The 288,358-nt window shown below is 42.3% G+C and overlaps 1 protein-coding gene across 1 annotated transcript; it reads left to right on the top strand.

Annotated features, from left to right (window-relative positions):
* Positions 1-47,401: 47,401 nt before the first annotated feature.
* On the top strand, positions 47,402-281,294 carry Sntb1 (syntrophin beta 1). Its single transcript, XM_038341200.2, has 7 exons — positions 47,402-48,308; positions 155,235-155,451; positions 198,751-198,958; positions 257,996-258,135; positions 273,217-273,413; positions 276,924-277,114; positions 278,350-281,294. The coding sequence occupies exons 1-7, from the start codon at positions 47,741-47,743 to the stop codon at positions 278,440-278,442; spliced, it is 1,614 nt and encodes a 537-aa protein (XP_038197128.1). The 5' UTR covers positions 47,402-47,740; the 3' UTR covers positions 278,443-281,294.
* The last annotated feature ends 7,064 nt before the right edge of the window (positions 281,295-288,358 follow it).

Below are 288,358 nucleotides of genomic sequence, written 5' to 3'. Positions count from 1 at the left end.
TCTGCATTCTTGGTGGTCTTTCCAGCCCTGGCAAGAGGGGAAAGAAAATCTCTACTTTCACACAACTCACACTCCGAAGAGTTCCTGGCCTTCACTTGAGTCACGCATTGTTGCAGACTTTCCTGCAATAAATACTTGTCTGAATGCATACTAATTTGAGGGGGGTTCCCTTTGTTTAATAAAATGTGCTCCTCTTCCTGTCACCAAAGACCACAGATAATCTGCCCTTCTTTTTGTCATGATTCTCTGTCAATCTTGCTCTTTCTAGCCTTCCCCCCCACCCAATGCTCTTTTATCCCCCAAATAAAAACTGCATAGCTTCACTTGTAAGTCTGACAGATGATCTCACATGCTCTATTCAAAGGTTTCAGATGCCCGAATGCCAGCAGCTGCTCTTGGGAAACCTGAGCCAGGAGCCTTTCAAGTGGACTGGTCCATCAATGCCTCTCTCCACTAGCAACTGGTTCAGGATGGCCCTGGGTGGAACAGGCAGCCTGACTTGAGCTTGGCCTTCATTTAGGATACGTGACTGGGAGGTTGTTCCTTATTGCAAAATATCATAGCTTCACCCAGAATGAATGCAATCCAGATGGGCCTTCTTAGGTTTTTTTTAAGAATGAAATCCTTTTGAAAAGAAACCCTTTGGGCGGGATTTTAGATCCACTCCACAGGCTGAAGCTCATATGTGTTCCTGAAAACCTGACCAATTGCCCACGACAAGGGAGGTTCTATGGCCTACGGGAGAATCTATTAGTGCTAATTTGCTAAATGGGCATGCCTTCAAACTGTCTTCTAATCTGAATGCTTATCCTTATACCCATAAATAGGTGCTATTCTCACCTCATGGGAAAATGAATTATTGCAGTGGACAGTGGTTAACACAGAGACTCACAATTAATCAAAGTATAAAGGATAGCTGACTATAGATGCTCAGTTCTAACTAGACATGTATATCACACACACACACACACACACACACACACACACACACACACACACACAGCACCCAAGGCTTAGGAAACATTGAGAAAGAAAGAGCATAAAGATGGCAAGAGCCAGAGGTTGGGAAGGAGTAGAGCAAAAGAGTATTTCTGGATATGGCTGTTATCAAAGAAGTTATGGATGCCTCATAAGACTAAGCCAGTTAGTATCCCAACATGAATGGAGAAGGGCATTACCAAGCCTTACCCCTAGCTGACAGCACTTGACAACTGATGGTACCTGGTGGAGAGAGATTCAGGTTTCTTCGGGGATGTAGCCTGAAGGTTGTCCATGCTTCAATGGATGGCCTACGTCTATAGACATATGGGCAGAGCTAATTGAATACAATAGGTTACGAAATAAATATGATGAGGATATGAAATGGAGTAGGGAGTTGCGAAGGGAATCTGGGAGAAGCTGGAAGAAGGGATGGATATAAACAAAATACATTATATACATGTGTGAAATTCTCAAAGAAAATAGGTAGATTAAGATTAAAATTTTCTAAAGTAACGCACCATGCACCTCCACCCCTGGAACTGTCGCTGGCCAAATGGCTCAGGTATGGGAGGTTATTCCAGGGTATTCAACAACAAAAGGCAAAAACAGCCATTTCTTTAGGGCTTATGATACTTGTCTTCAAATTATGGTAAAAACTGGAGCGTGCAACTCCACAAAAGAAGAGAAAGCCTACGAGGAGGAGTTTTGTGGATGGAACAATGGTTAAGCAGTAGGCTGTAGCATCCTTACCTACCAGAGCCGTGAGGACTATTCGTGGGCACAGGCTTCATTCTTCCCTCAGTCTGCTGCCTGTGTCTATTTCCCTCTGCCCTCGACTGTAGATGCGCAAGGTCCTGGCTTAACTTTCTCTCAGTGATGGACTAACTGGATGTAACCCACTGTAAGGCAAATGCACCCTTTCTCTCCAAAGTTACTTTTGCTAGGTGATGTCCCTGAAACAGGTGTGAAATAAGAACATGGGTGGAGTGTGGAGCGGAACAAGAGTCTAGCTCACTAATCCTACCGACCTCCCTGGAAGGCTGGGTTAAGAGACTAAGGCAGGCTTGGGAAAAGTGTATTTCCCCATCCTCTGGGACAGCCAGTTTTGATCCAGCATCATTCCTAAACCAGACTGCTAGGAGTCAACTATATTTTAGGAGTAAACCTTAAGCCAACAAGCAAAGTATATTCTACCTTGCTTGAAAAATGTATCTTCAGAATTTGAAAGTATATTTGAAAGTTTTTTGAAAAATTGTCCAATTCTTTCTATTGTAAAAGACTGGAAGTCAGTGGAAAGCTAAACAAAACTTAGTTAAACTAAGTTATATTGTACAGTTCAGAAGTAGTCAACGTTAGAATGTATTCTAAGGATATACTTAATAAATTGACAAATATTTCTCCTATGAAAATATTTTCTTAGAGCTTGGAAGATGGGTCTGTGGAAAAAGAGCACTTGCTCTTGCAAGCATTCAACCTGAGTTTGAATCCCAGCACCCACAGAAAAAGTTGGGCATGGCTCCACATACCTGTGACTCCAACATGAGGAGAGATAGGAAGAACCAGAGAGCTAGCCCACAAAATACAAGCTTCTCATTTAGTGAAAGATTCTGTCTCATGGCAATAAAGCTACAGAGGGCTACAGAAGACACCAAATGTCCGCTCTGGCCTATGCTGGTGATCACACAGGAGTGGATCTACCCATTCATTCACATGCAGTGCATACACATGCACACACACTTTGAAGTACATATTTTTTCTTATCTTTATTTAATTATGTCCCTGATGCTAAAGATTTTTACATAATTTGGTGTTCTACTGACAGAAAAGCCAAACTAAAAGAATTTTTCTTGAATTATTGTAATTCTTAGTATATTTAATTAATTAAAATTCAGGAAAAAAATGTGTCTCTTTTGAGACAGCAGCAATTGAAATTGTCAAAGAACGCTTTGAATAATATTTAAATCCAGAAATTCATCATTATCTTATGTCATGTTGAAATATTTTAATGTGATCACATGCAATAAATTATCATGAAAGATGCTATCCAGTATCTCAATTTTATCAGAGAAGGCACAAGAACATTGTCATTGTGTCATTTCTGTTTGAATTAATAAATCATATAATATTTGGGGTGCTATTTTATTTCTTTTCTTTTCACTGGAAATAGATTCCTTTCTCACATAATACATCTTGATTAAAGTTTGCATTCTTTCCGGTTCTTCCTCATCTCCCCTCCCATCTGCATCCACTCCATTTCTGTCTCTCATTAGAAAAGAACAGGCTTCTAAGAGATGACAATAAAATATGACAAGATTAAACAAAACTAGCACACTGCTATTAGACAAGAAAAACCAATATAAAGGAAAAGAGCCCAAGAGAAGGCCTAAGAATCAGAGACCCACTATTTGCACACTCAGGAATCCGATTAGGAACACTGAACTGCCTTGGCGGTGGTGGCTTACTCCTTTATTCCCAGCACTTGGGAGGCAGAGACAGGCAGATCTCTGTGAGTTCGAGGCCAGCCTGGTCTACAAGAGCTAGCTCTAGGATAGGCTCCAAAGCTACAGAGAAACCCTGTCTCAAAAACAAAACAAAAACAAACACTAAACTGGAATCTGTAATGTATACACAGACCTATGCAGGCCCTGTGCTTGCTGCTTTAGTCTTTTTTAGGGCCAACTTTTCAGAGGTCTCTTATTTTCAGTATAATGTCTGGCTGTGGGTCTCTGTATTTTTTCTCCTCTGTTGCAGAAGGAAGCACCTTTAATGGTGGCTGAACAAGGCACTGATCGATGAGTATAGCAGAATGTCATTAGGTACGTTTTATCACTACATTTTGCTCTTCTTTGTTCAGACTAGCATTATTTAGTCTTACCCACAGTTGCTGGGATATCTATTCTCTGATTCTTCCTCACCGGGGCAGTGTCAGGTGGGGGCTCCATCTCACAGAGTAGGCCTTAAGTCAAATTATGTATTGGTTGGTTATGCCCACAAACTTTGTGCCACCAGTGCCCTAGCATAACTTTCAGTCAGGGGCACCACTATGGGTCAAAGGATTTGTGTCTGGCGTGGCAGCATGCAGAGTACTTGCCTGTACCAAAGATACTAAAATGCAGGGGTGATGGCTCTATGGGGGGTTGCATCAGCTGGATTTCTCCATATTACATGAATTGTATAGGTATTGTCTTCAGCAATGGGGTCTTGCTTGTCAGTTTGTGGGGAGCAACCTATTGTCTTGGCAACAGCCTGGGTTGTTTAGGGTTTCCTAAAGGACTCATTTGACCAATAACTCAATTACATGTAACCCAATCCTAAGTATAGGAAGGAAGCTTCGTTTGGTGACAAAAGATGACTAAATGGGGCACTGTCTCCCCGCTAATATTTAGTGATTTCATTTATATAGTCTTCACATAGGTATATATTTTAGGATGCGTCTACTGTATTAGGTTTTCACACTACCCTTCCAATGCCCCTGATTTTTAGCCATCTCTCTGCTTGTTTGGTCCCTCTCACAACTTCATCCTCCCATTTCAGCATCCCCATCCATCCGTAATCATCCATCCCAAACCATCCATTTGATTGTCCTTCCCTAACAAAACCTATGCATCCTCTAGTCCCTTTCTCTATACCAAACCTCTATAGTTCTATGTATTGTAGTTTATCATTAATATCTACTTTTAAGTGAATACATACCATATTTCCATATTTTTCTCTCTGGGTCTGGAATACCTCAGTCAGGATGACTTTCTTTCCTAGTTCCATCCATTTGCCTGCAAATTTCATAATGTCATTTCTTAATGGTTGAGAAATACATCTTTGTGTAAATGTACCACATTTTCTTTATCTAGTCTTCTGTGGAGGTACATCTAGGTTGTTTCCAATTTCTGGCTATTATAAATACAGTGGCAGTGAGCATGGTTGAACAAGTGTCTTTGTGGTAGGATGCATTGTTCTTTGGTTATATGCCCTACAGTGGTATAGCTGGAGTTTGAGGTAGATTAATTCCCATCTGCAGAAGAAACTGTGCACTCATTTGCATAATTGCTGCACAAGTTGGATTCCCATCAGCAATATTTCTTAAGACTGTGTTTGACTTCACTCTTCTATTGAATTTCATGTCTTGTTTACATTTAATTTAGTCCCTTCAACAGCATTTTGTCAGTATCTCCAGCCCATAAATGAAGGGCTGAAGCATCAAACTTAAGTGGTTCATCAAGATACCCTCATTTGGCCAGGCGGTGCTGGCGCACGCCTTTAATCTCCGCACTTGGGAGGCGGAGGCAGGCGGATCTCTGAGTTCGAGGCCAGCCTAGTCTACAAGAGCTAGTTCCAGGACAGGCTTCAAAGCCTTGAAAAGCAAAACAAAAATGTAGGAGAAGGGAGCTGCTTATTGATTCCCAGCTGCTTAGCCCCAAAATAATCACACAGAAACTGTATTAATGAAATTACTGGTTGCCCCAATCCCCTCCTTTTTCTGTCTCCATTCAGGAAAGGGTAGGTCTCACACAGCATCATAAAATATAGCACATCAAGTTGCAGTAAGACTAAGTACTTCCCATGTACTAAGACTGGGAAAGGTGACCCAATATGAGAAGCAGGGCCCCAAAAGTCAGTAAGAAAAAGTCAGAGACAGTCCCTGTTCCCACTGTTAGGAGTCCCATAAAGAGGATCATGCTACACGACTGTGACACATATGCAGAGTGCCCAAGTCAGTCATATGTGGGCTCCCTGGTTGTCTGTTCAGTTTCTGTGAGCTGCTATGAGCCCTGGTTATTTGACTGTCTGAGCCTTCATGGGGTTTCCTTGACTCTTCTGGCTCCTGCAGTGCTTCTCCTCTGCAGCAGATTCCTGAACTCTGCCTCATGTTTGTCTCTGGATCTCTTCATCTGCTTCCATCAGTCGCTGGATGGCACCTTTCTAATGAAAACTGGGTCAGGCACCAATCTGGTCAGAGGAGAAGGCCAGTTCCGCCATTGCTTGGAATCTAAGCTGGAGTCATCCTGGTTGACTCCTGGGAGATTTCCCCAGGTATGGTATTATACTTTCAACCTTCAGACTTTCCCGTCTCCCATCCCACGAAAGCCTTGTGCAGTCTAAGGAAAGAAGATGTCAGTATAGCCTGAAGAAGTTACTTTCATCCATATTATTATCCAGTTATTGACTTCTAGCGCTGGGAACTGTGGGAGGACAAACATCTGTGGCTTTAAGTCTGTGGTCATTAATTGCATCTGATCTAGTTAATATATTACCTCTGATTCCAAGGTTCTCACTTGGGGCAGCAGAAGGGATAGTAGGACAGTCAACTTGACATAGGGCCAGCCGGAGAAACTTTGAGATTATTCCAGTGTTGGTCCAACTCCAAACTTTAGACATTGTCATCTAGGAGGATGCCCAGATGTCACATCCCTGTGCGGCTAGAAGGAGCAGTCAGGCTTGGAATTGTTTCAGTGACATTGTCTGGCCTTTCTCAAGTCTAATGCATAAAATATTTGAATATAGGGGAATTGAGGGAAAATAATAATCTGCCCAGGAAAAACTGAGCGCTCTGTGAGAGTCTGAAGATTACAAGGTAGACACTAGCAGAGCACCTGGTCCAAAGGCCTTGTTTTCCAGGCCTTGCAAAATCATCACCTCTACAGGAAGGAACACTCTGGAAATGTGTGATTTGGGGAACTATTATATCAAATGGCAGGCCAGTTTACCTCTGCGCTCTGGCAGAATAAAAAATCAAAAAGGCCAGCAGGAATTCAAAGGGTCCCCTTCCTACAAAATTCATCCTGGCATCCATGAAATGTTTATTGGGTAATTTCTTTTAGGCCATTCAACAGGCAGTCACTCTACAAACACAGATGGAGTACATGTCGCTTACCAGGCATCTTGCTAGAAATTTGAAATCCACTAGTAAGCTGAATCGAGTGTCATATTGTCTTTCATGGGGTGTTGGAAGGAGACACTCTGTAATGAGAAATAGATCAGACATATGGTAAGAGATGTGGAGGTGGGACAATAGTATGTGTGCTTGGACAGGGAAAGCCTTGCTGAAAATAAATTTAAGCAAAGCCTCCAGTGGGGAAAGCAAGGACGATGGGCGTAAGCTTAATAAGCTTCCAGTCAAAGGCGGCATGCATCAGAGCAATGGCCACATCAGTCAGTGAATCTAGTTCATCCCTCCCTCCCAGAACGCTACCATCTGATTACAGGACCAATGCCCTAGTTCATACTCAGTTCGGAGTGGAAAACAGCCTGTGTCTGTGAAACTCCAGTGTTTCGAGGAACCGCGGGGTCTATCGACAAGACCCTTTACCCTTTTTTAGCAGCGGAGAGAGCAAAGGGAGTCTTTTCTAGGCAAGCACCCCAGAGTCAAAATTGAACCATTCTAAGACTTTTACAGACCAAAGGGCGCATTCCTCAGTGAGCAGCTCAAGGGAGGAACAGGACCAGGGCAGCAAAAGCCACTGAGCTCCTTTGCAAATTGTGATGCGATTATCCCTTTTATCACTTTTGGACCAGTCCCCTTTCCAATTAGGGATCACAGCTGCTAAGAATAAAGTGGTGTCTGTTCAGCTGGCAGAAGGCACAATGGCCCACTCACGCCATCAATGGCAGTCATTGTTCAGAAAATATTGCCATTGAGATTTTTACATGCTAATGGAATTAATTTCTCTTTCAGAGTTGATTGTCACCCAGCTTCTTCTTGTTTGGAAAAAAAAAAAAAAAGAACATGGGAGGAGGGGTTTTATTTTCACTGAGTAAGACCAAAAACATCGTACAAAAAAATACAGACTCAGAATTTTAAAACCACCAAGAACTTTTGATATTATTTATTTACCCATCTCACTGGTAGAGGGAATGCAGACCCCTAAAGGCTGAGTCTCTTAGCATCGTAAACACTGTGATTTTCATGGTACAGTCAGAGCCAATCCCTTCCATTCCCACCCAGCATTGTTTCTGGAGGGCTGTACCAACAGAAATGCTTCTGCTTGAGAGATCTATAATCCACTAGATTTCCTTTACCATGAATGGGTGTCAAATGAGTAGCACCCCTGAGCTATTGTTTTCTTGAGGGCTCAACTGAAAGACTCAGATATGCTTCAGGTAGCTTTCATCTGGTCGAATCAGTGTTACCTTTCTACACTCCAAGGAAGATCTTTAAACACTGGACAGTCTGGGGCTAGCGAAGACCAGCATGTCTTTTGGCTCTGTAGACTTTGTATCTCAAGAGGCAAAGATTCATGGCCTCATCTCCTTTGGGCTGCTCGTATGCAGTCCAATAGAGAGGGTGACAAAAAAAATAACATTTATTTCTCATGGTTGGCCACAGGGAATTGTCTTTTTGTACAAAGAGAGAAAAAGTTCCATTATCAAGGTGGAAGTCAGTTTGTGCCTGGGTGAAGGCCCTCTTCAATTCCAGTTCATTCGCATGCTCTTATTTAATAGGAAGAGGGAGACTATTATTATGAGACTACTAATCCCATCTTGGTGACACTGCACACATGACCTCATCTAAACCTCATTGCTCTCAAAGGCTCCAGGCTCCATCACTAAACATGAGCACATTGGGAAAGACTTCAGTGTGTGTGTGTGTGTGTGTGTGTGTGTGTGTGTGTGTGTGTGTGTGTGTGTGTGGTATATGTATGTATGTGGAATCGACCACACCCATCTGCATGCATACAAAGGCCAGAAGAGGACATTGGGTACCCCCTCTTGCTCTCTGCCTTATTCCACTGGCAAGGGCTCTCTCACTGGGAGTAGCATGGGCACAGAATTTTAGGGGGTGTCTTTGCATTTGATTAAGGTCTTTCCTCTCACCTCAGGTGGTCTTAGATTTGGGGTGAGTAGGATATTGGAAAACCTAACAGCTCCCAATGCATCCTTAAGCTTGTGGTCTTTGTATTCCTGTCTTTTGAAGTCAAAGAATAGGATTTACAGACCACAGAGGCTGGGTTATAGGGAGACGTTTATTAGAGATTCATAGGAGCTATGGTAAGAGAGAAGGCAGAGTTTCTGTAAAGCAGGAGTAAGCCTCTGTGGACAAAGTTCCTTTGAGTGGCTACCAGGGGGCCTTTTTAAAGGAATTATGTCAGAAACTGGGGTGAGGTATGAGGAGGAAGGAGATAAGCTGGCTAGTCCAGCAGCCCAACCATAAGATGTCTTGATTTCAGCCACACTCTCAATTAAAGCATTCAGGCAAGAGATAAGAAACCAGGAAACTCTCTTCTGGCATTCCTGGCCTCCAGCAAGAGCATTCTGAGATCTGCTGTGTTGGGATCCCTGACCCACCTGAGTAGTTTCTGTCCTCAGCTCCCATCAACATAACATAGTTCTGAACAGGTAGGACCATTTGCTCATTCTAGAATCGTTCTAAGTATTCAAGATCATTTCCTCAGAAATAGCAGTAACTGAGCCACAGGAAAGCAACCCCAGTGTCTGAGGCCAGGAGGAGAGGGCTTGAGGGTTTGGGGTTTAAGCCATCTCTGCTAATTGTGAAAGCTCTGGTCCGAAGACCACATATGGATGAACTCAAGTGAGTTGCGTGGACGAGGCAGAAATAACTACACCCCGGCTTATAGGAGTCCATACACTTACAGTGATGTCCATCTTCCGTCCTCAGCAATAGAAATTGTCTCTTAAGGCAGGACACCTTATCTCCTGCCACAAATTCCAGAAGCATCAAAAGCAATAATTGAAATCATATCACCGGGTCAATCAGCCTGTGAATTTGACAACTTAATCAAGAGATACATGGTCTCCACTATCATTTTTTTGTCTAGGGCCAAGCAATTTCAGGATGATAAACTCAGATACATGAAGTCTACCTGAGGCTCATGGGAAGAATCCCAGGGACTGACCCTCTTTCACACTTAAACAGTTTCCTTCCTGTTGTGTAGATTGCAAGTGAACATAAAAAAGGAAAGAAAAAAATAAAAGGCTGAAAACCTAACCCAAAAAAAACCCCTTTCTAATTCAATAAATTCTCTATAACATCATCTATCTCGGTGGAAACTGCAGGAGTCCAGGTTTCCTGGATTTATTCTTGTCTTCCCTTGAAGGTGATACTGGGGCCTTAAATGCAAACACAGACTGAAATTAACCTCCCAGGCAGCTGTGACTTCAGTTACTGAGATGTTTGCTTCAGCCCGTGCCTGACAAATTTACAGCCGCACTCCCATTCCCAGGTAATAACCCCAATCCTACCCCATGGCGACCTTGAAATGTTAGTTTGATTACGTCTTAGGCAGAAGAGGTGTGCTCTGGGAGACGAATCAACCCTCACATGTGATTTTATGGGAACTGGCTTTCTCTGGGAGCCTGCAGTAAGACCATCAAGTGAGGAAGGTCTTAAATGAAAAGAGGAAAAATCTAACAAGAGCTGAAGCCAGAGGCCAAGGTCAGAAAGTGATCAATATAGTTGAATTTCTTTTCAATTAACTGCCTGGAAAACCAAAGTTTAGCATCAACCTCTCTCAAATATGAAAGAGTATTCCTGAGCATTCATTAAAGCAATTCAATGTTATTTTTCATTGTATTGTTTTGTGTGCCGGTGTGTGTAGTTTATGCACATGTGTGTGACTGATCACATCCATATGTATGCACACAATGGCAAGTAGGGGAGATTGGGTGTGTTTTATCACTCGCTGCTGCCTTATTCCCTTGAGACAGGCAAGGTTTCTCACTGAACCCAGAAGTCACCATTTTGGCTAGGCTGACCAGCCACTGAACTCTCAAATTCTCCCGACCATGCTTCCAAACATTAAAGATCACAAATGTGACCCTACCTAGAATTCATATGATTACTAGGCATTCAAATTAAGCCCTCATACTTGCACTTATTGAGTCGTCTCCCTAACCTCTCGTTCTATTTGTCAAGGTTTCTTTTCTGTTGTTTTATGTAGGCCATCTGCCTAAGAACGTGGAGTGGGGTCTACGGGGCATGAACACTCATGTGGCCCACACATAGGCAGCATATGTATCATGTTTATCATACCACAGCGCAGAGTTACATGTTCATTTCTTTATCACCAGGCTGCAAAACAGCAGGGTCTGTATTCCTTTTTACTCAACTCAAGCTCCTCCATGTCTCCTTCTTTTAGCCATACCCTAGAATGTAGCTGGAAAGATCATATCCCATTTAGAAGCAAGATAACGAATACCCCACAAGTTACATTATTTGCATTATATATTAGTTAATTTTTGTACCTGTGATTGTAACACCTGACTTAAACAAACTGGAAGGAGGAAGGATTTATCTGAGCTCACAGCTTCATAGGCTTCAGACAATGGCTGCTTATCCCCCACTAGACCAGTTGGAAGATCATAGTGGTCTGACTGACTGTGGAGTAGACACCTCTTCCCTAGCAGCAGAGTATGGGGTTGCCCACACTGAGCTGACTTTTCTCCTTTTCTCTACTTCATTTCATTGGGGCCCCAGACACTATCACATCCTGTCTGGGAAAATAATTATAGACACCCCGGCAGTGTGCTTTGCTAACCTCGTAGGTGCATCTAAATGCAATCAAGTTGAGAGATTAACCATCACATACGATGAATGCAAACATACACAATGCAATGCTATAGGCCAAACACACCTTATACTCAACAGCTTTTACTTTCTTCCACTTTCCCTTCCCTCTCTTATTTCCCCTAGTAGTCAATAACTATTAAACTCATTCAATTAGCTCAAGCTGACAGTAGAATCACTCACTAATCTGTGCCCACACTCCTGTTTCAGTAATCCTAAAGTAATAATTTCACAACCTTCTCAAAAACACATTATCTTAACTAACAGAGATATCTTTTGTTGGTCTTATTCAGAGTGAGTCTTAAGTCCAGTTAGATAACTATTGGTTACTCCAAAGATTTGAGTGCCACTATTGCCCACTGTGGATATGTTGCCATTCCAGTCATTGTTTCGGTTTATAGGGTTTACAGCGAGACAGGTACACCAGTTGCTTCTCCACCTTGGCAACTTGCATAGCACCATCAGATACTGTGATGGCCCATCCTCAAGAAAAGGTCACCCAGGCAGGTCAATTCCCTCTTGAACCCTTAAAGTCTTACGTTCAAAGTTTGTAGTGTCTTTAGCAATAATCTCTTAACTTTAAATTCTAGGAAGAAACCAAGTGTTAACAGAGGTTTCTGTCCCACCAATTCCCACATCTGTTTAGTCTCAAAGAATCACACAAAAGTCTACATCAATTTTAAACTGATAGGCCCATTATCTCAGGCTCTTCTTATTAACTAATTCTTATAACTTATATTAGCCCATAATTCTTGTCTATGTTGGCCACGTGGCTTTGTACCTTTTTCCACATGGCAGTCACATCTTGTTTCCTCTGCTGCTGGGTCACAACTGGAGACTGAGCTTCCCTCTTCCCAGAATTCTTGTTGCCCCGCCTCTACTTCCTAATTGGTCATCCCACCTATACTTCCTGCCTGACTACTGTCCAATCAGCATTTTATTAAACAAGTAAAGAAAGAAATCTTTACAGGGTAAAACTATTGTCCCACAGCACTGAAGGGCAATAGAAATACTCTATAGTGTCTTAAGAGTCTCTTAGATTCCTCTCATCACCAGCTGAAAGGAAAGTTACCCATGACTGACACTGGGGTCTCTTAAAATAAACTATAGTTCTTGGGGAAAATATTATCACTCCACATGGTATAACTTCATCAAAATTATTGACATGTGCATATACATACATGTATATAATATATATTAAGTAGACATAAAATAATATACTTTCCTATGCTTTTTCTTGGTGATCTTTATCCTTCCTTTCTTCTTCTCCCTTAGTCTTTCCATCCCTCCTCCCCCTCCAGATAAAGTATTCCCCTATTTTTCCAAATTTTTTGAGTCTGTTGTGGGTCACATAATTATTTTTCTGTCTGCTAGTACCTCAAAGAACAATGATGTATAGAAGAAAAGTGGGTTAAGTAAAAACCTGAACATGGTTGCATATAGAACAGCTCACTGGGGCCTTTGAAGAGGCAGGGCCAGAAATGGTGGCATAGGACTAAGTTTATAGTATTAAAGAGTCAGAAACAGAAAGCTTATTCAAGGCATGCCTGGTCTATACATAGAGTCCAGACCAGCCAGTGGTACATAGCAAGACCATGCTTCAAATAACAAGAGGAAAAAAAGAGGCAGGAGATTCACTCTTTTTCTTCAGCGAGCCCATCATTCCCACAATACGGCTGTTGTTTTTTGCTTAAAGTAAAAATGAAGTCTTAACTCTAGTCCTTAAATACGTGACCCCAAGCAAGTTTCTGACCTCTCCACTGAGGAAATAAAGATGCATACCCAGCCAGCTGCTATATTGTAAGATTTGAATGGGTCTTGTGTCTGAAGGCAACAGGAATTTGGGGATTAATGTTATTAGATTAGCAAGGGCCAGAAGTCTGCAGACATGGAGGAGAGAATGGAGCAGGAGGAGAAGAAAGGGGAAGCCACATCGCTTAGGAAACATCAAACAGGTAGTTAGAAGTCAGGTACTAATTTTGATATTTTGTTCTTTCCGTTAGGTAGAAACATTGTCTTCTGCAGAGCATGCAGAAGGCCAAAGCTTCTTTTTGCAGGATGTTAACCGTGTCGTGTGAAAGAGAAAAGGAGAGACAAAGAGAGATAGAAAGATACAGACAGGCAGAGAGCAACAGAAAAGAAGGAAGGAAGTGAGTTAGGTAGAAGGATGACTGACAGGTTGACTGTGGTCAATACCAGCCAAATAAAATGCGAAGATTTCAACATTTATAAACAATAATATGAGTGGTTATTAGGCTAAATGAATAAAAATAAGCTGGACTTACTGAATGCATGTGATTGCAGAAACATTTCAGCCCAGAGGGAAACATCTCTCACTCACACAGAGACAAAAAGAAATAGATAATTTTTTGCAGAAAAAATAATAGATTATGAGAAAAATTTTTCCACAATTGCTGTCACAAGATGATCCATGGAGCAGTTTTCTCAGATACATCCTTAAAATCCTCCAGGAAGAAAAAAAATGTAGCTGAATTTTTCATTATCACTTACTAAGTAACAGAGCATTAAATACTTTACCAGAACACATGCATCCGGTTCTGTTCAGTCTCATGGTCCCTTGCGGCTTTGCTCGTTTCTTGTTTGTTTCCCTTAAGACAAGGCCTTACGTAGTCCAGGCTGACATAGAACTCACAATCCTCCCACTGCATCCCTGCAGCGGGCTTTCTTCTGGACCACCAACCAGCTCCTAAATCATGACTTAGAGACGCTGTTAATTATGAATTCTCTGCCTTATCTTATGCTTGTCCCACTAGTTTTTATAACCTGATTTAATCTGTTTCTCTTTATCGATGTTTTGCCTTTTGCCTTTCTTTCCTTCTGTATGTCCTACTCCAAGTTTCCCTGCTTGGCAGCTGCCTGGCTGGGTAACCCCAAGTGTCTCTTTCTCTCTCCTCTCCTTGCCCCCCAACACTCACATGTACCTAGATTCCTCCTCCTACTTATTCTCTCTGCCCACCAGCCCTACCTGTCCCTCTACTGCCTAGCTAGCCATAGGCCGTTCAGCATTTTATTAGACCAATCAGGTGCCTTGGCAGGCAAAGCAACACAGCTTTACATTGTTAAACAAATGCAGCGGGACCAAATGCAGAGACTCTTTGCCTAGTTAAACAAATGCAGCACACCTTTACATAGTTAAAATAATATTTCACAATGCAGCCTGATGCTGGGGTTGAGCTACACACCTAGATTGCCCCTCGACTATTATCTAATTTCTTATGTTCCCAGTTAAAGTAATTCCTGGGGACCTGGGTAATGGACAAAGCTTTCTCGATGTCCATCCAGTTGTCCCATGCTCTTCCCTTCTGGTTCATCTCCCTTTTTTCTGAAGGGGCTACAGAGATGCTGAGAGGAAAGGTACCTTTGTCTTCCTGGACTTGGGTCAGATCCAGCGTATTTTTTTTTTTTTTTGTCTTCCCATAGGATCCTAAACTGGGCTATGCTGTGAGTTCCTCCAGTATTCAGACAACTGATGTTTACAGAATGTGAAACAGACTTGGAAATGCTGGAGGAAAAAACAACAACCCAAGACACTCTTTAAAGAAAACGATTGTATATTTTTAAGAAAGGAAAAAAAAAGGAGAAAAAAACCCAAAACTTTAAGGAGGAAAGAAAGAAAGAAAGAAAGAAAGAAAGAAAGAAAGAAAGAAAGAAAGAAAGAAAGAAAGAAAGAGGGAAGGAAGGGAAGTAGAGGGAAAGAGAGGGAGGGAGGGACGGAGGGAGGGAGGGAGGGAGGGAGGGACGGAGGGAGGGTGGGAGGGAGGTGAGCATGGTGACACTTTTAATCCCAGCACTCGGGAGGTGAGTCAGGCAGATCTCTGTTAGTTCAAGGCCAGCCTTGTTTACAGAGGAGTTCCAGGACACTCTGGGCTATAAAGAAACTGAAAGTGTATCCTGAAAGAGAAGAAAAAAAAAAGGAAAAGAAAAAAATTAACATTTTAGTTTCTTCCTGCTTCTGGGCAAGATAGAGATGAAGAAGTTCTCTTCCGCTAGTTTGTTGGCTACTATTGGCCTCTGATTTACCAGATTATGGACAAAATAGATAAATAATAATTATCTGGTAACCTTGGCAGCATTTTTACTACTATTAATTTTTGCTCCTCAGAACACCTTTTTGTTGGAGAATCCTGTGCTCCCTCCCTCATGATCTATATAGAGGAAAATTGTGGAACATCATTTGCCCTGCTCATGGGAAATACAGGCCCAGCAAATTCTATCCTTGGCTTAAAGGGATCAGTTGAGGAATAGCTATGATGCCAGGGGTCAATGAGATGCTGACCCTCAGAAAGTGGGACTTTCTTCTCTCTGGGTGTGAGCAGCAGCTCTTTAGGTGATGTATGCTGAGGAGTTCTAGTGACCATGCCAACCACCGTCCTTCTGGAAATGAAACAAACACTGGGGAATTTAGGGCCACAAGAGAGAGATTAGAAAATGCTACCATAGCTGCATTCACCTTGCTGGATCTGACTTCCAGAAGCCATGAACCCTATGTGTGTCAGAAGGAGCGCTGTTTTGTTCTAGGAGTCTGAGCTAAGGCAGGCGAACTTATCATTTCATTAGTTCACTCTCGCCCAGCTGATGATACGTGAGAGTCAGGGATTTAAACACTGGCCTCTTTGTGAGTTTTTGGATTATGTGAGTCCATTTTCTTCCTACCCAGTGGTGCACCAAACACCGTATATGTATAAGACAGGAAATACGCCGCGCAGATGCACATACAGAGAGAGAGACACACACAGACATACACACAGTCACACAGACACAGATAGACAGACACACAGATACAAACAGACACACACACACAGATCCAGACCCACACAGATACACCCACAGACACAAAGACACACAGACACGCACACACAGACACAGACACACAGACAGACACACACACGCACACACGCACATACACGTTGCACACACAGTTTTCTCTGGACCACCACATCCATTCACGGTCTCACTGCCCCTAGCACACTCTTCTTCTGCCCCTTGAAAACAAAGATGTACTTACTTCAACTAGCACTGACAGTGTTTTTTTTAAAGAGATTTTCAAATTGCCTATTCCAGCCAGGTTCCTAGTAAAATAAAGCTTTAAGAAGCATTTTAAAAATACACTTTCCACAGTAACATGCAAGTTATCTTCATCCTGGCACAAACAACTCTTAAACATCTGTACTGTAAGTGGCATTACAACTGACAAACGACACACACAATTTTCCAGTTGACCGTTCCATCCCCCCCTACCAGAATACTTCTGTTCAAAAGTCTAAGAACAGAGAGTATATTTTTGCTTGAGCCTTCTGAGTCATATTAATTAGTCAATGTTTTTAAAGTGCTTTTTGAGATGAAATCATTATTCATCAGCAAACCCAAGTTGGTGGGGTTTTTGTTGTTGTTGTTATCATAATGATGGCTCCTTTTAAAGATGCTAATTGACCCACCTGCCATGAAAGAGCAACTTCACCTTTGCATTAATGACTAGCAACAACATACGCAGGTCTCCTATTTATTAATCCACAATTAAAACTTCCTGGACAAGAGCTATATGCTCTTCCTGTCACGACGGCACTGAAAACGCTCTGCAGTAGGAAAAGCCTATTCTGGCAGATCTGAGAGCCTCCTGCAAATAGCATGGTGCTTGTGTGGGTGCCAAAAGTTAGCACCATTGTTTCCACACCATTGTCCCTGTACGTGAGAAAGGTTTTCATATTTATTAACATAGACCTTATTGAAATAATGCATTCTCAACACCTGTCTTATGAATGTTATTTTATGCTATTTCTCTTTGGTTTCTATGGAATAAGAATTAATTATTAAATTACATGTTTAGTATTCAATAAAAATTGGCTTTGAAAAGCCTATGTTGGGAAAGACTATCAAAAGACAAGACATGTCTCAGATTCTTTTCTGACATTAAAGAGAATATTATGGTCTCTATAATGTTATCCAAATAGTACTTGGCTTTTTAAAAATTATATCCATGCAATGTTACACTGGATATTAGATATTTGATATGGCATTTGAAGTGACTTATTTTTTTCCCCTGTGACTAAAGTGAATTCTTAAAAATCTTCGCTACAGAATCAAAGATGTTTGGAAAGGGACACTAATAGCCTTCTCATCCCAGAAGACAGAGGATATAAAAATCTAGCGGAGAGCCAAGTACAGTACGGCTCTTTTACCTTAAGTCTAAAAATAAACTGTTTCATGACACTTGTTTGAAAAGAGTTCGTCCAAAAAGAATATTCTAGAAATAAATTTAATCCAACTATCTCTTTTTTAAAAAGTTGCCCCTGAAGCCTTTGGTCTATAATAAAACAGCCTATATGGGAGTCATTTGCTAGTGGCAGACATTTGCAGACATCGGGTTGTCTCTTTCCTAACCATGGTGTTCTCACAGGGTGGAAGGACTCATTTGTTAAAATGGCATCCCAAGGTCAAACAGCGGAGGGAGCATTAAAAATCACCTAAATTATTGTCAACAACCAAACTGTTCTGCGATAGTCTATCTGGTTCATTTCTACAGTAAAACCTGCTGAATATTTTGAAAAATCTGATAATCCATAAGGTTGAGAGTTTGTTTCTGGATAACAGTGATATTTTTTGTTTGTTTCAAGTTGGCTTATTTTATTTGTAATGGCATGCTTGTGTGAGGGTTTGTACAGGTGAAGACAGTCACCCAAGAAGTCCAGAAGTAGGTGCTCGATCTCCAGAAGCTGGAGTTAAAGGAAGTTTTGAGTTTCCTAGTGTGGGTGCTGGGAACTGCACTTGGGTCCTCCATAAGAACAGTGAACAATCTCAATTGCTGAGCCATCTCACTAAGCCCATAGAAGTCTGGTTTGCTTTCAGATATTAACTATCTGGATTTTTATACTATCCAAACTCCTCTCTATCATGCCTCTTCTACATCAAAGTTAGGATTTAAAGTAAGTGGGCAATGGACTCTCTGACATCAAGAAAGTTCATTAGATGTGATTAAGGGCTGTAACTTATTAAGACTTGGAGATTCATGTGTTTATGTATTTTATTAGTCATGAGAGATGAATGGGATATACCTGCTTCTCTTAGCAGTCCTAAGACAGAAAATAAGCTGCTATATAAATCTTCAGTTAGAGAAGTTAAATACTGTGATAGAAGACTTTTCTCAGAGCCTTGCTGACAAAAAGGGAAACAATAATCAGCTCAAAGAAAGCGGCCAGAGAAGTTGATTCCTTCCTTCCTTCCTTCCTTTCTTCCTTCCTTCCTTCCTTCCTTCTTCTTTCTTTCCTTCCTTCCTTCCTTCCTTCCTTCCTTCCTTCCTTCCTTCTTAGTGTATTTTCTTATTGCCAGGCTAAAGTACTCTAACAAAAGCAACTTAAGGCAGAAGGATTTACCTCAGCTCACAGTTTATCATGGTGGTGAAGTCAAGGCAGCTGGACCATCACATCCACAATCAGGAAAGCTGAGAACAATGAATACATGTTGATGCTCTGTGCTCTGTATTCTCTTAAAGCGAGAATGGGCATCTTAAAGAGTGTCTTGCCACCTCACCATAATCAAGGAAATCCCCCCATGGGTAAGCCTGGAGGCCCAGATTGCAAGCAATTCCAGATTTCTGCCAAGTTGGTAATTAACCAAACCATCGTGGTTCCTTTCTTTCCTCTACTATACCCTGCCCCCAGGGTTTCATGTAGCCCAGTCTGGTTAGAATTCCTGATCCTCCTGCCTCAGCCTCTTGAGTGCTGGGATTTTGGACGGCAGCACCACACCCAGCTGGAGCAGTTGTTCTCAATAAGATTGACAGACAAGGAGGGCTCCTCGGACACACGAAGAGGATGAAGGGTGTCCCAACAGAGGCTTGAAACACTATGTCGGTGCTGGAAAACAGTGGATGCTACCCCTGACTGGAGCACTGAGAGCACCCGGAGGACAGTGAGGATTGAGGATCCAAGGACATATGTACACATACATGCACACACAGAGACACATTTTAATATTTCAGTCTTTAAGCACATGCATTTGAAGATCAAATTATGTTAAGAAGGGTATATGATTTGAAAAAATGCTACACACTTAATACCTGAAAACAACATAAAGTTTTTATCTCACTTATTCCGAGGCATGAAAGACTGGGCACACCTTAGCTGGAGCCTCTGCTCCGGGTCTCACAACAAATCAGGGTGCTGGCTTTCTTTGCTGTTATTTGGAGGCTTACCTGAGAAAGAACTTACTTCCAGGCTTCTCCTCTTGGATAGAATAAATGATGTTCCTGTGGTTATGTGAATGACAGTCTCCGGTTTCTGATGTCTTTTTGCTAGATAAATACTTACTTCTTAAATACTACCCACAATTCCTTCCCCCAGGGTTTTCTGCTTAGACCGTTGACAATATGGCGGACTTCTCTTTTCAAAGCCAGAAGAATCTCTCTAGTCTGGAAAGGTAAGAACTTAGACCTGGTAGATCAACCAAGGAAGCAGCATCCCATTGGTTACTAACGACTTTTGGTTAAGAGAAAGTTACAAATTTTGTCTCTAGTCAGGGGAAAGGAATTGTGTAGGAACGTGACTCACTGGTGAGAAAGGGGTAAGTGCATGTGAACTTGGCCTCAGAAGGATATGAGAGCTCTCCATGTAACCAAATAGGTGTATGCGAAGGATATGCTCAATAGTCACTTTTCAGCTTTTAATTTTCTGATTGCTTATGTTAAATAATTGGAGACAAATTCTTTCTAAGATGCTTGATCTTACAATATAATTCCGTAACTCATAAATTATAGCAAACATCAACAAATCCAAACAATAAAGAGCTAAGGATCTTGGTTTTTTGTTGTTGTTTTTCATTGACCTATAGAAAATACCCAGTTTTCCCGGCACCAGTTGTTGAAGATGCTGTCTCTAGTGTATAAATTATATTTGATCTTTGACAAAGATTAGATGGCTATAATCACATGGTATTCTGTCTGAGTCTTCTAGTCCACTGATTTAAATGTTCATTTATTTCAAAAAAATATCTACTCTCTGCTAATTTCATCCATGTATATAATACATTTTGGTCAAACCAATCCCTCTGCTGGCTCTTATCTTCATCTACTGGTCCAAGCCTTGTCATCATCCTCCAACAAAGTATCCATTCCACCTTCACATCTTTGAGTTTGTTTTGCTTTGCCACCCACTGAGATTAACCAGGGCCACTTGCATGGGCATGGGAGCAAAGCTACCCATCAGAGCATGAAACTCAAGTAGCAGCTACATCACTGAAGAAAATGACTTCCTCTCCCCTCCCCGCCCCTCCTCCCCCACAACCTTCCACAACCTTTAGTTTCCCTAGGCAGGATGCCGTGGGCCTTTCCAATATCTATGACTGGATGTTTACTGGCTCAGTCTTGCACAGGCACTGTGTAGGCAATGACAGCTGCTGTGGGTTTGTGAAGGTCATGGCCGTGGAGTGCCCAAATACAGCATTTCTTGGACCTCCTCCATACTGGTTGCCTCCCACATTCTTTCTGCGCCCCTCTTCGCTGATATTCTCTTATGCTTGGAGGGGATAATGCGAGGGGACAGGTTTGGTTTTGTGCCGGTGTACCATTGTATTTGTTACTGTAGCTCTGTAGTCCAACTTGAAAACAAATCATTCATGACAGCATTATTCCTTTTTTGCTTGGGGTTATTTTGGCTATCCAAAGTTTTCCCATGCTTCCACATAAATTTTAATATTTTTGCTATTTCTTTGAATAAAAACAATGAAATTTTGGATGGGATAACATTCAAAATAGATGGCCTTTATGCTTACACTCAGAGACTGCTGTCTCAACTGTGGGCTTCTTGTTTTTGGATCTTTGAGCCTACAAAGTTGCCTATTCATAACATACACAACTTCCACCAGAAAGTGGTAGAAACAGATATGTCAGCTAATGCCTCTCCTAACTGTATAATAGTTTTTGAAATTTGTAGACTTGTGGTCTGGTTATTTTTGGTGGGCAATGTTTTAATTTGTTTGCAAGGTCTTAACTTAGTCAAGTTTATAAAATAAAAATATATACTTTTTATCCAAATGCTGGCATTCTTAGAACTTGATTTTGGTGATCAACTAGCTAAGCATAGAAATCTGGTCTCTTCTCTGTTTTAGGGAAAGAAGAGCCAAATGAAAGAAATTTCTAAGTATTTCTGCTCATGTGTTTTTCATAAACATTTGATAATTTTTTTTTCTTTTGTCCTAAAAACTAAATTAAAGAACAAGTTAGTGTATAGGTGTAAACACTGAAACTCATACCTGCCCACCAAGCACTGAGAACCTCCACGAACAGCTCTCTACATCTCTCTGCAATTTGTTTGCCCACTTCTCCCAGCTCAGCCCAATTTCTTCTCGACTTCTGACCTCTGGTTGTAGGCCTTGTTTTGGGTTCTCTCCTGTCCTTTGGACAGGAGTCAATATTTGTCTTTGCTGACCTTAACGTTTCATGGTGTTCCAGCTTTGCTTCTGTCTTTCCCATTTGGCCTTGAGCAGAGGAAGCATGGCCCAGTTTTGTCCTGTTAGCTTTTCCGGATAATTCTAGAGTGTAACCATATATACACATGAGTTATTAGACTAATAGACCTTCTGAACTGAGCTTGTCATTCTTGAGTAGAAGATATCATTCTGAATAAGACAGCATCAGTCACATAGTTCACTTGATACCAGAGGTGAAAATGTTATACTCCCCTCACAAAGAAGACCCATTTATACCCATAAATCCATGGAGGTTGGGTACTTTGGAAGCTACTAAAAAATAGCTTCATCACATCAAAATAGAGGGATGCTAAGAAATAAAATTTGTATAAGGTGGAACACACAAACTAAATGTTATGCAGAAATAGCAGGTTCTTTGTACGCCTCTGTCTAATCCTGACAGGCTGGCAAAATATTCAGCCACTGGCATGATCAGGGACTCTTCTTATTTAGGACGACATTAGAGTATGGGATAGTTAAGAACTATCGGAAGATAGAACAAAAAGAAAAAACAACCAGATAGCCTTCTAACATTCAGATGATCACCAGTGTCTCAGCCTTGGAATCCAAGCCCGCAGTAATCCTTTTGTCCTCTGGCATTGTAGGTTTGTTATCATCTTACCACTGATGAACTGGTGAGCTCTGGAGTCTTCCTAAGACCAGGAACCTTTTCCTAAGATTAGGAAACTTCATGATATAGCTCCCCCCATCATGAACTCTGAACTTCAACATGCGTGTCCTTCCTTAAGGAGAGCGCCAAAGCAGGAACTAGCAAACACAAACATCTTTTGATCTAGAGGCACAAAAATATCTCTCTCCTTTCACCTATGTTGGGGATCCTCTTCTTTGCCATTCAAGCTTTTCTCCTTGGAAATCAATTTTTAAAAACAGAAAGAGTCAATGTCTTGAGGGTGATTTTTCCTAAGGTTGGGGCTCCTGCCAGGTACAGAAGGGAAAATTTGATCCTAGAGAGAAGAATGGGAAATACAGAAAGTAAAAACACAAATGGCACCAATACTGTGAAACTAAGCAATTTAGTGACTTCCTAAGTGTTTTCAGTAGTACTAGAGTAATGAGCAGGAAGTGTATATTATAAAAATGAATTAATGGATGGATGAATGAATGAAGGCATACTCAAGAAATTTTCATTGAACTCTACATTTGTAAAACGTTTTTGAATTTGCAGGTTCTCCATTTATCCTTTTCTCAGGATACCTATATAAATTGATATGTCAATGTAAATGAATCCCCAGTTTGTTAGCAGAATATCAGACCTGCAAGACATAAACCATGACACTGAAAACTTCATTTTAGCAAGGGTATTGGCTTGGTTTTTCTCAACTTGATACAAGGTACGGTTAGCTGATAAGAGGAAAACACAAGTGAGAAAATACCTCCATTAGCTTGACATGTAGGCAAGCCTGTTGTTTTCTTAATTAATGTTTGATATGGGAAGACTCAGCCCACTGTGGGTGGTGCCACCCCTGAGCTTGTTGTCCTGGGATGTATATGAAAACAGATTGAGCAAACCATGAGGAGCAAGCCAAGCACGTAGCACATCTCTGTGGTTTCTGCTTCAGTCTCTGTGTCCAGGTTCCTGCACTGAGTACCCGCTATTGTTTCCCTCGGTGATAGACATATGAACTACATGATAAAAAATAAACCATTTCCTCCCCCAAGTTGCTTTGGTGTTTGATCACAGCAATGGAAACTCCGTTTAAGCCAGCAAGCAAGAAGCCACAGGCCTGTCTTCTTTCCATCTCTTCATGAGGAACTTGTGCAGCAGGACACCTAAGTTACCCGCTGATTCTAATGTTGAAAGAAACCATGAATTACTGGAAGGGCAAGACTTGCTGGCCAATCAGCATCCACCTAAATAAAAGTCAATGAAAAGACCATAATGACTTTAGTCAAGGATCTGACACCTTTATCGTGTCGCCTGGACGACAGAACTTGCTTTGCCCTGGGAATAATTATCTGTGCCATTGCTGTTATTCCTCCCTTTAAGCTTTCTTCAGCATAAGAAAGTACATTTTTGAAAGTACATTCCTCTAAATGTAGTTGGGATCTGTATTGATCAGGTTGGCTTTAACAGCAAACTTCAAAATCTTAACTTTAAATATGTACTCCTGGACCGGTACCATGGGTCAGGGAGGTAAAGGTGCTTGCTGCCAATCCTGACATCCTGAGTTTGATCCCTTGGACACATTTGGCTGAATGAGAGAATGGACCTCTGACCTCCAGATGTGCAATGAGGAGCATGCACACACACATAAACGTACACACACACTCAAACACATGAATAAATAAATATGATAAGCATGTAGTTCTCAGTCACATTATAAATCAGTGGGAGGCGGCATATGCAGCTAGATCCAGGTTACAGTTGTTTCACAGGCTTTCTCATTTCAGGAGGGCTATGGGAAAAGGGAAGAAGAAGAGAGCTGATGCTGTCTGTCAGCTCCAAACAAATTCTCTTGTCTAAGACATGGCAAGTCATCAGACCTAAAGCCAGCAGGATGGACATATGTGCTACTTTACATGGAGGAGCAAGGGGTCATTCTTTTCATGAGAATACAGTTTACCATAGATCCTCATCATAAATCCTTCATATCCCCCAACATCTTCTGCATTAACAAAACATCTTATCCTACAAATATATCTTCACTCCAAATTACTCCACTTTGCCCCAAGATAGAAGAGATACCCACACTACCGTCTCTATTCCTTCTTCAACATCCCACATTGTGACATTTCCCACTCTACTGACAAAACTTTGACAAGGTTGTTGCCAAGGTTACCAATCTCCATCTAGTTGCTAAGTGCAACAAGAACTTTTTCAGTCTTCATCTTCCTTGACCTCTGTGTCAAGACAGAACACTGCTAACCACCATGCAGGCTGTCTTGTTGAAGGAGAGAGCTGCTTGTTGGTTCCCAGCCCATTTAGCCCCGAAATAATCACACAGAAACTGTATTAGTTAAATCACTGTTTTGCTCATTAGCTGTAGCTTATTGGATAACTCTTACTTATTAATTTAACCCATCTCCACTAATATGTGCATCGTCACATGGCTGTAGCTTACCAGCTAAAGTTCAAGCGTCTGTCTCTGGTGGGACTACATGGCTTCTCTCTAGCTCCTCCACATTTTTCCCAGCATTCTGTTTAGTTTTCCATAAATAGTTCTGTTCCCCTATAGCTCTGCTATAGGCCCAAATAAGTTCCTCTATTAACCAATGATATTCACAGCATACAGAGAGGAATCCCACATCACTGTCTGTCACTCCACTTAGTAACTCTAATATATGCTTGTCTGCTTGCTTCCTCCTCTGCAGATGCCAACTCTGCGTATCTCTTTGACTTACAGATGTTTGACCTGTGTTCTCCTATGACCCTTGCCTTATATGCACACTTGTTTGGTTTCTCGTTCTCCTCTAGTAGGACATATAGAACTAAGGCACTCCCTATCACTCTCAACTTTTAACGCGAAGATACTACTCTGTTGGGTCTTTGTTTACCCACAGACCATAGTTTGCTTATAGAACTACCAGGGAAAGTCTGTTCTGATAAAGAAAAGAGTCTTCCCTTCTCTTCCAGATGCACTAAGTGACTTTTGTACAGTAGGGCATATGTTGTCAGTGGGTGCCTCATTATTTTCTGAGTACCCCAAGACAGCAAACAAGCTTACATGAATGTGTAAGAGAGGTGGCAGATGTCAACACAGAACATGGCAGATCCATAGCTGTGACCTACTATAGGGAACATCAGAAAATCTGAATGATATTGGGCAGACAGCTGATGTGGGATTCCTCTCTGGATGCTGTGGTTACCACTCATTAATAAAGAAACTGCTTTGGGCCTATAGCAGGGCAGAACAGAGGTAGTTGGGGAAAATTAAACAGGATGCTGGGAGAAAGAAGGCAGAGTCAGGAGAAGCCATGGAGCCGCCAGAGGAGAAAGACGTGAGCCGCCAGCTGGAATCTTGCCTGTAAGTCACAAAGCTTGTGGCAACGTATAAAATATTAGAACTAGGTTAACGAAAAATATAAGAGCTATCTAATAAGAAGCTAGAGCTAATAGGCCAAGCAGTAATTTAAATTATATAGTTTCTGTATGATGATTTCAGGAGTCTGGGCAACCAGGAATGGACAAGGGGTCTCCTCCTATAACAGAGAGCCTGGAGTACAACAGAAATGTGAATGGCCGTCCTGAGCAGGCACTCTGGTCTTAATGTGACTGCTTCAGCCATATTTGCAATGATATCCCTCAAAAGTCAAACAGAAATGACATATGAACATCTGCCTTCCTACTTCTCTTCCTCTAGCCCAGTTTCCCTGAGAGATGACTGCCACCCCAGGGCATGCTAACTGTAATGCTCATAATTCACTGCATAGGGTCCCACATCCATGCGATTGGTGCTCTCCTTTGCAAAAAAAACTGTGCTTCCCTATGTTATCCCATGATTACTGCACCTAATTTCACCTTCAGTAATCTACTTACATAGCATATGTTATTGGATTCCTTTCCTGAGTCTCCCTAAATTTATTCTTTACTTCGGATGTGAATTTCCATCCCCCTCCTTCTGCCCTCTGGTGACTCCTTCTATAAACAGGGAGTCCACATGGAATCATCTCTCTGAAAAACAATTGCTCTTACCTCTACCTGTTCTAGTTAGAGGTCAGCCCTTACACCGTAGCAGCATTTCCAGTAAGGATTGGCTGATAAAAATGGGCAAGGATTAAAAGGATTAAACACAAGAACTTTATGGGGTTTTCTTTTTCCATTTTTAACATGTTCTAAAAGTTGTTTTTAACTAAATTGAAAACTAAAGTAAGAATTTAGAGAACACACATATCCAAATATACCCCTTGCTGCTATATATCAATAAATGCCTTGTAGAGTATAAAAAAATAATTTTTTTTTGTTTTTTCGAGACAGGGTTTCTCTGTAGCTTTGGAGCCTGTCCTGGAACTAGCTCTTGTAGACCAGGCTGGCCTCGAACTCACAGAGATCCGCCTGCCTCTGCCTCCCGAGTGCTGGGATTAAAGGCGTGCGCCACCGCCGCCCAGCATAAAAAATAATTTAAGTTGAGATGTGTTACAACCCACATGCCAAACATCCCAGCTCGGTGACACAGCACACTGCAGAATGTCAGTACTTTTCCTTCCATGTTTACATGATTGATTGGGAACTGTGGCTTGCCGACACCCTCCAGCATCCCTAGGGTATCACACCACATGCTGCTAGCTCAGGAAAAGAGCGAAACCCAAAGGGGAACTGTGATTCCTACTGAACACACATTGCTTTTCAATCATTGCCCTGAGTCCCTAAGTCAAGAATATTTGTGTCTGTGGTGTGTGTAGCCGTGGTAATACAGAATGTTTTAACAACGTGTGTGTGTGTGTGTGTGTGTGTGTGTGTGTGTGTGTGTGTGTGTTTGCACACCCATTATATGTAGGATCTGGAATTTGAAAAGATAAATGTCAGTATGCTTTGAGGAACAGGAAGACCTTCCCAATACTCCCCATAAACTTTGAGGCTTAGATAACTAAAGACACCTCTGGTTTTCATATGACTCAGAGCCATGCCCTATGAGAAGCGTTTATGTGATGCTTGTATCAGTAGGGCCCATGGACTGAAGGAGACTGTCATCCACAGTGGTTCTGTGTTTCCATCTGGAGGTACTCCACTAGACTCTCACTTCTTTCTTCACCCTCTTATCCCTGGAGAAAAGGGATTTTTATACGGATTTGGAGAAAAAGGTTAGCTCAGCAGTATCCCTTAAGAGTCCAAGGTAAACTGCCTATTAAAGGGGAGGCTTGTCTTTGTCAATAATCCCAATGATAGAGTACAAAAATGAATCTGGTTTTAGAGTAAGTATTAGGATGTAATACCCTCCAACGCAGCAACGGGCTCTCTAAAACCCTCACACTACTATGGTTTGCTCCCTGATAAACACTATAAATGTAGCTATCAGTGCCATTGCCCTTCCTTTCAAGAAAATCATGAGTCATAGTAGAAACCAGAAACAAAAAAAAAAACTTGGATAAAATATCATATGGCAAGTAGGTAAAGACTGGGTTAAACTCTCGGTGCTAGTTCGAAACAGCAGACTGACATTTCCTTAAACTTGAGAAGTTTAAGAGAGGCAGAAACAGCAAGGTCGGTGTTAAACGGCACAGTCTGGAAGACAAAACAGTAAACAATAGTTAACCATTCATTGATGAACTGTGCTCCAGGATTTGTGATAGGTGGTTTACATCAGTAATCCTTCTTAATGATAGTCTGAGAAGCGCATTACTGTTTGCACTGGACAACGAAGAAGGGGAGACTCAAGACTCAAAGATTGTGCTTGCAGACTTCATAAATTTTTAAATATGAGGAGGAGGCATTTTATTTAATTAGATTTTAATCAAGCACATGAAATAAGGATTCGGCAACACATTTTTTTTTTTTATAAAGAGCTGGGTAAGTGTTTGGGGCTTTATGAAGCCCATGCTTCAGTCGGAACTACTTTTAGCAGAGATGTGTGATATGCAGAACTCAGTGACCAAAGCTGTGTGTTTCAATAACACTTCATGAACAAACAATGAAATTTGAATTTTGCTTTATTATCTTGAGTCATGAAACTTTTCTGTTTTGATTCTATCTCAATCATGTGAAAATGTGAAGAGGGCTTGGGACATAGCTCAGTGGTGATACATGTTTTCCTAGCACAAGGTTCTACTTTCCAGTCCGAGAGAGAAGGGGGGGAGAGGGGGGGGGGGAGGGAGAGAGAGAGAGAGAGAGAGAGAGAGAGAGAGAGGAAGTGGAGACTCAAAAATTGTGCTTGTAGACTTCATAAATTTTTAAATATGAGGAGGAGGCATTTTATTTAATTAGATTTTAATCAAGCACATGGGTACAAAAAGAGCCTGTATGCAAATAGGTGACTCAAGCAGGTGGTTGACCCCATTGGTCCCATGGACCAATAGCCAACCCCTGTTTTTCAGTCATGTTACCTGCAAACTCCTGATTCTTTCTTAAAGTTTTCTACTGTGAGGCCCTGTCTTAGCTGGCTCTATTTTGTTTTATTAAAGTCCAAGTTGCTGGCTATTCCTTGACATTTTCTAAGGTAGACAAAATTTCTCACCTTCTCAGATTGCCACTGAACTGACAGGAAGAACACTGCAGGACTTAAAGGGGGTGCCAATTGGAACCCAGGACAGTCTCTCTGCTCTTTGGAAACTCAAAACTGTTTGATGGAAATTTATTTCTTTTTTCGTTCAGCCATAAACTCTGGTTACTTTTCATTTTGGTATTCCCTTGCTGCCCTCTGGCATGTCTCTGAATTAAGGAGTTCATTCCATTCTAAATCTAGATTAGAAAACTGGTAATAAGCAAACTGATTGCTTCAGAAGCTTCAGTTGTTTACGCATGGAGGGACAAGGTGTGTGCTAGAATATTCTTTCTTCATGAATGTGAGAAGATAGCAGCTCTTGCAGAAATTATATTGTAAAAGCCTGCTTGTACACAGGCTCTAACAAGATCGCCAGCACTCACATCTGACCCTTGTAAAAATGGTGACAAGTGTGATTATTTCCTGGGCTTTTCCATCCTTTCTTGAGTCCTTTATGCCTGCTGAGCATCTAAGTACCTGCCTTGGACCCTTAGGCACCCGCAGTCCTCAGATGTTCTTTGTCAACTATTTGGATCAAAGCTCCAGCTAAAATGACCTTCAACATTGCACGTCTGTAGAATGAGAACTCTTTCCTTTACCACCCCCCAGGACTGGATAATGGTTTTGGATAGCTGCTCCTTGCATACTCTAAAACCCATGTTCCCCATTTTCCTTCGTAATGGAACATTAAATCATTACCCAGGCCAATGAGCGTCTAAAGACAATTTCCCCAACTTTCTCCCTTGCCAGTACCCGTTGCTGTAAGTGAACGGTGATACCTAAAGGGGTATGGAGATGACCACGGAGCAGCTTTCTTTCATTATGTTTAAAGATGGTTTCGTGTGACCCAGCTGGCCTCATTAGGTAGCTTAATTAAGTGAGCCTTGAACTCATGATTCTGCACCTCTGCATTTTGTGACTAACAGCTTGTACCACCATGCCAGGCTTAAGTAGTTCAAAGAAGCATGCTTAAGTACCAAGAACTTAAACACTCTTGCCCCTCTCTTTGCCCAGGTCTCTTTGAAATGAGGATATTCTACCCAGAGCTCCAATGGTTGCCCCAACCATGAAGATGAAGACCACACAGAAGGAATGAGTTGGAAGGATTACTGGTCCATGGTTTCATGCAGTCCAAATTAGCTTGTCAATATTTCTAGATTTTTTTTGGCATGAGCGAAAATGCATTTATCTTAAAGTATTATCTGAATCCCTATGATACAGCTCCCATAACTCTTTTGTTTTTGTTTTGTTTTGTTTTGTTTTGGAGACAGGGTTTCTCTATAGCTTTGGAGCCTGTCCTGGAACTAGCTCTTGTAGACCAGGCTGTCCTCGAACTCACAGAGATCTGCCTATCTTTGCCTCCCAAATGCGGGGATTAAAGGCGTGCACCACCACTGCCCATCTCTCTCCAGAACTCTTGACTAAGACACTCATAAAGTTAGTCAAAATCATGTGGGGAAAACTGTTGCCTTTCTTCCTTTCAGGGCAGCTCCATTCAGATAACCACCAGATATGCTGTGCTTGGCAAGTGTTACACAGGGACATCCAGGGCTGTGATGGCAATTCACCGGCTCGGAGCTGAAGCGTCCAGATCAGTTCTCATTCCACCTCTGATTTTGCAGCCTTCTACCTCCCTTTTAGAGATGAGGTAGGATGGAGGTCAAGCGCAGAAGTCTTAACCCTCACCTAAACAGACATAACCAGCTCTGTCTTAGAAAAAGTTGACCTCTGAGTCACAGAGCCTAAAATTAAGGTGGTTGTGTAAACAGTAACCACCTGGCATAGTTACTTTCAGAATCAAATAACTTACTGTATGGAACATGAATATAACTTGTTTAGCACGAGGAAAGGCCATACAGGTGTCTACTATTTATTATTGTTAAGGATATTGCTGGGACCATGGATTCTTAAAGTCTGTTGCTAATAGCAGTTCCTAGTATCAGGTTTGTTTTTGGTCTTTTTTTTTATTTAACTCAATATTGCCAGTATTCTTGATATTTAGAATTCATGTTGATAGCACTTCCTAGCATGGAGCTGTTTTTGTTCATTTAACTCACTTATTAGTTAATTTAAATATTTTAGGGTCTAAAGAGACAGCTCGGTTGGGGAAGAACTTCCTGAGTTCAATTGTCATACCCTATTTTTTTAAAAAAATACAACAAAACTGGGCATAGTAGCCAGCACACACAGTTTCATTGGTGAGACAGCAGAGGCAGGTCAAACCCTGGGGCTCGCTGGCTAATCAGTCTACTTGGTCGGTGAAAGACTATCTCAAAGAAAAGGCAGACAGTACCTCAAGAGTCACACCCTCAATTGTCCACTGGCATTTTCACTACTGAAAAACTTCAGATTCTAAGTCAGCAAAGTGAAAAAGCCAAAATTCAGCCGGGCGGTGGTGGCGCACGCCTTTAATCCCAGCACTCGGGAGGCAGAGGCAGGCGGATCTCTGTGAGTTCGAGGCCAGCCTGGTCTACAAGAGCTAGTTCCAGGACAGGCTCTAAAAAAGCTGCAGAGAAACCCTGTCTCAAAAAACCAAAAAAAGAAAAAAGAAAAAAAAAGCCAAAATTCCTTCCCCATACTGCATAGGCATCCCTTGAGGAATTTCATATGTGAAAACACATATAGAGGCAAATGAATAGACACACATTCACATACATGAATGCCTGTATCATCTGTTATGCAAAAAATCTCTTACAACTTCTAAACTTCATCTGCTTAGTTTTTGCTAATTATTATCTGGTACATATTAATATATGCTAGGTATTATTTCCTTATGTATGCAACACACTTGATAGGATATGTCATTAATTATTGTTGTGGAAGAGGGTTTGTGATTTAATTTTTTCATATACAACTTAAAAGTCTTTGTCTGATCTTTCCTATCATCGATACATAAATTGTTTCCAGGTTTTTATTACTATAGAAAATCACGAAGAATTTCCTTGCCTAGTATCTTTGCGCATTTGTGTGAGTACATCTATCATCAAAACTCCCCAAAATAGAATAGCAAGGTCAAAGTGTATTTGCATTACAGATGTGGCTGACAAGTTCTTTCATGTGTGGTCCACTGATAGGAATGGGAATCCTATCTTTCCCCATTATCTGCAGGATTAGGTGTTATGAAACCTCCCAGGGATATTAAAAATAATGCTTTATTGTTTTAATTTTGAGTATGAGTGAAGCTGAGACCCATTTGGAAATTTATCAGGCCTTTTTATTTCTTTTTCAGTGGGTTGTCTTTGGTTTATGTCTTTTCCATATTTGAATCTTGCCGTTTGTCTGGGGATTCTAGATTGCTTTGCCCTGGCCTGCCTCACCTCCTGCTGTAATCCATTTCCCTCCTGACACCAACCATTTCTGATATGAACCTTTCTGTTATCATCAAGGCCTGTGTGTATTCAGCTCTAGAGGCGCATTCTAAGGAGCTGTAGCATGGAGGGCTAAGCACACACATCCAGACACAACCCTGCTTTTACTGCCCAAGGATTCCAGATGAGGCAGGGCAATTGCTCATCCCACTGGCATGGGACCCCACCAGAGACCCACATATTTGCAACAGTATAATATGCTCCAGTCAGATTTCAACTGGTACCATGTATTGTTCACAAGACTAACTCTGTTTCCCCAGAGCTCCTATCAACATGTCCCAGCCTAAACTGCAGCTTGTGTGTGCAGAAGAAATGAGAGAGGAAGTGGAGTCCAGAAAGGTGTGTTCTAAGTCCAACTCCACCATCTCATAGTGTCAGACCTTGGACTTAAACCTTAAATTTTCCATTTCTGCATATATGAAACCAAGGAAGGACAAATCTTTTGTAATTATCAGAGTTACTATGATGGCCCAATGACACAGTATGTCATGAAATACTTTATAAACTGTGAAGTGTTGACCAACTGGTAGCACATGGTAATAACATTCCTGCCGATAGCAATAGCTATTTTTGTTATTTGTAGTACTAAGGATTGAATCTAGGGTCTTCTAAGCAGTCACTCTACCACTGTGAATGTTCCCAGGCTTCCAATTTTATGATGAGATACAGCCTTACTAAATCGTACTAGTTGGTCCTTGAACTTGTTAGATAGCCCAGAAAAGACTCCAATTTGTAAACTTCCTGCCTCAGATTTCTGAGTAGAAAGATTACCGCATTCAGTTGAAACACTGTTATCTTATACATACATACACAAACATTCACCCTCACATAAATATTGTATGTATGTTATGAATATCCATGATATACATACACACACACACACACACACACACACACACACACACATATATATATATATAATTACCCAGGATTTGAGTCAGTGCCTTTCCTAAATAACAAGTTTTTCATGTTATCACACACACACGCACGCACACACATGCATGCACACACATATACATATGAATGAATATTCATTATATATACACATATGTATATATAAGAACAATGTTTCTTTGCTTTCCTTCATTGACGTTCATGGAGGCACCTCTAAAATACATTTAAAATAGAACAATTAGAGTTTCCCTTTAGATCCTGTTTTTGGAGCAAGGAAAGAACATCAGCCCCCACATTGCTTTGCAAAGAGTAGCAAAGAATGCATGGGCCAATTTCAAAGGCTAACTTGGACCACATACAAAGGAGCAGGTCAGATGGAGCTGAAAGCACCTATGAAGAAAACAACATTTTAGATGAAAGTGTCCCATAGCACCTGGTTCCAATTATGATGTGCCTGTCAAGTTGCCTTCTAAATAACTATATTTAGGCACACAGGATGTGGCTCTCCGCTTTGTTCAAAGAAGATTCTTTTAGCAGTGGCCGGTGGTGACTACAGAAGCTTATAATTAGTCAATAAATGACAGTGGAACTTGCACCATTGGGACGTCTATAACATCCACTCTAAGGCTCAGGGAGCATCACAAAAGAGTTAGTGGAAGTGGTCGGGGGTGGTATGGACCGTTGACTTCCAGGCACAGCATGGCTGTTGCACACTTGAACTTGCAGCAGCTATGAGACTTGCATGAGAGTGCATCTATTAACACCCTGTCATGGTAGCAGCAGAATCTCATCAGCATCCACACCTTTAGCAGATTAACAGTTGATAGGAAGCATAGAGACGTTTTCTCCAGTGGTGTAACAACTAGCAATGCGTACACAATCTTGTAAACAAACTCCCACTCACGTTCCCATAAAATACCCCAAAAAGAAACACATAGAGTCTCTCACATATGGGGTGGGGTGGGGCAGAGACATAAAAGTAGAAGGGGGCTGGTTAGAAATGAGAGGTTTTCAGGAGCCTAAGGACAACAGATAAGGCAATGGAGGCGGCAGAAACTGATCAAAATAGCCCTGTTAAAAATAAGTCCGTTGATAAGAAATTTTTGTTCCTTTATTCTGCCTCATGCCTCAGTTTTCTAGTCTAAAGTGTGGGGAGGATACCCATCACTCATCCTCATGAAGTCACTTGAGAATGAAGGAAGGTTTTACTCTGTGCATCCCTGAAGCATCCTTAACAGGCATTGTTGGTCTGGGAACTGGAGACTCAGCCTTGCTTACATCTGATTAGTTTCTTACCCTCCCCCACCCCAAAGAAACCAGAAGATAGATTTTAGGTAAGATCTCTCTGTTTTTTAAATACATTCATCGAATAAAATCTCGTTGGTAACAAGATTCCGATTTCTTTTTCAAGAGCATGTGCGAAGCCCTGTTCTGAAACAAGCGTGTCTAACACCCCAACCGACTGAGACGCCTTTCATCTACTGATGTTGCAACATCTTGATTTTCATCAATCCCAGGGAGTAACCAAGAGCAGGCACCCGGGAAACATGGCAAAAGCAATAAATTCTCCTTCGGAACGAAGAAACCCAGTTCTAAATATAGCTCCCAGAGCATTGTGCATGCTGGCTAGCATGTCTGCAGCTGCACACGATTTTGCTTGACCTCTCAGAGTACCTTGACCTCTCAGAGTACCTTGACCTCTCAGAGTACCTTGACCTCTCAGAGTACCTTGGCTTTCCCACAGCATTAACCAATCAGTGCGCCATTACACACGCCAGTCCCACCCAGCCCATCCTCCTTAAAAATCAGCCAGTCTGCACCAACCCAATCCAACCGTTTCGTCAAGTTCTAACTCAACTCCTCACATCTCTGACCCTGCCTTTGGACAGACTCCACACTTCCCTATTTTCTGCATATTCAGGGGGCTCAGTCTCCACCACAGTGAGCCCCTGTGTATGCTTAGTGATCCAGATGGCTCAGGGAAACTACAGGACTTTGACATCTGGCAGAAGTCAGGTTGAATTCCAGCTCTGTCATTAGCAAGTTGTGACCTTGGGCAAGTTATTCAATAATTTCCTCCAGTGTGGAGGGAATAACCACATTGCCTTGGAGAGTGGTTGGAAAGACTAAATCATGTAAGCACAGCACTCGGCTCTGTGTTTGACACATGCTATGAGACCTATTATTCTTCGTTTTCCTTCTACTTTCTGGGGGTTGTACATAATTCTTCTCTTATAAAATCCAAATTACACATCCCCGGAGAACAGAAACTGAGTTCTATGGGTTTTCTAATCTCATAAAAGCGTCTAGCCCGGGCTGCTTACATATTAGTCAATAGTGGTTACCGAAATTATCGGAATGTTTACATAACGCCAAGGGCAAAGGTGAGAGGGACACAAGAGTCAGAATTAAGAGTTGAACGGACACAGCATCCTGCAAAGCCGCAAATCTTTAAACACTCACATCTGACTCTGAAACCATGCGTTATGGTAGCCACGGTAAATTCCCACCACCTTTCCGGGCATCCTCTTGCCAACACCTGACCCACAGACCCAGAGTATTCCAAGGGTCAATGACCAAAATCATCATGTTACTGTTAGACTGAGAGCATCTTCCAGAGTTGACATGATGTAAAATCACAGGACCCGAGACAGGCTGCATGATTTGAATGTCTTTAGTCATACCCAGGAAAGGGAAAAAAAAGGAGGCTGTTTCTCTTGGAAACTGCCCAATGCCAGAGCAGTGTAATGGTTAGAAGCCTTGGGAGAGTTTAACTCCTTATCCTCTCTGAGATGACCAAGTGATGACTGAGGGTCAAACTTTACTTCCCAAGGCTGTTCAGAGCCAAGGTTCCATAGTCTCTAAATGTACAAATCCACCCTGTGGCCAAGTAAAATACTTAAACTAGCACAAGCATTTACAGTACCCAAAGTCTAGGCACTTACCCAGAAATACTCTGCCCTGGATTGCCTACATCACAGGAAATAAAAAGCACAGAGAACTCAAAATCCTTATAGACTTGAGGAACACCAAGCTTTATGTCTCGTAAACCCCATATTTGAAGCTGTTTAATAAAGTCACGTTCGTTTATTTTGTTTGCACTTACTGCTGGCTTGAGGAAGTACTTAGCTCTCGACAACTGGGAGTCAGGAAACTGCAAAGAGCTTTCTCCTAAGAGTTTTTATAAAAGAACTTGGTGTATCTGAGCTCCTTTGTCTAAACAGTTTACTTCTATCAAATGTACAGTCATGGTGTAGACTGAAACACCATACCATGGAGAAGGCCAGAAGGCCAGCTTGCAAACTCCCCAAAGCAAACCTTTCAGGTGTGCTGATTGTGTGAGGAGGGTGGGCAGGCCTTAAAGCTCAGCAATATTGTCCTATCAGAACCCAAACTTGGATCATAGCGCCAAAGAGCAACTTACCTTATACCAGCTGCTGAAGTCTAGATGGCAACTCGGTTACTTACATTTGTGTAGAAATCCGCCAGCTAGTAGCAAAACCGTCTGCAGTAGTCTTTTACAGCACGCATGTCCTTGGTTTTATTTGTAGGATTACATGACGGTTATCAAATTTGCCTTTCTGATTTGAACAAAATTTCCAGCTCTGGCTCTGTGCTTCCCTGAATGGCAACCCTATTGAAAGACTTTCAGGAGTGCTGTCCCTTACACAGCTGTGCATTCCAGCTGTGCACATCTCTCACCATCCCGGCCTATTACCCAACACGGTAGTTGTTAATTATCATGCAGCTCACATTAGTTTCTATTGCAAGCGGAGACATACCTTCTCTAGTTATGTCTCAACCAACCAAGAATGAATACAAAGCTACGAGATAGATCACGTCAAGAGAGTTAAAGATTCTTCCTTTTGAGATGAAAACTGAATAGTATACAATTACAAATGGAGTCTATGGGTATTTATCTAACCCATATGTATACATAAATATAATGTAAAGCTCCCAGTTAGTCTGTCAGTCTATCATCATTATCCTTCATCACCAGCTTCTCAAAGAAAAATTAAAATGACATTAAATTTGACAGAATTTCAAAATTCACTGATTAACGGAGTTCTGTAACAGAATCTAAGTGGACAATTCTATTGGTCAAGCAAAACACTCTCTTTAAAAAAGAAAAAATGAAAGATGTGAAGGAAGAAATATGGAAGGGAAAAAGGGAGGGAGGGAGAAAACATCCAACACAAAAATACAAATTTGTCTGTAACTAGACTTCCTGGAACAAAAATAAAAGGCAGTAAAGGGCTTTTGCATTCTTACTAGGAATGTACCTGAAATCTAAGGTTGTTTTTGCTTGTGTGAACTAATGCCATCAATGCAGAGAGAAGCAACCACAGTTTGTAATCTTTCAGCAGGCCTAGGGGACAGGGGACAAATGAATATGTGAATTGTGTGACTGAGTTACAGTAAAGCTTTATGGTGGGTGATCAGACAGTGGGTCTAAGGGACATAGTTTGCCAATTCTTTTTATTTTTTTTTATTTATTTATTTAATTTTTTTTTTTTTTTTTTTTTTTGGTTTTTCGAGACAGGGTTTCTCTGCAGCTTTTTAGAGCCTGTCCTGGAACTAGCTCTTGTAGACCAGGCTGGTCTCGAACTCACAGAGATCCGCCTGCCTCTGCCTCCCAAGTGCTGGGATTAAAGGTGTGCGCCACCACCGCCCGGCTAATTCTTTTTATTTTTAAAGGTGTTTTTGAAGTTTTAAGTTTATTTTTTAAAATGTTTATGTTAATCCGGCCTTTCTTTGATGTGCTAATTTTGTTGGTAAACTTTGCATTTCCATGATCTTCCTGTGAACAGAATCATTTAAAGCTTTTGAGTGAGTCTCATATTTCTGTATTATCCTCAGCTATGTTTGGAGAAATATAATAAGCCTACAGAATGTTGGAAGATATATTTACATTTTATTAGATTTTCCTGTTGCTCATTCTACCACAATGGCTGTGTGGCTGTCTCTTGCTCTTTCTTCTTCTGTCTGCATTTGAAAGTCAGGTCTTCGTTTGGCACATTTTCATGATAGTTCTCTTTTTTATTTAAAAGTCACTTATAGATATCATGGAACCCCTGAAAATATCAACGAACATTTTATAAAAACAAAGACTTCCATGAACACAACATCTATTATCACATCTAAGGAATTTAATGAATTTATATGCAATTATATTATCAAAATATAGCCTATATTTAAGTTTTTAATGTGCAAATACACCAGTGTAAAAACTTTGAGATTTCTTTGTGATGACCAAAGATTTGGAATTTTATTTGGGCTTTGTGTTTTCTAAAATATAGACCAATTCTAGCTTGCTTTTTGCTTTCCAAGACAACACACTGAAAGAAGTCAATGCCTCTGGCTTGATAGAATTGTCTCACAATCTGAATCTGTCTTTGCACCCAGATTAGGATAGCAGCTAGATCAAGACTGCCTTTAGGACACTCCACACACTTTGGATTTGCTCTTTCCTATAAACAACACACATTGCAAAGGTATTTTGAACTTTCCTAGTAGTTTTTTGTTGTTTTGTTGCTGTTGCTGTTGGAAAAGTAATTTTAATAATGTTTTTTATTCTGTAGATTAAGGAAGATGATAAATTGGTTAACATGTTGAAATACATGTCTTGCATATTGGGGGATACAGATATGATTAAGGAAAGATAAAGATGTGTCTTGTGTTGCTGCTTTAAACAGATCTCCTTCTGCTGTTCAACGTATTTCTATCAGGGCTGACAGGAAATGGAATTTGCCTTGGATTTTTTTTTCTGATAACGGACTTTCGTTTTTTCTAATTTGCTTTGCCCCTTCTCCAGCAGGTGAGGTTTCCAGGCAGTACACACTGTTTATAAAAAAAAAAAAAAAAAAAAAAACAATGTCCTGTGATACATCAGGGAGCCTTGATTTTCATTTCATACACATTTGACCTTTATCTTTAAATGTGTCCCCTGCCTCTAGGTGACCATAGTTGACAGTCACCTGGAGATAGTTCCCTACAATGCTAGTTCAATTATGGTTAGAAGCAACGAAAAACTAAGCATATCATTGAAAGTTTCTCTCCCCTCATTTTGGTTTGATGTCATGTGCTACTAAAGATACTTTTCAAACGTCTTCTTTTGAGTTTGGTTCCCCTTTCACCACTACCCAGGAAGTGTTATTGTTAGTGGGTTTTCTGCCATGGTCATGCTTGACTCTAAACAAGAGATATTTTCTTAATCCGGACAGCTATGCCACTTGCTTAGAGTCTATGCCCATGCAAAGGTAATTTGTAAAGAACAAATTTGTTTTTCACAATTCTCGAGACTGGGAAGTCCAAGAGTGAGGATCTGGCACGTTTCCAAGATAGTTCCTTGGTGTTGAGTTCTCCGACCAGGACAATGTCCCTAGAGGGGGAAAAAAAAAAAAAACCTTTGTAATTCCCTCCAGCCTTTTTGTAAGTTTGCACACTATATTCATAAAGGCTTCACCCCATTTTCCCAAACTTGTGTCTTTCTCACACACAAACTACATTCATGCCATAAGGTTATCTCCCCAAATTTGAACTCCCTTCAGCGTTTTCAAAAACCTCATCTGAATTTGGTATGAGTGACACTCAGCATGTGTTTCCGACTACAGCAATTGGTCTCCAGCTGAGGATGTGTGAGATCCAATGTTTGCTCCCAAATGGAATGATGGACCACACATATGACAGGCACTCACGTCCCAAAGGGAAAGCTAGAGAAGAAAACAGTGGTGCAAGGCCCCAAGGGTGTCTAGAACCTAACAGAGCACACTTTTAACCTCAAGCCTTTAGCATAACCACGCTTCAGAAATGCTAAGATGGTTTTTTTAATATTGAAGGCTCCAGAGACCCTCATTCCCACCCATGCCTACCCAAGGCTTAGCCTTGGCAGCTCTCTGGGATTGGAGTCCCATCTGCAGTTATCCCAGGCTGGAGCTGCACATTCGTCCATAGTCCTGGCTGTCCTGGAACTCACTATGTAAACCAGGCCTGTCTGGAACTCACAGACATCCTCCTGCCTCTGCCTCCCAAGTGTGGGGATTAAAGGCGTGCACCACCACCAGCCGTGTTATAGAACCCTCGGTTTTGGATATTAGAAAATAGGACACCAAGGAGCTGAGAGCATTAGCTGCTGTTGAAGTCTTCACCTCCCCAAGAGAGCTTGTGCTGGGTCCTTCAGAGAAAAGAAACACTATATCCTGGCCTGACAGAAGAAACAGAGAGATGAACACTCTGTTATCACTCAGGAAAGAGATGAAAGATTCCATCCTAGAAACTGAGATGACATCTTCAGGACAGATATCAAACCTGCCGATGACTTCACACTGGACTAGTTTGTCTACTAATAAGGTTACTGGTCCTATTGTGAGGCCTCCACCCATTTCTGAAAGGCCCTAGCTCTTAAGCCTGCCACATTGGATCATAAATTCTAGCATATCAATTTTGGAGAGACACAAACATTCAACTCATAGCAAATAACTAAATGCCCTTATGCAGGCCCTCAAAAATCTAAATGCTTCTTTGTCACCACCAATTGCAAATTCCATTGTTCCCTAAAACATGACTGAGCTAAAGTAAGCCTCACTACCTACTGGCAAATTCCATCGCCATTTGGAACACCTATGCCCATTAGCATATTGCAGACTTTATGAGCACAAATTTTGAAAGGGAAACAAATGTAGAAACTAGACCTATGTTTGAACATTTGAACACCTCTTCAAATACTTGCAAGACTTGTAACTCAGGAGAGTTCAACAATCTTGTCTGTAATATGGGAATAATATTGCTTATTCATATAGTAACTGCCTAGAATAAATAATATATATTTTTAATAAATAGTATATATTGTCTACGCAAAGTTCAGTCATGTCAAGATTTAATAAATGGTAATTAAACTTTCATTGGACTCTTCTCTACCAGGTTCTTTGTCCAATCAACTATCACAGACTGCTCAAACTGTTTAATTTTTCTCTTTTCCTTTCATACACATGCTCGTTCTTAGCTCTTCTACCTGGACTGTGCAAGAGTCTCAAGTACAGTCTTATCACTTCACTCCATATTTGTTTCCCTATTTGGGTTTCTATTATATGCAGGAAATCACAAGAAAGTCCTTCAGCCTTTCGGGGTCACTCATGTTTTTATCACCTGTTTGTTTGCCTCACCTGTTCCCTTGAGTTCCAGAAGTGAATGGCTTCCCAGAACTTAGATAGGTTCTGCAGTGGGCTCCCAATCTTTCTATGGTGAATGGTTAACATCTGGGTTATCTGAGTCTTCTGGGAATTTCCATTAACGTTTCCAGACTGAGGTGTGTTGTAGGCAATCAACCAGGGAGAGCAAGAAGGTAGATCGAATGGTAGACGATGGAAGGAGGAGAGGAGGAATCCCAAAGATGTTTCGTGTAGAGCCACAGTGATGGGCTCAGGGCTCAGCACTGGGAGAGAAGGCACTGCACCCATAGTCAGGGTGAGGGACTCTGAGCTCAGCATTGAGTTAACAGTGGGATGTTGTCTGGGAGGAAACCGTGCAGGAAGGAGTGCCTTGGTGAGCTATAAATAGAAATAGGCGATCAGGCTGGGAGGCAGAGTGAGGAAGGAAGTTTGCTGTTTCTTATGGACTGAGGGCGGGGTATACAGAAATGTCTCCATAAAGAAAGTGAAGATGATGGAGAAAGAAGTCAGACACAGGTCCCTCTCATGCAGAAACACCTCCTTCCCCCAGTGCCAAGTTTGCTCTTGTAATATAATAACCAACTTAGAACATGAGGGAGGGTTTAGAAGCACCCTGAAATAATTACTTCAAATTTTATCTCCTGTTACTTTAAAGATGAATGTGATAGGGCTTGGATTTCTTACTCTTCCTGCTCCTCTCATAGTTACTTACTTAATATTGTTGAAGTTTCTATTATGTGTTGCAATCTGATGCCTCTCAGGGTTTTATACATCCATGGTTTTACCGCTGTGCTCAAGGGTCTTTAAAATGAAATCTAATGTCATCATTCTACAGATGACAAAGAAGATAATTTACAAAGAAGATAAGAGGTACAACTATTAAGGAAAGGTGGATTTCATTAAAATGAAACACAAATTAAAATATTAATCGGAAGTGTGTTTTAATTATTCATTGTTACAGACAAGAAAGAAAAAAACAGAATTCAATAAGAGAAAAACAGATGAATACCAAGGTACCTTGTAATGGTGCCTTGGGTGGTCGTGGGAAAAGATAGAAACACTAGGAGCAATCAAATAGCTCTCACTTGATTGACTGGTTGGCCGAGGGTCTGGGGAGTGGACTTTCTAGTTTGCGCAGGACCTGCCCAGGTATATGCAGACATACGCAAGGAATGGGTGTCTTCAGATGCCTTTTAGATGATGAAGAACCTATTAGCTAACTGGGACACGCCAGAGGAGAAGCTGCCCTGCCTCCTGCTTATGCACCATTGCTGTCTTCATACTTCATCTTTGAAATGTGCATCACTAACCCAGACGGAAAATTGGAATTGGGAAGCTGGCTGTTTTCACGCTAATTCACCACAGCAACCTGTTCTGTTCTCCCCATGTGCTGCATGCGTATGTCTTCCTGTCTTAATCATCTGTGCATCCCTGGGTGTGCTTGCCTCCATCACCTGCCTTACATCTTCACAAAAGCTGGTACCCAGTGCTTAGTCGATATGCGTTTGGCAGGCTGGCTCACTTCAGGGGGGATGCATTTTGAAACCCCCGTTCCTCTTTCATCCTTTTCCCTAATACGACCTCGTAAATCAAAGTGCTTTGCTATTCTTTCACTGTGTACCCTGTATCTGCTCTCTGTTCATTGGGAAATACATACAAAAAAAAAAAGGAAAAGGAAAAGAAAAGGAAGAAAGATCCTAAAAAATTCTCAGTGCTATTCTTTACAAAATGATGTCAAAAGTATAGACTTTTTCCAATTCCAAACACTGGAATATTGTTTTCTGACAAGTAGACATTTAAGTAATAAGAAACTAATGTAACATTTGAAATCAGGACTGCTTGCTACTTCATTTGAAAACACATCATTGTTCATAAATGACAAGGAAGGTAGCCTGTACTGCAATCCTCCTTGGTCCTCTAGAATCTGGTTCATCTTCTCCTTTCTTGTCTCTCTTTCTCGGTTGAGCAGTCACAGCCATGCTGCTCACCTTTGGTCACTGGAACTAGACAAGCCTGGCTTTCCCTCAGTCACCCTATACTAACCGTTGCTTCTCCCAGTCAACCTCCTTCAGATCTTTGCCAGCTCGAGGCTCCCCTTTCCTCATTCCCTTCCTCTCACCCTCTCTGTTTTCATACGTTATCTCTGAAAGGTAAATCTCTAACCCAGCCCTGAGACTCGGAACCTGAAGGCCAGATGCTTTCACACTCATTCACTCTCAGCACCATGGCAAACCTGTTCTCTGTCCAAATCTCACCTTCTCCCCAAGGACCTCGGTGATAGCCTTCATCTTATCTCCACAGACCTTTGCCCCAGACGCTCTTTACTTTCCTACCTTGCTTCTCCTCCTGCCTTACCTCTATGTGGAATTCATGTTCAGAGTCTGTCCCTACACCTACTGGGTCACTCACTACCATGAAAGTTTCCTAGGGCTGGCCTTTGCCAATTATATCCCTCCTATATCCATGCACCACAACAGCACCTGGGACAGTGTAGGTGCACTCAAATCTGTGCAATCAACAGATGACCACGGCTTACTGGCCACATGCTGATGCTCTGTCATGCATCCTGCATCTTTGGAACAGAGGACCATGTGACTCACTCTGGCAGTTCTACAGCCACTCATCCTCTAGATCAATGCACATCCCAAGGGAAACAGGAACTGAGAAACCACCCTTCGGGCAGGATGGAAAACGGAAATCAGTCTATAGGAGAGAAAGAATAAACAGAACAGAGGAGAGTATAGTGTGAATGAAGTCTTCTTTTTCAGGGATAAGGGCAGGCTTCAGGTGCCTTTTGAAGAATAATGACCAATATTATTGAGGACCAATAATTAGACTCAGCTTTGCTACACACTCGCTCTACAGCCTTGTGCCTCAAATGCCGAACCTATAAGTTGGCCTTTCCAGTGGCCATTGTTTTGAAAAGGGAGTAACCTCTAGGGGTCTGATTTAATCTAGATCTAGAATGTCTGATGCTTTAAAGCCTTAGTTCCAAACGTCTTCCTATGGGAATCTTTGAGGGTCACTCACTGTACTGAGAGGTCATCAAGCCATTCTGTCTAGTCCTTGAAGGGGACAGTGAGCCCCAGACTGTTTTTGCTGCTCTTGGTTCATATGTCCAGCCTCTTCAAAAAAGCGAAGCAACAGAGTCAAAACTGTGAAGTGTGACCTCAGAGCCACGAGTCAAAATTAGCCTTGTCATCTAAGAAGCTGATTGAACTCAGGTGTTTGCTACAACAATAGAAAGTTAACACAGGTGCCATGGGGAAAGGGATTTTCTGCCCCAGTTATGAAGACTATAAAATTCCACTTGACCCTTCCCACTGAAAAATATCAAGATAGATAAGACTTTGAGAATCAACACTGATAAGAAGTCAGATGTGTGGCATTGTCTGAGTGATAGTCAGGCTTCTCAGCTAGCAAGACCACAGATGGTGGCTATTTTCAAGTATCGCAATGTATAAAAAAAAAAAAACTTTTATCAACTGGAGATAGGCAAGGTGCTCTCTAAGCTTGCGAAGAAAGAAATGTCGGAAGGAAATGCCAGTTCTGTCTCCTAGCAAAGGGCAGGGCCTTCACCTGAGAGCTGTCCTTCCCTGGTGGAAAAAAAAAAAAAAAAGGCTGCCTTCAGATGAGCGCTGGGGGTATAGCTGCTAGGCTATATTTTGAACAGAGGTAAGACAATGGTTAAATTTCAAGTCCTGCCTGCCATGTACTAATTACATGAGCCAGGTCGGTTAGTAAACCTGGGCCTCCACTTCTTCACCTGTAATAGGAGGGATCATTACCAAAATGGCCCTCAAGTAGTGCCCGGAGGATTGGGTTAATATGTGCAAAGTACTTAGGACAGGGACTGTAATTAGAATCCCACTAGCAAAGCCACATGCATGCCTCGGGCCTCACGCTATTCAATTTTTGTCTCCTTCCATTCTGATACAACTTTCAACCAGGACCGGATTTTCTTTCCATGTAAATCTGCTCACACAGAAGAAAACGTGCTCAGCATAGAGAGCCGCAGGAGTGTCCATCCCACGGCCTGCCATGTCTAATGGGTAATAGGTCAATGACTTTGGGGTGTGGCTGGCATTTCTCCACAGCTGGGGAGCAGAGACAAGGCACTGGTGTGCTGGCTGGAGGATTTCTGGTCCAGAGACTGGTTAGTTTTGTTTTGCCATCTGTACACTGCATTCCGGTGCCTCACTCAACCTTAGGTTTGGTGTTGTTGTTGTTGTTGTTGTTGTTGTTTGGGTTTTGTTTTTGTTTGTGTTTTTGCAATTGAAAAGTAAACACTTAGTGATCATGGGCCTGAGATCTCAGTCTCCAAAGCAGAAGGCCAGATCACTCTCTGCTAGATTTCTTCCCAATAGTGGTATACTCTAGGTTAGTTCCCTCTCTGTCCCAATCTAACTGGAAGGACGGAAGAACCCCCAGCTGCTGTCTCTGTGTCCCTGTTGTGGGCAGACTTGCATGAAAACATTAAAACACCTCTTGGAATATGGCAGGTTTAAACTTATAGGAGCAAGAGAGTTGAAAGGATCCATTCAAGGGCCGTCAGTGAGCCTCAGCAACTTGAATTCACGTTCTCAAGAAAGTCTCTTAACTATTTTCCCTGAGTTCTGTGCCCCTGCCTAGGACTCCATAGGGAATCCTGTGAATTTTTAAGTGGCACTCTGGAAGGGGCTGGAGCTGTTTGCTGCTGATACCCCTCGGTGTGGTGAAGACATATATGCTCCCAAAGACCCCTTCCCTCTGGCATCTTGTTGGGTAAACTTCACTTTCCAGAATTGGCAGACTTATATATTTTTAATGCTTATGATATCATATTTTACTTTATTCTTAGTTATTTAATTGATTTTTCTCCAGACCAATCACAGATTTATAATTTCCTTTTGTTTTCCAGAGAACAGAGAGCGAGCAGGGGGAAGACAAGTAGGTACAAAACTTAACACACCTTAAATGAGTTATGGGACCCGCTTAAGGTAGGGGAAGTACTTAAGAAGTTCCTTAGTAAAGGAACTTTGCGATGTCCCTCTATGGCTTGGGTTATAGTTATGGCAGCATTTCCTTGTTGGCCTAGGAAGAGAACCAAGAACTACAACGCTGTCACCTTGGGAACGTGCAGTTTAAGAGACAGGCAAGCAATTTTCGGGGAACTTGAAGATGCCACCAACCCATTCTGAGTTTCTAAAGAAGACACTTTCTGTATGGCATCTAAGAAAGAACGAGGGAGCCTCAACAAGCTTTGGGCTGGCACAGAAGGTTGAGATAGACCCTTGTCCTGGAGATGAGAACCCCTGTCACAAGCGCTCTGTCTTCAGATTCCGTCTTTGCATTGACTAATAGGACAGGGGTATGCAGGCTTAATGTGACTTCATGCTGTATTCCTGTGACAGCTTTCCCCTGGCTTCTGGCCCAGCCTAGAACCTCTCTCCGCAGTTTCCTTCCTCCCCAGGGTCCTGCAGGAAAGGAGAAATAAGCAAGAATTGAGTTGAGACTAGGAAGCTTCGGTTTGAGGAAGACTTGGGTCTGTCAGCAGCTGAGTGAGGACGGAGGCAAGTTGGCTCAAGAGAATTGAGTGAGGGTACAGAGGCAGAACGCACACCTCGTAAAGGTTGAGTGTGGGGACTGACTCATCGAGAAAGGCTGGTTCAGAAGAAAGGGCTCAGGGGCGGGGTGGGTGCAGCGATACAGGACCTGGTAGGTTTTGGGGAGCTGCGGTAAGGTATTACAGAGAACTGAGGCACCCGGGTCTGAGCCAGCACGACGTGCGAGTGTGACGCTGCCGTGGCTGGCCGAACAGGTGAGCGGCCCGGGCCCCGGGTCCCCGCCCTTGCCTCCTCCTACCGATTCTCCACCGCACTTGGCGGCTCCGCGGCTCCTCTCCGGTTGGGGTTTGGCAACTAGCAGCTGGCTTTTTTCCCTCCTCCCCTGTCGAGGGCTCTCCTTCTTCTTTTAGGTTGCTCCACCCCGCCCAGGATCAGGCGAGGGGGAACCAGTTCAGCAGCTGCCAAGTGGCGCACATCGCGGCCGCGAACACGGGAAGTGGAGTCCTGGGAGCGCGCTGCCGGGCGTTTGCTTCTCCCGCGCCCCAGCGACCTGCGTCCTCCCACTCGCACCCCTTCTCCACTTTTCCCCCCGTTTGCAATCACATGGCATTTTAAGAATGCTGGAAAGATGGCGGTAGCGGCGGCGGCTGTGGCTGCGCCGGCTGGCGGGGGAGGCGGCCGGGCGCAGCGGAGCGGACTGCTGGAAGTTTTGGTGCGGGATCGTTGGCATAAAGTTCTGGTGAACTTGAGCGAGGACGCCCTGGTGTTGAGCTGCGAGGAGGGCGCTGCGGCGTACAACGGCATAGGGACTGCCACCAATGGCTCGTTCTGCAGGGGCTCCGGGACAGGGCACCCGGCTACTGGTGTCACTCAACCCCCGGACTCTCCCGCCGGGGTCCGCACAGCCTTCACCGACCTTCCGGAGCAGGTGCCTGAGTCCATCTCGAACCAGAAGAGGGGCGTGAAGGTGCTGAAGCAAGAGCTGGGCGGGCTGGGCATCAGCATCAAAGGGGGCAAGGAAAATAAGATGCCCATACTCATCAGCAAGATCTTCAAGGGGCTGGCAGCGGATCAGACCCAGGCTCTGTATGTGGGCGATGCTATCCTGTCGGTGAACGGAGCAGATTTGCGGGACGCCACCCACGATGAAGCCGTGCAGGCGCTGAAGCGCGCAGGCAAGGAAGTACTGCTGGAAGGTAAGGGGTTAACGCTGTGTGGGCCTTACCCCGCAGCATGAACCTTCTTCAACCCACCCTTACACTCACACACTTGCCAGTAGTGCCTATGTTTTGCCAAAGCAGTGGCAGGCATGGACTTTTGACAACTTTTACCACCTGGGGGCAACTCATCTCTACCCTGTCTCTGCCCCGGGTGCTGTACTAAAAGTCTAGACTGCCTGGGTTTTCTTGGCTTGAATGGTGTGCTTTCGTACATGGTGTTGGAAGCTTCGTACATATCGGTGCACGTGGTTTCAATTTTTTTTTTAAAATCTGCGGACAACCCAAGTGGCAGTGTAGAGTCTGGGGAGTGGAACTGGAAATGGAGTGTTAGACGGGAATTTGCATCTGCCCACAAGGTAAAGCAAGGCCACTGACTCATGGCATCTCTGGTACTTTTCTACTTCGGCAAAATTTTCGCAGCCAGGGCAATCCAGTCGTGCAGATTCGAAAGGTAAAGAAACCAGAGAGAGGTGGCAGTATTTGAATGCTAACCTCAACCATCCTTCTCCACTTCCCTCCCCTCCGGCTCGAGAGTCCATCCGCGAGGCTGTGCAGTTTTGAGTAGTGCCAAAGGCTGGGAAAGATGTTGCAGATTTAGGCACAAGTTCACTTCCCCAGCGGGGTGTTCAGCCGGTCAGTCCGGATTCCAGGTTCCTCTGGGTGGAGAGCTGGTGTAGTGGGTTTTTTTTTTTTTTATTTTTTGTTTTGTTTTGTTTTTCTGCTTGTGCCTCCCAGAGTAGTGTGGAATTGACTCTGCGTTTGTAAGCAGTAGCCCCTGCTCATGAACGCGAAGAACCTTAGAAACTATATCTGAAGATCTAGGGTCTTCACGCTCTAATCATCCAATAGACCAGAATAGGAAGTACCTGTTTCCCTGCTTGTGGCAATATGGGGGAAGAAGGAACTCTGCAGCCTCCCTCTCCCCAGAGCTCGGTTCCTCTGTCTCTGGAGCTCCCTTCCATACTTTCACCTGCCCTAACATTGTGGAACAATTTTATCAATTTTTCTCAGTTTCATTTTAACTACAGTCTGAGCTGTTTGGAGGTCTTTTACTTATATAGAGGGCTCTCCAGAGCTTGGAGTGTCCAGTGGCATTCATGCAGGAAGAGTTAATAAGCATACTCAGCGATTGAGACAGTCTTCCAACCTAGACTTTATAATACCGTGATTGACTTCAACCCTTAAACTAAGATGTAATGGTTCCCTGTTCACCCAGCTGCGGTGCTGGCGCGTGACACTGGGGAACCAATGGCAGCTGGTACAGCTTCAAAGTGATGTGGTGGTCTGCCTCCTGGCCTGGAAGAGCAAAAGGCTTTTGTTGTTTGCTTGTTTGTTTGCCTGGAGCATTTGTGATGTCTTCCTATTTAATTGCCACCTCCGATTCCAGAAAGTAGAAGGCTGTTTGGTTTGGCTTGATGATTAACATAAGCAAACAGGAAAAAGAATTTCTTGTTCAAGTGTGTATTGGTTTGGGTGACAAGGGACAGGTAGGATCTAGGGAGAGTGTAGTTTAGACTATAAGCTTCTGGTCACCTGTTTAGTTTGTGATCCTTACTGACAATATGGAGAGAGGAGGTGACAGAGACAGCTCGCATTTTACATCAGGCACCGCCCCTGAGTCCATCCTGTATTCCTGTCTTTGATTTCAATTTAATGAATAATAATGTGTCAAGGAGGTTAGAAGTGACTCTTTTGCCAAAAGAGGAAGAAAAAGTGACTCCTGGAGTTGAAAATAAACTTAGAAAAAAGTGTGTGTGTGTGTGTGTGTGTGTGTGTATGTGTTTGTGTATGTATACAGGTATGTATTGTGTGTGTATGTATGTGTATGTGTGTATGCATGTGTATGTGTGTATGTGTGTACCTGTGTGTATGTGTGTACATGTGTATGTGGGTCTACACATGACATGTATGTATGTATATGTATGTGTGTATATGTATATATATGTCTGTATGTGTCTATGCATGCATGTGTGTTATGTGTATGCATGTGTGCATATGTGTGTATATGTGTGTATTGTGTATGTGTGTGCATGTGTATGTGTGTCTGTGTGTCTATGTGTGTGTATGTGTGTGCATGTTTGTGTGTGTGAAAGGGTTGTGTACTTGTTAAAGACAACTGGAAAATGAGTTCTGTAAAAAGCTCTCCAGTGACATTCTAAAGATCACTGCATCATGTGTTGCAGTCAGAACACCTAGGTGAGACTTGGGGTTTCCTGGGCAACGCTAGTCCAACTCTTCAGTACTTGGCAGCAAGTGAGAGATGTCCATGGAAGAGGTATGAGTTAAAACAACGCCCTCTCTTACCCTCACTTCTTACTTCTTCCCTCCTTCCCACCTCACCCGGCTAGACCTGGAGCCTTGTCACCTGCACGCCCTAGGCTAGCATTCTACTACTGAGCTTCACCCTCAGCCTCCACACACAGTGCGTTTTATTTGAAGCCAAATGTTTGTTGTCTTCCAGGGTCCTCACTGAGGCCATAGTGAGCCCATACTATCAACCCAAGCAGCCTAGCCCTCCCTTTGTCATTTGGTGCCAAGCAAGGGTTCCCAGTGAAGAGGCTTATTAAAACCGCCTCCAGAACTTTCTACATTCCCATAACCTAACAGAGTTTCTGTGTCTTCTTGTGCAAAGAGAAAGCAAGGCAACTGTCAGCTCTTTACTTCATAGGGTGACGCTGTATAACAATGAGAACATAAGGCATGCAAATATTCTCTCTGTATTTGTACAGTTTAAATAAAATGCAGATGAAATGCCCATTCAAAATTGGGGATTCATTCTTCTAACTTATTGGAGTTATTTCTTAATTTGATTTTTTAGGAAAAGAATTATTTTGGCTCTTAATTTCTGATATCTAATCTCTATCAATCAATCCATCTATCTGTCAGTCTGCCTGTCTGCTTATCTGTCTGTCTACCTATCTACCTACCTATCTATCTGCATCTAAACTCTAATACTGAGAGACCATTTCCTCCAGAGCCACAGGAGTTAAACATAACCTGGGGAAAGAGGCTTACAATAGCTCACATTTCTTGAGCTCATTCCGTTTGTGCCAAGGTCTACTTTCATCTGCTTGGCGACTCCACGAGGCCGATACTATTGTTGTTCACTTTCCTAAAGAAACTAAAGTCTTATGGTATCTACCTAAAGCAGCAATAACTTAGCTAGGATGTATCCAAGTCTATCTGATTTCCAGGCTCACATAATACCTAGGTAAGGATTATGGCCTGAACTTCACCAGGGAACCATGCACGTGAACCAGTTGAAGTCACTGGGCTCCTGGCATGTTCTCCATTTCTTACATATGGTGAAGTGGTTGACGGTACCTTGAGCAGGAAACAGCCATTATGCATCAGACGGGATGGACATGGAGAAGGATGGGGTGTTATAAATGCACCAAGCATCTGACTATCAAAAGAAAACTACTATGAGACAATAGAACTCTACAAGATGAAGTTGAACACGTGGCTAACCAGGAGTTCAAGCCCCAATTCTAAATTAAATTATAAATCAGCCATAGCAAGTAAACCAATATGTTAACCAAATGATCATTAAAATTAAGATCAGAAAATTTTTCAGCATGAACTTATTTCTCATTTTAAGGAGAGGAAGCAGATATCCCATATGAAGTCATGTAAGGTAGAGCCGTAAATCTCAAAGGGCATCATTCACATAGACTACAACATGACCAAAACCCTGTGTTGCTGGGCAGAAGGTACCTACATAGACATCCTGGGCAGTTCTGGATGCAAGGGAATCCCTAAATTGTGTTTGGTTATATTGTGTGCGTACATATACACGTGCAGCATCTATGTGCCATGTGTCTGTGTGCATGTGTGTAAGCAAGAGTTCAACATCAGTTCTGTTCCTCGGAGACTCTCCACCATAGTTCTCAAGACAGGGTCTCATCTCTGAACCTTAACTGCCTGGTTTTCCATGGCTGGCTAACCAGTGTCTTCCAAGGACCCTCCCATCTCTGCCTTCTCAGCGCAGGGATTGCAGAAGTGTTCTGCCATCCCCAGGTTTTTACCTGGGCACTGGGAAACTGAACTCAGGATAACATGTTTACAGGCAAGCAGTTTTCCTGCTGAACTGCCTCCTTCCCAGCCTTTGTATTTCATGTATGCGTGAAATAGTAATGAAACTGGTCAGCATTTTTGTAGCAGAAGTAACCATCAAATTAAGTCATCCACAATTTTGTCAAGATAGAGGACACAAGTTTCTGGAAGTTTTGTGCTAACGTATGGAGGTAGGGGTGGACAGAAACACCACTTGTTGAAAAGGTCCCTGTATCGTTGGACCAGGAACATGAGAAACTCAGAGGAAAAAGCCAAGGACTGTTCTTGACAAGAACTGGGCCCAGAGGCTTCTCTATCGGCTGTGTCCAGGAGTGACTGAATATGGAGCTCATTCGGGAAGTCGCTCTGTAATCCCTTTCTCTGGTGATGGGAATAAGGACAGTGGGGCAAGAAGACGGGGATTCCACAAATAGGTGGTGCTTTTTCTGGGAGGATTGGAAAGAATCCAAACATTAAGAATTTTGCTTTGTTAAGTGTGACGGTTTGAATGAGAATGGTACCCATAGGGCTCATGTATCTAAATGTTTGGTGAAACTGTTTTGGGGAAGGATGAAGAGATGTGGTATTCTTAGGGGAGGTGTGCCACTAGGGGCATAATTTGGGCTTTTAAAACTGCACTTCATTTCCAGTTAATTCTCCCTCAGCCTCACGCTTATGGATACAATGTAAGCTCTTAGATACTGCCCCAGTTCCATGCCTGCCTCCTGCCATGCTCCCTACCATGATACTCAGGGACTCATCCTCTGAAACCGTAAACAAGCCTCCAAATAAAATGCTTCCTTTGATAAGTTCCTTAGTCATTGTATCTCTTCACACCAATTAGCTTGGCTCTTTCTTATCTGTGAACACTTTACGGGTATACTATAGTTCATTGGATATCATTGGTTTTTTTTTTTTTATTTTGTTTTGTTTCGTTTCATGTCCATTGAATCCATTTTGTCAAATCCACAATTGAGGATGGAGAGGCCTGTATGGTATCATTCAGGATCTAGAAAAGTCTTTCCCTGTGAAAGACTACCCAGGCCATCTGCGATCCTTGGTTTCTGTAACGTAACACCAGTCATGTGGTACTTAATCCAAAAATGCCTCTGTGTATTTCTGACTGCGGCTAGACTGGGTCCATGGGCCATCCTCTTCCTTGAGAATCAGTGTTCTTTAACAGGGCCCTTACCATCTTATCAGAGAATACGAATCAACCTTTCTGAAAGTCCTCTGCCCATGCAGCAATAGCTAACATGTACGTGGCAAGATGCCACATTCCCTTCTTAGCCCTTACTACTGAGATCCCTGGTTTACACAATGAGTTAGTGCTGAACTGCAGTCGAGCAAGGCTTTACAGCCTTTGATCTCATCAACAGCCTTAGGAAATAAGCAGATTAGGGATAATTGCCCCCCTACACCAAAAAAACTCGTTGATTAGGAGAGTGAAGTTGCGAGAGGCAAGAGGATGATTTTAATTAGGTCTTCCACTTTCTTATCTGCTAGCTCGTAGCTAATACGTTATGAGAAACCTTGGTCAATAAAAGGGCACAAAGTAATAATATTAGTACATTTAAAAAAGTGGTTTTTTGTTTCTCTGTGTTTCTACATGCCACTGCTCATGGATAGAGGTCAGAAGACGTCTTTCTGGAGTCTGTTCTGTTCTTTCAACATGTGTTTCTCCGAGACTGAAATCAGGTTATTAGCTCGGACTCTAGTACCTTGACCAGCTGAACCATCCTGCCAACCCCAAATTTCTCATCTTACAATTTTTAAAAAGATATTCATGTTTATTTTATGTATGTGCACATGTAGCCTGCATGTATGGGTGATTGACCTGCATGTATGTACATGGACCATGATTGTGCCTGGCGTAGAGTCTAGAAGGTGTTGGATCTCCTGGAACTCGAGTTATAGATTGCTGTGAGCTGTCACATGGGTGCTAGGAACTAAACCAAGTCTCTACAAAAAACAGCACACACTCTTAACCCTCTCTCTAGTCCCTAATTTTTATCATCTTTTTAAGTCAGAAATCTGGCATGGGTCTTTAGTAGCTAAAACCAGTTAAGCCTGCTTGCTTTCCCCCTTTCTGAAGACTCTCAGAGCAAATCTGTTTCCTTGCCATCCGAGAGACTGCCTATAAACCTTGGCTTCTGATCTCTCCTTTTCCTTAAAGCCTCTGAGGGCCAGCTGAGCTTCTTACTTCATTTCCATCCCTTTTCTGCCTTCTTCCACTTCAAGGACACTTGTGTTTATCTGGTTACACCGAGATGATTCATAAAGAGCTCTCTGTTTTAAGGTCAACTGTTAGCAACCATAATTCCATCTTCAACCTTCATTCCCCCTTGTCATGTCTGGGAACTTGCTCACAGGCCCTGGAGACGAGGGAGGAGGCATATTTGAGGAGGGGCATTATTTTTCTGGTCAAACCAATTTGCTGAAGTTGCACTGTGGGAGAATATCCAAATAGCCCTTTGAGAATGTCCTCCACTTCTGTAAATAATCCTTCTCTCCATCACTGCAACAGAGATTTGCATTCATTTGCATATTTATCCCTACCAACTAGTTGACTAGTACCAGATACAGACAACGTTGATTCTTCCAGGCTTTGCTGTGTTTGAGCCATCATGATATGCTACGGTCCCTCATGAGAAGATCACCTAGGCTATCTTTCGGGAGGGCTGCCCAAGGCAAATACTTAGAGAAAATCCCCAAAGAGGGTGTGCAGCAGCTGCAGCTCATTAAGGCTAAATTCAGAGTACGACCTGCAGACCTTAGAGACAGAGATAGGGAATTTTAGAGAACTGAAGAGACCTCACCCTGGCGTTAAATGTCACACTCAGTTTTGCACCTCAAGAGGAAGACCCGGACACATGCTTCAAGAATGAGTTTGTCAAGCTTTTAGAGGACTGAACCGGCTTGGAAGCACTGAAGCTCAGCTTCCCACCTTAAACACAGCTAGGCGCATTTTCCAAGCTGGGCCTAGGTCAGAAAAGTAGCTTTGCTCCCACTATGACTTTATGATCGAGTTAACCTCCAAAGAATACTTGGGCTGACATTAGAAGTCCCTTTGGTTCCTTAGGGAGAAGTAGAAATGCTGGAGAGAGGTGGCTTAACTCATGTTATCTTGTGAAGTGACGGTGTTTCCGATTTGATTTTCTGATAGTTTCTGAGCGCACCCTGGTGCACGCCAAACAAGCTCAAGAAATTATTCTCTGGCAGAAGAAAGCTAGGGAGATGTCAGCCTGAATCCTGATGCCAGGGATCTAAAGCAATCAAGGTTTCAAAGGTTGACTGTGGTGTGATTGAACCTAGCAACAGCAAACTGGCCTGAATTTGTATAAAAAACCCACATGACTCCAGAATCATGCCCGGCACACATTAGGCTATTAAAATAGGTTTGAGAGAAAATAACAGCAGCGGGGATGCGTAGAAAGTAAGAGAAAGAAGAAATGGAAGGAGAAGAGGGAAAGTGGGGGAGGGGGAGAAAGGGAGACAGGGGTAGGGGGTGGGAGAACTGGTTGGTTTTAGTTAACCCTTCACTATGAATCCCTTCAGCCAGCACTCCCACTACTACCTTACCGTGAATAACACTCTACCTGGCTCCATCTCCCATGAAGAAGGGCCTTTATAGGCCGGAAAACTTATTCAACACAGTCCAGTCTCTACAGACGGCTGACGACTGTCAAACCAGATATGATCTTCAGCGTTGCAGGGAAATGTAATTAATCTCTTAATGTGTTAGTTATCACCGCTTTTCTCCACCTCCCCTCTTGTGGGGCCCACACGTCTGACTATGTAAGAATGCTTCTGACCTGGGGAGATGAAGCGTCTGCCTAGATATTTTAGCTGCTTCTTTTTTTAAGCTTCTGTGCCAGCCTGAGGAGTCAGACCCTACTCCTTTATGAAGCTGACTGGAGCAGCCCTTCCATCCCTGACTTCTGCAACCATGTGTAATGTTCTTCCCGTTCAGCTATGTGTTTTAGCAGTCGCCCATGGAGTTCGTGTTGAGAATAACTCCCTGCACACAGCACTATGTCTGGGGAAGGTACCTTGCCGAAGCTTCCAGTGGTCTGCTCAGCTTATGCCCCAACAGCTACTGGCCTACTAAGCATTCTATTTTAAATGATGCATCTCAAGGCTGTTAATGTTAAAGAAAAGCCAGAAGTTCCCTTGCATTTATACCAAGCGTTTTATATACCAAACCTCATTACCCACTTCACTGGCCTTGATCTATAATAGCACTTGCCTTTAGCTCTGGCCCGCAGAGTGAGACCTAAGCGGAAATATATATGACTCACTGCGACATCCAAGTCCTAACAGACCCATGCAAATGAGCCTCTCAAAACGGCCTAGATGGATGGAAAAGTTCCAGATTCAGAGAATTTGTAATGGAAAATAAAGTGATGACCCATGCTTAATCTCAGTATTTTTTTTTTAAAGCTACTGATCATCCTGGGGCTTTAAGAGTCATTCTAGCATTCTGATAAGTGTGGGAAGATTTCTCGAAAACTTGGCTGGTTGCTGAGTGCTGCTGTCTTGAAATCCAGTTTACTTGGGTCTCTTTTTCTCCCTCACCGTCTTTTTCCCCCTCTGCAGTCAGTGGTTTGGAGAGTGGGCCTTGAATTTATTCCGCCTAGGCTTAACTTTGTATCCTATCGCTTTCAGCTGTGCGAGCCTGCTCAAGTTACTTAACAATGAGTCTCAGTTTCCCAGGGTGTAAAATTTTACTCTTTGGTTTGTCATGAAGGGTAAAGGGAGTCTATATAGACACCAGTTAATCCATTGCCTGGGGCTTAACAAGGAGCAGATGATCGCCAACTGAACGTCAGGTCCCAGGTTTATCCGAGTCTTAGTTTCAGATAGAGTTCAACCATCTAAGCTAAAGAGTTTAGTTACATGCTGGGTAAATTCTGTTTACCCAGTTCTACAAGCACAAGGTACCAATGGCTGGTGTCACAGATGCCCAGTGAGTTTCACACTTTGAAGTGACCCAAGTGATGACCTCATGCAAGCTCGTGTGGCTGATGAGTTTTAGTAAACCCCAGTTCTCTACCATCCAACCAGTCCACAGTGTAGGCTGCTGCGGTCTCGAGCGGGAAACTGTGGATCAGCGGTAGAATGCTGGTTTACAGCATGGCTCGGAAACACGTAGAGAGTTTCGCAAAGAGAAAGCCAACAGGATTTACCCTCCAGAGCAAAATTCAGACTTCAAAAAATTATAGAAACAGGAATATTTTATTACCAAAGAGAAACCCAAAGTTTATTTTACTGATACTTACAATGCAAGTAGCTGTTTCAAGCAAATTCAACATAAATGTATTTCTATAACTGCTATTAAACCAGTGTTTATATTTCTGTTTTTTATTCTGCTAGCTACTATTGTATTTTATGGAATCCAATAGGTCACCCAATAGAACATGTGTCACATTTGTGTTTCTATAAGAAAGAAAGAATTGCCTAAAACGAGTTCCGTAGGGTAACTGACTGCTTAAAATCTGGACACCAAAGGGCATTTCTTTTCCTGTTGGGTAAGAAGGAAAAGCAACCCATGCCATAGAGAGGGATGACAAGGAAACTTGTCAAATTCAAACTTGGCACTTGTAAAAGACTATCGCCTTCGAGGCTTTGAATGACAGATCAGTTCTAATACATATTTAGATTTGAATTTACAGCGTCAATGCTGCTGTGTGCTTAGAAAATATTCAGACAGATAATGTAAAATGGCCTCAGAGTGGGGAGCTGTATCTGGGTGACAGAAGTAGTTGTAACTAGTTTCCGGGAGAGCTAAGTTCCCACACAAACATCTGGTGACTTGAAGACACCAAAGATGGGTGCTAAGGTACATTCTCAAAGCCAGCGACAACAGGAAAAGAGCCATTATGAAATATGGGAGTGTAGTCAATAGTCCACAGCAAGAAAATAATGACATGTTATTCAGTCTTTTCTTGGGCTGGAGGTGTTTGTGTTGTTTAAAATTAATTTTGCATTTTTAAGCATTGAAAATAGCTTTCCACTCTGTCATCTTCATGCATATTTATTGCTGTCTTTTGCTCACATTACCACACCATTCTTTCCTGTTCCTCCGCCCCCTCCTGCCAGTTTCTACCCTCCCCCCAAATACACCCTCTCTGCTTTCATGTCATATGTATGTATGCATGAGTGAACGCATGGATGCATTCATGCACACATGGATGGCTGCATCAACAGATTGCGTGTATGAGAAGCAACGTGTGATGTTTTACTTTCTGAGTCCCACTTGTTTTACTTAGAGTGATGCGCTCGAGTTATATGAGATGACGTTTCACTCACCTTTATTGACTAATAATATCCCATTGTGCATATATACTATATTTTCCTCATCCTTTTAGTTGCTCACAAGCTTCTAGGCTGTTTGTTTTTTTTTAAGATGCCACCTTTCTGGTAGAATGACTGAAGTTGTGTACTGTTTTTCTAAAGCAGAGCATTCCAGAAGGGAGATCAGCATAGAGAGTTTCTTTTTTTTTTTTTAAACAGAAATCACATATGTATCTTATAAAATAATAGCTTAAAACTAGAGGAGAGTGTCACCACATCATTTACATAATGACCAAACAAAGTATTAAGGCTATCAGAAGACAAAAGGAACACATCAGAGATGAGGCGATAGCAATGCTACAAGACAGAGGAGCAAAGGAAGATAAAAACAGCAATAAATTGCCTGGCGCGTTGGTGCCTTGCATCTCAAACACTGCCGTCTCAAACGCTCTTTCATCTGTGATGGAAATCCAGGTTAATGATTTTTCTCTTTTGTTCGCAAGATTCTTATACCTCCTTTCTGTTCTCTGCTTCACCTTTTTAAAAACTTCTAAATTAAAACAATTCATGCTACTAGCATATCCCTTCATCTGTACTTCCCCACACCCCTTCTTACCTAGAATGCAGTGGAATGTTAGTATCTACCCCATGCTTCCAGAACACTAAACCCAGAAAGTTAAAATGCAGTAACAGTCAGGGTTTGGTATAAACACATTTGCTTTCATATCCCAAATAAACTGTCCTTTCTTTCTTTCTTTCTTTCTTTCTTTCTTTCTTTCTTTCTTTCTTTCTTTCTTTCTGTCTGTCTGTCTGTCTGTCTGTCTGTCTGTCTGTCTGTCTGTCTGTCTGTCTTTCTTTCTCCTCCTCCTCCTCCTCCTCCTCCTCCTCCTCCTCCTCCTCCTCCTCCTCCTCCTCCTCCTCCTCCTCCTCCTCCTTCTTTTGGAAAGGCTTTATTTCACCTTACAGTGAAGCAGTGAAGTCAGGGCAGGAACTCAAGGCAGGAACTAGAAACAGGAGCTGTTGTTGAGGCCATGGATCATCTTTCCTCCCTCCCTCCATCTCTCCTCCCTCCTTTTCTTCCTTTTTTCTTTTTTTATTTTCACTCTTTTATTAATTTTTTAAAGTTTTTTTTTCATTTTATATACCAACTGTAGTTTCCCCTCCCTCCCCTCCTCCTGCTCCCCCCACCTTTCCTCTGCTCAATGTCCGCCCCCCCCCCCCAATCCACTCCTTTGAAAGGGTAAAGCCTCCCATGAGGAGTCTATAAAGTCTGGCATAACAAATTGAGGCATGACCAAGCCCCTCTCCTCTGTATCAAGGCTGAGCAAGGTATCCTTCCATAGGGAATGGGCTCCAAAAAGCCAGTTCATACACTGGGGATAAATCCCGGTCCAACTCCCAGTGACCCTACAGACTGCTCAAGCCACAGAACTGTCACTCACATTCAAAGGGTCTAGTTCAGTCCTATACAGATTCCACAGCTATCAGTTCAGAATCAATCAGCTCCAACTAGCTCAGGTCAGCTGTCTCTGTGGGTTTCCCCATCATGATCTTGACCCCTTTGCTCATATAATGCCTCCTCCCTCTCTTCGACTGGACTCTAGGAACTCAGTCCAGTGCTTAGTTATGGATCTCTGCATCTGCTTCCATCAGATGAAGGATGAAGGTTCTCTAATGACAATGAAGTTGATCATCAATCTGATTACAGGGGAAGGTGAGTTCAGACACCCTCTCCACTATTGCTAGGATAGACTGTCATTTCTTGATGCACTCATCTTAAGAACTAAAGACCAAATCAAGCAACATTTACAAGATTCTGATCATGCCAGTATTGTTCAATTTTTCCCTGGGGCCCTGCCTCTCTGGCTTGTCCCTTCTTGGCTTGGTGCATGCGCATCCATCCTGCCAGACTGCCCTTGTCTTTGCCTTGTGTCTGTCCCTAGACACACTGCACAGTCACACAAACACTTGGTTAACTCCTTCGCTTTGCTACAGTGTATTTCTGCAGTTCTTCCTGGAGAAGATGTTAGAGACAATGTCCAAAATGTTTTTGAAGTAATATGGATAGGATAAGAAGTTAGCGATGTTTTAAGTAATTTCTCTCTCTCTCTCTCTCTCTCTCTCTCTCTCTCTCTCTCTCTCTCTCTCTCTCTCTCTCTCTCTCTCTCTCTCTCTCTCTCTCTCTCTCTCTCTCTCTCTTTTGTTTTTCGAGACAGAGTTTCTCTGTAGCTTTAGAGCCTGTCCTGGAACTAACTCTTATAGACCAGGCTGGCCTCGAACTCACAGAGATCTGCCTGCCTCTGCCTCCCGAGTGCTGGGATTAAAAGCATGCACCACCACTGCCAGGCCTTAAATAGTTTAGATGCCATTTTTACTTTAATGTTTCCAATTATGATATTTTCTCTTTTCCTAAAATGTTTAATAGCTTATGTCACTGATACTCTAAACTTTATGCAATGTTTACTTTGCTCTGGAGATTCTGATCATCAATTTTCCAAGCCATATATGAGAGCTAAATCCATTCATAGGCAGGTGCCCTAACGTCTAGCTGCTGCTGCTGCTGCTGCTGCTGCTGCTGCTGCTGCTACTTCTTGGTTTGTTATGACAGGGTTTCTCAGTTTAGCTCTGGCTGTCCTGGAACTCACCCTGTAGACCAGGGTGACCTCAGATTCACAGAGATCCTCCTGCCTCTGCCTCCTGAGGGCTGGGATTAAAAGTGTGCACTACCCCTGTCTGGCTAGGTCCAACTTCTTAAGCTGCGGGTCACAATTTTCTCTGGCAGTCATTCCATTGAATGTGGGTGCTGTGAAAATCTGCTGTCTGTGAACGGTTTCTGAATGCACAACAGTCAAAAATGAGTGAAACCCAACACGTGAAGAATCTGGGGTGTTCCTTCAAGGCTCGCCATCTTTCACCACGGAATTTTATTGCACCGTCGGTCTGACCCACAGAGCATGCGCAATTTGCACTGCATGTGCCGTCACCCCTTGCAAAGCCAGGTGATGCTGCATAGAACGTGTCCGCTCCGATTGGAGACTATTGTATATTATAAATTGAAACATTTCACCAGATGCAGTTTTCTGCTTTTACAGAAATGTCGTGGTTGAATTACAGGAAATAAAGATTTGAGCATTTTCCTGCCGCCTATTCCTCAGCATGAGCGTTTCAAATTAGGGCATCTTTGCATCGTGTTGAGTAAAATTGTTTGATTTTTAAAATTGAGCTGCTGACCTAAGTTTCATAGTAAGTCTTAAATGAATTTTGCCTTGAGACTGGGACAGGATCTTAACAATTTCTGAAATGACTCTAAAAGTGCTCCTGCAGTTTTGCGCTATGTATTTATGCAAATCAGCATTTTCAGCATTGATGATTATAAAGTGAAAATGTGTGAAAGACGGTGAAGATGCTCTAGGTCCTGCAGTATCAAATGTTCGGGAAAAATCTCATTCTTTAAGTAGAAATAAACACATATACCTCAATAGAATGTGAATTTGATTCCATCCTCAATAAGTGGTAAAGTTGCAGTATTCCAAATAGTTGTCTTATTTTCAAGACTTTATTTCACTTTTATTTGTGTGTGTGTACACGTGCACATGTACGACATGTTTCTGCAGAGCTGAGAAGAGAGCGTCATATCCCCTGAATTTGGAGTGACAGGTGGCTACAAGGTGCCCAGTATGAAGTATGAGAACTAAACTCAGGTCTTCTGAAAGAGCAGCCATTGCTCTTAACTGATAAGCCACATTTTGTGTGAACAATAAATTTCCTTATACTTTTTATTAGTGAATGTTTGACTCATACTTTTTTTATAAGTATATATCTGGGCAAAGTCGTATAGTCAACGTGCAATAGTGTCATGGAGTATTTTAGAATTTTAAGGGAAATACAGTAACGTCTCATTAGATACCACCCAAATTCCTAGTCTGGCTCTCCAACATTAGTTTCTCACATTCCTCTGTGATGTGCGATCTCGGCAAAGCAGGGTCTCTCTGCGGCATCTGTGAGAGACAGCTCCACATGTGGGGTGGAAGGCATAGAAACCACTGCTGAACCCAAGGAGCCAGCACCCAACACAGTTCCAAGGTCTGAAAAATTGGGTGGTGTAGAGAAGGTGCTAAGATTTCAGGACCTTTCATGCTTACGCTTGGGGGACGGGGTTAGATCCCAAGTAGTAAACCAAACTGGTAACATTTTAGGGAGGTGCAGGGAGAATTAAGTATTTTTGTTGAAATAAAAAAAAAACAAGAAGGAAGCCCAGACATCAGGACACCATTTATAAAAATATCACTGCCGCCAAGCTACACCTCAGCTCCAGAGAAGGTTCCTGTGATTTCCTGTAATCTCCATTTGCTTTGCTCTCTAAGTGTGGAAATCTGTTTAGTTGAATGTTGGGCCCTCTGCATTGACTCTCCTCTCTCTCTCTCTCTCTCTCTCTCTCTCTCTCTCTCTCTCTCTCTCTCTCTCTCTCTCACACACACACACACACAAACCACCTGACTTTTGTCATCATCGTACTCTTCTTGTCCCTCTGATACCCCTGCTCCGATTCTCATTTGCCACTTCCCCTAGGAGTATTTGCTATAATCTTACCTACCGCTCTTATAGCGATTTATTTTCAACTGTAATCTGTAGTTCTACATTTCAAAGCAATTTTCCTGCTCTCTGGCTACTTCCTATATAGCATCTCTTGTTCTGTGAGTGCCATAACTTCGCTTGACTCTCGGAGAATGTTAATACATTTTCAAAGATATTTTTTTGAACTAATATTCACTTAGTTATCTTGAAATTCTTTTCTATCTTCGCAACCTTGAGTGTGCTGTGTCTGCCTGATGATTGCAATATCTGAAATAGGTTCCATCTTTGTGAACCCCAAGAGTTAGACTCTGAGATCAGAACGGAAGTCTAAGAGCGTTTTCTTTGATAAAATCATCGAGAGTAATAAAAGTATAGCAGGACATGAGACCATGGAGGGAATGAACACATGATGGCCACACGGACGCAATCAGGCCCCTGAAGCTCAGCATAGTCAGACTGGGGACCTATACTTCTTAGACAATATTAACTTTCTGATATTCCTGGTTAGTGTCACTGCGAAGGCCCTGTGCATTCTCAACAAAAAGATGCCCTCAGGCACAGCACTGCAGGTATTCCCAGCCAGGTTCCTTTTGCTGAATGCAGAGATGGCAGCGCACGAACTCCGGGGAGGGAGGGGCTACATCTTTCTCATTTCCTAATCTAAACGTGTTCAGACGAAATCATGATGAAGGAGCTATTGTGCACATCCCTAAGCACATTTGAATTCTCATCTAAAGTATTTTATAAAAGGCAGATGTAGACCAGGACTGATTATACGATCATTGGGAAGCCTTGCAAGGCAATATTCTATACTAGCTTTCGAATTTATCTGAACACGTAGCCATCAGGGAATCTTTCAGATGTAGTTAGTAGTTGATTGTACAGTACCTGGGAGTTGATGATAAAGAAGCTGGTTGGGCTGGACTGAAAGGGGAGGTACTGAGCTCAGCCATGGCAGCACTAGTTATGTTTTGGGCAAATAGGTTTTGATTGAGGGGTGTCATTTAGGGATTATTAGATATTTATTAGCATCCTGGTTTTCAGCTGCGAGTACCATTCTTTTCGACTAGTTCTAATAAACTGAAATGCCTCCCAGTGTTGCCACGTATCCTCTGGAGGGCAAAAGAAACCTCCCCTTGGGAGACACTAGACTTGATTACTAGCCCTGGCTTGCAGAGCCAACCAACATCTTGACAAGTTCTGGGTAGCTTTAAAATCCCTCTTGACCAGGTCATTCCCAAAGAGATCCAATTTGTAGTTAGTCTGGGGGCTCATCAGGAGGTTTAAAAGTTCCCCACGTGGTGGTGGTGGTGGTGGTGGTGGTGGTGGTGGTGGTGGTGGTGGTGGTGTTGGTGGTGATGTTGTGTTTAAGGGTTGAGAAACGCTGTCCAAAACTGTCCACCCATGAACTAGAAAGTTGTGAAGCAATGTATAAGACAATTGGGAATGCTGGGGTGTCTAATAAAAGGAAGTGACAAACTCTCGTATGAGCTGAACAGCCTAAGTTACTTTCAGCTATGTGGACAAGTTCACCCTTTCTTTTGTTTGGCATTCTGACTCCTGTGGATTGGGTGGTTTTGCTCTGTTTGTGTTTGAGAGCATTCGAGGTATACCTCTCTATCTCTAGTACTGTATTAGGACTATGAAGGAATGACTGAGTCACAGAATGGCAGCAAAAACTAAGCATGAAGCACAGTAGACACGATGGCTTGGTGACCTTGTGAAACTGGCTCACTGTCCAAGCTCTATTTTTCTCCCTGGTAACACAGGGGCAGTGATGCTACTTCATTAGACAGGATGAAAATGAATCCGTTAATATAGAACTCAGAACCACGTCTGACATGTGCGGTCCAAATTGAGTTGGTATCACTGTGACTTGCTTGACTTTTTTCACTCATCAAGGGACAAAGGACAAAGGACAAATTTGTAATCCATCCTAACATTTCGATGAAATGAATTATTATTGCCTGTTGCTTGTTGGAGACTGGGTGGAAGAAGATTTGGGCATAAGTAAGAAACACGTGTTCTTAGTTACTGGAATTTAGAATCTGATACAGAAGAAATGAAATGAGTAGCGTGTGACTTCTTGCAGTATTTCTGTTTGCGGGTGTCTAATGATGACACTCGTCATTGCTGAATACTCAGATATAAATTCCCTCACTACCTCTAGCTGGGTGGTCAGTATAGAGTGATCTGGGCATAAAGTTTGTTCAGGTTGGTTGTATTCAGGAGATAGGTGGGGACCAGCTCACATTGCCTACTTATAATACTAGCGCGCAACCTTCACGCCTGCCACCTGTCTTGGTTGATTTTTGTCAGTTCAACACTAACTAGAATCAGCTGGGCAAGGGGTTGAGGGACTGCAGCCAGCGGGCTGACCTGTGGGCATTCTGCAGCACATTTTCTTGATTGGAGGGCCTGGTACACTGTTGGTGGTGCCATTTCTGGCGCCCCCAGTACCGATTCGTATAGTGAAGCTGAGCGAGCCTCTCTGGTCTCTGCTTCAGTTCCTGCCTCCAGGTTCCTGCTCTGGTTCCTTCTCTGGGTTGCCTTGATGATAGACTCTAACCGATAAAACCAAATAAAATCCTTCCTCCCACAAGTTGCTTTACGTCACAACATTTATCGCAGCAACAGCAAGCAAGCCGAACACCAACCTTGTGAATGCTGGTACCCAGCCAGGTAACTTGTCTATTGTGCCAATGAGAATTTGTAATGAGCCTTAGGAATTCATTCAATTGAACTCATTAGTAGGTTTCCCTAAATCATCAGGTGTATGGTTACTCGATAGAGTTATTTGCTATAAAGAAATGAACAGCATTACTTCAGCTGAAATTTCACCAAGAGACATACTCAGGCTGACAAATTTGCTGTTTTCCTGTAAGTAAAATGGAACTGCATTTTCATTTACTATGTCTGGAAACTTCCGCCAGTCAATGCAATAAGTAAGCAGTCACTCAAGACACCAGTAGTTTTTAAATGGCCCTTTGGGGAAAGCCATGAGAAGCATCAGGTAAGAGTGCGGCTTTCTCTAAAGCCTTAGCTACTCAGAATCTTAAAGAGACCAGACCAGAGAGGAACAGAACAGAAACAGGGGCCACAGCTAAGAATGATAGTATATCTACAATTCGCCCTAACTAAATCAGCAATAAAACGATAGTGTTACCCACAAAGCCTAGTGTACCTATTAACCTGAAAAACCATGAATTGGCATATTGATGCTGTAGTTCTAAAACTAGCAAGATTGCCAGTAATATGAATCCTTCTGTACATCTCTACCATAATCTCTTTCTAGCATATCACAGCACATACTTTTATTATATAGAATGTGTGTGAAGATATACAAGAATATACTGTCAGTCTTGCCTGGTCACAGCTATTTTCCTTAAGACTTGTGCCTAGAATTCAGTGTGCATTCAATATGTGTTAAGTAAAAGGATAAATGGACTCTTTAAGTAGCTTAAGGCTTTTTAGAAAGTGCTACAATTGAAAGAAAGAACTTACACTCTGAATTTCCTGCCTACTGATTTTTCTATTCTATGAATTGTTTGTTTGAAAATTTGAGAAAAGCCAACTGTTATAAATTAGTCAACTAGTGGCATCTGGGAATGGTGGGGGGTGGGTAAAGGAAATGGTCATTTTTCCAAACCCTTCAGCATTCTCTCATAAATCCTTGACTTATGTGACACTTTCGGACATGATATGGTCTAAAGGATGTCTTGATTGTCTTTACAGTGTTCTGCTGAGCAGCCATAAAATTCACCTTCCTAATACCAGATTCACCAGTGCATCTTTCCTTCTTCCAGTTTGATTCCCACAGGGAAAGAAAGCCATGTGGAAAGATAGCTTCACTCACTGGACCTCGCCCTATTGCTGCTGTAACTAAACAAATTTCAAGGGCCTTTTCCCTTTTAGAGCATAAAATATTATCATGCTTGACCTAGATTAGAATGTTGAAGCATATATTTAACAATAAGAAAAACACTGTGAGTTAGTGATACTTATAAAAAAATTTCTTTCATGTGGTTCAAGAAAAATATGAAGTTTTTTTACAGTAACGATTTTGTTGTTGTTATTGATGCATTAAAAATTCAGCATTAAAATTCAGATTAATTCTTGGGCTGTTAATGTGTTCTAGAATCTTGTAAGTAGGATTTTTTTTTTTTTACATCAATGGTTTCGGGCTAGTTAAAAATGTAGGGTTTGAAGTTAAGTTGGCTGGGTTTCAATTGCACAGCTCCTTGGACCCCAATTACCCAAATATTTATAATTGCAGTTCCAAGAGGCTCAAGACACTGGAAGGGAATGCTTTTGAGCTGGAGTTAGTCCCCTGAGTGGAACACTTACTAGCTAGAATCCTGCGAGATTCTGTTAGAAAGCAGTGTTTCTTCATGGGCAGCTCTTGTCCTGCCTCTTAGATTGCCGCAGCTCATCTATTATTGGAATAGCAAGATTACAAGTGGTTACAGCAGTTGCTGTGGAAAACCCCACTGGGAGTTTATCATATTTAGTGTTTCAGAAACCTGGCCTTGGAAGATGATAACCAACCGTATTTCTTAATCAGGTGCCATTGGGCAAGCACAGGTGTGTTGCTTATCACTGGATCTCTTTCCTGAGGACATAATGTTGTTCTTTGAAAAAAAATTTGGCTCTCTCCGCACCTTTCCTTCCTCCCACCTTCTCCTTAAGCCAAAAAAGTAACATTTCCCAGCCTTCCCTTTCATAGCCAGTAAGGTAATTCTTTCAGATATCCTTGGTGCTTTTCTTTTCCTTTTGAAGCCATCATGCCCTGATTACTTTGCTAAAATTATGGTGCATGTTTTTCCTGTGCACATGCTTTCTGGATATTTCTGGAATACATAATAAGGCTGACTGAGAACCTTCTAAGAAGGAGGGAGTGGATGCAGAAATATAAGCATATTAGTAAAATTACATATCTAGCTGGAAAAATAAACCTACAGGGAGGCTCTTCTCCTCCCGTAAAGTTTTTCCCCCTTTAGAGTGAGGGAGAACTGTGGTGTAACAGTCAGTTCAGTCGAGTAACAAAAGGAGTGGAAGACAGGCTGCTTTCAGTCTGTGCTGCTCTCAGTCAACGTGCTCATCTTGAAAGAATAGTGATAGAAAGCAGAGGTCTTTTGTTAAGGTACATTCTGGAAAACCTTCTAATACTAATTTTTTTGAAGTTATAATATAATTGCATTATTTTTCCTTTCCCTTTCCTCCTTCCAACCTCTCTGGTAAACCTTCTTGCTGCCTCTCAAATTATGGCATCTTTTCCTTCAACTGATTCTCTCTCTCTCTCTCTCTCTCTCTCTCTCTCTCTCTCTCTCTCTCTCTCTCTCTGTGTGTGTGTGTGTGTGTGTGTGTGTGTCTGTCTGTCTGTCTGTCTGTCTCTCTCTCTCTCTGTGTGTATGTGTGCATGTGTGCGTGGGTGTGTGCGTACGTGTGTGTGTGTGTGTGTGTGTTTTCTTAAAAACATAAATAACTCCCTGGTCAGGCTATATAATGTTACTTGTATGTATATGATCTCAGGACTGACTACTTGGTATTGGATAACCAACTGGGCGGAGGAGCACTTCTCTGGAGAAGACCCCACCCCACCTCCAGCTTTCACCAGTTGCCTACAGTTCTTTGTCTAGGCTTGGGACCCTATGAACTTTTCTTTTCCATGTTAGCTTCTTCATTGATGCAGAGAGCCTTTTCACCTTAGCTTTAAGATAAAGCCGAAACCGTCGGCTTGCCATCAGGTACACGCTACAGTTATATCTTCCATCTACTTCCCCATCTTCCCGTGTGTACATCTTCCTTCAGCTCAGTTGTTCTGCTCACCTTCTAAACTACTACCCTGTAAGACCTGCCAGAAGTGCTCCGGCAGCAGCAGGCAATAAGTTACCTTTAGGGAAAGGTGAAAGAATGCACCAATGTGTGTACTCTTATTCGAGAGACATTTTAAACACTCCCCTCCATTCCATTCTATACCCAGAGTACCCCAATTCCAAAGTCTTCCAAGAGATTTGATTGGTCTGCCTACGGTTGGGGTCTTGCCTTTACCCTTATTGCTATTTGGGGGAAGTCAGGCCCCATGGCCACATGGCCACTCAGCCAGAACTTCCAGCATTCTCTCTTAGAAATGCTCATAGATATGGCTTGCCAGTTCTTGGAGTAGCTTATGGGGCAGAATTAATATTGAGGCTGTGGAGAATCAAGTCTCTAGCCTACCCACGTGGTATCAAAGTGTTGGCTAATAGTTTGCCTTTGCCCTTGAAACTGGTAACAAATTAAGCCTGTTTCCAAAAGTTATGAAATGCTATTTTTAGGGGAAATCCAGGCCTCTGTCAGGGCAAGTAGAAGGAAGAAGAAATATTTGAAAACAGATAAGCAAGAAGGAGTGTTTTTTTTTTTTCAAAAGAAGACGATTGTTTTATTATGTATTTTGGTTATGCGTTTATATCATTATGATTTAATATGAACTGACTATAAACAGAGTGGGACCACTCAGGAATGTTGCTTTTATTTTAAACAACACATCCCTATTTCCAAACAGCATTTTAAGGAAAGAGACTCACGTTTAGGTTGGAATTTGCCTTTAATTGTCGAAGGCCTCAGTGAACCGTGAGTGAATAAAGCCAGCCACTGAAAATGGACCCATGAAGACCTAGAATCAGATGCACCTGGGAAACTTAGCTTTAAATAATTTGATGAGAAATTCTATACTTGATGAGATAAATGATCAGTTGTCGATTATAAACCCATTAATTAGCCCCAGAAAGAGGAAATTTTGTCCCTCTTAAACACGGTGTGCCCGTATTCTAGAGACCTGCACGCTGAGATCTGAGCCAAAGGCAAAGGGCACCTGTTGCCCTTGATTTTCTTTATAGGTGAAAAGCAAATGGTAAATACCATAGTAGAATGAAAGGAGAAACGGCATTTTAAATTTTTATGTTCGTTTTCCCAAGTGAGGAGTTCAGACTTGTTGAGCTCTACAGCTAAAATAGAGGAGACGCCTAAAATGTCTACTTGAGGCTTCAACTTTTTGAAGCCATTGAGTATTGTCATATTGTTGCATGAGGAGTCTGCTAAATAACATTTTTTTCTGTTTGTAATATGACTTTTATGCATGATATGTTTCAGTATTATAGATGCATAAGAATAGATGCATTCATATTTATTTACAACTTAAATTATTATTATTGCATCCTTTTATCCTAGAACATTCTAGAGAGCACATTCATTTAAATAAGATAAAGCTATAATTAGCATTATCCAGTTCATTTAACAGATGATTTAAAAATAAGAAATGAGTTTCTAAGAAATAAATCTTAGTATCCACTTAATTTTAACTTTCACTGGGATATAGTCCCAGCAAAATATATATATATATATATATATATATATATTTTCTGTCATCCCTGTAAATATTTAGGTGCAGCATTTCAAGGATTCGGTTATCTCTAAGTATTATGTGCTGAGTCAGGCCATCTCCCAATTAATGCACTGAACTCTGATCCCTAGTCCCTCAAAAGTTAAGCTTAATTGGATGAAGCGTTGCTGTGAATGTCATTAGTTAAGATAACATCTTTCTGGAGTAGAGTAAGCCCTTGTTCCAATATTGCTGCTATCCTTATATAAAGTAGCTATTTGGATATGTAGACCTCCATGGAAGGACACCATATGATGTGGCTAAGGGGAGGGGTGAGTCCCAAGCTAGCTGTGTGAAGACTTCAGGATCATGCCCTGTTCCTCCACCATGGAACTAGCCCAGTTGGCAACCTGCTTTGTGTTTCTACCCAGCAGAACCATGAACGTATGCATTTCTGTTGAGCCAGACTCTGGTTTGTGTTACTTTAACATCAAAATTATAGAAAACAGATACCCCTGGCCAAGTCACCACACCAAGGAATGGAGCAGTCATGCCTAGGATCGGATCCTCCAACCTCCACCTCCTTGAAACTGACTTTCACTTCGGAAGCGTCAAGCCCACGCCCAGCTACTGGTTCTTCCCTTGTTCATTCTTCGCATTGGACTTTCATATGGTCTAGGGAGACGTGGCTGGAACATAGAAATTTTCCAGAAGGGCCTTTAGAACTGATTGAACATCCCTGCATGAAAACACATGCAGACTTTGATCGGCGAGGTTCAGAAAAGCAGACTTGGATGGGAACAACCACAAACCTAGTAGAGCTGCTGCATTGGGGCTTTAGTACCCTGCCCCATGTCTTTGGGCAGTTCCCTTAACTGATCCCTCAGCCTTTCGATTTGGAAAAATTGAAGAGATCCTATGATTCGTGATACTGTGATTCTCAATTCAAAACGTAGCAACAGATATCAAGGTAAGCATATACCTATTAAGAACATTTAGTCCTTGCTCTTTCTTTACCGCTGTTACGTGGTCTGCCAGGACATTTATAACCCAAGCGTGGCCAGCAGCCCCGGCCATCATGTCTCATCTTCCCGCCTCCGTCTCTAGTTCACATCCCAAAGGAAACCACTTGGAGCAGTTTCCATATTTAGCTCTTCCTGTGGTTACCATCCTCACTTTAATAATGTGCTTATGCTACATTTCCTTGATCAACCCTAGACATTATCTCGTCGCTCTCCACCACGTACTACTTTGAAAGGGAAGAACCACTGATTCAGCAGACATTGCTGATAGCCTGCGGGTCAACAGGCCTCATTCACTGTGGATCTGGTTTGAAGGAAAAGCTTTGGCTTCAAAGGAAAGCCGGGGATTAAATATTTCCACAGGGCACAACACTGGGCAGGAAGAAATTTGCTTTAATTAGTCGGGCTCAAATTGGACCTACATAGTTATGTCTTTGCCTTTGCTTCTCTCTCTCTCTCTCTCTCTCTCTCTCTCTCTCTTTCTCTCTCTCTCTCTCTGTGTCTCTCTCCCTAGATATAAATGTATGTGTGTGTATATATATATATATACTATATATAATATATATATTGTGTGTGTTTATGTGTGTGTGTTCATATTTATTTTAATGAATGTTAGAAAAAATCAGAACTTAAAACATGGTATGTTTTATGTTTACATTTATAAAAAGGAAATACATTGGTCTGGTAGCTCATCACTTTCCAAAATCCATATATTGAACGTTGATTAACAGGAAGGTTCTTTATTCTTTAGTCTTGGTTATTAACCAAATGCAGTGAAGAGGTTAAGCAATCAATGTTCATTGGATGCCTGTCTTCTTCCAGAATCCTCCTGTTGGGTACCCAGTGTGAGGGAAAACAAGAAAACATTTGTTTCTTGAAAACCCAGCCCTCTGTGGTTCTGATAATTCTGGAAATGCAGTTGCATAAGCAACTTTGACTAATAGCTTAGAAGAACTCCTTTGCATTCTATGATGTCAATCGAATACATTCTACCAGAGTTGATGCACTGCCCACCCCAGCTTCCTTTGAGGCCTCTCACAACCTGATACACATCTGCTTCCCAGGGCCAAGGCTAGCAGAGTTTCACATTTGACTCTTCTGTAAGAAGCAGGCACAGGTAAAACTTAAAGGTCTCCTCAAATGAGATAGGAAAAGCTGAGTCTGCATATAAAATAAGCAGATTTGGTAATGGGGGGAAAGCAGAGGCAGAGGGGGTTATGTTGGGAGCATGCTTGCCTGCTCAACAGCCCTTCCTGGATGCTTGCTCACTGTGTCGGTGGCACTCTGTCACACTCTCTGTCCCTGTGATGTCATCTACATCATCTCCCTTGTGTCTCCAGTAGGTGTTTGAGGAGATTTGATCTGGAATCTTTCTACCTCTACAGGTTCGATTCTCCACATGTGTGAAGGGCTTTTGGTCATCTTTCTTTCCTTTGCCCTGCACTTCGGGTATACCACTGAACCCTCCTGAAGGTGTGAGCCAGACATTTTTTTAATCTTTCATTCTCCAAACCCAAACCATCCTTCACTCTCCTGACACACTTTCCTCCTCTCCCTGCCTCAACAACTGGCATCTCCTCCCTCTCCTAAGCTAGGGAGGCACTTTAATCTGCCTCTGGCCATCTCTCAAAGATTCTTTCACCTGACCGTGGTTCTCAAATCTACAGCTATTTTTCCACACCCAAGCCCATGTCATATCCAGATTTTATCTGTCATTAGCTTTGTGTGTGTGTGTGTGTGTGTGTGTGTGTGTGTGTGTTTTATGGAGATCAGAGGTCAACCTTGAATGTCATTCCTCTGGAATCTTTCACCTTGTTTTTTGAGACAGGATCTCTTTTTGCTGTAACTTGGAGCTTGCTATTTAGACCAGACTGGCTGACCAGAGAATTCCAGAGTCTCCATGCCTCTCCCTTCCTGCAGTTTCAAGAGTGTGCCCCTACAACTGACTTCACACACTGGTTCTGGGAATCTAACTCAAGTCTTCATGCTTATTTGGCAAGACCCTCCCAACCCATGTTTTAACCCTCTTATTTTGATTGTTTCTATTTGGCCAAGACTTATTTTATTTACTAGAGGTTGTGATCATGACATTTGTTTGCCTTCAGATTTCTTGGGTAGAAATCCTCATGACTACCTGGACTCAACCCAAGCCTAAAATCCTCCCATCTACCATTTTTTTCAATGGTTCCCAGGGTTCCCTTGGTTCACAGTATATCCAGAGTCCTCATGGAGAGTGACACGCGCAGAAACTTGAGAAATAAATGAGCTGGGGAAGGGATGGACGAACCAGCGTCTTACCAGGTGCTGAGCCTGCCAGACGTGCGAATGTCTCATCCCGCCAAAAAAGCTATTTTCTTCCTTCTTAATGAATAAAACCCTATTCTATATGTCATTTTTGTTAAGGTTCTCATGTGACACTCAGGATCAATCAGTTTCTCCTCAATTTATAATTCATTATTCACCTGCAACTGTAGCCATTCGTACGCCGTGTGGTTACTCATGAGTGTGCTGGGTGTTAACCAAGATGGAGACATTTGACTAGGAGGACTTGGTACCTCACTTCATGTCTAGCACACATAAGAAACAGTGTCTTATTCCAGTTCCCACCACTACTAATTTTATTCTGCGTTGCATTGTACCGTCCCTGGGTGTCTACAATAGTTTGCAAGGACATGCACCGCCTCCGTTTGTCCACCTAAATACCTGATCTTCGTAGCCCTGTCAGATGAGTCCTTTTAATTCTGAGAATTGGAGAGATTTGCCAACATGCAAGAATACTGATGAAATTAGCAATCAGGACTCCTCGATCGAGGGTCACTAACCTCAAGAAGTGGCTGGCATGTTGTCACATACCTATAGTCCCAACATTTTGGAAACTAAGGTGTAGGATTGCAAGTCCACAGTCAACCTAGGATACATGGCAGTAACTTATCAGAATTACAATAATAACGCCCCCTGAATCCTCCCCACTTTTGCCTTCCTAATTCTTCAGAGTTCCTGACACCCTAGGTTGTAAAATAGAATATTATTTTGTTGGGTAGGAGAGCTCATTTCATACACTTTTAGCTACCTGGCTATTTCAAATTATTCGTTTTTTTAAGAGTAAATAATATATAGTCAAGATGAAATGTGCCAGAGAACAGGAAGGAGTCGTGTCTAAACCTAAAGAGAACTTAATAATTCTATTTCCCCTGCTGGCAGAAGTCTCACACTCTGCCCGAACTGTACCAAATAAATATCATTATTTCTATTTCACTGGGTTATATTCATGGTACATGAAGTCTGGATGTGGCCAGATTCAGGAGACATTCACAGAACTGTGTTTTGCAAAACAACTGAGTAAGTTTAGACTTTAGAGGAAGTTAGCTGAGAGAAACCGAAGTCTAAGCCAAGCATTTCTGCTCCCGCTGTTAAGGCTACTGCTGATTGATTGCATGCCTTACTTCAATAGCGCATGGGGGATGCTGTTACCTTTCACATTCTCTAAGCCTGTCCCAATCACCAGTGACTGGACAAATGACACAGACCATTTTAACAAGCACCCTATTGCCTGAGAACAGGTATTCTGTTTCCTGGATGAGAAGTAGGCCGTTCTCCCGGGACTTATCCTTCTGTTCAAAGCTGGAACCACTTTGGTAGGGAAAATGTGGTCTTAATAATGTTTGTAGTCACCCGTGGCTTGCAAAGTAGCTAATGCTTATTAACTCATTAATCCTCTTCATGAATGGTGCGAGGAAGGTAGGTATCAAGCTACATTGACTTCTCTCCAAAGACTGGAGGTCCGCAGCACAGGCTGGCGCAGGCTGTGTGGGACACACATCCATGACAAATCTCAGGAAGCGACTCTCGTTCTGCGGGGTATGAAGTCATATTTAACAGCTCATCCTTTTCTTCTTTCTTCACTTTGCTTTTGCTTTAACACCAAGGACACTGCACCTAGTGGAAGGCCATGGATGAACGGGAAAGTATGGGCGGGTGAAGTGGCTCAGGGAGTAAAGGTACTTGCCACCAAACCTGCCACTCTGACGTCAACTCCCAGGACCTGCGTGGTGGACAGAGAAATATAACTGATTCCCACAAGTTGTCCTTTGACCTCTATATGTGAGCGGGGCCGTACACGCAAGTACACACACACACATACAAATTAACATAATTAAAAAATATAACCCAAGGGCAATGACACACTTTTCAGTTGGGTGAAGAATGGCTACTTTAATCATCAGCACCGTGATGCATCCTCTGGTATTATTCAAAACCCTACACCTAACAATGTTTGAAATTCCTACTTATCTATCAGGCAAATAGATTTATTAAAGCTCCTCATCTCCTCAGAAACACCTACAAAGCACGCAACGGAAGATATAATCAACAGAAGACACTCTTTCAAAACCCCTGAGCTCTGGCCTCTGGCAAGTCGAGATTTTCTTCATTCTATATCCAGGGAGTGGAAACGTGTCCTTGTTGAGAACCAGCACCAGCTACTTAGGGTGGGAACCGGAAGATTAATCCTGTTCTTGTTAAGTTCTATGTCTTTCCCTTAGATCTGTTAGTGGGAGATGGTTTCTGGGGATCTCTCCAGCCAGCCGGCCTGATCTGAACCCGCATGTTTCTCAGAGAACATATCGCCACCTTATTATTTTCATAATGAACTATGCAGAGCCCAAGGACATGGAGGCTGTTTATCCATCCGTGTCTGCATTTATTCATTTAGCAAATACTTTCTCATTATCTGCCATGTGTCGAACGATGTGCTACCCTCCTGGGGATGCTGAAATGACGGGGCTGATGAGGAGAAGCAGGTGGGCTGGTCAGCGCAAAGCTTCACTTTTATAAACGGGCACTAACTGAGGCTGCTCGTTGTTCTTAAATGTATTTCTATTTTGGTCATAAGGAAGGTAATCTGTGAAATATAAGCATTTATGTATTTATGAAAGTTGGGTAATTCTGCATCTGCATTTTTAACTTCACAATCTACAAGCTGCTTCTGCGGTGGACATGGTGGGCACAGCCTGAGCCCTAAGATTTGCAGGAATGGGTCGAATGCCCTCCCTGTGTCTCCTCACTCTGTAATAACTGAGATGTCCTTCTCCTCCAGGAATAAAGGAGGTGGTCTGACGGGGCAAGAAAGCATCTCTTGGGAACAGCCATGGCGTCGGTTAGGTTAGACAGCGGTGACGATGACGATTGCTCAGGGAATGTCTAGTGGTACATGTCAGTTTTAGGGAATAGGACTGAAGAGGCAGGGCTATTCTCAGGCCCTACAAGCTGTTCACGAGATAGAGACCAGAATGGAGATGTCCTGCTCCTTCCCCGTAGCACAGGCCCTCAGTGCGTGAAAGACACCAGCACTGTGCTTCTTGCTCTGTGAATCCTTGTGTTGTTCCTGGGGTATTCGGCTTGCCTTCCTTTCTCCCTTTCTCTCTTCCTTCCTTCCTCTTTCTTTTTTTTTTTTTTTTTTTTTTTTTTTTTTTGGTTTTTCGAGTCTGGGTTTCTCTTTCGCTTTGGAGCCTATCCTGGAACTAGCTCTTGTAAACCAGGCTGGCCTCGAACTCAGAGATCCGCCTGCCTCTGCCTCCCGAGTGCTGGGATTAAAGGCGTGTGCCACCACCGCCCGGCTCCTTCCTCTTTCTTATTTCTTCCTTTCTTCCTTCCTTTCTTTCCCCCTTCTCTTCATTCTTTTATCAGACATTCTGTTTGTTTATTCTCTCTGTCTACCATGTTTTCATCTAGCTTCTCTCTCTCTCTCTCTCTCTCTCTCTCTCTCTCTCTCTCTCTCTCTCTCTGTCTCTCTCTCTCCCCACCCCCCCTTCTCTCTACTCTTTTTCCCTTCTGTCTTCCTGGTTTTGCCTTCATTGTCCTTGTATTTTCACTAAATGCCTCCATTATTCACGATTCCCACCAACAGGAGAAGTTGTCTCGCCCCACATCAAAAGCAGGAAGTTTGTTTTTAATCAGAACCATATTTGCATTGTGAGCTTTGATCTTGCCTTCACACGCCTCGGGCCAGAGCGGGACTCACCACAACAGAGAGCTCCAAAGCTCACACTTTGTCCGGAGCCAGGGTCAATGGGATGTGGTTAGTTGTTACAGAATTAGGATCACTTAGATTAAGATTGGGGGGATGGGTGTAGATTTCAAATACACAAGGAAGGAGACGAGGCGGTAGACGCGAAAAGGCAGGTAACTACCTTATCCGCCACTGAACAAAATCAACAATGAAGAAAAACGGACCGAATAGTCATGTGCCTGCCTTCCCTTGTGCATATTGTTTCTTGGAGTATTAAACAAGTGTAGAGTGACAAATATTCCACATCATATTTCTCCCAAATTTCCAGAATTATCTGTGAACTATCCCATATAAAGTTTCTTTTGGTACCAAAGCCTTTTCAAACTCAACATGCCAAGGTTTAACTTAATATTTCTTCCCAGAAAATTGCTATTTCTCTTCCATTTTTTTTTTTTTTTTTTTTTTTGTAATCTCGAAGCAGGTTCCCAAACCAGAAACCTTGGATTCATCCTGCACTCCTTTCTCTCATTCACCGGGGTTCTGTCAATTCTCCCGCCTCAAGGAATCCAATTATTGCCTCCCCTTCACTCCGTATGTCATAGGGCTGCCAGGGAGATCTGTCTAAATGCAAATAAGACTGAACCATTCTCCCGTCATAAACAGCTCCTAGTGTCCCCTAGACTCAGAGGATCACATTCATATCCTTCAGCATGGAAGAGCCTTGCTGTCCATCAGACCCATAACAGCATCCCAAGGCAGCCCTGTGACTCCCCATGGGATAACCGCACAACATCTTTGACTGTCTGCTTGCGAGCCGCTGTACATCTTTCCTCCGACTCCTTATACACCTAGAATATTCTCTCCTCCTTTAGAGCAGCTGCACTGTTTCTCCTTCTATTCCATTCAGTTCATCTTTCTCTGTGTTCCTTGAGTTGTCTGAGACCTCTCAGGCAATTGGTTGCTTCATCTTTCCCATCCCTCTGATTAACTGGAAGGAAGATGGGATTCAGCATGAGACAGGCAGATCTGAAGAAGCTTGCCTGTAACTCCATTGCTCCACACATAGCGCAAGCACACATCAACCTCGGGGGAAATTAATCTAGCACCGAGTTTTCAGCAAATATTAAAGCTTCTCCTGCAGAAAATCATATGCAACCATCCATTCCATGGGTAAAGAGTGTGACCTCAAGTCCTGAGGATGGGACCTTGATGGGAGCTCAGCCCCCTCTACACTCTTGTTGAGGGGCCTGAGCAATTACTTCTGAATGAGTAAATTACTATCCTTGCTGTGCCTTTATCTATTACAGAGAAACATGCTTCTCTGAGTGCTTGTGAATATCATGTTAGGAGAGAGAAAGTCCCTGTTGGGTGCAGGAACCATACAGGGGTTACTGGCTACAATCATTTTCTACTGCTCTGGTCTTCCTCGGTCATAATTGTTTTTCCACAAGCTTTTCCTTTATGAGCTTAAAAGTTCTTAAAGGGGCCGGACAAGATTGTATCCTTAACTACTACCAAAAGACATTCTGCAAGGTTTCGGAATAGTTTCTTCAAATGGTTGAAACCTAGGTAGTCCATCAGAAGTTTCAGTTCTGGACTGTGGCTTCCAGCACATTATAAGTTTCTTCCAGCATGGTTCTCTTTCTCATGTATGTATCGGTTATTCCAAGACCCGTTCTACACTTCCGAGGAACGTTTTCCCTAAAACTCCCCATGTCCATTTAGATCTTAGATCTCAGCGAACACTGCTCGGTTGCTCTTTTTAAAAGTCATTATTTCACACAAGTGTCCTTGGTAGCTTGTTAGATGTCGGAATGGCAGGGCTGTCTTATTCTCGCAGTTCTTGAAAGATCTTGACACCACCAACATCTGACGCTTGGTGAAGGTTCCTCGAGTGAATGATATCGCCTGGTTATGAGGCCTCCCCTGGTGTTCTTGTCGCCCATTCACTTCCCTTCTCTGCTTCCTGTTCTCTTCAAAGGACTTCTCCAGCGTAGGATACTCAGTGTTCTTCAATGAGAGCTTCAATTGAAGAGTTTTCTCCTCCTTCCTTTCTGCAGGCGATGACACACAGAATTTGAGCTCTTTTCAGCTTTATGTCACCTCTCTATTTAGGGTATTCTTCATCTTTATGTCACCTTTATTGACCCCAGAGTTATTAGATGTCAAGAGATGCTTATTTCAGCATGTTTAAGAATGCAAACACACATACACTTTTTAAAGTGTGCCCCTAGTTCTTATCCAAGAGTCTATCCAGATGACAGGACAGATGGAGGAGAGAGAGAAAACATGTGATAAGATGCTGCTCAGCAGAACTGAAAGCAGCATGTTTTAGAAGGTTTCACTTAGTAGGACCACACCCCGGTATAAAAGATGCTCAGAGAGCTTAATGTAAATTTAATACTTTGGTTCAGTTACAATGGAGATAACACATCATTTTGTTCTACTGAAAGCACATTTTTTTCTTTGCTTTCAAGTCAGGGCCCAGAATTGAAAAATTATTCTTGCCTAGGAACAATTTAGAAACCAAAAGGGTTCCTTTAAACCCCTTTGTTTTATCTTAAACAAACTGACTGGCAGCTGGACTGGAAGACCAAGAAATTCCACTGAACTCTATGCAACCTGAGCTGCATTTGTTTGCATAGCCAAGGAATGCAAACCTTTGTAAGACGAGGAAGAAAAATACTTTACGTGCTTTCTTGTTAGTCTGTTCTTGTGTTTGTACAAAACTAGATTTTTCCAAAAGAACAATGGTTACTCCACTCTTCAGATAACAGAAACTGTCACAAAGTAAGAGAGAGACATACCCCACTTCAAATTCAATGAATCCATATCTCATGCCTGGATTTTCATATTCTAATTATTGACTGGGTCTCTTCACCTTTTTTGTTTTCCCAAGTCTTGTCCACCTTCCTCTTGGACAGAGCAGTTTCCTTTCTGTGTATGCTGAGTTTTGGGCTCTAATCTACTGAAGACAAATCTGGTGTCACTGTATCCAAGGTGGCTCTGACCGCCCATGTGTTATCTTCTCCACCCCTTTACTGAGTAATCAAGTTCTCCATTATGATGTTGCAGTACGGCAGTACACAATCCAAAGTAGCTCTGGCCCCGGTCATCCCAAGATCATGTGTCTGTACCTCTCCCAGTCTTTCTCATTCCCTAACTGCTGAACTGAAATGTTAGCCCATTCTGGGCTCAAGCAGTAATTTCAAGTTAATAATAATAATTTAGTCTAGAACATTGATCAGGTTCTAAATCCCAACAACAAAGGTAAAAAACATATACAAATAAGAATTACTAACAAGAAGGAAATTTGTAGGAAAGCAAGGATGGTACTCTTAAATTAGAGGATGGTAGGTACATGGTAGATTGATAGACACCAAAAATATATGATAGATTTATAAGTACATAATTAATGGAAAAGTCATTGGTTGATGGATGATGACTTAAAGATAAATGAGTCCATACTTAAACATCTAAATTTTAAGATATAGATCGATAAATAGATAGATTGCAGATTTTAAACTCTCCTTTTATAATATTAAAAGCCATGTTATTATAACATTTTTCAGTTAAGCACTGGAAAGAAGTCAAAGAAATACTCATTATTAGGCCTGGCTCTTATCATAAATATAAGGCAGACCTAGCCTGTAAGGAAGGACTGGACATGTAGAGGGCACAGTTGTTGATTTTCTTGGCTATTTGTCAATAGTTCTACCAGAATCGTGTTCTGGTTAGTTTTTATTGTCAACTTAGATGACCTACAGTCATCTAAGAAGTGAATATCAAATAATGAATTGATTCCATCATATCGGCCTATGGGCATGTCTGTTCATTGATACAGAAAAGCCCAGTCCGCTGTGGGTAGTACCATCACTAGGTGCGTGGGACTAGGTTGTAGAAGAACATGACCCAGTGAGCAAGTCAGCGAGTGAACCAAAAGGCAGCTGTTGGTTCCTACCTTCCGGTCCTAGCCTTGAGGTCTGACCCAGTCTTCTTTCAATGATGGACTGTGACCTAGAGGTTTAAGATGGAATAAAAACCCTAAGTAGCTTTTGGTCAGAGTGTTTTATCTCAGCAATGGAAGGAAACTAGATCAGTTCAGTATGCTTCTGGGGAGCAAAAGCTACTCAGCAGCAGAAGATTAATGTGTTGGAGAAGGCATCGCACGAGTGACTGCGGTGGGCTCAGAGGTTGATGCATTGCCTGGTAGAGTGGACTTTTTCTATATATTCCTTCTTAACACATCACACCGATGTGCCCTCCTGATGCCATGAAAATGAACAGTAAAATGCAGAGAAGGAACAAAGTTCCCTTGATTTGATAAGAAATATGTTACAGTACAATATTCCCATTTTGTCTAATAGCATTCATTGTTGAGTGCTAACTAGAAGGGATTAAGTTTAGTGTTTAGTGTTAAATATGAGGACTGAGTAGTGAGTTGTACTCTGTGTCATCTTTAAAATGTTTCCTTGGTGAAGCCATGATGGTGCAACTACCGTGTACCAATACCTCCCAATTTCAGGGTCCTGGCTATAAGTTACAGAGATTCGCACTGAGCTGCTGGAACTCCGTAGGCAAGGACAATGGACTCCACAGAAACTTGTGCTGCCTTAAGCATGTGACAGGTGGGAGAGGGCCTGCCCCTGGTCATGTGGTTCTGGCTTTGCTGCTGTTTTCTGTGGCCATGTTCCCAGACAAAAACACCTAACTTTTTTTCTAGCACTGCACATAGAACATGAACGCAATTGTGTGGCTTTTGAGTAGATTGTTAAGCCCATTGGGCAGAGTCACAGTAAAACAACCTGGTCTGTGGAGAGGAGCCCTGCATGGCTGGGTAGTCTTTAGCCAGGCTGTCTACTCAAAGTCATCCCTGCAAGACATTGGGGGTAAGGAGCAGAGTGTTGTGTCTTCCCCCATACACCAGAATCACCTTTGGGGATTCATAAAGTGTTATACCGTTAAGTTCAGAAAAATACATATGTCAGCGATCAGTCTATTATTAAAATGCTGCTTAGAGAAGCTTCCAGATAGCAGAAACTTTGTTAAGGCTTTTGACCTTTTCCTGCAGAGGCTCTACACATTTCATACATTTAGGCAGAAAACGATCTTCTAAATACCTACTAGCCTTGTTTCAGAGAGGAGACTGGGCCCCAGATAAGCTAAGGAAGTCATCAGAGATCACACAGCGTCACACAGCACCTTTGAACCAAAGCAGACTGAGTGTAAGATCTAAGTTCTGTATAACTGCACCCTGAAACCCACTCAGTTGTATTGCTAGTATTTTTAGGGTTCCAGGAGTGTTTGTGCACATTAAGGAATGCACCTCACATGCAGGCTCTTTGGATTGCTGGTAACACATCCACGAGGCGTAGCATGAACGCTGCCTATACACTGCCTGCAGCTGTAAAGGACATTCCAGTGGGAAGGGACTGTAGAAACAGTTTTAGAAACAGTGGCAGGCTCTCCAGAGAATTGCAGTCCAGCTTCACTTGAACTTTAAGGTCAGGTGAATAAAATACTAAAGGGTCAGCAGAACAGCTGATGCTGATAATTGCCATCACCATGGCAACAAAGTACAACACAAAGGACCAAAAAATAAAAAAATAAAATAAAAAAAAGAGTGTTCATAAAAGAGAATGCTTTAAAAGAAGACACTCAGCCCATAAGGCAATGAGCAGGCTTGAGAACCTAAATAAATCACCAAATTCTGGGGAACGAGGCGGGAAAAGTGGAGCGAGAACGCTAAACGCAGTGTTTCTTACTGTCCATAAGACAGTCAGACATATTTTGTTTGTCCATTTGCTTTTATTAGAGAAATAAGATCTCTGTGTTTGTGAAGCAGCTTTATCATAAATATTCAGACAGATGAAATAGGAAACACTTTTAAAAAATAAAAGTGGGGTTCCCGATGACCACCATGGGAGCAGAAGCAGGATGCTGTCTGGAGACATGGCATTTCCTTGAGCTGTTCTATCCGATATTCAACCTCTAAGAGATGGCATTTAGAGGACAGGAAAGTTGTGGTGGCTGTGAATTTTATTCATTTATTTCTTTATCGATTTATTTATTTATGGATTTTTTAACTTAAGGTCACACTCTATAATCCAGGTCTTCTGGATCTTGTTAAGCAGCCCGGGTTCACCCCCAAACTCATGCTGTTCCCACCTTAGCCCATCTACTTTTTAGTGTGTACACCACACCCAGCTTCTAGTTTAAGTAAATGAGACCTAGCAGACACATTTCCTGAGCGTTTGTTATCCCTGACAGTGTTTCTGGGCTATCTTTCCACAGCATGGTTAGAATTTAACAGCTGCCTGGTTATCACTGCCTGGATGTCCTGTTTTAATTATCTCGATGAGTCTGTGTATATCCTAATTTAATTGACTAGACTTGTTTTGATGGACAGTTGATAGAATCCAATATGTTGCTATTTTAAACTAGATAATGAGGATGCTTGAAGAGGGATCAGTTTTGTCTGTGTGCAAGTGCCCCCGGAAATGAAATTTGCTTTGCATAGGAGCGTATATATTGTTAGAACTTTGAGAACATCACCGGTCATGCGCTCACCGTGAGCACCGCCCTAGGATTTGCCCGGCTAGCAATGTCCACAAATTTATTTCCCTCATTTCTTTGTTTTTTTTTTTAATTAAAAAAAGCTAATTTACTTTATGTGTACCAGTATAATTTACATTCTAAAGAGAACTACCTGATACAGTTTTAACCAAAAGAAAATATTTGTGGTTAAAAGCTCTGCCTCCAAGCAAGTTTTCAAAATCACGTTTTCTGCGTGGGTGAAGGTGACCGCTGTATTTAGTCGCGTCCAAATCTTATTGCACTCACCCCTGGTCAGTAAGGTTGAAAGCATGCCCAACTTTCGCAGTTATTGCCTCAAAGCAGTGAGATAGTCTGGCTTCTTCTGGAATGCAAAAATATTGCCCGATTTGCCGAAATACAGAAATCCGAATTCACATACCCCATGAAAGAAAGGGAAGAAAAAAAAAACTCTTCAGCAGAGTTAAAACTAGGGAAAATGGCTTGGTATCTTCTCACGTGACTCGTACACTCCTTTGCCTACAACCCATCTTCCTTACCACCTCATCTACCCCTTCCCCCATACAGTAGTAGGGATCCAACTCATGGCTTACTGCTTGAGTTCAGCCCCACTCCTGACTTCTTTTCCCTAGTTATATTCTGTGTTTGTTTCCCCTTGGGTTGGCTCTTGCAGATACATCCTCTATAGTTTAAGGAAACCAGCCTGGAATCAGTGCAATTACACTTTCCATTTGTCTTTTGGCCTTGTTTACAGTCTTTGTTTCATGCAGAAAAAATATAAAACTTTATAAAGTCAGGTGTATTGGTTTTAAAATGATGATCGAGTTCAGTGTCTTGTGTGGAAAGGCCTACTCACCTCCAGATGGTTTAAACAAGGCATCTTCCTTTTGGTTTTTGTTCGTACTGTGATCCCTCTGAAACTTTTTTTTTTTCTGCTTAATCTTGTTGTAGTTGCATTTTTAAGTGACCTACAAATACCATGTGCTAAAAATAAATGATGCTCTTGGTTTCCATGCTTCTGGTATATAAACAGATACCCACACAACTCCCAGAGATCAACTACGTGGTTATGAAAAAAGTTATTTCTGTCTTCTGCCCCCTGGCCCTGAGGGCAGGACAGAGACCAGCTAACTAGGAATACAAGGAAGCCAAATTCAGCTCCTCCAGGAAGAACAGTTTGAATCCCAGGATGGAACTAGCCACTTAGCTGCCATTTTCTTGGAGGCTTAGTGAGCTAACCATTTCCCAGAGTCCTCCAGGAAGGTTCCATCCTTATTCTGCAATCCTCTTCAAGTGTTTTACAAAGAGCTATCGCTGGCACATGTAGTGATGAGTTGTGCCAATCTCACAAGGTCTAAATATCAGAAGAAGCTACAGGCCATTGAATTGTAGGTACTAACACACCAAAGCCGCTGAGCTTGGTCAGTGTCATGGGGAGAGATAGCGCTTTAGAGGCTGGTTCAGTCCCACCTGTGAACTTACCTGTGGACCCATCATCTAGTTTTCTCGCCTACTAATACTGTTGTTAATATTAATTCTCCGCATAGAGATTGTTGGTAGGCATTCTTCAAAGCTCAAATATTTTATGTAGTTATTTTATAAAGAATTGTTCAATAAATGTTATCAGCCTTTTATTATTATCCTATTAATATAAAATTCTATTGCTCAGTGCTTTGTTTTGTTTCCATCAAGCACAAGTGGTCACCATGGACAAAACACATGGACCATAAATGTGGTGCAGAAACACAGAAAATCATCAAGGCCGTAGCCTGAGCTGTACCAAAGCACGGAGCGAACGATTAATGCAATCGTCTGAGATAATAAAGCTAAAAGCAGTATGCGTTGTAATCTGAACCAGGGGATAGATGAAGCATGTGGCAGGTGGTTCCGGCCACCTACAGACGAGCCTGTGGGGGAACAGCAGCTGGATTGGAAAGTCAAGAAGCTTGTGCAGTCCTCAAACCCAAACAATCCCCTTCTTTCATGCAGGTAACAAGAGGTGACAGCACAGGATCAGCCCGAATGCACAGCCTTTCACCGTCTGCCGTCCCTCTTTTCTTCTTGATGTGAGGATAAAGGAAGCGGGTTTCCTGCCTGGTTCCATCCCAGCAATTGTTTTGCCGGCTTTGCAGCAGCACTGCCAGCCTAGCGAAGTACTCTGTGCCGGACCTGCAATGGGTTGGAAACAGCAGGGCTTTTGTTAGCGAACAGAGCGGTGGCGACAGGAAGGACATTCACAGAAACACTGTGCCCCATGCCAGCTCCTGTTCTCATGTCCTAGGCCAACTTCTGCTCTGAGTGCTCCTTTATGTACCTCTTGGAATCCAGTTTTTAACCTATAAAATAAAGCCAGGGCACACAGAGTACCCAAATTTTATTCTTTGGGATCCATAGTCATGGTGGCTTTGAAACATGGGTGTTGTTTCCCTGGCAGTAGGAAGCTTCTGGGAAGTTAAGGGAGACAAGTTTTTTTTTTTTTTTTGAAAATGTATCAGAGATATTTTTGGTAAAGAATCATGTCAAATCATTTCCAGTGGCTTTACTTTTATTGAGAAGCAGCAACCCATGAGCTAAAAGCACATGGATTGCTGGAAGCCAGTCTTGATGTGATTCGTGATCTGAGTTACTGTGTTGATAAAATGAAAGCCTCCTATTGCAGGTCTCTGGCTGCTCCGCCGCGCATCCTGCACCTATTCAAAACTACAGTCATAACAGCTCAGAGCAACGGGGAAAGGTGTCTGGGAAGCAATGACTTGGAAAAAGCCAGCCTTGCAGCCTTGTGTCTACTATATGATTGTCACACTATGGATATGGATGGATCTAAAGGAGGCCTCTCCAGTTAAAAATACTGATCTGTTTGACTGTTAGAGAAAATGTTCACAGGTTGGAAGGATAGCTCAGTCAGAAATGCTTGCTGATCAAGTGTGAGGACCTGAATTCTGGTTTCAGAGCCCACAGAAAATATCAACCTTGGTGGTGCATGACGCTAATCCCAGCATTAGGGAGGCAGAGACAGGCTGACTAGCATAGCCTAATTTTGCAAGTCCCAGACTGGTGAGAGAGTCTATCCAAAAAAAAAAAAAAAAAAAAAAACGTAGACAGCACCTGAGGAATGAAACTGAAGGTTGGTCTCTGACCTCCACACATACGTGTGTGTGTCTGTGTGTGTCTGTGTGTGTGTCTCTGTGTGTGTATGTATGTATGTATGTATACCCCCACACATATACCCCTACCTCACACATGCCCCTCACACACACACACACACATAAATGAAGTGTTGTATTTTTCTTTTTCCTGTGTAAATTTTGTGTGTTGTTCTAAATGATTGGAACGAGGACCGTGATTACGTCTGTCTCCAGGCCCTATCTCCCTCTGTAGGCCAGGCCTTGTATCCACCTTCTTGTATGAAATATAGTTTCCTTTCTGCTCCTGTGGGGAAAGGAATGGAATGCTGGTGCTGCTGGGACCCAGTTGGGACAATTGTGACGGTGCTGGGACAACTCAGAGTTAACTGTTGGTTGAGCAGCACTTCTAAGCCACCGCCTGTGCCCTGCTCTCTACCTGTGGTTGGGCCGTGCTTATTGCTTGTTATAACTATAGGAGTGAGAAGCTAACATTTCTCCATTTGTCCTTGCTTTTTTCTTGTCTTCTCTACTGTCTTGGGTTCCCCAAGAGTCTGTCTTAGAAATAAAAACTGAGCTTGGCGGTGGTGGTGCACACCTTTAATCCCAGTACTCGGGAGGCAGAGGCAGAGGCAAGCAGATCTCTGTGAGTTCGAGGCCAACCTGGTCTACAAGAGTTGATTCCAGGATAGGCTCCAAAGCTACAGAGAAACACTCTCTTGGGAAAAAAAAAAAAACACAAACAAAACAAAACAAAACAAAAAACCCTGAGTCTTGGAGTTCTTTCCAGCTATACTCTGCTGCTCACTGGAATTCTGCCACAGTGGGGGTATGTGAAGGAAGAGGGGTAGATCAGAAGCACCCCAAAGTCCTGTTTGTAAGTCCCTTCGTGGAGAGTCTGCTTCAGGACAGATCTGATGTCTAGTTTGCGCTCTTCATTCATTTTTCTGTTTGCTGAACTAAATTTTAGGGCGATTCTTCGTGGTTTAAGGAAATCATCTTCCTATCCACTCAAATGGATCTCTTAGATCACTTGTGTCTCTTGCTACTGTAACAGAATATCTGAAAGAGGAACTTAAGAAGGGAAGGGTTTGTTTGTCTCATAGCTCAAAGTTACAGTCCATCATGGCCGGGAAGGCACGATGGATGGCAGGGGGGCATTGCAGCCTCCGTCAAGAAACCAAGAGAGATGAGTGCTCAAACACCCAGACTTATTCCTCCTTTTAATCTGGGCTAGGACCCTCAGATTTAAGGTGCGTCTTCTCAACTCAGTTGGTCCCATCTAGAAACCCCCTCCTGCACAAGCTCCAAGGTCTGTTTCCATGGTGACTCATTCATTCTAAATCCCATCAAGATGGCAATCAAGAATAACCGGCGTGTTTCCCATGTGCCTTTTTACTTTGCCATGAAAGTTTTATATGCAAAATGTAAATATTAATACACTTGCCTTCTAAAAACTTCCTGTGTGTTCCAAGATAGTCTTCACCCTAGTTGATACAGGAAGGATGGTGAGGCTAAGCTGGGAGTTTCCTTCTTCATGCCGTTTGGTTCTTATAAACCTTGGAGACTAAGTGATGATAAAATTGTTTCCATTGAAAGAAAGCTGTGTTAAGAACAGAAAACTTTGGGTGCCATTAGCAATGCTAACTTTCCTTCCTGACTGCTGTAAGCTTTAGAGGAGTCTTCTTGAATGCAGGCAGATATGTGGGGGCCCCAGAAGACGGTTTTCATGAGTACCACAGGAGTTTCTGAACTCCACCCACAACCATGAGATATGAGTGCTCTGGATCATGGTTTGTTTGCTGTGACTTTACTTCTCTGAGGAATCCAACAGTGGCTGGATTTCAGTTCTCGGTTTCTGTCGTTAAAGGGGAAGAGCGATAATGTGTAAGGTCTTTACAAAGGAAACGGAACGCTAGACTCCATCATCTACTTTGTATGGCTTGCGAGCAACGAATGGCTTTACCTTATTAAACTGATGACAAATGATAATTTTGTGACATATAGAATTACACCACATTCAAACTTCAGTATCCACATGTAAAATTCTCCCTCAATGCTAGAGCCTGTGTGTAAATTGCTCATATCAAATGGCTAGTAAACCTTAAAAGATTTACCTTCTGACTATACACAGAAAGTTTGCCCACCTCTGGTTCAGTACCCTCTAGACACAGGTTGAATTTAAAACCCTTGACACAATGCCAAACATCAAGGTTATTGAGCACTCTTAGATGCTGAAGAATCTTGACTTTCAAAGATGAGTGAAGGCACAGTGTGCCCTCGAGTACCTTCTAGGTGTGTGAGGCACATGGAAGGGTCAACCAAACGAGCATTTACAGAACTGGTCCAGAATGAAAGATGTGGCAGAGTTACAGTTGGACCATACTCATTGCAGTTCAAACTATTTGTAGAACAGTAAGCACTTGTGGGTGGGCCAAACGCTGGAGTGGCATGGGGGAGGGGCAGTGGAGTGCTGCACTTTCTGCCTAAGCTGTCGTCTTTCTAACCCTGATGGGCATCAAGAGACCACTGTGGAAGCCGCAGGATGCTAATGCCGACTCAAAGATGCGGGCTGCATTCACTGTAATGTTCAACGCTTCCGTTAACCAAGAAGTATTCTTTTCAGGGGAGGAAGGAGGTTCGTTTGTTTGAAAAGTTTCCGAAGAAACCCATCAGCCTAACGTAGCTGGGAAATTATTGGCACTGGAGCACACCTGAAACATTTGTAACGTGGCAGAAATGTTCGCACGTGGTTTCTGAGTTGGATGTTTCCTCTGATGCTGCTGTTCCACTGCTCTCAGAGCTCTGATGCCTCTTTTGAATGTTACAAAAAAAGAAGCTAAACCAAAAACTGCTTAGTGCATGTGAATCTTGTAAACATGCATAGTGTGAACCTTGAGAAAAATCAAAGCTTTACGAAATATTGACTGTGACCTCTGTGTAAGTTCTTTTGATCCCCATTGTGGACACAACTGGAAGATGTCAGAAATTCTTCCTCACCTCGAGCTGATGCTGAGGAGGCTCCATGCTGGGATTTTATGGTAGGATGGGAATCAGCAAGCAGACATAGGATGTGGATTTTCTTATCCCTTAAAGAACTTTCCTAAACTGAGGCTAGCTCGGCAGTAGCGCACTTCTCTGGCATGTGTAAAACCAAGACCACGGGATCAGTCATGAATAACAAAGAAGGAAAAGATGAGGATTTCTTTCTTTTTCTTTTTTTGGCTTTTCAAGACAGGGTTTTTCTGTGTAACAACTCTAGCTGTTTTGGACTAGCTCTTGTAGACAAGTGGCCTCGAACTCTTGGAAATCTTCCTGCCTCTGCCTCCTGAGTGCTGGGATTAAAGGCGTGCCCCACCCCAGCCCAGCCTGAGAAGGATTTCTTACACATACAGAGCCATTATATAAGCAATCACTTTGTTGCATCTTTGGGGACACAGTATGAAGGTTAGCTTGGTTCATAATGGAGAAGTGGCATTGAGTCTTTTTTGGCAATGTTCCCAAACTGCAACTTTCATTGTATACTAATTATACAGTGGTTTGGCTTGGGAAAAAGGTATGCCCTCTTGCTGCCTTCCTATTTTCTTAATGAGAGTGGTTGTGAAATCCACCCAGGAGGTCTTGTAAGTGAGCCATCAACAGATCACATCGTGAGTTAATAGAGTTGGGGAAATACGGAAGCAAATGGCCCGTGGAGAGGTAACTGAGGCACAAGTGGAAAGCCATCTTCTCTTTTGTCTAGTGGGCTCTTCTAGAATTTAGGTGTGATCAGAACCCCCAACCATTTCAATAAAGCTAGTCATATTGGCATCATCCATATCCTTCTGAAATATATCTCTAACGGTGAAAAATCCCTTTCTTCTCTTTGGTACGCATTAGAATTTACTAATGCTACTGTGCCACACTAGGTTCCTGCAGCTGCAAGGGACAGAATCCAACTCAAACTTGTGTAAGCGAAACAACAATATTTATTAGTTCGCCTGAGAAGGCTTAGCTCCAGGGTCCCACATAAACGACATCGAATGTTGTACATCCATCTTTTCGTTGAGCTTCCTCCCTTGCCTATTTTCCCCTTCCCTTCCCATCTCTGTTTGTCTCTGTATTTTTGCCTGCTTATCCTATTCATCGTTCTTTCAGAATGACCGCTCCACTTACTGACAAACGCGGCTGCCAGTGGCTTCGCAGGTTCACCTATCCCTGCTTCCCAGTCAGAAACAGAAACCGTTTGGAATTGGGCCTTTCCGTTTCCATCTTCCTCTGGGGGGGAAAGATCAGATTAGTTTTGTTTTCATCTGTTTGGTCACAGTCACCATGGCTAGAAAGAAAAGGATAACCCCACCAGAATGCTCATCTTAAAGTAGGAGGACCAATGTGGGGAGAGTATATGGCTGAGGGAATTAGTGATACAGTTAGGCACACTTCAGGGGGTCAAGATTGAGGTCACAAATTCACATCAAGTGGTTTTGCCTCTGGATTTGCTGTCTGGAAGCACAAAGTAAATCCATTCTCTTCTGGGCACCTTTCAGATATTTAAACACAGCTGTATGTCTGAGCTTGTCGCTTGTTTCTACATTCCCCTGCCCCGGGTGGCCAGGCCAGGCTCCGGGGTACCTTTCATTCTGTGTTTTGCTTCTAATAGGACCCTCTCAAATGCCATTCTGAATTCTCCTTGTCTCTGCTCTCCTTGACCCAGGCTATCCCATCTCAAGTCTGCTTCAACCTTAGGGAGATGCTCTCAACCATGGTTCAGCTGTCCTGGAAGCTAAAGCCCAGCCCCCTCTAGCCACATGTAGGAATATAGTCTTTTCCCAACGGAACAGGTTGGGAATGCTGAGAGAAGTGTTTCGATTCCTGTGTCTTTCTCTCTCACTGGTCAAAGCATCACCTTAATAAGTTGACTGAGCCTTTCCCCTGTTGTTCAAAGGATTAGGAATGAGTTAAGCAGTGTGCCTAGCCCAAGGCCTGCACATGGTAAATGTATAATGCACTCTCACTGCGGTGATGTTATCTTTTCTCTCAGTGACATCACACAGGAAAGGACTCTGTGGCTACTGACACCTTGGCACATCCTGTTGCCCACACAAAGTAGAGAACAGGCTCCCCCAAGGCCAAGAAAGCCAGCGTGAGAGGTAGCTTGACCACTAAGGCAGAAGAACCTGGGCCTTTTAGGCTTCTGTTTCACCTAGGATGCTATAAACGTAGCACTTGCTTTTATTTGTTTTCCACCTCACCGTTTAAGCCAATTGTCTTGAGGCAAATAAAAGTCCCATTATCCCAAGCCAGGGAATTGGGCGGAATGTGAATTCCATCCAGATCAACTATTAAAGGCCCTACAGGTGGAAGTGATTCTACCCTGGGGCATTATCGGGAGGGCTAGCTCAACCCTTTCAATTGCCTGAAGACAGGTGGTTTTTATGTTATTTCTCAGGCTAAATGTCTTGGCTTTGGGGACTCTGCAGGGGTTGGTTATAGCCTGCTTTATGGGTCCTAACTCCCCTCTCTCCTTTCACCATCTAAGCACCCTGTCTGCTCTGTTGACAGTTCCCCAGGGCTGCTGGGGGAATGGGCTCTTCAGAACATCTGACCCCAGTGAGAGCCTCTACCCGCCCTCTCCTACTGTCTTAGCCATCACCCACTCCTTCAGACCCCTCTAGTCATCACACAAAGTTGTTGGTGTAGGCGCTGAGGATGCAGACATAAAAAAGGCCAATGATCTGGCCTTATGGAGTTCACACACAGGTTTAAGAGACAGGAAGCAAGCATATAAGTCAACATGGTAATGAAGTTTTAAAGCAAAAGGCAAGGGAATCTAGTAGTGGCTGCAGGCAAGGCTCAGCCGCCTACGGAAAATCAGAATGGTAGACAGGAGGACATCAGTGTGGCACGCTGGGGAGAAGACGGGGGTCCATATACCTCCAGATCTATTTTCAAGACACCTGATATGAACCGTGGACTTAAATAGAGAAAAATTGGAACAAGGGCTATGTACAATTAAGAAGTCTTGGTCAAAATGTGGCTGCAGTTCTGGTGTAATAATAGGTGGGTAGAAGTCTTTATTGCTTGAGGGGGACAATCTGGTCCCCTTAAGCTGATTGCCCCTGGTTGTCTGGTGATCTTATCATGGGATGATAGGTCTGGGAGGCTCTGTTGTTCCTGGAATCCAGTAGGATTGTAAGTCTACTGGAGACCTTTGGGTACTTGAGCAGGACCATTGGAATAGCTGATTGTGAGGCATTTTAACCTTGGACCTTGATGGGGGTTGAGACAGATGATATATCCTGGTTTTGGAACAAACGCCCCTTGAATGAATCATATACCCATGTGCAGAGTTAGGCACGTGGCTGATTCAAAAGTAAGGGGGGCTTACAAAGTAAAGGCAGAGATTCCAGGCTTTAATCCTGCCTGGATTTAATTCCTTGTAGCCCCAGTTGAAGAGTTAATGCTTTTAGCAAAAAACGGTGTCTAAGTACCCATTATAGTGCTCACCTACCAGGTGTGTTAGGCACCAGACTGAGAATTTAAAGCAAAGTGAGGGAATAGAAGAAAGTAGACTGGCAGAGAGAAAGGACTTGGGTATGTGAAGCACATTCATTGCTATTGACAGAAATTTCCTAATTAGGAAGGCTAGGAAAGGAAAGAATACCCCTAATGTAGCCAATTCTTTCAGGTTGTTACCTTTCGCAAGATAACAATCCTCAAACTTGACACAGCATTGTTCTTAAGAGCCAAACAGCCAGCTTATCTTGGCTTTGGGTCTCAGTGCCATCATTTACTACCTATGTGACCTTTCTAGCATATTTACCACTTCAGCAACCTTATATCCCTCGTCTGTAATGTGGCTGTTAAAATTAAGCCTCTTCCCAGGGTCGTTGTGAGGGTTAAGTGAAATCATAGCTATAAAGACCTTACAGCAGAACTTGGGGTAGAGTAATTGTTCATCGTGTGCTACCCATGTTTACTACCACCCTGGGTTATCAAGGACCGTACATGGGACAACGAGCCTGGCGTGCTTGCTGCTCTCATCATCACAGCTATGCTGTTATTATTTTTATTTCATCGTTATCTAAGGACTGAAGACTTCCAGCACAGAAAGTTCATTCTCTTCTAAGTAAGTTCCCTTTTTGGATCGCCTGCCTGTTCACGGAACATACCCCTTTCCTGCTGAATCCACATGTCTTTTATAGGAACTTTTAGATCAAATCCTCTTCTTTACCTTCAGATCCTAGCAGGCAGAGCTCAGATGGTACAGTGTGAACTCTCTGCCTAGCACGCTCTGGCTCACACCGTCTTCCTCTGAACTCTTCAAGTCGATTCTGTTAAACTTACACTGACCACTCGCCACTTCCTGCTCTGCTAGCAAATGTCTTCTGATGTTACTATGGAACTGAAGCTGCACCCAGGACACAGTGCTTTCAGTAGGGATATTCCGACATTGTCCTATCTTTCTTTCTAAATCACCCTTTGAGAGGATCTCCCCTCCCCTTACCATGTGTGTGTGTGTGTGTGTGTGTGTGTGTGTGTGTGTGTGTATAGTTTGTCATCTGTCTCTGTCTGTCTCTCTTCATCTCTCTCTGGGTGTCCCCATCCTCTCTTTCTCTGTATCCCCCCACCCATCACAGAGTAGGATAAACATGTTTCCACAGGACATTATAGAGTCTACTCAAGGCCCTTGACCAGACTAGGCAGCTGGGAACCAGACTTGATGCTCAGACCTAATCACGACTTGTGTTTTTCTAGAGCATCTGTTTTTAGGCCAGTTTCCTCCACGTGCAAGGCAAAATTGTGCCCTTGTTTTTCTCCCCCTTTAATTACCGCTGACTCATAGTCTTGCTTCTCGTGTGTTTCCCTTCATTTGCCATTCCACAGTCCAAAATATATTAAATAATGCAATCATCTGACCTAATATTGGGAAAGGAAAGGAATGGTTAATGTCCCCTCTCAGGCCGTCCATACTCTATTCTTATGGCGTTGTCTCTGCCTGGCCACAGATGGTATAGTGAATAACATCCCAGCTTGGTTACTCAACTGTTCTCCAAAGCACCCTGGTGAGTTTCACTTCCCTGCCATTCCTTTGTCTTCATCCACGCTCTACACCTGTGCTTTATATGCATTAGGTCATTTAATCTCCTAGACACTTTATAATTTTGGAACAATCTTTATTCGTACTTTAGGGATAAGAAAATGGACACTTAGCTGGGTGGTGGTAACATATGCCTTTAAGCAGAGATAGGTGGATTTCAGGAGGCAGAGATAGGTGGATTTCTGAGTTGGAGGCCAGCATGGTCTACAAAGCGTGTTCCAGGACAGCCAGGGCTATTACACAGAGAAATCATGTCATGAGAGAGAAAGATAAGAGAGAGAGAGAGAGAGAGAGAGAGAGAGAGAGAGAGAAGTGACACCTAAAAAGATTAATAACCTCAACCTCAAACTAAGTCTTTGACTGTTTTTTGAGTTAAGTCCATAGGACCCATATCCTTTTGTCATTTATACATTTAAAATTTCAAATATGCACTTAATCACTGTAAGCAGGTTAGACATAAAAGACATTAGGAAAATTCTTTTAGATGTGTCAATTTACAGATTTGAATTTTACATGTACCTGCTACAAGTAAGCATCATACTCTCAAGAAGAGGCCCCCTGGGACAAATTGGTATGAATATGTTTCCTCTTACAAGATAAGCTGCAGTGTTTCCTTAGTCCAGCATGTTTCCCCTAGGTTTTGATAGTTGAGTTTTATTTATAAAACTTAATAGTATGCCTTAAATTCTTAGGTAGATTGTTTTTGTTGAAAGTAAGATTCATGGGCTGTCACAGTTAAGATGTTGGGTGTTGACTCTTTTCATGGCTGAAATTCCTCTCATGTAACAGTCTGATACTTGTGTTGATATTCACCCGCCTATTCCCGCTTGACCCAACCTGACACTCTACATTTATCCGATGCTACTCTGTCCCACTTACTCTTCACAACTCAATGGACATGTGCAGCTGTTTACAGGGATGCGGTCCCTCCCACGGACAGAGGTTCACTTTCTCCCTATGTAGGTGTCTGACTAAGTCAGGCACAATGAATTGTTAGATGGCAACTGATGGCCGCAGTTCTTCCGAACAGAAGGGTGGTACTGAAAGGGAAGCCGAGTCGGTCCAGAAGAGAAAGGATGTGAATGGTTGGGGTCCAAAGAGGTGTAAAGCTGCATAGTCTTACCCTAAGAACTAAGCTGGTGTGCCAAGCTGTGCTGAAGGCATCAAGGAACTGGGCATATGGTGAGGCTGGTCTACAGTATGAGCTGATTCTCTTTTGATAAATAGGAGGCAGAGTGCAGAAGGGAAGTATATGTGGGTCTTCTAGGATCTACAGCAGCCTTCAATTCTCATATCTCATAGCCACCAATGACCCAAATGTGCTATGAATGAAGGGCTCTGAAACACCCATGTGTGATCAGACTTCATAACCCTAAAAATGATTCTTGGAAGGGAACATACTACTTTATTTCTTTTCCTATGTTGAGAACAACTCTTATAAAAAATGGCTAGGGTACTTTCAACTTACCAGGGAGGAAATCAACAATCATATGTATAAAAGGGTGTCACTATTAAATTTATGTTTATAATCATGTGCAGAAAACATATAAATTATATACATGCAAGCACATATAAGCACACCACACATGTACGTACACATACGTGTGTGTGTGTGTGTGTGTGTGTGTGTGTGTGTTAATGAACTAACTCCAGTGATTCTGGAAGCTTTAACCTAGCCAAGGTGCTCGACCCAAGAGCGAATTGGTTTTCTCATTATCATTAGGTCTAATGAACCATTTAAACCTGTCCCCTTCTTTTAGTCTTGCCGTCTGCTAATTATCTGTTCCAGCTTGATTGTCTCCCCTTCTTACTGTGTATGTTACTTTTAATGAGATAAATCCGTTCGTAAGGGAGCTTTATGGGCACCAAGAACTGGTGGCAGGCTGCAAGACCAAGATTGCTGGTGTCGTGTTTAATTCAAGGGGGTACATGCAAAGCTGTGCCATTATGGATACTTTGAGATATAATAAGGTGAGTGAAAGAGAACAGCTTGGAGAAGCTACCCAGACTCAATGTCTGATGTTCATTGGGTACCCATTGAGTGCAGACACGGCACCCGGCTGTTCTGTGAGCTATTTTTTTTCTCTTAGTCCTCCTATTGTTATTATTTCCATGTTATGAAAAAAAGAAGCGGAAGCTTTAGAGGTTAAAAGGTGACTCCGGGTGCTGTAACGAGCAGTTGATGGAGCTGCTAGCTGGGGAATTGGTTTTGTTTCCTCTTTTTATATAATTGTTAATTGGAAAGAAGCCTTGAATCATGAGACAAATGCGCAGAGATAAAGATAAAATTGGGGCCAGCTGTAAGACCAGACGTTTTCTCCCAATGCCAAGGCCAATGCTGTTACCGTGACAGGTGCAGCCACAATCACAGAGACAGGCTTCTTGCACATACGCTGCATCTTGGAAATTTTAAGTCATGAGGATATCAGTATATGCTGCAAGAAAAAGAAGTGGAAACAGGCACAGAAAAGAAAATGACTCCAGAGGTTTTTATGGAAGCCCGCCTGTGTCAAATGACCTCCTGTCCCCAGCTGTCATGTCATGGACTCATTCATTACTACCTGACACCTTCACATAGGTCTCCTGGATGCCATCCCAATGTGGGCAACACATTCTTGGCCTGGATGCATTCATCAAACTTCATAGGTTTTTCGTTACTATTGTTGTTCCCAAATTATATCCCCCCGACACACACACATACATATTTCCTCCGTGGTGTAACTGAAGCCCTTCACTTGGCCTTTTGCTGGTACATGAAGCCTCCCTGCATTATCTTGCCTCATTGAAACTCCTCCATCCTGTGCCATCACTCTGTCCTAGCCAACCTGTTCTCTCGGCACTAGTAGGCGGGTAACTTGACCAAATCCAGAGTCATAGGTTCCTCTCCTTGGGAACCTGCTGTCACATTTAAGCTGCGTGCTGATTCTATGAGTTTTCAACACCGGCGGCGTAGCATATTAGAGCGGAGGCTCCAGGATGAAGGGTTCATTTATATTCGCCAGGAGCCCTTCCCATACTTAAATCAGAATTCCCTTTGTTCATGCACAAACCTGGTTCTGCTCGGAAGATGGAAGCCTGACTTTCATTCTCCACCTGACATTTCGTGACAGATGGAAACGTCCTCTCTTCTTCTCCCCCTCACGTTTCAGTATCTTTCCCCGAACAAAGGAGCATTCGTGACCCTTACGTAATCAATTTCGTTTAAACCGAAGGCCAGACACACCCCCAGTGTATCCAATTATTTTTTAATCAATCCCCCTTTCTATGGCAGCTCCCTTCAGAGAGTCAGACACCATTTTACAAATTGTACTGGCAGCATTTTTACAAGTTGGAGCAAAGTAGCCTGCCTCTGAGGACAAAAAATTTAGAAGGAGTGAATACGAAATTCCATTTTGATGAATGGTTGATAAGCATTTTTGCCTGTTATCTGAGTTTCGCAACACTTAGAAAAACCGGCTTGACAAATAAATCACTGAGGAAGGAATTTCAAAGCAAGCCAGGAGTTGTGAGGCACTGAGGAGCCCACCGAATTATTTCACCTTATAGGCACCATCTGGCTCCACTGAATGATTACTTGGAAAAATGCATGCGTTTGGAACATTTGTTGTGTTCTTGCTACGTGACAGCACCTGGACTCAGGTCTGTGGATGGGAAGGTTTTAGGGAGTTGCTCTATAATACAAAGGAGTGGTGAACAGACCCTAGGACTTGCCTTCAAGCAGCTGCCAAAAAGACACTGGAAAATAGACATCGTAAATGATTAGGTCACTGTGGGACAAGTATAAACAGGAAGAAGCAATCTACAGAGCAGAGGTTATTACCTAGCATATTTGTGGTGGCTTTCACAGAGAGATTTTTAGGTTTGTTTTTGATGTTTTTTGAGGGGCTGGAGAGGGATAGCTTAGCTCACAGCCATCTATAATGTCACTCCAGGTCATCCCATCCAGGGTTCAATTCTGACCTCCCCTGCACCAGCATACCCACATCCCCCATTCCCACCATCCCACCCCCGATTACAAATACATCTTTCTATTTTGAGGGAATATTTTTGGAGATTATATGTACATATACATGCATGCACGTGCACACATGCGTACACACCCCTTAGAATTTGAAATCTCTTTGAAAAGTTCAAACCTGTTGGTTCTCTAGTTCCCATTGGAACATACACTTGAGGCTGAGGAGTCATTTAGATGGTGCTTTCAGCCTGCAGCTAGTCACACCTCCCATCATGCTTTGAAAACACTTTTACTGGCTTCCAAGTTATTTTGTAACTGCTCCCCTGGCTCTCAGTATCTGAGGTTGAAAACGCTATGGAAGAGTACAGCGAGGAATGGCAAAGGGAGGAGGAGAGGAGCAGGGAGGAAGGAGGAGCAGTGCTATCATGAGAGGTGTCGGAAGGGAAGTGACCCCTGGGTGCCGTTAAAAGTTGAAGTGTAAATGAGGTGGGATGAAAAGCTGGGGGCGGGGATAGGGGTGGACACGCTCTGCAGAGAGGTTGGAAAGAAAGGTAAGCAGGTGCATGGCGGGAGAGCTCAGAGTTCTTTTATGGAAGCACAGCTTTGGAGAAGGATTGGGAGAGATGGGGAAAGCCAGACTATGGCTTATAGCATTAACAGCTTCTTTCCCATGCAATTCTATTTCCCCAAAGGCATTAACCTAGTGAACTAAAAGGCTAATATGATAGAAAACAAAATCACTTAGTTACTAGAGCTAGAGCGCTGGTCCATCCTTGACCATCTGTCTACATCAAGTGATTCCTGTTCATCTTCTAAGTATTCCTTGATTGACATGTCCCCTCCAACCCTTCTGCTCCATCCATCTAAGCCTTCGTCACAGTTTCCTAGGTGTGTTTCTTTCTGCAAGCTCTCTTTCTACCTTGGTCTTCATTCCCGCAGGCAAGCTCTTGCTTAGGCTTCTGGTCGCCAAGCCAGGGTCTGTAGCCTTGACCTAGCCCTACTGCCCATTTCTTCTGAGACAACGCTGGGCTCCCTCATATGATACCCACACCATTCTTACCTTCTCCTCCATAGAAAATGTTAACAGGTTGAATTCTCGGGTAGCCCTATCAATCACTCTCTTGATCATCCCACCACAAACTCCAACAAAGCTGAGATGTTCTTACCGCTGCATTAGGCAACCTGCCCAGGAAGCAGAGGCAGGAGGATTGCCTTGAGCTCAAGGGCAGCCTGATCTTCATAGAAAGTTAATAGCTGGCCATTGCTTCCTAGTAAGATTCTATCTCAAATAAAAAAGTAATACATTATAATATTGTACCCATGGAATGGGACTTATAAAAATAATTTACTTCCAAACAATAATACTTTTCATATTAGAGATATAGAGTAATAATTCTGCCATATTATTAGTGAAAAGTAAGAAAAAACAATGAGATGTTATGTATTCATTTATTTATATGAGCTCCATGGTAGGTAAAGGGTTGTTTTAGGAGCTAGTTTCTGTTTTTTTTTTTTTATGAAACATATGCTGATGAATAAATTACAGAGTCTAGAATGGATGGTCGGTAAAGAGGAAAGAAAGAATGAAGGGAAGGAGGAAGGAAGAGAGAAGAGAAGGGAGGGTTATTAGACTTAGAAATGAACTAATCTGTATTTGGTATGGATAGCTTGCCTTGCTACCACAGAGGAGCTTTCTTAGTACTTAGCAATTAGAATGATCAAGGACAGAAAGCTTTAAGGTGACTGCTTGCTTCATAAACCCTGATGTCTAGAGGCTCACAAAGTAAAAACTTGGGAAGAACCATGTGATTTCTTTGACTCAAATACTCAGACGGTCCGTTCCCCCAAAACAAAAACAGAATCAAAATTTATGAGGACCTGGGTCAGGTCATAGCAACCATGTAGCAGACTAGAGCTGAGCGGTTGCTGAGCCACACCCAGACACAATGTGCAACTCTAAACCCAAGACAGATTGTTGATCCTAACTGCCTCTTAGCCTATTTCAGTTTCCTTCTTTGCAAATCTTGATCAACATTTATACACAGAATTTCATAACAACCCAACGATGCAACAGGCAGCTACAAGAAAAAAACCTCTTCCCTGTACATAGGCAACCACAGGACATGACCAGCAACTTAGAATACACTTCAGTTCTGTATATAGTGGGTATATAGAGGAGCTGCTGTCGTACACGTTAAGTATATTGATTGAGCACTGAGACATGAGAAAATCGATACATTTAAGTAGACGTCTTCAGAATGAGAAAATTCTTCAGTAAGTTGACTGCTAGCATCCAATGAAAGAGGAAGTTTAAAACTCAGTCTCAGTCACAACTAGACCTGAAACAAACAGTATAAAGACTGTCCTCCTTGCTACTTACTGTTTATGTTTGCCCAAAAGCTCATTTTAAAAGTTGTGGGGAAAAAAAAAAAACAGGTTGTTAAAAGAACTAGCCAGAAATAGGGTATTGCTCAGACTTCCTACTTAATCCCTGGAAGACTCCAGGCTAATTTTTTCAAGACCTGCCACTGATTCAGTGTTTGAAAAGCCAGACAAATTAAAAGATGATGATGATAACCGATGTTAAAAACACTGATTTTTGTTTATATCATGTGACTTGTATTTGCAGTGTATTGTGCATTTATATTAGCAGCTGGACTGTATTATTCCATATGGAGCACCAGGTACCACACTACTTGATAGAGACATTATTCCTAGCAAGAGCAAAAGTCACATTAATGTTGCTAGTGTTCTCTTGCATGCTGAAAAGAAAATGTAAGCTCTGATAGGTTCTTGCTACTCAGATCCAACAGCTGTGAAGGCGCATGGCCGGGAATACAGATGCCTGCGTCTGTCTGCCTCTTGCACTTCCATCCTCCCCTGTTTAATGAAACCAGATCGCTGTAGATCACAGTGACAAAACTGGGTGGCATCAGGTGCCTCTCATCACCATGATTTGCTGGGTACCGAAAGATTAACCACTTTGCTCCTGGAAGGAATTTCTAGGTTTTTAGTTTCTGCGGGAACTCTCTGCACTGAGATGAAGGGTAAATTGAAGATCTAATGTGTTTCACTTTCCACAAGCCACTGCCAACCTGATCCAGAAAGAGAACTCCTGAAGCCTGAGGCTGCTTTCCCAGACAGCTAATCACTTGACCGCCCAGTCTCCACCATTACCGCACATGCCGGATACTTTCGCAGATAGAAGCTTCAGGCTCAGTCTGCAGACCACAGAAGGAAGAGGGGCACATCTTTTTGTTGTTGTTATAGTCCGTCATTTCTATTTATGGGGCTAGATGTATTTTTAGAATAGGTTTTAAAAGAAGTGGGGGAAAGCCCATCCCAAAAGACTTCCTGATCTAATACAGAGGACGCAGGAGCCGTCACATCGGCAGACTGAACAGGATGTTTGGCAGTTGCTACCACAGAACTTGTTTCAGGAGTAGGCTGTAGTTTATCTGAGGGGATGTCTGACTGCATGAGGAAAAGGGAGTGAATGGTTCGAGTTGTTTAGAGAATCCCAAAGATACGCTCTAACGGGCACCACGGATTTCCAACGCCGATAAGAGTGTCTATTCTAGAGTTCACCGAACACAAAGTCGTCAATAATGTGTTAACTGGTTTCCTATAGGAAAAGAACAGAGGAAGAAAGAGGAAAATAATTATTTTTTTATCTCTCTCTACTCAAAGACAAATAGAACACTCTTCTGGATTATTCCATTTGGATGTGTACATATCTGTGCATAAGTATATTCTGTGTACATATATGTCTAGGTATATGTACATATATTTGCTCACATATGTGTGCTACATACAACTTCTGGTTTTTGAATGAAAACTAAGACCTTACCTATAAACCCTACATGCTCGCCTGACTACATTTCACTTGAAAATATACCAGAAACAGCTTTCTGTGGGAGAAATAAATAAATAAATAAATAAAAGCCCACTGCTTCAAAAAAACACCTGACTCTGAGCTGTCGGCTGTCTGGATTGTTTTGTCCTAACGACGTGTAAGTAACTCAAGTTTTGTTCAATAGCACTCATTGCCACAGAATACGTGGATAAAGCAGGTTTTAATGGACTACAGGCCCTGTACATCTTCCAAGAGATAGACCCTACAGAGAAAGTGACTTGGGTAGACAGTTTAAATATAGAAAGCACTATTTCTCTAATGTTTACTGATATGGAAAGCGTATTGCACTCAATAGTATAAACAAACCATTATTTTAAAAGCTGGCCATGTAATCCACCTTACTATGGTGATAACGGACACTATTAGTCTTACAGAAAGAACGTGCCTTTTCTTTAGAAAAGCACCTGGTTGGCTTGTTGTTGTTGTTGTTGTTGTTGTTGTTGTTGTTGTTGTTGTGAAAGAGTAGAGTGGGGGATAGTAATGTCTTTCTGCCAAGAGCCTGATAGCCAAGTACTTCTGATTTTGTGGGCTCTAAGATCTATGTTATAACTGTTATACTTCGAAGTGGCAAGAAACAGCTGTAGATAAAAAGACATGTCTGTGTTGCAATAAAAATGTCTTGAAACCCAGTGGATTTGACGGATGAGCAATGGGCAACCTCTGACATAGACCCTTGGGCGTGCCTTTAGAGTTAAGATCGAGCAAACATGAAGCAATGGTGCCCTGCATCACGGAAGAACTTAGAACAGTACTTTGAGGAACTAAAATGAAGGAGCGGGGAGGAAGTGTGGACAAGCGTTTGGAGAGGTGTAGTACGGTGACCTTGCGTGGGACTCAAGGAAAACCTGAAATTCCCCGGAGTGTGGGTGACTTAGGAATTGCATCACATCTAAAATTACCTTTAACTTGTTTAACTTGTTTCCTGTCCTGCTCTAAACAGCAACTCTTCTGCAACAGTCACTCATTCCTTAAGCAAAGCTCACTTGGTAGCCTGCTCTGCAGAAGTGAGGGAAGGGGTACAGTCCCCATAGACGGAGGAAGTACAAACAAGACCCAATCCCCTGGCTGCGCGATGTAGCTTCATGTAGCTCAGTGGGCAAAGTGCTTGCCTTACGTGCATTAAGTCATGAGTTCTGTCCCTATTGCTCCCTAAATCTGTGAATGCTGATGACAGTCCTGTAATCCCAGCACTGGGGACATAAAGGCAGGAGGACCACAACTTCAGGGCCATCTTTAGCTACCTGACATGTTGAAGACAGGTGAGGTACAACCACAGAGGGTCCTGTGGTGACTGAGAAATTGGGGAGAGGCAAAGCCTGATAAGAGAATATAGTTCTGTCACCTGAATCTTCTGAAGGCCCAGGAAAATGCTGGCCTTTTCTGGCGTGTGGCTGTACAAGGCCATGTCCTGACAGGAAACAGATGTACCTATGTATGCCGCATCAAAACCCAGGCTGTCCAGGCTGGACAGAAAGCACTAATCAAGATGGTGGGGAGCCCAACCATAAGTCATGGACATCAGAGGCCTGGAGACCAATTCAGAGGGGGAAAGCTCTGTCACCAAGAGCCACTGGAGCCATAGAAGAAGGGGCCATTGCTAGCTCTTATAGTTCTGCGCAGGTGGAGTCAGAAAGTGTGTCTAGGTAGGCAAGACTGTTGAAATATTAGCTATGCTCTTTGTTTCTATCTGCCTGTGGGCTCAAAGTACCCAGACAGCATGGAACTCAGAGAGCAAAAGGGCCAGGGTAATGGAGTTCATAAAAGTCAGCCAGCTAAAATACCAAGGACAGAATGGACCTGGGAACTGTGGTGCTGTGATGGAGACCAGCCAGCCGCTTTATTTGCATAGCCAAAGAAAGGATATTACCAGAAATCTGGTGAGCTTGAGATACCGGTATTGCAGAACTCTGCCAAATCAGTTCACGAAAAGTGGTATTGTGTTACTTCAGTTGTTTGCTTTAAACATGGCAACGACACTGGGAGCTTTGGCCATCGCTACTCGGAGCTTGCCCTTGCTGCTTGCTTTTGTTTGGTTTTTAAGAGTCTGCTAAATCCACTAAGTTAATCTCCATGGGCATCTCTGCATGATTTCCTTTTTTTAAAATTCTCCCCAGGGTGGAAAAAAGAAAAAAATAACTACCAACACTATGTAAACGAAAGTATTGAAATGGAAAGAAAACATGTGCCCACCTTCTGGGTTCCTCAACATTTACAGCAGTAATGGTAAAATGGCGTTGAGCTCAGACCACATCAAACACACCAAGAGTAATTGCAAAGGTTTGGTTCTGAGTGTGTGTGTTCTGAGGGAGCAGGAAAAGATTTGTCCTCTGCAGGTGAGTCAGCTTCCAGGGCTGGAATAAGAGCGAAGAGATGTGTCTCCCTGTGTAGACATGTTTTCTGTCTTGAAGAATTGCAAGGCCACCAGTGATTTTTATTTGCTGAAATAAAGCCATTGGCTTCTTGAGGCACATGCAGATGCTTCTCCTCTAATTTAATTTTTGGTAGAATGAGTCCACCTGTACTATCCTCAAAAATTAAGTTAATCAGATTTATATCCTAATAAAATTAAGAGGAGAGAAATAGAAACAAATACATAAATTTTTCCATTTCCTCAAACAGAAAAATTTCCTGTTTGAGGGATTCTCTGGTCGGAAAAATAATATATTTTCCTTATAAAAAATTCTATTTAGAGTCAAGTGTGTTGGCTTTTTGTTTCAGCACTTGAGAAACAGAGGCAGAGAGATCTCAGAGTTGAGGCCAGCCTGTTCTACAGAACGAGTTCCAGGCTGTCTAGTCTAGCCAAGTTGGTGTATCCTTAGTTCAGCAAGGGACCCTGGCTTGAAAAGTGAGGTAGAAGACAGTTCAGGAAGACACCCACAATCAACCTCTAACATCTCCACATATACAGTGTACATACCTGCCTGCCTGTCAACACACATGTACTTATGTATGTGACACTGTATATACAGAGACATGACACTTTTCATATTAGATTCTAAGATGCAAAAAAAAATGCCCTCTAGATTGTCTAAGTCACTGCTTAGCAGCAAACAGTTTTAGGAAGCTTCATATCATCTGTCAATATAGCAGCTGGAACTGGAATGCACAAGGATGACCTCCTCATCTCAGAGAACCTCAGACGTCAGACTAGATGTTGTATGTTCAATGCTTTAATCCATAAATTTAAGGGGGTCATGCCTTGTCAAAGGAGATATGCTACTCATACGTTAGCAGTTGCTACCAATCAAATTCCACTTGCTAGGTTTCCAGCCTGCTTTGTTGACATCCAATCCATCTACCCCAGGTTTTCTCATTGGCCCCACCCCCATCAGCCTTTCATTCACGTTGCTGTTTACTCCTGTCTACAATATTGGCATCACTTAAGAAAGATGATGCTGGTCAAGTATCAGGTGCACTTGTCAGGAAGCCAAGAGATGGGTGTTGATCTTGTTTTTGTAATTAACTCAATGTTCTATGCAATTACGAGGCTCCAGACGATGACGAAGCACAGCCAGTCTGTGTTTAAGATGTGTGTCCTACAACCTAGCTTCACTGGGACTACCTAACATGATTTTTCTCTACTCATCACAGGTTTCCTGGTGGAACAGCTGAGTAGAAATATTCAGAAAGAACTTCTACTTCCTTGATATAGTCACCGGTTTATACCTCAAGAATGTCAGAGGAAGCTTATCATTCAATGAGGAAAATACACCTCTTAATTTGTATTATGGTTTTTAGTAATGCACGAGCCAGAAATATCCAACTGACAAACAGAGATATTAGGAACATTGTAGACATCACTTGTCTTGTAAGTACAGCTAGGGCAACAATAGTTACCTAAAGAAGACTGTGCAGACAGCTGCTTGTGGAATCTTCCTTTTTCTTTCTTTTAAATCTATTGTTCTCAGGACTGGGATGTACATAAGGATTTAGAGATTTAAATACGCAAAACTATACAAGATGCTTTGAGAAGTCTCTCAGGAGCAGTGACAGCCCTTCATAGATTCGTCTCATACTTTAGAGCAAAAAGCCAGCTCCCACCAGATGTCTAAGATGGGTCTTTGTCCTTATCGGTAAAACAATTCTGTGGTTTATTTTCATAGACTCTTGAAGGTCTCCAAAACCCTGATCAGTGATCACTGACTATGAAACAAGAGTAATCCTGAGAAGCCTATTAGTCATTTCATTTTGAACCACTTGTGTGTGTGTGTGTGTGTGTGTGTGTGTGTGTGTGTATGCACATGTATGTGTCATGTAACAGACAAGTAAGAGACAGGAGACTAAAACTGGAACACGCTGTTTGCTGGACTCAGCTTTCTCCCAGCTTGGGTGGAGTGTGAGGCCGCAGCACCGCTCCTCCACCCTGCTCTTCCGTGGCTGAGGTAGATGCAACGTCCCTTCTCTGTAGTCATGGCCTTCCCCCAGTGCACGGCTCTGCCCCTGTTCTCAGGGAAGTGGAGGCCTCTTTGATGACTTCCGCAGGGCCTCAGCAGAACTTCCTGTTGTCTACCCCCATCCCATCCCTCCTGACACTGCTTTGACTTCCTTCTGAACACTGGGGGATTTCTGTGCATGCTCTCTTCCTGGGCGTCTTTTTCTGAAGATAGGGATTGGGATTTGCATTTGGCCGAGCCTTGCACCTCCTTCCTGGCACCTCCAAAGTGTTGCTCACTTTGTCCCCTCTGCAAGGTCCACAGAGGGCTGTCGCTTAGTGTTCAGAAATTGGGGCTGTGCTAGAAGCTGCCACCAACACTTTCATGGGGTTTTCTATGTCTTAGTATAAGAAACAAATCTATTATTCTAGACTGTAAGGATACCATATGAAGCTCCCACATGGAAAAGATTGATGAAATGCTACCTATGGGGCTTGAAAGAATTAATCAGTAGCTTAAAGTCAGAGAATGTCTGTTCTTTGTGGTAGAAAGGGGTTCAATATAGGAACTGTGTAGCTGAAGTAGGAAATCTTAGGGGTACAGTTTCTCACTCAATCACCCTGCATTCTGCAAGAAAAATAAATGACCTCAGATCAGCGTGATACATACACTTAACAGACTGTCTCCTCTAGATTCTAGCCCGAGTGATCTAAGGACCTCCCACAGTAACTTGCTCTGTATTTTACAAGCCTGGATTGATTCACTTGCCATGCCATTTCATGAAAATCTGGTTTGATTGCTTTTCAAGCCAATGGAACACAAAGCCCCAGAGATACAGTAAACTACTCCCAACAGGGACTGTTTTCTACCCACAGACTGAGGCGCTTAAAGCCAGGGGCCAAACATTGTAGCTGGTGGAAGTAAAGGGCGAAGGTGCTCAGGGCTTCGTGTGTGTGTGTGTGTGTGTGTGTGTGTGTGTGTGTGTGTGTGTGTGTTAAGCAGGGCACACTTCCTCCCCTCTAGCTTTCCCCGTGCCACTTAAAGAACTTAAGCACCCTGCCTGTAGCAAAACAGATTAGAGAAAGGAAGCCGGCAGCTGCCTTCCTGTTGGATTTCTCTTAGGGCCATTGGCTGACTTCCCCTGGGAAAAGACTGGTTACAGTAGGCGTCTGGGGGTTGTGTACACTGTATCGTGCTTACTCCAGCCAGCTCTGACTCCCTGTTGATGCTGCAGTTTGAATAGGTCACATGGCGTTTATGATCTCCCCCTCCCCTCCCCATTAAACAGGAGTGATAGCAACACTTCTCCATCTGGGCAGAAGGCAAATGGTTTTTTTTTTTTTAAAAAAAAAAAAAAAAAAAAAAAAAGAATTAAGAAGCACTCTGCAAGCCCAAGTGCTTTGTAAATATTTAATACTTAGTAGCTGAGGTAAATGTCAGGAGGGTGTGGAGCTCAGCATTAGTCGTCTTGTTATGACAACTTTTTAGATGTGTTCCGCTCCCCAAGCCAAACACTGGGGACCCAGAACTTGCCTGATGCATTGTCCTCTTGTTTTTCTGTTTTTCACTGGGCCCAAAGAGTTCCCATCCAACATCAAAGTCCACTCTACCTCCTCCACAAATAGTAGATTCCGCTCCTTAGGGTCCCCAGTGTGCTGCTAAAGAATCCACACGTGCCTCTGCCTGCACAGGGAAACTCAAGCTTCTTGGGGAAAACCCTTTTTAAATAAAGGGACATCTTTGTGTTTAAGTTGGTCTGTATGATTTTGTTCCAGGAAACCACCCCTCTGTCTCCTTTCCCCCACGACCCTAGCTTGCAGGGAGCCCTTCCTTTTTTTTTTTTTTTTTTTTTTTTATTAAGGGGGATCATGTTCAACAGGTGGGCTTATGTAATTCCCTTTCCACTTCACACCCCTGTGGGTGCTCGTAATCAACTGCATTCTCCATCTGCTACCAGGAGTAAGATTGGAGATGGAAGGAAGGGGAAGGAGAGACTGAGTGTAGAAATAGGCGAAAAGGAGATTATTTCAAAAGCACTTTGATATCATATATGGAATTCTCCAAATATTGTATCAAAGCTTTAAGTTCTGTTCTTTCTCTTGGTATTGCAAAAGCTTTCCAATAGCAATTGCCTGGCTATGGTCTCACAGGGTAGACCTGGCGGGTAGAGGGACTACCCTGCCCCCCTTGTTCATGGCTCTTCCATTGTCCCACACACCTCAGCAGCCTAACAGAAGAGTCATTCTTATGAAGCAAGACTGGCTTCACAGCTTTAGTTTGCTGCTAAGCGGCTGGAACAGAACAGAGACTCGATTCTGGAATTCTTGAGATGCCATGTGTTGGGAGAAAATAAATATAAATATGTACTGTGCCTTTTCATAATTTAATAGAGAGTTTATTGGTGACGGGCGCAGCTCTCTGAGACCGGCATGTGTTTGTCTTGAGCTTTGCAAATTATATGGGACTTCCGTGTGCATCATCCTCTCACACTGCTCTGAAGCTTCCATTTGATGTCTGGTGAGGATGTTAAAGAGCAGAGGAAGGGTGAATGATTGGTCGTCATGGAGAAATAGTCGTGTTACATTAAGAAAAAAGAGCTGGGCAGTGATATAGTGGTGGCACACGCCTTTAACTGCAGCATTTAGGAGGCAGAGGCAGCTGGATCTCTGTGAGTTTGAGGCCAGCCTGGTCTACAGAGCTACACAGAGAGACCCTGTCTCCAAAAAACAACAACAACAACAACAACAACAAAAGAAAGGAAGGAAGGAAGGAAGGAAGGAAGGAAGGAAGGAAGGAAGAAAGAAAGAAAGAGAGAAAGAGAAAAAGAGAAAGAAAAGAGAAAAGAAAAGAAAAGAAAAGAAAAGAAAAGAAAAGAAAAGAAAAGAAAAGAAAAAAGGAAAAAGCTAGATGAAGGGGGAAAGACAGTTACTTAGCCTCGAGGGTTTGTTTTCTGTAACAAAAAAGTAACTTGTTTTCCCTTTTTAAATAATGAAGACAATATACATTTCCTTTAAAAAGTTTTTTTGAAACAAAGTTTCTTTGTGTAACCTTGGCTGGCCTGAAACTCAGTAGGCCAGGCTGGCCTCAAGCTCAGAGATCCACCTGCCTCTGTCTCCTGAGTGCTGGGATTAAAGGCATGTGCCGCCACGCCCTACTAACAATGTAAATCTTATGCCATTTGTCTACTTCCATTTCATTCCAAAGACACTACTTCCATTTCATTCAAAACCTCTTTTGAAGTGTGGCTTTTCTAGTGGGCATTGTTGTTTACACTTTCCTGGGTCCTGAGAAATCGGGGTGCTAGTCTATTTGCATTGCTTCTGACTCTTATGCAATAAGTAGTTGTCTCAGTTCGGGAGACTGAGAAGTCCATGCCCATGATGTGAAGGGCTCTTTTCCTGGTGTGCAGGCGGTGCCTTTGTCTGGACCTTCACACAAGTCAGGGTTTCGGGGCTCTTGTAGAGGTTTAGTTCCATCATGATAGGTCCATCCATATAGTCCAAGAGCTTCTCGGAAGTTCTTCCCTCCCGATTCCTGACACCATCACCTTGGGTGTTAGGATTTCAATACATGGATAGAGAGGAAGACATAAGCGTTCCTACCCTGCCATTGGTTTGCCTGGTTGTTTCATTAGCCAGCCTACTATGTACTATGTAGTTCCCACTTATTGACAGTAACACTGTAACTCCCTGGCGTCTACATCAGCTGGATTGGTTTGGTCACATGCATGATGCTTTCTTGGGAGACTTGGAATTAAGTCTGAATTAAGAACTAATTGGATTACAAATAATAAAATGCATTTGTGATCAATGAGAAAGAGGTTGAGAAAATTCTGAATCAGGGAGGAAATGGAAAGAAAGGTTGAGAGCCAGGCTTCATGAGGTCCTCCTGCAACATACTGGCCCTAAACCTTCCCTTAGTCATGGAAGTCAATGCTTTAAGCCATTGACCCCTTAAGTGACTTCTGAACTTTACTATTCCCCAATTGAGTCTGCTTGAGTTTGCTTCCATTTAGATTCTTCTGTTAAAAACTGATCATTTTACAGTGTCAGATTTGGATACAAATTTTGTCCCCTCCTTTCTTAGAAAAACCCAGTAGAATGTACATATACTACACGAGTCATGGATTTTTTTTTAACTGAAAACCATGTGTAGCCAACTACCAGTTATTTGATGTTTTTTCAGATATTAGGCACTAAATAGGTCTCCACAGCACTGTGGGGTTGGATGAAGGTAATAATACCCATTACTTACCAAGACTGAGACGGCAAAAGGAGGTAGCATGTGTGAAGGACTTTACATTCCATCTGGCCTTCAGAGACTCACTTTGAAGGCTTATACTTTGTATCTGAAGTAAGAAAATCAGAAATCAGATGGTATGTGATATGTGGAAGGTCCCCGAACAAGTCAGTTTTAGAGTGAGCACAGGACTAGCTAGCTAGCATCATTCCACCATGCTAACTGACATGTGCGTGAACAGTCAAACCACGTAATACTAAAGTTTCAGGTCACAGATAACTGAGAAAATTTTAAGGTTTAAAAATGTCAGTGCATTAAGACACAGGTGAGAGATAATGAATCCCTCATGCAGGTGTCCTTAAGATATGTAAAAGTTACATGTGCCTATGGCCTAGGTATGGCTGTGTAATCACCATGGCTTATGGGAATCAAATGCTTTTAATTTTGCTCCAGCTTCTAAGTCTTCCTTATTTCCATATTGCTTTAGCATATTCGTAAGTAGTTAGCGAGCCTTGGAGTACCCAGCATGAGACAGAAAGGTCCTGCATAATAAAAATGTATGCCGGTGGAGTTAAGTAACTTGTGGGGCCCGTTCATATGCCCTATGCATCCTCACCTCCCAATGTAATATCATGGAAATGTTTTTATCAGAGAAAGTTGCCATCTTAAGAAAAGCCAGGTCTTTATAGCATTTAGAGGTGAACTTTAAGTTGCTGGCTCTTGACTTTTCTTGATAGATCCAGGATAGTTTGGGGTTGCCTTCTCTGATATTTGCTTGTTGTAAAGTCTTATGATTATGGAAAGCCTTCTGAATATTTATCAACTTTTGTCTTGGGCTTTTATCATTATCTCCAACCCATTATGACTCACCCATCAAGGGGCTACTATCAAAGGAGCATCCTCCACAAGAACACTATTAGAATATGCTGAGAAGGACCTTGGAACTGCTAATGTGATGTGATCATGTTACCTCTCCTTGACCCCTTCCACTCCTCCCTCCCTCCCGGAAGAACCTCCGGATGACTCATGTGTTCCCTTGTGCATGGTGTGCTTTGCTGAGGCTACCATACCAACACTCCCCAGACTGAGTGCCTTAATCAGCAGGAAATCCTGGTGGTTGCATAGGTTGGAAATCCAAGATAAAGGCATTGTCCAGAATGTGTTCTCCTGAGACCACTCTCCACGCTCTGCAGATGAACATCTCTTTGTGTCTCCACAGTCTTCCTGTAGAGTGTATCTCTTATGTGTGTCCTGATGTCATCTGCTGATAAGGACACTAACCACTGTTATGGACCAGAGTCTACCCTAATGGCCTTGTCTCAATGTGGTTTTAGATGGTAATGCAAGTTATGATGGAAAGTAAGTTAGGTACAGGACTTTGGACTCACCAAGATAAGATAGATAATGGAGAATTATCTCTGAATTTGTCAAATGCAGATGAACTAGCCATTATTGATGTACTTATTGCCTGTATATATCATATATAATTATTATACTTATTGTATATAGTTTTTCTTATATTAGTTATAGCCTTCTTTTTATTTTAGATGAAAAAAGAGGAACTATAGTGACATTTTATTTGTGTTTTGATAAATAAAGCTTGCCTTAATGATTTTACCTTCAAAAAGTCTTGTTTTGAGATAATAGGGCGGGAGCTTAAACATACGAATTTTTGAAAAGGGCACAATTCTGTCGCAAGTCTGATGTCAATCATTAAATCTCCAGGATTTGTTGCCTTGGTTATCAGCTTCTGTTGTGCTGTTGCTTCCGATCTTCTGGCTTCCCTCCTGGTTCTAGGGATTGTCTCTAGATGTTCCTTGATTTGTGCTCCAAGCACTGATTTCCTAGCTGACTCTGGGGTTTGGGACACATTTGTGGCAAGGAAGATACATTATCATATTGTCCAAATTGCAGAGTGAAATCACAGCTCTCCTCCACCAGGGTAAAGACTATTTCCTTAAGGCACAGATTCTGTACTCTTTCAAACTTAATGCCCCTAACTATTGTGATCACTTCACCTAACTGACTCTATTTTGTGTCCTCTCCTTTGAACATCACAAATTCTTTCCCAGGCTGGACAGGAAAACAGTTGAGATGTGCTCAGATCCCAAGCTCCCCTATTACCATGTAACCCATGATTTTTCAATCACCTGGAAGCTCTCAGAAATCTTCACACTAGGATTTTTTGTTTTTATTATTGTTTGTTTGTTATTTTTCCTCCACAAGGCTTCCCAAGCAACTAAAAAATAAAACTACATTGCTTACTATATTGCTCACCATATGGTCTGAATTATCCAGGCAGGCCCTGCTGTTCCAAGTTCCACTAACCTATCCATTACTGAATCATAGGAGTCATTCCTCTTGCTCAAGGATTAATCTGGTTTAAACCTAGAACTGCCATTTGCTTCTTTGATGATCAGGGGTTTGATTCCCCAAAAGTTTTAGCATCTTCATCAGTAAGGATGTAATGATGAGAGTAACTAGTGTCATTGTCATAGGCATTAGATAGAGTTATATAAAGCTTGGGACCCAGCAAGTACTAGGTACCTGTCAGTATCCCTGAGCAAATTAAACTTGAAGACAGGCTTGAATTTGAGTTACCAACTTTCTTCTTCCTTCTCTTCCTCTGCTGTTTGCATTCAACAAAATCTTTTTTGAGTATCTGTTACGTTCTCAACAATGGGCTACGTTCTTTACATCCATTGATCTTGCTTAATCCTTTGCAACAAACCTCAAGGTTGTTATTATTCTGAGAACTTTACTGTCATGGAGTTGTAGCCTTAAGGAAGACAGGTATGGTACCTTCCTGCCAGATCTTACAGTGCAATAAGAAATTCAGATGTTAAACTAGTAATCTCAATAAAGTAATTATACCACCCTACTCCTCCCTGAGGCAGTGCCTGTTTCGCCACAGTGACTACCAAACCCTATAGCTTAAGCAAAGTCTGCCATTGCTAAGTACTGTGGGTTGTCATATTATGTCACCAACTTCTCATGGCCCCGAGGGCTCTTATCAATAAGAATCCTAGAAGAGAGATGGGAGAAAATGGACACTATATGGTTATTTCTATTGTTAGGTTATAGCTAATAATTTGTGAGCAGTATCCATGCTCCAGTCCGTCTTCAGAAGGGATCAAATGTTTGCAAAGAACAGCAACAATCTTAGGAAGGCAGGGGAAGAAAGAGAAACAGGATGAGGTTGGCTTGGTGGGAGCCTAGGAAGGACCTGTTGCTGGAGCGCATGACTTGGGAGGGTAAACCCTGCAGCTCTATGGGGCAATGTTGAACAGAAGGCTGAGGTTTTATAGAGGCAAATGACGCTGACACCTGTGCATATGGCATCTTCTACCAGCCAAGCATCTGCTGCCCGCCCTGGATGGGAAGGCTCAGCCAGATTTCGAACACTGATTAGACAGTCTTCTTCATGCAAAGTGATCCCCGGAGTGCACTGACTCACTCTAGCAAGAGGAAAACAGCAGGCCACATGATGATCCGGAAATCAATTTTAGCATCACTTACTTATTTATCTAGCTATTGTGTGTGTTTCTGATACTTTGGATACATGTAATTGTATTCCCAGTCGGGGCCTGTTAGATAAAATTATTCCCTTCTGCCATCTCTGGCATTTTGGATCCTGTCTGATGGCTACAGTACAGAACAGCGGGTTCTATTCACAAGGCACCTCCCTGAAGATACAAGCAGACAGTGGATTTATGTCTGTCAAGTCAGATACCATACCCTACCAGCCAGCAAGTGTCTCTAAAAGATATCTTGTGTGCTACCTACTGCCAGGGTCTTCCTTTGTTCAAATTTTTTTAAAAAAAATCAACAAGGAGATGAAGTCAATGGTATAATGAAATGACCTGAAGAACTGGAAAGGAAAACCATTCATGCCTTACCCTCAAAATGAGGATCTTACCTTTTGTCCTCAAATACAAGGAATATCCAGAAACCTCCTTTCCACCGTGAGCTCTGCCAGAGACAGCAAACTTCACTTTGCTTCTTTTTTTTTAATTTTAATTTAATTTTTTTGCTGCTGTTGTTGTTGTTAAATATCAAGACTATGATAGTTCCAGTCTTCCTCTCAATGGCCCGAGGTCACAGAAAGGAGTGAGTTAGCGTGCAAGCCGCAGGAAAGCATTTGATAAGCACAGGAGAGCTGAGAAAGCGAGTTGATTTTCCCACGAGCCATGTCATCGTTGTGAAGAAAGAAGACAGTCTCGGCGGCCTATTAAGTGTCAGCAGTAAAACTCCTGAAAGGTTGCAAGCTTTCCAACTTTTAATTTTCCTACCCTCATGGAGCGATAAGCATCCTCACTGCAGCCAAATAGCTTCTGGGGCTGTCAAAGGATGCTCTTGTTTTGAAGCACTGTTCTCTGCCTCCAAAGTCCCCATTTCTATGAACTAAAATCACATATTCCCCTTTACAGAAATTATCCAGCACTAGGGAATGCTGGGTGTTCTCAGATAGAGTTCGTTTTAGAGCAAGTTAAACATTTCAATGAGTCATAATCATAACCCAGATCTAAGCCGATGGTATCCAATAGCGGCTGGGGTTGATGGATGTCAGAGAAAAGAATTGTGCCCTGAACATCTGCAAGTATGGATTCTTCTTCTGGACCTGGTCCACACTGACTGAGTGGTCCAGGACCAGGCTGCTTTCAATGGGCCCCAATTTCCTACCTTTGCTTCATCCCTGTGTTTCCCATCTACACGACCACCTAGGTCAACGGTTTTCAGCCTGTGGTCACAACTTCTGTGGAGTTCAAATGATCCTCTCACAGAGGGCACGTATCAGATATCCTGCATGTCATATATTTATATTATGATTCATAACAGTAGTAAAATTACAGTTATGAAGTAGCAACCAAAATAATTTTATGGTTGGGATCACCACAATGTGAGGAACCGTAGTAAAGTGTAGCAGTGTTAGGAAGACTGAAAACCACTGGCCTAGGTCCTTCTGTGCACCAACTTTCTCTGACTCTGCCTGAAAAGAGAGCTAATCTTTCCTAAAGAAGACATAACAACCAGGTTTCATCATCCTAGAACTTTTCTCTTCAAAACCCAGCCTACCCATTTTCCTAACCTGCCTCAGAGTGAGGGGATTGGTACCATTCATCCTATTTCTAAGCCTTTGCCCTTGACTACATTGTGTTATTTCTTAGTTTTTATGGAAGATGTGTGGCTACCGTGTACAAGAACTGTGTTGGGTTTGTTGTTGTTGTTAACTTGTAAAAGAGGATAACAAATGAAGAATTGAGCCTTCTTTTTCAAATTTTCCTCTTGAGCAACCTAAAATGGGCAGGGTGTAATTTAAGATGGATTATGAAACCAAAGTTTACTCAGTTAGCTGGAAATATTGATACTTTTTCTTCTGAGCTATTCTTTATCAATCGAACCCAAGGTAGGCACAGTGCTAAGTGCTCTCTCATGCATACCTAGTCTCTCAGACTCTCTGGCTTTCTTGCTTTCCCGCCCTTTCTTGGTTTATTATTTAAACCTCTAAGTCCCCATAAAAGTTGGAGACTTATTCCCACTTCCCAAGATAAAACTGAAGTACAAAGATATCAAGGGTCCTGTTTTTAGGGTTACCTTGACTCGTCCTAGTGACAAAAAACATAACAGGCCAGTATAGTGAAGAAATTCAAGAGCTAAGTTTTCCATTTGCAAAACTAAACGCACCGTGAGACCCCTCTTAAGGCCACAATTCAGATGATTAGGATCTATTAGAATGTGTTCCATGGTGCAGTAGGCACTCAGTTTGGGTGAACAGATTTCCAAGTGTATGAAGACGATAGTTTACATAGGAAACATCCTCTGGTGTGGTTGATGGACTGTGTGTTTGCTATGTGTTAAAAGGATGGCTTTTATAGTCTCTGTATTTGTGCTTTTACCTGATGTCATGGTGTCCCAGGAGCAGAAGCTACGGTATTCAGAGTCCTGTCAAAAATATATTGGTGGGAAGAATAGATGTAACAAAGCAGGTTTGGCCTTCGACACATCGTCCGTGGTCCACCTGTCCTGTGAGCTGATGATGACCTGGCCATGCTCTCTGTCCTGCTCCTGCAGCTTTACTTGGAAAGCAGCAAGACTTCCATTTCAGGCTCTTTGGGCGATATTAACTATGCTTATAGCTACATGAAAATGATCTAAAATTAGGCTTAAGTAATTGATGTGTGCACAGGGTACATAATTCAAAGGTTCCAAGTCTTAGCCCTGGCTTTAATTATCTCTTATTCACCCCATTTCCCATCTAGAACCAGCCTCAATTACCAGTTTCTTCCAGGCCCTTTCTAAACTACTATAAGTACTTACATATGTATGCATTCGTTTTCCATGCTGAGTAACATATTTTGTGTTAGTCTATTCCTTGAACTTTAAAAAGTATAATTTAAAAAAAGTACTATTCAACACACTGGGATCAATTAGTAAACTTAATTTTACTTAACAAATTAATTCACAAAGGCAACTGACAGGTGAGACAGACAGAAGAATGCCTATGTTCCTGGTAATACCATCCCAATGTAATGTTCAGAAAGATTTGCCCCAGGCATGAAGACTCTACTCCGCCGTAGCGCCTCTGTGACCAGATGATACGACAGAGAGAACGCAGGGCCTGGAGTCAAACTCGCATGAAGTAGGCCGGCTCCTGGATGGCCTGGTGATCGACGAACCAAGAACTGTGATGGGGATTTGCTCGGTGCAGTGTTGAGAACTCAGCGAGTTTGACTCGGGAAGGTCAAAACAGTGGCTATCTCCTGAATCTGGACTGTAATCGTAAGTGTCTCCTGCAACCCAGCCTAGGTCTTGTTGCAGGACTTCGGATACTGTTGGGGACGTGTACCCAGCAAGCACTCAGCTCTCTGAAAGCAGTGGCAAGCATTGACTGCACACTGTCGCTGCCTGAGCCCTGAATGTGATTATAGCTCAGCATTCAGACCAGCTCTGCATGGAGTTGCCATGAGGGTCATTATTTTAAGGTGAGAAACTGGTCAGAAAAAATAATCTGGACAGTAAAATAAGTTGCTCTCGGTCATCTTTCAGGTAAAGGGCAGGCGACAATGTGTGCCGAAACCACTTGCCTGTTCCTCACACTCCCAGCCGGCCTCCTGTGTGCAGTAGATGTTTTTAGTCTCTGTCAGCACAGCCCATGGATGCCATAGAAAAGAAATGAACTCAGGACCATCAGCCTGGTTCTGGTGCTGGTCCCATACTTTTTGGTCAGGTTTTAAATGTATGGTAATTAAAATGACGAGAGGAGTCTGACTTTGACCCACAGACTATATATTACTCATCGCTGAGCTGGCCAGCAAGTGGGAGTTCTTGCTGGGTGGGATTTCTGTTCTCTCCTGATCCACCCTCCCAAGCCGCTCTCCAGGAGAACCTCCGTGCCTCCCAATCTCTGAGTCACAGCAGGCTCCACACCGCTCCTTCAGTAGAATGCCTAATAAAGAGCAAAAAGTGTTGACTGAGAATTCTGGCAAATGTTATTTAAGCTGAAGAGGACCACTACAGATTGACTATTAGACCATCAGCGCTGGTAATGCCAGGCCATGAGCCTGTCAGCCCTCCAGCTTCAGATTGTTATGACTGTTTAATTACCAGCTGTATCCCACATCGCCGGAATGCGCCTCTCCAAACCCCTACTGGAAGTGCACTATCGATTCCAATCAGCTCCATACGCTCCTACTTTGTGGCTCTTTAATAGCTTTCATCCCGCCGCACGACAGCAACTCCCCGGATAATGGCTCTAATTCCTATGAAAACTCACGCTTTTGCTTATTTGCGGCAGAAAAACAAACTCTGACACAATCAGTTTCCTTGTGCCAATTTCCCTTTCAACAACTGTTTGAAGAGGGTCTACTTCAAAATACTTCGTCCTCATGTATTCTTGAGCTCCATTCATAATTTCATTTAGCTATTTGAAGAAACGCAGGCATTGTATACCTAAAAGGGATGTGAAATTGAAAGACAAGTTTAATTCACACAGTGTATTTTTATCATATTGTGCCAGAAGTAGAAATTTCTTGAACTTTTGTGAAAGCAAATAGTTTCCTGACCCAGAAAAGTGTCCACTCCCTGGTCAACGATACCTCTTACAATGGCTAGGAAACTAGAGGTGATAACCACAGCATTGAAATAGCATCATGTGTTTAAGTGGCAGGTTTAAGTCCAGAATAGACTTTTTGAGGCTATGTGAAACACGCAGTCCCTATACAATGGTATGCATGATAGCGCTTACTCCTAGAGCACCAACGAACAGAGAGGGTATGTGTTCCTGTTAAATGCATGGGGAGCTCTTCTGAGGGAAGAAGGAGGAGAGTGGAGCATTCAATATGATGAGCACTGCCCTCTCAAACATCTTCCCACTTCCCATCATCTCAGAGGGAAGAGCTGAATTTATTACCAGTCCACAGTCCTAGCTCTTGTACCTTTTTTTCTTTTTAGAATATAAAACTCACTTTATTGGAATGAACTCACTCCCAAATAAAACATTCCGAGGCTAAGGCGACCACTCAAACACTCTCCTGGCCCCAGATTCTGTGTATCCCAATGAACTTTTCTACGGTTGGCATAGCATGCTGAAGGTTGGAGCTTCACTTAAGACTTAACAATTTCTCTATCAGTTACATTTCTTATGCAGTTATTCACTATAAAAAAAAGGAAAAAAATGACAGAGTTAAAACTACAAAAGTAATTACATCCCCTTTCATGAATCATGTGTCCTTTGCCCGAATCCCATTCCTCCTCATCGCGTCCTATTACCCTTTCTTGTTTTCCCTTCTAAGTATTATTCTATAGTAAGTATGTGTGTGTGTGTGTGTGTGTGTGTGTGTGTGTGTGTGTATGCCACTCCTGTGCATATACTCAGGCAGTTATCTTAGAGATATTTGGTTATTGCTACTTTATTATAGTAATAAATTAGCTATAGTAGCAAGGAAATTGAAACATCCTCTATGGCCATTAATAGAAAAATAAATAATGAAAATCTGACATATATAAAAATGGAACATATTAAACTTTAAAGAAAACCAAAAACACAAAATACACATGAAAATAAACAGACTTATAATGCCCAATACTATGTGGGTTCACCCCACCCCAGAAAGGACAAAGCCCACTATGTCCTCACTTGCATGTAGGTTCTTAACCTATAATGTAAACAGTAATAACATTTTATATTATTGGGACAATGGTTTAATTTATTAGCCGTGTTGGTGGACATTAGCTTACTGATGTTGAGCAATTATCTTATGGAAACATTTAAGAAAGGCCCTGCTGTCTGAGATGATGAAGTAACTGCCTTAGGATGAGAGAATGACATTTAGAGATACTGTTCTGCCCTATCGTGCTCTAAAGTCCCGAATGCTGTAGAACCTTCCCACCGATGTCTTCTCTTCTTCTTCTGTGGCTACTGCTGCCATCAAGTGACTTCCTTTGATTTTCCCCTCTGAGGGCTTCTCAAAAAGCAGAGTTTGTCTGGAGAAGAGGATTAAGGTGCAGGTGGTTTAGCAGGACTTCAGCTCAAAGGTAGGGAATTGACACAGGGCTTCCTGGCTGGTTCTTGAAGTGTAGTCATGGACAACTGGGACTGAGGAGTACAAGTGTTCAGAATATAACTAATTACAGCCTCTAACGGGTCTGAAGGCGAGGGTCTAGCCAGTGATACCTCACATCACCCAGCTCCCTCGCTACCTCTCCAACCTCCCATGGTCTCCTCCATGATTGACCTAGTGGGTGGAGATGAGAAACCCAAAACAGGAGAGCTCTTGACACCTGAGGCAACTGTGTACCCCAAATGCAGCTGAAGTCAGAAGGGGTTCATGCATTGCCAGGGCTACCCAAGCAGCCCATTAGCGGAGGCCGTGTAGTCTAACTGCCCTTTACTCCTTGCTCTTCCTCTCCTTCTAATGACGTCACTATAGCTCCCTCTGCGCCCTGTGTTCCCCAGCCCCATGCCTCAGTGGTCCCCCACTGACTCTCTGCTTTTCTCCTTATGTGTATCCCCATCCCTATCCCCTAAATCCTTTCCTAACACAGCTATGTAGCTCTGTCATTCCACATCTGTCCATCTTCACTAACGTCATCCCTTTTAGGTATCTTTTATCCATTTTATCTGTTTTCCGTTTCATAAAAACAAAAAACAAAACAACAACAACAAAAAAAAAAACCAGAATGTCATTTCCAAAGCTCAAAAGGCTCCTGGAGCATTATGAGCAGGTTACCTGTCCTGCAGCTGACTCTTTAAAATCCAGCACCTCCCTCCCTTCACATCACTCAAGCCGCTTCTTTCCGTACCCCACTTTCCCTAGAAGGGAACCTCAGCTAAAAATAGCTCTCTGAGTTCTACATCTGCAAAGTGGCCTGGGCTAAAGAGCTCAGCTCCTTGCAAAGGGAGAGAGAAAGAGATGGCCTGAGAACTGTAAGAAACAGGTACTCTTTCCTAGCAGCTGACACAAGGAAACAGGACCCGTGTGCTGCCCCAGTAGACATATGGAAGAAAGTTCACTAATGCAGGCCGGCCTGGGCCCATGGGGTTACTTTTCTCATAGTCTTCTGAACCCTGTCAAAGCACAGCAGAGCTCTAACTGGCTTTGTGTCCTGAATGTTGTTCAAGGTCCCTTGAAGAATTCCCAGACTGAGCCTAGAGTCGCGAGGGTCACAGAGTTCCAAAGTCATTTCCTCACTGCTCCTTGTCATGGGTTTCTTTTCCAGTTTCAGGAACCCAGATTTTGTAGGAGCATGAAGTGACCTCTTTCCTTCATGGTGAATGAATGCAAGTTACAATTTCAGATTCCCCACCAAGCCATGGTTCTAGGAAGCTCGTCTCTTGTGAGTTTCTCTACCCTTCTGTAGCAGAGATAGCTACATTATGATATGCACTTATCTGTTTGTATGTGTGCCACCTTCCCAACTTGCTGACAATATGCTGTAGCAAAACCTCTTTCCTAGAAGGGAAAATTGTCACTTAGAAGATATTTAATATGTGCTAGACATGACTCTAGGTTTCTGTGTTAGTAAGGCTTCTATTACTATAATACTGGACTTGAGTTAATGAATGTATGAAGGGAAAAGGTTTGTTCTGGCTCACAGTTTTGGAAGCTCTAGTCCACAATAAATTAATTCTACTATTTGGAGCCTTTAATAAAGCACACCAGCATGATAGGAACAAGTGGAGAAAGCATTACTCACCTCCAGGCCAGGATTCAGAAAGTTTGGGGTCCCGGTTCCCTTCAGTTGCACCTCCAGAAACAACCTAGCTACCTTATCATTGCCCCCATCTCTCAAAGGTTCTCTCATCTTCTAATATTGCAATTCTGGGGACTAAACCTTTAACACCCGAACCTTAAGGGACATTTGTGAACCAAACAATGGCAGGTTATGTATGTTGGTTTGTTGATTGTCTGGTTGTTTATTTGTTTGATTCTTGGAGGATCTCTTGTGTAGCCCTAGCTGTCCTGGAACTTGCTCTGTGGACTAAGCTTGCTTCTAACTCAGAGATCTGAGGGCTCAAATTTTATTTTTTTGTGATGATTTTACTAGATATATTCGGTAGTGTTTAGTGGATGAGAAAATTTGAAACTGAGAAGTCAATTATTCTCAGTGACATGCAACTCTGAGGGACAGAATTGAAAATAGAATCCAGTCGCCTATATCTGAACCAGTGCATATAACAGGTGAGGTGTGTGTCACCTCATTGCTTATGTATGCACGACTTTTGCAAGCAGCCATCTGAGAATGAGCAGAGAAATAGAAAAGTCTTAGCAAATTCCAGATTCATCAAACACATTCATGTACTTTCTTGTATTTGAAAGTTGTTTTGGTTTGAATAAGAATGGCCACCATAGTTCATGTATTTGAATACTTGGTCCCTGATTAGTGCAGCTGTTGTTTGGGAAGGGTTAGAAGGTGTGGAGGTGTGGCCTTGTTTGGGGAGGTCTATTACTGAATTCTCTCTCTCTCTCTCTCTCTCTCTCTCTCTCTCTCTCTCTCTCTCTCTCTCTCTCTCTCTCTCTCCCTCATGCTTCTGAATAAAATGTAAGCTCCCAGATACTGTATGCCTACCTACCTTCCTACTACCACACTTCCCTCCAAAATGGTCATGGACCTTAACCCTCTAGAACCTGGAGTCCCAAATTAAACACTTACTTTTTGTAAATTGCCTTGGTCATGTGTTCTGTCACAACAATAGGAAAGTAAAACAGGAGGGATTCAAATCATTGAGGAAATGTCATTTAATTTTTGCTTTCTAAAAATACTTTCAATTGACACTTTTGTATAGATTAAATTATAGCTTTGGTGGGCGTATTTTCTATCATTTTAAAATATAAATAATATTTAACACATACTACATTTGGCTCTCTACATCCAATGATTTACAATTCATTAAATCAAATCACAGTTTTAAAGGATTGTTTCTGGGTACTGAAGAAATGGCTCAGACAATAAAGTGCTTGCTACACAAACATGAGCATTCAAGTTTGGATGCCTAGTTCTCCTGTAGAAACTGGGTATGGCAGTCCTGGTTGTAATTCCAGAACTGGAGAGAAAGAAACAAGAGGATCCCTGGAGCTTCCTTGTCAGCTAGACTAACTGAATCAGAAAGCTCCAGGTTTATTTGAGACGCTGTCTCAGAAAATAAAGTGGGAGTAGGGGAGGCCTCAAAGTCAGAGGGGACTTATTGAGCAGAAGAATTTCAATGGGGAGAAGGAGGGTAAGAAATTTGGTGAAATGACCAAAATTTGCTATGTATAAAATGGTTAAAACACTAATAATAAATAAAAATAAAGTGGAAAGCAACTGGGGAAGATAGCAGATAATTGATAATTTCTTGTCATTATTCCCTAAATAAAACACTAAGAAATAGTTACATTATGTTAGGTATTATGAGTCATATAAAAATAAATTGAAATACCCACGGGAGGACACATAGAAGTTGCATACAAATGCTACATTTTCTAGAAGGAACGTAACCCACAGATATTGATCTTGGAATCAAATCTTCATAGATACCAAGGACAACTAACTGTGTGTAATAATATTTAAAATACCATGCTATGTGGAAGTCAAATGAACTTACTTTGTTCATTTAGTAGCAATATAACACTGTGCATATTCTTTCATTTGAAAATATCATTTTTATGAGCAGTTGGAACAGGTACAATAAAATCATCAGCTTGAAAAAGAGTTTTGAGGTCACTGTCCACCTTTACGTTAACAGGGTAGTCTTATAGCTTGTTTAAGCATGATATACTCTAAGAGAGATCTATATTAGGCATCAACAAATACCATATATGTTGGGAGCAGTGAGACCCCAGATCCTGAATTTCTTGTAATCCCCTGATCTGAGTGCCTACAGCTGCTCTGAGCACGAAACCTTCAGGAGTTCCTGATAGGAGGAGAGTGGTTTCTGGTGGGTTTGGCTGGGGCGTGGCTACCTCTATATAATCTGCCCCTGAACACAATAAAGGGGGCATTCTTGGGGAATTCAAGGATGACCCATGTCTCTGTCTCTCTGTCTGTGTGTGCCTGTGTATTTTAACCTCCAGCCCCTTGCCCGAAGCTCGCTCACTGGGTAATAGCGCACAGAGCGCAGACACGGGGGCACAGTGCGCGGAACATATAAAAAAATTGCACTGAAGTTATATTTAAATAATGTCTTTCTAAGTGCAGCTGTGTCACACACATTAAAAAGTAGCCATTCAGAGTATAAGGATTTTTCAGCAAGGCAAGAATTTTAATTGAAACTTACAGATGATGGCTGAAATCTTATGTGAGTCTCCACATCTTGTTTGGATTGTCTAGAAGTAGAAAAATCATAGCCCAAATACTAGTAAGTATTTGCAGGTGGTCAATATGATTTAACCAATGCCACTGCAATTAGCTAAATATAGGTTGTAGAAGTTTAATTTCTAGGTCTCTATAAAAATGAAAACTACACCCACATTCCAAAAAAAAATGGATTATGGATGTTTGCCTTTGTTTAGAATGTTGGTTACAAGTTGTTATGGATAATGGTCAGTAGAAAAGCTAAACAAAGGAGATTCGATTCAGAGTTCTTGTTTTAAAAAATGGGGGAGGGGAGTGCTGTGGGACAATGGTCTGTACCCTGTCACTTGTATTTTAAATAAACGCTGAGTTGCCAGTAGTCAGGCAGTAAGTATAGGCAGGGCAACGAGAATTCTGGGAAGAGGGAAGTTTCAGTCTGCAGTCATCACCCAGACAGAGAGAAAGCCAGACACAGAGCAAGCAAGATGTGACTGCCTCACCAAAATAGGTACCAAGCCACATGGCTAACACAGACAAGAATTATGGGCTAATACAAGTTATAAGAGTTAATAAGAAACCTGAGATACTAGACCAATCAACTTATAATTTTAAAAAAATGAATTAACCTTGGAGTAAGAGCCTAGACCTTGTTCTCCAGTGTTTCTGGTTTAATGTGAGAACTGTGATAATGTATTTTATTGCCTTTTAAAAATGTTCAAAAGTAAATTTTAATTCAATGTAATCTTTTAAATAATATTTTATTTATTCCTTAAGAATCCATACATACTTACACTGTATTTTCAGCATACTTATCCCAGACTCCTTCACTTCAACCCTCCCTGCACCTACAACATGTCTCCCTCTCAATTTCATGTCTTTTTTTCCTTATACAAGCGACTGAGTCCAGTTAGCACTGACCATGAAGTCTGGGTATGGGGTCGTGAACTGGTAGACTCTTAACCAGGTATTTGCATAATCCTTTAAAGCATATTTAAAGGAACGTAGAGTTCCACGACTTTCTGGTGTTTTCTGGAATTTACTAGGAAACCAGCAATCCAGAGCGTCTAAACTGCCAAACACATTCCTAAGAGCTTTGAAGCAGAAGGGTTACTAAGACTGCCTCTGGAATACACCTAAGTATTTAAATCCCCTAATTATGGTTGGAAAATTCTTCCTCATGCCATCCGTGAGTCCCTTAATCTGCTACTTAAGCTGAACACAGTCTGTAGAAGGCTCTTGTAAAATACTTGATGATTGGTAGACTGAGACCCCTCTGGAAGGAATGACAGTCAGTCATCCTCCTTCTCAACAAATAAATAAGCTCTCGTCTCCCATCCACTGGCCATTGTGATTACCGTGATTACACAGCAGCATCTTTTGATTAGCCAAGTGTCCGACTGAAGCAGAAATGACTTTCACAAATCTCCCCTGCATAGCAGACGTTTGGCACAAGGTATTTTCAGAGTTTGAGTTTATAATAGAAACCGCACGATTCCCTTCATAGTACTTATGTGGGTTTCTAATGCTTGTTATAACCCGTATTGGAATAGAAGTCATTGTGATGGGTCAGGTGGAATAAACAAAAACAAAACAGTAATTTGACCTGCCCGCTTGAGCCCATAATGAACTGTTTGGTGGTGGTTTGGAGAGTTGGATTCATCTGCAGCAAATAGAAGCAGGGTGGCAGTAGCTCTAAGGAAAAAAACAAAGACCAGACCAGGTTATTAGAATAGGAACGGGTCACAAGGTCAAAGAGTTGGAGAACTTGATAGTGGCTGTTACTCTAAGGTTGCTTAAATCTGTCTTCTGTTTCCGTGTAAGAATCTGGAAGACTATGCACCCTTATAGGGGACCAAGTAGAGAGCTGTGTTAGGGAGGAAAGCTCCAAGTTTGGATGTTGGGAACAGTCAAAACCATGCAGCATATGGGAGTTTGTCCCACAGTCCTCCTAACCCATCTGGATCTGCCCCTGTGTAAACAGTCCTGGGGTGATGTTATTTTTATAGTGACCTCCTTATGTTGCTCCTTGCCTTTGAATTCTTCCACATTGCTACACTACTCAGCTCTGGAAGGCTTGATGGTAGTCCAGGCATCTATGAGAATTTAGAAACGATGCTTTATTCTAAGAGTAAATATGGCTTTGTTTCTAAGATACAAAGTATGCAGTTGTTTGAAGAGGGGGAGGGAATAGCTTTTGGCTTTTAGAGCCTTGGAAACTACCTGTATAATTTGGTTTCTATGTGAGCAAGCAAGAAAGGGTTGATGAGAGTCAAAACGAAACTGGGTGCATGAGTGAGCACTGTAAGAATCTAGTAGACGGCAGACCCCTGGGGTTGTCATAAAACTGCATTTATGAAGGAGACCACCCCGCACACACACACATAGATGCACAGTCTGTTGAAAATTTCACAGCTTTAGAAGAGGATTACATGAAACCATGAATGACAGCAGGAACATTAGTCAGAGCAGTCATCTCAACATGGAAAATAATAAGGGGTTGTTGTCCATGCAGCCTAGAAGCTAGGAGAGGAGCTAGAACACAGCCTTGGGCAGCGGGAAGGCAGGGGCAACATAGAAGAGTGGACGGATGCCTGGCCTTGGAAGACTTTGACACCCAGCTAACAAGTTTCTTCTCCGTTCAGTCCTCCTGTTAGACAAGCCACTCTGTAAGTGTGCTGTTTGTTTCTGTGGTCACGGGGGAGTTGTGGTCTGAAGCAGACATTCATCCGACCGGAGCTTACTTTCCTTGTCGCCATAGCAAGTTCTTCTGAAACCACAAGCGCCAGGTAGAAGAGAACATCTTGTAATGTCTGGTGTCGCACGAATAATAAAAGCCCAGAGACAGATAATGGAATCCAAGCTGAAAGATCAGAGAAGCAAAGCAGCCAACCACTAGAGAGTTCTTATCTCTATGAAATCTTCAGACTAAAAAAAAAAAGAGTGAGTTCCTGTCTTATGCCCTTATAGTTTTCTCTGGTGCTGGTATTAAAGGCATGCATCACCACCACGCGGCCTCTATGACTGACCAGCATGGCTGCTGGGACTAAATGTGTGTGCCACCACTGCCTGGCCTGACACAGTTGACTAAGTGGCTAGCTTTGCACTCTGATCTTCATGAAAGCTTTATTTGTTAGCTCATAAATAAAATATCACTATAGTCTGGAGTTTATGTTGAACAACAGGGGCAAAATGTTTGTCTTTCTCGTGTCTTCAGTTTTTCTTATCACCTTGATTGGCTCTAGAAGTTTCAGCCTACTACCTCAGAGGAACCCCGCCTAGACCTCCAACACCTACCTCACTTGCCACTGTCCAAATCTGGATAAGTAATGGCTAAGTGCTTTTCCTCTCTTCCACTCCCAGAAAGAGTTAATGAGCAGTAGTGTGAACACAAATAGGCTTTCAATATTTTCATGGCTCACTCAAGACATCAGAACCAATGGAGATTCAAGACATCAGAACCAATGGAGACTCAAGACATCAGAACCAATGGAGGCTCATGACATCAGAACCAATGGAGACTCATGAGGCTTAATCAAGCTGATAATACCAACACACATACCAATAATAGTGCAAAATACATTTGGCTGACTCTTGATGGGTCACACCAATAATCCTGAGGTGCCTTGACATTCTGGCTCTGGAGATGGAATGGAGAAAAAGAAGATGGACTACCAAGGGGCAAAGTGACCCTCAACTGAAGCCTATCCCTTCCTCTTTTCCCAAACCTGCACCATCAACACAGTGACTGACTTCTTGCTCACATCTGAGGATATTTCAGAGGACACATGCTCTTGTCGTTACCTGCCCAAGTGAACGAACATACATCCCTTTCCCTTTTGGAGTTTAGACTTTGACACAGTGACCCACATGAGAACAAACAGGGATGAAAAATGCTGACATGCCCTGCCCCTGGCTTTGAGCACAATTAAAAAGACAAGTTCAGGGTGCTACAGGGGAAGTAAGACTCTAATCATGCATACTCACTTGCCCTGGATGACAGCTCATTCCCTTAGAAGGGTTGTGGACCACACAGAGCCCTTAAACATCTGGCCTACTTTGGGAGGCCTGCTCAAGGATAATGGACAGAACACATCTAATACATCTTTCTCTCCATGTTACTGACTTTTGTCAGCCCCTAAAATGTTCTGTTCTTTGAGTCATTTACATAAAAAGAACCTGTTTTCTATCTCATTTTTTTTTTTAACTTTGAAAAACTCGGAATGGACCTGCAGAGATGGCTTAGCTATGAAGAGCACTGGTTGTTTCTTCCAGGGTACCTGAGTTTGGGTCCTAGCACTCCCATGGAGGCTTACAACTCTCTGGACCTCTGGCTGCAGGGGGTCGGGTTGGGGCCTCTGTGGGAGCCGCATGTACATGGCCCACAGACAGACATACATTCAAGCAAAACACCCATATATGTAAAAGACAAAAATTAAAAAGAAGGAGGAGGAGGAGGAGGAGGAGGAAGAGGAAGAGGAAGAGAAAGAAGAAGAAGAAGAAGAAGAAGAAGAAGAAGAAGAAGAAGAAGAAGAAGAAGAAGAAGAAGAAGAAGAAGAAGAAGAAGAAGAAGAAGAAGAAGAAGAAGAAGAAGAAATCTATCAGAAAGATATGGGAACTGAAAAAGCAATCCCTGGCGCTGTGTCTGTGTCAGGATCTGTGTAACTAAAAGTCTATGTCCACCTGGCTCCCTTCTGCTCTGCCCACTCTTCTTGGCTGTTTGCCATCTGTGTCAAGAGAAGGCTGGTCTGACACGTGAGTCAGTTACCTAGACCTTTAAGGCTGGAAATGTCCTCATGGTGAAGAAGGGCAGCATCGGTGCTCTGCAGCCTCAGCATTGTTTGCAAGCCGAGGATGTCTTTCAGCAAAACTGAAATCATAGATGTGCCGTGGCAAAGTGAGAACAAAGAAGCAACTGATAACCAGAAGTTTCTGTCAATTCCCCAGGCCCTTGGCGTTATCCGAGCACTCCTTGGCTCAGGTCACTTCTCTGCAAGGGCTCTGGGTTTTATCTCTCAACTGGTGCAGGGGAACTGTCCTAATAGATAGTAGCCCATTTGACTGGGGTTCAATGGGCTGCATCCTAGGCTTGGTGTAAGCAGGTAATATTTCATATCGTCTAGGTTGAAGTGAAAGGAACGTTAAGCCGCATTTCCATTACCAGTGAAGTCCTCAGTGGTCCGAGGAGCAGAATCCTAACATTCTAATCAACCTGCCTCATTTTTTTTTCCAGGGTAGCCTCCTGCAGGCCTTTTGACTGTCTTGCATTGGGAATCTGATGCACCCTTCTTAGGGGAAACAGGTATCTCTCCAATGATGCCTGAAGAGTGATGAGCCAGAGAAAGACTTGCACCTGCGGTCATTTGGGAGCCCTAAAGATCGCTTTCTTGACTGCTGCTGTGGTTTAGGAGAGTATATCATGAACTCTGTGTGCTAAACACTTGATCCCCAGGGTGGCTCTATTGTAGTCTGGCGGAACCCAGGAGAGGTGGACCTGCTTAGATCCTGTCATTGGGAGCGTGCTACGGAAGGAGATTGGGAAGCCCATCCTCTTTCTCTGTCTTTCCTTCTTGGCCATGGGAAAGGGCATTTTGCTTGCACCACACACTATTAGCTGTGGATTAGAAAGTTAAAAGCTGTAAACAAAAAGACACATTTTCTCTTTCTAAGCAAATCCTCTCCAGAGCTTTGTCAGAGCAATGGTAAGTTGACTAAGAGATGGCAGATTCAACCCTTGCAAGCTTCAGCGATGTAGTCAGTAGGAAATTACTATTGAACGAAGCCCAGACTCGGGTCTTGCTGCCCTTTGTCCTTGTGTGAATGATTTAGCAGTCCCCAGACCACTTAATAATTCGAGAAAACTCTTCTGTCTATCATGGGGGGAAAATGTTTCTTCAATATTTAGGTTGAAAGTGAAGGTCAAGGGCATCTAAACTGAGCGTTAGACTCAAGCTCAGCTCTTCCAGCAGGTGCTGCCCAGCTGACTTCCAGGCTCTGCAGGGCTCCTCTGATGAGCGGGAGCCCATGCTGCCAGCTCTGGACAGTTCTGATTGTTACAGTCTCATAGGATCCTTCAAAACCCTGAATACTAACTATCCCGAACCATAGACCTATGTGCCCAGCCTACAGTCCCCTCCGCACATTTGAAAAGGTCTGCATCCGGAGAGGGGGCATGAAAAACTACAACCTTCGCTAAAATAGGGTATCTGCCTATTTCTGATTCCTTGTGCAATAAGTTATCTCTTATACAAACATGTAGACAAAGTGACATTTTTATCATACGAATATTTTTAATGGCAATAAAAATTGAAGGACGCTAATGCACGAAAACATTTTGAAGCAGATTTCAGTCGAGAATGGTTCATGCTCATCACAGTAATAAGAGATTCTGCACAGGGTATGTTTCTCATCTGCGGCAGTCAGTCTGTGGAAGATGAGCTTATGGTGGAAAATAGATTCCTGTATTCATTCATTTATTTATCTGTACATTCATCAAATATTCATTGAGTAACAACTGTGAACTCAGCCCTAGGAAAGAACAAGAAATGAAAGGCCAGTTTCCTTCCCTGAAGAAGAATCTCAGAGCCCAGTGCGTGAGGGGGTGATGCAAACCACCATTATGACTCACTGGGAGAGGGTGCCTGGGTGCTGCTGGGATAAGGTAGGGATCTCCCAAAGTCAAGGAGCCATCACAGATCAATAGCAGCTGCTTTCTCTTTGTTTTGGTCTAAGGTCCTTAGTTCCTGCGTGAGTCAGAGATTTTTTTTTTTTTAAATTAACCTAGATTCTGATAACTATCTGAAGGCATATCTTTCACGGCTTTGCAAACGGTAAATTAAGACAAATAAAGACAAGTAATAATTAAAAGATCAGAAGAGGGACAGAAAGGAGAGGGCTGCCTCCCTTATCTGTTACTTCAGTCTGGGACAACTGGATTCTGTGGTCTATGTGTCAGGAATCTTGAACTCGATGCTTGGCATCATGTGACATCTTGCATGGAAATTTGAGTCTTTGTTTGGTACACCTACACATAGTTTTTTGTTTATCAGTCCGTTAAAAGGGACGTCTTTAGCACACACACACACACACACACACACACACGAGTGCACATGTATCTTTTAGTACACATACAAATGTGTATCTTTCTCTCTCTTTTTTGAGACAGAATATCTCACTGAGCCTAGAGCTCACTGGATAGATTAGTCTGGCTAGCCAGTAAGTCCCAGAGCTCCCACTGTGTCTTACTTTCCCAACACTGGAATTGCTAGTTCAAATCACCCCTGTGCCCAGCTTTAAAGGAGATGCCCTAAATTGTAAGATATTCTAATCTCCCTCAAATACTTCAGGCATGCATGCCCCTTGTGAGGAAAACTGATTTGGAATAACAACGTCTGTGTTTTTTGGTTTGGGTTTTCAGTTTTGGCTTGGAATTTTTGATGTGTTTGTTTGTTTGTATGTTGTTATTACTCTTGTTTGACAAGGCTGGCCTAGAACCCTACGTAGAAAAGGCTGGCCTTGAATTTACAGATATCCACTTGCCTCTGCTTCCTGGGTGATGAGATTGAACATTTCCACCACCATGAGCAGCTTCAGCTTCACTTTTTTTATAAGAACCCAGAGAATTAATCATCTGATAAAAAAAAATAAACTGCAAACCACCCTTATATATATGCAATGTATCCTTCATTAACGGTTAGGATGATGAACCAAATTCCGTTTCTCCCCCAAGGATTGGTGAGCTTAATGAGACCAAACACACGCTTTGACTTTCTTGCATTCATGCTGACTTGGTTTTAGAGGAGTGAAGTACTTAAAGTGGAGGCTTCATGACCTTGCATGCAGCTTATGAACAGAAATAGAATAACCGAAGTAGAAGAAAATGAAGTAGAGAGAGGAGAGTAAGTTAAAGCTGAGAAATATATTTTTACAACATCTAAGATCATGCATTGAAAAAGAATTCAACAGCGGTGGTGATTTATGTTTCAGAAACATTAATTTTCTCCAATTTGCACTACTATGTGGCTTATCTTTCTGTAGAAACCCAGGCCCACTGACAGATCAAGAGCTTTAACATGCCCGAGCCTTTCTGCATTCTGCAAAGGCGGCCACTATCAGAGGTGGCTTCGCTGCACGAAAGAGCAGGTGCTGCTTCTGCAGGAAGCAGGGTGGAAACTGATGCCCAGAGGCTCCCAGTCACTTTGGGAAGATTTCCTTGTACGCCTTGCTCTAAATGTGCCTTGAAAGTCACTGGGATGGTTTAATAAACTGCACCTCTCGGTATTTCCTTGAAGGGTGTCAGTCTTGGCTGAGAAGCTACCTGCAAGAGAAATCGTTTCTGTTAGAGGCTTCTGAACTCTTTGCTTGAGGGCATGAAATTTATACTGATGCCTCATCCTTTCAGGGTAGTGCTAGGGAATAATCTTCAGGAATGATGTCTGGATTCGAGGACTGGGTTTTGAATGCAAAATGCCTCTGTCACAAAGAAAGGACTCGAATAACGAATCCTAATGATTCTGTTTTCTTCTGAAATATGCATTTGTATACGGAGGCCAACTCGCCCTCTGTGAGATGTGATGTTAGAATCCTAGCTATGCGCTGTGCAGGCCATGCTGCTGTTCTCTTGGAAAAACTGAACTACACGTGACATCTTGCGTGGGAACTTGAGTCTTACCACGTTCTCCATACGGTCTTTGTTTATCAACCACCCCATTAAAAGGGACACCTTTATTGGGTGTGGGTGTGTGCGCATGCGTGTGTGCGCACACGTGCATGCACGTACTCCCAGTTGTACTCTGGCATTGTTGAGGCTCTCTCTCTTGTCTCCGTCGTGGGCAAAATGGTGTCTCTGGAAAGCAAGAGAAGTGGTTTGGGCTATGGTAGGCTAAATTCAACTGAATTTGACAAAGTGACAGGTTTTCATGATTAATCTGTCAAATGACCTTCAGCATAAAGATTATAATGTGATAGTAGATACGAGCCTCTTCATCCAAACACACTGTAGCTTGAGACCCATTTTGATATTCTTCCTCCTTTGAGGCCCTAGCTCTGTCCTGTCCCAGGGTCACCTTTTTTTTTTAATAATAGCCCTTCTTTTATGGAGTAGTTTACAGGTAATAAAGACCTAAGGTACTTACTTCATTGACTTTAAAAATACTATTCCTGTGGGGATTCACTCACATGAGGCAACACTGAATATTCAGGAAGACTGTGCTCTTAGTTTTCCGTGGATGAAAAATAACTCAGCTTATTGGAACTATGGAGTCTAGGATTCTCCACTCCCAAGCAGTTCCTAGAAATGGCAGTGTGTATCTTACTCCATTGGCCTTTACAGATGTTTTTCTTCCTGGGAATAGAGCTGGGTTTCTGAAACAGCATGAGTGGGTACTCGAAAGAAGAAAGAGCAGCCGTGCCGTAAAGCCAGTCTGTGTGACAAGTAATGGCTAATGCTGGGTTAGAGAGTTAGAGGTTCAAATCCTCATTCCACAGCTTAATATGCATAGGAAGTCTTGCAGGTAACCCTGCCTGAGATTCAACCTCCTTCTTCTATCATAAAGCATGGTGGGGTATCCATGCGTTCATTGGAGACCTGAGCCATTCATGGATGTCTGCTTTAACTAGTCTTCACTGATTCTGTTAAAGGAAAACGAATGGCGGTGGTTACGCGTGTATCTTATGTCTCATAATGTGGAATATTTCTTTGCTACTGTTGTTTGCCAAGTGGGTACATAGTTTTGTGTCATTGTATTAAAGAAATGTGTGCAAGTTCTGCATGGCAGATGGAATATTGAGGCAGAAGGATAGCTACTTTGAAGCAAGCCGGGGTGGCGTAGTGACTTCCAAGCCACTCAGGGCTACATAGTTAAGACACTGCCTCCAAAAAGATGGTGGTGGGGAACAGATTCGGTGAGGGACAGTGGTGGTCACCTGAGGCCTCGGCAGGTCCCCTGGCGGGTGGCCTGGGGCCTTGGTGGAAGAGCCATGCAGAGAGAGAGAGTTTGAGTGTAGAGTTTATTTAGTGGGTTATGGAGGGGAAAGGGAAGGGAGAAGGGGGGGGGAGAAGGAGAGGGAGAAGCGCTCTAGAAGAAGGGCAGAGAGAAAGATTGAAAGACAAAGAGAAGGAGAGAGAGAAGAGAGAGAAAGAGAGGAGAGAGAGAGAGAGAGAGGAGAGAGAGAGAGAGAGAAGACGAGGAGTAGGAGAGAGAGAGAGAAGAGAGAGGAGAGAGAGAGAGAGGGAGAAAGGAGGAGAGAAGAGAGAGCAAAGAGAAGAGAGAGAAAGAGAGAGAGAGAGAGAGAGAGAGAGATAGAGAGAGAGAGAGAGAGGGAGAGCTGGAGAGGAGGATTTGGGAACAGTGGCGGGCCTTGTACCTCTAAACGGACAGGGTACCCACGGTGACAGACTAGGCCAAGCAGCAGATTACAACATTAGGAAAATGGGCCAGCAAGAGGGGGGGAAAGGAAGGAAGGTAGGGGGAAAAAGGCAGGGAGGGAGGAAGGAAAGAGAAACAGATATTAAAGTAAAGTTGAGACACCCTAGTGTTCTTCTGACTTTTGTTTGGCAATAGAAATAATTGAAAGTTTCAGGATTGCATGTATCTCATTCACTGTATGAATAATGTCACATATTTCTAAGCTCTGAGATAAAATTCATTTTATGTATGAATCACTCACAGTGTTACAATTCCATGAACTCCATATATGATTCACTGATGTATGTTTTAATGTGTGGAAATGATAGCAGAGCTGGGAGAAACCGTTTCTAGGAAGTAATTAGAATATTATCTTATATAATCTTATATAAAGCCGAGATTCCATTTAAAGAGTATTTGGATGTTACCCAAGATTTAAAAAAAAAAAGGGCTAAGTAGATATACCAGTGGACAAATGGCTTACATTCAAACACACTCATGTGTGCGTGCACACACATACATATACACACACATACACACAAATACACACATATACACACACAGAAGAGTTTTTCCTAATATACTAAAAAACAGAATCAATTCATTTGGTGATAAAAGTTTGCTTTGGCGGTTCTGTCTCAGCTATGATACTATGGCAGATGGTGTTTGGTTATGTATCAGAGCCCTGTTAAGCTAGGGCAGGTCACAAGTCCTGTGTGGCTTATACAGGATGTGGTTTCAGATGTACATTATGTGCTAAACAGAATGGAAGAAAGAGTGAAGGGTCTGGACCCTGATCGAAAAGAAACTCCAGTTTTTTTCACAAGTGCCGTGAACTTTTTGGTGCAAACCGTTTTGTTAGGGTGGAAACTACTTATCCCAGGACCAGTTTGCATGAAGGGAAGGCTAGAGGCCCAGGACAGGATGTCTAAATCTTAACCACACTGCCTATTTAGTAATTTTTAAGCTGTGGTCTAATGAGGTATGCAGTGTTAGGATATTTGGCTAGCTTTACCTTATAGTAAGAGAATTTAGGATCATAAAGAAACCCTTCAATGGCTTTCCGGCTTGTAATAGCTCATGGCCCAGGAGTTAAGAGTGCTGGCTATGCTTGCGGAGGACTGGACTTTGGTTCCCAGCACCTTTGTCAGGAAGTTCGCAAAACTGCCGGTGTCACTCCAGCTCCAGGAGTCCCGACACAGTCTTCTGGTCCTCCTCATCCATCCACACACCCCATGCCTGTGTGTTCCTTGCAGGAGGCAACGTGTTTCCTTCGGATTCTTCTCTGAGAGTAAACTGGCATGTTTTTGAGTGTTCCTGATGGTTGTTTCAAAATTTGCATTTATATTTCAGTGAAGTTGCCTTCCAGAACATTCCTGAATGCCTACTATTATCCAATTTCCTATTTACAGCCAGGACATGAGCCATGTTGTTCTGCTGTGGCGGACACTCGGGCTTAGAGAGTCCAGAAATCTTTCCACTTCTGGAGCACCCAGGGGCTTGAAGCAGACTGGTAAGATTCAAAACCTGTGATCCACCAGTTAGACTGCACTGGGTCTTCAATAAGCTTCCGGTTGTTTAGTTTGAGGTCCCTTCCCAACATCCACACTCTCCTCCCTCTTCTCCCCTTCTCCAAGATTAGATCAGAGAACACAGATAGTGGTTTAGAAAACGAGGAAGGCTTTAAGTCCTCTGTTCAGCTCCGAAGCTATTCCCTTTGCAATTTTGATCCTATCTTTGGCCCTTTGACCGCCTCTGGCCTCTGGGCTGGCTACAGGATGGTGGGGTGTGGAAAACTTGGAATATAAGAAAGTAAGACTAGGATTGGAATGCTCTCAGTGTGACACAATTGGCATCCCCCTTTGTCCTTATTCTCCATTTCTGGGATGTTTGCCTTGAGAGGAAAGAGCCAAGGAAGCTACCATGATAGTGTTTCTGTCTTTCTCTATGTCAGGCAATGTCCATGTATCTTCTGGCTTAATGTAACAATGCCGTGGTGTTGATGTGGTTTTCATCCTTTGTGAGAGAAGAGATTTCTGGCACAGGGAGCTTTGCAATTTGACCAAGATCCCATGACTCTTGAGGGAAAAGGATAGTAAGTCGGATCTGATACCAGAAAGGCAGATTGACACAACAAAGAAGGGACAAGAAGGGCTTTGGAGGCACACCCAGGCTTGCCTCAAACAGTACAATTTTGACGCTATTGGGTCTTAGGGAACAACTAGTCCTCATATGTAAAGTGTGATGAACAGGTTGCATGGGAATTTAAAGGTACTGCCCATGCTAATCCCTCAACATGGACTTCACACTCAGTAATCCCAACCAGCATGACCATTACCTTGCATTATCTTTCTACTGGGACCACAGGAAAGCTCTGACCACTGCCCAGAGCAACTGTGAGGACTCCAGGCCTGTTTACATAGCCTCTCTGAGGGCGCGCTATCCGCATCGCAAACTCTGCATGCCCAGCGCTCAAATGGTTTCGTGTCATCCACAAGTTCATGCTTGTCCTCTTGGTTTCGATGACATCGTTATCTTCTTAATTAAACAAGATTATAGAAAGGCCTAACTTTATAGGTAAGGTAACAAGAATTTTAGAGGATATAAATGATTTTCTAACAACAAGTTTGAATATTAGGATGTCAACCACAGTGAAAAATATACTGAGTTTTCTTGTCTCGGTGTGTGTGTGTGTGTGTGTATGTGTGTGTGTGTGTGTGTGTGTGTGTGTGTGTGTGTAAGAGAGGTAGGGCAAGAGGGAGATAGCAGCCTCACGTTTGTGAAAAGTGAGAAAATTTAATTTATGTTGCTCTTTTCCGTAGGATCCGTTAGCATCCACTATTTGAAAGAGGTTAGTGAGTTCATACACAACAGGTCAGAGGGCAACCTCAGGCGTCAGCGCTTCCGTCTATCGTCTTTGAGACGGGGTCTTTTATTGTTGCTCACTACTTTGGCCATCATCTTTTGGTTACTGAGGCTCCACCTCTCATCTCACCATAGGAGTATTGGGATTACAGCCGTGCTCACCGTGCTCCACTTGACCTGGGCTCCAGGGATCCGAACCCAGGTCTTCGTGCTCACACGACCTGTGCTTCCACTAACTGAGCCGTTTCCCCAGCCTAGCTCAATGAGTTCAACGGATGCTCAGTCCCAGCTTCCCTCCCTAACTCCTTGCTGTTCTTCCTCTTATTCCTTGCTCCTTCTTTCCTTCCTTCCTTCTCATTTACCTTTTCATGTATTCAGTGATTTACTCTTTTTGACCTTTCGATCCTTAGGCCACAAGTGCTCTTTCTGATCTCTGTCACCTAGGAATTTAGTGTACATGGAGTCATAGCAGAGGGTGGCTTTACTGCAGAGTAAAGATTCGTAGATGCATCTTCAGTATTCTCCATTTTGTTATTGTCGTTTCTCAGAATTTTTCTATTTTTTCCCAATAGTTCCTCGCTAGCAGACCAACGCAGTTACCTTCTGCTTCTAGTTTTCTCGGGGATTTTAGTTTGTTAACATGCTAAGTTGTAACTATACACTTTCTAATACTCAGCGATCTTGCATTCTGACTATTTTGCAAACTTGGTTTTGCTGGACTAGCACCTATATAACTGCTAGACTCAGTTGCTGATAACTTTCAGCTTTTTTTGAGCTTATATTTTTCAGTGAAGTTGACTGGCCATTGTTTATTTTGAATTTTCCCCATCTTGATTTTAATATAAAATCCATACTGCATTTATAAAGCAACTGGAAATGTTCTTTCTTTTCCTACCTTCTGAAATAATTTAAGATTTCAGTGCACTGTTTAGGAACTGGGTGAAACTTACTAATGTATGTAGTTCTGGTATGTTCTGATAGTTAGTGATGACTTTCAGTCTGATGGACTCTAGATCACCTAGCAGGTGAACCTGAGCATATTGATGAGGATTATCTATATTGAGTTGGGTGGACACATCCTAAGAGGGAGTGGAACCATTTCCTGGGCTCCAGTCTTGGACTGCAAAAGACAGACGGAAAGACCACTGCCTGAGCATAAGCCTGCACTCCTCTTCCTTCTTCCGGCCTGGCAACTCAGTTCCATAAACTGCCGAGAGCTCCTGATGCCTTCAGTCTCTGCCACAGCAGACTGCACTCCTGACATATGAACCGAAATAAACCTTCCCTTCCCTCAGTTGCTTTTCTCAGAGTATTTTATCCCAACAACAGGAAGAGTAACTAAGACACTATCCCTTTAAGAATTGTGAGCTTATCAAGAGTAGTGGTACATGCCTGCAACCCTAGCACAATAGAGACTGAGTCAGGAGGTACATGAGTTCAAGGCCAGCCTGAGATATGTAGCAAGACACACACACATACATACATATATTATATATTTAAATATATTATATATAAATGTGTGTATATTAAGTATATATTTGTATGTGTAGATATATATACATATACATATACACATTTAGGTCAATTGTGATGATTTTTTTTCTCTTGGAATCTGTTTTTGGTTTCTTCATTTATTTGTTTTTTTGAGACAGGGCTCCTCTGTGTCACAGCCCTGGCTGGCTGTCCTGGAACTTGCTTTGTAGACCGACTGACCTCAAACTCACAGATGCACCTGAGGATTAAAGGTGTGCCCCACCATGCCTGCTCCTTCCCTAGGAATTTGCATGCCCAAGCAGAAGTTTCCATCATGATGTTATCAGAAGTATTGTTTTCTTAGGTATTAATGGTTTTGATCTCTGTGATGTCTGTTTTCTGCCTTATGATATAGATTTTTCTCCACATTTTATTCTATTTCGTATCACAGAGAGATTTCTGCCCTCCTTTCGTAACCTTTAGGGTCTTCCCATGTGATATGTAGACAACTTGGATAATTCACATTCTAATGCAAATGGTATAGGATAAGTTTATTACTTTATTATGACACATTTATCCATATTTTTTTCTATGCAAAGCAGTAGCTCGTTGCTCATAGAACCCATGCCCCATGGTACTTGAACTATTTGTGCAGTGACCTTAATAAAAGGGACTTACAAAGTAGATTATGAGATGTGGCATCAAATTCCAGTTCTGAGACTTATGAGGCATTGAAGCTTCGGAAGCCTGGTTTGTCTTTTTAACTGTTAATTGGAATATGCGCTGATTGGTTGTTACGGGTTATAACTGTTTATTAGTGCTCACTGTGGTTTGTGTTCTTTGAGCAAAAGAAGTCTCTCCTACTGTATCTGATCAGTGTCATAAGCCTTCTGGAGATTTAGAGTTTCATAGTCTCTCTCCCTCTCTCCCTCTCTTCCCTCCCTCTCTCTCTCTTTCATCACCAAATCCCAGAGAGCTACTTAGGCCTTTCCTCTACCATCCCAATCTAATTCTTAGAAATGAGTCTCGTGAGAGAATTAGGCAAGACCAGGCTGAGTTTGACCTTTAGAAAAAAACAAAACCCAGTGCCAATGGCCAGTGAGGTCAGTTCTGGAGAGTCCCACAAGGCCTCGGCTCTGTGACTGTGCTGATGTGTTGAGGTGGTTTGGGGAGGAAGTGTGACTCGTTTGGGGAGTTGTTAGAGTCTTACTTCCTGGGACATGGAAGTCTCAAATGGTCTGGTCAGATCCTGAAAGGTCTTGTGCTCATGTCGGATGGGAGTGGTCATGTCCATGAAATGAAACCGTGGGCATTGAAGAACAGCAGCTTTCACAATATTGTCTGGTTTGATGAGCCCTCATATGTGCTACCCTCTCCGGGCACTTGGCTGTCAGTGGTCCCTAGGATCCCCTTGAATGCCCAGCATGCCTAGTCGAGGATGAATAAAACCCTTTTTGACATGACCTGTATTTCTCTTTGTTATGATGCTTTATGAGCTTAACATGTATTTTTAATTGATATCTCATCTCATAACAACTATTATGCTAATAACCATAATACTAATATTTAAATTTGAGTGTTAAGTATGTTTTAGGCGCTGTTTCATATTCAACCCTGAGGGTAATCCGGTGAGATAATCCAGGTGCTGCTATGGCCCATGAGGAAACTGAGATACAGAGTGTCAGCCCATCATCAAAGAGGCCCCTCACGTCATAGGACAACTTGAGATTTAAGCCCAGATCTTTTGACGGGAGACTCATATATGGAATGACTACATTGTAATGCCTACCTTAAGGAACACATTGTTTCCCTCATTTTATAGATGGGGATTCTAAGACTGGACTTACTGAGCTGCCCGGATGTTACATAGCTAATTACATGAGAGTGAAGAACCACACAGCCTGAATCTTTGTTCGATGCACTGCAAACTGACCTCTCTATCGGAGGCTTTGGGTTAGTAGCTTGATTAACTACATTCCACAAGGAGTCATAGGAGTCACAGCATAGCATGTGACAGCTTAAAGGATTTGAGGAATAATCAACTCTTCTACAAAGCAGGAGTCTCTGCAACATGACGGGGAGATATGACAACCAGTTTCAGCTTAAATGTCACTAGCAATGGGGCTGTCACCACCTCAGCGTATCTCTTCTCTATTAAGCCCAGATCCGACCTCTGTCATCTCTGTTCCCTCATCAAGACTCTATTTCCTCTACAAAACAAGAAAAAAAAAAGGTAATGTTAACCCAGCACACAGATATCTATGTCTCCTAAACCTTTTCTGTTTAACAGAGATAACTCCTTATAGTGGTGAATGACACATACCTTCTTAGTTTATTTAATTTTCTAATAGCCCTGTGAGACACATAATAAGTAACAGAAGGGAGCACTCAAGTGAGTTTCTCAGGACCATGTAGGGTGCAAAAAGAAGAGTTAGCAATTGAACCCCAACACTCATGGTCTTCACTATAGTGCCTTTATCCCTACTATTTAATACACGGCATCCTTGTTTGTGGCTATTCAATAGCCTGACTATCCTTTTGTCCTCATGTACCCCTTGTTTAGTCTTATGGCTTCATGTATGGGTTACAGGATACTGAGGGACCAAAGCTGCACTGACTCAACCTTCTTTGCCCGGCCTTGTGAAGTCACATCGGTATACTTATTGATAGGTTACTGAGCCTGGGACATTATTGGCAGGACAGATCATTGTATCAAGCATGATTTCTAAAGCCTTTTGTGACTAGAAAAATAGAGTTGTGTGGGAAGCAGCATCAATGTATGTGTAGGAGGAAGGGACGCCTGGAGTCCTTAGGAGTGGGGACCTTGGAGGAAGACTGCCCCAGTTCATCCTCCTGGACCCCAGTCATGCCTGCCAAGAATATGCAAGGAACCTCCATACTTTTCCTTGCTTGTCTGTCAGAATGGTGGGCTTTGCTTCATAGAACTGCTCTTAATGAGCTGATATTCTTCCCGTGTTTAGACCAGGACCCACAACATGATAAGCAGTGAATTACTGCCGGTTACTGTGTTGTAGTCAGAGTTGGTAAATGACAGCCTGTGAGTCAAATCCAGGCTATTGTTTGCAGCTACACCAATGCCCATAACCTCTCTGTGGTACTGTGGCAAGACACTGTTGTGACAGAAGCTCTGTGGCCATACAATCAAAAAAAAAAAATTCCTATCTGGCTCTTTGCAGAAAAGTCTTGCCATCTGCTCTTCTGTATGACACAATTCTTCAGTCTCTGACCTTTGTCTTTTACTCTTGGGCCTTGCACCCTTCAAGGAGTGACTGATAATCTCTGTCCTCTGTCCTCTGCTACTTTGCCTGCAAAAAAGATCAGGTGTATTCTTCCTTCTACAGAATAAATCTGTGAGAAAAAAATGTGTCTTGGAGATACAACTTGCTATGCATTTACTGAGTAATTCCATGCTGTGTACCCAGACTTTTGTGACCATTGCTATGGCACAGACGTAAGGAGACAGCTCACTGAGTTAGAGTTCTCAAACTCTGATGATTACTTACCATTGTCCTACACACAATCCTAAGTTCTTGGACGTGCTAGCAAGCCACATAACAGCTCTCTGGGGTAAGCATTACTTTTACTCTTAACATTGCAGAGAGACAGAAGCATGACAATATTAAAGAAAGTTCCCCAAGCTCATGTAGTCGGGAGACAGCAGAGCTGGAATGCGTAACTATATAGTCTGGATCCAGAGTCTAAAGATGTGATTTCCACCATAAACACACAACATCTAGGATATCTGTAACACAGTTGGACCATCAGTTGCAATGAGCCATTGCTCTGAGACACCATCCAGAAGCTGTGAGTCTGGAGGTTGCCGCTAAGATGTGTCTGGAGGAGTCTGACCACTTCACAAAAGGAAGTCTAACCTAAACTGAGGCTTAGTGGAAATTGAGAGTTTTCCCCAAATATATAGCGGCCTAGGCAAAGAGCAGAGACGGACAAGTGTTTGACACATTCAGAGAATTAGGCAGGTCTTTACCGCATGCATGTGAACTACGGGGGCCACATGGGGCAGGACAAGGTTGGGAAACAAGTAAGAGCCAGAGGTGAACAACTCCGTATAATCTAAAAAAAACCAGCAAAACCTTCTAGTCATGTCTTATACTTTCAGAGGGACCCCTATGGTTCTTTGTTGTCTGATACTCTTCTCCACCCCACACACGGGTTCCACCAGGGCCAGCAGCCAGCCTACCTCATTCACTGTGACAACTCAAATACTCAATCTTCCCTAAAGCGAGAGCCCAGTGATGACTAAGCCACCAATAGGTTCTTAGTGACCACAGGGCTGTCCTGGAATAGGATACTTTCTTTGTGCCCCTGGTTTACTCTGGGGCAACAATCTTGTTTTATTGAAGAATAAAGGCAGGTTTTTTAGCATGATGTCAGGGCTAGGAATATATCTCAGTGGCAAGGCGGTCAAACCAGGGGCCCAGTGACTTGAGCAAATGACCTCAGCATAAGCTCAGCTTGTGATGTGTCAGGGGACTGTGGGGGCTCCCAGAGTCAGAAGATGCACTGCATGGGCCCTAGCCCTGGAGCTAGAAGTTGGTACATAATGGAGCAGGATTATTTGTGGATGATATAAATAATGAGTTGAAGTTGTACTAATGTTTTCTTTCTGTCTTCCCGTGTGTGTGTGTGTGTGTGTGTGTGTGTGTGTGTTTGCAAACATGAGTATGCATATGTGTGTGGAAATCACGGGTTAACCTCTGCTGTCATTCTGCAGGAACCAGCCCTCTTGGTTTTGAAGTCAGAGGTTCTTATTAGGACCTAGAACTCTGGTTTCGCTAGACTGGCTGGACAGTAAGTCCTAAGGATGCTTCTGTCTCCACCTCGCAAGCACTGAGTTTCTAAGCATGCATTACCACTCCTGGTGTTAGGCTTGAATGCTGTGGACCAAAACTCAGGTCCATGTTTATGCAGCACGCTCTTTCCAGACCATGCCATCTCCCCAGCTCCCCGACGTATTTTGTGTGTGTGTGTGTGTGTGTGTGTGTGTGTGTGTGTGTGTGTGTGTATTTTCAGAGGAGACAGCGTCTCAAGGAATCACACAATGTTTAAAAGGTAGAGACCTCATTTTCTCCCTTGGCAGGTGAGGAAAATGAGATCGGGGAGGTGAAGTGACTTGCTCGGGGCTGGGAAGCTAGTTAGTGCCAGATCTGGAACTGTAATCCAGGTCCCTGACTCCCAGGGCCAATTCTCTTTCCTCTATGCTATCAGCCTACTGAGAAATTAGCTGCAGTCGGAGAGAAAGTCAGATTGCCTCTTTCATCACTCCTAGGTCTTCTTGGAAATATAAACGACTTCCTCTTGCATCTTATGTAAGGTGACCTACAAACACATCGTGAAGGGAATGTCTGAAATGGCACCTTATCAGCATAATCCACACCCAACAGCCTGGGTTCAGCTTGACTGATTCACAGACGGTCTGAATCCTTGAGTTTCTCAATATCAGCTGATCTCCTTCTCCTGTCAATCACGTTAGAAAGTTCACATTTTTTGAGCTCGCACTCCCTGGGGCCGTAAAATATTTCTTTTCCTTCCAGTAACCTGAATCTCATTTGTTGTTGTTGTTCTGAAAAAGAAAACTTGAACATATCAAACACACTTTCCTGGCTCCTTAGAAACAAGCCTGGTAGGAGAGTTGATTAGACTTGCCTGAAGCATTTCCTCCTGCGTGGCAGTGTCTGCCTTTGCTTTCAAATGTCATCTGGCCCTTCCAACAAAGATTTCTTTGTGGCAACTTAGGGCCCCAACAAACTTGGGCTTTCCTGAATGTGCTTTTGAGAGTCTCCCCACTGCTTGTCCTTCAGATGAAAAACTACCACCATATTGGGAGAAACTTGGTGCGGCACCAAAGACGGCTTCTCACAGCCTGCCTCCCGCTTCTTTCTTTTTCTTGCAACTCAAGATTGGAATCTTAATTGCTCAACCACAGATTTTAATTCATGATGCCCAGAAAGGCCGTGGTTTATTAATTAGTTCTGATTATTAGGTGCCCCGAACTGGGCCTGACTGCTCCTTGATTGGTTTCAACAGCTCTTTGCCTGAAATTAGTGTCTGTAAGCACACGGAGGTATAATTACGCAGACACTAGCTGTTCAGTTCTTCTGGGTTAAACCCTCTATTATGAATATATATTTTGTGTCTTCAAAGGTGCTTCTTGAGCTTCTTGAAATGCCACAGTTTAATAGTTCAGGCTTACAAAATCAAACTCTCTTATGTTACAGGAAACAGCCTGTTAATTGGTTGTTTTCTCCAGGGACAGGAAAACATTGACTTACATACACACACACACACACACACACACACACACACACACACACCAGTTTCTAAAGAAATATGAGAAATAGTATAGTTTAGGCTTAAAAGTAAGGACTTGAGACAGTATTAAATTTACCGAGTCCTTGTGCCAACTTCTAGCACTGGAAACTACAGAATGTGACTTAACTCCCCCCTCTAGTGCTGTGTCATTGATAAAACAGGGTTGACTATATGCTTGTACCACAGGGGTTGTAGCGTCTGTAGAAGTTAGTGACCATGAAATACCCAGCAGAGACTTCAGTCTTTGCAGTTCAGGCTAAGCCTTCTATCTATACAATGTAAACTCAGAAAGAATCACAACATATCCATGTGGTAAATCCCAAGAGTTAGGAGGAAGCTATAACCTGGCCTCCCTTTTCTTCTTCTGCTTCCACAGTAATGGCCTCCCTCCACAGCGATTCTCAGCTGAGTGTCTAGAGCTATTCAGAATAAGGAATTTCCTTCCCATCTAGACGTGATCATATGACTAAGCTTTGGCCAGTGAGCTGTAAACAAAAATGGCTCGTCAGTGTCAGGAAGGTGGAATTGAAGGAAGGAGGCCTGGTATGATGGTTTGTTTCTGTTAACACAGTTGGCATCACCAGAGAAGGGAATGAGGAACTGTCTGGAATCGGTGGCCTGGAGGCCTGCCTGGAAGGGGTTTTCCTAGTTCTGCACACCACAGCAAGACGAGCCGCCAGGAAATATGGGTGTCATGGGTTAGGCCCAACACTGAAGGAAAGGAGAGACCCAGTTGCACTTTGGCGTGCTTGCATTCACTTACGTTCTCTTCCTGTGGGTATCATGTGACCAGCTGGTTCATGGCCCCACTGCCTTAACTCACCTGCAACCCTGAGCAGAAGAACTTTTGTAAGTGGAATTGCCAGGTTGGGCCTTCACACGAACAGAAAACAAAACGGAGACACGTGGTACTCTTCTAAGTTTTACCTTTGTCTTCATGGGGTTTGGGTCATGATGGGCGGAACTCAGCCCTTTGGGGTTATCAGGTGCTCAGGTAAGAATGTGATGGGGAGGATAGCAGAAGCCAGAGTTCCTGGCCCTTTGGGAAGCAGAGTAGCCCTACTAGGACTATTTCCTTCTGAACTTGCTAAATTAATAACACGTGTCTTTATTCAGTGCCCTCATTTGGGGTACCTGCCCCAGACAACCTCAGACATAGGTAACACTTTCCTTTTTCTATATGACACCGCCTTTACTTGGTTGTGTATCACTGTTTAGAATACCAGCCGTGAGGAACCAGGGAAAGCTTGACCATACTCTTTGTCCTCCTCAGGGACACTACTTTATCTCCCCCAAAAGTATCTGTATCATTCTTACTCTCTGCACGAGGGTCCTGAGCCTCAGGTCTCGATCAGGGATTGAAGAGGACTCAAATGCTTAGCCACCTTGTAGAAATTCTGTGGACTCTAACTAAGCTAAACGGGCCTTGTGATGACTCTTACTTCCTCTGGTAAGAAATCAGGGCCTAGCTGGGCGGTGGTGGCGCACGCCTTTAATCCCAGCACTTGGGAGGCAGAGGCAGGCGGATCTCTGTGAGTTCGAGACCAGCCTGGTCTACAAGAGCTAGTTCCAGGACAGGCTCCAAAGCCACAGAGAAACCCTGTCTCGAAAAACCAAAAAAAAAAAAAAAAAAAAAAAAAAAAAAGAAAGAAATCAGGGCCTGCTGGAGAAATCCAGGGACCATTCCTTTTTCTTTGTTTTACAAAAGAACACATAGCTCGGTAGGAGACCCTGGGTAAGAATCCTAGCACAGAAGAAAATAATGAAATGTCATTTTTTAAAAATCAGGACTTCTAAACAAAGGCTCTGTCTCTCTCTGTCTCTGTCTGTCTGTCTGTCTGTCTCTCTTTCTCTCTCTCTCTGTGTGTGTGTGTGTGTGTGTGTGTGTCTGTGTGTCTGTGTGCGCACGTGCTTGGCCAGGCTCAAGCACTTGAGTCTCTGAGAATATGAGTGTGTGAAGGTCAGTGAACAGCTTTGGGTATTGGTCTTACCTTCCGCCTTGTTTGAGGCAGGGTCTCTAGTTATCTCTAGTTATTTGGCATTACGTTATACCCAGCTAACTGGCCCTGCAACTTTCAGGGATTCTCTCTACCTCTCATCTCACCATTGCAGCACCAAGATTATAGGTGCTCTCTGTCTCGCCAAGCTTTGCATGGGTTGTGGAGACTTGAATGCAGGCCCCTGTTCATACTGGCGCAGCAAGTGTTTTCCAAGAAACTGTCTCTCCAGCCCTGGACCAGGAGCTATAAGCACGGACATGTTGCTCATTCTCATTCGCAGCATGTGTGGGAAGACACCCCATGAGCCTAGCTGTCCCTCAGAAGCAGTAGTGGTTACCATCCACTATTTCCTTGATTTGGAAAATTGTTTTTAGTTATGATTTCTATTGCCGTGATGATACACGATGACCACACCAATTCTTACAAAGGAAAATATTTAATTAGGGATGACTTACAGTTCAGAGGTTTAGTCCATTGTTGTCATGGCGGGAAACATGGCAGCAAGCAGGAAGACATGGTGTTGGAGAAGGAGCTGAGAATTTTATATCTGGATCTGCAGGCAGCAGGAGGACACTGTGTGTCACACTGGGCGTCACTTAAGTGTGCGAGACCTCAAAGCCCACCTCCACAGTGACAGGCTTCCTCCAACAAAGCCACACCTCCTAATAGTGCCACGCCCTATGGGCCAAGCATTCAGACACACCGTCTGTGGAGGCCATACCTATGCCAAGCACCGCATGTTTTCTCCCAGAAATCTCAGGATTCATTTTGGAATTTTGCTGAGACATCCTTACAATGCTAGAAAATCCAGAGGTGCAAGCTGAAGGGTTGAGGTGAGGCAAGCACTCTGAGGGAGAAGCAAACTGTTAAGCCAACTCAAAATATAAAGAATAGATTGTACATTATTTCTGTTCAGCTTAATATTGAAGCCTGCCTGTCTCATTCAGCAAAGACCAAGTCTGATCCATAAACCTGTGCATCTGCACAACTGCAGTTGGGAAACTCTTGTTCTCTGCCACGTTTTTTCCTGCCTCTTAATATTTAAACCATATTTGCTGTCAGTTTTGGAATTTAGTGCTACGTTGTTTGTAATTTTTTTAATTTTTTTTTTAAAAATTGTGTATATGCACATGTGTCTGTGTAGGGGTATGGGTACGTGAGTCCACATAGCTGTGGAGGACCACGGTATCTGACCACCCTGGAGCTGGAGCTCTGGACAGTTGTGAGAAGCCAAGCGCGGGTACTAGGAGTGGAACTTAGGTCCCCTGTAAGAACAGTGTGACACTCTCGGTCTCTGAGCCATTTTCTCTGGGCAGTTTCTTCTAATTCATTATTCACTAATTTCTCCTTCTGACATATCTTTCTAATGAAGCTTTAATTTGAGAATTACTTGCTAATTTTGCTATTGTGGTTCTTATTATATTACTAGATATGTTGTTTGTTTTTTAACTAGTTGGTTAGGTCACTTCTTTAAATAGTCTCTGGAAGATTCTCTCAAATTTTTGTTTCTTTCAACTACCCTCTTACGGTTTTTAAGTACATATGCCTGCTGCTACATCAGTTGCTTTTCTTCATAGTACCTTGTTTCCTAGTAGGCAATGTTTTCTTTAATTTTTTATGCCAGCTCATTGCCTTTGGAAATGGTTCTCAGCAGTCTTGCAGCCTAGGATGAAATTGTTTGCTTCTGTAAAGAATAATAATTTGGTTCGGTGGGGCTGCTAGAGATCAGTATATTGTGGCATCTCCTTAAACCAGGCTTGAAGTTTAACACAAGCTTTCACGTCTCCTAGGCTTCCCACACCCCTGCCACCTGCTTCCTCTCTGCTAGACTTGACTATCTTTTAATCAGGCGTGACTTCTCAGCATTCACAGGCTGCACAATCCTTTGCCAGTAAAAATAAATTGATACTTGTTGGTGAATGAACAAAATTTTAGTTGGTCGCATTAGTGTATCCTCTCTTCATTCTGTTGGCTTGTTAAGAGCACCATCCTATATTAGATATTATCCCCAATAAGGCCAACTTTCAAGACATTGCTATGCCATCTCTTCTGTGCAAATTACTCAAATCCCGTGTCACAAAGGAAGTGGGTATTTTGCAAATAATTGCTTCTCAGATAAGACTTTTGTATGCTTATCAGTTCTGTTCACAAGTGGACCAAGCCACATATTTCTAGAATTCTTCATGTTTAAGCAGGACATTTAGAATATTGCTTGGGTTACCACTGGCGATAATGCTTTGTGGCCCTGGAACTCCAATGTCTACTATCTTCTCCCTTAGGTTATCCCAGTCCACTTTCCAGGAATTCACTCTACAACTGGCTAGTGACTGTGCTTTGATATTGCTCACTGGAAACCTGATGGAGGAGTGTCTATGTGTTACTTTCATTGGTTAATAAAGAAACTGCCTTGGCCCCTTTAATAGGACAGAAAATTAGGTAGGCAGAGTAGACAGAACAGAATTCTGGGAGAGAGAAGGCGGACGCTTCAGGTAGTCGCCATAGGCAGTCGCCACGCTTCTCCTCTCCAAGACAGACGCAGGTTAAGATCTCTCCTGGTAAGCAACCACCTCGTGGTGCTACACAGATTACTAATTATGGGTTAAAGTAAGATGTGAGAATCAACCAATAAGAGGCTGAAACTAATGGGCCAGGCAATGTTTAAAAGAATACAGTTTCTATGTAATTATTTCAAATGTAAAAGCTAGCCGGGTGGCGGGATGCAGCCCCGCTGCTCCATCTACAGAAACCATCACTGTCACTATCTAAACCAAAATCCAAACTTATCAACTTTTATGCATCTTCCACCTAAGTGGCATAGCCAGGTTTCATGGACGGGCATCTCTGAACAAGGTAACTAGGGCTCTGTTGCTTACCAGCCGTGTGAGCCCTTACATGACAAACTGCTGATCATCAGTGACATGATGGGTATAAGAACGCTGACTGCAAGGATAACCTACGTGTTTGGCAGAATTAGAATAGCTCTACAAAGCTTTTTTTTTGAAAAGAATAGCAATATACTTTTATATTTATTGCCTGTGGGTACATGGACTCAATGGATGAAGGATAATAACTCCCATGTTTCTTCTATAGACCCTGGTTTCCCTACCAAATATAAAGTGAGTCCTTAAATAGTTGTAAAGCTCAACTATGGGACAAACATAAACAACCTGGTTCAATACTGGACCCATGATTAAGAGAATTACAACTGTGTTTCTCATCCCTCTTGTAAGCTGAGATTGAATTTTTCTTTCCTATGAAACTACAGTCAGGGTTGCAAATCAGAGTGCATTATGTAAAAGAACACTCATTATCCTTCTGTTTCTTAAAGCTACATTTTAAGGCTAAGTTCAAATACCACTTCCTCACTTAGCATCCTTAAGTCTCAGTCTGAAACACTCGTTCTCAGCTCCTGCCAGACAGGTGAGAACGAGTTCTGAGAAAAATCTTCCTCTCATCTCAGTTACTGCCTGAATTTCTATACAACAGTGAGTATTTTCTATATACACAAACACTTTTTACTGTCTGCAAGAACAGGAAGGCTGCCATATTTTATTTCCTAAATTAGCATTCAGGGTATTAGATATCATTGTGATATTTTTGAGCCAAGACTGTTTTGGTAGCTGCTTCTTCTCCCTCGTTTCCCCATCTTTTTATGATCCCTGGTCCTCCCTTGTAAGGCTTCCATCTCCTTTTCTCTCTAATATTTTATTTCCCTAGTCACTGCCACCCTCCATCAGCACATTTTTTTCCCTTTTCTTCATCACTTTTCTGGTTTTTTAACTTTATCTACATTTATACACACACACACAATTATAGAAGATTAAAAATACAATATTTTTAAAGAATCTCATTCCTTTCAACTTTGTGTAGCTAAAGTCAGTCTCCATGAGGTTTTTAAATTTGTTCTGAGCCATGTCTGTGCTCCTTTTTAAGTAGAATGCTCGGTAATAATGCATTCCTTAAAATGCATGTTTGTGAGTGATCTCACTCCTCCTTTAACTGTAGTCTTTGCTGATGGGGTGGAAAAGAGGACCATGGGTCTCTGGATCCCTACTAAATCCTGGCTTCGTGCCTACAGGTTCTTTCTACGTTCTTTTTTCCTATTATAAATCTTAGATAACTCCACTCCATGTCATGGCTTCTGTACTTCCTCAGTGGTATTTCCTGGAAGCAGATATCCTGTGTGAGGTCAGCAACTCTGCAGCTTCCCAGGCTCTGCAGCCTCTCTTATGCCCAGAGCTGGTCTGTGGAGCAGGGGAACGGTGATATGCTGCAGCCAATTCACAGCAAGTAGGATGTAGGACAAGGATCCAGATAGGGTACGATAAGCATCTCCTAGAGTCATCTTCATGTTATAGCTCTTGAGTATGGAAACTACATGCCGCTCTCCTTAGCACAGAAGCAATAGCTCGTGAACTGACTTGTTCAAGTTCTGATGAAGCAATCCCCAAATCTTCATTCATTTGAATCCATTGTCATTGGTAGTAATGGATACTTGTATTTGCCTTAGCTATAATCTCTCTTCACTATGTAATAGAGAACTAGAGTATGGGGCTAACAGAAAAAAAAGATGGAGAACTCCATACTGCTTGTTCCTGAAAACTTGGTTGCCCTGCCAACCCAAAAGATGTCTAAGAATGTTTAAATTTAGGAGAGACAAATTACTGTGAAATATCATGGCAAACAAGAGAAAGGGAAGAACTTCTGTGTGCTCTATTAAGTCTTATTATTCTTTTTAATCTTACAATAGAAATATATGAATATGGTTAAACCAAAAAAATGCACAAATAAATAGCAAAAGTCTATTTCTACCATGTTGGCTTTTCATTCCATTCCCTGAAACAAACCTACTATCAGTAGTTTCTGGAGTTCATATCAAAAAATAATTGCAGTTATATATATAAATATGCATATGTTTTAGTATATAGTATATATAAGTATATTTAAAATCACAGATTGATATATATATATATCATTTTATACACAAAGATATTGTAGTATACAGAGTCCTGTCTACTTTGTGTTTCCACTAATCATAGATCTTGCAAATCTTTTTCCATCAACATGTCTATATCTACCTTATTTTAATACCTATAGAGATTACAATGTATTTAACCTGTTATTTTTCAAGCTCTCAGTCTTGAAAAATAATGACTCTGCTACTTCAGATTTTGCCACTAGAATATAGACATTCATATTCATGTCTTTGTGTACATGGTTTTAGTACCATTATGTTGAAAAGTGCACCTTGCTTCTGAGCATAGCAAGGTTATCCCAGGCAGGGGTATGGCTATTGGATTCCTTACACCTGCACTGAATCATATGTCTTTCAGCCAAGGCCACACCCCACATCACCTGTACACTTGTTTTCAGTCTTTCATCCAGAATTTGACTTATAATCTGAAAAGACAGACTTTGTCACAACTAAAAAAAAGCCACATGCAATTTCCAACTGAAGAACACTGTAATAGCAAGTTCTAAGATTGACGTTGATACATAATTTAAATAATAGGATAATTATGTTGAAAGGAACAGAAAACCTAAATCTTGTTCAGAATTTAAGAGACTTGGTGCTAACAGCATGTTTAATTTGAGTTTCTTTCAGAGACAGAAATTCTTCAGAAATGTAACTTGCTATTCTTTTTTTTCTTGAGAATTCCATATATGAATACAGTGTATTGACGTCATTCACATCTCTCCCTCTCCCATGTCCAACTTGCCTGTGTTCTTTTAACTACCTCCTCCCAAATTCTAGACTTATTATTGTCTCACACATACACACACACACACACACACACACACACACACACACACTCAAAATGTACTGAGTCCTATTTAAGTACATGTGTTCAGAGCTGGCCACTAAGATTGGGAAACCTACTGGGGACTACCCCTAGAGAGAGCTGGTTCTCCCTCCCCCAGAAGCCATTGTTACCGATAGCAATTGCCCCTTGATCCTAGCGGTAAGACCTTGTGGAATTTTGCCCATCTGTCTTGATGTTTCAGCTGGTATTGTCTTGAGAAGACATTCACATTGTAGTTTGCCACGTACAGTTAACACTAGCTGGTGTTGTCCTGGTCCTGTGGCTTTTACAGTAACTCTATTCCTTCTTTGCTGGCGCATGAGCCTTAGGTTAGGGGTTCTGTTGCAGATGGCCCAACTGGAAATGGAACCTGCTTATTCTCTGCATTTTGACAAGCTGTAGATCTCTGTAGTGGCCTTCTGTAATAACAGCAAAGGAGAGCATCCTTGATGAAGAATGAAAACTACACTACTTAATAGGTACAGAGATAAGCTTGTTAGCTGCTTCCTGCCGGGTTTACAGTACCAGTCATGTGTTCCCTCCTGGTGAGTGAACCTAAAATCCAATTAGATAGTTGCTGATGATCCCCCAACACATATGTTACTTATATGTTGTACGTGTGCTGTACCAACCCCAGTATTCCTAAAAGTGCCTCTTGTGCTCTCGTTTACAGTGAAGTACATGAGAGAAGCCACGCCTTATGTGAAGAAAGGATCCCCTGTCTCTGAGATTGGATGGGAAACGCCGCCACCTGAGTCCCCTAGATTAGGGGGCAGCTCCGCAGATCCTCTGTCATCCCAGTCCTTCTCCTTCCATAGAGACCGGAAAAGCATCCCCCTCAAGATGTGTTATGTCACCCGAAGCATGACCTTGGCTGACCCTGAAAACAGGTAATGAGGCAAACTTCCATGACCTCCTGAGGTGATGACAGCATTTGCCAGGTTGTTTTCATGTCTGGAAAGACTCCGTGGTTCTCATGAGTAGATTAGAAGGTCCTCCCACCCTCCAAGCATGGGGAAGGTACATATTGTAAGGGGGAGATTGTTCTCCACCCAGGGCTCCTCCCATTTTAGAATTCTCTGTCATCAGGAGGTAAATGCGCATGACCCAATTTCTAGGTAGAATGGGAGAACTGGAATCAGCATCAGCATCCCAGTGTCTTTCCTTGTTCATCATGAGTCTATGAGATTTTAGGTAAGCTCCTCAAACTACCAAAGTTTGGTTTTGTCATCTATAAGATGGGGAAACTTGAAATAGATAAAAGCCTGTGAGGGCTCAGTGACGAAAGCCTATGAAGTGCTTAGCACTGGAATGAGTGTGCTCTGAAATGGCATGTGTTAGTCATGTTAGTAAAAGATAAATATCTACCTGCCTGAGCCCCAGCACCCTCAGTGGTGGCCTAGGAGGGTCAGATGGCAGAAGGCTCAAAATTCTTCTCTCCCATAAGGGGATAAGAAATTGCATCACTCCGAGACTGTTGGGCACTTTTCCAAAATCCATAAGTGACTCTGAACATCACAGGACAGACATTCCACCTAATCCAGGGCACTCTGGAGGACAGCAAAGGTGGAGTAAAAGTTTACGGGTCTCTTTTTACTCTGAAGGTACACGACCGCACAATACGCAAGTTGTAGGAAAAGATATCAAAGAAGAAAACTAGGAAGAAAGAAGGAGGAGGGAAAGAGAAAGAGACTGCGCAGTGAGCCAGCAAATGTGGACGCTTGGTGACCTTTGCATTCACATGAAAGTGCTAAAAATAGAAGCAGCTCTTCTTGTCATTCTTTACACCATGTGTGGGACAGCTGCGACTCCCACAACTGGGAAGTACTTGGCTAGTTTCACCGTTCCTGAGGGGGAAAAGCCAAGATGGTTGGGGCATGGAGGAAACTGACTCTTTGCCTCCTTACTCCATGTGGGTTTTAGTTCTCAACCCAAGAAGTTCACGCTAAGAAAACTACTAGGGGTCTTCTGGCTCCAACCACCTGACATACCCCACTGCCCTCCTCCCCAGCACCCTTCCCAGTGACCTCATAGCAGCACGGGGACGGGCTGCTCATAAGAGAAGGCAGGAAGAAGTACTGAGAGAGGAGTCAGGACAGGTGGAACGGGGAGATGGTCTTTTTCTGATGACTCTTCTCCTCCCTGTTCTATTTTGTTCTCCCTCTATCTCCACGGGTTCCCTGGAAGTTGATTTCCTGACTGTTCAGAATTTCCTCCTCCCTTGGGTCCTACCCGCCTCATCAAATAAGTCCATTGTTCCCAAAATCTAATGTCAAGGTTTCAGATTCAATGAATTCACAATCTGTGGTGTGTTCATCTTGTACTAAATGTTTATGTAGTCCAGCGATTGCAAAGTCGCAACTTACAGGTATACTCGTTCATACATGTTTCTTTTAATGATCTAACCACCATTTTAAATAAATTCAATGTCATATTAAATATTGTGAAATTTTACATTTTAAAGATAGGTTTTTACATTGCTGAAAAGAAAAAAAAGCTAGTGGCTACTGTTGGACACATGCTACTTACTGCAGGCAGGGTTCTAAGTAGCTGGGCCCAGAAGCAGTCTATCCTTTGACAAGGGGAAGGACGCTCTTTCTCATTCCTCCTGTTCATACCTAGGGGCTTCACAGAATTTCTTGCCATACCTGTCATATTACCTGCTTAATGTGCAACATTTTAATTCATGATAGTCCTCCTAACAGCTATCTGTAATGTTACTATTGTCCTTATTCTATGAGAAAAAATAGAGGAAGATATAGAAATTTCCAGAAACATCATAGAAGTCATTAATACCTTCAAGAAAAAGTTCATCAAGTTTTTTTTTCTGTTGTTCCTTTTAGCAGTAGACTTATAGGCTATAACATGTATGACCTATGAACGACATGAGGTCAGTCAATTATCAAGACTATTTTGAGAAACCTCGGGCTTTAATAATACTGGAAATTCCCTTATGTGTGTCTATCCAGAGAGGAGAATAGATTTTTAAAGCTTAATACCACTGCTGTTTAAGTCTACCAATGATGAGTTATCTGCACGGCATCCTGGGTGGGAGAGGCAGAGCCTGCCCTGCTGGGATATGAGAAACAACAGGGTGGAATTAAAAACGAGGGTCCAGCTGAGGGAGATGGCGCAGGCAGGGACATCAGGTCCAGATAGGGTCCTGAACTGCCACCACGCAAGAGATAAGAGTGAGACTTGCCCCGAGTAAAGGAAAGAAAGGAAGAGGAAAGCGATGTTTGATGGGACTGTGTTTACATGCTGGGAAGAATATAACATTGTCAGTCAGAAAGGTAATTCTGGCAAACCACAACTCTGCTGAGTACAAGAAACTCCTAATACAGAGTGATTTCAGAGGGGCAAGATGCGCTGCCTGGCAGGAGCCCACAAACCTAACACAAAGGAAGAGCGACAGAAAGCGCCCGTTTCAGTCTTGATCTACGACAGGGTAAAAAGCAGACTGAAGAGCAGAAGGCAGAACAAAGAAGGGCTGGGTTATGCTGAGGACCAAAATTCACGAGAAGCGTTTGAGAGATTTAAACACAAGCAATTGACAATACAGCAGTAGCATGGCCAGCAGACTCTACAGAAAGAACTCTACGAAACAGGCGTGTGATAGGGTAAGGTAACTTATATATGTCACTCTCAATCCAAGATGAGTCACGTGGAAGGCAAAGGATGAATAAGAACACAGAAGACCTGACTAGCACAATAATACGCTCCTGGATGTATCCTACAATTTGTGTCTTACTGTTAGAGAATGGACTTTCATTTTAGATGCACATGGAATCCACAATCATGACACCATGACACTTGCGATCCCATATGACCTTAAATACACACAGAATGTGCACGCAATTGGGCATAGAGTACACCACAAAGAGAATATAGTAGGTCCCATAAGGTAGAAACAATGTCGTAGGGGGCTGAAGCAAGAACATTAATAATAAAATCAAACCTAAAATACCCTCCTTTTTTCTTTATCTTTTTTTCTTTTTTTCCTTTTTCTTTTTCTTTTTTTCACACTCTCCATGAGTAACCCTTGAACTATGAAAGAAATTCACACTGAAAATCTAGCCAATCATTAAAAGATAATAGTGGAATCTAGTACATAGGGTTAACATAAAAGAGGGAAGAGGAGCGAAGAGCGTGGGCCTTGTGTCTAGCCACAGGCATGGAGAGGTCTTGGTTCAGGCACACCTTCATCAAGTTAGGAAAGAACTCAGCACTGAACCCAACATCCTCTGCGCACTCCATCACCATTTTATGAGCTCTGCCGAGGATTCGGAGTTAAAACCAGCAGAAGAGCTGGCTTTTTCGCCCAGCCTTGGCTGATACCAAACCAGTTTCTGGATCATTACCTCCATGGTCCCCGACCTCGACACCTGACAGAACAGTCCACCTGAACTGTCAGCCAGGAGTTAATGGCCTCCTAAGTGCCAGAACATGAGAGCGAATTGACAAATGCCACGGACATCTCAGGGGCTGATGCCCTCAGTGGGTGACACACAGTTGCTAACAGTTTGCATTAAAACCTTTAATGCTCAATTTCTCAAACAGAAACAGTCGTAGAACAGCAGGCAAGATTGCCGCTCTTACTATGAAAAAGGTCACCCAGCAGGCACAAATCCACAAGAATTTCACTGCTGGTGGCTATCAGTGAGAACAACACAGTCTTTTCAAAGGCTACCTTTTCGTAAGGCCCCCTACTTTCCATATTTAACTCTTGGCCTTCACATCCAGCATCCTCTTCCTGGCCACATCTTCAGTCCCCCAGAGCATTTGGAGCCACATCCTTTCGGATGCTTTGTTTTCCAGCCCCCATCCTCCTAGTCAGTGGAATAAGACACCCTGCATTATCCATTTGTTCAAACAGGTTCCGTCTCCCCTGCATAATAATATCTCTATCCTTCAGTATTTCATAAAAACCCCAGTAAGCTTTGTATCCTCCCTAATTGCCCAGCACCGGCCCCTACACCTCCAGCTTTTGAGCTCCAGCAATCTGTGGAAGGCTGGCAATCACTTCCCTGTCATCTTCTCGGTGGCCCTTGGTTAAGCCCCAGCAGAAGTGACCCTTCCTGGGCATCACTCTGGCTACGCCTTCCATGCAGCTCTGCCTTCTCATTGCAACCTCCTGACTGACAACTTTTTCTTACATACCCACCTGTCATTCCTGAACACCACCGTTCTTGAAACGGGAGGCATTCAACGTTTCATTTCATTTTTCTGTCCTAGCTTTCAGGAACTTCGATCAGTACAAAGTAGCTATTCCAGAGTGTTCTCACTAATATATGATAAACAGCATACTTATCGGTCCATTTGGGGCAGTCTTACATCTTCAAATTGTTCTTTTGAAGACATCTTTTCCCCAGACAGCCTTAAATCTGAGAGAATAGATTAAAGCAACATTCTGTCCCCACACATAGAAAATTCGGTGAAAATAGGGTAATGCCTTAAGGAGCCTGCTAGTGGGCATGCGCAGCTGCGTCAGCACAGGAGCCTGCTAGTGGGCATGCGCAGCTGCGTCAGCACAGGCCATGTTATGAGGTGTCAGTCACCACTCTGTGAAGTACACCGCAGAACCCACTGTATATTTCACGGGTAAAGTACAAGGAAATAACACTCAGCCTGCTCTGGAAAACACTGTGTATTTCTGTGCACGGCGCTCAGGTGAGAAATGCGCCAAGGTGCTGTTCAGGATTCAAGGGGAAATGTCAACTTGGCACAGTGACTCAGAGACGTAGGATCTGGGGAGTCCTGTAGGACACGCTTGGAATTATTTCCACCAAGCGCCATCCGTGATGTCACCATCCATCAGAGGCTGAACTCCAGCCACAAAGAGTCAAAAAGTTGACTTAGAGGCCTGCAAGAATGGATTCATCAGTGAAAGGTCCGCTCACATTAACCTAACAGCCAGAATCCACTTAAGTGATCAATGCAGCTGTCGAGCGAACAGGCTTGATTGCAGGGGAGGATCTTGATGTACTTTTACTGTGGACAGGCTGAGTAGGAAGCCACATGTAAATATAAGCAGGACTATCAGAACGCCAAGGTACTCCAACATTGCTAACGTCCGAGGCAACTAAAGCATGCGTTTTTTTCTATGTGGACTAGCAACATGAGAAATTCAGGTACCACAGTAGTTATATGATGAGTTTAAAACCAACAATAAGATGGGCTAATACATCTGAAGTGCTTCAAGCAAAAAGGACAAAGCTGGTCTTCCCAGCATAGGAAGAGCCTTTTCAAGGAAGCCATTTTGTAATATTTTCCCTTGCCAACTCCCTCTCCTCTGGGCTGTACATAAATAACTTGTGGTTTCCCTGCATGGTTCCCTCATCCTTTCATGGCTAATTAAACCTCTTTATTTTCCATGATTTTTTTTTTTCTGGTAAGAGTCAGAACGGAGAGGAGTTTGGGTTTGTTTATCAAACAGAATCACCTTTTAGTCCTGGCTTTCTAAGGTGGCTTTCATATTGCTTTGTTCAGCTAGAGTTTTAGATGATTCCCCAATACTTTAGCCCCATATTATAGAGAAATAACATTTTAGTGACTACCAAAAGAAGCATGAACATTTTATTAGCTTAAATTTATTTCCTCCTGACCCCATACCTTATGTAGAACTCCCCACAATACTCATTAAACTTTAAGTATTGTTGACAATTTCCCGCCTTAATTGCATTCAGAACAAAGATTCATGAGGCACTTATGTCTACCTTTTCTCTTCAGGATGGCTTCTCTATAAAGAGGCTTGCCAAATCCATAGTTTCTTGTTTTGTTTCTATTTTATTGTTCTTGATTGGGCACTTAATGACTGCTTCATAATGGAATCCATTGCTCAGAGATCCTGGTTTAAATTACATTTGAAAACAGGAGGAAAATGTAAAATCAATGTAGAACTATGCCATATGAAATGGGCACATTTCCAATATCTAAGTTGGAGGTGCAAATGAACTATATGCTATATCACAGGGGGTGGGGGGAACACAATTGAAATTAGAAATGCCATCACTTATTGTCTATTACTACTTTCCCCTGCTCTCGGGTTCTTTAAATGTATAAGTGAATATTTCTATGCTTTCCAAAGTCTTATGTTGAAACCTACTTTTCCTCTCAGTAGTATTAGGAGGCAGGATGTAGGGTGCTCAACCACATATGAAACAGCTATGTAACCACCACTCTCCAAGGCTCAGGGAACATGAGGAAGAGGGGGTAGAGAGATGAGATTAAGAGTCACAGGCTGGGGAAATCCAGGGTGAAAGGGTGTCTTCTGAACATCTCACAACCATTGTAATCATGAGCTCACAGCATCTATAGTTTCCTGCATAGGCCATATACAAAATCAACAACATTCTAGCATGGAGGAAAAAAAGGAGATCATGAGCCCCAACCCCTTAACTGGGGGAATTATTGACAATTGGCAGCTTCTGAGGGTAGAAGAATTGGTTTTGGTTAAAAGTCCTCCACACTCCAGTGGATGGGCTCATACCCATGAGTATATAGTACAATTAGGACTCAGTGGGCTCTAAAACAAAAAAGATACAAAGTTGGGAATGGGTAGGGAGGAGCAGAATGTTTCTGGGAGGACTAAAAGGTAAGAATAGAAAGTAAATATAATAAAAATACAGTTTTATGTATTTTGTATCTCAAAGAATTAATAAAAACATTTTACTAAAAAGAGAGATAGAGACCATAAGAAATAATTAGGTTTAAGGTCAGTCCTTCATGCAAAGGACTATTGTTCTTCAAAAAGAGACTTTAAAAGTGTCATGGAACTTGGCTGTATTGGGCTCACACCCTACTCTCTTGTAGAAGTGTTTTGAGTGATAAACTGAAATATCTGATGGAAGAAATACTTAAACAAAGTGCTGAAGATGTGTTAGGGCTTCTCTTGACTGCTTATACTAAAACACAAGAAGAAAGAAAGAAATTAAGAATGAAATGTATAAGAGAAAGGGAAGGATAATTTAAACTTTTTGAAAATTCTCAGCCTAGCTGTGTTGTAAGATTGAAAAAGCATATTCCGAAAGAATATGCAGGGCATGGCCAGTGAACTTTTGGTAAGGAGGTTGACAGAGAAAGATGAAAGTCAGCTACTACTCAACGAGACAGATAAAGAATGACCTCAAAGATATTTTAGAGCTCCTTGGAACTGTTTTGCTTTTTGTAGAACCAGAATGTCAAGACCTTGAGAACAGAACAATTACAAAGCTTTGTTCCTTGAACAATGTACGATCTAATGTTCCTGATTGCCCCAGATGATACTCAAGTGTCTATGGCTCTGCATTCCCACATTGTGAATCCATGGCTACTTCCACCTAACTTTTCAAAGGATGCACTGTAAAGCTTTAGGAAAGTGACTTCAACTCCTAAGACTTTCCATCTGGTCTGTTTCAGGAAAGCCATGAGAGACAGGGTACTCTGAAGACTAGGGACCTAAACCCCAACCAAATATGTAAGGAGAAAAGGACTCTGAATCAAAGATATTTAGGAGACTTACAATATGATGCTACATGCTATGGGATAAACTGTAAAGATTTATCACTGGTATTGGTTTAATAAAATGCTGATTGGCCAATAGCCAGGCAGGAAGTATAGGTGGGTGACCAGATTAGGATAATTCTGGGAAGAAGAAAGGCAGAGAGTCTGTCACTAACCAGACGTAGAGGAAACAAGATGAGAATGTCTTACTGAAAAAAGGTACCAAGCCACATGGGTAAACATAGATAAGAATTATAGGTGAGTTTAAGTTATAAGAGCTGGTTAATAATAAGCCTGAGCTAATAGGCCAAACAGTTTACAATTAATATAAGTCTCTGTGTGTTTCTTTGGGACTGAATGGCTGCAGGACCAGGAAAGACAGAAACTTCTGTCTACAGTTACCTTGTTACATTTGGATTTGAGTAGAACCAGTTATCACTCCTTTCCTTCCCAGGTCTCCTGATGGAGGATTCTTATTGGCTAATAAACAAACTGCCTTGGCTTTTTGATAGGGCAAGATTTAGATAGGTGGAGTAGACAGAACAGGAAAAAGGAAGTGAGGTAGATGGCTCAGACAATTGCCCCGCCTCTCCTCTCTGAGACAGATGCCATGCCTCTCCTCTCTGAGAGCCAGATACGATGAAGCTAGCCACCAGGTCAGACGTGCTGAATCTTTCCCCGGTAAGACACCATTCGTGGTGTTACACAGATTATTAGATATGGGTTAGTCAAGATGTGAGTAAGAGGCTGAAACTAATGGGCCAGGCAGTATTTCAATGAATACAGTTTGTGTGTTGTTATTTTGGGGCATAAGCTAAGCCAGCCAGCTGAGAGCCGGGCAGCAGGAAGCCGGCCCACAGCTCATCACTACAGTCTTCCATTCAGAATAGAGCTATTTATCCTAAGCCTGCTCTGCCACTGTTTTCAAACATGGGTCTTGCTTGGTTTCATTGTTTCACAGTTGGAAGGGAACGTGTCTTAGGGAACAAGAGTCTTCATCTCATTTGAGTCTGAGTTAGATATCTAGATGAGACTTCTGACTTTATTCTGACTTTAGATTTTGTTTTGTTGGGTTTTTTTGTTGTTGTTATTTTGGGGTTTTATTTTTTTTTGAGACAGGGTTCTCTGTAGCTTTGGAGCCTGTTATGGTACTAACTCTTTAGACCAGGCTGGCCTCAGACACAGAGATCTGCCTGCCTCTGCCTCCTGAGTGCTGGGATTAAAGGCATGAGTAACCACTGCTCAGCTCTGACTTTAGATTTTTAAATTGATCTAGAACAAGTTACAATTTAAGAGACTACTGGGCTGGAGTAAGCATACTTTATACCTCTGAAAGGCATGAATTTTGAGGAATCAGGCTTAGCTCTTAAATTCTTATCTCCCCCAAATTTATATGATGAAGCCTAATCTTCTGTGTAATGTTATTAAGACATGAAATTTTTGTGGAGTGAATAGATGACTAATGATTAAGTTTCATGCCCATAAAAAGAGTTTCCAAGAAGCCTAGTCATGCCTGTTGCCACATGACAATACACACTAGCCATTTTCTATGAAGAGCAGATATACACTACACACCAAATCAGCCAGATCCTTGATCTCAGACTTCCCTGGATCCAGAACTGTCGGTATTAACACTCTCGTGTTTTGAACTTCCCAGTCTAAGATATTCTGTCTTATCTGCCTATATAAGAGAGAGATGCTTTCTGGAAAACATGGCTTGACATTCTAGACACGTCTAATGGTTTGGGATAACCAGTGGCTTAATGGTGACAACCTCTGATTCCTATTAGGACAACAATATCATAATGCAGATTTCAGTCAAAATGTCTTCATTACTGGGTACATGGAAAGCTGAGGAGTTCTGTTATAGTGTTGCTGCTGTTTTGTTGTTGTTTTTTATTTCTTCCTCTTTACTCAGAGATCAGAGAACTTTCCAGGTCATGTCCCCAAGCTGTTGAGCAGAGATTTATTTCATAAGAAAACATTTTTTCACAGAGATTTTTAAGGCTGCTGAAATTGCTGACTTTTAGCAAGGACCTACATTCTAATTTCTCAACTTGTAGTCTCCAAAGAACTTAAGTATTATCTATGTGTCAAGTCCCAAGTCCTCAGCCAGGCTCGGTAGCACAGCTGCTTGGAAGGCTGAAGGGAGAGGATCACAATTGCAAGGCCTGCCTGAGCTACACAACTATTTCGAAGGCTAACCTTATCAGCTTAAAGGAGACCCTGACCCCGAATAGAAAACTTAAAAAAGACCTAGGGACATGGCTCAGTAAAAGATTGCTTACCCTTATATGTATGAGGACCTCAGTCTGATCCCCAGTACAAAGAATAAAATTAAATCCCAAGTACTCAACCTAAGACTTCCTCCCTCCCTCTGCTACCCACTACCACCCCACCCTCCTTCCTAAGAAAAGCCTATGGCTACTTTAAAATATTCAGTACTTTGGCATTCAAACCCCTGGCTCCTTTGTGACTCTTGTGTGGATTTTCTACTTTCTGCAAAATTGCAATTGTCCTCAAACCCAAACAAATAGTTCTTAATATCCTTCAGTTATAGGTCCAGGTGTTAATGGCAAAGTGCTTTCTGTATCTGTGGAGAAGATGATTTTTCAGGCTCTAGATTTAGAATCTTCCTGAAGCATGTTAGTGGAGTTCCTTGTACTTGGCTACACACACACACATACACACACACACACACACACACACACACACATCTATATATATATATTCAATCATATAAGTCAATATTCTTTGTCTTTGACTCTCTTATTTGGTTGTCTTGCTAGATTCTAATTCATTGTTTTCATTTTATCTTACTATATTCTATTGTATTTCATTACTATTCCTCAGGTGCTTGTTTGCTTTCTAACCAAAGACAGAAAAGGTATCGAGCCAGATAGGAGGGGAAGTAAGGAAGAACTAGGAGGAACAGGAGGAAGCGAAACCATAATCAGAACATACTGTATGAAAAAATATATATTTTAATAAAAGAAAAAAGAATCAATGTTATAATTTTTCACTTGCAGCCTAAAGAATAAGTTAGATATTTAACATTTAAAGCTAAAATTAATTCATTCATGTCTCCAGTCCCAGCTACAAAAGAAGTTGAGGCAGGAGGATTATTTGAGCTTAGGAATTGGAGACCAGTATGGGTAAAATATCAAGATCTTTACTTCAAAACCACCACTACTTTATTGTTGAAAAGTAACGTATTTGATCTAAAATTGTGCACTTTTCTCTACCTCCGAAACTACCATTTTGGTTCTGCGTATTTATCTCTCTTATCATCTGCATTTCACCCGTCTACCAGCTGCCCATCTACCGAATTGCTCATCACCTAGAAAAAGCCAAGCGCAATATTTTGTCGCTGGAGAAAGGAAAGGGGGAATGTATCAAGTATAAGTGTGGCTGTATTTATATAAAAATAAAATGAGAGGGGGAAAAAGTAGAGAGTAGCCGATGAAGACATCTGGCATTGACCTCTGGACCCTACACATACGAATGCACACATATGTATATACAGGTGCACACTCTGCACACAAACACCTATTCCCACTAACACCACATATGTTCAAAAATGATGGGACTAATAAAAACAGGCAGTTTAAAATAGATTGGAGTTAAAAGATTGGTTTCTAAGTAGCAGTTATTCATCATTTGTTTCATGGCCTGTCTAACAGTCCCCATCTGAAATCCTAGGAATCTGCTGGCGTTACTTTAGTGTCTTTAGCAACTGGGAGCTCCTGGTGTTCCCCCCACCCCATTCCAACAGTCAATCTTTACATCTCAGGATGCTGGAACTCTTGCTTAAGTTTTCTAGGTGATTCTTATTGCTCTGTCACATTATTTGAACTGGGATTTTACATTTAAGTACACTTTGTTTACATTTTAGCATCGGAGTGTGGTTCTTTCCGCTGTCTGGCATTCCCTTTGCATAGAACTTGTTCTGTCCCCAGCACGTTTTCTGTTAGCTCTCGGAGACTGTTAATTAGCTAGTTTTTGCTGTACTCTTTGGTCCTTTTTTTCTGTTCGTTGATTGCTTTGGAAGCATTTTCATCTTTCCTGTTGGAGGCTTTCCTCAAACGTCTGCTGGTCCCTTGTTATCAGTTCATTATTATTAGATGGAGGGGTTCTAAGAAGCCTATTAAAGCCCGTGTGCGTCCGTAGAGATGTAGAAGAGGTTACCTCTGATACCTCTGACTCTGACGTGTATGTGTTTAGAAGATTTTTTTTCTGCATCTATTCATTCACTCCAGAACGAATCACCTACTCTTTCTTTAGGTGTGGATGGGGGAATGGAGAGTGAGACACCACCTGGCTGCCATCATTCTGAAAGTCCCAACATTTAGCATGTAGAATGCACTGAGGACTCTTATTTTCAGCCCTAATCCTCTCGGGAGGTTCTGGGTCATGCAGCTCCAATACTCCTAGCTGGCATCCTTTCTGCATGTGCTTTAGCTTTTAGCTCCCTCTAGTCTTCCTCTCTGAAGAGTCATTTGCCTCATTCATGGCTGCCGCCTTTCCAACGCCTACTGAAATATTGCCTGTCTCCTCCTGTGAGCGTTTAGACCCACTGGGCTTTTAGGAAGGAGGGTTTAACATGAATGACCGCGCCACATTGGGCTTTGTTCAACAAAAATCTTAGCAGAATTTGCATATTTGTATATACAACAAGCGCACAAAAGGTTCGATTTAATGAGCTTAAAAACATTTCCGAGCCCTGTTATTTCTTAAGAAAAATCTATTTCCTTCATAATTGAACTTTAGCATCCACACTATTAGCATACATTTTTAATCAGCAAGATATGAATTAGTAAGGTTTCTGTAACAAGTGAGCACTAGCTGAAAATGATCTCTGGTTTGCCTTGAGAAAGAGTTCAGAGGCCTCGCCAAGAAAGATTCCATGATTTCATCAATATGCAGGCCCACGGGTCCACGAGTCCACATGAGTTCATTTGAGTTCATTCCTGTATAGTAAGTACCCCCTTCCAGGAAATTTTCCCCTGTTGTAAGAGCTCTCGGAGAGGTTGAACTTGACCATCTCGACGCTCAAGGATTTCTGCTAATGTTGACTCTCAAAATACAGGTCTTGTCCCTTTGCTCTTGATCCATTCATTGAACTCATTTGGTTTGCAAATAGCTGCGCTAGGGCTTTCCAGACGAGATAATGGGGGCTCTGGAAATAACTCACAGCCTTCTGCAGACATCCTCTATCCATGCAGGTACCACCTGTGCCGGTGAGTCAACAGCGGGTTGGGGGTTCACATACGGAGACCTTGTCCTCTCTTTCCACGTGTGCAGAAATTTGTTTTCCTTAGTGGGGAAAGCGGTGGGACACAGATTGTCATGGATGCATTTAGAGTATCCTGTCAACGCATAAGGTTGGTGCCACCTTCGTTCCTAAATAACACTCAAATGGGAGTTTGACGCTGCTGGCCCATTGAATTTGAGCTTTGTTGTTTTGTTCACGTTTGGTTTTGGGAACACTCATTCTGTGGCCAAGCTGGCCTTGCATTTACAATGTTCTCACCTTGCGTGCTAGGATGGCGTGTGTGTGTCTGTCTCTTTAAGTTTCAACTCCTAAGTAGCTTTGTTTTTAAGTTCTATGCTATATGTCATGTTCTGCTTTGGCATTTGTTTCAGATCTAACAGTAGCATTAGATTCATTAAATTCAGAAGGGCAATCAAGAGAATATTAGCCCCAATCCTAGGATGCAGGAGTCATCCCTGAAGGGTTCACTAAACAGCACTCAAGGTGGGGACGTTCTTGTTACCTGAACGAGGTCTCTATATGTGAACCCCAATCCTCTGTTGCCTCACCAGAACAAGTGATACTACTTTAGTAGAGTAAGACAGGAGGCAGCTGTACTAAAAGAACCAAGGCATATCCAGATCTTAGTAGCAGGAAGAAGCTGGTCCCACTCCTAGGCTTGGGAGGCTACTGCTCTGGACCAGGAGAGCCCCATCTGGGGTCAAGGACAAACTGCTGCTCTAGCATCCCCTCTCCTGTGTCTCATCACCTGTTAGTGCTTCCACACAAATGGAAGCTAGAGCCCAGGAAACCGACATTACCATCATTTAGTCCATAGAATCTGGGCCCTTGGATCCCACAGCAAGGCAAAGAAGGATAAAGGAAGAAGCTGGAAGCAAAACAATTTTTTTAGAAAAAAATCATAAGTATATAGAGCATTTTAGAGTGAGACCATGTCTCAAAAAACAAAGAAAGGTATTGAATTCTGCCTCTTTGATGATAGGTCTGATACAGGCAATCCACGTGTTGACTAGCTAGTTGTAAGAACATGGGATCAGTCTAAGTACTAACTTCACTGACATCACCATGGACAGCTTCAACTCACTATGTGTAGTTTCCTGTTTCCTAATGGGAAGTCACACCCCCAGTAGGGTTTCGGTAGGATTTCTTTTAAAGCTGGGTGTGGTGAAGAATGTAATCTTAGCACTTGGGCAATGAGGGCCGAAAGATCAGAAGTTCAATTCCAGCCTCAAGTTACATAGTCCAGGCTAACCTGTGCTAAATGAGACCTATCTATCTATCTATCTATCTATCTATCTATCTATCTATCTATCTATCTATCATCTATCTATCTATCAGTTCCTCTGTGTAACTCTGGCTATCCTGGCCTCAAATTCAGAGAGCCATCTGCCTCAACCTCCTGGGTGCTAGGATTAAAGATGTACACTACCATGTCTGGATAGAACCCTTCTTAGGAACAACAAAAAGATTTATTTTAACGACAATGATGGGAATCAGACATCAAAAGGCTTGGAAGATAAGACGGTTAATTTGGGCTAAACTGGAAGTTATAGGAGTGGTCATATAGCAGGGAGTGGTTGGGGTTCCCATACTCTAAATGGGCTTGGAGTGGTCTACTGTACTCTAGGAAAGAGATCTGATAAAAGGGACTTATCCATTGTCACAAAGCCATGTGTAGTGAGGAGCTATGGGCCTGCTTTTTGTCCTGCCCGGATCCCACATGGTTAGCTTATACCCCGAAATAACAACACACAAATTGTATTCTTTTAAACACTGCCTGGCCCATTAATTCCAGCCTCTTTCTCACATCTTGACTAACCCATATCTAATAATCTTTGTAACACCATGAGTGGTGTCTTACCGGGGAAGATTCAGCATGTCTGACCTGGTGGCTGGCTCCATCGCATCTGTTTCCCTAAGGAGAGGCATGGCGGTCTATCTCAGTTAGGAGAGGCGTGGCATCTGACTGAGCCATCTACCTCACTTCCTTCTTCCTGTTCTGTCTACTCCACCTATCTAAATCTTTCCCTATCAAAATGCCAAGGCAGTTTGTTTATTAGCCAATGAGAATCCTCCATCAGCCATGCACAGCGGAAGACACAGCTAAGAAGGCTGTTGTCACCACACCAAGCTGGCTTTGATAGTGAAATATCCACCTAAAGGGACGACCTGGCGAGAGAGACATGGAAGGAGAAGGGTGTATAAGCCCAGCCATGATGCATCAATTCAAGCCAAACCTCTCGGCCACAAAACTTAGTACTAATCCACTTTCCTGTAAAGTGACAAATTATGCACCCCTTCTCCCGGTGTGGTGTGCTTTCTTTTTCCATCTGGAATAAAACGCTCTTCCCATCTCTGTTACGGAACACATAGTAAACGCCAAGTACTGCCATTAGTTTTTATCACTGTATGATTAAACATCAGCCCACTGGAAAACGTTTTCTCATGTTACCTAGAAACAAAACACTAGATCCAGAAGTGAAAACTCATGGAGCTATTTTCTCAAGAGGTCAAACAATATTTTTTTTAAAATCTCTTGCATTGTACAGTCATGAAAAGATGATTAACTTCCAGGCCAGGTCAGCCCAGGCTTGAGCACTTGCTGCTTTATTTATTATCATCGAATAACTTTTAGCCATTCGCTTCTTGGAAATTTTTTTAATGTGGAGTAAGGATGGATAATGCCACTATGTATGTACAATAGCTAAATTAAATAAGACGGCGTTTGTCTCGTGCACAGCATACCGTAAACACTTAGCAAGTGTCATCTCATCTTGTTTCCCTTCTTGTAAAAAATAAATTATCTTTCATTACTCAGAATATCAAAAGATCCTTCTAGTGTGAAGAAATGTAAGAATTTTTTATTTAGGTTGTGACAAGTGTTGGATAAGAGAAGCCTGTTTTTTGTGTGTAATAAATTAACAATTATAAAACGCGGTTTCAGTCCTTGAAAACTCAGCATGATTTTATCAGTTTCTGTCTGATCTTGCATCTGTGAAGCTGACACTCTGAGGAATAGGGTCAGTTTGTAAACAGCATCTTTCTTTTCTCCAGGAGGCACAGGTGTAGGTTTTGAATCATGATGCTACACCACACGGAGGTGTAGAAGCCTACCTACCAAGGCCACATACGGTCAATACGTCTGCTGTCAGACGGGAAAACAAGTGGGTCATAACAAGCAGGGGGCCTGAGCCAGTGTGGAAATTTGAATGCAGATAGTCCTGCTGATATCAGAGGAGTCCACCAGTCCTGCCAGCTTCCAAGGTTTTCAGACCTGCTCTTGCCATACGTGGGTGCTGAGCTGTCAGGGTGATGTTCGTACGCAGCCAGCAACACAGAACAAATGCTTTGATTATTTCTATCCTGTTCTACAGATGTTACCACTCCAACCTTCTCTTCTGTATCCTCCTGGGGGATCAACTATTCTATTTTGAGACAGGTGCTTATAATTTTTGGATCCATGGAAGAGCAAAGAACTAACTAGAACCAACAAGGGTTGAACTAAGTGAAGTCACAAAACGCCATTAAAACTGGTGATTTTAACAGCTGATAATCACTGCTTATTTAGCTGCCTGACCTTGCTGTGTTGTAAAGAAAGCAGATTTAGTGTTGAAAACAGAAGGACAGAGGTTTGGGTTGCAACTGTTTGTGATCATGAATACTTTATTTTACATTTCTGAGCCCGAATCTGCCCATCAGTCAGATGGGCATTATGGAGTCTGGCTTTTCAGAATTGTTTGTCTATGTGTCTCTCAAAGTCCATGAGTGAATAAGATGGATTTTACCAGGAAATAGAGAAAGCAGGTGAATGAACCGAATAAGGGGTGCTTTCGAGGTGCGTACACTTCACTCTGAGTGCTGGCAGAACAGAAATCATTGCAGCATGTGTTTGATGTGAGTTTTAAACCCTAAAACCTGAAACTTCTTGAAAACTTATACTTGCAATTATTTCAGATTTGTCTTAGGGTCCCCAGAGATACAAGTTTACTCATTTCAACAACTGAGCGTTCTAGATGGAAATTTGCTGGAACTAATCTATGGAATAGTAGTCGGTGAATCTCTTCAGCCAGGTTACAGTGAGGGAAGGGAAAGTAGTCACGTGACCTAAGTGATAAGGGATGTCATACAAGGAACTGGTCACCCTCAAAAACTCAGAAGGAATGGAGAAGACTTTAAACTACTGTCTTAGCAAACAGAAAGAGTCTAACTAGGAGTGGTGTGGGCTTTTTAAACATCAAAGCCCACAGTGAGTGACAAACCTCCTTCCAACAAGACCATACCTCCTCATCCTTCTCAAACAGTTCCACCAGCTAGAGACAAAGTATCCAAACATGTGAGCCCATGGGAGCCATTTGAACCATAATAACCAGTAGCACCTGTGAAGCCAATCATGGTTTGCCAGTAAAGCTACTCAAACCATGACATTGGGTCTTTCACTAATTCTGGCTGAAGAAATATGATCAGAGGTGGGCTTTGCACTTTCTGGGCTGTCACAAAGATGAGCACATGTGTTCTGGAGACTATAGTGTCAAAATGTCAAAATCTTCCCTCAGCCTGAGTCTTCAGCTAACCTAGTAAAGCAGATCCCTGCCCCAGCCATCTCAAAGCACGTTTGGAACACATAACATGCTATTTCACGGACTTGGGTTATACTAACTGATCAAGAGCTCATGATCATTCAGTAGCACACCATAAACACAGACATCATGACCACGCCATTGGCACTGGCATCTTATGTTTATACTAAGAGTTCAATCAAGTTATTTGATTTTCACTAAGAAATGCCATACAGCTAACGATATGGCAGATGGCAGTTTTTTTCTCTCTCTCTTTTACTCTATAAGGTTTTAAATGTAAGCCTTAAACTGCTAGAGGCATTCAAGTGAAGCAGCATGACCCAAAGATGCCAGAGGTTGGGCCACTGGGTCTTTTCACATTTAGAACACGTGAAAGGTGTATTTTGCTACTGCAACTGTAGTAGTTGCTTTTAGAGGCTGCTACTGTTTGTAGCTGAAAGCCTTTCCCTCTGGGTCCAGAGAGAACATCTTTGTTTACAAAGAAACAATGCCTCTGTCTGCCCCAGCAAATGTAGGTGTAACGATAGCATAGCCACCCCCTGCCACAGCTAAGACACAGAAACGTGTCTGCGTGCTTGCAGCATCTCTTCGGCCTCCCTAACCTGTATACCTGTATTGGAAGACAAGAGCACTGATTATTTTACTCTGTTTTAAGTTAGCATGTGAAGCGGTGAACTTTATTCCAGCACTGTCGTACATCTATGTCATTAGAGCCCTCCTCCACTTCCCTGCCCCCCTTTGCTGGTCTCTGTCCTCCCCTCCAATAAGCTTCTCTTTTGCTCTCATGGTCCATGAATTCCATTAAGGGCCATCAATCTTTAATAAGTACAGAATATTGAAACGTTTTGCTTTCTTGTTTCTTTCTGCCATTTCTCTTATATTTTTACCTGAGTTGACTTCCATTATAATAATTCTCAGGCTTTTCTTTTTTTAAAAAAAAAATCTTATCGTTGCAGTACTGATGTAAAGGTAAAATGAGATAACGGATGCTAAAGTATTCAATAACTTATAAGATTATAAGTAAAAAACACATAACTTTTTTCAGCAGCCTGTGAATAGTCACTTTATCTCTGGGAGCTGTACAAACCCCACAGTATAATGTTTTCTTCTGGACAACACACAGCTATTGTCCCCATGAATTCAAAATAGCTATGATTACCAGTCCAAAAATGCAGACTCTTGGGCCCACCAACATCCCATCATGGATGAAGATAACTATGGGGCTCCATTCCTTCTTGGGGAGCTATTGGCAATTAATAGGGTCTGGGGGGAAGGGGAAACATTTTATCAGATGTGTAGATAGTAATTAAGTTGCCCATAGTCTGGGGAACAACCTCATCCAAGCACCTTAATCAAACACAAATGGGTCAGAGCATTGAAGAGGAAGGGCTGCAGAGGTAGGAGGAGGAGGACTTGGGATGTTGAGTGGGAGGGTGACAAGACGGGGTAATGGGGGACACGGTCAATATTCACAGCAGGGGAAACATGGCAGAGCATATGGCGCTGGTCCTTTGTGGTGGAGACTTCTCATATGGTAGCCGACCAGAAAGCAAAGAAAGCTCACTCCTGTGCCCTAGTGCCAGCAACCAGGCCCCACCTCTTAAAGTCACCACAGCCTTCGAAACAGTTCTATAAGCTAGGTACCAACTGTAGGATATAACACAGACTTAAACCGTAAAAGTAGTAGTTGCACATAGCTAAAGATTTAAATGTTTCAATGGGTTGAAAAAATGTATCTTTACAGCGTTCAAAAGCTTGGTCCAACTCCTCAGAAGCAACTGTTGCTAGTATGTATGTGTGTATGTATATGTATATATATAAACATATGCATATATGTGTGGGTGTGGGTGTTTATATATCAATTTAAGTTAATGATTGCTCCCCTGAAATTGCCAAGTGGCAGGTATATTTAGTTTCCTGGGATTCTATAATAAATAATCACCAAGTGGTAACTGCAAAATAACTGAGTGCATTCTCTCATAACTCTGAAAGCTAGAAGTTCACATCAAAGTGTTGGCAGACCTGTGTTTCCTGGAAAGGCTCTGGGGAAGAATCTTTCTTGCCTTTTCCAGCTTCTCAAACCTCCTTGCAACACATGCATTCCACATCACTCCCCTTTGTTATTCTTTCTCTCTCTCTCTCTCTCTCTCTCTCTCTCTCTCTCTCTCTCCCTCCCTCCCTCCCTCCCTTCCTCCCCTCCCTCCCTCTCTCTCCCTCTCTCTCTCTTTCTCTCTCTCTCATTGCTGTTATTTATTTTTATTGTTGTTTGAAACAGTATTCACTTTATAGCCCAGATTAGCCTCTTTTTTCCTCTGCTTAGCCAGCCCCGAGTACTGAGGTTACCAGCATATGCCTCCACACTTGCCCCAACTGTGTCTTTGTAAGCCCTATTCCTTTCTCCTGAGGATTCCAGCACTGGATCAGGCCCATCTAATTGAGAATTACCTCATTTTAACTGCTTCTATCTGGAAAGATTCTATTTCTAAACCAGATCTCACTCTGAGTTTCTGGGTTGATATAAGTTTGTGGGAGACACAGTTTGAGCCTCTGGCTAATTGTGATTCCAAATTCCCCCCCACACACACACAATAAGACTTATCTGGTTAATGGGAGATATTCAATGGTTAAAATTACAGATTTTTCACCCCACTCCGGTCCCACTCCAGACCCACAGACTTGTAACTCCCCCAAAAGAGACCTGGGAATCTGTAGCAAATTCTCCACAGGGTCTTCTAGTCATTGAACAGACATGAGAAATGCTCCTCTAAAACTATCTTGCAGAATCAAAACCCCCAAAGTACAAAACCTCATCCATTTCCCGGAGGCCAAATCTCAGTTTCTCAGGTGTAGAGTGTAGGGTGAATTGAAGCAAGATTAATAAAAAATCAAAGTCAGAAATTGGGGTTCAACCTGAAGATCCAAAAAGCAAACCAGTTAGTCACTTTTACCTCGACCGTGGTCTGAAATGTCTATCCTGCCTCCAGGAATCTCAGAATGAGACTCCCTGAGAGCTGTCCCCACAGCCCATTTTATAATCCTCCCTAAGGCTAGGATTAAAGGTGTGCACCACTGGGATTAAAGGTAAACACCACCCAATTAAAATGGCAACTAGGGTGGCTACTGGGATTAGAGGTGTGTGTTACCATAATTGGTCTGTAAGGCTGACCAGTGGAACTGTTTTACTCTCAGATCTTCAGGCAGTCTTTATTTATTAAAATACAATTGAAATGCCACTGCATTTCCCCTTTTTGTTTAAAATAGAAGGTTATCACTAATATAAGAAAACTATATACAATAAATACAATAACTATATAGAATACATACAGGGAATAAATAAATCAACAATGTCTAGTTCATTTGCATTTGACAAATTCAGAGAAAATATTTCTATCTTGGTGAGTCCACAGTCTTATACCTAATTCGCTTTCTATAATAACTTGCTTTCTGTATCTGGTAAACTATAACTAACTAATCTTCAACTCCCTCAGAGACCCAAGAAGGAACTAATATTAACTGAGTAAGCAGGAAGCACAAGCAAGCAACATCCAAAACTGTGAGTAATGGCAGAAACAGCTGGCTGCCTGAGCAGTCACCCAAAGTTCCTCTGCAACGCTGGGGCATCCATTTTCAGCCTACAGGCCTAGCATATCCAACAGACTTTTCTGTGAAACAGGATATTTTGTGTCCTGCTTGTCTATTTAGCACAGCATACTGTTAGCAGTTCAGGCATGAGTATTTTCTTGCCTAGTGGCTTACTTTTGCCACAAAGAAAGTAAACTCCATGTGGAGTTTTTTCAATGCCCATTATCTTCTCTGAAGTAGATAGATTGGTGTTGCCAATTTATGACACATCTCATTGTCATAAAAAAGAAGAACCTAGGTTATTAAAACATCTTTTTGTTTTGTTGGCATTTATTTTTTTATTTGTGCTATAAATTAACTGAAGCATGTGGGGTTTTTTTACTTCACCAAGTTTTATTTATTTATTTTTATTGTTTTTATTGAGCTTTATATTTTTTACCTTTCTTCTCCTTTCCCCTTCTACACTCTCCCATGGTCCCTATGCTCCCAATTTACTCAGGAGATCTTGTCTTTTTCTACTGTTATTAAAACATCTTAAATGTCATATTCTATAGATCTCTGAAGTGCTTGAAAATGACCAATCTATCTAAATTATATCTTTGTTTGACCTTGAAAACATACCTAATGTGACTACAAGTTCAATTATTCGATTAACTGTTAACCTATATTTCTTTATTATCCTAAACAGTTGATAATAATTTTCAAGGACTAGAAGTTTGCATTACATTGTTAAATGAGTTGTATAGGTACAATACCTTGAACCAGATTAGAATGTACGTACAATATGTTTTAACAAAATTAATCTCAAATTTGTATCAATATACAAAATTTGTATACAATATACAAAAGTACAACCAATGTAAAACATTTAAAACTAATAGTGGCTTTTTAAAAGTAGATTCAATTATCTGCCTTTTTATTTTATCATATCCATATCCTCCCTGTTTCTTTTCAGAGTAGATTCAATAATCTACCTTGCTATTTTACTATCTTATCATCTTTATATTCCCTTTTTCTTTCCTTTCATTTTCTTTCCTCTCTCTCTCTCTCTCTCTCTCTCTCTCTCTCATTTTTTGTTTTTCGATATAGGGTTTCTCAGTAGCTATGAAACCCATCCTGGAACTTGCTCTGTTGACTAGTCTGACCTTGAACTCACAGAGATCCACTTGCTTCTGCCTCTCAAATTCTCAGATTAAAGGTGTGTGCCATTTTTTTTCAAAACAAAAACCTTGAATCTAACTAATCTCCTTTGTCTAGCTTTTTTCCTGACTATTATCCATAACAACTTGTAACCAATACATTAAACAATTCATTTTTGGGGAATGTGGCTGTAGTTTTTTAGGCTACTTCCTGATGTTTGGGGGTGCTGATAATTTTATGGGGACCCAGAGAAAATTTAAGATTTCTATGGCAACTAGGGTGGCTACTGGGATTAAAGGTGTGTGTTACCATAATCTGGTCTGTGAGGCTGACTAGTGGGACTATTTTACTCTCAGATCATCAGGCAGTCTTTATTTATTAGAATACAATTGCAATGTCACTACAGTTAGTGTGGCACTGCACTGTAGAGTCACTAGAGATGAAAGAAGACTGTGCAGGACCACCACAGAGCGACCAGGAGGCAGCTCTAGAGCTCAGAGTCCACACCTACCGTGTTCTTTCCACTAGAAACTGGTGCCCTTTTGACTTCGGAGTGGGGGATTATCCACAGGCTCCCAGAGATTTTTAAGTTTGGTTGCATTTACCAAACTGGAATAAAATACAAACTTACTAGGAAACGCTCGTTACTGAATACAGCAAAGTGTGATTTTGATACTCTGGCAACTTTGGCTTGAAACCATCTATCCACTTCCCTATCCACAAACCCCTAACATATCTGCTTCACAAACCCTGGACAGTTAGCTGTCCTCGTGCTGACAACATTAATACTGGGCTGTGTGTCTACTTCCCTAGGTCAAAATGGAATCACTCCTGTTACTATCCCTAGAACTCATATCATGTTCCTATTGCTTGCTACCCTAAAACCCAAACCAGTAAGTGACAGGCAGGGTTTGAGTCCAGCCCTGCCTATCTCTCACACAGGCACAGAACCCTTACACTGTACCCTGTCTTCAAATCCTTCCAGAGTTCCCCTAACCTCGCTGTGTAGGTAAAGGAAGGAAAGGCCATTTCCTCCACCGAATCATGAATGACCTTCCGATTGTCCATTGCAAAGTGCAACAGCATATGTTTTCATTGTCGTGCCTGGAAGCAGAACACAATGCCTTAAAGTGATTCTGAAATCATGCATGCAGGCCGGCAGCCAGCAATGCTAACGATGATGGAAATTCATTAAAGAATGAAAATTCATGGCAGGAGGTCTGGGAGTGGGACCCAGTAACCTGTATCTAATAAGCCCTCTGGTGATTCCATTGCAGACTCTAGGCGGAGATCCAGAATATTGACACTGTCCAGCCTCCCTGCTGTTTGTAAACTGAACTCTCCCTATAGCAACTCACAGGCCAACTTGTAAAAAGCCACACCAAAGTCTCTACGCAAAAGCTCCAGCTGTGGCTACCACATCATGGTATCATATGAGGAAAGAAAAAAAAAGTCAAGCCTGTTTTTTTTAAAAAAAAAAAACAAACAAACAACAACAAAAAACTCTACTTTCAGGACTCCATGTTCCCTTAAACTCCCTATTGCTTAAATAGCTTTAATAGTACACACGACATCGCATTATTAATGTGTGACTCTCTCTAAATTGATTTCCTCGTGCTTGGGTTGGAGAGAGTATATATTTAATTACCCAGTACTGTAATGCTTCCTTAATAAATGTCTGCCAATAGGATGAGGGAATTGATGAACAGCAACAGGGGCGGTCCACGCTACAGTTTTAGGAGCTTGCCAGAGAGCATTTTATAACAGGTTAAACTGAGGTCCAGTGGAGAAGGAGTCCCCATTTCCAACAGTGACTCAGACCAAAATAATACAGTGAAGGGCATCTTGCCTTTTATAGCACTTTGCTCCCCAAAGGTGTGCTGTGGGAGAATCAGCTCCACACTCCCTGGAGGTCTGTAGGAAACGCTGAGTCTCCAGGCCTGTGGCATCAGATTTTAATATGATTCATCCCATTACCATTTGACAGGCATTTTCATTTTGACTAGGTCATGGGGCTTTCACCAAACGAATCTCTCCTCCTTTAGTTGGATGTCTTTTTTTTGTTGTTGTTTTGTAGAGATGAAATCCAATTTCCCAGTGAATTCACATGTGTGAGAAATTTACCAAGAAAGCGATGGTGACGGGGGAATTAATTAAATTCACTCAGTGCCTGGGAAATAAACCTTTAACAAACGATCAGAAAGCATTCCTTCGGTGCAGATGGGAAAACTGATCTCTCCCCCAGAAAGCATCCACTTTGCCTAGAGCCAGGCAGAATGCCAGGCTTCATGAAAAGTCAACAAACTGCTTCAAACCTTTTATGGAATGCCCATCGCAAAGTTGGAGCCATGACGGAAAATCTATCCCCACATTGCCGTGTCTTACCCTCACCCCAGCCTTCTGCTGATCCCTCAGATCCAGGGTGGAACTATTGGGAGCTTTGTTTGCTCCTGTCTGATGTTTGTGTTACCGTTGTGAGATCAACGACTCTTCAGCATAAACTATTTTCCCCTAGACTTTCAACTTCTGCCCCCAAGTCTTTAGAAAGATTATTTACAATTAGTAAGAGGACATGGTTTGAGTTTCTTATTTCTTCCAGTTGTCCTTGATGCAAAATTAGAGGTCATTGTTGGCAGGCACCAGAAGTGAGATAATATTAAAGAGGCATGGATAATATGCCAGCCCTATAGCTAGTGCCTTTTAATTGTCTGTATTTGTAAATGGATGCTAGGAATTCAGAGACTTTTGGGACTAATTCATCTTTATAGACATAGTGCCAGGTATTCAGTAGCTCACCAGTAATACCTCTGAACTGCCCTGAAGTGAATAGAATCTAATTAGGTAACAAATATTGTCATACCTGCACAGTCACAAAGGCTGCCATGCTTATATCTTACAGGCTTATCTTAAAAGGTGAGAATAAGACTTCTACTCTGACTGAGATAGAGAAACAGTTGCATTCCTACCTGAAAAAAAAATCAGAAATAAGTTAAACATGCAATGAGCAATGTCCAACCTTGTCCGGGTGACTGAGAGAAAGAGCTCTTAAGATTGCCATAGCACGTCCCTTGAATGAGTTGCCAGGCCATGGCCCCAAGAGAGGAATGTACAATCAAGCCAGAAAGATCCCGTGAGATGGCAAGACAGAGCAGTCAGCATGTAGGAAGACCAAACAGCTCATATTCACAAGGTAGATAATAGAAAGGAGATAGAATTATACAAAGATTTTGGAAGTTTAGAGCTGTTGTCTATAGCTCATGTGTGAAGAAAGATGAAATATAAGGTGAAAGAAAATATAAAATATATAAAAATATAAGGTGAAAGAAAACACTCCTACACACATGACCGAAATGTGTCAGTGGGATGCACTCTAGGTCTGGACCACTGCCTTTCTCCTCCAAATGTTACAACTCTCGGGGTGTTAAGTAGAGTTCACAGGAGGCTCCCCGCAGAAGAGACCATGCCACCCCAGGATAGCTCCATGCTGGCCCTCCCTGGCAATCTGAAAAGCACTCCTGAGAAGATCAAATGCTTCCCAAGTAGTTGCATCCTGGGAAAGAGCACTATAGGATATTTTTAGAAATACAGAAATATCTAGCGCTGGATAATTTAAAATTCACAAAGGGTGGTATCTACTAAGAAATAACCAGCCATGCAAAGAAGCAAGAACAGTCACAATGTAGGGGGAAAACAATCAATTAGCCTTGACCCAGGACTGGTATGAACAACATGGATGTTAGAATTACCCAAAATGGACATTAAAACAATTGATGCAACAGTGTTCCCTTGTTCAGTTCTATAAAAACACGAAGTTATGAGATCCAAATTAGGCTTCTGGGGATGAAAATGATGATGTACCCAAACAAACCTTCCAAAGTCTAATGTAAGACAAAGACATTCAGACTTACAGATGCTTAAAAAAACGCAGATCTCAAACGGATCCATTAAAGAAAGATTTCCAGTAGGAAGACAGTCGTGTCAAGTAGAAATGGTGCTACGCAGAATAGATGGGCTGGCTATTAAGATGGCTACTCTTTCCTTCTTGCTGTGAGTGAAACACATCATTCCAGATTCGTTATAAAGTTGAAGAAACTAATACAGTAGAGTCTAGACATTAAAACAGACAAATGGGTTGATGAATCCCAATTGGGAGTCTAGAAATAGACACAGGCTTAAATAGACAACTGATTTCTAAGATCTGAAAAGACATTTCAGTGGAGACAGAGTGACCTTTCTAATGGACACTACCTTGAAAACTGAACTTCCACATGCAAAAGTGGACTTAAGTTCACATATTGCATTGCATACAAAAGTTAGTTCTAATGTTTCGTCAACCTAAACATAAAACCGATAACCATGAGCTCTCTTGGAAAACTGTAGGAAAATGTTTTGAATTTGAGTTTAACAAAGGCTCTAGGTAAGGTACCAAAGCATATACCTAAAGAAAAAAGTAGATAAATTATACTTTATTATCGCATTTTAAAATCCATTTTACCCTTAAAAGTGTTAAAACAGATTTTAGAGAAAATATTTGCAAACACTGTTCATTGTATCTAAGTGAGAATAAATACATGTGTGTATATGCATAAATGTACATTATTATATACACACATATACATATATGTACATATATTTGTGTGTATACACACATATATATCTGTGTATATGTAAATTTCTAAACCCAATATTAAAAAGTCAATGCAACTTTTAAAAAGAAGCAATAGGGTCTGGAAATTTATCTCAGCAGTTAAGAGTGTTATGAATATTGCAAAGGATCCAGGTTTGTTCTTCAGCACCCACATAGTCAACAACTTCATGTAACTCAAATTCCAGGGGATCTGACAACCTCTTCTGGCCTCGGCAGGCATTGCATGCACATGGCACACATACACACACACACACACACACACACACACACGGGTGTGTGTGTGTGTATATATATATATATATATATATATATATATGAATGAACTTATACTCTGTGATTTAATTTATTGAAATTAAATAAAATGTGAACTAATCTACAGAAATAAAAAGTGTAGGTAAAGGCACTGTGAAGCCATATATATATATATATATATGCATATTATATATACATGTATATATGTTAGACCCTCAAGTCCAACTACCAGGAGGAGTCACCCCAAGAGACCATTTCTCACACCACAGTTGATGTAAAAGCATGAGGATTTTATTAATTCTGTCATGAGAGGGTTTTTCAGCATTTGAGAAGCCAGAAAGACCCTGAATGGCTGGTACATGCTACTTTTAAAGCAAAAAGCCACAGAAACAAGGGGGGACTGGGGGGTTGTTTTTTTTTTTAACTATTATGATTGGCTTATTTAAAGGGCTATTACCAATAATTGGCTGGAGAGCAGTTGCCAGATCAAATGAGATAAGAGGAAACATTTGAGAGTTACGTTGCCCCTTTCCCAGGGACTGAGTCAAAACACCTGCCGACATCTGTGGGTTATCTTGTCCCAATTTTAGGAACAGAGTTCTATTTGGAGAACACTCACAAGGACTCAGAGAGATGGAAATTTCCCAACATTTTAGCATGTGCATGTGTAGTTTTTAGGTCCTTGGTTCGCAGGGGAGGGGGACACTACTGCTGAGAGGACTCGGCTTAAAGTTTTACATATACACATTTAAAATGTGTACAACTGACTTTATTTCAGTTTCACCTTAGCAAAGATGTTCAAAACTAACTGAAGTTATAGAAATCATTGTCTAGATGAATGGGATGAATTTTCTCTTCCTGAACATACTCTGCATCCATGCATTTCTGCTCCTGGACACAGTGTCCCCACTGTCCAGTCTCTTTCCCTCCTCAACTTGTGGCAATCGCCTCCTTGTGCCAGCCCTGTCTCAGATGTCTCAGAAGCTCAGAGCTTGCCTTTCCTTCCTTTGATGCCCATACTCAGGGGCACGCCCATACTACTGCATATTGTGATCAAGTTGGCGCCATCTGCTTCAACATTGCTATGTGACTCAGGCTATCCCTAGTCCTTTATTTACATTCCCTGCCTCCCTATACCTACTATGTAAACCTTGTGTCCAATGGGTGGGTGTTTTGTGGATATTCAACAGATCCAAGAATTGATTCAGAAATCAAATTGTCATAGCAGAATGTTATCTCTTTGCCCAGGGAATGTGTATTTTCTGCTGCTGTTGCCCTGACAGCTTCATCGATGCCCCAGTTGATCTCTATGCCTCTGTTCTTTCTCTACCAGTCAGTCTTTCTGGGCATGATTTCATGCAGCCCAAGCTCAGTCATGGCCCTCTGCCCATAGGTGCTTTCCGACTCTAACATTGGTCCCTCAATTTCCTTGCCATCTTTTCTGCTTACTTCTAAGAACTTCCCAAAGTTCTTACAATTCACTTGCACACATATACACGATTCAGTTGCACCCATATACAATGTCTGTGGCTCAGAGCACTGCATTCCTTGCAGCACTTATCCTCTGCCTCTAGTCCTTTTTTGGATTAACCAGTGTCTGCACTTCTATCTACAGTGAGCTGTGAAGTCACTACTGTTGCAATCACTGTCTCCCTTAAGCTGCAATTCCCTTCTCTCTCAATAAGAAACTGCAGAGAGGGTGAATTCCTTAGCATGTAGCCAGCACAGGGACCAAGTCAATGTCTCCCTGAAGGACATTAACTATGGCGTCACATAGGACCAAGTGTGTTCTTTGCCTGTCATTGGCTCAACCCTCTCCAGGCTCTGTGGACAGCAAACACCTTGAAGCCAAACCCTGTTTGTCTTTGTGTCCTTGCACCTGGCGGGCTGCCAAGCAGAGTGTAGGCATTTGATGACCATGTGTTACTGAGTGAGTTGATTGTAAGGAAGGTGATGGATGTTCGCCTTATTCCCAAGGCTGGCGCCCTCCTTCAGCTTGTTTGCTGGGATGGGGCATATGTATGTGATAGTCGAAAGCAGTTCACGCTAACTGGTGAGCACTGCCTTTGCAGACTGCCTGAGGCCTGGCGTTGGATATGAAGTAAAATCACATGGCATAAATGTAGAGTGAACAAATGCTTTGGGATTCTGCAAGGCAGAGGCAGGCATGAGAACATCCTAGGATCTCCCTGGCAACAAGTGCAGAAACCACATCCTTAGTCTCTTCCCTGCATGTCCCTCATAACAAGAATTAGAAAGCTTCTAGTTTGTTTCCACCACCTGTTACAATTTTTCTATCTTACAACCTTCATGCATTAGAGCAAAACACAACAAAAATCTGATATAGTCAAAATAAAATAAAATAGACCTAACCCCACCATTATGCATTATGCTGAGTCCCACAAGGACAGCCTTTCTTCCCAACTTGTTTGATGCCTTGGCATTTACTGGGAGAATAAAGAAGATTGACTTCAGTGTCATGTAACCTTTTAAAAACCGTGAGATGAACATTTGCACGATTCTGATTTTCGCCTTTTCTTGCAACCAGCCCCAAAAATCACGTAACGATATAAAACTTGTCTGGATAGTTCAGATGCAGGTTTGAAAAACAGCAATTTGTATGGGTAGTTGATTTATTTGTTTGCACTTGTTTAAATCTGCCAGGTAATGAAAATGATTACAGCTGTCTACAAGAGAGGTCAAAGTGCCTTTGAGCAAAGGCGTCCGGAGAGGAGATAATTATGAAGCTGTCATTGTCATCAAGATGTTAACAGTGAAACACCTACAGAGTACTTCAGTGAGTCTTTCAAACACAGGAAGTAGCCCTGGCCCCCAGCTGAGGGCCTCTCCCCTGGAAAATCATGAGCTTGAATTTACATTCAGTGCACTGTGGGTTTCCGCTCTTCTTCATTCCCCAAACCTGGATTCTAGGCTCCATCATACTACTGCCTGCATGTGTGACACATAAACCACTTCTTTCCTCCTTGTACCTTTTAACTGCTACCTTCTGGAATGTTCCTTCTGACTTTTGTTCTCTTCATTTGTTCATGCGTGACATCAGGGTGCCTTTGGTTTCTCCTTCTCCCTCTCCCTCTGTATTAACCTCCTGAATCCTAACACGGCTTTCCTGTGGTGTTTTCCACTTCCAAACTCCAAGTTCCCCAGGTCCCTTTGTGGGGCAAACTATCTTCACCTCCTTCTCTTCCATATCCTTCTCTTTGATGTCCTCTTGGAACCATCTTCTCCTTGGGTGTAGGAGCCACTAGAAATCCTTGTTGAAGATCACATGAACCCTGAGGATATCAAATGCTGACTTCTGCAATGAGCCAGTGTTCAGTTACCATGACAAAAGACCTGAGAAAAACCAAATTGGATGGCTGGAAAGAGTTTCTCTTTCTTACTGCATGTAGTAGCTGCCAACTTCACATGGTTGATTATTGCTTTGGCAATTTGTTGAGAGCCACAAGATTCTGTGCCCTAATACTCTCTCATTATTTGGAAACATAAGAAAGGGTTTTCTGGTAGCCAGATGGATAGAAAGTCATCTCACTGGTTTTAGAAATAGTATCTATGCTGAGTTCTCTCTCAGTGTAACTAATGCCAGATCTGGAAAGTACCAGATCCTTGAAAAATAACTGGTTTGTTTACGAATGAAAGGATGCTTTTATTACAACTTGGTAATTGATCCAGACAGCCAAAACTCATTCTTTAAAAATAAAATCCTCCACTACTGCATTAGATGTTATTCACCGATATTATCTCTAATATCTGCCCTTGGGAATAGTTGTCCTGGTTCCCTTATCTTTGTGTGGTTTGTTTGTCCTGCCTTCCACACCTGCAAGGCTGTTTGCTTCTCTGCCTAATCTGGAGAAGGCCCACAAGGTCATACATTGGTTATTTTAGGCCAATGAAATCATGTGGGGTAAATTGGTTGATAAATAGCATAATGTTGGGTAACCGTTTTAATTAAGAATTGCTGATTCTCTCGAAATCTGGGTCATTTTCAGCTTTTGTCATCAGTGTCATTGTCTTTCATTAATTACCTAATCCAGTAACCCGGGCAGTGTCTTGGCATTAACCCTTCTATGCCCCTATAGTGTTATCTCTCAAAAGATTACGCTTTATTCTCTATTCATGTTTTCATCTGTGTACCTTTTCTATCTCCATCACTCTATATGTCTTAGGACATACAGTAAGAATTATCCCTGGTTTATCTGAAGCTCACAATTAACTAGGCATCAGCTATCCTAGCTCCATGCAGATCTAATTCAAAAGATGGGAAAATGATCTCTCAGATGCCAGATATTTATACTCTGGATTGCACTGTAGGGAAAATTCCTTAGCAGTGTAAGTTACCAAGAGGCAACAGTATTTCACTGACATTGTACCTGTATAATAAGATTTCTAACCAGCTGAACAAGAACAAGTCACAGATTATTTTGTAATGTACTGATGAAATGGGTAGTGGGAAAGTGGACTGTTTTCTCTAGCTCTGACTTTAGCTGACTCCTTTCCTTAAACGTTGATAAGGACACAATTTCCCTAGGGGAGGTCAGCACATTGAAATTCTTCACATAGTTTATGAATTTGTATGTCATTCTAAAGCGGGAATCTAGCCAGCATGAGAGACACTGTCAGGTTCCTTCAGAGCTTGGAAGGCTATTATCATGCATGACCTGTTTTCCAAATAGGATTTTGTGAAAAACAGCACAAACTCTCTTTTTTTTCTCCTTATTAACTGCTCACACTTGACACATTCTTTAGATGATCTCATTAGCTTTCATCATAGCAACCTGCTTCCTAAATCTACATTCTTGGCTGGGGAGTGTAGACTTCCACCACAGGATAAAGTCTACTTGAGGGGTTTGGAATTTTCCTGTATTTCCTGAAGATTTCCAAGAACCAGGTTTAGAAGTGCGACAGGCAATTCCAGACTGCAGCTGGGCTAGTAAAAACGTCCCTGTTGCCACCCCCACCTCATAATCATCTTACAATTCACACAGCCATCTCCGCTTGCCCCACAGACATGTAACACTGACCAAACCCTGTCACTGAGAGCTGGCTGTCTCCACACCACATCTTTCCAAGATGGATCCCGTGCACTCCCTTGTCACATAATCATCTCCATTGTCATTGCTAGTTTATATGAATGGCCCAGTTCCCAGCAATGAAAGAGAAAACTTGAATTCCACCATATGACATGGTGAAATTCTACTTGTAATTTGGAAAACTTTCCAAGTTTGCCAGAGTGGTGGTCCAAAGATGCAGAGCAGGAAACAGGATGCAACATGGTCCTCACCCTTTTAAATGAGGCGTGTTCATAAACCTCCAAAGAATGAGACATGTACTAGTCAGCTTAACAAGAAAATGTGTTGTGAAATAGAATATTTGATTAACCATGTAAAGATGTGTTACATTTGTTTGTGTTGTAGAATATTTAACTATGTAAAGATGTGTTGCCTTTGTTTAACTACATAAAAATGTGCTGCCATTTTACCTTGCCTGCCTAAGGCACCTGATTAGTTTAATAAAAAGTTGAATAGCCAATAACCAGGGAAGAGGTATAGGCAGGATTTCTGTGCAGGGAGAGTAAGTAGGAGAGGGAATTTTGGCACAGAGGAAGAAAGAAAAAAGACGCCCTGGATATACCAGAGGCCAGCCAGCCAGATAGAAAGAAAGCAGGAAAGTGGGGCATACAGAATGAAAAAAAGTTAAAAAGACAAAGATGAATAGAAACTGGTTAAATTAAGTTTAAAAAGCTAGTGGGACAAGTCTAGACTAAGACCAGCATTCATAATTAATAATAAGTCTCTGTGTTTTTACTTGGGAGCTGGTTGGTGGTCCAAAGAAAACGCCAACTATGAAAATGCTTGAAGCAATTAACTTTATTAAGAGAAAAAGATTATTTAGCTCACAGTTTGGAGGTTCAAATCCAAGAACAGATAGCTCAGCTTGCTTGGGCCTCTGGCAAGGGTGGCACCTCGTGGTGGGGGCAGGTATTGGAGCAACTGCAAACGTAATCCGTGGAGCAGAAAGAGACTTAGAAACCCAGCTCCCACAATTCCCTTTGAAGCTAAACTCCCAGTAACTTAAAAAAAATCTAATATAGTTCCTTCTCTTTAAGATCTTGAGCACCTTGAAGTGACATAGAGACTAAACCTTCCACCCATTGTGAAAGTTAATACTGATTGTCAACTTGACAAGGATGAGAATCACCAAGAAGACAGACTCTGCATGTCTAGGAGGGAGTTGCTAGACTAGGTGGGAAGATTTGTCTCAAATGTGCATGGGTAGCGCCATTTCCTGGTGAAGGATTGAGGCCCGAATGACACTAACTAAGCTTAAGCATCCACCCCTCTCTGGTTGCTGATTTCAAATGCGATATGACCAGACACCTCACCCTTCCGTGGCTTTACCACTCAAACTGTGAAACACATGCTTCTTCCTTTAACTTGCCTTTGTCACGTGTGTATTCACAGCAATAAGAAAATACCTAGTATACCCGTGAGCCTTTGTGGTACTGTCATATTTAAATGATACCAGTATAATGGCTAAAGCTTGGCTTTAGAGTCAGATGAACTTGACTCCAGACACAGTGTGCTCTGTTACTGACTGGATAGGCCTAGATGATGTGGCCCCTCCACCCCTGGAATGAGCGCCATGCGATAAGATAGCTTTACCCACGGAGTGGGTACCCTATGATCCAGTTCCTAGGGTGGCTGGGTGAACGGACTAAAAAAGTCAAAACTTATTTTTGTGGTTGTTTTTCTTTTGGTGAGGTTTGCAGCCCCACAGAACAAGTACTAGCCCTCATTTTCAATGTTGTTGCTTCCTTTAAAAAAATATCTTTTAAGTCTTTTAGTTATAATATATGTTTATTATTCTCACTTATTTATCCTTAGTGTTATCTAAGAATAAAATACACTTATTTCTTAGCATAATTCTAATGTTTACTTCAGAAATCATGGCACAGGTGGCTTTGTTAAAGCTTGCTAAACATGCCTTTCTTTAACAAAATACAAAGTAAATAGAAAACTTTCTTTTTTCTGGTTACATTGAAAACTGTTTTGGGAAATGAAGAAAAGTGTGAAGGTAGAAATGAAAATGACTTCCAAAGGAGACCTCTCAGTCTCTCGTGTTTCTAAGCAAGAGAAGCACACCCCCTCGCACAGTGGGGGCTTCCTCCCAACCCTTGAGTGGGCACAAACCACACCCAAACACCTGTTTCCCCAGAGATCCTTTATTAAGCAGGGAAGAAAAGTTAAAGCAGCTGCTTTCTGACTCAGGCAGAAAAACAGCAGCAAATGACCTTGCAGGGGTCATTTTTAAGAGGAGAAGAAGGGGAGGTCTAAAAGGAGGTAGGGCGTGAAGGAGAAGGGGAAGGGAGCAGAGATACTTGTCCCGGAGGGACAAAGGGCTGCCTCTGGATAGGAAGGAGACAGACTTGACACATAGGAAAATGGTAGTTTATAAAGCCAAAGGGGGAAACCCCGTATTAAGATGAAGTGTTTAATTTAAATTCAGTGTGTTAATTAGGTGAGCTAAAGGAGACTTTGATTGCTGGACTTTGGTGGTCAGCCTCAGAAGAGGGCGTGGCCAAAGAAGGAAACAGACCTTGGTGGCTAGGTTTACAAATGTAATCTAAGAGTATTTAGCAAGACAGAGGGAATGTGGGAGAAGGACAAGAAGCTCCAGAGCCACAGGCTTAAATGGGCTAGTGTCCCTTCAAAATATAAACCAAAACTCTGGCATCCAGAGAGATAACCCATACATTTGTCTTTTAGAAAGTGGTTCTTCAATGCCAGAGGAACTATGGACCTGAGACCTGGGAGCGGCCATGTTGGTCATGTGGTTTACATCTTAGAGATCCATGGGTTCTCCAAAGCAAATAGCTTCATCTTTGTTTTCTCCAGTTTCACATCAGAGGAGTTTTCAGGTTGCAACTTCCGTTTTTACTAAATTAATTTAGTGTGAGGAGACCTCAAGTTGTACACGTCAGTCTCTGAGCAAGAGAAGTAGAGAATGCTGGGAAGTGTTTGGCTCCGTGGAAGCTTTGCAAGAGCGAGGAAAGAAAGGGCTTCTTCTATCCTGAGGTTTGCCAAATGATCCCTGAGAAGCTGTGATACAATTCACGGTCGTGCCAAGCCGGATAGAAACTGCTCATCTTGGCAGACATCTAGGATGAGCATCTAATTCCTCGGGGTTGGTATGGGCCTTTATCAGAAATAGTTCCATAGGCGGTGTTTACATAACTGTGGCAGAGTGTGAGAATAAACACAGCTGTGGCATTGCCCTAAATATTTCTATTCAACGGGGAATTAAAAGAGAACTTTATCGCTGAACTACAGATAAACACAATTCATCAAGCAGTGGTCAGTTCAACTGGGGAACAAAATAGGAGTTATAAAAGACTGGCTTGCTCAAAATAGCTCCCATCAGCCCTCCTGACTTTATTGCTCCTTGGCTCCCTCCTCCTTCCTCATCCCCAGTTCCAGATATGTAGGACTCACAGTGAGCAAAGGACTCATTTCTTTTTTTCCGTCCTAGGAGGAGGAAGTAGAGGGCATGCTTAGTGGCTGAGCAAAGCCCTACTATGGCCCAGCATTTTCCCAAGATTGTGTTTGTGGTTGTTTCCAATGGATTCCCTTTTTTTCTTTTGGTGTGAGAGGTTAGGATGTTAGTGAAAACGATCATTTTTGTTGAAAAGACTTCAAGTCTAAGTGTGATGATAGACTTAGTTCTCACTGACCTATTCTGGGCTTCCATGGACTTTAAGCTTCAAACCTTCCTGATCGATCCTACCACGAACAGGGAGATGGTCATGTGATATAAGGAAGCATCACTTGTAGTTGGAAGTGATAGAAATGGATGCACCTCGGGTTTCAGAATCTGGAGACCGGACATCAATGTGTTGACAGAGCAGTATCTTTCTAAAGGACAGGATGGAGACGTACACGATCTCTCCTAGCTCCCTATTGGATGCCTAAAACATTGCCACGTTGGTGCATCTCTCCATCATCTTCTTTGCTGTTAGTCTCTGCATTCTGTCTGTCCCTCTTTGTGTTTTAATTATTGCTAGTGTGTGTGTGGTTTCTGTGTGCCCATGTGCATGTTTGACTCAGTTTGCCAGACTTTGTAATTAGTACCTTTGATCCACTAAGGCAATACACTGCTCTTCTTCTGTGTCTTATGATACTATACTCACCCACCCAGTCAAGGGTGTAGTTAATGCAATCAAAAAATGCCTATCATCTTGCCTGAATTATACCTACAAGGATTCCTTTTCCAAATAATTCTGTCTAAGGTTCTTTTTGGACTCGCATTGTGGCAACACACACTAATCAACACACTGCAGGTGATATGGTTTTTGGAGCCAGGAACCAAGTAGCCCACTCGGTTTTATACCACCTGGCACTCCTTAGCTACTTTGTAGGTGTGCTGGAGTCCTGTATTTTCTTTAAAAAGAAAAAAATCATTGCTTTGAATTTCAGTTTGCAATCTGAGACACTTGCTAGGTAGGACATTTTGGGCTAGTTTTCATATAGGAGGTATCCTATAGTAATCTTGTTAGGTGGGTTGCTGAGATGGCCCTGCTGATAATGGCACCTGCCGTCAAGCCTAATGATATGTTCCATCCTCAGATCCTGCATGGTAGAAAGAGAAAACTGACTCCTGCAAGTTGTCCTCTGACCTCCACACATACCCTGTGGCTTGCATTTGTCCAACACACAATAAATAAATAAACAAACAAGCACGATTTTAAATTTTTGAATAATGTTAGATAAGAGAAAGTTAACACAAATGTCACTATATACAGAAAATACAAGCATCTTTTATTTCCTAACCAGGTTTCTTTCTCACTTACTAAGTCAGGAATCTTTTTTGTTTGGTTGGTGAGTTGGTTTTTGTTTGCTTTTAGAGACAAACAAAACCTGTGTAACCTCCCTGGCAGTCCTGGAACTTGCTCTGTAGGCCATGCTAGCCTCAAATTCAAAGATCTACCTACCCCTGCTTCCTGAATATTGGGATTAAAGGTGTGTGCCACCAACTCCCAACGTCTGAGTCAGGAATCTTAAATATTGCCAGTGTAAACAATAACTGCCAATGTCAGGACTCATGAGTCACAAAGTGTTCCCCAAAATCACTTTGTGAAGGGTGTTTATAGTCATTGCCATCGCCAGTTTCAACATAGTCGCTGTCTCTGCTGTTGTGTAGAGGGCGAAGGCATCTCAGGCTTACAGAAACTAAATCACTCGTCGGTCATCACTTCCATTTGTATTTCACAGTATCCTATCTTGAACTGACTGAAGGAAAGAAAGGGGGAATGACAGAAGAAATAGCCCAGTGCCAACTCTGAGTAGACCTAGTTGCAGCCCTGCCTTGCTCCACTATGTGCCCAGAGCAATGTCCTTCCTAATGGCAAGACAACCACCATCATCAGATCTCAGCCAAGCAACACTCTGCCCCCCAATTCCTGACCCACAGAAATTGAGAGATAACATGTGTGAGGGAAACCATTTGGTTTTGAGGGATGTTGTAACTCAGCGGCCGATGGCCATCACATTCTCCCAACATCCTCGCTTCTATGGGCTCTGTCCTGAAAGCCACCCATAAATACTGTAGCACCCTCGCCTTTTTCCCTTTTATTAAAAATAGATTTTTTTCCTCACATAATTTATCTTGATTACAGTTTCCCCTTCCTCTAGTCCTGCTAGTTCCTCCCCATCTCTCCTCCCATTTGGATCTACTCCCTGTCTGTCTGTTATTAGAAAACAGACTTTTAAGGCATAAATATATAGTATATAATATAATATAATAAATATAATATAATATAGTCTCTGGTTCTTGGTCACCCACTAGGACTGAAAATGGACCTTAAATCAAATCTGATATTGTTTGGTTACGACCGTAAGCTTTGTGCCTGCATTGCCCTAGCATACCCTGCAAGCTGGACACCACTGTAGATAAAGGGTTTGTAGCTGGTTTCGTGTTTCCGTTTCTTTTCTGGATCCTGCAGGGCACTCTCCTGTACCTGGCTGTACCAAAGCCTAGAACATAGGGGTGAAGGCAACATGTAGGCACCAGCTCTACATTTCCCTGTTGAAGGAGTCTTCTTCAGCAGTGGGGCCTTGCTGTCAGTTTGTGGACAGCAACCTTGGCAACAGCCTGGGTTGTTTGAAGATTCCCATGGAACCCGATTGGCCAACAACTCAATTAGATGTAACCCAATCCCAGTGCCAGAAATATCATTTGGTGACAAGAGATGCTTAGTTGGCACTCTGTCTCCTCCATTATTTGGCAATTTTGTTTAGTTTGTCTTCACATATACACATATTTTAGGAAGCTTCTACTGTATTCAGTTTCCATGCCAGCCCTCAAATGGCATTTAATTTTAGCTGTGTCTCCCCACATCACGCTGAACACGCCCAATCTCATCTGGAGGTACCGTATCTCTTAAAGGGCTGCAGCCTAGGCTTAGGGGGCTACTGTCTGTTTAGTCCATATAATCCATGGGACATTTTAAAGCATATACTCGGCCTTCAGCCACAGGAGAGTTTCACTTGATAAGTCTGGGATATGCTCCAAGCATCTGTATTTAACCAAATGATGTTTCAAACAAAATGTAGTTCAGCTTTCTAAGGAATGCTTTCACAGAGAACTTGTACTGTCTTTGGCTATAAAAGCTTCAGGCCCCCTTTCTGCTGTGGGTCTTCTGCTCCCCTTATTTGAGGACTAATTGATTAGTTCAATCATTAATTCAATAGTCCAATCAAGGGCTCACCATTCAGCACGTCCACCTCAGCAAGTGGACCTGGCACCAGCTATACTGAGACTTTTACGAGCCTACAGAGCGGTTCCTCCTCAAATAGAATTGCATCCGGTTTTCCTGACAGGTTGCTGGGACCTGCCTTCAGGATTCCTAAATAGTGCTGAGAAGGGAACCAAATAGTCTCTATTTCTAGGAAGTTCTCAGTAAGCTGGTGCTACTGGACTTGGCCACACTTTGAGAGACACTGGGGAACATGCTGGGACCCAGTATTTAAACTTTTTCCCTAGAAACACTCTAGGACTTATCTTTCTCTCTTTCTTCCCTCCCTCCTTCCTCATCTCTCACATTCTTCTCTCTCCTCTCATTATCGGTCTCTCACCTCTCCCCTTCTTTCTTTTCTTCCCTCCCTCCCCCCCTCTTTTTCTCTTTCTTTCTCCTTTCCACCCTCCCCACCCATACAGAGAGAGAGAGAGAGAGAGAGAGAGAGAGAGAGAGAGAGAGGGAAAGTGATGACTTCCCAAACTGTTATTACATTTAAAACAGGTGCCCAGATTTTTAAAAGAAAGTATCATCAAGTGAAGAGCCTGCACATTTTAACTTTCTAGAACAATAAATAGTGATAGAAGTTGAAAGACAATTTGAGCGTGCTCCTCAACTTTTTCTAGAATCCCATGCCCACCCCTGACTTCCTGCCTCTCTTTGGAAAGTCCCTAAGAGGTGTAGCATTGTTTTTCTCCTGGGTGGAGGCAGACTTAATTGTCAGATAGCCCCCCTCCCATGCCCGTCTCATCACATGAAGCCCTCAGGCTGTTATGGCTTGTCTTCACATTTCTTACCAAGAATACTAACTGTTGTTCAACTCCTCAGAGACATCCCACTTTCCAAATCATTCCTTTTCTACAGTTCAGGTTTCCGAGTTGAATGATTTTCTCCCAAAGGTCGGTTTCAAATGTTGATGGGGCCAGGTTGCCTTGAGATGTCTATCTTTCCTATGCTCTCCTAACTCATTATCTTTCAAGGCAAGGGCTAAGTAGGCCATTATTGGATGCATCCCAGGTGGTGAGTACCCGTCTTCTAACTACTATGGAAGCTCATAGTTTCCTCCCTCTCGGATGCTGCTTAATCTACAGCAGAGGTGCTGCAATGTTTGCAAATTCATAGAATCACATGTCTCTGAATCCCAGAATCTCCAACTGTGTAGCCTTGAGTAAATTATTTCCCTGCCCTTCCAAACTTCAATTTTCAACTACGTTAAATAGATTAACAATATAAGTCACAGGATTATTGGGAACATCCTACTAATGTTATATTAAGGATCAAAAACTTTGCCGGAATGTGATAAGTTCTTAGTGGACAGCTGTGTAATTATTAAGCACTGGAAGGAAGCTAATAAGTGGGTAATTTAATTCTGCTTTGAGGTGCCCAATACCAACACCAGTTCATAAAAATAGATATAATATTTTTCTTGCAATAGAAAATAACTATATTAAATATACAGAGCTGCAGAACACGTGGTGGTTAGGGATAGTGATAAGAAGCTGGCTCGGAAATCACTGAGTGATTGAATTTGTCCGGTACCAGGATTCCAGTGGTCTTTACACACATATACACAGGATAAAACTGCATAGACGTAGATACTGTACTCATTTTGATATCAATGTGTAGTATGTAAAATAAAATCACCAGGGGACACTGAGTGGAAGGCAGGCCAGACTTTCCTGTGCTTTATGTGTGCATGTTCACATTAACCTGTAATTCCATCACAATAATAAATTGAAAGCAAAATGCAACTGTCGTAGTCACTGTTCTCCGGCTGTGAAGAGACACCATTATCAAGGCAACATTTATAAAAGAATGATTTAACAGGGGGGCTTGCTTGCGGTTTCAGAAGATTAGTCCGTTGTCATCATGGCAAGGAGCAGGGTGCTGGAGCAGTAGCTGGGAGCTACAGTCTGACCTGCAGGCCCCAGAGTGGCAGAGAGAACCAGGGCCTGACCTGGGCCTTTGAAACCTCAAAGGTTCACCCCACCCCCACTCCCAATGACACTTTTTCCAACAAGGTCACATCTCTGAATCTTTCTAATCGTATCAGGGTTCCACTTTCTGGTGACTAAGCACTCAAATACATGAGCCCATAGGGGCCATTTTTATTCAAACCATCACATTCCACTTCCTGACCCCTATAGGCTTGCCGCTATAGCATAATTCAAAAATGCTTTCAGTTCAACTTCAAGAGTCCCCATAGTCTGTCACAGTCTGAACACTGTTTAAACATCCAAAGTTCAAAGTCTCTTCTGAGACTCATGGTGTTCTTTTAACTGTTGCGCCCTGCAAAATCAAAATCGAAAGCAGAACGCATACTTCCAATGATCTCTGACACGGTATATACATTACCATTCTAAAAGAGAAGAAGGGGAGCACGGTGATGAAATTCTGGACGAAAGCAAGACCAAAACCTAACAGAGCAAACTCCAAATTCTGCATCTCCATGTCTGATGTTAAAGGCCTCTAATTCCTTTCAGCTTTGTTGAGTGGAGCGCACTTCTCTCTCCTGGGCCAGTTCCATACTTGATCTGCAGCTCTCCCTGGCAGGTATCCCCGACTCTCTCAGCTCCTACATCCTGGGGTCCCCAAGGCAATGCAGGCTGCATCTCCACAGCGTCACACAGTGGCCGCTCTGGGTCTGAGTGCAAGGATACCCCTGCTGCACGCCTGGCTTTTCTTCATTGTGGAGGGACTCCACAACCCTTTCCTTATACCCCTGGCACTAAAGCCAGAACCATGTGGACAAAGCTGCCATGTTCTCTTGCTTGCTGGAGCTGGAACGTGGCCCCCTCAATCAGTTACATCCTCATCAGCTTTCTGGTTGTGATGGTTTCCTTCGCTGCCTGGCCTTTACATTAATTCCTTTTCACAAGTAGGAAGCTTAGTGGGTGGTGTCTTGTCTCGAGGTCACCACTCCCTTTATTCTACTTGGCATCAGGCTTTTCTTTAAACCTTTTATCTCCTTGGGCACTGGACTCAGCTCCAGTGCACTCTCCAGTGTTGCTTTTCTCCTCAAACTGTACGTTTTGTATTTCTCTTGTCCAGTTTGCTCCCTTTCATTACAGATCTGTGTAAGAGTCCTTACTAAAAACCACATGGCACGGTCAAGACTAAGCTGTCTGAAAATCTCTTCTTCAATTCAGCCTTTGGTAGATTATTTGGACAAGGGGAGAGAGTAGCCACATTTCTTGTCAAAAAATATCATGAGAATGGCCTCTAGGCCGCTACTACTATTCCTCCCTCTGAAACCTCTTGATCAGGACTGTTATATTCTACACTGGTCTTAGCACCACTGTCTTCCATGCCTCCTACTAGGGTGGCCCGTGAAGCCCCGCTTAAAGTGTTCAGCTGCTACTCTAATGCAACTCTAATCCAAAGTCCCAAAGTCTACATTCTGCCAATAAGCAGCAAGGTCCGGCCTGTCAGCAAAGCCACGCTCTGGCTTCCCAGTGGCCACCACCCCTCCTCCAGGAACACTCTTCCTCCAACAAGGCCATACCTCCTCGTCCTTCTAATCCTACTAAAGAGCTCCACTCTCTAGTGATTAAGCCTTTAAATCTCTGAGCCTTTGAGGACCATTCTTATTCAGACCTCCCCAGAACCTATCGAAAACATCCCACAATTATCAAGCTTACTCTAAATAGATCGTTCACTCAATAACTCGAGGGGTCCACCTGGAGCTCTGGCATACACTTTGGCGTTCCATTTTAACTAAGAGAAGTGCTAAGATTAGCCCATCCCTGTTCATACGGTTGCTCCCCTTTTTCACACCACCCTCTCCTTCACTGAAGGAGCCCAGTGGTGCAGTCACACTTAAGTGTGCCACAGACGAGGCTCCTAAAGAATACGAGCGTTGACACCTGGAGAGTAGTGGAGCAAGCCTATAAGCCTAGCACTTGAGAGGGCAGAGCAGGCAGCGGGAGAGTTAGTTCAAGATTATCCTCAGTTACTTGGCAATTTGGGGACCAGTTTGAGCTACATGAGACCCCATCTCAAAAAAAGCAAAAGAGAGAATAAAATACAAAGTTTGGTCATTTTTATTTTTAAATATATTAATTAGCGAACACTGGGCAATGGGGTTAAGAACGTGGTTGGTCACCGCAGTCTACTTGCTATCACAACAGCAATGACATACGGGCAATACTAAAATCCTCTGCTAGCGAATGAATAGTATCTTAGAGTCGGCCGCATCACAGGAAAACGAAATATCCTTCATTTGGGGGACTTGGTGTTTGCAATAGTGCTGTTACATTTTGCTCCGAAGGCACAGACCAGCGCCTGGGCAGCCGGTGATGATCTGAACAAATGAATGCCTGAATGAAGGCATGGCCACGAAGGTAAATGACGAGAATAAACTTGGTGTTCGCCTTAGATGCAGAAGGAGCTCCCTTCACCTTTTATCTCCCTTTGCTTCTCCAGGCAGCTTGAAATCCACTCTCCGGATGCTAAGCACACAGTGATCCTGAGGACGAAGGACTCCGCCACCGCCCAAGCCTGGTTCAGTGCCATCCATACCAACGTGAGTGACTTGCTGACAGGAGTCATTGCCAACATCAGAGAACAGCTGGGGAAGACGGGCATTGCTGGCAGTCGTGAGATCAGACATCTTGGCTGGCTGGCTGAAAAGGTGAGGGGAACGTCTCCTGGGTCGATTGTCCCTAGGTTTTCCCATTGAAACTACCTCATTCTGTAGGCTGCTTCTCTCCTTGGCAGTGAACTGACTCTCTCGTCCATCCCAGCAGAACTCATAACATGGCAGTATGTGCAAAATTCGTCTTAATCAACATTTATTCTCTAGCATACTTTCAAATATGCAGCAAATTACATGTGGTCCCTAACTGTGCAATGAGCAAATTAATGAATAGTTTGATTTCCGTGGTAACTCAAGCTGATAATACAGCATCTATGAAGAAAGGAGTAGAAATGATTGCTCAGAAGGGGTTTGTGTGGATTTTAATGAACTTGCTCATTAATTAATAGATCCTCTAGGAATCATATGCTTACAAATGGCAACAATGATATTAATAATGAGAGTTTATTGAACAACTACTATGTGCTGATTCATTTCCACCTGATCTTTTACTTGTACTTTTAAACAAGCAGGTTTTAAATGTCATTCTTAAGGAGCACCTACTTTGTATGGGCTGCCGGTCTAGGCAGGAGTGGCAAAGTTTGTATTTAAAATGAATGCATGACAATATTGGAACAGTAAGCAGTTTAAAAATTAGCTATTAGAATCTATTTCTCATACAAGATCGTGGGTCCCACAATGGCATATGCAAATTTATGTATCATATTTGCATTCCTACTTCTAGACAATCCGCATTTCAGCGTTTACGTGTGTGTGTGTGTGTGTGTGTGTGTGTGTGTGTGTGTGTAAGACTCTATACATATGTTTGACAATTGGTACAAGATGAAAATCCAACCGAGGGTTGCAATAGAAGTTTGAATTCATGCTGTAAATATGTTTTATGAGTCCTAGATTAGACATTTTAGCAAATCAATTAAAGAGTGTAGTGAGCATAAACTCTGAAGCAAGAATGCACTCATGCGGACTGCATCACTCGTCGGGCTTCATATAAATGATGGATTTAGAAAACAATAGCCCTTTGGCATAAAATAATTGTAGTAGTAATAATAATGATGATGGCTGTGTGTCATGAAGGGCAGCTACCATGGAATGGGTTTTACGTAGAACATTAACACTGTCCCTCCATGTGATGTGTTGGAAAGAGGAAGGCTTGAAGGATTGAGCCTTGGCCATTGTTTTTTTTTTTAATTGATGTTATTGAGCTCTACATTTCTCTCTGCTTCCCTCCCTGCCTCTCCCCTCCTCTTCAGCCCTTTCCCATGGTTCCCATGCTCCCAATTTACTCAGGAGATCTTGTCTTTTTCTACTCCCCATATAGATTAGATCCATGTGTGTCTCTCTTAGGGTCCCCTTTGTTGTCTAGGTTCTCTGGGATTGTGAATTGTAGGCTGGTTTTCTTTGCTTTATGTTTAAAAACCACTTATGAGTGAGTACATATGATAATTGTCTTTCTGGGTTGGGTTGCCTCACTCAATATGATGTTTTCTAGCTTCATCCATTTGCCTGCAAATTTCAAGATGTCATTATTTTTTCTGCTGTGTAGTGCTCCATTGTGTAAATGTACCATATTTTCCTTATCCATTCTTAGGTCGAGGGACATTTAGGTTGTTTTCAGGTTCTGGCTATGACAAACAATGCTGCTATAAACATAGCTGAGCACATGTCCTTGTGGCATGATTGAGCATCCTTTGGATATATATCTAAAAGTGGTATTGTTAGGTCTTGAGGAGGGTTGTTTCCTAATTTTCTGAGAAATCCCCATATTGTTATTCAAAGGGGCTATACAAGCTTGCATTCCCACCAGCAATGCAGGAGTATTCCCTTTACCCCACAACCTCTCCAGCATAAGTTGTCATCAGTGTTTTTGATCTTGTTGGTCATTGTTCTTTTTTTTTTTTTTTTTTTTGTTTTTCGAGACAGGGTTTCTCTGCAGCTTTTTTTTAGAGCCTGTCCTGCCTCCCGAGTGCTGGGATTAAAGGCGTGCGCCACCACCGCCCGGCTGGTCATTGTTCTTATTGTTCTTATATCTGTTTGCTCTCCCTTGAACCTACAGTCATGCTAGTGTTTCCAGGCTCTGAGACAGTCTGACCTTCCCCCTGACTCACCTTCTGATAGATGCTAAATGGGAACAGAGATGTTGTGATAGCAGCTTTCCTGCCCATGAGTCCTGTCATCTGAGACGGCCCAGTCAGATGGATCATTCAGCTCCTTTTCCACTGTTGTTCTTTGTGTGTACCTGTGCATGCGTGGGCCTGCGCCGCAAAGTTCAGTGCACAGTGGGTTGTATGGTTTGGTGCTGTCCCATCTCTCGTAGATGTCAGAGAACGAAAGGTCAGTGCGGGTATTAAGAGCTTCCGTATCATAAGACCTGCGACCCTCAGGAAGCCTTCCACAAGCTTGCTGGCTCAGATGGTGACTAGAAGTGACAGGCCAGCTGTGCGAGTGTGACGGGGTAGTCATAGGAGATCTGTGGTGATGGACCATTTCTGCATACCGATTTCTGGGGTCTTGATATAAATGTATGCGCCTCCAGTCAGTATTCTTAATGAAAACAGCGCAAGAAATCTAGACAGTTGGCATTTGTAATGTCCCGGCTGCTAGCACTTGCCATCACTTACTTTCTCAGGTGTGTTTCTCTTGGGGGGGAGGGGGGGAGGCCTGTTAGGCAAGAATCCTACAGTTTCAAGTGACAGATGCTCAACTCGACTTGAGCATAGGGAGTGTCGTGCAGCCTGTGTCCCAGGACAAGCTTCAAGTGTGCCCAGGATTCACTTAATGACATCAGTCATACCTTTCCATCTCTGTGTTTCTGTCTCTTTAGATGATTTATTCTCAAAGGATTCACCTCTGCTTGACCCGAAAATTCCAGGCCCATGTCCATACTCTTGGCCGTGTCTAAGTTGAAGCCTCTGTGCCTCATTCTTTCCAATAGAAGTCTTAATATCAAATCTAATTTGATTGTCTTGTATTTTGAGCACCAGTTGCACTGAGCTCGGGATGAACCAAGTTATATCCATTGAGAAATAAAGAAGGGTTGTTTTATTTGGTGGTGGCAAGGTCTATTTGAGAGTCTTTCTGTATAGGCCATGGTAGCTACAAATATTTTCCAATCCACTGGTTCCCCTGGAAGAGTTTCAGTCCATCCATCAGGTCCCGCTCACGAGCTCCTGCAGCCGTTTGTGAAATAAGCATTCTGAAGCTTAATATCAGTTACATACTTATTGGCCTATTAGCTCAAGATTCTTATTAACTAACTCTTACATCTTAAATCAACCCACTATTATTTGATATTTTACCATGAGGCTCCTGGTTTGTTACCTCTTGCTTCTTCAGCAGCTCCATGGCATCCACCTCACTCCACCTTCTTTCTCCCAGCATTCAGTTTAATCTTCCCACCTACCTATATTCTGCCCTGCCATAGGTCAAGGCAGCTTCTTTATTAAGCAAGGGTAATAAAACATATCCACAGCATACAGAGGGAATGCCACATCAGGCCATACTGGCGTAGAACTTGTGATCATCCTGTCTCGGTCTCCCAAGTGCTGATATGACAGATGTGTGCCCCCAGAAGGGTACAGACTTTTCTTTGAGGAGCATGTCATTGGGATTGTTCTGGTTTGTTGAGGCTGTGTCTCATCTAGACAAATCTGGTGATGAACTCGTCATGTAGCCAAGGATTGCCCACACTTCTCATCCTCTGGGATATGGTGCTGGGTATCAAATCCAGTGTGACACTGGCTATGTTTCCAGAGGTTCCACTATTTTCACTTAAAAGCTGAGTGATGCCTTTGGTTTATCCCAAATCATTAATAGGCCATTATAGGGTGTTCCCGTGGAGCCATAATAAGAGCATATAAAAAGCTCTTTCTGTTTGGGGAATGCCATTATTCTTACAATATAATTTTAAATAATCATTGCAGATGTCTACTTGAGTGTGTGCTTCAGTGTATTTATAAGAGCAATAATGACTTATCATGGACAATTATTATAAACAAGAATATCCTTTATTGCTTTTAACTCCAAATTTCTCAAAGAAATTACCATACATCAAGTCCAAGGGAACAAATCCAAACAAGGCTCTCTTTTTTTGGAATTGATGTTTAATACCAAATTCTAGTGTAGATTCATATGGATGGCTTTTAGCCAAATACAATGAATGGCAAATCCTTAATACTGTGCTTTCCTTATCACAAATATCAGAGAATTTGCTTGGTATTTGTAAAGATATAAAATGGGATCCTATATATATCCAGCTGCAATTTACCTTAAATTGATGTCCTTTGTCTTTCTCTATGCTGTTAAGCTTTGGTTTGGGGATGAATAATAGCAGCTCCGTGACAAGGTTATACAAATCACATTTAATTTCAAGGTTTTACAAGCGAGGCTTATGTGAACCAACATAATGTGAAGCAACATCAATTTCCTTTGTAAAATCCTGCTCAGTGCAAATCCTAAGACCTCCTTGACTCTCCACGGGGAGAAACCCGAATGCCAACAATAGTCTCCTCTTGAGACAGTCGAGAGAGTTGAAGGATGGCTCCTGAGAAACTCTGGGATCTCCAGTGACGAGAGAGAATTCACTGCACTGCCAGAGAGAATAGGAAGAGTGGGGCATGAAATAGTTTAGCTATTTCATTGTGAGAATGACCAAGGACAGGACAGAGGTTGTTCAGCAGATAGATAGCATATATATAATGTAACGTGTGTGTGTGTGTGTGTGTGTGTGTGTGTGTGTGTGTGTGTGTGTGTGTGTACATGTGGCAGAAAGGTACATTGCCTATGGATGCTGGTAGAAGCCAAAGAAGGACATCTGGTAACCTGCTCTGTCTCTCTCACCCTTGACATAGGGTCTCCTATTGACCTGGAGTGGCCACTAAGCCCTGGTGATGACCTTGTCTTTGGCCCTCACAGTTCTAGGAGTTACTGCGGGTGCACTCAACTGCGTCCAGCCTTTTATGCAGATGCCGGGATTCCCACCCATGTTCTCCTACTGGCACAGGAAACATTCTTAGCCTCTGAGCCATCTCCTCAGTTCTTAATGGAAGATATTGAAAGCTACATCATGATTTAAATCTGATTTGGGGAACAGTAGGAAGCATTCACGTGGAAAAACAGAGAGAAAGGAACTCGGAGCTGACCTAACCCAACTTCTTTTTCCTAAGGAAGAAAAAAAATGCAATCCCTGGGATAGAAGGTATTTTTACCTAAAGTCACCCTCAAAATTAAGATACAGAAATCATGACGCAGTAGGCCAACACAGGGGTGAAATCGTTTTCTGATTGGCCTTTGAAAGAAGTCCCTCTCATTCATCTAGTACAGTCTTTTTCTTCTATCCTTAGGTCCTAGTGACCTTTCTTGGACATTGTATTGTCAAGACCACTACAAATCTTGACCATCTTCTTTGGCTCTTTGCTGTGTGGGTCCTGTGTCATCCCTGTACTGTGTTTTTCTATGAGCACCAAACCCATGGACAAGTCGTCCAAGCCAGAGTAAAGCCTTTTCATTTGCCTCCTATATATGGTCTCACAAGACCAATAAATACCAAGTCTTGCCCTTAACTTATAATATGAAACCCACCTCACCCTTAATTTCAAAAAAAACTTTCAAAATGATATTTTCAAGTATTTGTACATGGAATGTTTTCAGGTATCACATTAGAAAGATAAGCTATGTTTTCACTCTCTGGGTATATAGAGAAACAATAATAAATGGAGTTAGTGGAACCTTTGAAGTCTGTTGTGTACCCTTTGCTTTTGGAATTTTAATTGCCTTGGAATCTTAATTGTGGGTGATTCCATGTTAGATTAAAAATGCAGAACTGCAACATAGCAAAGCAAAACACCCGTTTTCGATTTCGAGATGCAAGTAGGTTCTCAGCTTTACGTATGCTCCTTTCAGATTCTTTCCAAGGCAGCTTCGTTGGAGCTGGACCTCCCCGTGGTGTTACTGGCACAGAGGACATTCGTTATTCATACTATGTGACTGCTCTCTTTCAGGCGATGTGTTTTAATAACGTAAGTCCCATGAGGTCATCCTTGAAAAGTTGTGAAACCTTTCTGAGATCACTCTTCAAAAAAAAAAAAAAAAAACACTAAGCTTCTCTTTCTAGAACCTTCCACTAGACTGGGCTAGTAAAGGGGCCCAGGAAGTGCCTGTCCTTGGGAGTAAGGCTTCCCTGAGCCTATTGTCACCCCAGCAGCACCCACCGGGAGGACAGCTTCAAAGAGACATGTAATAACAACTTGGATTCTCTACAAGCGTAAAAACAAGGGAAGAACAATGCTTATGAAACCATCTATCCCCTTGCCTCCTCCTCCACCCATTGTCAGCTTGCTCTCATCTGTTTACTGTTATCCGCTGTGATTGTGTCATGGCCCGCACTGCGATTACCGCAGATGGCAGTCTATGACGCTAGGAGAAAAAAATCGAAGAGAGATTCTTCTCTGCATACACCCCCAACAATGCCAGCTACTTAGACTCACCTGCTTAACCCTTTCCTTAGACTTCCCGCACAATAATACTGCTTCCTTTCTAACTGTATGCTTCTGAAGTGTAAAGAACAGTCTTAGAGAGACGGGAATCATCTTTGATGGGACACGTTGAGAGAAGACAATGTTTCTAGACACACAGATGGTATATTGGAATGACCAGGGAGTTCCAGCTGCCTTGGCACCTCAGGGATGAACAGCTTCAGGAAGTACCATGAAGTAAGGCTCCTCAGTCAACAGATCATTATGTAGATGGCAGATGTGTCTCCTGAGTAGTGACTCATGACGTTCCTCTCTCCAGTGTCTGGGTGTGATATGTCAACAGATTTCGGTCAATCCCCACAAGGACAGGAAAGCGCACAGGTGACTTTCCTCTTTGTCTACAAGTATCAAATCTGTGTGACATTTCCCAAGAATGGACAATAAAAGAGGCAGCCCGTCCAGCAGAGATGGACTGTGTGGTTGAATACTGAAAACTGATAATGCAAAAGCCTAGAACAGTGATAACTGGGAAACTGAAATTTGAACCAAATATCGATGGAATTATAAAAAAAAAAATGTGTCTAAGCAGGTTGACATTGGTACCATTCAGGGCACTGTTAGTGGGCAGCCAGAAGGTGGTTAAGATAAACTTAGAGCCACAGAGAAGACAGTAGCAGTGGTCAGAGGAGGTAACCACAGTGAAAAGTCCCTGTAGATCTCTTTCACATCATTTAAAGTATAAAGGAATGGGCTCTGTACAGCACCACCGTAATCCTAATACCCGAAGACAGGCAGAAAGAGTGTGGCCCGACAGGCCCACACAGTGAGATGCCAATTCAAAAGAACTGTAGGTATTATGTTAAATCTATTTTAAAAAGAGCTTAAAAGGAGATGATATTGTTACCTGATGCAAGCTCAGAAAGGGTAAGACAGTTTTCCAAGACAGCAGAAAATAGGTTTCTCTGTCTCATAAGTGACATGAGGCACAGAAGGCAGGGAATCCTGCTCATAATGCTGCAGGTGAAGATGCTCTGCGTACAAAGGAAATGATACATCCTAATTCCCGACCTGTCCACTGTTTAAATAATACACTGTTAAATGGATGCCGATGAAATAAACTAATATTCACATTTACCTATGGGTTTATGAATACGAAGAAGACAATGTATAAGATATTGATGCAAATTGCTGAAGGTCATGGAATCACCCTTATTTTTCAAACTAATTGTTAAATCACATGCTATAATTTCAGCTTTCATAGTCAGTTTTACTGCCCAGCTTTCATATGTAATGGCAGAACCACCTCCCTCTCCCTCAATCTCACTATCCCCATTATCTACCTCCCTCCCTCCCTCCCTCCCTCCCTCCCTCCCTCCCTCCCTTCCTCTTTCTGTGTTCATTCACCTATCTGCCTCTGTGTCTTTTTCTGTGTAAATATGCAGGTCCTTAGGTGTGTGTGTGTGTGTTGGTCTCTGTTCTATTGTCTCACCTAATTTGCGTCCCTATTAGTTTTCCGTTTCGGCAGTAGTGATTTATCCACAGCATCCTCACCAGATAGCTCCAGACAACCATTCCACCATCACGTTTTCTAGCTGCCTTGCCTGGATAGATGAAAAAAGAATCTCAAGTGTAAACGTGAACCGGCCCTGGCTGGCATCAGACAAACTCCTGGTAATCAAGTTCTCAACCGTGTAATTAATGGAGCGATGTTTCTGGAGTCTCTAAATAAATCAGCTTACCATCTGCCTGAAAATCACCTGAGTCAGAATTTCCCACCACTTCTGACAGGGGAAAAAAAAATAGTTTGTGACCTGAGGGAACGCCCATCCAATAAGCCGTGGAAGTAGAAGCACTGTGCAGGCTACCACCCCCTTGCCTCATCCCTAAATCAAGAAGGCTGGTTACACTGGGAACCAGACTGGTAATGCAATTAAGTACTAATAGGCCTGTTGTGTTGCTTTAAAAAGCAGTCTTCAAGTTCCTGAATGAATCACGTTTGAGATGGAACAAGACTGTGGAAAGCCTGTTAGCAGCTCGGGCATCTTAGCAGCTTAAGCTGAATGAGCTGGTATGGATTTAAATCACAGCCCCCATCCCCCAAAACACACACACACACACACACACACACACACACACTTTCATTCTCTCACATAAAACATCAGAGATTTAAATTGGGATGAGTGGGTGAGTGCCAGAGGCAGCCAGAATGAACACATGAACATATGCTGCTTTTCCTCATGACTTCCCAGGGCACAGTTGAGAATTGTGAGTCATTCTCAATCACCAAGGCAGAGACATCCCAGATGTCCATGTGACGGTGGCGAGATTGTGGGCATTTCACCCCTTGTAGGATGACTCCTAAATCTTACTATGTGCCTGACCAAATTCCTTCAGAGAACATGGTAGAAGTCAAGATAGAAGACTCTATGGTCCTGTTTGTATAACTATTCTCTGGATAATATCTATCTCATAAATAATGGACACCCTGCTAACTTTGGTCATCTGGTATTAGACATTACAGAGTGTCCATCATTTATGAGATAGATGTAGTCCAGGGAAACCTAACTTGAGTACAAAAAAGACAATTTTCTGAGAGTTCTTTTTCAGTGTTGGATTTTTCTGAGCACTTCCTTTCCCCCCATCCCACCCTAATGAGGGAGGGATTCCCTGGCTAGAACAGAGAAAAGACTGAACAGGCAATATTCCACCCTGAACAGATGGGCAGCTGTTAGCCACATATCGCCGTGGCCTGGGCATGAAGGACATCACACAGGATACAGGGCCACCTGTGGGATGCAGTAGGGAGCCGAGATCATCAACAGAGATGTGCAAAGCAGGTTTAGAAGGATCGAGAGAGACAGTGCCCTGTGAGTCCATAGGAGGATATAACCTGAATGTTATGCAGGCAAAATCCTTTAAAGGATCAAGTGGTCCTCAATCTGTTCCAGCTAACCTAAACAGAATGGATTGGGAAACTTTCCCCCACTGGATATAGGATGTATCAAAGGAGAGCAGAACTCACCACTATGCACCAAGGGTCATGGGAGGTGTTGAAGCAACACATGACATTTTATCTTACAGTAGTCACGGGGCTTTGTGTTCACTGATTGTTTAGATTCTTTCATCACAGAGTCTAAACTGTTGAGTCTCAGGAAGGGATTTGCTGAGGGGAGGTCTTAGAAGTAAACCGTGGTGGAGTGAGTCAAACAGGAAAGGAGGGAGAAAGCTGAGCAAGGACTTGATAGTGGCTAAAAATCTAACCAGCCTAAGCCTCCCAGCTCTGGGTACCACTTCTACACCCAGAGCTCTTCCACCATAAGCCAAGTGATGCTTACTCCTTATGTGAGCCAGGCATTGGCTCTATGATAACCTGGAGGTGGAACGAGGACTTATCTGCCACCTAAGGTGAGTTCTACAGAGAAGGAAAGAATGAGTGTCGAGCACCCTACATCAGGTGAGGCTTTCCAATAAAGGCATTTTTGTGGGAGAGCAACAATGTCTACTAGGATCACTCCCACAAGGAAAGAAACCCATCAGCTGTCCCTGAGGTCTTTAAATTAGGGACAGATGAAGAGAGTGGACAATTCTGGGACATGTCAGAAGCTTACAGCCACCCCCTTAGAAGCTTACATTTGCTTCCAACTGTCTTCAAATCATAGCAGCTCACCCCAACACTTACTCTTCCTCCATTTCCATTTCGAAATTCCCTCAAGTTGCTCTACCCGGGCTCTGGGGGCTGAATCAGTCTCCTGGGTTATCAGGTAAGCAAACTTGACATTCTTTACACTGACTTTTTCTTAGAATCGAAAATAGAAATACAAGCGCAGCTAGAGTTTTAGAATCCATCCCAAATTAAGATGCAGGTGAGGAGCTTAGGTACAGCCAGCCTGTCAAAATAACTCCACTTGTGTCAATATCATCGCAAGTCACGGACAGGCACTATCTGCCCAAGTATTTTTGCTGTGCAGACTGTAACCTTGCAAAGACAATAAGTGGTGGCTGCGGCACCAAGGCAGTGTATGGAACAAAATATAATTCATATTCTGTCTTCAAAGTGGCCTTCCAAATTTGGTGGCTGGAGTTGGAGTTCTACGTTCTTTTATCTTCCTAGGGTCTTCTATAGCTCTGGCTGACCTCCAAGTAGGTATATAGCATAGGAAAACCTTGAACCTTGAACTTCTCATCCTCCTGCTTCCACCAGCCCAGTGCTGGGATTATAGGCAGGCACTACCAGGCCCAGTTTATGTGGTTCCAAGAATGGAACCCAGGGTTTCCTGCTCACTAGGCAAACACTTTGCAAACTATGCCTCTGTCTCTATCTCTCATTTCTGTGTTCTAAGTAATCCCCCTTTCATGGAGAAGTACTCAGCTCCTGAACTTTGTCACTTCAGGATTGCCTTACTTGAATTGTCAAGTTTCTCCATTTTGAATGAGACATAGGTGTGCTGATCTTTGAATGCCTGATCTTCATTCTGTATGAACACATCATTCTTTTAAATTATAAAAGCTTTAGATCGGGAATCCGGGAACGAGACTCTGCTTGCCAATTGCCATTGCCCCAGAAAGTATGACTCAGTGTGTGCTTTGTTTATCCCATGTTCTCTAGAGCCATTATTCCTTCTAGATCTGCAGGGTTAAAAGAAAAATATAACAGACACAAAAAAATAACAGAATATGACTTGGTGATTTATAGAACTTAATCATAGTCCTGAAACTATGTTAGCAATAATCGTGAACCCAAAACTCACTCTCTCTGACCTTCTAACCAGGCCTAATTGGTTACCTGGTTTGTACTTCACCACACATGCAAAGCACAATTATGTCTATATAGAATAATGCAAATGCACAATCCTGTCCTTTCTCTTCTGCCACTGAGGACTATAAGGAAAATCTAAGGGGGCACCTGAAACCTTGGTGAGAACAGAGGTAGGCAAAGATTAGGATCCCTACCTCCCAGAAGGGAATAGTCAAAGTAGAAAAGCTTTCTTGGAAAGTGAGAAATGAAAGAAGGTGGAGTAAAACCTTAAGTTGCCTCAGGAGGGGGATGAAGATGTGGTGAAAGTCAGGTTAAGACGCCCAATGACCAAGAACTGTCATGCCCTGGTGGCATTGACACTTCATCTCAGTCCTCAGTGGTCTCTAAAGCAGAAGCCCTGGAACAGAAGAACTACAAATTCCTTCATCAATGTATTTGATGCTCTACTTTGGCTCATAAAACACGTAGGTTTTCAGTTCATCCAGCCTTCTGGGATCCCTGTCTTCCTGCTCCCCTTCTCCTTTCCCCAGTTAATGCTTTTCTTTTCTCAGCTTTGCAGAAAACAGACCAAATATTGTGTGGACTAGAATCGGATTCTTCTTAAGTTCAGGCATCTCAGGTTCTGCTGTACCTTCTTGTCCCTCATTAACTGATCACTAGCAGTGCTGCTTTATGGGTCACGGGTACCCCATATTCGTGACTGTGAAAAATAAAGGACACTCAGAGCATTTGGAGCTTTATCAGAAGCAATATAGTGAGAATGTGTTGGAGAACTCCCCCAAGGAAGAGCGATTTCAGAGGCACATCTGGGTGTTTCACAAAGTCTTCAGGTGAACACTCACTTTGGTATGCTTGGGTCTTCCAAAACACTAAGATAAACTGGATCAATAATGTCTGGGCACAGAACACAGAAACATTCCTGCTGTGTGTGTGTGTGTGTGTCTGCTGCTCAGGTGACTTGGATGTGTGTTAACTACTGAACTCCTGGCCCACTCATGTTGGATGAGATGCATTTGTGATCCCTAGAAGTAAGGGTAGAACTCAATGAGGCTGACCAGAGCTTATTGAACGAACATGTAAGGGGTAGAGAAGTACGGTGGAAATTGAACTACAGCCCATTGTTACAAGAGGACTGTGGGCTCTGGATCCCAACCTACCTAGATCTTAAATACCCCCTTTGGCACTTCCTGGTGGGGTGACTTCCAGGAAGTTATTTAAGGTCTTGGATGCATGGATTTTGTATCTGTAAAAAAGAGACATTACAGACAAGGAAGAAATGGCGAGAGTGGGAGAAATCGTCTTCCCCAGGAAAAGCACACCTATTCCATATCAGACGATAAGCTCTAAAATCATACGTGCAGGAACACTAGGGATCGAGCAGGTTGTACTTTTGTATTTAGAAATACACATACATGTGCAACAACGATAGATAGATAGATAGATAGATAGATAGATAGATAGATAGATAGATAGATAGATTTGAGAACGGGAAGAGTGGAGTACTTGGGAAGGTTTAGAAAGAAGAAAGGAAATGGGTAAATAATGCAATTATATTATAATCTAAAAATGATTAAAAGCACACAAAACTCAATACCCTAAATATCGAAAAGTAACATTTTTAAATTTTTAAAGTAATATGTTATTTCATTGATAATACATTTTTTTCAAGAAGTAGAAAGAAAAATACCAAAGATAAAAAGCAGGTAGGACAGACACCTCAGGCCACCTCTGTCACTTACCAATACAGCAATGCCTGGCTCACAGTCTGCCCAGCTGATGCTCTCTGCTCCAATCGGGGAGCCCAAGGCATTCGCTTAGAACCAACATTTGAACGTGGAGAAAAAGCAAATTTGAAATTTTTGACCATTGTTTCTTTCCTATTAATCTTATTGACAACTTTATCTATTTCTTCTCTTTGTCATGTTCATCTTTCTTCTTTTTGAACTGTTTTTCATTTCTGTATGCTACCTATATTGCATTTTAAATTTTGTTAAGTAATATATTAAGTAATATGTTTATCAAAGGAAAAGAAAGGAGAGGAGAGAGACTGATTGATTGATTGATTGATTGATGCCATCTTCAAAAGAGAAGTTATGCACTTAAGTAAAATACTTTTTAATTTACTTAAATTTATTTATTTATTTAAAGCAATCTTTTCTCATATTACATACCAATCCCAGTTCCCACTCCCTCTTGTCCTCCCGCTTCACCACCTTCCCCCCCCCACCCTGCCCCCCATTCACTCTTCAGAGAGTAAAATACTCTTTATGTATTGTCTGGCACAGGGCTTTCACATAGCATGCAATGTATTTAATGTAGCAGATGAGGCCATCAGTTCCTGGGCTGTGCATATTAATAGAAAGGAGCACACACATACAAAGAAGATGTTCAGAGTGGGATTTGTACAGGGACCCCTGGAAATCCCTGCATTTGTGCAGGCTACTCCACACCTGTAGATGCTTTTCTCCAGGAAGTGCAGAGGGAAGGGCTGCTGGGCTGTTCTCTGTAAAACTGACATTTACCCCAGGGCTGCTCATTCAGTGTTCAAACTTCTACCTGGAGCTCCGCATCCATAGAGCTCCCGTCGTCAGCGCTGCCGCTGAATTTGTGCATGTTTTATGAAAAGAAACCTGGTGTCCACACATGGAGTGTGTGCCTGTACTTCCTAGAGAGATCTCACAGAACAGCCATGCTGAGGACTGAAGCTGCTCGGCCGGCAAGGCTTCCTCCAGAGCTGATGTCATAACCCAGATTTTCAGAACCAGTATTGGGCAGAATTGCCAGGTCCTGTGTGTCATCTTCATTCCCAATCCATTTAAAAAGAAACAAAGCGTATGTCCAGCGATAGACCTGTGGAAATGAAGCACAAATACTGTGAAGGCGGCTTGGACAGAAAACTGTATTAAAGGGCAGTACCAGGCTGAGGTGGGCCCCAAAGAATGACAAAGTTTGAAAGTTTCATGTGGATCCTACGTGGCTTACAGCTTAAGTCCCCAGATGTCTATAAATGACATTACTGAACGCCTTGAAAAGAGGTCAAAGGTCAAAGTTATGTAACTAACTAAATCCCAGATATCTGTAAGAGGAAGATGAAATCTATGTGTACACAGATGTAACAATAAGCAAGGCCCTGTTGGAACTCTCCCAGAACGCATGCACAAGCTCCTCTGAAGTTGCCAGAAACTTGACTGAGTTAGGCAACTCTAACTAAATGTACACCTTGAATTTTTAACAAAGACATAAAACATGTTTTCGCAGTTAGCGGTTTTTAAGGGTTTTTTTTTTTTTTTTTTTTTTTTTTTTTTTTTTTTTTTTTTTTTTTTTTTTTTTTTTTTTCCCAATGAGGAGTTCAGAAGTTAAAGGAACAAGCGTTCTTGGAGAATTTGGAGATTTTTAATGATTTCTTTAGAAACGCCCCCAGCTCGTTCTTGAATTTAGGCCATTGTTACCACTTTCATTTAAACTTTTCTTGTTTAAATAAAAAAAAAAAGAACCTTAAAATAGTGGTTATTTTGCTGCACTTGTATTAACCAAGAAACACAGCTGTCACCTCATCGGGGATAAATGCTCGCTCTAAAGTCAAGTGTGAGTGATGGTAGTCCAGGAACCGTAGATTTAGGTCATCCCGAATTTCATGTTCCAATGCGGAAGCAGTTTCAGGAAGTTTTTTTTTTTTTTTTTGTAACAGAACAAAGAAAGCCATAGAACAGAGTTCTTTTCAGATACATTAGTAGGAACATCAGAGTTGGGTTACCACGAAGGGGGACCTCTGTCCCAGCCTCAGGGACCATCTGACCATCTTCGTCAGCCTTTTGGTTGGTGGAAGCTAGCGGTCTGCTAAGTTAGAACATTTTCAGGTTTCCCTTGATCGTCACAAAGATGTGAGATCAAACACAGGTGGGAAAAAGATAATCTGGGAGCTAAAGATAGCCCAAGATAAAGGATAATTATGTGTGGGTCTGCAGCACCCCAACCTCTCTCGTCCGTTCAGCAGCCTTGCAGGAGGTTCAGAGAAAGGGCGCAGTTTCTTTGGGGAACCTTGTGTTCACATTCAAGGACGGTTTTCTGAAAGCTTCGTGTGTACCTGGCTATTATTTGGAGAGAGCGAGGTCAGGAATGCAGAAACCAGCTCCTGCCATCTGATCCTTCACTGGATGCTTTCGACCTGTCACAGGCACAGAGGTTTTATTGTGTATAATAACTGGGTTGAAAGGTCATTTTCATGCTATTCCTGCCACCTAGAGATGCTGTCTCCACCTGACCTTTTATGAAGGGGATAAATTCTCTAAAACCAAACTGGAACCATACAAGAATTTTTTTTTAATTTATCTCTCATCATTTAAGGGGTGGATATCCTTTTGCTTGAGAACTATATCAGTGTTCATTTTTTAAATAAAATCATACAGTTGGAATTTACTTATTCATGTGCTAAATGTCAAGTGTCACTTTTATATCATGCATTAGTTAAATAAGTATTTAGTACATGCAACATACCACATGAATGCAAGTACTGGGGCCATGTCTTAGGGTTTCCATTGCTGTGAAAAGACATCATGACAACTGCAACTTTTACAAAAGGAAAACATTTCGTTGGGGTCGCTTACAGTTTCAGAGGTTTAGACCATTGTCATCATGACAAGACATGATGGCAGACATGCAGACATGGTGCTGGAGAAGGAGCTGAGGTTTACAATAAGCTGCATCTTGATTCCAAGGCAACAGGAAGTGAACTGTCTCACTGGGCGTGGTTTGAGCATACATGAGTCCTCAAAGCCCGCCTTCACAGTGACACACTTCCTCCAACAAGGCCACACCTCCTAATAGTGCCACTCCCTGTGGATCATATAGGGAGCAATTATATTCAAACCAACACAGACCATAATAGCTACTAGAATAGACAAGATCTTTACTGCTCTGGAGCACCCGCTATGGCAGAGGAGATGGATGATATGTAAAAGAACTAATAATTTAGTGAGGAGTGTTATAAGGAACACGGGGGTGTGAATGGAGGAAACAGAACCTTTTTTCAGTCATTGTTTATAATGGTCAAGGTCAAGAGTTGGAAATACAAAAATGTTCCCCGAGGACCCACAAAGAAAGAAGAGATACAAACATTTCAAATTAAGCATTTCAAATACAGAATACTTCATGTGGTAATGCACCTCTACGCTAAATCTATAGGGATCAAAGGAAGAAACTAGCTTCCTTCATATGGCAGATTAAGAAAGGTCATTAAGTTGAATATTAAAGATGAGATTGAAAGACTCGGGGTAGCAAGTCTATCATGTGCAGAAGCTTAAAGCCACAGAAATGCATGGCCTCATTTAAAGAATAACCATTAATCTTGTGTGACTTGGACACTGGAAAAAAGTGTGTGTGTGTGTGTGTGTGTGTGTGTGTGTGTGTGTCTGTGTGTCTGTGTGTCTGTGTGTCTGTGTTCAGGTGATAGACTGCTTTTATCAGCAACCTCTTTAGACAGTTACACCTTCATTCCTATGCTGCTGTATTGCACTTTCAGAATTCTTGGGATGGCTTCAAAGACAATCTAGTGCAGAGTATAAACACCTGCTTTAGAGTCACATAGCATTCGCTTAGTCCAAATGTATATTTTCTTTCTTTCATTCTGCCTGTTCCTCTTTTAGTTTATAAATCCAGTCTCCCAGAGCTAGGAACCTAGAGGTCAACTGTGAAAAAGAGAATGACGCTCGGCATATTGCTGCATCAACCAAGGATGACCAGCAAGCTATGTCAGCCAAAAAGTGTGATGAAGCTGAATGCTATAATTTCAATACTATTTTGGAGTGCCAACGTGTTCGTGAGCTGTTCGACAGTAATTCTCGATTTTCCCAGCATATATAAAACTTTAAGATCAAGGTTATTTTTACTTTAAGAAGTGAGAGAAATGTATTGCATTGCTTTTTATGAAATACAGTCTAAGACTTTATCAATGGCGCTAAAAATAGATTTGGAGACGAACACTCCAGTCTTGCATCTCATAAAATTGTTCTTAGTGTTGTAACTCTTAAGGACTACAGAAGCTTAGGAGCACGAGAAACATTTTCTTGATGTCTAATAGAGTGGTTTAGTCTTCATCAGTTATTGTAAATGCATAAAATTCTGCACTACTGCCCTCCAGAGCAATGCTCACTGAGTGGGTGAGCATAGACCTCTGTTTAAGGTGACTGGCTGCCCAGCTCTTCAGGAGCCCTGCTTCCTTCCAGGACAGACACAGACTCTGTCACCCATGGATGTGTCTCCTGGCTGTCACAGTAAAAAGGATTTATTGGGATTCTATCCCTATGTGTGTGACCATTGAGAACAAAATTTGCTCTTTGAATTGGGTCAACCAGAAATTTGATTCTCTAGACCTTTTATTTTTAAAGTGACCTTACAAAAATACAACCATGGCAGATCCTGGGACTCCACACGTGGTGTTTTCTTTGTTCATTTTTCATTCGAACCCAAACTGACTCTAAATAGAAATTAACCAAAGCTTTTAAAGAAGGAAGGAAAGAAAGAAAAGCATGTTATAAATATAGTGCTGGCTCAGGTCGGTCATTGTCTCTAAAATCACCAATTCCTGAGAGTATACAACTTGCCATGTCACTCAAAAGGGGATATGGACAGTCCTAACCCGAATGTGCCAGTGAGCGTCTACTTTGAACCATGACCCGTCTGGAATGTGTGAAAACTTCTATCCTGGATGTTCTGCTCCTGTTAGGATCTGTGGTCCAAAAAGAAATGGAGAGAGAGAGAGAGAGAGAGAGAGAGGAAGGAAGGAAGAAAGAAAGAGAAGGCAGGAAGGGAGGGAGGGAGGAAGGGAGGAAGGGAAGGAGGGAGGGAAGGAGGGAGGGAAGGAGGGAGGGAAGGAGGGAGGGAAGGAGGGAGGGAGGGAGGGAGGGGGGGGGGGGGGGGGGGGGGGGGGAGGAGAAGAGGGGGAAGGAAGAAAAAGAACTGTGCAAACAATGTGTTCAAATGGGGAATCTGAGACTCTAGCTGGACAGAACTGTTTTTAAAGGACTGTTCGTTATTGCATCCCATGAATGAAGAAAGGAAAGAAAATAAGTGAATGCAGAGGGAATAATGAATTAAGAAAAAGAAACACACGCCGTAACCATTATGTATGCCCGCAGTGACACTTTAATGCCATTCGGCTTCTGCTATTGCTATTTGGATGATAAAAATAACACTTGGAATTAAGCAGACCTACTTTAAACTTTCAGTCTGGCCTTGTGGCTGCTCACTGGATGCCAGTGGAGCCATATTTCATTCCTGGAAACATGATAATGGCATGTGGATATTCAGTTTTCTCCTTTTCTCATATTTTGAGGATAAGTTCAGTTAATTCTTCATGTGAACAGAAAGTCAAGTTGATACCTGGGTGTCCTGCAAATAGATTCTTTTCCTCCCTGAATTTTGAGGCGATTCCGTCTTCCCTACCTTCTCCAGTGACTACTTAAGGCAAGATGTACTCTGTGTACCCAAGAGCCAAAGCCAAGCTGCCGACCTTCGCATTTTGTGCGCCCTCGGCTGAGATGCTGGCCTGAGCACACACAAATCGTTGGATCCATCATGTTGATTCTTGGCCCGGATACTAATGTGCATCTAATGAGTTGCATAGTGTACACAACAAGCCGGTGCTAATGGCTGATGCCCAATGAGGTGGAGGTGGGGAGGATCCACTACGACCATACAGGCAGCGTGATAGACATGAGCAATTAGAAAAGATGCGTTGCACAATGGGTGCCATAGTTTATGGGGGAATAATCAGTAATCTAGAGATGGGAGGATGCTTCCATGTATCTTCTTTTTTTTTTTTTTTTTTTTTTTTGGTTTTTTAAGACAGGGTTTCCCTGTAGTTTCTAGAGCCTGTCCTGGAACTAGCTCTTATAGACCAGGCTGGCCTCGAACTCAAAGATCCGCCTGCCTCTGCCTCCCGAGTGCTGGGATTAAAGGCGTGCGCCACCACTGCCCGGCCATGTATCTTCTCTTAAATTAAAACATATTCTTTCCGCATCAGAGAGTGCTTTATGAACTGTGAAATGAGGAGAAGAGCTGCAATGTTTGAAGAGCCAGGTAAAAGGCTTTATTCCCAAAAGTAAACTGATACCTGGCCCTGCTGTTCAGTCAGAGTAGATTTAAGACCTGCAGGCGTGGCCAGGTGGCACTGACCACAAGTACATTGGTGACATTTCAAGGTACCATGCCAGCCAGATCCAGGGCACTAAAGAACATGCTCCTCTGGCCTTTGCAACAATTTCCCAGTGGGAAGCTGTATGCACATTTTCTTTCTAGTGCATCCTGGGAGACGACACAATATGCCAGAGAATGGTTGCATCCAATTTGTGAATGTATCCAGATAGCCTCTTCCCACCTCCTAGTTCAAGGCAAACTGGTTCAAGTGATTGTTGAGTTATAGGAGTAGCTCAGTTAATAAGTGCTTGCTTAGCACCATGAATATCACCCTAAGTTAACATAGAGGGTCCCCAATAAGACTAGAATACATGAGATCCTGTCTTTCCAAGAGGAGCACTGCCATCTCAATATTGCTACCAAGCTGTTTGCCTGGGACAAAATTTTTCCAACCACCTCATGTGAGAGGTTAGGAGTCTAAGAGCAATGAGTGATTGTGCACTTGTATTTGTGCACGCTGGTTGTATGAGGCGGGGTGGGGGTACAGAGCACCTGTTGTACTACCATGAGTAAATCAATTTTCGATCCTGTTCTTTCAAGCATTGGCGTCTTAGGGAAAGAAAACACAAACAGTTTCTCTGAGCTCTTACAAACAAATGGCCATAATAATGCATGCAAAAGCACTGTAGGTACTTCAGAGCCCCACAAAAGTGATTGTTATTCATTTATTTTCAAAGATACTGCTTTCCCAACTGTTCTTCACTTTAAAACGGAATCTACATGTGAAAAAGATTGTGTTGGGAATCAATAAGCACTGGAAATAATGCTACATTTTGCCATTTGGGGAACATTAAGGCTTTAAGACATCCTGATAGAATGAACCCATTTCAATGTGCTTAGCATAGTGATGTCTGAGTCCTTCTCACCATTATAACTCCCCATCTTTACCACCATAGAGACAACAATAAAAAAATGGCATCTAGTTATTCTTCAGAAATGTCTCAAGGTGTTGCACCTACTCATTCTTTGCCACCGAGGGAACACCCACTGCTCTGTACCATTGAAGTGCTTGGTTGGTGTAAGGTGCTGGGGTTCTCAAGAGTGTCATGTAGGACTCTAACAATGGTGCCTGGAGAGTGATGTCATGGGGCAGAAATGTGGACACTAGGCTCTAACCAAAATCTGCTGAGACAGAATAACTCAGTGGCTGGAGCCTGGGAATCTATATTTTGGATCTGTTCCCAGGAGAATCAGACATAAAATGATATCTGCTACGGTGAAAAAAAAGCCCAGACAATAGAATTCCTCCTCTGTTTTTCTGACTCACTAATGTTATGACCTGAGAAGGCTATTTTAACACTTGTCAACTGACTTTCTTATCTGCGAAACGGTCAAGAGAACTACTTTAAAGACTGTGAGGACTGAATGAGAGGATGTATACAACGTACATGCATCCGAGGAAAGAGATCTCATAGGCAGAGCCACTGGGGCTGTGCCTGTGCAGACCATGTGCAGTGGGAGCACCAGTTATTCAAGATCCTTTTCCTCCAGTGCAGAGTCCAGTACCGGAGGGAGATTTTACCAGTCAATTATCGATACCACGGGCAGTTATAAGGATGAAATGGACTCAGACGTCACTATGCTAGAGAAAGTACAAAGAACATGTTGATAAAAATCAGAGCAACTCAGTCATCCATTTGGAGGGTCTCTGAAAACTCTCTATAGGGATGATCATTGACTACCTTAGAGTCGGTGTCTTTAGTGTAAGAACAAACCCCACTGGTAGACATGAAAATGGGAAAACCTTGAGTTGATTCAAGAAATCCAAACAAAATTCATCTGTCTTGGTAACTTGTGTGTGTTTCCTTCTTATCTACCATCTCAGTACCCAAACATAATTATTCTTTGTCTGACTTAATTTTATTTACAGATTATGGTTGGAAATATTGGGGAGAAAGTCTAAAAATATTTTGAAGAATCTAAAATGATATCTCTGGTTTCTTCAATAACTGACATTTTTCCTACAACTTCTACGTGCTATTTGTTCACTTTTATTTTGCAAAGCAAAACGCACTACTACTCTGGGTAAAACTTACCCTGTATCTCCTTGTGTGGCTAACTAGAGAAAAAGGATAGCAAGGAGCGATGAACTTTAGTCTAGCCTGATGGAGGCTCCCAAAGAGAAATATTCTGATGAAAAAGATGAATGCTGTGGTCATCACCTGTGAAGGAAGCAGCAGGGCTTCTGCCATGGATCTCAATTTTGAATGCTTTCTGAGTGACTCGAAGAATATTGATCACCACAGTGAGAGAGGTGCTTCCATGTCTGTATATAGACAATGTTCAAGGCTATGGAATATGTAGTGTACAACAGTAATGGGAGACCCTTTGCTCTTCCTCCTGGGCAGAAAGTGGTTTTGGGAAGAAAGGTTTTATAATTATTTTCATTTGCCTTAGTAATTCTTATAAAAACTAATTTTCTCTTTAAAATTTCTTATTGAAAATAATTTTTTTCCATACAATATATTCTGATTTCAATTTCCCCTACCCCTACTTCTCAGAGATCCTCCCCACCTCTCCACCCACCCAAATTCACACCCGTTCTTTCTCTCTCTTATTAGAAATTCAACAGGCATCTGAAAATAAAGTGAAGTAAAATAAAAACGAACCAGAATAGGGCAAAATAAACAAACAAGCAGAAAGAGCCAAAGTAAATGTACAAGAAACACATACAGATGTAGAGACACACACAGAAATCTAACAAAAATACAAGATCAGAAACTATAATATATGAACAAAAGACCATGAGGTTTTTTTTTTTAAAAAAAAAAAGCCAAGACAAAACATTAGGAGGCCAAAATAAATAAATAATAAAATGACAAAGAACAAAACAAAACAAAGCAAAACAAAAACCTTCAAAAATTACCACTGAGTGGTTATGCATTGGCCATCTACTGCTGGGCATGGGGGCTGCCCCTTATACTTTATGAGTAGTTATCAACTGAAGATAGCTGCTGGGTACGGATGGATAGGGATTCGTTCTTCTTCCTGCCCTGGACCTCATATGGCTTAGACCTGTGAAGGGTATCACTGTCTCTGTGGTTTCATGTCTTTTATCGGTCTTGTTGTATTTAGATCTTGATTCCTTGGTGTCTTCCATCTCCACTGACTCTCAAAACCTTTCAGCCTCCTCTTCTTCAGGGTTCCCTGAGCCCCAGTGTGGAGTGTGGTTTTGATGCATACATCCCATTCAGGACTCAGTGTTCCAAGATCTCTCACTCTCTGCACATTGTCCAGATGTAGGTCTCTGTATTTGTTCCCATCTACTGCAGGTAGACACTTCCCTGATGATGACTGAGCAGATCTATAAGCATAGCAGAATACTGTCAGGAGTCATTTGGTTGCTACATTCGTTTAGCAGAATGGTAGTAGTACTTAGCTTCCCCTCTAAATCTACAGCCTGTCAAGTTTCAGGTTCTTGGTCACTGACGCAGTGTCCAGCACAGGTTTCAGCTCATGAAGTGACTCTTAATTTTCTTAAGTTGACCAGAGTGTCACATACCTGTATTCCTAGCCCTCAGCAATTGCAGCAAATAGGAGTTCTAGGTCATTTTCCTCAACACATCAAGTAGGAAACAAAGCCTGGGTTATGGGGGACCTTGTCTCAAAAAAAAAAAAGAATTCTTCTTTTTAAATATTAATGATGCTTTTTCTGAAAACTGTTTTCTAGTTATTTTTAGGTGATTATATAGTTCATGATGATGGAGAGTCTGGCAGCTGTCTTCAAGGTTATTACCCTAGTAACAGAGTTTGCCAGTACTTTTACAGGACCAGGTGGGTTAGGGCCAGGTGGGTTAGAAATTCTAATTTTTCCCAGAAGCTATCTCTTGCAGTGGATTGGTGTGACCTGCTTCAGTCCATGCTTCCTGGTGGCAGGACTGCTACTGGTGAAGTAGATGGTGAGAGAAAAGCTCTAGCATACAGCAGACATCTGGTCTACCTCATGATTCTCTTTCAGTTAAAGAATATGCACCATTACCCACTTCAGAAGGAAGCAGGTATTGTCTGCCCCATACTAAGCACTGGAATCTGTGTTTTCAGTTTATTTTTATATTTATCTTGTCTACTATTGGGTTTGTTTTATTTTGTTTTTTTCTTGTTTCCCTTTGTACTAGTTTGGGATTGAACCTTATTACATAGTCTTCATATGTTCCTTTAGTTCCCTTAATTTTTAAAATTTAAATATAATTTTAAATGTGAACAAAATTAATTCTAATGCACCTCACCCACAATAGGAGGATCTTAGGAAACTTTCATTAAACTCTTATCTTAAATGACATTGTTTTCAAAGTATTAAATTTGCTATTCTCTCAATTGGCCATTATTCTTTCTCATTTTATGAGAAAGAATACACTTATTTAATGCAACAGATACTTATGGACAACTTGATTATTTTCTCAACATTGTGTTCTTCCTACATGCTTGGTCTCTTTCTTCATAAAGTCCTTCCTTTGGGGCTGTTGTTCTGATATTGTGTTTGTTTATAGAGCAAGGGATTATTTTCTTTTCAGGGATGTCTTATTACATGTGCTTTTTTGAGCATTGTTTCTTCTATAAATAATTGGCTCCATTATGATAGTTTCATCACTTGTATCTTGTTATTTTTTTTGCATTTATCCTTATTCCATTGCTTTCTCATGTTCCACTTCCCTACTCCTAATGACTCCCTTCCTTTCCCCAAATGGCCCTTTTCTACTTTTATGTCCTTTTTATGTACTTTTTTAAGTCTATAATTCTGTATATGAGAGAAAACATTGTGAAATTTGTCTCTCTGAGTTTGAGTTATTTTACTTAATTCTTTGTTTTTTAAATTAATCAATATATTTATGGAGATGGGGTCTTTCTAAATAGTCCTGGTTGTCATGACACTCACTGGCTGTAGATATGCATCACTTCACCCAACTTTACTTTGTGTTAAAACAAATATCCTTAGAGGGATTCTAATATAATCTCTGTACTTTTATTATTTATTGTAAGTTGGGACTAGGCAGTTTATATGCTGCTATAAACAAACACCACAGATGTGAGGCTTAACATACTTGTCTTCTTACTGTTCTAAGAGCTGATGGTCTGAGATTAAAGTATCAATCAGCTTGGTTCTCTTTGGATTACATATAGCTCTCTCTTCTTGTTGTTGTTACATACATCATATTTATCTATATCTAATCTCTTCATATAGAAGCACTATATTGAACTAAAGCTCAAACCTTGTGACTTTATTTCAACTGAATTACCTCTTTAAAACCTCATATTCTTCAATACTGGAGCTTAACAAAATCAGTAGCTGAACTAGAGATGAATTTAGGGTGGGAACCGAATCCAGCCTTCCTGTAAGCTTTGGTCTTGCTAACCTGTTCTCATGGTGGATTTTATTTCGTGTGTTTTGAAATGCTGGAATGTGAGTTTATCTCCACTTGTTTAACTGTGAGAATTCTATGAGCTTTGGTCAAAGCCATGTCCCTATAGAGTGGATGTAACCTGTGAGGATCTATCAAGTTACCAATCAACCAAAAGCTGTTCAATGGCTTCAGGTCAGTGTCAATGCCAATCACATAGCTTAGGATTTTTTCTGGAATGCGTAGGCAGTATAAATGCCAACTCCACATCCTTTTGAGCCTGAAACTACGGTTACAAGTATCAAAAAGAGACCTTTTATTCTATCTAAATCACAGGTTGAGGGGAAGGCTATCTACCCCTCCTTTAATTAACCATGTAGCCCCTTGAGGGTCCAAAATATACATAACACATCATTAGAGCATCCAATTCTACAGGCTTGGATACCCATGGGATGGTACAGCTTCTGACTATTCTGAGGGAGTACTAAATCTTGTTCTTTGTTAAAGACATCAATAATCTTTTCTTTATTTTTCCCACGCCTTTCTGTTGACCATAACATTGACTCTTTGCTTCATAGTAGTTTCTTTCGGGTTTTTTTTACTTTGTGGCTTCCAGACATATGCTTGATTTCATTCTGCCACCTCCGATGTGTATTTTTATTGGCATATAAAATTTTAATGGTAGATTCATCAGTACTAAAGATGAGACATGAATGTCTCTTCCAAGAACTGAGTCTTTGTTTATATTTTCTTTGTAAACCTCCACTAGGTGTTTAAATTTTTCTTTCTGTGAATTTACAGCTACAGTTTTTAAAATTTATTTTAGCTATTATGCTTGAAAGTTTGCAAAGTTTAATATCTACAGACTGCTGGTCTTAATATATGAAGTCTGTGGTTCTTATATGTTAATTGGTTTTGTACCTATGCAACTTGGCTTCTTTTCCCATTCATGACAGTCTTCAATGGTCTCTCTTGAGTTCTCTAGGTACAAAATATGTCAAATCCCATTATGATTACATTTTACCCATCTTTTGTTGTCTTATCTCCTTTGTCTTGATCAGTATATAAGGTGGAATAAAAAGCATTCTTGAGTTTTTCCTAACTTAAACTGGAATGATCCTGGTGGATCTTGTTAGCTTTATGCCACTCAACTTGGCAAATTAAAGTACGAGTTATTTCTATAAGTCTTTATGATTTAAAGCACTTTACTATAGATAATCGGGTTAATTTGTCACACATCACATGTGTTTTCTGAGAAACTGAAAATGTCCACTTTGCCTCAACTGTCTTTTAAAGAAATTATTAGAGATTTTACCTCATCAGCCTAAAGGTGAAAAGTTATCCAGTTCGGTCACATTGAGACTCCAAATCTGGTCATCTCAGTTTAAATAAAAATGCAAGTATAAGGATTTAGGCTGATATATACTAAGGGATCAGGGTAATTTCTGTGCTTTGAGTTGTTGGTATAGAGCACCGCAAAGTCCCGTTCTTACTTGATTGTGTTTTCTCAGTTCGTGGCACCCTCTAACAGCCACTGAGTGAAGGCATATTGCTTGTGCACTCCGCAGTACTTCTCAGATGCCAGGGATAAGAAAGGATAAAATCCGAATGAGATTCTACTTTGCCAAAAGCTGTCCTCCCCAGAAGGGGCTCCCTTCCTTAGCCCAAAGGAAGTCTAATCCTAGAGGTCTCACTTCCGTGGCTGTAATCTCCCAGAAGGAGGCTCCTTTTAGCAATTCACATTACATTTTGGACATACTAATATCATAAACTGTGGATTAATCTCACTCACCTGAAGCATAAAACCATGCTCTGCTCTTGGGACTTTCAGTGCAGACTTACTCGACAGTAATACTGAGGTTTGGCCTCGCTTGGGCTTTGTTTTAATGAATGTGAAATAATCATCCCAGAAGGTTCCCACTTTATAACACTAGCATTGAGGTTGAGAAGAAGAAGAAGAAGAAGAAGAAGAAGAAGAAGAAGAAGAAGAAGAAGAAGAAGAAGAAGAAGAAGAAGAAGAAGAAGAAGAAGGAAAGAAAGAAAAGTTGCTTTATCTGTTATTCTATGTGTTTTGCCTACATGTATGCTGCATGCACAGCACATGCCAGAGAGAACATCTGATCCCCTGGAACTAGAGTTACAGACAGTTGGTTCCCATGTAGGTGCTGGGAATTCAATAATTCCATGCCATCTCTCCAGCCTCATATATCTTAACATCCTTTGCATTTTTGTTTGTTTGTTTGTTGTTTGTTTCTTTTTTGAGACAAGGTTTCTCTTTGTAGCTTTGGCACCTGCCTTCCAACTCACTCTGTAGACCAGACTGGCTTCTGCCTCTACCTCCCAAGTGCTGGGATTGAAGGTGTGCACTACCAACACCGGGCTTTTTTCACTTTTTTTTTTTTAATCTTATCATTTTGCTCACAGTCAACAACAAACGTTTCCTGGGCACCCAACAACCCGAAGTTGCTAATAATCATTAGACATAAAGGGCTTAAATGCATAGCTTAGTATAAATATTTAGGCTCTAGCCAAGGACATTTCACAGATTGGCTTGTAAAGAACCTTAGTGGTACCTGGTATAAGACCTGCTGGAAAGCACGTTTCCCTGTGATAACTTTAAGGTTATCACCTGGAGTTATGAGCTGGAGTTATCAACCTATGTCTCTCTGGAATTTGAATTCCTGGGAGGGAGAAGAAGTAGAAATCCTGGTAGGCCGAACTGTGACTAGGAGAAGCACACTGACTCCGGAAAGCAGAACTGCACTCATGCTCCTCCACAGCAAGAGTGAATCAACCTCTTTTTACTCCTCCAAGCTTCAAAGCGAAGAACAGCTGCGTCAATACTGCTGACCCAAGCAACTGTAAAAGTAAAAAAAAAAATCCATGCATTACCTGCAGTGCACGCCTGACGCAGGAATGAATTTGGACACAAGAATACACTGCAACCAATTCAAGACCACACACTAGTTAGCAGAAGACAAAAATACAGGATAAACCTCTACATAGGAATTTAGGATCCTGCCTTTGTGCAGTGACTTGTGATGTGTGGAATATACTTGCCCACGGTCTCTATAATATCCACGGTTTAATATCAAAGCACATCCTTCTAGAAATAATTGCCTGGATGAGGACCTGGAGTTATGTTTTTTCCAAGAGTTATTTCTAAACTAAGTTCAGCCTCCCCAACCCCCATGCTTAATATTTGCTATTGTTTTAATGTTTGCTGTTGTTGGGATATTTTACTCTGTTGTGGGAAGTTTTTATTATTGCATTATTATTTATTATTATTAATTTTTATTATTATTGCTAATAATAATTTTGAGAAAAGGTCTCAGGCATCCCAGGATGGCCTCAAACTCACTATCTGGTTAAGGCTGGCCTAGATCTCCTGATCCTCTCTACTAGTCTCTTCAAATGCTAGGATGACAGGCCTTGCCACACCCAGCTCTGGTGCTTCCTTTAAAAAAATAGTTAGATGTATAAATTTGAAAGTCATAGGTTTTCCATTCCTGGGCTAATCAGTGGCCTGCGAAATGACCACATAACGAAAAAGATAAGCTGGGCAGTGGTGGCGCACACCTTTAATCCTAGCAATTGGGAGGCAAAGGCAGGTGGATCTCTATGATTTCAAGGCCAGTCTGGTCTATAGATTGAGTTCCAGGACAGTCAAAGCTACATATAGTAATAGTAATAATAATAATAATAATAATAATAATAATAATAATTTTACAAGAATAATGATGATAGAGGAAAGAAAGGAAGAAAGAAAAAGGAGATTGATAACAGGGAAGAGCACAAAGATGGGCAGCATCTAAGTGGCCTTTGAAGGAGACCCTGGTGCCAGGGGTGCCAGTGTGAGCACAGGAGAGCAGAGGGGCACCACCATGCAGAGATGGAAGCCTGCACATACAAGTGGAGATTCAGAGAAGTCAGTGACCGAAGGAGACTGCTCCAACTATGGAAGGTTTCCCTGTTCTCAGTGGGCCCGGCTTCATTTTCTCTGATCTCTGGGTTCAGTTAGACCATTGTGGCCTCACCTCACACAGTCGCCTTAATCTGTTTCCTTATACTTCACTTTGTCTCTTGTCACTAAAGCGTCTAGACCAGGGACCTGCTACTCACAGACCCTGGGCTCCAAGCCCAGAAGAGCAGGGGTGCTTTTGTGACTCTTAGCCCTTCGCTGAGCTGCCTTGGTGAGTGCATCACTGGCCACAAGCCATCACTGGGAAATGGACCCCACATTCGCTCTTCCATTCTGTTAGAAAGAACTTTGTTCTCATCTAGTAGTTAGTGAATTGATTGTGAAACTGAAAATTGGGGCGTAAACTTTTGGAAATGATTTGGGAATGAAGCTTAAATCTCATGGAGCCCGTGAGCGACATGGGACCCAGTGGATGTCCCTCCTCTTCCTCAAAGCACGTGGAGTGCAGAGGACTTCACAGAATGCCCTCCTTGTCAGGGATTCTCAAACTTGGACTGCACTGGAGTCAACGGGACAGCCTAGTTATGTAAAGACACACCTTACGGGCCCCATTCAGGTCTTTTCTTGAGGTGGACAATTTGCATTTTTGAACACTGTTTTTCCCCTGACGATGTTTTGATGATGCTAGCTCTGGATCACATGGTGAGAAAGCCTCTGACAGTGGCTTCCTCAGCGGAAAACATTGATGATGGAGAATGATTGCTGGATGCAGGGTTTGATTTCAGAAGGCAAGCAATGAAATGGCTTTTCAAATTAACGTCAACGATAGGCCACACGGCTGCGGATCTTAAACAAGAACCACTGAATTGTTTTCTCCTGCGGGCGCGCTCTTGTGTATAAATAACACGGCCAGCAGTGGCGGCTTTGTAACAAATCATCAATTGGTTAAGTATGTCTGAAATTGGCAGGCAGAAGAAGAACAGAACGTTTTCTCGCCATCAAATAATACAGAGTAGGATGTGGTTTATGGAGTGCCGGAAGGTCTTCCAGGGAAATGAAAGCAGCACAGGGAGTGTGAGAGGAAGAGAGAGAGAAGGAAACATAGTTTGAGGAGCTGGCTTATGTGATTATGGGGGACTGGGACATTCTAGCCAAAGCTGAGGCTGAAGTCTTGAGTCTAAAGGCAGAATTCCTTTCAGTCTGAGGGTTCTCAACCCCACTGGAGTAGATCTGTGCACATGATAGCGGGTGATCTTTGGCTCAAGTCTGCTTATTTAAATACTAATCATATCTAAAACTATAGTCACAGCAATGCCTGACCTTGACTGGTGTTGACCAAACAGTGGAACTCTGCATTGACGTGATCTACACAGAAAGTGCAACTCTCCCGTCATCAGAAGACGGTTTATCCTACAGCCAAATGTACGTCCAGAAACTATATATTTAGATTAGCCCCAAATATAGTGGTTCCAATATGACTACTTTGTGAAATTTTATAGTCACAACACAAAGAAAATCATAAATCAAGAATTTTAAAAAATATATTGATGGAAACATCAGACTTGGCCAGTACAACAAAGTTGGAGAAACCTCTGCCATAGATCATACATGCTAACGAATGACACTACTTAGCTTTGGGTGTTGCTGGAACTATGGTCTGTTCATACATTCTCTAAACATACTTACCTGATAGGCACAAGGATGTTTGTTATTAGGGTAGGCAAGAACCGAGGAATTAAAAATAGCCCAGGGTCATTTGTTTCTGGTCCAGCAACATTCCAATTCTCCACAATTGTTGATGTTTGATCATCAGTCAGACTGTAGATGTTTATGTGGATGCAGTTCTTTTTCTGGGGACTTCAGTTGACAATAAGAGATTTTCTATCACACTGTAGTAAAAGTACGACTCTATAAAAACAGGTGTTGCTCTCACACATACATTCACACCATACATGCCCTGCAAATGAACAAACTTGTTGTGTTTCAAATGTCTTCATTACTGTGATTCTTGGATCAAATAACCCAAAGTAACGATGCAGAAGCCCAGCTTGAGCCATTTTGGTGAAAGTTCACACAGTGGAATTCAACTGAATCCTATTGTTTTGTTTCTTTGGGGTTTGTTTTTCTTTTTTTCTACCTACATCTCAAACACCCTGTGGAAATCCCTCCACGTCCTCTTTCCATTTCTGTGGAAAGCACATCAGGAACTCACACAACACTCCATCCTTGTTATTCTAGAAGCGTGCGCTGAGCATATTATGTGCTAAAGCATATTATACAAGACTGGATGACAGAGCCGAGTGGATGCATGCATACAGTGGTGGGCACATCCTGAAGACTTGTCAGGATGTTTAAGCCAGACTCGCTGTTTCATTAACATGAGCCCAAGCAGAATACAGCTGATTGCTTTGGCGTGTCATTTTCAAGAAATAAACCATAGTTGTGATATCTTAATAGTGACGTGTGGGTCTGCCAGGTCTGACTCCCTCCAACGCAGGGCAAAACTACAGGATGGTGGCCAGACTCAAAGGGGAACTTGAGCACTGGATGAGCTGTCCCTCGCTTTATTAGTTGGAGTTTCCTAGAAGATATAGAAACCAATAGGAAGAGTATTAAAAGGAGACAAATCAGATTGCGATTTTTTTTATACTGATATATTGCTGGGTCCTAATGACTCCCTCGGAGAGGAGTAAAAGAATGCAGCATCAATGGCATAGACACTGGAGTCAGATAAAAGGCAAAGAGCAGACTTGTTTATCCAGCAACGGGAGAGCCTTATATACATTGTATGGTCACCCTCATTGGCCTAGACATGATCAGGACCTCTGACAGTACTTGTTGCTAGGCCCTCAGGCAAGGACTCCGGTTGGCTTCATCTCTTGGGCTCATAGGCCTTATCTTTCCTACACTGATGGTGTCATGGTCAGGTTGCCTAGGATTGCAGGAATAGATTCTTTTTCTCCCTTGATTTAAAGAACAAGTAAGTGGGGAAAGCAATATCTCAGCACTCAGGACATTTTATTGAAAGCAGAAACAACACACACACACACACACACACACACACCAAAGCATACAGGAAAAGGAGGGGACAGAAAGATGGCATCTTTGTCTGGTGAAGCCAAAGCTTTTGTGCGCTTAGAGATACAGTGAGTTCCCTTCCTTCTCCTGCATTGCCTGACTTGCACTATTTGGGGACTGAGTAATCCTGAGAGAGAAAGGAAGGCTGATTGGTTCCCATCACAGAAACCCACTCCCCTACCTCCCAGATTTCAGAGTCACAGCAAGAGCTCACTACTTTGGGGAAAAGTCTATCAATTCTTTGTTTTAGAGAGGGAAAAGAAACAGTAAGGTTGTCTCAGAGAGGGAAAAAAATGTCAGGAACTTGGTCATCTTACATGCTTAAGCGAAGAACACATTAATTGATCAAGAGTATCATTTTCCTGCCTGTCTGTCTGCTTAGCAAAGATCCGTCTAACAACTGGTCACTCATAACAGTCTGGTCAGTCCACCAACAATGGCTGTCTTCATATTGGGGTTGATGTGAAACCAGTGGATGCTCAATCCACAAGACTGGGAACCTTCCCAACACCAATACAGCCCTAGCGGAGGTTTCCTACAGAGGCACTGCTCTTTGGTCCACACTGGAAGGCCCAAGAAGCTGGATTCTGAAGTCAATAAAGAATGGCAAAAGAGTTAGTTGAACTTGACAAAAGATACCAGTGTCAGGACACAGCAGCAAGACCAGAAGGAAAAGCACTGTTCCCTGGAACCTCATGTCTAAACCACCTCTGGAATGCCCCACCCACATTCATTCAGGTCACGTCTTCCCAGTCTAGTTGAAGTAATCAAGAAAATGCCTCACAGCTGTGCAGAGACTACTCCCTTAGTTGTTTCCAGATCCAGTCAAGACAACAGCCAGGATTACCCCTCAGACCTGTATACATCCACCAGTGTATTTGGTTTTGTATAGGGTTTTAAAAAGAAAGTCCTTTGTTTATTAGCATGAGAAGTGTGGTGAAGCTCTCAGCCATGCTAAAGATGGGATCAAGGTTGGGTTAGGGTAGGGATGTTGGTGAAGTGCTTTTGGTAAAACACCAGTTCAGCTTTCTTTAAAGATGATTTCAATCCCACGCAAGTGCATCTTTGAAGACTCTCAGATATTTCCAACCGTGTGAGACTAATGAGAGCTGAATTCCAACAACACATTTCACCACCCTTGATTGTGCAGTGAGTCCCTCTCACGCTCAACGCCCACACATTGACCACTTCCCTTCCCCCACTAGAGACCAATCTAATGATTGCAACAGGATCTGTGAATCTCTTTGCTGGGATTTGGGGTTATTCTTCAAAGAGAAGATGTCTATCAACATGTCTGATCCACGCCTAGTGCCTGCAGAGTGAACAGACACCTTCTGTCCCAACCCCATGAAAAGCCTGCTTTGCTGCTATGACTTTTCTGTTTGCACAGACCTCACAGACACAAAGCTGAGTATATGCCAGTGGCGCCTTGCACTGCCCTTCTGGCCTCAGACTCAGAAATACCCTTTGATCTGATGGGACAGGCTGCAAGCGTGGCTGGACTGGGGTCTCGCTCTGCTTTTGTCGGCCCTCAGTCCTGCATCATGCCTCACTCTTCTCCCTTTCAACTGAGCTCAGTTTCTCTTCATTCTCTCGTTAACACCATATGATGGCCAGCTTCAAGCTGGACCACAGAATCACATCGTCTGTAGAGTGTCCATACTATGCCAACAAAGACAAAATACAGGTTAACTTACGAGAAACTGATGGAATAATAGACACCCAGAGGATTTCTACTCTGATTATATGCTTTTAAAGTAGGACCATAGGTTGAAAACAATCCCAACACTCCTTTATCCCTGATGATTCTGTAGGCTACCATTTCACTGTCAGGGACTTCTGTTGCACATGCCTCTAGCTGGGACTGTGATCATCGGGTACTGGTACTCAGCTGGGAGCTGACCCGGGGCTGGAAATGATAGCACTTGGCTCACCGTGTGCCCTTTGTGCTGCCTGAGCATCCCTCATCACAGCAGTCGGCTCCCAGCTAAGGGAATTTTAAGTTCCCAGTAGCCTAAGCGGCATATGATCTTGAAGCCCACAGCATCCTAACCATCACATTCTGTTAGTCAAAACCCATTGCAGGCCCAGCCAAGATGGGCTTTTCCTCTTGATGGACTTACAGTCATCTTATCAACAACAAACAGGCAAACAGGTAAAGAATAAGTAAATTGCAACATTCCAACAGGACTTCAAGGAACTACAAATTGGTGATGCTTTTTAATGTGTTTCTCTGATTTTATTAACAATAAGAAATGGCTATGTTTTAAAAAATATAATGTATGAATATGCTATTAGTACAGCTTGATGAATTTTAACAAGCTTTATATAGCCACGTAACTGGGAGCCAGATCAATAAATGGAAGATTAGCTGCACCGAGAGATCCTCGTTAATAGTTATTAGTTGTACAAAGAGGAAAAAAAATCATATGTAAAGAGAAATGGCTATCGTTTTTTTAAAAAAAAAAAAAAAAAAACAAGCTATATGGCTCTTCTCCTCTTGACATCTAAACACATCTCTGACACACAAAGTAACTGTAAACCTCTAACCACTGCTTGCATGCATTGCGGATTTCAGCCCTAAACTGACTACTATCCAAAAGCCTCCAACAAATGAGGAGAAGTGGTTTTCCCCACAGTGGCCAGTCAAATGCTGGCCAACTGTAAGATTGAATTCGTTCTTCCCAGAGTTTGTATCACTGTCAAAGTGAGAGCTAATTTCCCACACTTGATTCGAACAAGGCCATAAATGTAAAACTGGTGTTTGGAGCACAACCACTAAAGCAGCAAATCACTTTGGAGACACAAGGTTTGCATGAGCATGCAGTGTTGCTTTGTCTGTCTCACTGTTTCAAGAGGTAGTGTCAAGATCCTGATGCGACAGAACTACACAGCTCCCTGTGATCACACGCCATCTACATAGTACGTTAGAAACATTTAATGTTTGAAATGGTAATCGATAAAGAATCAAGAACCGAAGCTTGTTCTCACCTTTAATAAATCTTGATTTAAGGCCTGTTCTCACTCTTGGCCTATAGACCTTGATTTGAGGTCTCCTTACAGTGGGCTCATTTGCTGAACGCTTTAGATACAGGCCTTACCCTTTCTCTTCTTCTCATTGGCTTTTACTTAACACATGTGGAATGCCCCACAAGGATATTTGGGTCATAGCCCTGTGAATGTTACCTTTTGGGTGGGAGGAGGGGAATCTTTGCACATATGATTAAGATTCAGCTGATGAGATCATTCTGGGTTCTTTTGGTAGCTTCTGGATGCACTATTGGGCGAGCAAGATGGTTGAGAGCACTGTCTGCGTTTGCAGTGGACCTAACCCAGATTCGATTTCCAGCACCTAAATAGTGGCTTACAGTAATCTGTAACTCTGGTCCTAGGGAGGCCCTCTTCTGGCCTCCATGGGCATAGTACCCATACAGTAAACAGACAAACATGCAGGCAAAAAAAAAAAAAACAACCCCATATATATATAGTATTCATACTAATTCATAATATATATATATATTAAAAAATAACTTTTCAACTTCCTGCATAGCTCAATATCACCAAACAGCAACTCTTATTATCCCTGGTCCCTGCAGCCTTCACTTCTTTCCATGAGATTCAGACATAACCCTCCAACGTGCTAGAATAGGACACTCAAAGCCTGGAAAAATTCGTAAATTTCAAATCATTTATCAAGACTTGACAGCCACTAGGACAAAAGCTCTTTAGCAGAGAAAGACTCCCCTTGTGTTCACAGTAAAATATTAATCATAAAACCTCAAACAGTGCAGCACTGGGTCAAAGGACCAATGAAGGTCCATCCTCGCTTTACTGCCTGATGCTATCCTAACAAGGAACCTCTCAGCAGCTCAATATATTCCCACGTTCAGACAGAGACTTTTTGTATTTGTGAGTTTAGGACAACTTTAGAATGGATCCTTCCAGTAGTTTCATAGATGAGTTGGTTCATGGGATTAGGAAAAGCCCATGTAAATAAATGTCTGCCTCCACCCCAAATAAACTTCTCATGAGGCATTTTGTTGTTATAATCCCATCTCTAACAATTCATTTCTTCGGCCTGAGGGTTTGCCCCTTGTTAAGCTATAAATACCCTAATGTTAAGATATAAATGCCTCGACACCTGGGGACCCCTCTAGAGTCAAGTCTCTTCCAACCCTAGAATGGCTCCCTTAATTAAGATATATAATTCCTTGTTCCCATATCCATCCTTCCTATATCCCAACCATCCTATTCCCCCAAGCTCTTCCCATCCTCCACTTCACACTTTTCTCTCCCCATCCCCCCATCCCCCCATCCCACCCCACCCCCTAGTTCCCATTTTTTTGTCCGGCAATCTTGTCTGTCAGTTTGGTTGCTCACCTTCCTGGACTTGGGGGGAGCTGGGAGGACCTTGGACTTAACATAGTGAAGGGAACCCTGATGGCTCTTTGGCTTGGAGAGGGGCAGAGTGGAGGTATGGGTGGAAGGGAGGGGAGGGAAGAGAGAGGAGGAGGGGAGGAGATGGAAATTTTTAATAAAAAAATGAGAAAAAAAGATATAAATGCCTCATGTAAGATCAATCCCTTCAGTCTTAACAACCTCAGAAGCTTATTTGAATGTGTCACTCTCCATCCCACAACCTGCACAGCTGTTTGTCACATTTTATTGTTACATGTTTGCCTCCTTTTTGGTCTATTACTACAACAACTCTGTATGTCAAAGAGCGCTTGGCCCTTATTCATTCTGTCCAGTTCTGGAGAGGACAGACTGGCAAGAGCTGTAGGAAGGGTTTTGCTGGATGCGGATGCAAGAGTCTGTGATAAAAGTATCAGGAATGAGACTTCAGGGTTCTGTGACACAACGGGCAGAAGAAGAGTAGCGTTGAAATGGGCGATTAGACATTGTTAAAAAGCATTGACTCCAGCTAGGCGGTGGTGGAGCACGCCTTTAATCCCAGCACTCGGGAGACAGAGGCAGGCGGATCTCTGTGAGTTCGAGACCAGACTGGTCTACAAGAGCTAGCTCCAGGACAGGCTCCAAAGCTGCAGAGAAACCATGGGGAGAAAACAGAAACAGAAAAAACACAAACAAACAAAAACAAAAAAGCATCAGCTTCTCACTTGGGCCTACACGATAACTAAACAGAACAGAAGTGCATAGTCAGTATTTTTAGTTTTTGCCTGTATCCTTTACTTTGAGTTGCCTGCTGAACTCTGGGCTCAACATGTTCATCACTCAAAATGTATCTCATTCATCTCTAAGACCGAAGGCCCTGAGATAAGCCATTCTGGGATTCAGGAACCACAAAAGCTTGCAAAATAGTCTCACATATGCCTGCAGGATAGGGGGAGCTGACCATGATGGTGAGTTGCACACTTGAGCAGAAGCAATCATCTCCTCAGGACTACATCGATCCCCTTGAACAATGGCATGGTAAGGATTTCTTTGGGGCACCTTGCTGAACCAGAAGTGAGGCAATGAGAAACAGCACACCTGGAGCACACTGCTTAAGTATATGGACATCTTGTCCCAGTTCTTTCTAAATTTATTCCTGGATGCATAGCATACCCCAAAGACACCCTTGAGGACACTAGACTCCTTCATTTGTTCCTCTTGCTAACGTGGCCATATTGAATGAATCCTCTCTTTGGCTTTTCGACATTTCTTTTCTCTGGAAATAAGGGATTGGGATGAGTGGCTAAGCCTACCTTCTCAGGGCTTCTGGGAATTTCTAGTTGCACTGAGACAGCGTCAAGCCATTCAGTGTGTGCTGGCTGGGGAGGCTTTAGGCCTGTTTCTTCCAGACACGTCTTTCAGGTAGTGCCCACGCTCCTGGTAACTACACTGAACAGCATCCCCGCTGCCACAATTTAACTCCATGTTTTTCTTCACTTAGCCTCTTTGTGAATCAAAACCTTTTATTTTTTTTTTCATACCGTAGACGATGGAAAAATCAAAGTCAGAGCCTAGACTATTTTTTGGTTTTGCTTTTGTTTTGAGTCTCAAATGTTGATTTTATTCCTTCCCCAAGTTTTTCTTTCTCGCAGCTGTATAAACATTTGACCAAAAACGCCATGGGAACAGGGTGTGGGTGAAAGCGCAGATGCAGAGGAATGCGTTGTTTGCAGAAACATTCGCAGGTAGCCAAGAATCCCCATGCACCTGTTAGTCCAGGTACGCCTCGCAAACACCCTGACCTTGTTCACACCTGCCCCAGAGGTATGTGATTTAAAGGGAATTCCAAAATTCAAAGTAGAAACACCTCCGGAGAAAGAGAAGTGGAACTATAGTTCTGTGAATTGTTTTGCTTTGCTGTCCTGGTAGCTTCCGATCAAAGTTTTCAGCCTTCTAAATTCTGTTTGGGGGGAAGTGCTGTGTTCATAGATGATTATACCGTTCTGATGAACAGGGCCAACTGGAGATAATTAGTGCCCATTGTTATAGAAACAGTAGAAAGAGATTGACTCCTAGTGCTCCCATTATGCAAATGTAGCAAAATTAAACAAGTGGTCACCATCACCATCATCATCATCTGAACCATCTCGCTTGCAATTTAATTTGATAAAAATGGATCTTTATAACAACCGAGGCAAAAAAAAAAAATACTTAAACACCAAGGAAGTCACCTTCTTCAGCACGGATCTTTCCACCTGTTTGCACATTATGAAAAGAGAGAATGGGGTTTTCACAGGAGAGGACTACGCATGACACTCGGGCAACTGGGCTGGGAAGGATGCAGAGGTTCCTCGGGCTACAGTTAGTATGGTGCTGAAGATTAGGTGTCAAAGCAGCTATTGATGCCAGCTGCAGGGTATCACCAACCTATCCCCTTGGGGAATTGATTCCAGCCGCAGGGTATCTACAACCCATCCCCTTGGGGATAATGCGCTTTCCGTCCCAATCCTCACCCTCCCCTCTTTCTGAGGTATCAAGTGAGGTATTCTTAGACATTCCTTCCCAGAAGAGACCAAACACTCCTGGGACTGTCGTGCGTCTCTGCCGATTAATCTAGAAGACCATATATGCCATTAAACACAGCTAGAGACAAGGGGCTCTAATGAGAAAAGCTAAGAGGAGACGGATTAAATAGGTGTTAAGTAAATGTACAGCACACAGAAAGATGCTTGAGGAAGAAACAAAATTGTTAGGAAAGACGAAAGACTGTGTGGAAGTAGAGTTTGAGGTGACGAATTTTCAGAAGGGAATGGAGGAGTGGCCCATCTGAGACTCCACATGCTGAGTTCCAGATTGCTGTGGCACATCTCATATGTTATCCAATTCTGCAAGGCTCTCCCTAGGGAACAGCCACCCATGAGTGCTTCGTTCTGAGAACCAGAGCTGTGTCATCAAGTTAGATAGCAATCTGTGGTCACAGAAGAGTAGCAGAGACCAGCTCAGTAAAGGACATAGTAAGACAGTGGGCGTGCTTTATACAAGTGGGTCTTCCATACTTTCATATGAGTGGGTTTCCCATATTTTTCACATGAGTGGGTTTTCCCAGATCAACAGTGAGCAAGGGGATTCGAGGAAGTATCATAGGTCATAGTGTTCACATGTATAGCATGTATTCCTGGAATGCTGTTATATGGTATTTACTGGAGTCCCAGCTATTGTATGTTACTTCATGTGATTCTCACAACAATCTTATAAGTAGATATTATTAACTACTTAAGCTAAGCCAGTATGAGGTGTTGGTAGAACATAAGCAAGTAGACAACTGAGTAGTTTTGCCTGGTGAAGAGGGCATTTTGGTCCAGACTATGTGAGTGCCGCCTATTCGCACCGGGTGACAGACAGCTGCTTCAACTGTATCATAGGATTTTGGTCACCCTCCTCAACCACTCCCTGTTGGGACAATACTGCCCTGTTTGTCTAGCTGTTATAGTAACAACCCTGGTCTTCAGCCTGGTTACCTGAGCTCCCTCTCTCTCTCTTGATTCTGACCATCAATCAAATTTGAACTTCCTTCTAAGAATCTGGCATCTCTTGAAATCACAGCTGTATGCTTGTCTAAACTCCAAATTTTAAAAGTATTTTAGACTACAAATGGACTGAATAAATATTCCCAAGGATCGTAGATTAGATCATTGCCCTAGTTTCCTTTCTGTTGGTGCCCTCCAGTGCCCTGACAAAAAGTGACACAAGGGAAAAATGGATTTATGTGACTTTCAGTTGCAAGGTACCAACCATCATTTCAGGGAAGTCAGTGCCGGAGCTCTCCCATCCCACCCACAGGGAAACACGGAGGGAGAATAAGCATGCCCTCCCTTTTTTGCTGGGTCAAGCCCATGAAATGCTTCCTCTCACTCAGGGTGGGTCTTCCCACCTCCATAAACAGTCAAGACCATCCCTAACAGACATGCCCAGAGGCCACACTGAGTGGATGGAGGGAACGCCTCACTTGAAATTCTCTGTCTAGGTAATTCAACTTGAGAGTTAAAATTACCCTGTACAGGCATCAACGTAAACCCAGTCAATTTTTTACAAATACTACTGCTAGTTTAGAGACATTAAAGTAATCTTACAATTGCGATTGACATAAATAAGATAATTGATATCACAGACGACAGAATCTCATCTAGACTTAGACAACTCTCCACAGAATTAGAGCATCAATTGCCATTGGACAGTAAATGAAGTATTCCTACATGACATTTTCATTAGATTTTTCGGTGCATTTAAATCATAGGCACATGTTTTATCTCCTTATAACACTGGTTTGGTTGGCTTTTTCATTCTTCTTGCTTATTTAGACCCCTTGTTGACTGCCTGTTACTATCTGAGGTACTTTGCACAGCGCCTACCACACAGTCTGTGCTACAGAAACATGTACGGGATAAATGGATGCGCTCTGAAGCAAGCTAGAAAAGACTTTGCTCTTTGAGAAAAGAATGGTCTTTTGGGTTCCCCAGAGTCACTGCTTTCTTGGTTTGACAAATCCAAGACTATATTTAATTAACATCATGGTAATTTTGTAAGAGAGCTGTTATAACAGACTTCCTAAAGCCAGGGCTGTTCCAAACAAATGCCATGTTTGGAAGGATTTAAACCCTGGAAGATCTGACTCTCTGTTTTGAACACTGCTACTTTATGCTTCGTTTGATTGGTTCAAGCTTTTGTGTGCTATTCAAAGATGCTTGAAATTCTCTTCCCGACCTGTTTGCTCTAGGAAGGAGCATGCTGCCTCTGAGCACAGCAGCAAGGAAACAGCCATCTGCAAACCAGGAAGCAAGTCCTCAACAGACACTGGCCCTTGCAGTCATTACCTTGACCTTGAGTTTCGCAGACTCCCAAACATTTTCGTTTTAGACTGCTTAATCTATAGTCATGTGTTATAGCAGCCAGAGCTAACTCAACTGCTTAATCTATAGCATGTGTTTCAGCAGCCAGAGCTAACTCGGTTACCCAAAGTAGAAAGTATTCCCGCAACAACAAAAGTAAAAACAGCAAAAATGCAAAAGCATATATGAATGTAATTAGGAAAAACTACAGAAAAGGAGTCAAATGTTAATGAATATAATACCAGAAGGCTGCAGGGGAGAGGAAATCCCTGAAAGTTTTCTTACATTGGTGTGTGTACCTTGGTGTAGGCCATGTCAACAAGCACTTATCTCAGTATTATAGACAATGACCGACTGGTTAAATAACAAAGGGGTTGTCATCCGGGATCCAAATGAGTATGTACGCTAGTGTATCCCATTGTGGTGGGATACTCTAAAGTGTAGACACAGAGACATGTGTTCTTAATCCTAAAATATCAGGACTCACTGGTTGCTGGATTCAAGTATCCAGTTTTGACTGGTACCCACTATTGTGGAGACAAGGACACCCAGGATCCAGATCATTAGACTGCATCCAAGACAAAGACAATGATGATGGCAATCGACACTGTGGATATTCCCAAGTCTTTGCACAGAAGACATACCCAGGCTTCCTGCTATAAATATAGATTGTGCCTCCAGCAATTTCCAATAATGGATCTTAGGAGAAGAAACTGCCTGGCTTTGTAAACAGCATCCCTGCTAAATCAGACACAAGTGAACCACAGACAAAATGTTGAAAATAGTGGGCTTTGTGAACTTCCTCTTCCATGGCTAGACACCACCACAACCCCCTTTACACGGTCTGAATTCATCCTGGGAGCCTTCCAGAGAGGGAGTTTTATTATCCCTTTTCAGAGATGAGGATTCTGAAGCATGGGGAAGATAAGACTGTGTTGTTCAAGATCAGTCACAGTGGAAAGAACCAAGCTGAACTGCAAGCTAGAAGTGGCAGATGAGATTTATCTACAGGGGGCTGGTGAGAGGACATGTGGTTAAAGGTGCCCTTTGCCAAACCTGCTAACCCGAGGTCAATCCCCAGGACCTCTGGACTGAAGGGAAAATACAGAAAATACAGATTAGTCTTTTGACATTCACATGAGCTCCTTGGCATACACAAAGACAGACAGACACACAGACACACAGACAGACACACAGACACAGACACACACATACACACACACAGAGGGGGGGGGGGAATAAATAAATAAATAAATAAATAAATAAATAAATAAATAAATTCAACTTGTTCTTTACAATTTTTAAAAAGATTTATGAGATTTATGGTTTGGTGCTGGTTAGATGGAAAAGGTGAGGTGAATAGGGGCTAAGGCAAGAAAAGTAAACCTGGGCTTTGACTGTTTCTTAGTCTTTTGACATACAGTTCTGAGGTTTCTCTAAAATTAACTCTTGTGTGTTTTTGTCTGATCGTTCAGTAATAACCGACGATAGATTCAACTAGAAACAAGCACACTGATGTTTCTTCACTACATCAATAACATTGGGGTGCCCAAGATTACTAAAGAGCCACAGAGTCAGGCTATGACTTGGCAGAAAGGCGATGTGTTAGTGGGACTGAAGAGTCTCACACTTTACCCATTGTTAGCGTTCAAAAACTCTCATCTTTCCTTCCTGAAGAATAAATAAAGTGGGGGAAGTGGACAAGGAAGCCTACGAATACACGCACTCCTCTCTCCTCTGAAAATGGGATAATGAAGCAAAAACTGTTTTTCCAAGAGCCTGCTATTATTTTCCATTATGACTTGGTGATAATGACATCTGCCTTTTGAACAGTTTCTTAAGGTGGGGGGAGAATTTCTGTTCCCTGTTAGCAAACTTTAAAGGCCAGGTGTCCTAGGTGGTAAGGACATAGGCTGTAACAAGGACAACTTGTTAACCAAATAGGCAGTGTAATTCAAACGGCCCTTTGGAGTTAATAAACATATAAAATAGCTTTCCCTACCAGGTGGAGAGGAGTCTAATTTAATGATCCATGAGCATTGCAGGTGAGAGGCAGTCCTTCATCCATGTCCGCAAGCTGGGCATGGACAGCTCACACCTGGTAAAGGGAAAAGGGAGTTGAAGCCATGGGTAGATGAAGGCTGTCCACGGCAGAGCCTCTGGATTACTGGCTTCTAAGTCCTCAGCCGAAGCTCTAGAGGAATGCAATATTTGACATGTTCCTGGAAAGGCCTGAGAGAGCTCCCCTATTCCTCAACCAGAATCTGCTAAATGAAATGTGCGCACACACACACACACACACACACACACACACACACGCACGCACGCATGCACGCACGCACACACACACACAAAAAGTGATATGGGCTGGGTATGGTAGCTCACTGGTATGGTATATGCTTGTCATGTGTGAAAATTGAGTTCAATTTCGAGAAGGAAACCTAGAGAATCGTCCCCTGCCCCTTTTCTGTTCTTCCTGCACTCTCAACAAATTGAACCATCTCCACTTCCGTTCATGAGAGTGAGGCCTTTGTCCATAAGTCAGCTGATCCACATGGCAATCTTTTCTAGAAATACAGACTCAACGAGAAGCAGTTTTTGCACAAAATTAATGACCCTAGAGGTGATTGTGTATGTATGTGCCTTATATTTCTGAGCAGATTAGTGCTAATCATTGAACAGTTAAGAACATTTAACAGTCTGAGAACCATAACTGCCCCAAAGATGTATTTCTCTTTGTCTCCATGTTGTTTATTTTTAAATTTTCTTATATGGGAATCTTTAAATTTTACATAAAATAAAAATAATAAGCCTTCAAGCACTGATGCCCTAGTTTCAACAGTTCTTGATATTTTGCTGGCCTTGTTTACTTACCGTATGTTCCTTTTTGATATGTGGAGGCAGCACAGGGGAGAAGTCTAAATAAAGTATGATCCAGACTCCCTATCGTTCTACTCCGTACACTATTTATATAACTTGAATTAGTTGCTGAGTCGGGTAGGCAGCATGAGGCTTGCTTCCAGTGATGTCACCCTAGTCCCTTGAACCTGTGATTGTATCATGTTACCCTTAGGTAGGAAAGGGGACTGTGTACGTGTGGATTAAGTTTGGAGTCTTAAGATTTTGGAGGCTGGACTGGATTGTCTGTGCATCCTTGTGCTGAGTGCGGGTTGGGGGGCGGGGCATGTCAGAATTGAGAGAAGAATACATACTGACAAAGAGCCAAGGGAAAAAAAAGATAGCAACATACTGGCTCAGGAGCCAAGCGATGAGAGCGCCTCTGAGAAGTGTGGAAGTTAAGGAAACTCCCCTGAAGCTTGCAGATGAGACCAACCCTTCCCTCTAGGGCTTCTGACTTCCATATCCAGAAAATAGGGCCGGCCCTTTCATCCCAGCAATAAGGAGGCAGAGGCAAGTAGATCTCTGTGAGTTCGAGGCCAGCCTGGTCTACAGGGTGAGTTCCAAGACAGCCAGGGCTACACAGAGAAACCCTGTCTCAACAAGCAAACAAAAGCAAAGCAAACAACAAAAGACAGAAAATAGGAAAATAGTACACAAATGTCTAAAGACAATGTAAGTTCACATGCAAGGGTCCCTATCCCTGCCTTCTCTGGAAATATTGGAAGGGCTGAGCCAAGTGGAGTGGCACAAGCTTGTGACCCAGCCCTTGGCAGGCCAAAGCAGGAGAGCCCAGAGTTCAGTGGTCTTCTTCCATCTGGTTCTACAATGTAATCAGGTTACATTGTTCTGCCTTGTGACTCCTTGTCTATGAAAGTCCGCAGTTAACACAGTCACAGGCATCCTGCGGAAATCAGTGTTTTGTATCTGATATTTCCTCTGTCGTGAGCTCTAGTGGCTTCCTATTGGTACAACTATATAGAAAGCCTTTGCAGTACTAAATATCCCATCCTAGCTCCTTGGCCTACTCTGCCCAAGTGTCCTATGCGGCTGAACTTGTCACGTGTGTTTTCTGTAAAAAAGCTACACTAGCTTCCAGAGGATGTTCAAATAATGGAAGTGGAGTAAGCACCCCCAGTGAAGAGAATGTTGCGCTAAACAATACAACACAACAATCGCAAAGCAAATTCAGGACACTTCGCCTCCTTCAGAGAAGAAGCTGCGATCAGCCTATTATCCTTTGGATTCTTTTTGTTCAATGAGGAGTAAACATAAGCAACTACTTTTGTCTCTCTTTGTGTTATAAATAGAGACATCCCTTAAGCCTGGTGAGTCATTCACACCTTAGTCTTGAATGACTTTAATCAGACGGGAGGCTTAGGGATAAAGAGCTTTGATTACCAAGAAAGGAATTTAGGAACTTGGGCCAAACTGCTGTCTGCTCAGGGTGTAACCCCGTGCACCAAGAAATGAGAAAGAAAGACAGACTGACAGGAAGGCCCCAGGGGAGGCGTGGCATGCTGCTTGGCTGCTGTGAGCTGGATCTTGTGTCCTCCAGCCTGCAGGGGACCATCCTTCTGGGTTCCCATCTGCTTTCTGCCCACAGTCTTCGTGATATTCCCACATCACTCCTCATTTTCTTCTTGTGGGAGGCAGTTTATGGTCTGGAAACAGCACAAGTTTTAGCTACAAGAGTGCACATCAGTGGCTTTATAATGATAAGCTTTTAACCTTGACCACGAAATGAGTTTTCAGAAGCATGCCAAGTGGGGATAGTAATCAATGCCTCGAAGGGTTGGTAAAATACCATGGTGCTTGCATTTGCTTGCTCAGGTTTGCCAGACACAGAACCACAAACTGGATGGTTTCACAGCAGAAACTTGTCTCTCAGTTTTAGAAAGTTGGAATCCAAGGCCAAAGTGCTGACTAAGGTATTTTTCTCTACGGGCTGTCGGACAGATTATGTCTTGTGTTCCTTCACTAGTTGCTGGTCACCATGAGATTGCTGGTGATCATCAGTTTGAAGATGCACCATCCTTCTTAAACTCCAGTGTTCACACAGCCTCATTTCTTTGTGTGTGTCTGTGTGCACAGTTCCTCAGTATGCATGACATTTTGGATTAGGGATTTTCATCTCGATGGGATCTAGAATCATACTGGAAACAAATCTCTGGGGATGTCTATAAGGGATTTTCTAGATTGGGTTCATTGAGTTGGGGAAACCCACAGAAAGTGTGAATGAGACTAATCTATGGGCTGAGGTCTAGGACAGAATAGAAACATGGAAGAGAGTTGAGTACGAGTTCCTTCACTGCTCTCTGATTCCTGACTGACATTAGTCACGTAACATGACTAATGGATGCTTTATGCTCCTGCTGCCGTGACTTCCTTGCTTTGATAGACTGTGCCTCCTCTAACTGCAGGCTGAGAAACCATTCCTCCCCAAAGTCGATTCTTTTGTCACAGCATTGTAACTAATAAAGAATCCAACTTAGCCTAACTTGATGAAGTCATCTATCTATGCAGGCCCTGTCTTCAACTAAGGTCACAATGGGGAAATACGATTTAGCCCAGCCCTGTGCTAGTCATGGCTATTAAGTCCCCCCACCTCCTACCCTTCTTTGATAAAGAGAATTCTTGTCCTGTTGCAAACCCTTAAGCCTCCAGCTTTACATGACACAAGCCAACGAATGTACGAAGTTCTCTCTAAGGCTTCCTCTCTCAGCTGCCCTTCTAACTTACTACTGTTTTTAGAAGATGCAAAGAGTTAACAGATTGCAAGCAATCCCCATCTTAGTTCAGTAATAGTGTGAAATGCCAGCAAAGTACAGTTTTAAAATTTATCTTTGGACTTTCCTGGGACAAGAACAAGCAGAGTCGATGAGCAAACAAGATTCAAAGGGAGTATTTACGTGTTTGAAAGAGTGAGCCATTGTTAAGTTTCAGAAGGAAAGTCTCTTCCTATACACTGCAGGTCTTCATTTCGAGCAGCCGATGCTTAGACATATCCCAAGGAAGTGGCCCCATCCTGCGGGAAACCCCAGGATGTTCCCAGGTGGTCCTGGGCATTCACAGTGGGTGACAAACACATATTTGACTTTTAACAGGATGGCTGCTGAGGCGATTTTTTAAGGGCTGAGGCCAAGTAAGGAGGGACGAAACTTGCCATGGTAGGCAGGTAGAGATGCAGAAAGCTGGGTCTGGGAGATGCAGAGGATTTGAGGGCCATGGAGGCTTCTCTGGAAGGACCAAGCTTCTAGTGGTGAAATCCGTCAGGTTGAGTGCACACAAATGGCAAAATGGATACACAGCAGAAGCCATCTTGTAGTCCTTCTCTCAGAATGCCTACATCGAGGTTTGGAATAAGATTTAGGATAATATGATGATCTGTCCATTCTCTTTGTTGTTTTTGACCTAGATCCATATGAAGGGTTTTCTAAAAAATCATTTATCAACAACCCTGAACAAAGAGCCAAATTTCAATAGAGGCTTATCAGCAAGTCCAACATTTTAACAAGCATTTTCTGTATGAAATTCAGCTTGAGAACAAGATAATTGTCAAAAAAAAAAGTTTATGATGTCTTAAAATTTGCTGTTTGTGTCAGGCCTCATTCATAGCTTTCCTAGGGTGCATGCATATGATAGGACACAGGTTTGTCTCATCTCGTTGTGGAATTTGGCTTAAATGGCATGTCTTGCTCACCTGATATGCATTCTGGGATACTAATCTGCAAAGGGAGGCAATGGCCAAGCTAGGGTCAGTTAAGCACATGCACTCTGGCTTTGCCATTACAGAGACTTGATGTAAGGATGGTGACCACTGTTGTGGGATGTTTGCACACTGTGTGAAGATATGTTACTGTGATTTATTTAATAAAGAGCCAAATAGCCAATAGCTAGGCAGGATGGAGGGGTGGGACTTCAGGGCAGAGAAACAGGAAGTAGAAGACGAATTGAAGCATTCATCAGACACCAACATGACAGGGACGGAGTTGGACATACAGAATGAAAGAACAGTAGAGTTATGAGGTTAATATAAATGGGTTAATTAAAGTTATAAGAGCTAGTGGGACAAACCTAAGGTAAGGCCAAGCTTTCATAATTTCATAATTAATAAGTCTCTGTCATTATTTGGCTGGCAGGATAGAGGAAGACTTGTTGCATATGCCACCCAATGTCTACACACACACACACACACACACACACACACACACAGGACCTGAGAAAGCTAAAAAAAAATGTTCAGAACACATGTGTCTTTTCTAAGAGACCCTGCCGTGCAGCAGTGTGCTCGAGCAGCCAGTGCCCTGGGTGAAAATGCCTGCCACTGGGACTCAGCAAATTCCCAAAGCTGGGTTGGTAAAAGCAGCTCCTGCACAGTGCTGCTGGCATGAGGCTAGACCCTCAGGATCTGCTGGGGACAGAGCCAGCCCCAGAGTCCCACAGCAGCACTGCAGCAGTTTAAGGTTTGGTTCATGTGGCCAGAGAACACTGCAAATGCATGGCTGCAAGTGCTTCATAAACTCAGGTCCAGTCCAAGACAACCTCTGAACAAATAGAGTCTGTTTTAAAATGTGCTTAGAGGCTAAAGAGAAAAAATAAAATGGGTATAGACAGTCATAGAAAAAAATAAATAGCTTAAAAATAATAAAATAAAGTCTTTAAAGAAAGAAAGTAATATAAAAAGAATAAGCCACATAAGGATGGGAAATACACAGGATGTCTGGGTCCTGTATGGTGCTTTGTTGACTTTGAATTTTTTAAATGATAATGTACAAAAATAATAGCTGCTCATAGACACTGGATTATGGAAACTGCTAAATTAAACCAACCTATATACTTTAAGAATGTCTTAACTTCAAAATGGAAGTCAGAAAATATGGTACTTGGGGGGAGAGGTTATGCCTTTGTTTCCACAAGATAGTTACAGTTCTCTTCAAAATTAATAAAAATCATATTTAATCCAGAGGAGAGCTCCTGAGGATCTTGACTGCAAATATGAAAGAAAAAGCCAAGAAAGCCTACAAGACAGGTGATGTATAAGCTTGACATGGGAACAGCTCTGAGACTGGATGAGACATGACAAATCTTGTTGCCTACACAGTTCTCATAAGTTATTACTACATAATATCTTTTCATATGGCATGGAAAGAGGTTCATTATACAGTACAAATGAACTTATAAAGTTGATAGATGACTTTTACCTGCCAAGACAGAACAAAAAAAAAATCTTCTTTAGGTGACTTATATACACTGCACATTCTGTACTTGTGTTAGTATAGATATATATGTTACCTTCAAAAGTTTATGTGTTTTCATAAAAAAAACAGACACTAATGGAGACAAGTAGCCTAGGTGATGCAGCCTCTCAGAATGCCTCTGTTACAGTTTCCTCAAAATTCCACATCCAGGGCAACTTCAAAGCTCCTAACTGAGATGGTCCAGCCAAACTCAGATGGCCCTGAGTTTACAAAACACTTGCAGCCATGCATAGACTATCCAGCCAAGACTTCAGATAAGCCTTGCATGTTCCCATTATGCAGAAAATAAATAAAAAAATAACACAGCTAGCTTTTCCAGGACTTGACTATTATCCCAATCTCCTCAGGGTCCCCTAAAAATGTCATCATCCCAGACAACAGGAAGTAGTCTGGAGAGAACATGACATCCACATTCTCAAGAGGCGGGCTGGGTTGTTTTTGGTCATTTGTTGGATTATAGATGTTTGTCATTGATTAGGGAGCTTGGTTACAAGTTGTTATTGGTCCTGTCAGGAAAAGAGCTGAACAAAGGAAATTAGATTAAGGGATCTCTTTCTGAAGAGAAAATAGGGGTAGATATAGTGTAGAAATGATGTATATAAATGAGAGGATAAAAGAGTAGATTGTTGAGTCTACTTTTAAACAGCCACTAGTCTCAAATATTCTACATTGCTATGGATTTTTCTATATTGATACAAATTTAAGGTCATTTTGTTTATATATATATATATATATATATATATATATATATATATATATATATTCCTATTCTTGTTTAAGGTGTTGGACCTATGCAGCTCATTTAAAAATATAATGTAAAGTTTTACTCCTTGAAAGATATTTAAGATAATAAATAAAGACAGGTTAGTAGTAAGTCATCTATAACAATCAAACTTATAATCATGTTAGGTATGTTTTCAAAGTCAAACAGGGATATGTTTTAAATAGATAGATGGTCTTCAAATACTTCAAAGACCTATAGAATATGTCATTTAAAATGTTTTGATAACCTAAGGCTTTTCATGACAGTAAGACACGGCTGCTACTGGTAGCATCAATTTATTTCAAAAAAAAAGAATGATAGGCATTGAATGGCCTCTTTATGACGTTTGCTTTTATTGTGATAAAGTTAGCAACTGGGCAAGCAACTGCCCTTGCCAACTGCTGACAATATGCTGTCCAAATTGGATAAACAGGTTACAGAAGAAGGCAACTGCCAAACTTTGCCAAATCAAGATAGGCTTTCAAAATTCCTGCTTCACAGAAAAGTTTGTCAGATATTCTAGGCCTGTAGGTTGAATATGGATACCTTAATGTTACAAAGGAACCTTGAGTGACTGTCTAGGCAGACAAATGTCTGTCATTTTTATAGTTTCAAAAGTTGGTTGCTTTGTATTTCTTGTTTACTCAGGTGATAGTATATCCTTCTCTGGTCTCTGTTGAGATTGAAGACTAGATGGTTATAGTTACAGTTTTCCTTGTTACAAATTCAGAAAAGAAACTCAGAAAAGAGGTATAAAATATACATGGTTGAGAGACATGAAAACTTAGGCTGTTTATCTAGGAGAATGCTTGAGGTCTAAAAAATTGTTTTGGGTTGATAATACATGTTAGGATAAAAAGTAATTAGGTACAAAACTTTGGACTCACTAAGATAAGAAAGATAATATAATATTTTCTTTAAATTTGTCAAAAACAGACTAGACATTGTGAATGTATTTCTTGTTTGGTAATTGTCCTTATTGTATATAACTTTACTGTGTTAAAGGTAAACCTTTCCTTTTTATTTAGACAAAAGGAGGAAATGTGGGATATTTGTACACTGTGTGGAGATATATTACTGTGGCTAGTTTAATAAAGAGCTAAATGGCCAATAGCTAGGCAGGATGTATAGGCAGGACTTCCAGGTACAGAGAATGGAAGGAGGAGGTAAATCTAAGCATGCATCACACACCAACAAGACATGGAGGGAGTCCGATATACAAAATGAAAGAAAGGTAAAAAGCCATGTGGCAACATGTAAATTAATATAAATGACTTAATTTAAGTTATAAGAGCTAGTGGGATAAGCCTAAACTATAGGGCAAGCTTTCATAATTAATACCTCTGCATATCGTTATTTGGGAGCTGGCTAGTGATACAGAAAAAGACTCATAAGGAACCACAAGACAAGGGCTACAGGTGAGTGTAACTATGCCTGTTGCTAAAGCAGATTTGAAGATAATTCCTAGATTGGGATAATCAGATTACTGCTACCTCTGTACCTGAAGGGAGTAGACAAACGTGCGGAAAGAAGGGGATATCCTTTTTCCCTGTTTATAATAAGTGCTCAGTAAGGCTTTCATTCTGTTTTTAAGTGGCAGGAAAAGGCAGCTAGAGGACAACCCTCAGTCTCAGGCAAACTTACAAGTTCGTCTCAGGCAAACAGGTCTGGGGTATCAGGTCTATTTCACTGTTTATCCAGAACTCACAGGTAGATATGGAATAAGACAAATGGGATTTTTTTATTGCATGAGAGGACAAGTTGAAATCCAATGGAATGTACTGTGTCATTAGTGGCATCAGATGAGGCGAGCTGTGGAGAGGCCAAGTTCACTGGTTGGCACGGCCCTGTGTAGCGACTCCGCTGAGCTTTCCACCTCCTCTTCTTGTAATGTCGTTCGATGAGAGGAGATTTAAAACCAAGTTACATGTCTCTCTCAATGGCTATGTGCTCTGCCCTGAGGTTGGCTTCATTATGAAATCCCACAAGACACAACATTACTTTTAATAGAGCCACAAAAGGTCTCTGTTAGAGTACATTAGCTTCTGACCTTCACACACTCAGTCAATAAGATGGTTCATAAGAAATCAACACTTTGCAAGCATGCAGAGGAAGAAAGACCACTGAAAATTCAGTGGGTTCCAGCCCCTTTCTTATGATGGATTCCCTGTCTCTGCTCTTCCCTAGGCAGTCTGGGAACAGGGCACTGTGCGTCCCAGAGATGATCTTATGACCTTGTTTAAATAGTAAAACCTGCGTCTTTGATCAGTACCCTCCTCTTAGCAATCTTGGGAGAAGCTGTGTTTCTTTAAAATGTTTTGTTATAATATTTAATAAATTAAATTAGCAAGGCTTCTTCATGGTTTATTATAAACTAATAAAACAAAACTACTTCAAATTCCATTCTTGATGTATAATCCTTCTATGCGTATGTCTTATGAAAATAAAAAGTTTATTATAATGTATTACCCTTTTGGAGGCTGCTTTTTCCAAACAACAGTACCTAATTCTTTTCCTCCCTCAAGAAGTGACTGTACTATGGATTACTTTACATTTTCTAGATCTTACGTAAATTGAATTATACACCATATATAGTTTAGATATGGCTTATTTTACTCTGCAGAATTATTTGAATTCATCTATGTTATGGTGTACATGAATAGTTCATTCTTTGTTTTTGTTTTACCTCTTTTCCCATTATATAGATATATAGCATTTGATTATATATTCACCTATTGACAGACATTTGGTTCTGGGGAATATAGATATTTAAAACAAGATTATGAAGAATATCTCTATGTGTTTGTGTGGCATGTTAGCGAATTTTCTCATTGTTGGACCAAAACACCTGACAAAAGCAACCGAAGGATTGGTTGCATGTTGGCTCGCAAACCACTGTGTTGGAGAAGGCATGGCAACCGGAGTTTGGAGCAGCTGGTCACAGTGTGCCCACAGGCAGGAAGGAGAGAGATGAATATTGATGGGTAATACACTTCATATGTCTTTTTCATTCCATCTTGAACCACAGCCCATGGAATGGTGTTGTCCCCATTCCAACTGGGTCTTCCTTCCTCAGTTAAACTTCCCTGGAAATGCTATGATAGACATGCTCAGAGGTATATCTTCTAGATGATTCCAAATTTATCACCAAGTTACAGTGAAAATTAACCATTACATATGGTGAATTAAAATATGGCAATATTTTTACTTCTCTTGACTTAACGCAAACGTGAATAGCTGAATCATATGGTACATGTATGTCAAACTTTCAAAGAAACGTATAAGCTATTTTCCAAAGGGGTTTTACCACTATGCATTCCAACCAAGTCTATGAGAATATCAGTTGCTTCACACCCTCACCAATACTTGGTTCAGACAAGACTTTCCTATGGCTTCTTTTTCTAGCTGCTTTCTAGTCCTTTTCCTGTTTTCTGTGGCTAGTTTGCTGTACACACACACACACACACACACACACACACACACGTGTGTGTGTGTGTGTGTGTACATGTGGAGACCATAGGTCAACATTAGCTATTTTTAGCACTCTCAGCCTTAATTTTTTTTTTTTTTAGACAACATCTTTCACTGACTCTGGAGCTCACTGATCCTCTAGACTAGTTGTCCAATAAGGCACAAGAATCTTGTCCCTGCCACCTTTGTTTTAGGATTATAGGGCCAAACACCATATCTGGTTTTGACCGGGGTGTGGGGAATCTGAACTCAGGTCCTCCTGTTTGCAGAGCAAGTGTTTTACCAACTAAGCTGTCTTCCCAGGTCCCTTTTTCCTTTCAACTTTATTTTTTTTTCTCATGGTTTATTTTTTTATATTTAAAAATTTCCATCTCCTCCCCTCCTCCTCCCCCCTTTACTACAACCTCTCTTCGAGTAGAAAGTGGAAAATGAGTATTGGAAAGACTGAGGCAGATGAGGGAGAAAAACATACCCAAAGCAAAGAAGAGTTATAAAGCAAGAATCTTTATGGTTGATGCAGAGACTTTTAAACAAAAAGAAAAATTAAATTTTGGGTTAGTGAAATGGCTCAGTGGGTAAAGGTGCTTGCTGTCAAGTCTAAAGATCTGAGTTCAATCCTTACATCTTACATTGTGGCAGGAGAGAAACAATTCCCTGGAGTTATCCTTTGACCTCTATGGGTATACCTACATACACAGGAAGAAAGAAAGGGAGGGAGGAAGGGAGGAAGGGAGGGAGGGAGGGAGGGAGGGAGGGAGGGAGGGAGGGAGGGAGGGAGGGAGGGAGGGAGGGAGGGAGGGAGTTTCAAAAATGATTGAGCAGCTCAGCAGTGGTGGCACACACCTTTAATCCCTTCCTTTGGGAGGCTGAAGCAGGTGGATCTCTGTGACCTTGAGGTCAGCCTGGTCTATAAGAGCTAGTTCCAGGACAAGCACTAAAGCTACACGGAGAAACCTTGCCTCGGAAAAAAAAAAAAAGATTGAGCTTTGAAGGCCACTATCACTAGTTCAGACCTGTTTTGTGATTGGCCAATGGGGACATAAAGTCGGGAAAGTAAAGCAGTCCTTGTTCTAGTCCACCCGCATCTTGAGTCTGACATTGCTCTCCTTACTTAAGGTGATAGTAACACTATCTAACACTGGGGTTTGCCTGCTTACTGTGCAAGGCACTTTGTTCAGCCCTCCATGGGTGTTATTAATGATTCCTTTAATCTTGAGGACTCTGATGTTGTGGTCAGTAGCCACCTTTTTAAAAGAAATAACAAATGTTTTTTGGTAAAACTGCCATTTTGAAAGCAATAATTTGTGTGCATATTCCTTGTGTTTAGTAGGTGACAAGGTCAGTGTTTTCTATTCCAGGATTGATAGGAGTCACACTCAGGGGTGCAGGATAAAGACTTAAGGTCAATGAGGAGGCAGCACCCCACCAGCATACATGCAACCCCACATCCACGGCCCATTCTTTTCCACAAAGATCCATGACTTACAAATAAACCAAAACTGAGGACCCAAGTTTACAAAGTTGTTAACCCCTGAGCTAGACTTTTGGGACCCACTTGGACTGGGACCCCAAGACCTTCACTCACACAATGCTGTCCAGTGACTTCTCATCACTTCCTTTGTTAACAAACCTGTCCTCTGATGCGCTGTGGAGGTGAAAAAGATTCAGCCCCCTGGCACACTGCCAAATTACTGCAGAAGGGAATGTCTTCCCACCTCTGTTCCTTCTCCTTCTTTATTAGAAATGCAACAAGTGCTTCAGAAACTGACGATTACAGCATCCAAAGCAGAATGTGGGGTGGGGATGGACATTGTTATGTCTACTTCATACATGACATCGTGTTTTAATAAAACGTAGACACCCGCCCCCCATCCCCAGAACTGTTGCATTGACACTGGGCTATGTTTGGGTGCCAGAAAGACGAGATTGTTAGTAGAGGCTGTAAACAGAACAGTAGCACAAATACGTGAGTCTAACAACAACAACAACAACCAGTGTGTTACCAGGGCTTCAGGCTGGGGCTCATGTGCAACATTATGTTTTTCAAAATCCTATTCATACCTAGGAGGTAGCGTATGCATGGGGGTACACACACATGATCCCCAAAACACTGGGTGTCTTCTTCAATTTCTCTCTACTCTATTTACTGAGGCAGAATGCCTTGCTGAACCTGGAGCCTGCCTAGCTTGTTCGACTAGCCATCTTATCCCTGAGACTCTTGGCCCTGCCCTCTGAATGCTGCGACTGCAGGAGGCTTCCATGCCCACCCTACCTCTGTGTGGTTCTAGGGATTAGATCTCAACTCCTCACACTTGCACAGCAAATGCTTTATCCACTCTATCCACTATGCCATCTCTCTGGCACGCACAATCTTGTTCTTTACTATGGTTCTTTTTCTCTGGCACGCACAATCTTGTTCTTTACTATGGTTTTCTTTTTCCTTTTGCAAAGTCAGTTGTTGCCATAGGCATCCTGCTGCTCTCAAGAATTTGCACAGCATGAAAACAACAGATCTGCACACAGGGATGGTGGGACATAGCCCTTCAGAGTTTCCTCACAGCATGTTTCAAGAGATCCACAAAGGTGGCTTGAATAAGCCAAAAAAAAAAAAAAAAAAATGTGTAGTGCTCCAGAATGATTGAAACCTGCACACACCACTGGACACATTGCTGTGTCACTGACCCCGTGGGTACAGAGGTTGGCATGCCACCATTGATGTCTACTACCAAGGTTCATTCTGCAAGCTTCAGATGATCTCTGAAGAATCATGACTTTTCTTGTTCACATTTAAATGGCTGATTGCCGTCAGCACTGATGGATCAGGGTCTGAGTAGGTAAGTAAGATAATCAAACAGGGAGGATCATTTTGTAGATTCTCCAGTCCTACCTAATGATCTGGAGAGGTAATTTACTAAGTTTAATGTAGAAGCTGGGAAAATTTATTTCAGATCCCCCCCTTCTCTCCCCCAAACCACAACTTATTGCCTCCAGATATATAGTTTATTCACCATGTAAAGACTTCTCCTTCTCAATCTGTTTTGATCTTTTGCGGATGTTCTTGCTCTGCTATAGCAAAGTCTTAGAAAATCAATAAGCTAAAGGCTGATATTTTTAGTATGCATAAAATAGACAAAGGGAGGGGAGAAAAGCCAGCCGTCATTTATTCACATTCAAGTAGAAATAGCTTTACAGACATTGAGATAGGGATGCTCCTTAGAAAGCGAGGTTTTGTTTGGAATTGCTGGAAGGCAGTGTATCAGAAACTAAAGACATGTTCTCCCTGTGGAGGGGTCTTTGGAAAAGAAGAGAGAAGATATTTAAATTTTTGGTATAAAAGGGTATTGTTGGTTTAGCTTATAATTTTCCCCAAAGAAAGACACTGTCTTCATTATTATTGTCATTCCATTTCTAAAGAACAGTTTTCAACATTATTTTTCCTTTTTTAAATTTTCATTAAACTTTTTAAATGTATTTTGCATACCAACCACAGTTTCCATTCCCTCCTCTCATCCCATTCCCTCCCCCCACCTTCTCTCTACCCTCCCCCAGCCACTCCCCAGAAAGGGTAAGGCCTCCCTTGGGAGTCAACAAAACATGCACATCAAGTTGAGGCAGGACCCAGCTCCCTCCCCCTGCATCAAGGCTGAGCATGGTCTCCCTCCATAGAGAATGGGCTCCAAAAAGCCAGCGCATGCACCAGGGCATTATCTTTTTAAGATATGGTGGGCCCATTATGATACGTCTATTTCCCATCTCCCAGCTGCTAAGCACATCACTCTCCCTGTCCTGTTTAATCACCGGAGTAGCATCAGGAGTCAGCTACTGAGAAGATGCCTCCCTGGTGCTTGCTCTGCACCAGATTAAGTCTTCTGCAGATTTTAACTCATCTATCTTCACACCATCCTCTGCAATGGACACTGATAGCTGCCGTCTTACACACGCGGAAGCTAAAATACAAAGACATTGGGTGACTGTCGGCTAGCAAACTCTGAAGCGGGACATGTGCTCCGGCTTCCCGGCTGCAGAGTCAACACTGCTTGCCTCTAGTGTGCATGTGTTTACTAGCAAGGACCCAAGAGTAGCAGGGGTAGGAACGTGCAAAGACACACGACTCAGGAACACCAGAACTGTCCTGGGGTCACAACGAGAAATTAGAAATGTCACCCCAGCACCTAGTTGTACATTTTCTATACTTGGTCACCTGTGACTAATGCGCTGGCCATGGTTCTGGTGTGAAAAGGAGACACATGTATGTGCCTCCCACTCTGTGCAGATTTCAACTCTGACACTTAATATGACAATAAAGCCAGGCATGGTAGTGTAAGCCTATCATCTCAGCTCTTCAGATGCTGGGGCAGGAGGACCCAGTCTAGGTGAGAACCTGTCTCAAGAAAAAAAAGAATATATTGGAAATTCTATAATATATATTAGAATGAAAGGAACAAAGAGACAAGGTGGTTGAGCAGGTGAAGATGTTCTCCTCTAAGCCCAACAATCTAAATTTCTTCTCCACAACCCACATGGCAGAAGGAGAGAACTAACTCCTGCAAACTGTTCTCTAACCTTTACAAGCTTGCTAAATAGCACATGGGTATAATAAATAAATACTTTAAAAGAATGCATGGGGGAATGAGCTGTAATATGAATTTAGCTCATGCAAGGTTCCTTTGAGTTCTTAGTAGACCTTGATTATTGGTTTACGAGATGACTGTCTGCACTGAGAAGCTTACCACTGTCAAAGACAATCTTTGAGGGGAAAAAAAAGAAAGAAAATCTTTGACCTAAGCTGGGGCAGTGCTTCTATAACTTAAGGAGCATAAACATTGTCTGGGCATCCCAATAAATACACATCTGGGGGGGGCACTGGGATTTTACATTCTCCACAAGCTTAATCCGGGTCCTCAAACTCAAACTTGACAGAAAGCACTTCCATGGACAGAAAAGCATTTAGGGAGTTCAGGGGAATCAACACTGGGCCGAAAGGAATGGTGATCTCACCAGGTCTCAGCAATGGAAGGGATGCAAAAATGCATTTGGTCCAATTATCCAATTGGTGCTTTCTGTCCTGTTCCTGGTCGGTCATACTGGCCTTTGAGTTAAGTAAATATTCTTCACTGAGTGTTTCTAATATTCAATGGGAGAAGAGAAATTTTGAAGTGACGCCTAAACTGGAGGAGCAATTCAAGAGCAAGACTTAAGAGACTGCAGGTCTCACACCCAAATGAGCAAGACACGTGCAGGATCTTTTTCAGTGCCTTTGGGTGTTTATTCAAAAGCTTTCATAATCGATGTGCTGTACCAGAGTGTAAGATGAGCGTGCAGATCCTCACAAGCCTTTGCTTCCCACTGTGACATAAAGATTCAGCTCTGATTGACAGGTGAGACTGGATGGCAGATGAGCAGCAGCTGTGTGTGCCTCCTTGGCTGCACAGATAGCACATGCCGGGGCCCTGGGACCAGATATTTTCAGTGAACAGGAATCGCTAGGATCGTGCTATAGTTATGTCCTCCCATCTCAACTGTTGAAGACTGAACCAAAAGACACGTGTTTTGCTTGGTTCTCTGATTGAAGGGCAGCTGACGTCTCTTCTCCCACTCATCCTCGTCCTCCAGCTGTTGCACAGTTCTCTGCTTTCTATTTCAGGTGCCAGGAGAGAGTGAGAAACAGTGGAAACCGGCCCTCGTTGTTCTGACCGAGAAAGATCTTTTAATCTACGACAGCATGCCACGAAGGAAGGAAGCCTGGTTCAACCCGGTGCATTCATATCCACTTCTTGCTACCAGGTAGCCTTGACCGTGGGTTTGGGTGATGTGTTGCGAGTTTGATAGTGTTTTAATCAATTGGGATCATTTCAACACATTCTAGTGTTGCCTAATGGTATGGCCATGGCTGAAAGCGCCTTAAGAATGTTGGTACATATTTAGCCAGGTAAGTTACTGTTATTAAACAAAGCAGCATGGAAACAGCAGACTACCGTCTGTCCTTAAGGCACCAAATTATTTGTGTGACATCCCAGACTGAAATTTTTCCTGGATACCCATCCTATCCCCTAGGAAATAAACTCGATGTATGTGTTTCCAGTCCTGGGGTCCAAATGTACTCATCAAGCAAGGGTCTTCACTTGACAACACAGCAAAGAGCCCGTGCCAATGCCCATTATATTTGCGAGAGTTTCCCTCAAGTAAGTTCCTCGTGGTGTGTGTGATGTTGCTGTGGAAATAGCACCAGCTCATTCTGTTCCTTGGCATCTTTGCTGTATACTAGCTATCCACATGCTTTACAACTTTTCTTAGACTGACTTACCAGGCTGTGATTGACACACAAGAAGCTGTGTATGTAAGGTATGTAATTGGGTGAATGCAGAGGGATGCTCACATTCTTAAAACCATCATTACAGTCAGTACCATAGTGCATATTCACCACCTCGAAAGAACCCCCTGTCCTCTTTATTTTGCATCAGGGAAACCAGGTGCCCTTTGACCAACAACTACCAGTTTCTTCCTCTCTTTAGTTCCTGGTAATAATCATTAGACTCTATGAATTTGACATTTTAGAGTCTCCACGTAAGTTGAATCATGGAGTATCTGTCCCTTTTCTGACTTATTCTACTTAGCTGGATTTTCTTTTTTTAAAAGAATAACATTCAATTATGTACACACACACACACACACACATACACACACACCATATCACATCATATCACTGTAGCATGAATAATAAAAACCCAGAGACAGACATTGGGGTTCAACCTGAAAATCAGAAAAGCAAAAGCAGCCAAGCCACTAGAGAGCTCTTACCTCTTTGAAATCTTCAGACTGAAAGATTGCAAGTTCCTGTCACATCCCGCCTTATATTCCTCTCTAGTGCTGGATTAGAGGCGTGCACCAACACCAACACCGCCTGGCCTCTGTCACTAACTAGTGTGGCTGCCAAAATTAAAGGTGTGTGCCAACACTGCCTGACCTGTATGGCTGCTTTGCACTGACCTTCATGCAAGCTTTATTCATTAAGATACAAATAAAATATCACTACACATCATATTACATTTTCCTTATAGAGGAGCAGTTGGAGACCTTATATTTGCTGAATTCAAGTACATAATTAAGCTAGTGGTAACCGAAAGCAAATGATACTGACCCAATAGTATGCATACTTATGAAAGACAATGGAGAAATAGATCCACCCGTTTGATCTTTGGCAAGGATACCAATAATAGAAGACATACGGGGAAAGAAAGATCACTTTAATAAATGTTTCTGGGAAAATTGGACATACATATGCAAAAGATTGAAATTGGTCCCTTATCTCAAACCACATAGAAAAATCAACTCAAAATAGATTAGGAGCATATTTAAAAGTAAAATCTAAAATCAAGAAACCCCTAGAAGAAAACCTTCTTGACATGGACTTAGCAATATTTTTTGGATATGACACAAAAAAAGCACAAACAATAAAAAGAAAAATAGATAAACAGGATTATAATAAGCTAAAGAGCTTCCAAATGGCAAAGGAAACGACAAAATAAAAAGGAAGCCAACAGGATGTGGGGAAAGATTTGAAAATCATGTATCTGACAAAAGGGTGACAGAATTCAGAACATACAAGGAGGTCCTACATCTCAACAGCATCACACATACACACACACAAGTGCGTGTGTGCATGCGCCTTGATTAGAAATTGGGCTATGGACCCAATGAAACAGTTCTCAGAAGATATACAAATAAACAACAGTTTTGTGTAGAAACAGCTCAACATCACTAATCCTTGGAGAAATGCAAATCACACATATATATTCCCTCACATCCTTTAGATGGCTATTATTAAAAAAGTATAATTTTTTTAAAAAATACTGTTTTTTTTAATGTGGGCATAAGGAGCCCTTGCTTACTATTTCTGGGTTTGCAAAGTGAGGCAGTCACTATGCAAAAGTGTGGAGAATCCTCTAGAAGTTAAAATATAGCTACCTAGCAATCTCACTCCTGGAGATGGATTTAAAGGAATTAACCCTAGTATCTAGAAGAGATGGCTCTCATTGCAGCACCATTGCTACCAGCCAGGTCATGAAAGGGGGTCAAAGGGCATCGCAGCGGCATCCTCTTCCAAGTCCTGAGTGGTAGTCTGGAAAAGTAAGAGCTGAGAATTTCCATCTTAGCCTCTCTCCTTCCAGAACAGTGCCTTCCTCCAGGCTAACCAACCCTCCTGTCTCTCAGAGCCCTCATTTGCTAAATGCACTCGGTGGGTTGTCTGTTCTCTAAAGCCCATGGGGCAATGTGCTTTGGAGAAATAGGTTTTTAATAGACTTTCGCTTTGGCTACCAGCCGCTGTAGGTCATTTACCCTGTTCAGCTTCTCTCTGGAAACTCCATGTGAAGACTTTCATAAACCAGACAATGAAAACAAAGGCCTTTCCCCTCCCCGTTGACACAGAAGATGGTGCCTCTATGCAAATCCATGCAGGGCTTCCCAATGAGCCATGGAAGTCAGGGTTCCCTCCAGCTGTAACTGGAGCTGTTCTCTGATTGTACACAAAACAGACTCTTAGAGGTGAAGGGGGACTCGGGGGTGGGGGAAGCTGGGCTGAGGTTTTCAGGTTCTCAGCAGAATCATTTCTGGGAGTGGTAGGGAAACAGGGTCCTTCCTTGTAGACACTACCCCAGCTTGGAAATGCAGACTGCTTCGCTAACTTCTTATCCATCTTTGTTTACCTCCTGCATCAGATGCTTCTTTCTTCTTGTGACCAAATATTAGATAAGAATGGTTTATTCTGGCTTACAGTTTGAGAACAGACAGTCCATCCTGCGGGTAGGCATGATAACAGGAACATGTGACAACTGGTCACGACGCATCCTTAATTAGGAACTGTCATGACAACTTAATCCTGCACTTCCTGTCACTCCACCTAAAGAGAGAAAGCAGTGCCTTGGGCCCCAGTGTGAAGGGAACATGTAGTTGCGGGTGGTATTAAGCCCGTTTCTGTTGGTGTTTGCAATCTTTCTTGGCTCTCTAGGAATTGTTGTGTATCCTCTCATCACACCGACGCTCCTTCCAGGCCACAGATTCTAGAAGTTTACAACCTGGCTCCAAATGCCAGCTTTGTCCTTCTAAGCAAATGCCTTCTCATTTTGCCTTACATTATTTGTCTGTAATACGAGAAGCACTGTCTACACCCACCTGATTGGCTGCGGTGATCATTACAGCAATGCGAATTTCTTAGAGTAGGATTGACACATAGGAAGTGCTCAAACACTATTTTTCACCCTTCCTTTACTTGGCGCCCACAAGTATATTGCTACCTTTCAAAAGCACTGCAAACTCGTGACCAACTAAGCTGTGCAGGTGGCCGGTCACCATAGCACCATCCATGACATCTTTTAAAAGCTAATTATCAAAGGAGTAAAAAGTAAGCAAACGCAAAGTAAAAAATATTTCTTTATCTTCTCAGACGCAGAGTTTAGATTTGATCATTTGGGAAGAAAACAGGAGCATTCAGAGTGGAGGAGAGACTGGGATAGAGGAGCAGCATGGGTGATTTAGAGCAGGTCTCGAGGATGCGCACACAAGGGCACAGAGGAGCCTGCTGTCTTGCACGCTGACTGAAAATAATGAATGATAAAAATGAAAAGTGTCTTTCAAATACTTTCACGAACCAGTTATATTTTCTGACAAAGAGGTAAATGGTTTGACAGACCTGGGTTTAAACTCAGGATGTCATAGTCAAGCCCTGTTTAATTTTCTATTTGTGGCATGTTAGTGCTCACAAAGCTGAGTCTTGAGTTTTGAATAAGGAGTCTTCAACCTGCAGTTAACCTGGAGAAATAAACAATAGAAACTCATTCTCTGAGAATCCCAGAGGCTGGAAGTCTGGGAAGGAGGACAGTGGGGGGAGGGAGGGTGTCAGTGCAGTCGTTTCTGGTGACCTTTCTCTTCCTGGGTTAGGACAGCTATCTTCTTTCAGTGTCCTCCCTCACTCAGCCTCTTTCTTGGTACACATCTGGGGACGGTGCCAGTTCCTCGGTGTCTCTCCATACGAGGATTGGGACCCCATTCTTTATGACCATATTTACCTGAAGTAGCTCCTCAGAAATCCTAGTCCAAAATGTGGTCGATCATACTAAGGCAGTGAAAACTTCAGCGTGTGAATTGAAGATGGTGCACAGTTCATGCATTCATGCATGCATGCATTCATGCATTCACCACTTTGCTCAGAGCAATGACCTGAACAGCCTTATTTAACATGTCTGGCACAAGTCACTGCCAGGTGCCTCTCTTCCCCTTAGCGGTGCTGGGGAGCTTTGTTCAGATTGTCACAGGTGCTGTCTACTAGCTGGCACCACAGCCAATAGGAAAGTGGTTTCTTCTAAACTGAGTTACTTCTTCGCCTACTTCACTACTGATTTATTTGGTTGAGTTTTTGTTTGTTTTTTGTTTTTCGTTTTTTGAGATAGGGTTTCTCTGTAGCTTTGGAGCCTGTCCTGGAACTAGCTCTTGTAGCCCAGCCAGGCTGGTCTCGAACTCACAGAGATCCGCCTGCCTCTGCTTCCTGAGTGCTGGGATTAAAGGCATGCGCCACTACCGCCCAGCTTGGTTGAGTTTTTTAAAGGCCCAGGCATAGATAATTAGAGACAGATGATAGATAGATAGATAGATAGATAGATAGATAGATAGATAGATGATAGATAGATAGATAGATAGATAGATGATAGATAGATAGATAGATGATAGATAGATAGATAGATAGATAGATAGATAGATAGATGATAGATAGATAGATAGATAGATAGATAGATAGATGATAGATAGAGATAGATAGATAGAGATAGATAGATAGATAGATAGATAGATAGACAGACAGATAGATGATAGATAGATAGATGATAGATAGATAGATAGATAGATAGATAGATAGATAGATAGATAGATAGATGATAGATAAGAGAGAGAGGCAGATAGATATGAAAACTTGATTGCTTTTCATAGTAGTGGTATCAGAAGGGCCCATAGCATGTATCACCACGTAGAGTTTACAATCAGCCATCTCTCCCACTGACAAGCTTCTGTGGCTTCTCTGGGCTTGGGGAATTTACAAGGTGCCTCTGATTTACAACAACACACTCAGGACTTTTGCGATCATGCTGTAATTTTAGTTATTCTCGCCTCTCTACTTTTTATGAGTCCCTGAGAAAGTATATTTTGCTTAGCTAAAGTTTGTTTGAGACTGCTGAATATCTTTTAAAGGTCCACTAATCCATAGGCACTAGAAGTATTTTTTATTTATTTATTTTTTATGTATACAATATTCTGTCTGTGTGTATGTCTGCAGGCCAGAAAAGGGAACCAGACCTCATTACAGATGGTTGTGAGCCACCATGTGGTTGCCGGGAATTGAACTCAGGACCTTTGGAAGAGCAGGCAATGCTCTTAACCTCTGAGCCATCTCTCCAGCCCCCAACTAGAAGTATTTTTATTATTGTTGTTGTTGTAATTGGTAAATCACATGAGTCTACAGAGAGTGAGGATTACGGTCACAGTTTTTCTGGCATTCTAGGGAAGATTTAATGAAGACATTTTGCTCACCCGGTCCCAGTGGCTGATAGAAGTTTGGAAACACAAAGCTTGCAAAGAGAGTGACGCCACTATGAGCCCTGCTTGCTGACCTGTGAGCCTGAGAGAAGGGTGTAGGGCAGGCAGAGGAGGAAATGATGAGCTCACACTTCTCTGCTTTCATGCCACCTGGGAGCCAGGAATATGGAACACTGCTACCTAGCATGCTGGGTAGGTGTTGCTGCCTTAGGAATGAACCTGGTTTCCGATGCTAAAAGTAGTTGTAGCCTCAGGCCAACCTTCAAAAGTTTAGAAACTCTTGCTTCTGGGAATATGACCAATTGCATTTGTTAAATGGTAAATTAGAAACAGACTATAGTGTTCATGCTCAGCCTGGAAGGCATGCTCATTCTTCGGGAATGGGGCATATTTATTCCATGGGCCTGCCCTAGGGTGGCAGGGAAGGATTAAAGGCTCTAGGCTGTAGATTGTACCCAGTCAAATTGTCAGGTGCGAGGTGTGCTTTCTCCCCACTGCCTCTTCATCTGGAGCTAGCCTTCTCTTTGGTGTCTGGTTCCTGCCCTCCTGTCTACTAAACTATGAGCTCTTCAGGACAGAATGAAAACTCACTATTTAGTTCAGTTCAGCCTCCAACCCATGAACCCAGCCTTGAAAGTGGTGGCTGACTTGGACATTAGACAAAAGGAGTTCCATGAATCTGGAGGCCTCGCTTACATGTTCTTGAGGAAATGATCATCGTACCTCAACATCCAAGTTTCTTCATCTGTGTTATAAAACAGTGGTATCTTCTGTTTCCCATACTTATTGCTAAGAATAATGGAGATTATATATGTAAATATAAAACATAAGACTGAGACATGCCAATGAGCGCTCAGTAAACAACCCTAGCAATTGTGAGGATCTGAAAATATCACTCAAATGATAAGTAGCTTGACCCACATCATCCTAAAGGAAACATTATATTGTGTTGGAGATACCTGATGTCTTAATATCGTTAAGACATGAAGACCAGGATTAAGAATAATTGTTGGCTGATCTGTAGAGGGCAGGAAGTGTGGGAAAAGGTAGAAGATTCATATCACAAGGCTAGCTCTAAATGCCACATGCCACATGCCAACGGAGTCATGCATAGTCATAAAACCAAAACTATAGGAAGAGATGGCAGAGTAGCAGAATTTTTGAAAAAAGAAATTGTGGGAGAGAGAAAGCCAGAAGTTGTAAGAACTGGTTGGTCAGGTGATCATACGTGGTTCAGTGCCCAGGAGAACAGTTTAGTTGGCATTGACTTACATGGAGAGGCTCTCAAAGAACTCTTTGGTATGTGGGTTCTGTGCACTGGGGCACATGTTGAACTCATTGAAACATAGATGGCACAAGACAATATTAAGAGATGAACAGAAATGACGCGGAATGTCTAATAGTGTTAGATGATGAAAAGACAGCTCACTTTAGAAGACAGCCTCCTAAGGCTTTGACCTATTTTGAAATGAGACGATCCATTAGGTCACAAGTCTTGTTTAGCTGTGGCGAGGAGCATACTATGAATAAAAGAAACCCGCGGATGACCTGAAGTCAACTTTACTTTTTCATTTTAGTTTTCTGTTCTCTCTCTATCTGGTGGAATTTGCCCCTCCCCCTTCTAGTATGATAGAAAGAGCATGGGCCCTGTAGGCTTACAGAACGGGCTTATAGAACAATTTCTGAACTGTAAATATGGGATCCTAGGCATCTAGTTGACCACACATAGACTCCTTATGTAGGTGAATTCGGAAATACTGTGTTCAAGAAGGTGCTGTAGAAACAAACACATTGGTGCAAGCTTTCATTTGTGAGCCTCTCCTTCTCACTCTTCGTACTGACTCTGAGAGCTGGCTGTGAAAGGCCACGGGCAAATGAGAAAACGCGTGGAGGGCGCTCTCTCATCTCCACTCGGCTAATACCGGGAAATTGTCACCAGTGGGCTCTGAACTGCCATCCCGTTCATGCTCCTGTGTTAGGTGCATCTCTATGGCTTAGTCACGATCTCTCAGTACTGCAAACTCTCTGGAAGAGAGAGTTTTGAGTGACTGTCCCCACTATATTCTGACGAATGAAATTTAGATAATGCATCATCATCTCTTCCTGGGGGTGGGGAGGTCCTGGGTCACCCCTCTCCACCCCCAATTTGACCCTTGTCAACGATGGTGCCCTTGCTCTGTTTCTGAGACGTCTATGGACTGATGGGCCTCACTGGGGTGAGCAATGGATGAAAGTTCTTAGGGTCAACAGAAATTTTAAAAGATCTAACCAGTGGCTTTTTCTTCCTTTCCTTTTCTCCTCCCTCTTTCCCCCTCATTTCTCTATCTTCCTTTCACCCTCTTCCCTTCCCCTTCCCGTTTCCCCTTCCCCTCCCCCCCTCTCTCCGTGGTTTGCATCGTAGCATCTGTTGGGAGATGCTAATTACAGCAATTAAGTAAAATGAGTATGTAATATTGCTTAGCAACCCAGTTACCTAATATGTAATTTCCCTAATTTGGCTGAATCTGTGTGCTGCAACTGTTGTTGCCTTAATTAAGGATATTAATAATAATGTTTGTACATGGAACATTTTATGCAACATTCTCTAACACCTATCTGGAATTAAATTAGTATATAAGTATCCCTTATGAGACAGTTTTTTTTTTTGATTGCTTGTTTATTTGTTTTTCTCAAAAAGAAGTCAGGCTAGGAGCCATGTCTGAGGACTCTGAAATAAATATGTAGCCTAGTATGTCCCTCATTGGCTGAGGGAGACACACTTGCCATGATCTCCTACAAGAACAGTATCCTAAAGCAAGCTCCTCAAATCTGGAATAAAAGGTTTGGGCCTGAAAGTGGTCTTACCATGCATCTAGTCTAAGCTTCATCTAAGATACACTTTGGGCATGAGAAGTAGTGTGTATGTGTGTGGGGGGGTGTATGCACGCACGTGCACAGGCACATGTGCATACAGGTACACATGAATATGTATCTGTTTGTGAAAGATGAAGGTGGACATCCAGTGTCTCCTTAATTGCATGCACTTTATTTTGTGAGTCAGGATCTCTGACTGAGCCCAACTCTCAGGAGGGCACCTATGGTGACTAGCCACCAAGGCCTAGGGATTCTCCTGTCTCCTCCTCTCCAGTCATGGACTATAGACATGCCAAGCAACACCTGACTTTTACAGGGGTCCTGGGAATACCATCTCGAATCCTCCTGCTTACATAGAAATCATTTTACTGACGGATGATCGATTGATTGCACTAGTCCCAGGCTTGGTGACGTAATCTGAAGGTACTTTTAATGTTTTACCTAGGAACCCATTATGTGTGTGTGTATGTGTGTGCATGCATGCACACACACACATGCATGTATGTAATCCATGTCAATTAGTGGAAAATCTTAATGAGCCTCACCTTTTTGGAAAAAAAAATGAGCTTCTACTTTGCCATCCAAAGCGGTAACTTTAATTCTCTAAGCCAGCAAGTTACTGCTAAAAAACCATCAGTGGCTAAAGATAGACTTAGAGGAAAAAACAGAAGTACCTATCAGGCATCCTCAGGAACTAATTCATCCTCATTCCCTCTAGGCCCACGTACGCTATTAAGTGAGCACAAAGCCAAATTCTTAGATGGCCATTTGCCATTTCTGGCCTGAGTGTTAAGGGGCTAAGGATAGGGGAAGTCGTGTACAGATGCTGTTGTTAAGCCACAACTCTTGATGTGGGTGTCCTCTTGGTTGCCTGACTCTTCTTTCAGTTGCTTAGTAATATTTCCTGAGGTTTTCTCTTGGCCAGGAATTGTGCTAGGTGCTAAGGATACAGCAGGGAGTAGTCAGACAAACACTCCCACCCTGCTCTAACTTACATCGTAATGATAATGGTGGTGTCCCAGTGTCCCGGTTAGGGGTTAGGATTCCCGTTCCTGTGATGAAGCACTATGACTGGAGAAATTTGGGGAGGAAAAGGTTTATTCACCATGCACTTCCACATCACTGTGCATCATGTTAGGAAGTCAGGACAGGAACCTGAAGAAAGGAGATGATGCAGAGCTATGAAGGGATGCTTCCTGGCTTGCTTCCCCTGGCTCGCTCAGTCTGCTTTCTTATAGAACCCAGGACCACCAGAATGGATGGGGCCCTCCCCCATCAATCACTAATTAAGAAAACACCTTACAGGTGGATCTTATGGAAGCATCCTCTTCTGATTTCCTCCTTTCAGATAACTCTAGCTTGTGTCAAGTTGACACAAAACTAGCCAGCGCAGATGGCCACTTGAATATATTCCAGGCTGACCAAGGCTGCATGCAGCATTCACACGCCACCTTATTTACTCCTGATGTGAGGTAGGAAGATTCTTATCCTTCCTCTGGAGTTGAGGGAACCGAGCTGAGGAGAGTTTAAGAAAGTAGCCTGCCAGTAAGCAGCCGAGCTGGAGGTTAAACCCGAGTCATTGACTCTTGCCACTCTGCCTCTTCTACCTAGGGCTTCACTCTGTTGTCTCCCCTCACAGTGTTCTATGGTCCTGTGCGGTTTCTGTTGCTGTTTGATTATCCATTCATGTTCCTAACTAATAAAAATGTAAAACACTGCCGGAGGTTGTGGTTTTGCTTCCAACCCTGGGACCAGATCTTCACTTTATAAACAAGGAACAAAATCATCCTTGGATTGCTCAGTTTCAGAGGAAGCTTAAATGACAACTGAAAGCCTGTCTCAGGGTGCCAGTGTGTTTTCCTTGCTGGGTAGAAGAGTTACCTTTTTAGGATAAAGCATTTCCTGGGTTGCTCGAGTTTATTTCCTGCTACAGATAAGAGACAGATGGTCATATTTTTAAGGATACACAAATAACCTAAAATGTAAAATAATTGAAAGATAAATAGCAGCTATTTCTGAATTCCCCTGAGACTGCAAAACAGGAAAAGGGATCTTTGGGAAGAATCTTGGGAGGAGTACAAACATGCTGCTGCTGGCAGGATGGGAAGAAAAACCTCAGTCGGGAAGGTATTAGCCCCACCTTTTCAGTGCCCAGATGATGACTTAACATCTACTGTCATTTCTACTTGACATTCAGTTCCCCCAATCTAGCTATGTTACTGAGAATGGTCTACAAATAAAGAACCTGTTGGGAAGCCCTTTACTTAGCCCAAATTTTCAGAACACTTCAACCTAGATCAACTGTGTACCTGCATAGTTTCCATTTTGAAATTAAATTTGAATTATAAACACATTTGAAGAGCATTCAACCATGCTGATATCCAGTCTACGTCTATCATGTGTCAAGCGGAGCATTGAGATCATTCAGTCAATGAGACAGCAGAGCAGCCTCTTCCTCTGGTGAGTGAGTCTACCCATGAGACCAAATGTATAGCTTCACTGTTGTGATGGGAGTGGCGGGCTGCTTCCCGCCACCCTGCTAGCTTTATCCGAAATAATTACACGGAAACCGTATTCTTTTAAACACTGCCTGGCCCATTAGTTTCAGACTCTTAACGGCTAATTCTCATATCTTGCTTTAACCCGTATTTAGTAATCTGTGTAGCACCACGAGGTAGTGGCTTACCAGGAAGGATCTTAGCCTGCATCCATCTCGGAGAGGAGAGCTATGGCATCTGCCTGAGGCGTCTGCCTGACTCTGCTTTCTTTCTCCCACAATTCTGTTCTGTCTACTCTGCCTACCTAACTTTCTGTTCTATTAAAGGGCGGAGGCAGTTTACTTGCTTCACAACTGTAGCCTGTGTGTATTGTGTTCCACCTACATATGGACAGCATAGGAAAAACCCCACACACAAATAAATGCAGAGGACAAAGATGAGGAAGTCCATATTCCAACACTGAATTGCCACTAACATTAACCAACACACAAACAAAACACTGGAAATAGGCTGAGTCTGAATGTCTATGTTTTTAGTAGTACAAAGTCCTAATTCTAATAATTGAAAGATCTGGGTTCATTTCCAACTCAAGTTTTTTTAAAAATTATATAGTCTTTGTTTCTTGGGGGGGGTGATCTAATATTAAAAAGAACAATATTTTTCTAAAAAATTAATAAAATCACCTATAAAATTGTTTGAGGTTTTAGTGGACTTGTTTCTACACTTTCTTTTCATACAGTTGAGCGGTGTGTTTAGAACTTCATAAACAATAAATGTCTTTCCATATTGACACATAATATTTATAAAAATAATCTTACGGATCTATGTAATGCTCCATCCAGAGGATTTGCACACATGCACACAGTAAATACTTGGAGTCGTGTAAATTCAATTCAGGGTAAGTATCCTTTTATCTCCAGTATATACACTAGGTACCAGAAATAGCTATGTGTTTTTATCTCAGTGTTTTAAGACAGTACTGTACCAATATTGGCATACTTAATAAACCATAATATACCTGAATGCTCTCCTTGGATGGAAGGCTTTTTGGCCTTTAATATAAATACTGCATAACTCAGACTTGATGTGTTGAGAAATCAAATTTTCCTCTTTCCTTCTCACTCAGTGAGAATTCGGTGATGGGATAAACACTGGAGAATTCCAGTAGCCACATCTCTGAGTTTCCCTGTCCTTTCTTCCCCCACGGAGTACTTTTGGTACACAGCACGAGTCTGCCTGGTTCAGGGCTTCTTATACCTGTTACATTCTGTTGTCTAATCCATCCCTTCACCCCCAAAGCTACCAAATGGGTATTTCTTAACTAATTGCATTTTATAGTTATAATTGGTTTCAATGTTATAAACTCTCTTGAAAAAATGATTTGCGATGCATTTTTCTCTCTATTTGTCCCTGTCTCTCTGTCTCGTTTCTCTTTCTCTCTCTCTTTCTGACAACTGCACATCTTTTTCTCACTTTGCTTCTACCTGTAAGATACAGTACCACCAGCATCTGATTGTGACGGAAATGAGGTCACTGATGGAAATCATTTAGGGACCGGAAAATGAAAACAACTTAAGACAGTCAAGGCCTAAAGGAACAGTTTTTTTTTTTTGAATGCTGACCATGACATCCAAGACTCTGAACTAAATGCTTTTAAAATTTTTATCATATCTACCCTAGTCCTATGGGTCAGGAATTAAACTTCTAAGGGTAAGGAATAAAAATATTGGTTGAGTATGAGCCACATGCTGGTTTCTGAGCAAGTAACAATCTATTAATATTATTTAATTTTCAAAACACTACCTTATTGTGTAATGACTCTTTAAAACTTTTAAAATATGTGGAATATAAAATCAGTGGGGTTTGATTACAGGATTTTATGACTCCCAAACCAATGTTCCCTGTTCAACTCAACTGGCAGCCTGGCATTTGTGCTCAAGTAATCTGGATATTAAGATTTTAAGAGAGAATAGATGAATATATTTCTTAAGGCAACTGAAACTTAAACAGCTTTGGATAAGAAAACACCTTGACAAGTCAGGGGCGGTGACACAAGCTTGTAATTCCAGAGCTTGAACAGGGTGGACACAGGGGAGTCCTGGGACTATCAGCCAGCCATTCTTGCTTGTGTAGTGAGTTCCGGGGGAGTGAGAGACCCTGCCTCAAAACATCTCTGAAGTTGTCCCCTGATCTGCATACACACCTGAACACACATGTACCCATATACATGGATGCACACACACACACACACACACACACACACACACACACCATCTTGAGCTACTTAAACATAATGTATTTTCTTGCTTCTCATAAATGGCTATATCTACCTATGTATTAAAAGGTATTTTTTTCTGATGAATTTTTACCACAATCTATTTAAGACCCGTACCAGAATTTAGAAGAATGTTTTCCTCTTTTCTTTAGTGTCCTTTGAGTTTGAGTACACAGCCACTTTTGCTCACTTCTCACTCCAAAATGGCCTCCTCCTGTCGGAACAAACCGGACTCAGCCGGTATATGTTAAATCTCCTCCTCCACCCAGACGCACTGCCATTTCCCTTTATGCATATCACAGACTCCTTACTATCTTCAGTGAGATTCCTTCCCTAACTAGAATGTGGTCATCAGACTTCCCAATAACCTTTTCCCTCAAAGTGGCTGGGCAAACCCTTCCTCCCGCCAATCCCTAGCATTATAAATGAATAAAAGTGCCTCTGAGTTACACAGAATTCTTACTGGGAATTCCTGGATATAATACACTTTCCTCCACTGATGCTTTTATTCTCTACTACTTATGCATAGTGGGGAAAATAAACCTTCAGGTTTTGTTACACATATTTTAACCCTCAAGGCAACACATTCTATGTCTAAGAAAGTAACTCTCACTCAATAGGTGGCTAGACACCTGGCATTTTCCTAGCAAATAGCAAAGCATTGCTTTTCATATTAAGAGATAAGGGCAAAAATACACATACCCTGGAGAGAAATGAAATTGCACTCACTGCCCTGCCCTGCGCATGATTGATGTGAGAGGCACTCTGAAGAGGAGGCTGAAATGTCAAGCAGAAGAGAGCGTGTTTCCAGGGGACCCGTGCGAAGTAGGAGCCAGTGGTGGTGCTCGGCACACTTTGATCCCTTATGTTTTAAGTCTGGCCTCCCGGGCAATTATTTACTATAGAAGTCACATCTTATGCCGAGGGGAGGCTCTCAAGTCAGCGTGAAAATCTCATGTGGTTGAAAAACAACACTTCTGAAGCTGCCCATAAATACCCACTAAAGGGCAATCCTCTGCTTGTTCCTCAGAAGTCTGACATCTCTAGTTCTTTCTCCAGTTTGAACAGATAAACAGACTGCTGTTTTTTCAGTGGGGTCCCCGCTTGCTTGCTTGTCTGTAGGGCCTGTCTGCAGAACAGCGTGCATGCCCAGAGGTGTGTTCAGCACAGTCGTATCCTTCCAGTGACGAGAAGGGACAAACTGAGTCTCACGCCCATTTAGTACGATCGATTCATTTTCCTCTCTTGTGACCAGGCAGGAATGTGCACATGTGTGGCGTTGGAATTGGGATGGAGAGAATTTTACACAGACTTCCAATCGTTTTTATTCCAACCCATTTATCTATTTATTTACTAAGCATAGTTAGAGGCATATGAGTCATATTGTATTATTTGAGTCTTCTGCATAGTTTACCAAATGCACAGTTCTTGGGTGATTCGTCATCATTTACATCTCCACTCTGCCACTGAAGAGGAGAAGATGGGAGGAAACACCACAGCAGAGTCACACTTTTGACTTGAGATCCACAACGAGAGCAGTGCGTCAGTTTGGGGCTTTTCCTAGGTGATGTGCCGGGTGGATTTTTTTCTAAAAAAAAGTGCGTTTTAATACTAATCTCTCTTCTTCTCTCCCTCTCTCCCCGAAACCTTCCTCTCAAGGCTCATCCATTCAGGTCCAGGGAAAGGTTCACCACAGGCTGCCATGGATCTGTCCTTTGCAACACGAACTGGCACCAAGCAGGGAATTGAAACACATCTCTTCAGGGCGGAGATCGGCAGGGACCTCTCCCATTGGACGAGGAGCATAGTGCAGGGGTGCCACAATTCAGCCGAGCTCGTTACCGAAGTCACCACTGGTGAGTACAGCTGCCTGTGAGCTGCCAATGTCCCGCTGACAGACAAATGCAGGAAAGACGAATCTGCTCCTGCACTGGCCTCACGGTTGTTTCTATTACTGGTCTTTGATGATGCTTTAAATTGAGAGTTAAATTCTTTTCAATTAGGCACTGTTTGCCCTCCTAAGATATAACTAGAGGCTTTTCTTGTATGTCCCGTCTCATCTTTATTAAGGAGAAGCAGGTAACTTGGAGGATCACTTCCCATCCTCCTACCTATGACCCCTTAGATGACTTCCAGAAGAAAGGGAATTTGGGGGTATAAACTAGTCGGGTTATTGGTTATGAAGAATAGAAACTGAATCTGAGTGCTTTATTAAAGACTAGTGTTTAGTACTGGACTGACTTCAAAACTGGGGACTTGGTCTGTGAGAAACAATAGGAATGAAAGGCTTCTAAGTGGGGAGGGGGGTCAGGTAGAACAGAAGGAAAGTTCGACAAAAACTCCAGCAGAGCTCTATCTCTGGCATGAATGAAGGGACAGGGACAGGCTGGAAGGAGTCCATCATCACAGACAGCTCCTCAATTGTGCCACCTTTCGGGCTCCATGGTCAAATTGCCGAAGAGCGACTTCCCACAATGCTGTAAACCTGTGGCATGTCCATCAGGCTCCACTGTGTGCCACTGTGCTCTACAGGATGGAGACTCCCCACAGAACAGCCAGAAAGCACACACCAAGATTTCCCTGGACTAGTATTCTACTCAGATGCATGGATGGTTGACCCTCTCCTCCCTCCAGAGATTCAGATTCCTATGATTGTGTGGTGTATGAGAATTCTCATATGTCAAGTTTCAGGAAGCAGGGATGCTACTAGGCCATGGGGCCACTCTTTGAGGAGTGCTGGAGTAGGGTACCACTTCTCAAATACCCAAGAGTGCTTTAAAGATGGGGTACACAGAAACACACGGTGGGGTTTTCCAAATGGTTTCTAAATGTGTAGTAGAATTTCTAGTGCAGAATACACAAGATAACCAGTGCCTTTTATGTCATTTAAAAAAAAAAATAGTAAGTCACCATGTAGCACAGGCATGCCGCAAACTGACAACCTTCACAGATGCTGAGATTAGAAGCATGTGCCACTGTGCCTGGCTTGATCAGTGTTTGTGAATGATTATCTTGAAACTAATTTGTGTTCTCAAATGTTTCCTATCATTGCTGATGACCTGTTGGGAGTATTCCTGAAAGTTGGGTGCCTATGGTATCTGGCAAGAAGGACAGGTTGTGAACATGAGGGTTGGAAAAGCCTTAAACCACTCAAGGGCTTAGAGTAACCACGTACTTAGTGGAGCAGCAGTGAAGTTCAGATTCCATGGAATGATTTTAGGAAAGAGTGAGGATATCCAAAAGAATTTGCTCTTTTTTTTTTTTTTTTTTGAGGGGAAAAGGAGGTTGTGTTTATTTGTTTCTTACGTTCTACTTAGTGTGTAGACACTGTCTCCCTCAATGCCAGGACTGATGGCATACTAGCCAAAGGAAACTCACAAGGGATCATGTGGAAGTGATGAACAATACAGCCCAGCTGATGCTTGGATGCTGCTTCCAGCGACTCGGAGACTAGGGGGAATGATTCTGTTCTCATCAGAGCCTAGTTTACCATGGTCATGTGTTTAGTTTATCCCATGGCGATGGAGAACATCTTTGGTTAACCGATTCCACCTAGGAAAGACCACAGACAGACACTGTTCAGTGTCTGCTGGAAACAAAATCCATCACAGCTAGGTCAGAATAACTAATCACATAGCTTTAAAGCTCATACGCGTGGGAAGCATGAATAAAACCATGCTTCGAGCTTATGTACATGTGCTGGAAGTGTGAGACATGAAAATGGGCAAGAGGGAGGACTCAGGACGGGAAGCCATTGCTACCTTGGTGACCCTGTCCTTTGTTGTCCCTTGCTGGTGGCAGAGGGCAGAGCACTCCGAGCTATCAGAGAAGAACCTTGTAAAAGATGAGCTCATAGCACAAAATAAAAATATGTAGAGGAAGTCACAGAAGGGCATATGTACTCACCAGAGCTCCATTTGAAAGGGCACCTAATTTTGTGGCCAACCGAGATCCTATTTCTTCCCCCAAAGTTGAAGGTGTCCCCTATCAAGATGTCATTACATGTCACTATTCCTGAGAGAAGAAGGCTGAGAAACTCATTGTCAAGGTGCTGCCCCAAAGCCCTCTACACCGAGTGCCAGGCTATGGGGAAAGGAAGATGAAACAGAGGAGAAAGGACTTGAACTTTCAAAGCTAAACATCGTAGGTGGTGACAGTCTCCTCTCTGAGCTTTAGTTTTTAAAGCCCTCTAATCTTAGTGAAATATTTCTGCCTCTGAAGTCAGTGGTGAAATTGTATTCGGTATATTTAGAAAGCAGGGCAGAGCTATTGGTGACACAGAGTGGCTTCTCAATTAATGGCACCTTCATGTGTCGGTGCTGCTCTCAGCCCCACCCCAGCAAAGAAAATGCCCTGGTTTCCTTAAAAATTCAAGGCCTGAACCAATTGAACTACAGATGTCTGTTGACAGTGTTTTATGAGGCAAACTAAACCCAGTCTGATAACTGACAAGCTTTTCCAGAGATCTATGATGAAGATTTAAAGGATACATTTGTAGCCCTTTTGCAATAAGAGCTTATAAGGAAGGGTTCTAGCAACTGCCCCTCCCTGTCCTGGTAATAGGCTTACAGGGCTACAGGGCGACACTCTTCCGCCTTCTGGTAAAAGCCGGCACCTAGTCGTCTTATAAGATTTATACTTTTGTTCCTTGTGCCCCCACCCCTGAAAGCTTCTGGACATCTCACGGGCAGTGAGAGAAAGAAGCATTCCTCATGGAAGGCACCACATCACAGACTGGTCTGCAGCAGCATTTTCTGGAACCAAAATCTTAGGGGAAATTAAAGAACCTGTCTTTTGGTAAAAGAGTTTTTGGAATATTTTGTAAAAGGTAGATTATTTTTAAACCGCTCACTTATGACCTCTTATGATGGTTGCATATGAGAACTTTGGCAACATAATAAGGTAGTAAAATAAGAGTGTTCGCCTCTTTCAAGCCATAGCAGACAGGACTGTGCTTGCGTGCATGTGCGTGCATACCCACACAGATGATAATAAGGTGGTGGTGTTAATGATGGTGATGCAGAGGTCGCTTACTTTGTTAAAATAAAATACCTGCTGTTTCTGGCTGAAAAGCCAGGTTCCCCTCCCTGGTCATAGGAGGTCTGGTATACCCTTCCTGTTGACATACATGTCAGAAGACCAGATAAGAACTGGAGCCCAGAAAACAGGCGCTGAATCCCAGTTCTTGACAATTGCTAAATTACAACATCAAAGTCAATCCAAGAAGTGTAGGGACCTTGTTCTTTTCTTTCTCGCTTTAATAAGAAATTTGTGGGTGGACACTGGGTTGAAGAAACTAAAATAATTAAGCACCTGAGTAAATGGATTGATGGATTGATTTCCACCATGTCTCCCCCGTGCCCCAGCCTGCACCTACAGAAACCAGGAATGCCGCCTGACCATACATTATGACAATGGATTTTCTATATCTACTGAGCCTCAGGAGGGTGCCTTTCCCAAGACAATCATACAGTCCCCTTATGAGAAGCTCAAAATGTCTTCGGACGACGGAATCAGGATGCTCTATTTAGACTTCGGAGGCAAAGAAGGGGAAATTGTAAGTGTGGGTTTCTTGTGACCACGTGACCTCATTTGCTTCGTTATGCAACACACCTGTGAGGGCTCGGAAACGCTAGGCTGCCTCTCTGCTGTTACACCTCCAGCTGACAGCTCATGGTGGTGGCTGCAGTCCCCTGCTGTAGCTGATCCTGGAGAAAGCAGGACTGGATTCAGTGGTGTCAAACAGGTCCAATTATCTCAAGTTCTTTCCTTTGGTTTCATTTTTCATTAGAAATTGGCATAAATATTTGAGGTTAGAGGAAGAATGCTTTATAAGGTTAGCATTAAATTCTTATCAAAAGAATTCTCGGGTGCTCTAACCTATGTACAATTCATTTTAAAGATGCACTGAGCAGCTGATATAACCTTGGCGTTGGGTCAGGTGATGGGGATGAGGGCAGCTATGCAAAGTAGGCACTGCCAGGGCCCAAAAGCTAAAGGTAGTCAGCGAATAGACATTAGACATTATCTGAGTTGGGGGAGGGACAGACAAGGAGCCAAAGGTAGGAGCTACTATAAAGCAATATTCATCTAAGGTAACCAATTCCCGGTTAAGGTAACAGTCACACATCTCACACCTGTGCACACACTCCTACAGGCATGCTCTGGGTCGTGCAGGAACCACACTGCACACACCTGAGCCATCACCATCAAAGGAACGTGATGGATATGCCCACAATGGCTCCAGAGTGGAGGGTGGCAGAGGCAGGGATGCTAAGCATGAGCTCTGTATTCACAAGGCCACTTCACATCCGGAATCTTATTCAGAACTCTAATTACCTTGTGTAAGAGTAGAGCCAAGAAGAATTTTAAGTAAATTGGCCAAGATTAGATATTAAAAAAAAAACTTGTCAGAACCAAGAACCAAACAACTTGAGATGTGAAAGTTGAAATCTGCTGCATGCTGTACAAAAGTCGGCATAAACATCACTATTGTGGACTGAAAATAAATGGTTTAGACAGTGAAGAAGGGTCTCATCAGTAGTTACGAAATTGTTATAGGTAAATTTGTCAGAACTTGTTTTAGAAAAAAAATAGATATGGGAGATAGAAGGAACAAGTTTGGAGAGTCATTCCCTTATCTCATTGAGAACAAAGATTTGAGGACAGAATTGCTCTATTTAACACTCCCAGGTCAGAAGTGTGTATAGATTGGCTTGACGTGAAAATCACTACGCTACATCATGCATTAACTGAAAAAATCTCCCGTGCTCTCTTCTTTTCACGTTTCAGCAACTGGACCTTCACTCGTGCCCCAAGCCGATTGTTTTCATCATCCATTCCTTTCTGTCTGCCAAGATTACAAGACTGGGCTTGGTGGCCTGAACAGAGGGGCGACGGAGGTGCCGCAGGAGTGTGACATCAGGCAGTGCAGCAAATGGCGCATGCACGCCGGGCTATCAGGTCTCAGGAGTCCCATATAACATCCCAGGCTCCTCTGTCAGTTCCGGGAACTACAAGGGACACCCTAACGGAAACACCACAAGGGATGTCAGAATAGACCTTCTTAGAGCGGAACAAGGCTAAGGGGGTGAGGGCGAATGAATATACACAGCACATCTTCCGAATAATGACAACCAAGGACACGGCCATTACAACAGCATATGCAGATCTCAATCACACCAGTTTCTAGGCAACTGGTTCATCCAGGTAAGCCAGGGCCGAGCAGATGAGAAATGGATAGTTTCACCTACTCTTCTATCCCCCCCTCCCCCACCACCGGGCAACACTGATCCCGTGCTTCTTTGTGATTTATTTTCTGATTCAAGTTGAGCTGACTTTCATTGGTAGGCAAGAAAAGAGAAAAAGAAGAGAAGTAAAAAGAAACCCGCCTTTTATTTAAGAACGAAGCATCTGTTACTTAATTTTCTTAATGAGTTCTCTCTCAGTTGGTATAGAGTGATTCCAAAGTGTTCTCATTAGCATAGGCTGAGCAGAAGTGAAGTAAAGCATTGGATACTGACCTGAGCTTTAAGCTGGCAGGATCTGAGCCGAAGTGGGCTGTTGCTGCTGCGAAGCTTTTCTGACGATGAATTCCGAGACTACACTGTGGATGCTGTCTCATAGCCACAATCGGGACCCTTGTTACAGAAATCAAATTCTGGGCAATTTTTAAAAAAATATTGCCATTACGCACACATGTACACATACACACACACACAACTGCTGGTCACATAGCTGATATGTTCAACTGTCTGCATTTCCCAGTTTTCAGTGGACGTACCTTTCAATGGCCTTTGTTCCTGCCTGTGCTCACATACGTGCATCTCAAAGTAAGCGAGATTATCTCTCAGTCTTGATGATGCTGTTTCAGATACACAGAACCAGAAGTATAATCAAATCGACAGATAGCACCTACATTCATCTTGGAATTCCAGGGGAATAATAAAACGACCTGATATTTTTCTACAATCATATTTTGAGGCAATATCTAGCCTACTAAGACTTAATGCTTTTTTTTTAACCTCTCATTTTTAACAAAGATTAATTCACTAAAAACCACACCTATTTGACCTGGAAGTTACTTTTTACATGCCCCGAAAATCAGCCATTGAATTTATGAATTTTTAGTTCTTTTATCCCGTTAGCTTTACAGTACCACAAGCTATGTGTTCTGCCTATGTGTTGGGAGGGTCATAGTTCAGCAGAAGCCTATGCAAAGTGAAACTCCTAAAGGTCTGTGGTTAGAGCCTCAGATTTGCGTCTTTATTGAGTATTTTAAACCATCATTTCCCCAAAGCACATCCCATATAACCACACCATCACCAAGAGACACGGAACAGTGTTCTCGCTGGGGAGGTGATTTTGGAGCTTGGAGACAAAAGATATTGGCTAAGTAGCAACTTAAGACATTTGAGACCCTTGTTGGGGTCGCCAGCTTCCTCAAAAATCATGGTCTTCATTGATCACAACCTTCAAGGTGGGGGTGAAAGTTCCATGCCTTGTACTTCTTTGTAATGGAGCCTCTGTGAAGACAATGCTTTGGGAAATACCACCGCAGCACATGGTCTTTTGGTTGGTTTCTAATCTTACAATGTTGAGGAGTGAAGGCCAGCTTCAACACTGTGGGAAAGCGTTGATGCATTTGTAAATTATATTGCACAGTTTCACACTATATATTTTCAAAAATCACTGGAATGTTGTTATACAAGAGAACTATACTTATGTATTGTAAATAACATGAGACATATATTAATGCCAATAGTTTCGTTCAACAATATGTAATCTAAGGTGCTCGGTACTACATGAAGTTTGAGTTAATTACTCACGTTGCAAAGATTCTATTATATATTTATAGACAAATTAAAATGGTCATAATTACAGACATTGTTTCTTTATTGCTTAAGTTTTAGAATGATTGATGTCTGGGTAAGAGTCAACAAAAACGGTCTTCGCCATTTTTAAAATTTTAATTTAAATATTTATATTTTAGGAAAAATATATTTGAATAAGATCAATGCATTTTCTGAAGCAAATTAAACTGTGTTATTAGCAAGAAATAGAAAACTTTACTAAGAGAATTGTGTATATGAATGACTTTTTTCTCCTAATTAAAGTATATGATATCAGAGTGGCTATGATGAGTCAATTTCAAATATTCATTATTATTTCTCAGCTTGGATTTTAACCATCATCTTTAAATAATGGCTACACAGTGTGTTTTTCATCTTGTCTTAGGTGCTGATGTGTATGACACAAACTAAGTCTGTCTCGTGTCTTGGTCAATGAATCAAATTAGTTATTTGGAAGAATTTTTTTCCAGTTTGCTTTGTTCTTTGTTCTGTGAATTATAGAACTGATAATGCTTGTACCTAAATGAAAACCAGTGCAGATGAACAATGTTACTTAAAGGATTCTTGCTCAGGTGCCAGGAGGGTAAATTCAGTGGTCTGGTAATATGTACATGCTACTCTTCCTATTGGCTTTTAAAGAAGGCTGGGGGATAGAGATGCCTTTTTTCATAATATGAGCTAAATAATAGGAACCAAGCTATACAACTATTATGATTATGAACTACTCAGACAGAGGTTTTTAATGAATGGCTTCAATGAGTGTGGAAGTGATTTTTGGGTGGTATCTTGAATTGAATTTTTAAAAATCTGCCTGTGTTTATAGCCCCGTGAACATCATGTACAATTTATATATAAACTAAATAAATATTTGCCTCAGATCTCGAATGCATAAAGCTTATATTTTAAGTCCATCATGGGTTGACCAGTCTCAGAGGGTTGTGTTTGTGTGAACACAGACCATGTTACTTTCCCATCAAGACTGCTCGTAGAAGTGTAGATGAGGTAAAAGAATTTCTCTAGCAATACCTGTGTTCATTTTATCTCAGAATCCATTTAAAACACACAGAGTTGATCCATCCCAATGCAGCAAATGTTGACAGATTCCTCAACATATTAGGATTTCCCGCCAAATTAATTTGAATGTATCTTCAGATAGGTTTTCACCTATAAGTAGGGCTCTCATTTTTAACTAAAATGTGACCCTTGCACCAAGCTCCAAATACTTTAATTCTCTGTTGTACTATGACTGGTTTCTGTTAATTTCTTTCTTTCTTTCTTTCTTTCTTTCTTTTTTTTTTTTTTTTTTTTTTTTTTTTCGAGACAGGGTTTCTCTGTAGCTTTGGAGCCTGTCCTGGAACTAGCTCTTGTAGACCAGGCTGGTCTCGAACTCACAGAGATCCGCCTGCCTCTGCCTCCCGAGTGCTGGGATTAAAGGCGTGCGCCACCGCCGCCCGGCTTCTGTTAATTTCTTGCAGTAAACGTAACAGACTATTTAGAAGTCATTGTACTAATTGAAACTTCTACAAGATTGAGGTTAGATTTAGAACCATCGAGTCCAGGGTTTCAAAAGACTTAGAAACTGTGAAGCCTGTTTCTGTGCAGAGTGTATCCCTGCAGTACCACCTTCGTACATTAAGGTGCGTGATTTACTGCTAACATATGTTGACACAGAAAGCTGAACAGACACCAATTAAAACTTCTTTGAAGTCCACGCCATCTCATCTCATCTCACACATATACTGTATCCCCGACGCTGTATCCCCGACGCTGTATCCCCGACGCTGTATCCCCGACGCTGTATTGTGTGTGGGCTACGCTGACCTTGCTGCACATGCCAGTGAACTCAGGAATCGCTCCTTAAGCACTTCCGTGTTGTCCATCCAGTCTGAAATTGAAAATTTTCCAGGATGAGGAGAGCAGTCCTTATCTCTCCAGGCAGACCCGCTCATTTGCTGGGTGGCTAGAGTTGTTTGAAGCGTCTTTCATTCTTGACGCCCAAACTTCTATTTGTCTACCCTTCACTCATGACCCCTGAACACTGGAAGTTCAATTTCTCTTCCACAAGAATGTCCTAGAAACAGAGACAAATCAAGGCTGACAGCAACCAACTAATGTAATAAAAGCAACTTTTAATCGGACATTTGAAAATCCTCGTTTTCTTCTTTTAACAAAGCTCAAGATTAAAACCTCAGATATCTAGCAATGGAAGGTCACAACCGGCATGGATAAAATCACCAATAAGAATAGTGGACAATAATTTAGAGAGCAATTTGACAAACCTATAAAAATTTTAAAACACGTACCTTTTGACTATGAGCTTTGCTTCCACAAGTGCACAAAAACTATGGTAGAAAAATCATTTCTGCAGCATTTGTTAGCAGCTGAAAAAGGTCAACATGTGAATGATATCACTACAATACTCAGGTACACTAATAGCTGGACACTGATGCATGTGAATGATTTGCAACTGTCAGTGTTGGCATAGATGAAGTCAGTAAAATCCCCCCTCTGAGGTTCTCTCGAAGGGCCACGAGCACCATCCAATCCCTACTGTATTCACCTGGGCTCAACTAGGGCATTTCAGGAATCTGTGCTGTTGGGTATCGCAATTAGGAGGAGGGAATTTGCAATTGGTACTTAATGAGAGTTGCTGGATATCCCCACTGGCCCATGGCTCTTCACCAAATGGAAGTATTTCTCCATACACTTTCTGTGACCTCTGAGACTCTTGGCGATGAAAAATCCTATTGTTATCTGAGCCTAGACCTTGATTTCATTTTATTCATGCAAACATTTTGATTCTGTATGCCCTGGATTTTCTAAATATGAACTCCCATGGGTTTGAAAGAAAGATGGTGGTTTTGTTTTGCTCTGGGGATTACCAAAAGTTATCATTTCATAAAAAAATCACTATAGTCTTCATGAGGTATTGGATTATCAATACAAACTGCCTGATTCATTACTGTTTCATTAACACATCTAGATGTAAATTGAAATTTGATTATTTTGTCTTAGTAGTGCATGAGTACCCCAGCATCTTCTTACTGAAATACACATTATTTTACCATCATTTTCTCCTTAAATGCCTCGGTAGTAGTTAATTTTCTTGTTGCTGTGACCATATACACAGCAAAGAAGCCAACCAAAGGGAAGATTGATGTTGGCTCATTCTTTGAGAGACTCTTGTCTTCTCAAGTAAACTTCTCCAGAAACACCCTCACAGATATACCTCCCAGATGATTCTAAACCAGCTGAACATGACCACAACCTTACATTTAGGAGCCAGCAACTCCTAAAGGTTCTGAATCTTTGGGGAGGTCACATCACTACTTTGGACATGCCCCCTGTACCTCTTCAGATTCCTTGAGTACTCCATCTGTCTCCTACCCATCTCGATGCTTCTTTAAGCGTAGACACCATAGATGGTTCTGCTTGACCTAAATGTTTCTGCTTAGAGCAAACAAGTGGCTCACTTGAAAACACTGTCCTCTCAGCTCTGTGACTCAGCTGCCAGGCAACCAGAAGATACACACCTGGCTTTCTAAAGTCTCTCATCTGTCAGTTCCACAGCTGGATCCACAACCACTCTGTAGGGCCTAGGCTTGACGTCTCAAAGAGCTGCTGAAAGAAATAACCTGAATATTGTGAGAATCCCTTCCCTGGGAAAGCATAAACAATAAATACCTGCTCTTTAGAAGGTCCCAATAACAAACCAAAGTCTGATTCCACCAAAGTTAAAGCCGGGAAACCAGTGAGTTTATTGGTCTTACTCAGAGCATAGTCTGAAGAACTCCTTCCGGGAAAGAACTCGGGGAAATCTTCACACAGCGTGGATAACAACTGCTCCAAAGCCATCTGGGTGGTGTTTCCTCCTATAGAGAACCTTTCCCAACTTACAGGCTCTAGCGCCTCCGTAACCCAAGGTCACTTACAATGAGAGCAGAATTGCACACAAATAGCTAGAAGGTGCAGGAGGGATCAGATGGAGTCTCAGGTAAGGGTCCAGTGACCCTCTCCACATCCTTCTGGCGATGGACGCTTATAAGCAAGCATGGTTGATCTGATGAAAATGGTGGCTGTTTTGCTCTAAGAATAGCACGTGAAAAGACTGAACGGAACAAAAGCTGTAGAGAATTTCAATTTGAGAGGGCAAACTAAAGTTATCAGTATGGAGGGGCTGTTCTTGGCTGAGATGGGGCTACAGCATTCACCATCAACCCTGGTGCGTCCCATTTGACAGAGGGTACCTGCAGCCATTGAATGACTGGCTGTCTCTTTGGTCTTTGCCTCTAGCTTTGTTTTCTTGAGAACTTGATTCAAGAGTACTATTAGTCTCACTAATGACACCGAACAGAAAACAGAAAATATTTAGATCTGACAATAGTGCCACATGCCTTTAATTACAGCATATTAGATCAAGATATAGAAAGACTGACAGAAGCGTTTGACTAACCTGGGCTACTACATATGACAAGACCCTGTCTCAAAATCACACACACACACACACACACACACACACACACACACATAATAATTGGTGCAGAAAGAGTGCTTGGGTCTGAGCATGGAGAAGCAATGGATACATATATAAGATGCTCCTGCTTGAAAAAGGATATCCGGAAGGGTACACTTTTGTTTTTTTGGAACAGCCCCCCTCCCTTAGGCTACTGCTGGGCAATGGGTCCAGAGATCATCGGTGTTAACTAAAGCCCTTCAATATTACCTGAACTTCTTAGATGTGCACTTGAAAATTTTCTTCTTTGAAAAGGGCTCTTTCTCTGGACAAAAAATTCTGAGAATGGCAAACACTATTTTTAGCCTGTTTATATGAAAACTTGAATAACAGAACTATTTGAATATGTGACCATAAATCAATTATTATTTTACCTACAGTCCTCCAAATGACACTAAATTTGATTTCACTCGGGGAAGCAAGTTTAATAGCTCATTAAATGATTAAACCATGTCCACAGAGGGTATAGCTTCACATTTAAATGATAACAGAAAAGCAGCAGGGGCCTCTGTTTTGGCTTTTTGTTCTCTGTTCATTTTTCTTAAAGCCTGGTCACAAACAAGACCATTTTGTGTGGGGGGGGGGGCCTCTAAGGCGCCAGACCGAGGACCCCGATCAGTGTTCCATCATGGAGTGCAGAAGGGGGCTGGGATGTGGGAGGGTGGGGAGGCCCAGCGAGGACAATAGAAGGCAAGGGAACTGATGTGAAATCAGACCATCTACTGCTTTTTGGCAGCTGGGCGAGGGAAAGGCAAGCCAAGAATAAAGCCTCTCAGGATGACTCCAGGCTCAGGCAGGGGCTGCCCTGCTCTCACGCTTGGCCTGAAGGCTGCAATTCTGTCTTGGCTTGGACTGGGGCCTAGGAATGTTGAAAGAAAAGAAAGCCAGTTATATTTTTAGCCACTTTCTGTTACAATTCTTGGTTGAATAAAGCCCATTTTCTCACAAGAACCCAAAAGCAATGACCAAGAAAGACCTTCAATAATGCTCCATTAATTGCAGCTGTTCAGCGTTATAATCCCCCATCTGTACAGCACTGGAGGATGGGGATTTCTTCCTCTGCAAGCTTCTTGTATCCCACAAGAAAGGAAAACAGCCCAGAAAGTAAGCGATTCCCTCAGTCTTTCACTAAGTCTTGATGGCTGAAGTCTTTGCCATCTTCTGTCTTGTAGGTCATTTTTGGATGTGCATGGAATTTAATGTTTGTGCAAAATGAGTCTCACACCACAACCTACGGGCTTGGCACACCAAAAAGCATTATTGTTCACTATTGTGTGGCCTGGCGAGGCTGGTTCACACCTCCTGCTGTTGTCAGTTGCCTGGGCTCACTCATGTGGCTGTCTCTGGTGGAGCATCACACAGGATAGGGAAGTCCTTCCTGCTGCACACACAGGTCTGCAGCTGCTGCAGGCTGTCAGACAGGCACCTTGCTTCTACTCCGTATGAACCTCCTTCCTCTGTTCAGGATAAGGTTCCAGCAGAGCAGAATGGAAGTGACAAGGTCCTAAAATTCTATGTTCCAGCTCACACTGTGTCGTTGATCCCTACGGCCAGCTTAGAGGTAGGGGTTAGGGAAATGAAAACTACCTAGGTTGATGGGAAGACAAAAGGTTTTGTGACACTATTGAGTGTTCTCCATTCTTTCCTCTAGACACAGTAATTTCCATTCTCTCAGCATATAAAATACATACAGGAAAAAGGCCAGTACAACCTCCAGGCTCTTCAGGCAACAGCTTTGGTCAACATACCACCACCATATAGCACAGCTGACCTACTTGGGCCCTTTGGCTCTCGGCTTCCCACGTAAGAGGCTGGAAATGCCCTCAACTACCCATTCTAAAGAGTGGGAACTTTTAGTCCTGCTCCCTGGGAGACCAGTGAGTCCCTAACTGCTGAAGTCTAAGCTTTGTTTATATGTTTCTTTTTTTCCAAGTACCTGCCAAGGTCATTCTGAAGCAAAGCTTACTAACCGTGGAACAGCTGACCAGCTGGGCTCCTCTCCTGGAGCACAGCCCCAGGGTACATGCGGCTCCACTCCAGCCTCTTTGTTTCTAGTCTCCTGAGGTTTTTCTCCTACCAAATAGTATTCACTCGAGTTCCCTGCTCATTGCCTGAGTAATCACAAACTTTCCTTTGTGCCTGCTTTCTCGTTCACACTCAAAATACTGTTGACCACTTTTTATTCTTAGATATTTTTTCTGGGTCACTCATAAAAGAAGAAAAAAGTATGAGAATCACGTACCGGCTCAGGAGAATTTGGATGTGAAAACTGCGGAGGGACAATGTGATGGTTTGAATGTCTCCCATCCTCTCGGGTCTTCAGCTATTTGGTCCCCAGCTGGTAGAACTCTTTGGGGAGGGGTATGTGGTGTAACCTTGCTGGAGGAGGCACTTTATAGGGATTGACTTTGAAAAGCTCGTGTCACTTCCAGTCCACTCTCTCTTTGTACTTGAGTTTAAAGATGTGAGCCCACAACTTTGTGCCCCTTCTGCCGTGTCTATGTCCTGCTGGCAACACATCCTGCCATGATGGATTCAACCTCTGTAATCATAAGCCCAAACTAACTCTTCTATGAATTGCCTTGGCCACGGTGTTTGCTCTATTACAAAGCAGCAGAAAAGGAACTAGGATTGATGGGAACAGCCTGTAACTGCCCTTCTGATGCAGCCCCGAGGAGGACCTCTTTGCTAGTCTAGGCCAGGTCCCGAGGTACACAGGGCAGAGATGAACTTGGTAATAATCCCAGCCAGGAATCAAAAACTTAAGGCAGTAGATTCTTTGATCATGGGTTTGACTGAGAAGACTTCTACTCCACAATTATTGTGCAGACACAATGCCAACAAGACAGAATTCCCCAGGCACCAGTGGGTCTACTTGAAAAGGATCTTTTTGCCCCTCCCCCACACTTCTCGTAGCATCACCACATCCCACCACACACTCTACCCCCGAAAGTCATGTGGCAACAGATACCTTTGGGAGCTTTTCTTGTGGGTGATGGGAAGAAACTACACACACAGTCAGCCACAGGAAAGCTAGTGATGGATTTCCATGAAACTGGCCCTGTTTTGAGGGTGCTATGGTTTGTAGGTGTTTGTGCTTTATCCCTTAAGAGTTTATGTGTTGGAAGCTTGGTCCTCATGGTATTGATGTGGTGTGAGCTTTAAAAGGTGGAGTTGGGTTAAAAGTCCTTAGGACAAGTGTTGTCAAGCTCTCCTGGGACTCTTGAGTTACTTCTCTCTAGAAAGCTGTTGTAGAAAGGACAAGCCTGGAGCTGTTTTTTCAAACTCTTCTCATATATGCTGTCGCCCTTAATTTGCCATTCTGCATGATGTCCTTGCCAGGTTCTGTTGCTGATGCCTTTGAACTTCCAGAACTGAGTCAAATATACCTCTCTTAACAAAGTTACCCAGCCTCACAAACGTCATTACAGAAACG

This window comes from Arvicola amphibius, chromosome 9, assembly GCF_903992535.2.
Source record: "Arvicola amphibius chromosome 9, mArvAmp1.2, whole genome shotgun sequence".
Taxonomy (NCBI): domain Eukaryota; kingdom Metazoa; phylum Chordata; class Mammalia; order Rodentia; family Cricetidae; genus Arvicola; species Arvicola amphibius.
Note: the sequence above shows the minus strand (reverse complement) of the source record. Positions and strands in the feature narration are given on the sequence as shown.

Coding starts and splice junctions, on each gene's coding strand:
- Sntb1 (XM_038341200.2), top strand. CDS start 47,741: ATGGCGGTAGCGGCGGCGGCTGTGGCTGCGCCGGCTGGCGGGGGAGGC. Junction 258,136..273,216: donor TATCCACTTCTTGCTACCAG/GTAGCCTTGACC, acceptor CTTCCTCTCAAG/GCTCATCCATTCAGGTCCAG. Junction 273,414..276,923: donor CGTTACCGAAGTCACCACTG/GTGAGTACAGCT, acceptor CCCGTGCCCCAG/CCTGCACCTACAGAAACCAG.